The sequence below is a fragment of the Bombus flavifrons genome, chromosome 11 (assembly GCF_040668555.2).
Source record: "Bombus flavifrons isolate JBK064 chromosome 11, iyBomFlav1_principal, whole genome shotgun sequence".
Lineage (NCBI taxonomy): Eukaryota > Metazoa > Arthropoda > Insecta > Hymenoptera > Apidae > Bombus > Bombus flavifrons.
The window spans coordinates 11,323,739-11,559,518 of NC_138452.1; the positions used below are offsets into that span (position 1 = coordinate 11,323,739).

General features: G+C 37.6%; 14 protein-coding genes, 1 long non-coding RNA gene and 1 other non-coding gene across 25 annotated transcripts; 8 read left to right on the top strand and 8 right to left on the bottom strand.

The window, feature by feature from the left end:
• Positions 1–3,035: 3,035 nt before the first annotated feature.
• vg (transcription factor vestigial) lies at positions 3,036–81,291 on the bottom strand. 2 transcript variants are annotated; one of them, XM_069123974.1, is made up of 6 exons: positions 79,535–81,291; positions 24,606–24,816; positions 24,153–24,305; positions 16,270–16,393; positions 14,472–14,686; positions 3,036–4,277 (listed from the first exon to the last, which is right to left on the bottom strand). In XM_069123974.1, the coding sequence occupies exons 1-6, from the start codon at positions 79,736–79,738 to the stop codon at positions 4,231–4,233; spliced, it is 954 nt and encodes a 317-aa protein (XP_068980075.1). In that variant the 5' UTR covers positions 79,739–81,291; the 3' UTR covers positions 3,036–4,230. The 2 variants fall into 2 exon arrangements, with proteins under 2 accessions (XP_068980075.1, XP_068980073.1); XM_069123972.1 differs by having other exon boundaries at positions 24,153–24,311; positions 79,535–81,276.
• TRNAS-UGA (transfer RNA serine (anticodon UGA)) lies at positions 44,325–44,406 on the top strand. The gene has a single exon. It is a non-coding gene; the product is annotated as a tRNA-Ser (tRNA).
• A 4,186-nt stretch (positions 81,292–85,477) lies between the features above and the next one.
• Positions 85,478–144,358, bottom strand: barc (RRM1_TatSF1_like and RRM2_TatSF1_like domain-containing protein barc). 4 transcript variants are annotated; one of them, XM_069123967.1, is made up of 7 exons: positions 144,339–144,358; positions 142,746–143,104; positions 142,287–142,643; positions 96,348–96,517; positions 89,476–89,662; positions 87,042–87,178; positions 85,478–86,000 (listed from the first exon to the last, which is right to left on the bottom strand). In XM_069123967.1, exons 2-7 carry the CDS (start codon positions 143,040–143,042, stop codon positions 85,700–85,702), a joined length of 1,449 nt encoding a protein of 482 aa, XP_068980068.1. In that variant the 5' UTR covers positions 143,043–143,104; positions 144,339–144,358; the 3' UTR covers positions 85,478–85,699. The 4 variants fall into 4 exon arrangements, with proteins under 4 accessions (XP_068980068.1, XP_068980065.1, XP_068980067.1 ...); XM_069123964.1 differs by lacking the exon at positions 144,339–144,358 and adding an exon at positions 143,704–143,865; XM_069123966.1 differs by lacking the exon at positions 144,339–144,358 and adding an exon at positions 143,467–143,518.
• Positions 132,443–141,970, top strand: LOC138185201 (uncharacterized). Of its 2 annotated transcripts, none has more exons than XM_069123971.1 (5): positions 132,443–132,801; positions 138,766–139,041; positions 139,237–139,473; positions 139,717–139,915; positions 140,289–141,970. In XM_069123971.1, exons 1-5 carry the CDS (start codon positions 132,765–132,767, stop codon positions 140,515–140,517), a joined length of 978 nt encoding a protein of 325 aa, XP_068980072.1. In that variant the 5' UTR covers positions 132,443–132,764; the 3' UTR covers positions 140,518–141,970. The 2 variants fall into 2 exon arrangements, with proteins under 2 accessions (XP_068980072.1, XP_068980071.1); XM_069123970.1 differs by lacking the exon at positions 132,443–132,801 and adding an exon at positions 133,769–133,919.
• An 812-nt stretch (positions 144,359–145,170) lies between the features above and the next one.
• Positions 145,171–156,670, top strand: LOC138185196 (X-linked retinitis pigmentosa GTPase regulator). Its single transcript, XM_069123961.1, has 12 exons — positions 145,171–145,324; positions 149,915–150,040; positions 151,935–152,027; positions 152,221–152,283; positions 152,585–152,908; positions 153,322–153,474; positions 153,660–153,824; positions 154,017–154,138; positions 154,231–154,317; positions 154,649–155,747; positions 155,940–156,028; positions 156,098–156,670. Exons 1-12 carry the CDS (start codon positions 145,294–145,296, stop codon positions 156,119–156,121), a joined length of 2,376 nt encoding a protein of 791 aa, XP_068980062.1. The 5' UTR covers positions 145,171–145,293; the 3' UTR covers positions 156,122–156,670.
• A 136-nt stretch (positions 156,671–156,806) lies between these two features.
• Positions 156,807–161,194, bottom strand: Y-f (yellow-f). 2 transcript variants are annotated; one of them, XM_069123969.1, is made up of 6 exons: positions 161,009–161,194; positions 158,881–159,144; positions 158,600–158,799; positions 158,169–158,376; positions 157,602–157,937; positions 156,807–157,222 (listed from the first exon to the last, which is right to left on the bottom strand). In XM_069123969.1, the coding sequence occupies exons 2-6, from the start codon at positions 159,140–159,142 to the stop codon at positions 156,993–156,995; spliced, it is 1,236 nt and encodes a 411-aa protein (XP_068980070.1). In that variant the 5' UTR covers positions 159,143–159,144; positions 161,009–161,194; the 3' UTR covers positions 156,807–156,992. The 2 variants fall into 2 exon arrangements, with proteins under 2 accessions (XP_068980070.1, XP_068980069.1); XM_069123968.1 differs by having other exon boundaries at positions 158,881–159,174.
• Positions 161,195–162,492: 1,298 nt separating this feature from the next.
• LOC138185197 (organic cation transporter protein) lies at positions 162,493–182,390 on the bottom strand. 2 transcript variants are annotated; one of them, XM_069123962.1, is made up of 11 exons: positions 182,218–182,390; positions 181,733–182,055; positions 174,390–174,491; positions 166,806–167,128; positions 165,907–166,010; positions 165,650–165,804; positions 165,162–165,472; positions 164,703–165,015; positions 163,877–164,058; positions 163,387–163,523; positions 162,493–163,262 (listed from the first exon to the last, which is right to left on the bottom strand). In XM_069123962.1, the coding sequence occupies exons 3-11, from the start codon at positions 174,415–174,417 to the stop codon at positions 163,205–163,207; spliced, it is 1,611 nt and encodes a 536-aa protein (XP_068980063.1). In that variant the 5' UTR covers positions 174,418–174,491; positions 181,733–182,055; positions 182,218–182,390; the 3' UTR covers positions 162,493–163,204. The 2 variants fall into 2 exon arrangements, with proteins under 2 accessions (XP_068980063.1, XP_068980064.1); XM_069123963.1 differs by lacking the exon at positions 174,390–174,491 and having other exon boundaries at positions 181,733–182,389.
• A 1,794-nt stretch (positions 182,391–184,184) lies between these two features.
• LOC138184959 (uncharacterized) lies at positions 184,185–185,373 on the bottom strand. Its single transcript, XR_011174464.1, has 3 exons — positions 184,882–185,373; positions 184,584–184,770; positions 184,185–184,497 (listed from the first exon to the last, which is right to left on the bottom strand). It is a non-coding gene; the product is annotated as an uncharacterized LOC138184959 (long non-coding RNA).
• A 6,397-nt stretch (positions 185,374–191,770) lies between these two features.
• Positions 191,771–197,280, top strand: LOC138185156 (dentin sialophosphoprotein). Its single transcript, XM_069123863.1, has 4 exons — positions 191,771–191,777; positions 191,979–193,232; positions 193,333–193,565; positions 193,685–197,280. The coding sequence occupies exons 1-4, from the start codon at positions 191,771–191,773 to the stop codon at positions 197,135–197,137; spliced, it is 4,947 nt and encodes a 1,648-aa protein (XP_068979964.1). The 3' UTR covers positions 197,138–197,280.
• Positions 197,281–198,584: 1,304 nt separating this feature from the next.
• Positions 198,585–203,918, top strand: LOC138185314 (beta-galactosidase). Its single transcript, XM_069124186.1, has 10 exons — positions 198,585–199,045; positions 199,738–199,910; positions 200,099–200,249; positions 200,329–200,392; positions 200,473–200,567; positions 200,915–201,142; positions 201,794–201,965; positions 202,370–202,491; positions 202,627–203,034; positions 203,310–203,918. The coding sequence occupies exons 1-10, from the start codon at positions 198,974–198,976 to the stop codon at positions 203,763–203,765; spliced, it is 1,941 nt and encodes a 646-aa protein (XP_068980287.1). The 5' UTR covers positions 198,585–198,973; the 3' UTR covers positions 203,766–203,918.
• A 437-nt stretch (positions 203,919–204,355) lies between these two features.
• Positions 204,356–205,981, bottom strand: LOC138185157 (gastrula zinc finger protein XlCGF7.1). The gene is made up of 5 exons (XM_069123864.1): positions 205,975–205,981; positions 205,608–205,775; positions 205,208–205,377; positions 204,882–205,047; positions 204,356–204,597 (listed from the first exon to the last, which is right to left on the bottom strand). The coding sequence occupies exons 1-5, from the start codon at positions 205,979–205,981 to the stop codon at positions 204,356–204,358; spliced, it is 753 nt and encodes a 250-aa protein (XP_068979965.1).
• A 1,794-nt stretch (positions 205,982–207,775) lies between these two features.
• Pus7 (pseudouridine synthase 7) lies at positions 207,776–210,644 on the bottom strand. Its single transcript, XM_069124182.1, has 6 exons — positions 210,336–210,644; positions 209,758–210,258; positions 209,215–209,688; positions 208,330–209,113; positions 208,098–208,249; positions 207,776–207,991 (listed from the first exon to the last, which is right to left on the bottom strand). Exons 1-6 carry the CDS (start codon positions 210,499–210,501, stop codon positions 207,798–207,800), a joined length of 2,271 nt encoding a protein of 756 aa, XP_068980283.1. The 5' UTR covers positions 210,502–210,644; the 3' UTR covers positions 207,776–207,797.
• Positions 210,645–211,052: 408 nt separating this feature from the next.
• Positions 211,053–212,381, top strand: SdhD (succinate dehydrogenase, subunit D). The gene is made up of 4 exons (XM_069124183.1): positions 211,053–211,155; positions 211,481–211,617; positions 211,702–211,895; positions 212,023–212,381. Exons 1-4 carry the CDS (start codon positions 211,101–211,103, stop codon positions 212,240–212,242), a joined length of 606 nt encoding a protein of 201 aa, XP_068980284.1. The 5' UTR covers positions 211,053–211,100; the 3' UTR covers positions 212,243–212,381.
• A 104-nt stretch (positions 212,382–212,485) lies between these two features.
• Positions 212,486–214,428, bottom strand: Pcd (pterin-4a-carbinolamine dehydratase). The gene is made up of 3 exons (XM_069124185.1): positions 213,772–214,428; positions 212,973–213,092; positions 212,486–212,867 (listed from the first exon to the last, which is right to left on the bottom strand). Exons 1-3 carry the CDS (start codon positions 213,886–213,888, stop codon positions 212,685–212,687), a joined length of 420 nt encoding a protein of 139 aa, XP_068980286.1. The 5' UTR covers positions 213,889–214,428; the 3' UTR covers positions 212,486–212,684.
• A 2,353-nt stretch (positions 214,429–216,781) lies between these two features.
• On the top strand, positions 216,782–222,997 carry LOC138184772 (membrane metallo-endopeptidase-like 1). Of its 3 annotated transcripts, XM_069123060.1 has the most exons (18): positions 216,814–217,206; positions 217,310–217,455; positions 217,602–217,763; positions 218,213–218,296; positions 218,480–218,694; positions 218,808–219,704; positions 220,184–220,276; positions 220,354–220,492; positions 220,588–220,690; positions 220,772–220,862; positions 220,942–221,118; positions 221,221–221,333; positions 221,425–221,492; positions 221,615–221,666; positions 221,803–221,870; positions 221,945–222,087; positions 222,217–222,384; positions 222,604–222,997. In XM_069123060.1, exons 1-18 carry the CDS (start codon positions 217,187–217,189, stop codon positions 222,781–222,783), a joined length of 2,919 nt encoding a protein of 972 aa, XP_068979161.1. In that variant the 5' UTR covers positions 216,814–217,186; the 3' UTR covers positions 222,784–222,997. The 3 variants fall into 3 exon arrangements, 2 of the variants coding, with proteins under 2 accessions (XP_068979162.1, XP_068979161.1); XR_011174406.1 differs by lacking the exons at positions 222,217–222,384; positions 222,604–222,997 and having other exon boundaries at positions 216,782–217,206; positions 221,784–221,870; positions 221,945–221,998; XM_069123061.1 differs by lacking the exons at positions 221,803–221,870; positions 222,217–222,384; positions 222,604–222,997 and having other exon boundaries at positions 216,782–217,206; positions 221,945–222,083.
• Positions 222,998–223,942: 945 nt separating this feature from the next.
• Positions 223,943–230,376, top strand: LOC138184771 (uncharacterized). Its single transcript, XM_069123059.1, has 18 exons — positions 223,943–224,090; positions 224,223–224,377; positions 224,691–224,852; positions 225,029–225,112; positions 225,419–225,627; positions 225,721–226,926; positions 227,203–227,307; positions 227,394–227,535; positions 227,608–227,713; positions 227,783–227,873; positions 227,966–228,142; positions 228,361–228,458; positions 228,623–228,681; positions 228,800–228,851; positions 228,942–229,009; positions 229,073–229,209; positions 229,592–229,759; positions 230,105–230,376. Exons 1-18 carry the CDS (start codon positions 223,960–223,962, stop codon positions 230,282–230,284), a joined length of 3,330 nt encoding a protein of 1,109 aa, XP_068979160.1. The 5' UTR covers positions 223,943–223,959; the 3' UTR covers positions 230,285–230,376.
• The last annotated feature ends 5,404 nt before the right edge of the window (positions 230,377–235,780 follow it).

Consider the following 235,780-nt stretch of genomic DNA (forward strand, 5'->3'; position numbering starts at 1 on the left):
AACTATCGCTGTGCCCGTGGAATGCGCCTGTTCAGACATTGAAAACGTGTCCTCCTATGGGACACCGTCGTTTCGACGGACGACGACGCAAAGGAAATTACCATGATGCAGTGCACGCATGAGAAAGCGCGAAAAAAGTACGTGGCTATTGCGAGACACGTGTTCCAGAGATTCGAATTGCTTCTCTAACGTTATAAGGTCTAGATTCATCCCGTTCTTTCCGAAACTTTCTCTCTCTCTCTCTCTCTCTCTAACATGTTACACGAAGCTACCGCCATTAAAGAAACATTGTTCTTACGCTTACAGGCTTATCTCGTAAAAAACCAACCGAAAGCATCCAAGTACCAGTAGAAATTGCCGTTAGAAAGGAATCGAAGGTCCTCATAGAACTCGAAACCGTGGCCAGATATAACCCTGCAGCCTTAATATCTCTGGCTGGTGTCCACCATCCAACGAAAGGAGGAAAGAAACGGAGAGATGAAAAGGGGAAAGTAAAAAAAAAAAAGAAGGAAACGAACACAGCGACGTGAACGAAGGGACACAAAGGCTGAGGCGAACAACGCGACCTCGGTAATTAAAACAAGATGGAACACCTCGGTCAACGCAATAAATCTCACCATTTCCTATTCTCTACCCTTCTCTTTCTTTTCAACCCAACCCGACCCCTCCCCCGATATATCTTTCAGCTTTCCCCTTATCCGAAGATCGGAACTAGCCCCTTCGCGACGTCCGACGATTTATTTTATTATTTGGTAGATTTACTGGCGGCTACCGTTTATTGGAATCCACATCGATCGGAGATTATGAGGCGAGCGACGCGTCCAGATGCGCGCCGTCCTCGATCACGCGTTACGAAACGGATAATTATTGGCAACGAGATGAATTATCGAGAATTGAACGAGTTGGTGTAACAAAAAAAAAAAAAAAAAAAAGAAAAAAGGAAAAGAGAAAAAATATATCGAAAGCAAAGTACCGCGGATCTTTCCTTTTCGCGACAGCATAAGTGGATTTTGTTGTTTCGCGTTATCGGCGCATACCGAACGGCTGGATGTGTATCGCAATTATTCTTTCGCTGGATCGACGTATCGTGATCGAGGCGGTGGCGATCGCGTGCCACAGTGTCTTTCGTTGCTTCGATTTATTGAACCTGCAGAGATATTCGTGTGGGAAAGCTGGATAAAATTATACAGAATTGTTGTACGCGTAGAATTAAAGACGCTCGCGTTCCTCCGCTGAATTCGATTTTATTAATTCGTATGCATACGTAGATACATCTCGCGCTGATTCCATAAATCTTGTTGTAGTAGCATCTTTCGGAACTCCGTGTGCTCGTTCTTATTTCTGAAAATATCACGAAATCTCGTTAAAATTTCTCGCCACCTTGCTTTTTCGTGCACGAGCACGACTTCCATTTGCGGCACGGCCAATCAGGCTACACGTGTCTTACACGTGATAACAACGATCGTCCGAATCCCAGGAACATCGTTTCCCTTAGGTGACGAAGTTAATTGCTCATTTTCTCATCTCGTTAACTGTGCCTCGGTCTGCAACACGTCAGTGATGTAGGAAACGGAGCACGTGTAAAGGAAATCGTCCATCGATCTGACCACATGTTGAACCGAGCAGTTTATTATTTCGTATATTACTTCGATTTGTAATATTAATTAGGTCTGTCGTTCTTAGTGAATTTCGAGGAAATCGGTAGGACGAACTTCTTCGAAATTATTATATACCGCGTCAATTTAAAAAATGATTTCTAAACGCATCCATGCATCGCTTTATTATGCGATCGCGTTACAGGTATTCACTGTTTCATAGAATTACGTAAATGGTTGTTTATGATTCAGAGTTGTTTTTCGTTTCGATATTAATGTACGTTTACATACGTAATCGTAATCTCTTTAGGAAAATATTTCTAAATTGCTCAAAATATCTCAAAACGATTTTACCAAACGAAAATGGCTAAGAAGCGAACGAAAGCGAAAGTTTCACGCAGAATTCCAGAAGATTAAATTCCCCATTACTTCCTCTTATTACGTGCTCGATTAACTTTCCGGTGTGAGTGGAGCCACTAAATCCACCGGTGTGTAATTAACCAGCAGCGGCGTAACGAACCGCAAAAGCATAAAATTCTATTTTCTCAGCCAGATGTATTCCAGTTCCGTTCTACTCTTATCTCTAATCTCTGCTGTTAATTACATAATCGCGGATACGCGGCTCACACTAACAGGATATATCACGTGTTTCTCATGTTCTTGCACAGGAAATGATCGTAGAAAAATGAATTGCGAAAGAGATTCGAAGAATCTCGTTAGTATTTCGACACGACGATCAATGGAAATATAATAATCACGTCCGATTCTTTTATCCTTGTTACTCAAAGAAATTACTGTCTGATTTAATTATTCGATACGCAAGCTGTTTTGGAAAATTGTTAAGGCAAATGATCAAAGTTGTAATATCCATAATGGACATGTATGAGAGAAAAACTGTTCAAATTGTCGAGATGTTGTAATTTCCAAGAAATCGTAGAAATCGAATCTTAGAACATGTACTTACGTTTACACGCTTAAAAGCGAGAATTATATATCAATTTTAAATCGATAACGATCCGCAAAAATGATCTATCTTTATGAACTTTTACGACTAAAGTTGCTTGGTGTAACGCTGGAATTTGGTATACGTTCTGTTTCTGAACGCAAAGTATTTCGTATCTTCAGAAATAAATGCGGTGAATTTTTTAACCGAGGTGTTCACGAAGTTTCAAATGTACGTATAAGATAATTAATAACGAATTTTGACAGCCTGTTAACGTTACTGTCACTTTTAATAGAGACGTCAAACGTGTCCAATATCATGCATCGTAATTAATTACATGTTCGATCAGGCGTTAAAAGTTGCAACACCGTTTTATACGACAAAAAATATTTATGAAATAAGGCGTACGTATCCTAATCGAATGATCGATATCGTACGTGAAAAGAAATTTGAAAATAATCATCGGGTGAAAGTCAAAGCCAGAAAACGCAACGATGTAATATTAATGCATCATTTATTTAACACCTATGATGACGATAACATGAGATGCGCTTAAGGTAGAATAATCCGCTAGGCAAAATGTCGGTTGTGCGTGCGTGCATGTAATGTGTGTGCGCGCGCGCGTGTGTGTGTATGCGTGTTTCTTCGTGTTCACGATATGATTTATTAATTCTATGGGGAAGGATGTAAAGAATAATTGTGACAATTCGGGTAATAACTATTTTTAATTTGCTGACTTGGAGAGATTTCAGAATTTCTGCAGCGTCCGGTGTTATGATACAATAATAATAGTAATATATATATATATATATATTTATTATATATATATGGCAAGATCATTGGTCAATAAATATTTCACTTAAATCTGCAGTCAAATTCGCCAAATAATTAATCCTTTGATCTTCCTCTCCGATTTCTATCTTCCTTCAATAAGTTAACCATCGTGATAAATTCAACGTATCCTATCGATTCATATTATTCAACGGAAATGATACATTCTACAGATTGATAATATTATTCAAGGAACATAGATCTCTCCGTTTGAATTCTTTTCTATCAACGATCGTTTCCTATCGTTACGATCTATCGATCCTTCTTCTTCTTTCCCTTCTTCTTTCCTAATTATTTGGAAAATTTAGACACGCCTGTCGGTGGCCTAATTCTCTACACTTTATACGAACTAGAGGCTCTGTTGTTCCAGCGGTCGCGTCGGTCGGACATAGGTATATCATCAGTCACTATGAAGGTAATAGTGCGCGCAAAGTATTCCTCCTCTAATACTATCTGAATTGTACGCTAATAGTAGATCCTTAAAGTAAATTAGGTAACACTATGTACACTTTTTCGACGCGGGCTGAACGATTCTTCGCGTACGTTCGTCCGGCCGTATAACAAAAGTTCGTTCCTCTCATCCGCCAGCTCTCGTCTCGTCTGAAAATCAGCGGATGAATCATCTCCTAGCACGCTAATATCACGTTTGCGTCGTTTACAACTACGCTCGTCCCTCCTCGATGACGTTCCACGAGCGCACCCATGTTCGCCATTTTGTCGCTACGTTCGTCCGAGCGCTGACAGTTTTCGTTGTTCTTCCGATTGTTGGTCGCGGATTTCGAGCTCGTGTCTCTCTTTTTCGCGGATTCACCCACCGGATCTTGCGAATTAGTTCGACCCACGAGACTCCGTGGCTCGCTTCTAGAACCAGTAAAGGTCTTTGGAATCTTGCACTTGAGACTCGAGACCTGCAACACGAATGAACACACGAATTTTTAATTTTCGTAAAATTAACAACTATATATATATATATATTAAATTGAACGAAGGACAACAACGAAAAACGACAGAATATCTCATTCAAGAAGGACAGATTTATCGCTAATACCGCTTTATATGCTCTTCATATGTGAAACAAAATATTATAAAATATAATTAACGAATCGTTATCAACAACCTAAGTGTGTAATTTCGTATCTACGCGTTATTCGAACCTGATAATCAGCCCCCAACAGACCCCTCTAGCTCACACCGAGTAGTCTTCCGTTCACGAAGGTTTGTGTCTCGGAGCAATCATCAATTAGACTGGAACGATACCACTGACGATCCACGACAGAGCTTTCACGCACAAGACAAGTAATTGGTTATATTCGAAAAGATAGGAATGACTTTTTCGTTGGTGCGGGGTCGGCTCATCGTTCATCGAAATTTATAACGCGGCCAGCCGCGTAATAAAAGAAGAGTCAACGTTTTGACGGATGCGAGGGTGCAGAACTGGTGATGGCACCCGCTGAGCGACACGGACGGACAAACCGATGGACGAACCAAGGGAACGAACGGTCGAACAGAACGAACGGATGGGGGACCAACGGAATATGTCACGAGATCGAACAGTTAAGATCTCATGTTCCTTGCAACGGTTGCACGCATGCGTCTATAGCTATCTTCGATCTTGATATCTTCGAAGACTGACCCTGCAGATCATTCTGCTCTCTCGACTCCTCGTACCCCTCGACCAGCCGCAGCTTCGAGCGAATCATTGGTAATTGAGAAGAAGCTTGACTCGACCGAGGATGTTTGTGTATTAGCGTAAAAATTAAGCGTCTTAGACGAATAAAATTTCTAAGGTAAAAGCACGCTCGCAAAGAAAGTATTCTGCGGGAGAATTTCCGCTTAATTCCAATCGATCGAGACCCCGATTGATCACGATGACTACATATCTTAATCATTGTCAATGGACGCAACATCGTCCGATGTTACATGTCCGCTTGTATATTGAAAGTCTCTTGGATACGTTGTAGTTTCAGCGAGCAGGACGAAGATGGACGTTTTCAAATACTTCAATTCCCGGCACGTGGTGCACGGTACGGCCGATTAAGTTCGTATCTGTCGGCGCACACGTGTCAGCACGTGGATCTACCTGCTTCAAAGTCAGCTACGTGTGCGTCCCGCGCGTTACCATATTGGCGCATGCACGCTGAAAAAAACACGTAGCGGAAGCACAAAAGATTCGATCTCTGTCAGCGAGTCAGAGAACGCGAAGCGCTGTTCGATAGAAAGCTGCTCGGCCGGAAAATGACGATGGAACGCGTCGTGAGAAGAAACTGGTACACGCTATCGAGTGTTTCGACAATCGATGGACGTAAATTGATAAGCTACGTTTACATACTTTGCAAGTTTCGTGCTTCCAAGTCGTAGAGAACATCCACGGGGAAAGTTTAACAGATCGATCGTATAAATTATAATGTAGCTTCGCCTTATAGTTAGAAGTTGTTTTGACATACATATATATATGTAAAACTTTCGAAGAATTTTCATTGGAGCTAATAATTCAATTTATTTTATATTACAATTATTATTATACCTAACTTCTATCTGACTAGCTATATACATTTTGGACGCAACGATACACTTTGCGTATTTTTTTTTTTTTTTTTTACGATCTATCAACAGGAGAATAAAATCCATCATGCTCCAAAGTATCGACGAGTAAATATATCTAGCGATTAATTATTGAGATATCGTGGTGCACAAATCCCATGTATCTATATGATTCGAATGGAAAGTGGAGAAGTTTCTGTTTCATAATCGACGCGGGTTCTTCCTCGTAAATACGAGAGGGTGACTCGGGAAAGCCGGCCAGCACCGGGCAATATTGTCCACGCTATCTGACACACCATTTACCAGCAACACCCCCGTCCATTTTGTTCCAGCATATTGGCCTCGCATACTCGGCCGTGAAAACGTTATAGGCACGTACGCGGCTCGCATAAATCGTTCTGACACTTATGGTACATTATTTGCCGGCTGCAGCCCATCGTATTGAATTAGGATGCTCTCTCACGGAGATTATGATCGGAGCAGAGAAACGATACCAGAAGTCGAGAGCTGGTATAATATGGGAGTATTAGTAGGATAAAATTAACGATTATTACTATTATATTACTTTGCAAAATTCACGTGTATCTAATAGGCGGTTACCATAAGAAATGAATAAAGTATTATGATTTTTAATTGGAGAAAATATTCTTTTTCAAAACGAACTGTCCTTGTTAAACGACGGCTGCTGTGAAATATTTCTTTCTCGTAAAAGGAATACACGGTGTTTTCGTTGGAAACCTCAAACGCACACAAGTCGATGAATACGAAGTTACGGACGAACGCACCTGTTATGAATGTTCCAGCATTCAATATCGCGATATCAAAGAGCATAGCAAGACGGTACAAGGAGGAATTCCCTTCGGTCTTTTCGACAAAGAAACAAAGCACAAAGTCGAAGGAAATCCGGAATGAAACTCGCTGAATCCGAGAATTTTGTAACTCTGTCCTTTATGTTCACCGAAAATTTAATCACGCGCGTGTTACGCTTGAAAATAATTAAACGCTTAAAACTGGTGCAAGTATGCACAGGCCTGCAATAACTTTATACTCGGGAAGCAACGTATTTAATTAAATACATGTGTCTTTAAATATAAGAAATCTTTGTCGTTGTTTATGTATGTTTATTCTGCAAATACGTACCGAAAATTTAATGCAGCGATAACTATATCTTTTTATCACCGGAACCTATTTAAACTTAATTTCGTAAAAAAGTTATAAAACTGGTATCTTATAATTGTTATTGCTTCTTCGATAACGAATAATCCGTGTTCTCGTTGCTTTCGTTCACCCTTAACTTCGGGTGGCAAATTCAACGTCAAAAGACGAGAGTTAGGTATTTGGATTAAATTAAATCGAACACCCCCGCTTTAAAAAGCGAAAACCCGACCCTTGCGCGCAGGGACCCTTGCCACCGACGAGGGATACGTAAGCATCGAGATGACCCTTATCAATGAGGGTCAACCCCTCATAGTCTGAAATCCAATATAGTCGTGGTAAAGGAGAGTCCCTACTTTGATTCACCCCGTTTCGAAACTCGTATGCACCGACGAGCGAGTATTAATTGGAAATTAAGCTTCTAAATCTTCGTGCCTTTAACGTTTCCCATTACTCCGATCCTTTGTGAGAATTCTGGCCAATACACGCGAAGAGCGATTTCCAACCACTTTGGCAAATTGGAATGTTTGCGATCTCGTTAAAAGACGAGACTCGATTCCTATCGCGTGTATCTCACGCGATATAAAAGTTATCCATCGAAACCACATAGACTAATTACACCTGCCGTCAAGTACCTTGCAGTTTGATTGACTTTACGAATGGCGCTAGCCTAGGTATAAAATATTACGTTCGTCGCTCCAATACCATCGTCGCTGAAATACGTACTTTTAATATTCTTCTAACGCAAGATCGAATTATCTCGAATCGTGACGCTCTTAAAGTAAATGCGCCAACTGTTTCTTCGAAAGTAATCAAAGAAGAAAAAGGAAAGCTTGGGCGACGTCTGTCGCCTTCGTGACGCAACTGCCCTGTCGCGTCGAAAGGTTCGTAACTCGCAAAGGTTCGGCCAGGGGTTAAAGGACGAAGAGGACGCGCGTTCGCCGCGGAGGCAGCTCCGGTTCACCGGAGTGTCTCTTCGTCCGCGAACGAGCCGACTTCGAGAGATCGATATAAACCGGCAGCTTTCGATCACTCCCTCCATCCGGCCGGCTGACCAATCGAGGCTCGCTAGCCATCCCCGGCTACCCTGGTGTCCCTCTTTTCCATTCTCTTCCCTTTTGCTCCCGCCGGTGGAAGCGGTGCACAAGCGTGGATTACGTGACGTCACCGGTCGACGCCATTTTCGAGGCGCGTGCCAGAAAGGCCCGGCTGCAGCGACGCGCGGATCCAGAATATTCTCTCTCCGGAGAGAATGTCCCACGCGGACCAGAATTTATGGCGAAGATTCCCTGAATTAATTCTCCTGGAAATATTGAGAGCGCCCCGCTGGACCCTTTCTTTGTCTCGACTCGGTCGACCGCGCGAAACCGCTTGACCGACGCTCCGCGACCCCGAACTGCCTCGAAACTGCGCGCTCATTTAGGATACTGTTTCGTTTTCCAGCCACTTATGTCGTTCCTTTCTCTTTGCACCGATGAAAAGACGAGACTGTCGAGGGATGTGCAAGTGAAGCGCGTTCAACCTTCGGACGACGAATACTTGGATCACTTTGACCCGCCATCCAAGTTCCAATATACGCGTAGACATTGTGGCAGACGTTACTTTTCGTAGTAAATTTTGTGTTTATCGTCTTTAGGAAATATTTTTAACGCTATCGGAATCTATGTGATATGAGGCTCATAGTTAATTCCCACTACTATCCTTCAAGTTTCGTTCTGAAGTTGAGTGACCCTGCGCAATTACGTTTTAAGCGAAGATGTTTGAATTATTAAGAAAAGACTTTGTAAGAATCTTGTATGTTGTACGGTACCTATGTATTCAAGGTAGAATTATAACACAGAATGTATTCGATCATCGAAGTAAGAATCAAGAGGAAGAATAAGAAGAAGAAACATTTTCTTAATCAAAATAATATCACGTTCGAAAGGAAAAATATTACCTGTATAATCGTAACAAGACAATAAATTTCACGTAACTGGAGCATATTAATTACACATGCAGCGAAGTGTGTGCGAACGAAGGGTTGAGTGTATCACCACGACCTATAAAATATCGTGCATGAAATTCAATTCAGCATTCACAGGTGAAATCCGTGCTTTGATTTAAGTCCGTCTAATTGCGAGCAGAGCCCGCGTCGTCGCGTCGCGTCGTCGCGGCTGCGTGTTCGGAAGCAATAGATTTCGCGATACCAGTCCGTCGCTCTTCCGCCTCGGATAACGAATCTCGCTCGTAAATTCGTCTCTGCTCGCGACCGCCGGCGAATTAATGTTAACTCTGAAAAGATAAAAGTACGTGAACTGCATTAAATTAACATCGCCGGATCCAGTTCCAACGTCTCATGAATGTTGCTCTTCGGACCTCGGTTTCACGATTTCCGTCGCGCGTTCTTTTCCAACTTTTCAACTTCCTGTTCGAAGATACGTTTCCCTCTCATTCTTCTCCGAAACGCTCCCCTTTTGTCGTTGTTGATACGAGTATAAAAACGAAGCCAGTTATTTCATTTCCTATGGCGCAAAGGGTAAATGTAAAGTGAAATTCGTTTTAGTTTTCCGATAAACGTAACGGTTGGGTTTCCTAGTAATTGCGCCCAACAGTGTACCGCGGCGAAGAAATGAAACAGCGTGCAGGAAACTTCAATCTTTCCAACAGATTTCTCTTTCTTGAATCGCTGATCGATTCTGCGAATCCGCTTCCACCGTGGGAAAAGAAAACGCAATTATCCCATTGCCTTAAGACAATGCCAGTTCTGTACAACTTTAAATCACAACTTCCGCCAATCTTCTATCGGAACAATCTCTCGTACATCGATTCTCTTAAATCTTCTTTTCTTCGTCTTGACCAAAAAAAAAAAAGAAAAAGAAAGAAATAAAAAGCAGAAGAAGGAAAATAAATAAGAAAATAAGAAAACACCGAGTATAGTAACGAACAAGAAAGTATAATAGACGTAGAAAGAAAAGTGAACTTCCGTAGTTGCATGAATTATCGTCGTCGTCGTCGAAGGCTCGATCACGCGTTGAATTCGTCGATGCAACAGCCGGTGACGGCCAATTAGATTAATGATTTCGCAGAAGTAATAGACATACGCGGGGCCGGTAGGGATAAGAGGGAAGGGGGAGGCATAAAACCGCCGACAGAAACGTCACGCGGTGCGCCATGACCATCTACAGTTGTCCGGCGTCGTCGGACGTCACACGGTAATTGCGATTTATTTCTCTTAATCGCGCTTAAACGGCAGCCAATTTATGCCGACCGAGTTAATTTTACGCAATTATATAATTACCAGTCAACTCGCGGCACGGCCTAATCGGGGTGCCAAGCGGCGTTCTAATGGCGGTACTTGGGATTCGAAGACGCCGCGGGTTCGCTTTGCCGCGCCGTTCCCTCGTGTCGAAACCCACTCCCAAATTACCTCCCCCACCATCGCAATACGAAAGTCTATTGCCAAAGCTTGTGAAAAATTTGTCAGGCTTTCGTCGATACGAACGCGATTGTTGCGTTGCGTTATCGCGAAGAGAGAGTTTCAAAATGTGAAAGCGACGGGACTTTTCCTCGTTGTTGCACAGTTCTTTGTATTTGGGATTGGTAGATTGGAAATTAGATTTGTTTGGATGAAAAGGGGCATTTTTAAATTTGACGCAAGACGTATCAAACATTTGGTTTATTTAGAGAAAGAAGATGGACGACTTTATTTCATCAAAGTTCCTACGCCCCAAGCTTATTTCGTGTGCTCGTACGTAGTTAAAAAGGAAACGTCAAAAGTCAGAAGAAGCTACTTGTCGCTAATTCCTTTGATTTCCCCAAATCCTCGAAATTCTGATTTCTTTTTACGTACCTACTTCGACAAAATGGCCCGAAATCTGGCTGTTGGATCGCTGATGTCGTTTTTTAGGCCGACTCCTTCGATCGTGGAATCGATATTCGTTCGTGGCCAAGAAAGCGGACACAGCCAAGCAAGTCCTTCCTTATTTATTCATTAATTTCCAGAATCGATGTTTGACGACGAGGTCGCGGCTACTTGGAAGCAGCGAGCGTGCACAGGGCCCTTACGGTAGCACACGCCAGTTAGAATAGTGAGCGTTGCCGGCATTCCGGCGAGTAAATTCTTGAAAACTCGTTTGGTCGGTCCGATCCGCGAACCAACTCTCAATCTGCGCCCGTGCAGCGAGGCGTGCGCGTGCGAATGTAAGCGTTTCCTAAATTGGCCCTAAATCTCAGCACGTTCGTCCCTGGCAGTCTCTCAGACAAAGCAACGCCAAAATTTTTCGCAGGATTTCTCCGTGAAATGTCCCGTACGCGTCGACGAAACTTTTCGTGAATTTCAAGGGGACCAGGCGTTTGGAAATTAATTTTCTTTTGGAGAAGTCCGGGAAGAGGTTTAAAAACGTTCGGGAAATTGTGCGTCACGAAATGGCACGTGTTTTACAGATTGTCGAAAACATTTTGAACGTTTCAAGTTAAGTAGTTTCAGCTTCCTTTGGTATTAGAATTCTTTCGAAAGTAATACATTGGAGAAGATCGCTTTCTTTAATACGTGATCGTCAAGCTGAAATGTCCAAAATGGCTACCGAAAGAGGGTTGAAGCCATGGCGTATCGAATCCGTGACAGCGAGAGGGATGAGAATGCTAAAGCGAAGCTCTAGTATCGATTTTCATCGCTTGAATTCAACATACGTGGGACCTGACCATGGCACAGCGCTTTCTCTCCTTCGCTACAAACCCTTAAAACGCTTGCTTTGTATTTTGAAACAACCCCATAAGTATCGCGTAAGTACTTGGTATAATAATTGTTATAAACAAAGAGCAGAGAATCTTACGTTTATAAATTTTTGTTTTAAATTTATGTGGAATACGAGTTAAATAAAAAAAAACTACGAGAAGATTAACACCTGTTTCTTCCATTTTATATCGTACAATTTTCCATGTTAACGATCAACATATTTTCTCATACTGGGAATAAGTAATAATTAAAGAATATACAACTAACGCGAGATTTATTTCGAACGAACGACAGCTGATCGGTCGAAATAAGCGAAACATCTATAAATATATCTAACTCCAACGCTACAATTCCAGAAAAATAGTCTTAAAATATCGTTGGGATCATTTGACAGTCGCTGACAGTGGAACGTCAAAGTCGCTTGACAGCCACAGTGTGAACTATCAAAGCGAACGCGTGTCAGGGTAAAAAATGAAAAAGACGTAGAATGAACGATCTAATAAAATCGATAATCAACGAATTAAGGTGAAACGAACAAGCGGAAAAAGTGACACGAAACGACACTATCTTTGATCACGTAAATCGCTCTAAGCATAAATTACACTGACAATCGTATCACTCACTATCAACCCCATCGAATGCTATATTAACGTCACGTGTTATCAACTGCATCAAATATCCGAGACATTCGATAAAATAAGAAAAAACGAGGCAACTGAAGAACACGAAGAGGAATCGGATTTTCCATTACGGAAGACATCACCAACGCGACGACACCCTTTGCGACTAGCAAACGCATCCCTCGAGGGAACGTCACGGCGCACGATAAAAATAAAGCTCGGACGGAGACACGGAAATTCTCGAGCGTGGTAGAACGTTGTATCAAAAGTTACGGACGTGTTACATGAAATCGCGTGACTGGCTACCGAGGTAAAACGGAAGGCGTGCTGCTTGCAACGACGTGCAGACAGATGGGAGTGGTCTCAGCAATCACGATGGGCGTGGTGCTTCCACGGCGTGCTGCAGCTGCACTCCGCGTAGCGGCCTCTGTACCTTGCATTTGCCTTCCAACGTGCTGGCAAATCGCGTCACGTGAATATTCTTCCCTCCGCGATTCCTCTTTCCTTTCGGATTTTCCAGAATTTTGATAAATTACCTAACTCTTACATACTCGTGAGAACCGTAGTCGTAATTTAAGGCGAGCTTATCCGAGGTTCATCAAGCAGGGGTTGATAAAAATGTAAGAGTAGAAAGGATAGAGTTGTTATGACCGAAGAATCTACATTCTTCCCCCAGAAAAACGCTCGTTCTCTATTTTTCTAACGCTATCGTAGTTTAGCGTTACAACTCCGCCATACACGTTCGTTTCCCACGCCAGCGTCGAATTCCACCGATCTCGTGCTAACAAACTTTATAACACGCGTGCAATGCTCAATTCCGAACCGAGTTTCTTCACCCTTTGCGAGCAACCGATCGATCCACGGCTACACGATCCGATAGAATCGTGCACGGTGCCGAAAACACGGAAGAAAAAAGAGGAGAACGCCTGGTGACCAGTGGGTTGCAGCAGAGGGGAGGATGAGCGGGCTTTTTATCCGCGATTTACATGATAAATCTCGTCGGAGGAGGATCGACTCGACATCAAAGTTGGAAGGCCGAGAGTGCAGCATCGTTTGCGGCGGCCGGCAAGAGGGAACGGAGGCAGAATGGCGCGCAGGTAGCGCGCAAGAAAGGTCGGTCGGCCCCTCAGATGCTCGCAATTAATAAGAGCTTAATGGGGGCCGATATAGCGCTGCCACGCTCTCAGGGACTCGTGCTTTCTTCGTTGTTCTCTCCCACCGAAATCATCGATGCCGACGACAAAAAGTCACGGCACAGCCGTAAAACATTTCGCCCCGACTCTTTTCGACTATACTTCCAAGGTGCCCGGGACACGTCACCGCAAAAAGAGCCGCACCGTTTTGATTCCCGCAGTCCAACGTCCAGTTATATAAGAGAGGGAAAGCTTGTCCCCCATGAGCGGATTAGAAAACGCGGAGGAAGAGGAATCTGAGGCTAGTGGCTGGGCTACCGAGAGAAAATTGTCGAGTAATTTGCTGGTAAACAGACTGCTAGATACTTATGCTTTTATAGGAGATTTAAAAGTGTGCAAATATACAGAAGGTATAATACATATGAAATAGGCAAAGAATTCTCGTTGTTATTATACGTAATATTTGCTACGTTTAATTGGTGAAAAAGATCGTTTCGTTTCGAAAGAAACTTTCTGTCGTTGTGTCCCTAAGAATATGAATCAACGTGCTTAAACATCCACCGTCAGAAATATCAGGTGGTTCCATAAAATTCTGATTATATCATTATTCTTCGAGCATCTACTACTTTTTAGGAAACGCAGAAAATATAGGAAATTCAGGTTTCAATTTATCGTACAGTGGATATGTTCGCTAATATTGCGTACGATTTCTCAATATCTGGAGAATAGATTTTACTTTACACGTACTTAGTACGAAACCCGTTTAATGTGAATCGCCGGTGCAAAAATGCTTACATATTCGTAAAACGATTAAAGATAAAACACAGAAGCAAGAGGAACTAAAAAACCAGAAAACCATAGCCTCGAATGATTTAATTTCGCGGCGAAGTTTCGACGCAAGAAATCTACATATATGAGATTCGTGAGTCTACTCACCAGAGAGGGGTGCGTAATAGCCGTGAGGGTAAGAGGGTGCGGAGGAAGCGTCGACGAAGGACTGCGACGGCGTCGCCGACGGCCAGTCCTTGTAGGAGGCCGCGGAGTGCGCGTGATGCGCCGCATGGTGGCCGAGTCCTCGCGCACCACCCAACAGCAAACCACCGTAACTCGTCACGGTCGCCATGTTATGGTGGTGATACTCGTGCACAGCCCTGAAAAATAGATCGTAAAAATCATTCTCGGTATCTCTCTTCCTTGGAAACGTATTATAGAACTAAGGTAATTTCTAGATTATCTGATGCGAAATACCAGATGTACCAAGTAAGACGGACGAAACAACGAACACCATATGTAGAATGAACGCGTGAACGGATCGAAAGGATGGAAAAAGACCGACGAAAATGCGAGGGGTAAAAGAAGGAGGAACGAAAAAGAAGAGGGCGAAGAAAAGGTAACGCGAGAGGAAAGGAGAAAAAGAATCCTCGATATCGTGCCTCTTCTCAAGAACGGTGACAGACTGGTAATTTATACGGCGGCCGACGCGAGATCAGCGCTAAAGATCTCTCGAACAGGGGTACCTGCTCCCGACGGTTTTCTGTATTTTTCACGTCTCGTTTTCTCTTTGCCTCCGTTCTTTCTCCTTTCCTCTTATTTCTCATCCTCGCCACCGTGTCGCTTTTTCTACGCTCGTTTAATCTATCCTTCTCTTTCTGGCTCGCATCGCTCATTCGGGCTCTTTTCTCGATTTCTCGTGATTTTTCTCCCATTTCTTTCGTCATTTTTCAAAAGACACTTCCCTTCTCTCACGTGTTTCCCCGCTTCGCTCGTTCCATCGTCTCTCGTACCCGCTGCGACATTCATTTTCGAAGGTTTATCCCGGCAGGCTATCGCGTAATGAGCGTGTCGCGCCTACCGGAGGAGGATTTTTGGAATGCGTGAGGCATCGGTCGCATTATCGTCTGTTAATCGAACGAACGACGATTTCGTCGATTAATCACGGGGCTGGTTTCGCGCCGTGCGCGTGAATGCACCGCCGCGAGATACAGGCCGCGCGAATTTAAAATAGAGTACGTCGCGCTGGAATGACTGCATCGGATTCTCCGATGGGACTCGTCTCTAATTAGAGGTTGCGATGCTGGCGATTCGAACGAATGGAACGCGAAATAGAGAAGAAATGGGGATTCTAATTGGTTTGATATTGTTGTAAATGAGATGGGTGGAAAGGAGTAAGCAGAGGAATGTTAAATGATACGTAATATGGCGGTTTGTGTCTCGAGGTGGTAGATTAGATAGAACTATAGATCAAACGATGTAAATGGATATATAAAGTGAAAAGTTTGTGAAAATGTTATCATTTCATACGTAATTTCCTATTGTTCACGAGGATTATAATCTATTTCTTCGGTAAGTTTTTCGTATCTCTTTCACAAGTTTGTTCGGATCTTAACGCAAGATACTCGATCGTATCTTGCTTTGGATCCTCTCGCGTGTAAAATTTTATTCTTCTTATTTTTGTCGTAATCAGAATACATGAAAATCTGTCCATATCAAGATTGGAGAGTATACTGGATATAGTAATAATTTCCAGTTATTTATTTATCCACCCAATAAGAAATTCCGAAGAAAACATGAATTTTACGAATAAAATCGAACGAATTACTTTATCATTTATGATTTATGGGAATGTAATACGAATGTCAGTTTAAAAGGTTTAGAAACATGGTATTAGGACAGATTTTCCTCTAACGTAGAGATATATTTTAAGGACAACACAAGGAATGTTAGGAACGCTCACCTGTGGTGATACTGTGGATAATGCGGATGCCATGGATCCGTTGGACACTCGTAGACTTCGCCAGGATGCTGGCTCTTCCAGAAGGAAGGGGGGAAGTTCCTCATGAACATGGGAGAGATATTTTCTACAACAAAATACAATGCTTTTAATAATTCCTTATTTATCCGAGTAAATACAAATTGCCATACAATATCTACAATTAAAATGGTGCAATCTTTTCGTGTGTATATATATATATATTTCGTATGAAATTTAATATTTTTCAAACAATGTACAATTTTCCAGTTCTAAAACCAAACGTTCAATTTATTAACCAGAGAATTAATGAGTTAATTTGCTACATATTTTAGTTACTAATCTCTCGAATATCTGTTTTACGTGTCGCTTTTATTTATTTATAATTTGTTATATCAATATCTGCAAAAGCTAAACTGAGATTGGCTTGCCTTTACCAATTTTGAATTTCATAAATATGGAACTTCCTGGTTAATACCTTCGCAGTCTTTGTAGTCTGACTTTAAGTATCTAATTCTACTGACACAGTCGGCGTGTGCTCTTAATTTTATGCGTTTCAGAAACGAAGATAAACAAACCAGCGGACTATAATATTAAAGCAAACGTTATTGCACAAACTAAGACTATTTTTTGATAAAAACAATTCTGCATGTTCTAGGAAAGAGTTGCCATATATCGGTAGCAGCAAATAAATTAAGCAATAATCCGGTTAACGAGCTAACGTAACTGCAAGGAATGAAGTTACGTATATAACTAGAGAACGAAGGTATGCACGATTGTAAATATCATAGTACACCACAGTTCCCTGAAATTCTCCATGAAGAGTCTCCAACGATAAGTTATAAGGTCTACGATCGACTATCCCAACCTGGACGGATCACCGGGCCAATCGGCGCAATAATTTTTGTTCGAAAGCTAGACGTTCCGACTGGGCAAGAATGTTTATTAAAATATTTGTATCGTTTCCCACGGGCCAGCACGCGATTCTTACGAGGGCTCACGATAAACGGGTAGTCGGATCCCACGGGATCGAACCGCGCGACAGAAAGGTACCGCTCGGTTGTTTTACAAGCGACCACTCCAAAGCCAGAAGCTTGTCGTGTATCCTCCCGCGAGTCTCCGGGTCCTTGGTCCCGGGATTCCTTTTTCTCTCTCTCTCTTTCTCTCTCGAGGATCTTTCGGCCAATCCAAACACATATTCGAAGGTTGAACCAACGAGACCGAACCAGCCGACGATTTATATTTCTAATTCCTCCTCTTCTTCCTCGATCTCATCTTCCACATCCCATGGAAAATGTGTCAACTAATTTAGAAAAAATATTCAATTTACGAATCGTTGTTATTTCTGGTTGTTAGCGTCCTTTTATTGCCATTGCCATCTGTTTCTTCTTCGGGTGTTTTAATATTGCTTGTCGTAGATATATTACGGTGATGACTTGATATCTCCGTCTTTAGCGAATAATATATTTCGAAGGTTCCTTCTTAAAAAAAAGATTCTTTCCTTTAAGGTTTCTTTTCTCATCGTACGATTGTAGTTTCAGTACCTTACGCATTGTTATTTTACTTTTTATTTCGTTATATCTTTATCACAGCTTTAGTTATTCTGTTACAGCGTTATGACGATTATGCACGAGTTATTCACGTATCATATGTATTTGACTGATTGCGAGTTCGGTTTTGTTAATAGTAGATAGGTTGTTGTAAAATTTATCTTCATTTGCTCGGGCAACGCGTTAATTATAAAGTTTACTTTGTATGGGTCGACAAGAATACACACGGCTATGTAAAAAGTGGCTAGCGCTAAAGCTGTTTGATAAAACAGAGGCATGAATTATTCATTTATACGTGGCGCAACCTACCAGTATCGATTGATACATAGTGCTCGATGTACAGTAATTTATCTTTAATAGATGACACATACTTACACATGTACGTGCATGTGATAATTAACGAGTTGAACCTAACAAGTCAACGATATACTATCACGAAAGAAAAAGACGTTTACGGTAAATGAAGGATAAAACGCCTTTTAAACTCGACATTTGCGATATTAAACACGAATACTCTGTAGATTAAAATGTACCTTAAAATATCTTTAAAGGCTTATCATCTTCGTGACAAAATCGTACAAAGTAATCTGAAAATGATTATTTATAGAGCAAGTCAGTCATAAACCAAGAGTTGTACGTTGCACGTTTCAACCTTATTTCTACGAGACAGATTTCAGAGGCAAGTTTAAACAGGAAGTAAAACATTCTTCGTCTTTAACTTACAACCATCGTAAAGCAACGTAGGATCGTCGAATAAAAATTCCAGATATCGATCGATGCACGTTCCCAACTCAAGTACATCAAACTCGCATCCACGGTGTGAATTTGACATCGACGACCCTTTCTGGCTTCATCGGTACCACATTCGCGTAGAATCGATTCCCGCCCGTTTCCCAGTTCTCTGGCCGAACGTGCAGCCGGTCCGCGGCATCGGCACAGTAGAAAGCCGACCGTGGACGCTCGACACTCTGTTTCTTTAATTGCGTTAATAAATAAAGGACAGTCGGCCGAGGACAGCGGGCCGGGGGTTAGAGGGATGAGAGAGGGGCAGACAGACCCTGGCGGTGGTAGAGAAGAAAAAGGGTGGGGAGGCGGCGGCGAAGAAGTCAGAGAGAAGCACGGGGTTGGAGGAAGGACGAAGGACGTTGGAACGAAGGACGTGGTGGAGGCCGGTTTCCGTTCCGTTCCGCTATCTTGCATCTCCCCCGTAAGCAAATCGCAATATTTAACGCGATAGTTAGTCAATCTTTCTTGATACGTGTGTAGGAGGATGATGCCGTGCCGCTCGACCAATCCGCGATACCGGTTACAGCTCTCGAGACGAGAAAGCATATTTTACGCGTTTCACCGTCTACGAACCCCCCTTCCATTCTGGCATTCCACGCGTGGGAAACAATGCGGCTCCATGGCTTCTTTATGCTGAAAGTGTCGCGGGTCAGTTGTTACCGGGACGATCCGATACCCAATCGAGTTACAGTATCGTTCTGGACCCTTTGACGATTCGCAGATCGTTACGGGATTTTGCGAATCTTTCTCGAACGTGTTTCCATGTGTTTAAACAAATGGAAGAGTTCATCGATATTCGTATATCCGGTTTAGTTTCGTACGATGCGAAATGAGACGAGTGTTTTGCCAATTTTACAAACACAGCGTGATAATTTAGATGTTTCGACACGTACTACGGATTCGGATGAATATCGCGACGAAGTTGAGCACCTTGAAGCTTTCGCGAAGCATTCGTATTATTATTCTCTGTGTCAAATATATCGCTCGATTAAATATTCAAATTACACGGATACCGTATGTATACACGCATATTTCCAGTCATTATCTATTCCAGCTTGCCATTAACCATCGATCTTTCTAAGAGGTCCGTATCAACGCGTAACAATCTGTAGCCGATAAATTGCATTTCCTTCGCAGACGAAACAACAAGTGGTTCTTCGAACCAAGGAACTGGCTCTAACTCTCGAAGCTAAAACTCACAGAAACATCGCGAAAAGCAATTTCACGAACCAACGTCGGGCTCGTTAATTTTTTCGGGGTACATTCATTTTCCCGACGAGTTGGTCGGCAATGATTCACTTCCAGCTATTCACCGAGCAACTCGACATCGATCGTTCGTTCGCGGCCGCGATACCGCGATACAAATGTAGTCGGTAAATCTTCGGTGGCGTCGCGGCCTCGGTGTTTCATTTCCGAGAGCCGCGGAAAATAATCGGCTGACACGGGCCGGGGGATGAGTTTCTCGCGTTGGACGTGCTGTTCGGCGTCGACGCGTGGCGTTGGCACGGCGCCAGAAGGTGCCTCTATAAAGACGTCTCGCGTCGCGGTGCCGCGATTCGTCAAAACGTAACCCACGGCAGATTGATGTGGCGGTGCGACCGGATGCCTCGTTATTCTGATTGCACTCGCGGCCACGGCCAAAGAAACGTATACTCACGCCTTACACATCACAGACCGAGGATTCGGATTCGCCGAGCAAACTAATGGCGCGTTCCGGTCTATTTTCGATTTGTGTTAATGTCTGTTACCTCTGCGTCCAGGCTTTTGTTAGTCAATTCGGAATGAGCGACGACACCGTTAGTCGCTGTTGAAAGCTGTTCTTTTCGACGATTTTGCGTGGCAGAGTGCAGTACTTGGATTTAGAGTTTGTTGATCGAGAGAGTTTATTCTATGATCGTTTCTTTCTTTTTTTTTTTTTTTGACAGTGGTAGAGGATAGAGTGGAATGCAATATGTTTGAAGGAAGGTTCCTTTTATAGAGTCGTTTGAGTTATGAAGATTGTGAAGTTTGAATTTGTTTTCGTATTACTTTTTCGTAATGGTAACGGGGCATGCAGAATTTTAATAGACCTAATTCCAATAAATGCTCATAATCGACTAATTACCGTAATAAGTACGACGGTGTAAAATTGATCGAAAAACGAATAGAATTGTGCAGGTCGGGACGTTCTCAATTACGGTACGTTAAATTGCATAGCGTCATAGATTACACGGCAATTTTCATCCGTGTGATCCGCGGCTTGGAGCGAGCGTGGAACGTTGAAAAACCATGACCGTAGACCGAAGACGGTATCGCGACTAATCTCGCGGCAGCCCCTTTGAAGACGCCACGGCGCGGCGCGGCGTCATGTAAGGGCCATGTCAAGTAATTGCGTCTCTGTTGCGCCGCGGTGGCTGGTGAACGGGGCGTTAATTTGACGCCACCGACTGGAACGACGCGCTCAATTTCCCGAACTCAACGTTACCGCCGTTCCCGACGTCGTATTCTCATCAGACCGAGCGGCATACGCGACGCGATAAGCCGATCCCACCGCAGCGGACGTTCCGAATTAACCCTTTGAACGGAAATATGTGCGTTGATAAACGCGTGCGATTTTTCAGCTCGCGACGCGACAGCCACGCTCACTAAGAAAACTAGATCTCGAGACCTGTCTATTTTTCACTTTTTCCTACATGCTGTTCTCTCTCCTGTTTCTGTATTTACGTACGTGTAAAATCTAAAAATCCATCGTTAAATTAACGATAATTGAGCTGAACTGGACGTCGTATACGGAGAAACGATATCTGTTTCACGAAGAAATTTATGCTCTAATAGTAAATGTATTTACGTATCTATGTTGTGTCTGGATATGAAGCGGTAATGCTACTTGCATACGTATTACTGTCGGAACGTAAGTAGAATAAGGAAGTTGTTCGTCGTAACGGAGAATCGACGTTGACACAAATGACAATAGCTAATTTGCATTGACGTGCCATCGATAAGTTTCAATTCAATTGGAACAATGAAAATCAGGTTGCCGCAAACACGTAGAATCGTTCGAAGGCTCTGCCCGCAAGAAAGCAGGATAATCATGGTCGCGTCGCTTATGCGCCCGTATCGGCGAGCATTCGAGGGCAAAACGGTTTATCGGCTAGTCGTGTCGTTCGCTTCCTTCGATCCTGTCCCCTTAAGCGTATGCCAGCCGTATCCTGGTACCGACTGGTAGCCAAGCAAAACCCTCGTAGGTACGATTTCTTCGTCGTGCAAGAAACATTCCCTTGGGAATGTAACGCGTCATTAATTTTCAGCCAAAATTGCGACTTTCGAGCGCGACGCAAGAATCTAAAGTCGATCATTCTCCTATGCCCTCTCGAACGTAGAAATGGATTTCTTTGAAGGCTGCGGGCATCAAAAATATTTGATTCTGGAATTAAATATGCGTTTCGCGTGTTATAAAGGTACCATCTATTAGATAATCAATATTTTCTTTTATCGTGTCTGCGAGTCGAGAAATCTCCGCGTAATTTACAAACCATAACCTACGTAAAAGCGAAAGTAACGAAGGAACAAGTCGTAAAAGCGTGTTTCGACTTCGTACACGTGATATCTTTCCTAGGAAGAACTTGATATAATCCAAACTCGTAGCTATTCAATTTAATAAGACAGCGTAACGCAGCGATGGTTCCGGAAGTTCTCCGCAACTCACCGCAAACACGTGCCGCAACGCGTTCAAACAATCCCCAACCCTTCTTATCGGTTGCCTTTCTCCCTTGATCTTCCTGCGGAGGGGTGTCTTTGTTCTCTCTAGCACACGTTCATCGGTAAGAGACGTTCGCTCCTTGTACGTATGTTAGCCGGCATACCGCGGCTAAAACTGTCTTCTCCGGCGCTGTCTCTTCGTTCCCCGTTCCCCAACCCCTTCCTCTACCTTTTGCACTCCTTCTTCACCCCTGGTACGCTTTCACGGGTCTCCCTGAGTCAGCGTGCATCTCGTCGTAGGCCCGAGAAGCTCTTAATTTACCTTTCCTACGCCGTGAAAGCGTAGTCTCGATGGAACGAACGAGCATGCGGACAGAGCGAGGGGCGAAGGGATGAAGCAGAGAAGAGGGAGAGGCGCACGGCACATAACAATTAGGTCGTGTTGTCTTGAATTCTAAGCAGGCTAGTGAACTGATCGTGAGCACTGCCGCGAGATAAATGCGGCCTTAAACGATACCGATATAGACGGGCTGCTACGCCGATCGCTTGCCAAACCGACTTCGACCGCGACAACCCCCTATGCTGGCCTTTTTCGTTAGCCGGCTCTTTCTTTCGTCAGCTTTCGGCCCTTCAGCTGTGGATCATTCGTCGTCCAAACGCACCGACTATATTTTGCTCACCTACCACTCCTTTTCAGGACGATATGAATGTTTCTTTCTTTATGCTTCATTTTAACTTGTCGATATGTATGCTGTATTCTTTGTTCGTGCTGTACGCATTCTGACGGCTGTTTCTTCTGTTGCGCGGGTTTATTATGCCGAACTAGGTTTACGCATTTGCCTGATATAGTTGGCGCAGTTTTTGGTTATTCGTACGAGTATATCCTAAATTTGGAGGGGAATAAATTTTTGTTTTGTAATTTGGTTGAAGAGATCGGTAATGCGATAAAAGCGTGGCTTATCGTATGGTTCTGTTTCTTCATAATTATTCTTTGAGAATCGTTTATATCGGATCTCGTAATATCTTTATTCTCTGTCTTTGTAATATTCTCGTAATAAAAATTCTTTAGCTTTCAAACTACCATCGACTTTCCATTCGTTCCTTAGATTCAACGAACTTGCTTCTGCATCGCTTCCTTACTCTTTCATCCTGTTGTTTCTTTTTCGTCTGATATTTTTTTCTCGCCCTCGCTTCCTCTGTGCGTGGCGCAACTTACGCTCCTTCTTCTTCGTCTCCTTCCACAGACCGACAGCAAAGGTTTTAAGTCCCCGAGTACGACGACGGTACAATTGTTACGAGGCTTGTTAGCGTTGTCGCGGCCTAATGGCGCACTTTATTATCGTCCTCCGCTGGGACCGCGTTGCGTCCGCGCTCGATGCGTTTAAATCACCGCCCTTTGATGCATTAGTCCCGGTCCAGACTCGCGCCGTCCAATCTTCGACTCGCGTGTTTCGATGACGTCGAAGCGTCGAAACGAGATCGTAATTGGAACGAATCGCGCTCCAGCATTTATTCTCGCAGGTTTAAGGTAACTGTCGGCTTGTTTGAGCTCTGCCTACCAAAGTGTTTCCCTTGTATTTTTTTTTTTTTTTTTTTATCTATCATTCATCGTTAATCATACATTTTATATCTTATGACGTAATATTGGTGTACTTTATATTTCACAGCTTACAAATAATTTTACGATCAGTTGCCGTTTGACGGGTTAAAATCTGCGCAAAATCAAAAATGTCGACAGAGAAGTCACGAACGTAGAAATTATTATTCGTCCAAGTGTTAGTTTTTTATAACTTTCTTGTGGTAGTTTATATTTCTACACGTTCGAAAGTAAAATATTTAATTTTAACAACTTACCCTTCGGTTTGTCATGCGCCAATGCCCTTTGAAAATGTTCCTCCACCTCGGACGCAGCATCCCCTCGGTAATGAGTGAAGACCACGCAATTTGTGCTAACGTATTGCGCTATGCTCTCACCATCGTCTGAATCTTCCGCTGCAGTGCCCGTACCTACGGCTATAAGCCAGTTAGATAGGGCAAATTTGCCAGGAGTAAGCAATATTAATTATAATATGTAATAACACGAACCATTTGTTAATTTCATCCGCGAAAGTTTTTATAGTCAAACACCAAAACTTAATTCACGACGTTATCTTTCATCCAGAAATTGATAATAATATTTCATTATAAAAATGTTAATGTTCGTTAACCTATGTTTATATAAGTTATATATATAATAATTTTTGCATTCTGTGACGGTCAAGTTCGGAAAATGTGGGAAATTAAAACATGGTTATCGTAAAAGCTCACCGTCCGTGGATCTGTCGTCATCTAACGTTCTCGAGGGTTGCGAAGTGGTCGATGCAACGGGTGGCCGTGGTTGAGGAGTTGGCCTTGGCGATGCTGGACTGGGTGCCGAACCGACGGAACCTGCGCTGCTCGGTTGCCCTTGCGGAACACTTCCACCAGCTGCACAAATTTCAAGACCTGCCGCCCCGAGTGATCTTTGGTGAACGTTCAACTGTAAAGACGATAATATATCTATATACACGTGTTGCTGTATTCGAAAATATTATTATCTACGACGATTGATATATTAACACAATGTATCTTAATTTACACGAGTCTCTGTAAGATATTCAACTGAAAGATAAATGAACTCCGATTGAAGATTATTAACCGTCGTATGCTTACACACGCAGTGATTTAGATAGTCACGGTTTAAGTAGAATTCATGCCACTGCTTTCGCGTATCTTGATAAATTTCACAAAATCCCTTCATTAATATTTTCATACGCTTCTATCATCGCGTGCACATTGTACGAAACACTGTGATATTTCTATTTATCAGAGTTCGAATAGTCAATCATTTCCACGATGTCGAGTATTTGAATATTCATGCAACGTACTGGACTAAGTCATCGACTACTAACGAAGATTTACTTCTTTGCGTTAAGAAACTCTTACGGGTGTGTCATTTACAAGCGTAAAAGCTAAAACCTGGAGCTCGTTTCAACCGATTTTCAAGAAGTTTCAGGACAACGTACGAAACGATACGCAAGCAGTTGAAAGCATCGAAGAGAAGATATTACAATCAATACAACGTATGTAAGTATAAAAGCCCATCACACGAGTGTTCCAATATCAATTCCCCAAACATCCTACTCAACCATTCGATCAAGCAATCAACCTTACCGATCCACGTTTCAAACTATCACAAGACCCTCATAACAACGATATCGACATCTCTCGAGGTCTGACCAAAATATTATAGGGCCAAGTGGACCGCGAGCAACGAAATGCCCGTCGACGAAACGCTTCGACATGCAGCTGCAACGGCGCGGACAATTCCAGGGATTTTACCACCCTCGAACCACCCTTACCCCACCCTCCTCAATAATCTGTCCGCCAGTCACTTGGCGAATCCGTCGAGGAAACGCGTCGTCGTCTCGGCTGACGTTTAGTAGGTAAATCGTACGAGCGACGTCCTTAGAAGAGGGGTAGCATCCATTGAGCACATACCGACGCCAAGCGTCGGCGTCCATTGTACCCCCCACTCCTTGCTGGCAGACTGCAAATAGCGCGAGAGCTATGCTATGCGCACTGGCATCGTCACGGCCGGTCGCAATGAGACCAAATAGGACGTAATGCTCGCTATTCATTAGATCCTACGGATGCAAATGCCACGCTGGGTCATGGCATTCTGCTCGAATTTTTTCGACCGCGTCGAACTGTCCCGATACGAGAGCGCACGCGACACGACAAGCCAACTATTCGGCCACGATGGATCGAAAGATGGCAGCCGCTCGAGCGTCGCGTCGGGACGCCCAGGCGGCGCTCGATCGAGACATTCCTCAGGATCTAGATTGCGAGGATCGTGAAAGAATTATCAGTACTGACTTCTTTGCGAATCTTCTCTTTGAAGTTTAGAAAATTTTTAACGGATCGTCCGTTCGAGATGAGTAGGTTGGTTTGATTGGCGGCAGTGTTTATGGCGAGGGGTATCGTTATAGGATTTACGATTGTGTGTAAATTATACAACGAATCACTGTCACGATCCAACGCTACCGTGGAAGAAACGCAGCCTAATTCCTCGAAATCAAAGATATCCGTCCGCCAACTCTAACAAATTTTCCCCTCCGATTCAACTTCGTATCTCGTTCGACACGGCAGGTCGGCGAGGAATTCGCGGAAGAGTACGAACGAACGGCGAGCGTAGACAATTGATGTCAATTGCTCGACGCTGGTATCGTAGCTCGATCAATTCTCCAAGACGTATCCATAGAACGAGAGAAAAAGGATCACTCACTGTGTATATACAGTCCATAGATGAGACCGTTAGTCGCGTGGTTCATCGTCTCGAAAGCGGAACATGGCGCGCGTCTCGACGTCAATTAATTCCGCGCGCATAATCCGCCTGTGGATTATTCGAGGAACTCGGAGGACGCGAGCGTTTCGAACGGAAACCGGCCAAGCACGTAGGCTGCTACATAATTTTAACTAGCCTCTATGTTCGTTTAGCTGCTGGCTATCGAGAGCTCAGAATCCTGTCGTCTTTGTCGTCGTTGTATAGAGAGTCGAAGGTCGGCAGATTGACGAGCAGATCGAAAGTGAACGGCGGTGGGTACATAGGGTAACAGGGATCGCGCGAGACAATCCTGCGACATTACTCACGCGACTCGCCGCGATCGCGATGATGACTAGAGAAATACGAACGCGTCAATTAGCTTTAATCACGGCGTCTAGCATTTCCCGCCTGATATCGAGGCCAAATGTTTCCCTGGCGCTGCACTTTCCGGACGTCGCGTCCCTTAAATAGATTTGTCGATAGAAATGTTCGATTCGTTGATCGTTTCTTTGTTTGATAAATGGATGCTGTAAGAATGCGACGAACCAGTATCTTATACTTTTACGAATAAATTATTTTAAAAAAGGACAAGACATTTAAAGAGATACAGACAGAAAGAAAATGACTAACGACACAGAACCACGGTCGGTCGAAAAATAAAACTAAAAGCATTCTTTATATAATTTTCAATCGCTTCGCCTCTATTCTATAATTTCAATTTCGAGATACGCGCAATCCAAGCGAATAAATGAATTCTGGCTGCAGAGACGCGGGTATATTAGTAGCAAGATAAATCGACGAGACTCGCACGCGGTCCAGCCGATATTCATTATAGCTAGTGTCCTATCTGACGGCGCGGGCCGTGTGCCGCCGGTACCTACATCGATCCTCGAGATCGTGCCGAACACGATCGTAATGATCCAAGAAAGCACGCTTTAGCGAGCAAGAGATGCATGCCGTCTCGACGCGATGATAAAGGACGCGCGATCGCAGTCGCGCACACGTAGCCGGTAGCCATTATTATTATTGTTGCGCCAACTATCGCGAATAAATCTGCCAGGCAGATGGGTACGCATGAGTTATAAGCCGAATCGTGAAAGCACCGTGATTGGTGTCCACTAAATAACAGTCGAATTCCCTCACGATAAGGAACACGTTATTCTTGTTTTGATGCTTGTTTATGGCCTTAGAAAATAATTTTATGGCGTTGCAGCGAGATTAAGCAGCGGTATTAAATTGTTTGCGCAGGTTGTTCGAAGATAGGACCGATATGTGGCAAAGAGGATCATAGACAACGGTGTTGATAGCAATTGCGGCTTAAAGTCGTTCTCCTTGAAACTGTGACAGCTAAGTTGGAGTTTATCGCCGAGTTGAGCTTAGTCCGAGGCAATTCATCGTCGGATTAAATTTCGATCTTTAGCGTATGTGTGAGTTTTGTTGCGAGTGTTGCGTGATAATTAGATGGTAATTACGTTGCACGAATGAATCAAGTGATTTTTCCAACGAAGTACGATAAATTAATTGGAAGTCCAGTCTACCATTTCTTGCTTTAAGCATTAAGTTTCATATTGATTTATACAGTGAAAAGAACAAATATAATCATAGGCGATGTATGTACCGTGTGCGATATAAGCTGCTACAAGAAGAATTAGACGATTATTAGTAGACACCAAAATTCTTTTTTCGAATAACGTAAATCGGCAGGCCGTCCTGATCTCATCCCAGAGAATCGTCTTAAAACGAGCATCGTAGACTTATCAATCTTCTCTTACCTAGCAAAAATATACGCTAAACGCAAAGAAATTATAGTTGATGAAACGGCGGTTAGCGAGGTCTGACGCGTAGGAGCGTTTAACTCGCCGCCATAAACGACGGTTTGTACAATGAATTACAGCCTCAGACCCACTAATGAACGATCGCAATCGCCCGAGAAGATGTATGCACGGTCATGCTACGCGAACGCATACCCGATCCTCATCATTCGACGGCACGATACACGCAATTGCAGTTGCGTATGCGTCGTGGTAGCCATTACTGTTGCGAGAGACCCAGTGCGAATGAGACCGGCCGACAAATGGACACGCGCACAATGTTAAGTATAAGTTTAACCCTGGCAAATCGACCGGGAGACCTGCGTGGTCCAGTTCTAGGCTGTGCCAACTCTTTGCCAGGATCCTCGCTTATATTTGATTCTTCTAATCATGATTATTCGTTACAAACCTTGAACCTTCGCAGAAAGTTGTTTGTCGCATGTACAGCGTCCTGCGTAATAAAAAATAACGAACGTTTCTCGAGTTTCTAAAATATCTGGTAACTTTGAAAGTCATAATTTAACGCGAAGGGTCGAAGAAAAGAGAACGACAGTCTTCGCTACATTGTTGCACATCGAACAACTATAAACAACTTTAACGAAAATATTGATTCTCTTCGTGAATTTTTATTCCTTTTCTAAAATCCTCCTCCCTCCCCATAGAGAACTATAACACCCACCTTTGATTCGCGATACTCGTCGCGCTTCGAAACTAAAAAGCATCATTTGTCGGGCGAGAAACGAGACTTTGGAAACTTCATTCGCTGGACTCGTCCCTCGAAATAAACATGTGATATCCTCGCACCCAACAAAGTCCTAGCGGTGTTCGGGCCACGTTTCTCGTCCCTCCAATCAGTTTGTCGTCTCCAGGCGACTCCTCTCACTCTCGTCTCGCTGACAGACAACGTTTTCGCGTGTATATCGAGGGTAGGTGCGGGTCGCGTACTCCGCCTAACCAATTACGTTCATACATCAGCGGTGGGTAGCAACGCACGAAAATAAGCTGACGCTGATGTATGCTGTGACTGATGGCGGCTGCCGGGGCACGCGTGGGTCGAGAGCAAAGCCACACTCTCTATGGCGCGACGCGAAATTCGCGCCAACGCGACTACGCCTCCGAGATGTTATCATTATCTACTATAATAAACCGCGGTTCGACATTCCACGGACTGGTAGATCACCGGCGTGATTCTGAAACAGCGAAAACTTGCGGCGCAGTCGAGCGACGTCGAACGATGACCGCCGGTATTCGGGGAACGCGCAATTGATCATGAACTTGAGCGACGAGTCCGGAGGTACACGGTAGTCGCTTCCTCTTCGTCTTCTGCAACATTTCGTCGACTCACTGTTCGCGTGATTTACGTTTTCCAGAAATTTGAGAATCAGGTAGTTCTAGGAAATTGATCGTCACGGCGAGGATACGTTCGGCGAGCCAAGATACTGAATTTGAGATAGTTAATCTTCGAAGCAGGACCGAGCAATGGATTTTTTGAGGCAATAGGCGAGTGACGTGGGACGACAACCGAAGGTCGATCTTTGAGAAAATTGGTAAAACGTATCTGAAAATTGGAAAGGGTAATTTTTAATACGCATCCTGCGAGAAAGTTCGAATAAGAGTCTGCGCGTATCATTCCCTGTGAAACCTCTTTTCCCTAAAGACCACTCTTTACACCAATTCAATTAAAGCAGCTGATAATTCGTGAAACACAGAAGGGTGCACGGAGAACGACACCGAAAAAGCAACAAAAGTACGGCAGGGATTAAACCAGAGGCGCGGTTCGAATCTTCCATAGATTACCACGGCCAAGCATCTAGCATCGGTCAGACGACAATGTGGTAATTAATCGAAGCAAGCCTGTCCGCGACGGTCGACTCTTCCTCTTTTGCTTTTTCTCTTTCGCCCGAGGCAGCGCTGGCTTCCCTCGAAACGGTCCACGTCCTCGACATCCTCGCAGCCAACGAGCAGCTCTAGCCCCAGAGAGAGCTGCTCGCGGTCTTTCAAAGCATTCCAAAGCGCGAGCGCCTGTTCCTCCTCTCCTCCTTTCCTTCCCCTCTCTTTCATCCCCTCCTTTACTGCACCACCGGTGTCGAGTCACTTCACGAACCTAAGACCGCGTCTTTATTTGTTTCCTCTTTTGTCTTATAGATCTCTGAATCTCCGTATCGTCTCCTTCTCCTCCTTCTCCTTCTTCTTCTTCTTCTTCTTCCTCCGTTCACCATCGCAATTCCTTCTCTCCACTTTTCTGCAGTGTTCGGTTTCTCTGTCCGCTACAGAAAGACTTCCTCTGCATCCTGCAACCCCCATTAAAATGCTTAATACCCTCGATGATCCCGGACGTTGATTTGGATTTATGTTCCACCGCGAATCCAGAGAGAATACGACTGTGGTCACGGTTGTGTACAGAGCCCAGTGATCATTGCTCGTCGCTGTTCTTGCGTTTGTTTCTGCGTCGAAAGTATCTGCAGGCCTTTCTCTCTGGGGACTAGTTTTTGCCTGTTCTGTGGGGGATTAATCGTGTCGATAATTCGTTGTTCGCTTAGACAGAACGTTCCACGATCGTTGCTCTTTTTTCGATCGGGCTCGTTGTTGGTCGTTCGACTTGCACGGTCTAATGGGACGAACAGACGGTAAAGAAAAATGTGGCGTTTCCGAAAGGTGTATGGGGACGGCACCGATTTATGTGTGATTACATGTAGTTCGTTAAGCAACATCGGCATGTTTCGATAAAAAGATTTCTAGAGGTTTCACGAAAATCAAATTCTATTTGATCAGACATTCTCCGTTTTATCGTCGTAAATAAAGATCGAACGTTGTATTATCAACGTTCGTTCAATGAAAATTCATTTCTACCAGAGCGGCGCTCATATCCAAGTTCAACAAGATCGCGCTCTAACGTTTGAAGCGGATATCTCGCGATAGATTCCGTGACGATCCATTTGAAAATTTGTCGATTAATGGCGACGACACCGTGGCGGCTCCTGAAAACCGTGTAAAACCAGACAACCCTCATCGATCGCGGGCGAAACGAATGACCGGGTGTCCGTCAGGCCGATTCCCACATCAATTCAGACCGGAGAGAGGAACTGCGTCACTCTCTGTTCGACAAAGGCGAATAGCGAAGGTGAACGGTAGGAACAAGCGGCGATACGAAAAAGAATGGACCTCGACCGAAAAAGGGATGAAAAGGCGCGTCTCGGTCGCGAAAAACGAGCGAAACGACGATCAGCAACGAAAAGAGGATGAGGGAGGCGGGGTCGGTAACAAGCTACCACGGAGCATCTTGCAATTTGTTTGCCGGACACGGCCATTCGTCGACACGATTCTCCTATCTTCCACGGAGATGAGAGTCCACAGATCTCGACCGCGCCGCTGGATTACGACTATTGATAAGGCGCCGGTGAACGAGTTCCCTTTAGTTAAATTTAGTTCATTAGCAAACCAGCCAGGTGGACGATGGAGCGATCCCTCGTTCGCCCGACAAATTACAACGAGATCGGCCCTCATCCTCCCCCTTCCTTTCTCATCGATTCCAACTACTTTGGGAACACGGGAAAGTAAGCCGACCGCCATTCCAATACCAGGATGCTGCATGAAGCAGTTATTGGGATTCGCAAGTTCATACCGTGCTCCTTTAAAGAGAATTTTTTAGCAATCCAAGTAAAACGTGGACGAGCTGGTTTCAGATAAATTTTCCAAACTATGGAGAATCACAGCGAACAAAATTCCTACAAATGGAAATTATGGAGGAAATATTTCAGTAACGATAACATTCTACGAACCAACTATCTGCGTAACGTAAGAATTAGAAAGAACAGATTAACAATACGTTGTATTTCGTGAAACGTGACTTTGCTGCGAACGTTACTTCGTCACTGTCGTGCAAAACTATTAATTAATTAATTATCACTGACGCTCGTAACTCGCAACGTATAAAATTTCGTTGATAATGTTATTTCCATAGTGCAAGAGGATCGTGACCTCGATATCGGAATGTCGCGACACGACCGTAATCCGCGCGTTTTTCGTCGACATTAATATTGGCGAGAACGATAATGGCGGCGACAACTAACGCGTCGGTGGCGGGAACACGTGGCGGCCGCGATTCCACGCGTCACCCAACGATGGCTGGACTTCAACGCATTCCACCCCGAGAGCTCGACCTCTTATTTTCAGGCCGCGTAAATTGCGCGTGCGAGCCGACGCTATGAATTTCGCGGCAACATAATCGTAAAGGCGATAAATAGAGCGGCATTCCAGTCTCCGGGTGTCGAGGAACTCTCTGGCCTTAATAACCCGTCATTTTTATCATATTCTCACCTTAGATCCTTCTAAGAGTCTTCTAATTAATCGATGGACATCCACGATGGAAACGGAAGTGTACAGTCTGCTTCGCTTTGAAGTTTCGCGCCACGCGCCTCTTGCGATCCGGCTGTCTCAATTAAATGGAAAGGCTCGCGGGAATGTGTATCGAGCGATGATTCACGGCGATCCATCGCTTGGAAATACTCTGCGATCCTTATTAGATTCCCGTGATTTACGAACTCGTAGTTGGTGCAGTACGTTTCTGGATTCCCTTTAATGGACGGGATTTCTCCTGCCGTCTCCTCGAGTTCATTTTTTTCACCGGATTGTGGATCGCGTACTATGAGAATATGTACATACGCACGCGAGTGAACACGTATTTTACTCTCCCTCACCTTTCCAGAGATTAGGAATGGTTTGCGAATTTCCAATGGTTTCCAATTAACCTTCTTTTTCCCCAGTACACGTCAACTTCTCAGAATCTTACATTTTTTATCGCGCGATATACTCATCCACGTTTCCCAGCATTCGTAACAGGATTCGATTCTTCGAATTGCAGGCTGCAATCGACCATTCTCAATACTTTCATTGACTCGTCGAGCATCGACCACCTCTTCGATCCCGCCACCATCAGCCTCGCACCACGATCAAAGCTTAAAACACATTCGTGAGACACAGAGAAGCAACCGAGTAGCTCTCCTCGATAAGTCCTCTTCCATCCACAAAAAAAGAATCGCACGTCGTTATCCATTTAATGTTCCTCCCCCTGGGTAAGTATCGTGCCAGCCAGATATCCTTGAGTAATATTACGGTATCGCGATATAAATGAAAACGTATTCGTGGATGGTGGCAGTGGCGTGGCAACCGATGGATCTGTGAGTCTGGGAAATTTTCTCGTGGACGCTAAGCTATCCAGGCCACTGTGGACTGCAGAGTGGGAGGGGTGGAATAGGCGCGTTAAAAGCCATGGGACCCCCGAGAGATACCGGACAGACGAGGCCTTTAGTGTCCTGTTATCAGAGCCGATCCGATACGGTCACCAATAACTTCTGCTACCTACCGCAGCGACGTACTAAAGGTTATGCTCTGGCTGGCTGTCCGCTACCGACCGCCGGACCCTTTACCAACTTATTACTATGTACCGTCCGCCGGCTCGTTCGAAGTTCGCGCCGGCCAATAGTTGTCCAATAAAGAGCCGCTCTTTACATTCGCGGCGTAACACCGTGCCGCCGCCCGCCGGCCATAACCGAGATGCATAACTTAATGCACTTTATCGGAGACTTGTTCTTCTGTTTTTTAGGCGAGGGAGGAGGCTGAATGCGCGCAGCGATGAAGCTGTGTCCCGTAAGGATTGTGCTGAGAATTAAGCGGCTCCTGTGGAGTCTCGCTACGCTTCCGGTGAAATGAAACTTTAGCTTTTAATTTCTCAACAGTTGGAATTTCGTGCGTCTTGGAATTAAAAGAAGTATGAAATTTGCAGAAAATAAGACGATATGACGAAGGTAGATGGTAGGTTTTTGAATGGAACCAGGTTTATGTTATAGATTAGACGAGCCTGAACAATTAATTGTCGAAGATTGTTTTGTAAGGAGCTGATTTTACAATTTCGGTACGCAGTTTATTTTCCTCTTCTTATATGTATCGTATATACATGAATATGCAGCGTGGAATTTGCATGAATATTGAGCTCGGTCCATTAAATACTTTTAAGGCGCGCTTAAGGAACACTATCCCATATATTGGCATTACGAACGTTGAGGATAGAAATAATTTTCAGATCGAATGAATGTATCGTTTGTAGGTCTGGCTGTTGTTAACTTGATGCGGTGAAATTTCTATGGCTAATTGAAAGTACTTACGCCTGTTTTAAAAGTGGTTTCGATAAAATAAATCGTGTTATTAAAGTCGCTGCGCTGTTTTCATAAAAAGAACGCGTCTCATAATTAAAAGAATAACTTAAAATGATTTCGTACTTAAATTCATACCTATTTACGTCGATATTAAAGGAAGAAAAAGTTGAATAAGTATTCATGAAGATACCGTACTTGTTTTGTTCCAGCAAAATAATTTTGTTTCGCAATATTCCAGCAAAATCCTCGACTATATGCTTGTCTTGGCAATTTAGATCGTAGTACTCGAGGGACTGACAGCGGAACCATCGCATTTCCACGCTTCGAAAAGCATTCCGTTAACTTGACTAATTTCGGCACCTGAGCTCGGGCCATTGAAACTCTTAAACCGACGAAACTCCGCCCCGATCGAACACCTCGTAGAATTCCAAAACTGATCCCTGACTTTGAAGAAATAACGACGCCATTGAGAATGTAGAGACAAAATTCGAGGACTGGCTTTAAATTTCATATCGTTTGATAGCACTTTCGTATGACTACAAAAAATGTAATAATACGAAAATAAAGCGTGGAAGTTGGTAAAAGAACGCTTCGCTGGAAAATAAAGATACCTTCAAATACCTCTTGTGGCTACTGGTTGCGCACAGTTACTTCGTAATATTTCATCGAACAACTGCGGAAATTCATTAATTTTCTTCTACGCTTCTTAGAATTCTATAAAACTGCATAAGGTCAACGCAGTACGCGCAGTAACCATTCTAATAACTTCATTTTACAACACGGCTACAAGACGATTATAAGGTACATACAAAGACAGATTTCAACGAACCAGTATCTGAAACTTTGTGCGTTTGCTGGCTCACGCCGCGTTCCATCGTTCGTCTAATTGTTTCCTTATTCGTCGATGAAATGCACGCACGACGATTATACGGGTGACACGCGAAACCTTTCGTTTCCTTATGACTGGTGCGCGATATATGAATTCCTCACTGGCATTTCATCGCATCAAGTAGTGGCCGAGATACTCTAGGAATCCGACGAATGTCCTCCGCGAGTCAGCGCGCGTGCTTTTCTACGGGGATCGCTCGCCTCGACGTTTTACCGTGATTCCTTTATTTTTGCGGCTGCGCTGCACGAACAATTTCCGTTTGTCCGCAAAAGCGAGACCTCGCTGACGTTAAGCTAGGCGGAAGAGGAATATGCGCCGCCTTCGTCGCTTCCTTCAGGCATCTCTTTACACGTTTTCATCCTGATGAACACTAATACTTTCATAACGAAGAAACTTTTGGTATCGTATACGCATACGTATGTAATTATAACATTACGAATGAACAGAATCGTCCGTAAAATACGCAGCATATTGCCATTACAATTTGAATGAGAAAAGTTCCTAAATTCAGAACCCTAACGAAACGCAATTTCAATTACTTCGTTCATATTATTCTATCAGATTCTATAGAGATTCTATAGGTTCTATCAGATCCATCGCCATTCATTCTTTCGCTTTTATACACTCGCTAGGTAACCAAAGCGACGAACGAACGAAACGTATCGAATACAAACGTCCAATCCACAGTCTGGTCGTTATTCCGCGCCATAACGCAGTAATGTCCTCCAGATTGCACCCTTTGCGTTTCCTTCGCCATCGTTCACGAAGCATAACCAGTCACCTTGTATAGAACCGATCCGCGCGATGGCATGAAAATAAGGTCGAACGATTATCTCTGTCGTCGGCGGGATGCGCTTGTACCAGTTAGAGAAGCGGGTCGATCGATTGCCAACCAATCGTGTGACGCATCGAAAGAAAGATCGCGCGGCGCGATCCCCTTTCGAAAATAATTCTGCCGACTCTCATCGCGATACTCGAATACCTGTCGTTCGTTACGTGGTCCAAGCAGATTGCTCGCGAGAATGCGATCCTTTGCACGACGATTCGATTAATATTGAACACGCAGACCGCCTTCGGATTCTCGAGTCTTCCCCGCGTTACGTGCGCAACCTCTCTATCTCATACGATACATCTCGACGATTCCCTTCGTTTTCTTTCTTTTTCTAACTCTTTCCTTCCATTCTCTTTCTCTACTGTTTTTTTTTTCTGTCGCTGTACCGGTATTGCGCTAGCCGCGATGCAGCTACGTATCGAGGACGATCGGATTCGTCTCGAATGCAGCGAGGACTCTTATTACACCGACTTCTGGAAACGGCTACGTAGAGCTAAGAAACCGGCGAGTACAAGCCACGAGCGAGACCGGTCGCTTTTACTGTCACACGGAGATTCCGTAGAACGGAGTAGGTTTAACCGGTCAATGGGAATTAAGATACGTGGATGCCACGGTTCTGGAATCTTTCCGCGCGATTTTCATGAGATGATAATTGGTTTGAGCAAAGAAAAACGAGATTACCTACTATGTACATCGCGAACAGCGAAGAAAGTTCGATGTTAAACGAAGATTACGCTACTCGATAATCTACTTCGTTAAGAAACTGGTAACTCTTCTTGTAATATGATCGCAAATATTAAGATTCGCCTGTTTTATTTTCTCAAAACGATAAATAATAAATAAGATTTGTTACTTAAGATGTATAAAAAGAGAAGAATTAAAACGTTAATAGGACGACGATAAATTCAACGCGTCATATTCGAGAAGATGGGTTGGACAATTGTAAAAACGAAAGAGAAAGGATGATCGAATCGGGATGCTGGATCTCGAATATCGAGTTAGGTATCGATCGAAGGATCGATCGTTCGTACGTGGTCAGAGCGAGGAGGCAACGGCGATCGGAATGCGATCCTCAGAAAACAGAGGTGGCCGGTGAACGCAGTGGCACGGAGCGTAGCCCCCTTTAGCGCGTGTCGCAAAGAATGGCGTTCCTAGACTAAAAACGGAACAGCGGCAAGGAATGTAACGTTGCAGCACACCTTGCCCCGAGCTGTGACACGAGTTCGCGCGGACGCGTATAGAAACGCGCGTGCACACAACCGTGAACAAGCAACCTGGCCTGGTACGCGTGAGATATGGCGATTCCGTACCGATAATTGTCGCACATCCCGGCAATTCCGCGATCTGCCAACACCAAGCAACATCGTATCGCATCCGCGTGACGTGTTACTTCTCCCTGTTGCTCGTCCTTCTCAACGGACATGCCAGGACTTCCGTCTTACCACGCTGTCGACACGCCTGCGTGTCTTTTGTTTCGACTTTTTCCTCGAAAGCACGGTGAAAAGGTTGCGCGTTTCTCGTGGTTATGGACGAATTAACTTCGATAAGGAACGCGCGTTGCAGTAAAAGTAAGACGCGGATGGATGTCGAGTCGCGTTCGAGAAAGTCCCATTGTGTTTTAAAACTTTCGAACGATTTGCGACATTCGATGGAATTTTTAAAACGTAAATGATCAAAAATACGATGGTCACTGGTTATTTCGTTCTGCTGAAAATAAATCGTATCGTGTTTTGCTCGTATTCGGCAAGAATTAAAATCCGTCTATGTTAAACTGCTCGATTAGCTTCTAATTTCAAATGACTGTAGAAACTTCTAATTAGTAGACGATCCAGTTAGCAGGTTAAAAACTTAGTATTTAATCGACCATTCAACGCTACTGCAATTAAATGCACTTGGGGTACATTTCACGATTAAATACGATCACACTGTATCTTACAAATTGATCGTTCGCAGAGGTAAACCGCGTCCGACGTTAGAAGCAGAAATTTTCGCCGTAAATCTAGCTCAAAGCCAACTAGTTGAATGAAAAGGACAGCTGCTTGCGGTCCGATTCTGGTGCATTTCGCTGTAATCCAACGGGTCATCCAGCGTGATGAATTACCATCAAGGATAGCGCTGTTTCCCCGTTCCTTCCTAGTGTTTGATGTTAAACGTGATTAACGTGTTCTTCTGATTCTAACCTCCCGTTTGATCTTGACACGCAAATCTGCTCTCCTATCCACAGCTGCGCCGATGTTATCGTGGAACACGTGCTATTCGGTTATTACTGTATTCGAGATTATTCTTCAAAGTGCTTGAAATAAGTCTTTAACACCAATCGCCTTACATTTTAGCTCTAAAAAGTCTTAATCGCATTCGTGTTCCACCTTAATCTCGATATTAACGTTCCTATCCTTTTTCTTCGAATACCAAAGAAAATGGCTGATGTGTGATCAGTTTGTTGGTATAAGTGGCAAACACGAAATCGATTAACGCGAGAAGATAATTGCATTTAACGCATTAGCCAATAATATACGACGGAACAAAGAACTCCATGCAACGTTGACGTTTCACATTCTTCGATCGATAATTCATGAAAATATCAGCTGACGGTGATCGGATCGAGCGTACTAAATATCGCTTCCAATTGGCTAAACAATCGGAAGCAATTGCCGAGTCGACGCAAAGTGGACGATCACAATGAACGCATAAATTTCGTTCAACAAATTCGTTTGGAAAATGGCGGATCTATCGTGCAGGCCCCGAAGTCTTTGCTGGCGGACAAAACGTAACGAGAAGCAGCTGCTACAATAGTCACCTGCGGCGATTAATGGCGTCCGGTCGGCGACCGTAAATAACAATAAACCAGTTTACTGGAAGAACAGTCGCGTGGCTTCCGTGGTTCTGGGAACTATTCTAGCGTCCCTTGCGCTTCGTCAATGCTACCGCCACGACGAGCAATTAATTTCCACGGACGTGAATCGCGATCCGCTCGTTCAAAGATTTGCCTACGATGGAGTAGAACGGGGCACCGATCCTATAGCCGCGGAAGCTTCCTTATTTTGTTTTCAATACAACCAAAGATTTTCCAACCAAAAGAACCAAGCTGAAAGATGTTGCCGACCAATGAATCGCTACCTCTTGCTGCATTTGGTTCTGAACCGTTCTGCTTACATTTGGAAAATTAAAACTACGTTGGTTAATCAAAGTTACGTTCGTACGATGAAACGTCCTCTTTCAAATAAAACTTCAATCGAAGCGTTTGGAAAAAATCATTGCTTTTGCAAAATCAATTTTCAAATTATCAAAAATGACATGGTGATTGATAACACCGCTGCAAGGTACAATCTCAAACTTAATCCTTCCCTTAACCTATGCATTAGGAAACCGTTCAAATTCCCCGTTCAACGAATCAATTCGCATTTCAGTCCGTTTCCCAGAAGTCGTTGAAGAAGCTCGATCACCACTTACAAATCTTCGATCAAGATCTCGAAAAGTCGACCGTGTCGGTGCGGCGTATAGAGACGGCAGCAAGTCCGCGAAAAAAAGGTCGAAGTGAGAGGCGTCTCGTCGGCGTTCTCAGCTGGCCCTCGAGGAAAAGCTTATTCAATTCAATTCTAATGGCTCGGCGTAAGAGAGTCGCAAATAGTTGCATTCGCGATATCTCGGGGGGCCGCAACGTCGATCCGACAAGAGACGGTCCGCCGCCGCCGGCGCACGCTCTTCTGCTGTCTTTCCGCGAGACCTTTCTCGAATGATGAGAGTATTCTCACCACGTTTTCCGCGACACCGGGATATCACGGATCTTCAAAGAGCCGCCACGTCGTTCTAGCATCGTTAATATAAATTACACCCACACGCATACGCGTTACACTCGTGTGTCGAGGTCAAGTCTCCGCGTCTCTGAGGGACGTCCACGAACGCGCGCGCGCACGTTAGTGTACACATCCACCACGCAGCTATAATGCACGCGTCGACGTATTACCAGATTCTTAGGAATGCTTATAATTTTACGAGCCTCCTTAATATGCGCTTAGCTTCTGCCGCGGTAGCCTCTTCGGTCTGCGATGCCTCCTCCTGCCCTGCGGCCCTCGTCTTCGCCCTTCCCGACCTCCTACCACCTCCCCCTCGCTCCCCTCGCGTGCCTACCTACGACATTTTCTACTTAACCTTTGAACCAAGATCGTTCGCGCGTAGCAGGTGCATTCCACCTTGCGGCGCGACGATCACTCGAAAATCCGTTCCGCGGAGGCGCGGTCGCTGCCTCCTCTCCTACCGGGGAACGTCTATATTGGATACGGCTGAACGAAGAGGGATTCCAACGAGATTGAAGTTACCTTCTTCTTGCTGCATTTTTTCAACCGTTTTCCTTCCACAGTTTTTCTTTTTATTGTACACCACGTCTACACGTACTCATGTATAAGTGTTTTTTCCGTTCTACGGGCTATGCAAGTAGGTATAGTAGAGGTGAATAGATTATGTGGATGAGAAGGCACGGAAACTTCGCGGGGAATGCTTACCGCTACGCCGAGTAAAATTATCGAGACTGAACTTCCCATGGATCGTTCAACGACCAGATTTCTGATAAGTCAGTGTGGAAATTGGGATGTAAGGGAAAAGACAGGATGTAGAATTAAACTCGTTTTGTTCCTTTGCCAGCATGGAACGGGCTAGGTTTAGAAACTATGATAAAAATTATAATTAATCGTATCGAGTTGCGAAGTGAATAAAATAGGTTCTTCTCGTTCTTTTCTCTAACAAAAACGAACACCCGTTAATTTCTCGTGATTTCAGATTGTTCGGAAATTTGACTTCAAAAATAGATGACAAAATGAAGTAACAAAATAATCCTTTAATCGCAAACTGTCAGAGATCGATATATTATATGTTTGAAAGTCTCGGTTCACGTTTGGCAAGTTTGCGTGGAAAAGTATGTCAAGCACGTTCGACGCGGAACGCTTCGTGCAAAATGTACCTAATTCTAACTTTCCCGATTTCTCGGGCGCGCTGTGCATTTTTCAATGCTCAAGGTGCAAAACCAGTATGGTACGCGAAAGCCACTCGGCTCGTTTATGAGACAGGTGAAGGGCCACGGTTTTTATCCGAACGAAACTTCCCGTGTCGCCATTTAAGCGCGCACGTAATCGTCAGCGTGTGACTGACCAGTTGCAATTGCATTAATTCCCTCCCATAATTATGAATCTTGCTCGTGGTTTCCGATTGCCAGGTCTCGCGTATCCGTAAAGAAAGTTGGTCTCACAGTTACCTATACGTAATTAAAAGTTGCAACTGCTTGGAATGCTTATTGAATGAAAGAAAACACGATAGCGTTGATTCTGCCATTAGATAGGTATACGTGTGATTTTATTAACCTTGTTTTTGATTACTTGCGCTATAAAAATTGAGAATTAAAAATTACAGTGCTAACAAATTGACATTCCACGACCTTTTTACGAGTAACATTGTAAAATTCAAAGTTTAGAAAGCGAATACTAAAGGCGTAGGTTAAACAAAGAAAAAAAATATATAATTATGCAGAGATATTATGCAATTTAATTCCTTCTAGACCGAGTGACTAATGAATCGATGCTAATATTCTTGCATTCTTATCTACGCACCATGTGACGTGAATTGATAAAATGACTGGCACAGCGTGTTTACCATTTGTGTAAAGCGTTTCAGCAATTATGACGTATATCTAATGCTATTGACGTTTTACAAGTCTTATAGATATTAATAACAAATACCATTGTAGTTTCGTAAATAGAGAAAGGAAGGATAAAGCTAATGTTGCGTAACGCAACAGAGAGAAGTAACTATTATTTACCTTCTTAATAGTTTTCTAATTTTTCTTCGTTGTCCTTAGCAAGTTTTTTTTTCTAAATTACAGACACAAAATTAACTAAAAGTACAAAATCTCCCAATGTCGGACAATCCTCGACGCATTTTCCCAAAACTGTGAAATAACTTTTACTTATTAGATACAGCCATAATCATTCGCAAGAGTTAACGTTGCACGTTAGTTCGATGATCGAACTTTCCATTTCTAGACTGACCATTGATAGCGATCTGAAACTTCTCACGGCACAACGAATAAAGTCCGATCGAGTCAGAGTACAATTCGTCGGATTCGAAAGGACGCTACGTTTTCATTAGTCACGAAACGCGTGGGACAGAGACACCAGTCTCAGTCAGTGTCTCAAGGGTTGACTCAACAACTGTCGATTCGTCACTGTCAGTTAGTGCAGTGTCACGAGCTGCTCGAGATGAGACGACCGATTATGGGAATGAAAAATGATCCGCGAAAACCTTTGATATTTCGTCCGCTAGTCGCTAGGGAATACACGGCCTTGGTTTTCTGAATGCAGGTCCGAAACGAGTTTTCATTGCGTCTTTCCTTGCTTTCGATAGAGACGAGGAAAAGTTCCTCTTTTTTCACCTCGATCCTTTTGAACGAGGAAAAGTCACACGACAAATAAGATCGTGACTTTCTCAGTCGGCGAATTGCGGTATGGTCACGAGGAAATTTATTGCTTCTGTTGATGATATTAATGAGCTTAATGTTGTTATAAGTGAATGCGCAATGATATTGCAGAATCGGGGGCTGGAACGTAAGAAGAACTTCGTATACGTGTGCTATATAGCTTTGTTTGTGAAAGAGTGGGTAATTTTTTTGGAGTTATCGCGATGCAGAAATGTAAATAAGCGAAGAGATCGGGTTATATCGAACGAAGTCTTATAAATTAAAGACCTTTTTTTACGAATTAACGATGTTCCCAATTGTTCGACGTCCATAAAGATAAGATTAATAGTTTAAGTTAAAAATTTATGTTATTAATGCCCAAGAATAACGAGGTGAAAACGAAAGAGAATAAAAATGATATTTTATGTCACAAACGGAAGACCGATCTTCGATCCATGATCACAGAACGAGAAATTTTAAATTAGAAATCAAACTAAATACGAATTAAAATGCAAATTGAAAAAACTGAAACGATACACAGTAAATTTTACGAATATTCACTAAACAACTAGAAAAAATCTTCCATGTAGATGGACATTAAGCAATGTTATTTTATAAATTAGCAAATAAAGACATAAGCATTACTGAGATGTTACAACGAATACGACACGTTAAAAAGAGTAACGTCGCTATATCTGGCAATTAACGGTTAAATTAAACGTTCATTGATGTTCCTGCGTGTCCTTTCTTATCATCCTTGAAAATGGTTAATTGCGAGCGACACGAGTCGAGAATAACGGTCGTGAAAATCACAATTTCTCTTTTTCCTTTTCACTTTAAGACCAAGGCTACACACGAAGCTCGATATCATTCTGTTAACGATCGCAATTAAACAACCGTGAGATGACTCAATTATCGTTAATACGGTCGCAATGTGCCGCTTTCCTCAGAACCTTGCAGAAAAGAAAGAGAGAGAAGCGAGTTTAATTAATCTGCAGTTCATTCGTTAAAACCCGGAAATGCGACCCTGTTCCCTTGTAATTGTCTTAGTTCGATCGTTTCCTCGGCTAATTGAAATTCTTACCCAAGTAGCAGTGGCGTCGTGAAAGAAACTTACTGGACTCTATTAATTGAAGCTTAATTAACACGTTGGCAATCGTGTGATTTTGTGGTTCCTTCTTCGATTGGCGGCGAAAGCAAAGAATTAATTATTTTTCATGAAAATTGTAACGAAAAGCGTTATAACGTTTCAGATTTGTAGAATTACTGATTTTGCTAGGCTACGAAATATTTCGATAGTGTTATTTTATCACGATGATAAGAATTTCTTCTATCTCTTTGCTTTATACAATAATTTTTTCTTTAATACAATCTGTTTACGTTTGTTACGCAACGTAATGCGTAATTCCTAATATCTATTTTTATTATCTTATTATATCATTATATTATTATTATATCATTACGCTAATCTATCTTTTATCTGTAGTAAAATATTCAAACACTTTTTAGCGTTCTATTCACCATTCATACCGTATGTAACAAGCCACTGAACAGAGCTGCGGTGTCCGAGCGGTTAAGGAGATGGACTTGAAATCCATTGGGTACTACCCGCACAGGTTCGAATCCTGTCCGCAGCGAAAATTTTTTTTTTTTTTTTAAATCATTTGTACACAAGCATAGGATGCTAAAATATCATATACGTATTATTTTTCAATTATTATCAATACAATATTAAAAAAAAAAATCGATCTCAAACGACTACAGAGATATACTATGACCGTATTTACTCTCTCGAAGCTTACACGGTATAGAGTTTAACTCGCGTATTTCCAACGTTCATTTGTCACTTTTATAACATTTATTTTGCGTCAGCTACGATTGTAAATGAATCGGAGAAGAAAAGGTTTCCGAAGCGTGGCTTCCGCGAGTATAACGACTGCTCGGAAGTATGAAGTATGCAGATTTGAATAGAGATTAGGAAGTTGTAATTCGTCATCGCACCTACGCAATGAGCGTTACGTTCAACCGAGATTCGATGATAGCGATAATAATTTGCAAAGGGCACGCAGGACCCGATAAAACCTACGTCGACGTTGATGCATTGCGAAAGATAAGTTACTTCTACGAGCGACGACGTCTGCAACGTTTAAAGTTTGTAACAGAATTGTAAAATGAGTATTACGAATGTATCTTTAAAGAAGTGTTTCTAGTAAAAATTTCATTCTTATTCGACATACATTTAACTACGATAGATTTAATTCTAACTTGACCAGGAACATCGAACTTTCGTGCAGAACCTATTACGCTTACGAAATTTCTCTGTAAAGACACGCAAAATGATATAAATGTGAAAAAGGAAAATTATCGAAATATCGCGAACGAACGCGAGGAAAATTACGAACACCCTCGTTTTTCGGTGGTGGTTGCGTAGGTGGAGTCCACGGGCAAGCGATGACAACGCCGCCGAGAACAGAAGCCATTTCATAAAAATTCCTCGACGGTCCCCTCGCGTTTCTCTCGCGTCGCTCGTTTATAAAACTCGCGTAATTGAAGAAACAAAGGGGACTGCAATTATGCCTCTCGCAATTACGGCGGCGTAAAACGCGCTTGCGCGAACTGGAGAAGCATGGCCGAGCGCGGCTTTCTTCCACGCTCGACGCGACTTTTTGATGAAATTATTTCCTCCGGGAGAGTTGTTCTCCGCTGCCGGAAACGGCAGCAGACAGAAAGCCGCGACCAGACCGGAAGCGCGCTCCGCCTCGTGAATAAAAATCGCTCGCTTCGGGGTAAAATTAAGCAGTGCTTGTTCCAGATTGGTCGAAGCCAGCTGCTTCTTGTCAGGAAGTTTTACCTTTCGCTTTTTTTACACGTTTTACGTAAATAAAATTATTTCTCGAACGAACAAATTCTATTTGTCCGATATTTATGTATGTATATCGCAGTTTGCTTATTATTGTTTCACAATTATACTTGTCGTGAAGGATGTCAGAGCGAGTGTGTAAAAATATATAGGTTTTCCCATAAACCTAACTAATTAATCAACTTTGTTCTTCGCACGATTTCGCAAACGTTGCACAAATCCACTCTCTTGGCGCAAAGATAAATGTCTTACAATTAAATAATTATGAAACTATCTGTAGGAGGTATTTTTAAAGAAACCTGTTATAAGATCTTGATAATAAGAAATTGAAGGATTTGTTAATCAGAGACGACAGACTGTGCCATTTTGCGCAATACGAGTAATTTAATTACCATCGCGATGATTGCGAAACTCTTGAAATTACTTGTACAAATGGAAACGCGTTAATGTAAGTGTAAGAAGTGGCAATAATTTAACTTTAATAACGTAGATCCACATCAAAAGCCACCGTCCTATCTCAGACCTTTAAAGCGCGAGAAATCAGACCCGTCGACGAATTAGCATACGTTTTCTTCTGAGACGAGGTGACCGTAAAGCTGTCGGCTATCGCGGAAATCGCGGTGAACCATTGTACGGTCGAGGACAAATGTACCGTGTCGAGCATCGAGCAAGAAGAACAAGAAAGAAAGAAGAAAAAGAAAACGATGCAAGAAACAGAGAGAGTAGAGACGAAAAGGATGCGAAAGCGCAAATAAGACGTCGCCCGGTCGTTTAGTCGATCGTGGAAGCGAATCAGAAATCGCATGCAGAGCCACTGGAAAGGTTTACGGCCTTCGTTATCCTCTTTGCGCACTCATCAAGCAGGAGAACGCTAGCCCGGCATATTTGCGAAGAAATAAGTAAGCGGCGACCGTGCACGCCTGACGATCGCGATCGTCGATGTGGATTCCCCGTTTCCGATTCAACACCGTTCCGCCGGTGTGTGATGTACTGAAATGGAATTATCTCGATTCCCCTTCGATCCGATCTTCCGCCTGCCTTTGTTGCGCCCGTTGACGTCTTCTTTCGCTTCTTTCGCTTCTTTCGACCCATAGCAACTTGTACAACACTTGCACTGCCGCTCGCAAATATCAGGGCACTGGCTTCTTTTCGATGAAATATGTTTTATTTACTTTTCTTGTGTGTTTCTCAATGAAAATATGGTTAAACGTATCGTATGAAAAGAAACGAATGTCTTTGGTCCAGATGTTTACGCGAACACAGAGCATTGTTTTTCTTTAACCATTGAATTTATATTTTTAAAATTCCGTCCGTCATACTTATCTAAAGCTACTCTAATTGTGTAACTTGCCGTTTCCATTTACACGCTATTTAACCTTGATAAAGAGGTCTTATCACTGCTAACTCTATGCGAAGCGAGGCACGCGCTGCTTTCGCGTGTTACACGCTTCGTACATAATTCGAACCGCGTAAAATCTTATCGATGACTAACAATCGCTACATCTAGGCTGTGCACAAATATTCTTTTCAATCTGTAATTAACGTCTCCTTTATCGCAACATGTTTTAATTGTACATGTAGAAACTATACACGTGAATTAATTTGCTTTAATAAATGTATAATTAATAAAAAATTGTTTCCAAGAACGCGACAAGCATCGATCATTCTGCGTTAATTCACCATACTCTAATCCGCACATATTACAATGAAAACCGTGAAGAAACCCCACAAGAAGGACCTTTTCATCGCTCGAATATCGGAGAATTTGTCGCTCCGCTCGAAGCAGGTCGAGCGAGAAAACATCAAAGAATTCTTCTTCGACCCTGCTTCGACTCCGTCCCCCAAGTTCTTCTTCTTCCTCCTCGACGTAATAATCATTTATTATCCCGACGAGTAATAACCGGTAAGCAACGATATCATGAAGCTACGAAATTAAGGCTTTGTTTAAAAATTAGCTGCCCGTACAATTTGCGCGATCTTCTTTCATGAACTTTGCCCGCAAGCTCCATTGTTTACTTCCTTAATAACCTTTATTTATCGTACTCTAACTCTAGTGTATCTAATTTTACAGCTAAGATCTTTCTTCCAAATATTTCATTTTACATTTGATATCTTTTCTTCGAACGTTTAATTTCAGAACGAAAATTTGTTATTATAACGTATAACTTCTAAACACGTGATTATGTGTAACAATCTCCTGCCGCTTCTCTCTTTATACGAAGCTATACAAAATTTCTTTGATCTTTCTTCGTTCCACTTAGGACACGTAGCTTCAAGTCACAATTTCTTCTGTCAATTTTGCTATAGAAAGAGAACACGAACGAAGGGATTGCCGATATCGCAACTTGGACCAGCGAGATTCGACGTACGCTCAACGAGCGCTGGCGTCTTCGCCAACATCGATGAACGCGTTATCGTAGTTGGCGATAACGAAGCTTCCATGTCAATGCTCGGTTCGCCAGTTAAAGCTTATCCGCTCGAGTCGTCAATGAAATAGCTGCGCGTGGCCTCATCAGACACGCGAAATTGATGAAAGTATGCCGGATTCGTGCATTCCACGGAAGTCTCGAGTTCTGGCCAGCTTTGGCAAGCGACGCGAGGTGAACGCATCTGTTTGACCGTCTCGATAACGTGTCGCGTCGCGCTTTTATTAATGAGAGGACATTCTCGACGAGCTTTCGGAATCTTCCTTCGCCGACGGGATTCGCCAAACGAAATGGCGAAAACGCGAAGAATTCGCGGCTAGCTGCCGGTCCAATGAAAAACAGATGCTGGCACCGTCGCCCCGAAACCTCGCTTTTTCACGACACCCCTTTGATCATCCAGCTGCATCTCTAGAGGATCGCTCAACTTTTCAGACGTTCTGTTGCTTTGATTTCATCGACAGACATTTACGGAACAACGATCACGGTGATTCCTGTTATTCGTGAAAGGAAACAATAACTTTGTGCGTTGGAAAATTATTAGCGACATTTACGAAGATTTGTACAGCAGGCTAACTTATGATTTAGTGCATTTCTCTGCGTAGATATGAAAATTCCAGTTTCAGATATTTAAAATGGTTCAGCCAACTGCAAATTGTTCATCGTTCTTTACGATTACCTTCCAAGTTATTCCGACGGTTCTCGAATTTCTTGCTCAAGGAGTTCCACTGTTTCTGCAGTGATTTTTACAATTTCACGTTACAAGCATTTATAATCCGACCAAGTGTATCTTTGAATTATTTTGCTGGCGAATAACGCGCGCACGGTTCACGGAAGATTTGCGTCAAATTCGAGAGAACCACTTCACAGGTGATGTTCTCAATTGAAACGATGATCACGCACGATCCCTTAATCGTGATGCCAGAGTGCAAACGGTTCGAGAGAAGCGAACGTGTATGCCTCTGCCGCGGCACGCACAAAGGTGTCTTTATTAACCCCGGGAAACTAGAGAACCGTGCAAAATGTCTGGCTCGAGGGAGGCTCTGCTCTATATTAGCTCGTTTTATGCAGACGCCACGGCCTCTATCAAATTAAGTTCATACAGGCTTCTCGCCTTCCGCGATCTCGAATCTCGACTACGAAGTTTCCCTTCGATCGATCGGTTCGTTTGTGTCGTCGCTTAATCAACGCGAACATCTCGGCTTTAGAAGCAACAGCGCCTTCGTGGAATTCGAAGAACCCTGCCGCGAGCATCTTTGCTTCGAGAAATTTCAGGAACAGCCTGAATAAAATATATTTCCTACTTTTCAATCGCTTTTCACACGTTTTCCTACCATATTTTAATTCAAGTTTAACTATTACGATTAAAGATAAATAGATATCTGATGGAGAATCTTTCACCATTTACCAAACACCCCTTTTGTACTCGGCTTTCGTTTCAAACGGTTTCTTGAACTATCGTACGTCTCGCCATCGCTATTGATTTTGTCTACAGAGCGATTCCGATCGAGCGTTCATTCGCAAGAGCAGAAAATAAAAGAAAAGTCCTAAATACGTGTGACAACGGACAGCACAAAGATCTCTGAGAAATTTCACACGTGTATTATGCCTGGAATTGATACACACTGAGATTCCCTCCTGTACAACTCGCATACGTATGTGAATACTTGTAATATACGTATACGTTCAACAGTCACGCGAGTGATATTTTACTCGGACCAACTCGAACTGTGCATATATGTACGTAATTGGCAAAGCAGGGGGTGTTTTTATTTGCCGTTCATATTCCATGGTGAATTTAATTCTTTGCAATTCAAATGGTTCCCGCTACGAGAGCTCTAATAGGATGCGATGAATTTGCGTTTTATCATCGCGGGTATAGGAAAGAAAAAAAGAGAGAACGGGGCAAATTTCATGAAATTAAACGAACCTGGGAATAAGTACGAACATACAGTTGACGACTTTCAATTAGATTTTTGTCGTAGATTTGACGAGGAACATTAATATTAGGAAACCTTGTTACAAAGTTTTACTGTCATAGATAAATTTAATTGTTTCATTAAGATATAGAATACTTACGGATGTTCAATTTGTTAATTATTTTACGACGCGCGATACGATCTTCCTGTGAAAAGAGTTAGAATTATTAATCGTAACAACTTCGTTTACGAAGATCTCGATTCACATGGTTCGTAACGTGAGAAATCCAAGCCGCAGAAAACAATAAATATATTTGCGATAGTAATCCTACGTCTTACACCGATCATTACGTTTTAGAATCGGAACATTGTTCCACAAGAGAGAATATTTTAACCAATTTTAAGCGTCAGACTTCCTATTTCCATAAAAATATTATATCTTACTGTTGTCATCTTCGCCAAGCTGCAACCAAAAAGATTTCCAAAAAGAACTTTGTGGAAAATATATTAATTTGCATATCAAAGTAATTATCGATCGATACAATCAGATTAAACTACGTTAATAAACTCTGCTTTCGCCTGATTTGTAATTAACATACGTTGATCATGAAAACAATACATTGATATCGAGTACCTTTGAAATCATAGATGCGTTTGTATTGCAGAACGATCAAATTGATTAAAATTTCAACAGCAGTTGATATTTCCAGATATACCTATTATCCGCCTCTTAATGTTTCATGTTTCAACAATTAAAATATACGTACATCTCAATTAGTGGATTGCTGGAATTTATGAAAATCCTCGAAAAAGCTTTCCTATCGATCTAATATCTTCGGTAAAACGATCGTCACGGTTTTATCCGTGAAAAAAACTGTATAACTTGGATAGAAAAAATAGCAGCTAGACTTTGGTTATACGTAGGTGGTCTCCGGCGTTCGTTAAGCTACATTGGATAGATTCGAAGATAAACAGAAGCTACACCTCGAGTAACACGTACGGAATTAACATAGCTGAGCGCGGTTCGACGTTTAAAAGCCGATCGCATTTCCATACTGGTGCCATTCGGTCCCATTTCAGGCCACTACCTCTTGCTAACACGCTGGTCTATATTTGCCCTCGGACCTCTCGAAGACTCATTTATATCCTGTTATCCGTGGATCTTTACGTGGAGAGCTTTCTCCGTGTTTCGAAGGTCGATTCTCGTCCACAAGGACCTCTTCCGTTCTACGTTCATCCTTCTCTTTTGTCCTCTTTTTACCTGTTTCTTCGTTACACTCTTCCTTCTTCGTTATTCTTTCTTATTTTCTCTTTATGCTATTCCGTTCTTCTCTTCTTGAAAATTTCTTCGTAATCGATTATAAATAGAAACATCGATAATAAATCTTTTTTTTTTTATTATCGTTTTCTTTTTCGTTGTATCGTTCAATCGATGTATTAGAAATATATTTAAAATTAACGAAGAAATATTGAACACGTAGAACAAGAAGCGCAAAACGGAGGACAGATAAACGCTGCGCGGATGTGCCCAAAACGCATCGTGCTCGGCAAAGATTCAGTTCTATCTCTTATCTCGTTCACAGCCAGAAAGATCACTTTCCACTGTCGTCCCCGTCATATATAATTCTTTTCTACATGACAGCCGGTAGTTTGGATACAAGTCATTAACTCCGGCCGCGGGGAACGCAATATGTTAATGTCACCGATGACAACTAGTCGTTTAATCACTTAACGCCTCTTTTGAATGCCAGGAATCGCAGCCCGCGAACTCCGAGTGATTCATCGGCTGCAACGGCATCTCTTCTAATCTCGAATCCCGAAATTCCTTATAAATCGTCGTCTGGCTGGCCGTTTCGCGATTTACTTTCGCGCCGGTTAATGAGGAAGCACGCGGTGTCGCTCGTGCCGATTTACACCGTTGCGTAACAGCGGTGTCAACGTTTCGTCGACGAATCGTTTTTGTTGCGCCCCGTTCCTTTCGTTGCTTGCCTAATGAGGCCTTGATTCGATTTTACCCGCAGGGACATTCGAGAACTCGTTTCTTTTCTTTCTATTTCTTTTTGTAACGATGAGAATAATCATGGTAATAGGAGTTCCATTAATTAGAGTCGATAATGTTTGTTAACGCGTTACAACAGGAAAATCCTTTCCATTTTTAGTATTAATAATACGTATTTCTGTATAGATCTTTTTCTTGAAATATGAATTGTCAAAATGTTAAAGAAGCACGTACATAGTTTACTTGTTGTTTTATAAACGAAGATTAAAACATATTACCATATATTTTATATAGACGTTCTAAGCGATCGTTACACTGTCGTCGTATCGAACCTGATGAAACGAGACGCTTAATTGAAAAATACGAGCACATACGTTTTTCCAGTTACCGTAAATACCTACTTTATGGAATACATTCATAGCAAAAAAAAACAAAAAAAAAAAAACTCTGATTCTGAAGTTACCATCCGAATGGAAGATGGAATAAAGAACTAACAATGAGAAAGGAGATACCGGTATTCATGAAAGTTCGTGAGCCACAGGGTGGAAGTCGTGGAACTTTCTCCGGCGTTCGTAGATCCCCCGCAACGTCTGGAAAATCGACACGCTTCTATCAAGACGGAGACGGGTTCTTGCGGCTTCCGGTCTCGATCGAACCGATCGACGTGACTTTCGGGTCGTGTGCACGGGAAACCCGAGAAAAACCATTCGACTCTATAAAAGCTAGTCTCATTATGAGCTCGCGTTACCGACGTGGACCTCTTGTCGGCATAAAATACAGCTCGGCTATCGTAAAGCACTCGACGCGCGGTTACAACTGCTTACAAATGACTCTCTTAATGACCACTGCCCGCTGTATATATTTTACAGCGAGAGTTCACTCTCGTCGCTATAACTTATACTTTCTGCGCCGGTTACGGGGCCGCGCAAGAAAAATAAGGAGATCCGTTTCTCCGGGTAGCGAGGCGCGCGACCGTTAGACACGCAGCTCTTTGCCTTTCTTTCTAACGAATCTATTTCACTGTGACTTGCGAGAGAAAAAAGAGACGGTAGAGGGGAGTAGGTGGAAAGAGTAGCTGGATTTCTTGCCAGATTATGCTGATAAATGTTGGAAAAATGTCTTTGAAATGTGATTGTCGTTGATAAAATCGAATGGAACTTTAATTCAACGCGTTGACAACATAGCCGGGTGTGAGAAACCTTCGCATATTTTACGCGAATTCTTATTCTTTCATTAAGTAGATTTGGTGTTGCGAATTTTCGGTATCTTTCTTTCGTATCACGCTCGTTTGTCTGAACGAGTGTTCGCTGTTGCGCAGCCGGTTCTACTGGCATCGAACGCAAAGTCGTCAAAGATCAGCCTAACAAGAAACGCGTTAAATTAGACAGGTGACGATAGAACGAAGGAACAATCGAATTTAACCCGTATCTCGATGGTGAATCAGTCGAGCAACCGGACCAGTCACTTTCTCGCTCGTAAATATAGAGACGCTGAGCGCTCGTCGGCGTCGTACCCGCGAAGAATTCGCAGGCATTGTGCTTTAGCGCCGAGTCGAAAATCGCCGCGTGCTTTCGCGCGTTTTCTTTCGTTTTTCTCGACATTCCCGGCACGACGCGCTTTGCCCCGCTCGTGCGACTCGCGCTGGAAAAATAACAACGGCGCTTCGCTCTAAATCTGACGAACGGTGGCGCGCTAATTCGGTTCTACGCGAATTAAGTAACGATCTGCCGGGTAGGATAAAAATCGAATTTCAAATGGAAGCTGAGCCGATTTTCGTTCGTTCGATTTTCAAGATCCACTGAGCGGTATAGAGCACGCGTGAAAGTTTCGAACTTGATTTAACGCGCAACGAAGAATTCTTAACAATATCGTTGAAAAGAATAGTTTGGAAAAAAAAGACCGCACGCTATAGTTACAGACAAGAATCGATAAAAATACTTAATCTCTATCGTATTAAAAACCCAGGATAAAATTTAAAAGCACGAATTTATTCTGTCTGTAAATCACGCGTCCATTACAAAACCAATTTTCGATCTAGAAAACTGCGATATTCCAACCCTTAGGACAAACTCTATAAATCCATCGAGAGGATCTCACAACAACTTGGTAAAACGTTTTCGAAACGCGAAACAGGTTCGATCGTGTGAAAATGAACGAAGCGACTGCATTATCAGCTCGAGATTTATAACTGGCATCGGATGGAAGCAGCGACGAGGAAACAATGACGTCGTTCGAAACGTTTCGGACGAATTTTATGAACCCTCAAAAAGCGGTTGGTCCCTGCCTGGCCGAGAGCCAAACCGACCGACGGTTTATTATAGTTTTGTTATGACAGCGGGGCGTTTCGGTAAATTAATGTTGAAACAAATGTATCTCGCCCTGAGAGAGCCACAGCGTACCTCTAATTGAATTGGTAAACACCATAAGTTAACCAGTAAGTAGCGATGTCTGTATAAATCACTTTCGGAGGATGAGCTGTCACCGCGGGACAACAGACCGGCCATCGATGGGACCGAACGATTCCGAACAAGCCCGTTATTCTTAGCGAATTCGAGAGAAACTGCGTTTCCGAGCGACGATCCGTGACGCACGGGCAACGCTGCTTCGAGAAATTCTTTTTATCCAACGGATCGGTCCAGGTGAATTGACAGCTTGATTCATAGCCGTGGCAGCGGAGTGTGTTTGCGCAAGATGCGTGGAACAATGCCTCCTTCGAATTTATTTATTTTCAAAGAAAAGTATATTTAGGGAAAAGTGACGCGTGGTCGATTTATTAACCCCTTTCGGCCGTGGGATCCAATTTGTTGTTGTAATTCGTATTGTACGGCTGGAAATTCCGTGTGGTGTGGTGTCGTAATAAATTGGCTTCGTTTTAATCGTTTCCATCTGACGATAGGAATGAAAAAAGCGGTACGTTCGAAGAAACAGAATCCTAACAATCAGAAACCAACTCAATTCACCGTTTTCTCTTCGTTTCTCCCTTTATGGCTATTACCATATTCGCCAAGTCGATAATGCAGCGGGAGCAACGGGTTCCCTATCAATCCATCGTACGCGCGCATGCATCATCGACCGGCAAAAAGACGAAGGACGCGCATGGGACGCGCGCATGATTTTTTCGCGGGACCGGATGGAACGTGCTCGTGGTGCACACCGCTTATTGCGCGTCGCACACGAGGCGCGCGAGCCACGGACCAGCCCGATAGAAATATTTTTGCCGGGCTAAATGGGTTTCTTCGGAAAGTCCGGGAGAACACGAGGGCAGCAGCTGGCCGGCGATGCGACAAATCATACCTGCTGGACAGCCTACACGTCGCAACCAGCCACGGTTGCGAGCGTGTGCAATAGTGTGCATGCTGATGCACCCGCGACAGGCAGATATGCAATGGCGTAACCAGGGGAGGCTTTTAGACTTTGGTGCCACGTCGGGGCTAAATAACGACGGTTTATTCGCCGACAGTTTCCATGAGTTTGAAATCGAGGCACTAGCAGTTGGGGACAAAAACGAGTGGACAGATAGCGGAAATAGATATCAACGAAGTCTCCTCGAATACGGCTTCTTTACGCAAAGATCGAAATAGTAATTTTAATTATTTACACGGAGTATAATCTCTTCGCATAATCTTACCCCTCCAAATCGTCGTAGTCGTTCTAATTACGTAACTGTATATTCTTGTCTTTCGATTCTGGCGCATCGAACTGCTTTCTTTACACTGTTGGCGATTAAACGAAAAGAAGCGATGTTCCGAGTTTATTTTTCAGATGACGGTGATAAAACCGTATGCAGGACCGTTGTGCATGTGGAATGTACGATAAGAATTTTAACGCGGTATACAGATTATGCGACCCTGTGCGGAACCCGAGGGAGTATACTCGTTTATGGAGTCCGACGATAGGCAATATTTTGAGTTCTGTTTATGAGAGACTGACATTTAATTAACCCTAGCCTGAACAGCGGCTATTAATAAACCTCCGTACGCTCCTTTTATTTTAAAAAGTATAAATTAATTATAGAAATATCGATAGACAGTTATTCAGCTTTCAAATAAATTTACTCGCTTCCCGGTTACAATTACTAATTAATTTTCTTCGAAACGATAACGAGTATCGTGAATACAGAATAATCACGTTGCACGAATAATCGCACGACGCTCGTTTCTCAAACTAGTTTCTCGCTACAAATGAAAAATGTCTTTAATAAGAATTGCAGTCGTATAACCAGGTTAGTCGATAAACTGTAACTAAGACAAAGAATCAAATAAGTTGACAGTATTATTACTTGCGTCTTATTTCTAATTGGCGAAAGCTCGAGCGAACCAAGGGTGTACGCTCGTAATTTTGCAGTCAACGAGCGAAAGCGAAGCAAATTAAGGACCGACTTTCAAATGTTTTTCCACGATTGTCCGTTCGATCGATCGATCTATCGAGGCTATTCTGTATTCAGAGAACGAAGCAACTCGAATTATAAAATTCTTCGACAAATTCGCATAACTTACAATTACAGGTAAACGATTGCACGAGAGGACGAAGAATTTACCGACGTAAGTTTTACTCCTGATACATGGTCCGTACAACAGACGTAGATAAATAAATTATTTATGTATCTATGTCGTTGCTTAACGAAAAATCTTGCAAGTTTCTAAGAAAATCTCGTATTGCCGGCAATCCTAATTTGTCGGTTAACAACTGCGCGACATTCTCGTTCGTCCCATTATCAAACCGAATGCGACACGAAACGCACAGAAGTATCCGACGTTATCGAATCAGCCACGTGAGAATTCCACGGAAGCGGGAACCAGCGCGATGCCAGATGCGCGATCCGCGTCCGCCTAGCAAGACAGAAAGGAGGTAAGCCGTTCGGCTTGGTCCGGCGGAAAAAGAATCCTCCGCGTCGAAAGAGAATGGAAAAAAGGCTGGAACCTCGGCGGCCAAGTATTTTCGCGCGAAAAGCACACCGGCGAATTCCATGGACCCAGGCTGGTCGGCTACGTCCAAGAATAAATCATGGAAAAGGCAGGGAAAAGAAAGCGGTTCTTTCGCTCCCGCGGTTCTCTCTGGATCTGCTCTTGCCGGACCGCAATCTGGTAGCCTGAGATACCGGCCAACGGAAGGGTTAATAACTTTCCCGACTTTTCCGCGGGCCATTAATTAATCGGATGCCAGGCGAGCGGCTTTACGCTACCGCGTGGAGACGTTTTACAAGAGAAACAGATAAAGCTCGGATACGAAGGATGCAGAGACGGCAGGGACGCGAGCGAGGAAGAAACACAAGATGCGGTTAGAGGGAAGTTGCACAGGCTTTAAGGATGATAGAGAAAGAGGGATGTACATAGAGGGAGAGCCAGAGGAATTGCACAGGGACCATGGAGTTCCGCGGGGTTAAACAGTCGGTATTTCAGTAATGGAGGCTTATCGGTGTGCTACCGCACAAGTCCTCCGGGTACGTCGAAAGGACTGCTGCCTGGCTCTTACGAGCTTTGGACGGCGTTTATTAATTCGCCACTTACCACGCATACCCTGCACTCCGTTCTTTCGATATCGATGAGGAATTAGGCGCGTTTAGCCGACGTTGGACAGTCGGTCGCGTTCGCCGCGAGTTCTGCCGCTGCAAATGAGCGTGCAAACCGCACGCTGGAAAGCGGCCATGGAAACCGAGCTAGTCGTAAATAACGTACCGCGACCGTGAAGTGCATCTCTCGCTGCAATTAACTGCCCCCTCCTCCGCTTCTTCGCTGTTTCCCTGGGTCCCTTTGCTGCTCTTTTTGCCGCCGGATTGTTGCAACGACGTCCTCGTTATACCGCGCCGCCGCGCCGCGGTTTTTAGCTCGTTTCTAGAGGTATTAGGGGTGGCGGATCGCGCGACAACTTCCACGAGTATGCTCATCTCTCGGAATCCACCGATCGAAACGCGTTTTTGCCGCCGCGGAATCTTTTCGCGTGTGACGTGATCATCGCGAGTATCGATATCGATGGAAACCGGGTTTCACGAAAGAAATCCAACATCGCGGCTGCCTGTCGACTCGCAGTTGGACGCACGGGTGTACGAGACATAGCGCGAAGCGAGGAAAATAGCGTAAACGTGCAAGCGTCTACGCAAACGAAATAAAAACGAAATTCTGATGGACGAGATTTTTAGAGGACATTGTGTAACGAAAGAAATTTCGTAATTATCGCACAAGTTACATACATCTGTCACGCGTATGAATATTTTACGCTTTAATTTAAAACATTTAGTAAATCGATATACCGATGAAAGATGAGCTTTTTCATTTATTTGTTGCTGTTTAAATATATGTGTGTACGACTAATGAAGCTAAATCGATCGGTCATCCGTTTTCTTTTCTCAAGGGAAGACATCGTCTTTAATTAATTTCCTCGCTGATTTCTGATGGTGTTTTAATTGACGATTCAAGTAGAGACCGAATCGGCTTTATTAATTTTGAAACGGTCTACCAACTACCGCGCAATGACACGCGCTACGCAGAGGAATATTATTTGAACTGGTAGGCAAAGACTCGTCCAGTAGAACTGGTCCTGCACGACAGCTGACGTATCAAAGAGATTCCGACTGAACGATGGTCGCCCCTTTACATCCAGATCAGATTCACGATATCGCAGAAACAATTCCTAATTAATTGCTCTGCGTCCTGAGCCCGACACGATCGCTCATTCTTAAATGTGCCAGTGTTTCTCCACGAAGGTAATATAAAATAAATTATTTCGATACTATGCAGCTTCTTGTAACGTGGAATACATCACGTGCATTGGTTAAGAATTGAATCGTTAAACGATAACAGTAGCGATACAGAGTACGTACGCATCTACGTATGTATCGTTCGAGTTTCTAACAAGTATTCACCTAGAATGGAAACAAAATTGTTTCTCAATTAGATCAAATTCTTTTACACGCGAGACGACATAACAGAGATTTTTAGGCGACAGAATCGTTGACAGCGCGGACGTCGTTATTTCGGCAACGACTCTCTTACGGTACGTTGTCGGTGAATTTCGAGCGAACAGCGGCCGAAGCACGTGAAGAATTTGGCGAACGACCGATGAATCGTGTCCAGCCAAAAATTTGTCGCCCGGCCGTTTTCGAGAATTAATCAAGAATTGTCAGCGATTTGGCTTTTCACGCTTCGCTAGATTTGCACTCGTTTCAAAATAACTACCAACCTCGCTGACAATTGGTACGACACCGTTATCGGAACAAACGGTAGATAATCGCGCAGAAAACATTGCGAATTCATAATATACCGTTATTTCGGTAAAAATGCATAGACATTGTTAAACGTACGATCGAGTTTTGCCATTATCGAACATCCACAACGACAAAATAATCTCAGCTCGCAATTACAAAGCTGATCGGATACTCGAGACGATTACATCGCAATATCCTTATTTCAAAGAATCCCTATCGAGATTGCGGAATCGGTGTCAGACGTTACCTCTACGCTGTTCTCGATAACCGATGCATTTTTCATCGACATTTCCCGATCGAGGTCACCGCCAGCAATTGTTTGCGCGCGGCATTGAAACGATCCAGTATTGAAATCGTCCTAGATCGTGGCTCCGGTGCCAGTTCGAAGGCTTCCTCGGCTTCCTGATACCCGTTGACTCTACTTTTTTTCCCCTCTCCCGCCGCTCAATCCGACTCTCCTTTGTCCTCCGCTAGCAACAGGTTATTCGCTATCGATTCGATCTCGCCACACTTCCGGGAGCCTTCCCTTCGTCTATAATGGTCGAGAGATCTCGCGACTACTCGCATTGTTCGCTTTTCTCGCGTCAAAGGGATCGTGCCGATCCGCCAAACGATTCCACGAGACGTTCGAATGGCTATCGCTGTTCCATTATTTTCATTATACGATAGAAATGGATCGTGGATGGCGATGGATTGGATTTCTCGTAGGAATTAAACGTTCGCGCTATTTACGTGGGCGTGCCTTTTACAATTCTGTTTCTGTAATAGCTAAACCACGAAATTCAATCTGAATCGACAATTTTCGTATTTCTATCCGAACGCATCCGAAACCATCTTGCTTCTCTGTTCAACCAATTCAAAAATCGTCGTTTTAGCATCAACAACTTGGACAAAACGGTATCAAAACCGAAGAATAAACGGCGAGAAAAAGAGGAAAGCGGGCGAAAAAATTATGCTGAATCGATAGAGGGACAGAGGGGCGAACGGGCCGTTCGGAATTGCAAATCGTCGACCGGATGGACGAGCGTTTGTCGAAGGGTGAAATTCCACGGACAGTCATCCAGTCGACCGGCCAATGGAATAATATTTGGGTTACGTAAGCAACACTGCGGAAAGAAGAGTCGAAACGAAGGAAGAGAATGGAAAGGAAAGGAAAGGAAAGGAAGGGAAAGGAAAGAAGAAGAAAGGAAGTGAAGGAAGCGAGGTGAAAACGAGAGAGCAAAAGAAGAGGAAGAAGAAGGAAGTGGCGGCGTCGAAGCTCGGTCGCACAGGACTCTTTATACACTGTCTAACTGTCCTTCGTGACAAACCATGGACGCGTTCCTTTTGCAGCCAGTCATTGAATTGTAAATTCGTATGGACAGATGGACACGTCCGTCGACAAACTTGCAGTACTTACGACCGGCAAAAACCACCAAGACCCTGGAAATCTTGCGATCGTTTATATATCGTCGACAGATCCCGGGAGACTTCCGTTTCGATTGCTGGCTTCGTTCCTGATCGCCTTCGTTCCATTCCGTTCAGCTCGATTTCGATTTGCACGCGACCGACCAAGAATCGTTCGTCGATCTGATTTCTCGGTGTTGTCGGATAAATTACGCAATCTTTTTGTATAAATGAAAGTAACTTTTTAACTCGTATTGTTCTATATTGAGAAGTGCGTACGGAAAAGTAGAAAATTATCAGACGAAAATAGATCGGGGACAATAAAGTTGTATTATAACGATTAAAATAAAAAATCTATTTTTTGTATTATAATTATCGTATTAATGCACACCCTCTAATTAAATATTCCAGACTTCGCAACTTGGTACACGATGGATTACGTTCTATCTCGCAGATACTCGCTAGATTCTCTTATTGTTTACAAGAACGAACGTTTTACCAGCGCCTCTGTTAAAATCTGAAATTCTCGGTAGCTGTGCGAAGCCGTTAATCTTTCTCGATAGAAGCTCGTGATTTGGGCGGATTAGAGACAGCTCGCTCCTGGTAATTGTGTTTAAATATACCCGCGCGTTGGGATAAGGAAGAATTCAAATTCGGACGAGGACGCGCAGAGTTAATTGTGATTTGTGGCTTTAGATTGTTGCGAATAGACGCGCCGACATTTTCTTGGACATGGTGAATGAATAAAGATGTTTGTCGTGTCGTTTGCACACGCCACGTCGCGGACACTCATCGCGAGATCTCTGATACACCGCGCCGGCTCACCCTTTCGGTTAATCGACCATCGGTGTCCTTATTTTCAAAGAACGTTGTTGCGACATCGAGATCGAGATCGACACGTTTCGTAAAATTCTGATGGTTATCGGTCGTATTCGCGGGAATACACGACGCTCGAAATAGAGACAGAGGGTCACCTGTTCGAATGATTTTGGTACGAAGAATTCGCTACCCTGAATATTGCGAAATATGTAAATTAAGCGTTATATTTATGAAAATCAACCGGATTCTATTACATAATTACCAATAGCCATTCGGAAGCGAGCTAAATCGAACCTAATCCTAATCGTTTTTAATTTCGATGAAGTTTATCGGTTTGATTTCCGAATGACTCGATCGTTGTTTATTATATCGTATGTTAACGTTACATCCTTATTTTCGTGTATTTTTGTTATTCAAAATAAGGACACGTCGTTTGAAAATGAAAAGGAAGATCTATCGGCTGGCAAAAAAGTTCACAAAGTTACTGGTGCTGGCGGTTGCAAGCTTGCGCGCGACACACATATTTAACTCAAATTGACGTGTGCTGAAACAGTGAAAAGTGAGACGTTCGGTGAGAATAAATTACCGGAGTCAAAAACACTTTCCATTTAATTAACGTCATTTAATGAGAGATACGTATCCACGTGGACGATCATTCTGCGTGGAAAAAACGAACAGGTGACCGGACCATCCGTTGGATTCGATATCGTAAAGGGATAGTGTAATTAATCGACTGAATGTTTACCTAGTTGAAAGGTACGAGAATCGAAGGAACAATTTACCAGCTTCGTGCAAGTACGTAATTATACGTCTCGAGATATTACATCTACGATTATACGTTTAACAAACGAAATAAATGGACAGTTTCGCGCATTAAGGAGAAAATAAATTGAACGGCGAGCAATTAAACGTTTTAAAATATACCTCGATATTATCTACGTTGCATCTCCTGTAATTCGATCAAAAGATTGATATTTCTTTATGCTTCCAAATTTCGCGATATCGCGTCTCACGATACCCGCGTCTCGTTGCGGTGTTAATGAGATTCTAAAACGTTTCGTCTATAATACGCATAACGTATTCGCAAAAAGGTTTCCGTAAGCGCGCAAGTATTTCCGCGAGCCCCGCTATGTTTTACGAATAGTTCTACGAATATACCCGTATATTCGAGCTCGCCAAATTAAAATCATTTATATTGGCTGGAAAAAAACACCCGTATGAAAGCACATGGCAATGCATTCTACGATTTAAGGATTAACTCGGACGTTTGTAGTTTTCTAACTTTACATTATGGTAATTGAAACTGAGAATTAATTCTGTTGGTCGCGGACTTTCGCAATTAAGTGGCTTAAGAAATAATTCGAGGAAAGCTCGTTTAATGGCTGTATAAACTGTAGCGATTGTATTGGTTTTATACCCACGGGAAAGGTTCAACCTTACTCGACGTTCGATGTCGTCTTCGTACAAGCGTGCGAACTATGTTCGAGAATTTTCCTCTTCATCCCAATATACAACATCGAAACGACAAACTTTTACAGTTAAACGAAAGGAAATGGACGTGGCTGTAAGAATAAAACGTAAAAATCCACGATCTAAGCACAATTTTCGACCATCTTTTTCTTTAACTGCCGCAGAATCCTTTCGGATCGTGCAATCGTCGTTCGTTTAACGACGAAACCGATGGAATTCCGGCGTGGTCTCGTTAACGAGTGAACAACGGGCGCGAAAAAGCAAACAACGCGAGACTTTCACCGAAACGTCGCGAAATCGAGGTGAACCCGCCGTACCGGTTTCCGCGAAAAAATTCATACGTGACCCGGCCGTGATCAGCGGTTGCGTGGCCGAGCATCAGCCGTGGTCCGTGGATCGGGTGCCAGGCAAAGAGACCGGTGGACAATCCGTTGCTCATCGTGTAAAAACCGAACTGACGGCAGTGGTAAAACCTGATCCGATTCCCCAAAGGCCGGCGACGATCATTTCGAGCCAGCAACACACTCCTCCGGATCGAACGACAGCCACACGGTGTCAGGATCGAGATCCGATCGGGGCTTTCGCGAAACGTGGATTTTTCTTGGAGGAAGAACGATCGAGAAACGAGTAGATTGAGTGTTAGCGAAGGAATGACTTAAAAACGATGGAAGGTGGTCTCTACAGCGGCAGACCAAGTAAAAGTGGAATTTTTATCGCGAATGTAATAATAAAAATGTATAGACGATGATCGTATAAATCATAGACGATATTGAAGGTATTGGAAAAATATACAAATACCAGATATCGTTAGAATATAATAACACGATGCGAGTCTGTCGTTTTTCCATCTTTACGTCTGATCCTTCGTATGCGTTAAATTTGCCAATTCCATACACTCGTCCAAACTATATATCGACGAGATATACGTATAATCCGTGTAGTCAAGGTTCAAAGCCAAAGCGCATCGGGTCAACGCACAGCACTCGTCGCGTACACCAAAACGGGATGGAACTCTGAAATGGCACCTGTCCCCGAACAAGTAAAGTAACGGAGAGCCGTCGAACGCGGGTCACGGTCGAGCCTTCCATTTCAATTAATACTTCTCGTTGTTCGCAACGAGGTCGAACCACCTTGAAGCGGGAACAGTATCACGAAGAAATTCCAATAACGGCCAGGCCAATGGACCGAAGCTGTACGCCGAACCTTCGCCATTCGGGAAGCCTCGATCCCGCGAGAATCTTTTCCAATTACGTTTACTCTCTCCGCGAACCGCGTTAAACGTTGAAATACGCAGCGAGACCACGTCTTTGGTTGCAGGCAGCTCGACGTTTAACGTCGATTCCCTCTTGCCTTCGCGTATCCGAAATAAAAAATAATGGAAACCGCCCCGGAGGCTACCAATTACGCTCGGCACGCCCAACAAACACGAGCAAGATAACTATGCAAAAATCAATATGGCTGCTATATACCGTCGAATATCTTCCTTTTCGGCGTTACTACTTTCGCAAATGACACCACCTGTTCACGATACCGTGCCGTTTCATCGATAAAACGGGACGAGAGAAACGGTACGTTTAAACGTTCCTTGGTACATCGGAAGTTCCCACAGGCAGGCGGGACGCTAACGTCTTTACTTAACCCTTTGACCAGCGAGCAATTGGCAAGATTTTTCCGAGGCAGTGAAGCATAGGAAGAAGTAGCTGTTCTTGCAGCAGCAAGATACGTACACATGCGTGTAGAGACGAGGAAAGAGAAATTGGCTTTATGAAAAATTCGGTTCTTTAATCGAACGATCTCATTGGTACAAATTATACAACGAGGTCTCGATAAACAACTCGACGATATAACGAAAAATCGTAGGATATAAAGTTAGCAACCGAAGCGGGATAGAGCTTCAAAGTTTTAAAATGCGTGTAACTAAAAGAGCGATCTAAACACCTTTAATGGGTTAATATAAAAACGATATCTCGGGAGACACGTTATTACCGAAACACGACTGGCAACTGAAATCGTGAGAGCTGAATTCTGACTGTGGACCACCTATCGAGCGGCGGTCACGAGTCGCTCGAGCGTGGATTACGATTTCGACGTTCGCCTCGAATAGGTCGACGCCTGTAACGGAGCGTGGACGCGCGCCGCGTTTAAGCATATAGCACTTTAATCGCGATTTAACAAGAGTAGCGTTTCTGCGATTCCACGTGTGGAATTCGTTTGCAGTGGAAAGCTTGCTCGCGCCGCTCCCAGAGAACTCGACCGTGCCCCGGTATCGTGCAGCGTTAATTACGACTCCGTTAAAATTGTTTACTCGCCGGGCGCATAATTGACTTATTAATATAGAGATAATTGAAACGAACGGTCGCCAAGGGAAACGCTTGCGACATATTTAATGTTGCATCATGATCGTTGAGTGGGAACAGGTTGTTCGATTATTGTTGGGTAATAGAAATTTTATATAAATAGAACAGATGGACAAAAATTTGAAAAATCCACTAATTCGATTTAACAGAGTACCAAAGGTAATTGCAGTTACGTAGATTATCCTGCACGATATAGATACCTGATTCGATAATTACGTATCGATATCGCGTTTCCCTACTATCTTCTTAAAAAGAGAAAAGAAGAAAGAAAGAACATTTTCAAAGCCATCCTTCAGCGTATGTATTTAATATTTTCCAAATATTTTAGAAGATTTGCTGCGATATTCGGGCACGCGATCCAGCGAGAATGAAATAAAACAAGCTCGGAGACATAGAAAAGTACAGAAGGAGACAGCGACCGAAGGATGAAAGAAGAAAAAAGGGAAAGAGCAGAAGAAACCTGTCTGCAGCGATTCGAGTCGCGGTTTTCCAGCGCGCGTTCTCCGTCGATTACGCAAGGGAGCTCTCGCGGTGGTGCACCATATAGGAACCGAGAAACTAGTCCGTAGAAATTTATTCCGGCGAAGCGAGAACAACAAATTACAGGCTGTAATCGATCTTTGCTAATACGACGCGTCGGGAATGCCTCGGCGAGCCGCTCCATCGAACAGCAGACACCGATAAAACACCACTGGCGTATATTGATTTACGTGAAAATAAATCATTTCGTGTTCATCGTGCGTCGTCCTACTTTTCGCGGGAAACGCGCTTCGCGAGAGATCCAACCAGTCGGTTCCATCGAGGATTCTCCTTGTAATAATCGCTCGACTAATCGCGGATGGTAAACGGCTATTTTATACGTGGGATTTTCCTCTTAGCTAGACGACGATGGTTTTCAGATTTTTCCTTTTGTTTTTTTGTATTTTTCTTTAATGAACGCTATTGAAGCAAATTAATTGTCTTCGTTGTGAAATAATCGACGAATAAAACGTTCCCGGTTACATATTAAAATAAAACGAGCGTTTTAATGGAACGATAGTAAGTAGCATGTGTGATCAGTTAAGATTCTTATTATAGTTTATGTGCATTTTTTATATTCCGCCGTTTTTATTCAGTTTTATGCATCGATCCTATAAGTATTTTAGAGTTGATTGAAACTTCTATCTTCGTATCGAGGAATTTCAATCTAGAAATATCCTTTCTTCTTTTAAACAAATGTCTCGTTTAAAAGGCTTTGTTTTAAGGGACGCCCATTAAAATACAACAGTTCTTACTCGAAGATTGATAAAAGATCAAAGAAATATTATCTTTATCTCTTAATAATAGTTTGAAACAAGAAGGGTATTAGCGAGAGTCGATTAAAACGATATCGAACCAAAAAAAATGTATTTTTATGGAGAGAAATAAAATGCGAGTGGTAGGACGGTAGGAAGAGGCAGAAAAACGTCACGCTAATTGCTCGTTAATTTAAATAAGACAATGCTTCATCCCTCAATTATTTCGTCTTTCAATGGAATCGCGAGAGGAAGAAAAAGTCAGACGTGAATCACTCAGACCAAACTTAGAGAAAGACGAAAAACGAAGACGTGAGAGAACCTCGGCAGGCCTTCGTTCATATTTTCTCGGAACTAAACTACGTTCGACGACTACTGAACCATTTTCTCACGAAGTGGACGACTTCCTTTTACACCGTGCCGTTAATTCTAATTCGATTACGCGAACGGAATTCGCGAAAACCTATATAGTTTCGCGTAAAACTGTTTTCCAAGGATCACTTCCATAAGTCTGATCCCTTTTCCGAACGAACGATCGTTACGTGGTGCCGATCGATTCAACGATTCTTCGCCTTAGGAAACGAACCTTGACGAATTCTCCAGCCGATCGTTGAAGCGCGAAGCTTATACGAAAGAAATCAAACTGAAAGATATAGGAAAAAAACACAGTAAAGAAAAAAGCAACTCTTTTGCGCATATAGTTTACCAGACAGCAACGCGAACCTCGAAAACTTGCGTTGTTATAAATCCAATTAAATTATTACGAACAATTATAAATCGGCCCGATAGTTCTAACGTTAAAAATTCTCGACGAAAACGACTCTTAATACCTCGAAGCAATAAAATCTCGCGGCTAGTCAGGCAACAACGGAAACCTATTCCTACTCTCACGATCCGGCAATAATCGTCGCTCTTCTAGCGATCGAGCGGCAACCGGTGGCGTTGCGGTCTTCCCGTGGAAAGATTTTACGTAAGAAGGACACGGCGGCGGTGCGGCGCGCCAACTATGAAATTTCAGTGGAGCCATTACCGCGAATTCATTAAGGAACTTTTCTCCTCGCTCACCAGGCAATACCTGCATATTAAGCGTAATTACGCTCTCTGTCCGCTTTGTACGAGAGAGCCGCGCACATATATGCTCGAAACCGGGTGTAATATCGACGAGCGCGTGAGCGCATGCGCGCTATATATTTTTACGTGCAACCCTTTCCCTCCCTCTGGCCTCTATCACTGTCTCTGTTGCACGTATACAGAAACCAAGAGAGGAGGATTTTAAAGGCCCTCCTCCACGCGGAGACGCGGGTAGAAACGCTTCTCCGCGTTTAATTTATGTAGGAAGCTAGGAAAGCCTGGCGGAAAAAAAGGCTGAACATGTGACGCCGCAAAAACCCCGACCTCCGTTATAATTTATACGGCTAACGCCGAGTGTACACGCGTGCACAGCCACTTTCTAGCCCCCCGGTTTTCGCCGTTTCGTGGCCTCTCGCCACGGCCCTGCCATCGCAGTCCTCTCGTCACGTGGTGAACCAAGCCTCGCCACCGTTTCTTTCCGCTCTGCCTAGCGAAACACCAGCCTGATCCGCTCCGTTTTCCCCAGAACTCGCCAACAGCTCCTTCTCTTTTTTCTTTCAACTTCAGGCTTTTTTTTTTCTTTGACGTTCGCTGCAATGGCAGGAATGTCGCCAACACCACCGGGGCGAGAATGCTAAAAGTCACCTGATACGCGTCATTCAACGACATAGTATCTCGACGAAGATGAAATCGCCACTGTATCTGTCGTTGAGGTTGCACGCGAACGAGTCGAAGATTCGAAACGTCGTCTGGTGCACGTCGGATCGTCTGAAGCGACGTGGAAAGTACTGGTCGGGTAACGAGCGGAAACGCGAATGATCGAGATTCCTCAAGGTCGGTTTGGTTTCTGAAATTTGGAAGAAACGCGGCCGATAAGCGTGTAAGTTGGCTGGTATAATTCTGAAAATATTTCGTCGTTGAACTTTTCTTCTGTAAATCGTCCGTGACTCGAAACGCGAAGAATTCCGTACAGCTGTAATTCTTGAAAAATCCGTTTACGATATTTCATTTTAACGCCTCCGTTAAAAAGCAAGATTTCTTCATTAAAACGACGAGAGCGAGGAAGAAGGCGAAGTCGTTGGTCGAAGTTTTTCGTGTCGCGGAGCCGCGCGACCTCGGTCATACCACGTGATCGTCCCTCTGGCTTTTTTGATAAAAAAGATCAGGGACGAGGGAAAGGGGGAGAGGGGAACATACGAGAAACGACAAAAGAAACGGCGTTATAAATAAAACTGAAACTCAGCGGTACATTAAAGTACGTGTGTTCTCCGTACGTATCCATCCGTTCAACGCAGCGATTTATCCGGCAATCAAGAAACCAGAAGGTAGGAACAGAGGAGAATTGGCGAGTTCTCGATAATCCACGTACATATGTTTCCGTTGAAACTGACACACCTAACTGATGACGGAGGGAGAATATTAAAAAGCAGTGGAAACGTTCCGAACATACGCGGCTTGTAAATCAGCGTAACGAATCATTTTCTTTTTCCGTTAAATATTTTTCGTTGGAATATATTCCGATAATTACCACGGCGATAGAAATCTTTGCTTGCCTCTACGATCCTGCTTGTAATACGAATTTCAAAGTTACACACTCGCGCATCTATATTTTTTCATTTTGTTAATTAAAGCACACCATCGACGATCTCCTTTTTTCGCAAGCGATCAAAATCCCCATCATAGCGAATAAAGTTCGCCACGCGAAGACCGAACGCGGTTCTCCAAACAGATCAATCGACCCTTACGACGACATATTCAGTCTGGCTACCAATTCGTCGCTCTTCTTTTATACCTTCATCCGTCAACATCAAGATCTTACTGCCGAACGTAAAGAGAAAAAACGCAGCATCGATAGTCTACGATGCTCCGTATCGAAGCTGTTGGATCGCTTCGAACTGGCCGGTGGAAGCGGGATCAAATTGGCAAACGAGGTCGTCGCCTAGCACGAACAGAGGCGAAACGGGCCAGGCGTCTCTTTCCCACAGAGGTCGAGAGGAGACCGACCGTTCTCCAGACCAGGAGGAAGAAGCGAGAAGAGAACAACGGGAGCAACAAGACGACGCGCGGTAGAAAAGAGAAATAATAAAAAGGTCCGTGGCAAAAGGCTGCTTTAGCCTGGCCAGATCCCGCCCGGACGATAACGGGAGGACACATCGCCACCTCGGCGCGACGATCGTAAAACTTGGTCAGGTAAAGGCGCGGTTCGTTTGAGAACCCGCTGCTATAGAAGGACGGACGGGAGCTGCTTATAGTTTAGGTATTATAGTCCGGACCAGTGCTCCTCGAGGCTTCGAAGTCTATCGCGAGGGCTGCACGTACCGTACGCGTTCCCTTCGGGGTGGTCCTCGCGACGACATCGGTTCATTAATCGGCCAAATACCCGAGAAAAATGCGCTTTTACGGCCCCACTCTCTACGCTTGGCTCCCGATCAACCAGCCGCGGAGCACACGCTCTCTCTGACGCGAACAACCAGCGTAGCCGACTACGTTGGTAGCTCGCCCCGTGTTCTTTGCCCGGCGAACGATTCCCGCTTCCAACAGTTTGCGATTACGCTCGCACGATCCAGCGTTTAAAGTTTAAACGATCCCTGCTTTCGTGTGTGTACGTAGACAGGATAAGTGAAAATCACGCAGCATCACCGACGAGTATTTGCTTCTCTCGATCGAGGGACGCGATGCAGATCGGATTTTGATTTCTACTTTTATATTTCGTTCGTTATCCGATGTTATCACAGCCTGATGACCGTCCATTCGTTAATCGATAAAGTTGAACGCGTTAAAATCAACGGAGCAGAATAGGAATGTTATTTTTATCACCGAATTCTCGGAAATTTGAGTCATCAGAAACGAGCAGATCTCCCAGAGCGATACATTTTTACGGTTCTTCTGTTCGATAAATTCTAATCAGCTGGCTACCATCTTGCGACCAGCCTATACCAACAGTTCTGTCAGCAATTAACTGTCATCCGTTAATTATTAGAGGAACGATTGATCGTACGTTTGTGCATACCTAAAACAGTTTAGGCTTGTCCAATTATATCGAAAATAATATCGCCGTTTCGACGTTTTAGCGGAACGATTCCTCGTTAATTTCTCGTGTTACGGGGGGGAAATTTTTTTAAAAATAGATCTCGTTGGTTTCCTCTCTCGTCTTTGAGAGATTAATGAACGCGTGCCGGAGGCGGAAGTAATGGTACGATGGTTTTTCAGCAGCCGAAACTTATGACTCCTTATGTGTTCTTAGGATGACTGAGATTAATGTGCAATCTTCATGAGCGCCTACAACTACGTAAATGATACATTTCTTTATTTTTAGATGTTATTTTCTTCTGTTATTTGAGAGATTATGACGAAAGACGATAAACAGCGAGAGCTAATCCGGATCCGGATAAACGCGTCTAAAGAAATTTTTCGATTAAATTTTCTAAACATCTTTGAATTTCATGGAACATGCGATTGCTTCATTTTAACCGAAATGTATCGTTATACGAACAGATTTCATATGAAAGTTAGTTAGTGGTACGTTATATGTAAAATCTGATCAGCAGAGATCACGTTAATTACCTACGACACATTTCGTTTCACCTTTCAGCATCATCATCCTCTGCTCGTATATCTCAAACTTACTGCGAGCTCGTAAAAACCAGCAGACTGCTTATATGGTCGTTTTATTGTCAATTATATCGTTGCAATTACAGCTCTGATCGTCAGCGACGAACGAAGAAAACGCAAAAGCCGAAGCTCCGTGAATTTTCAAAGTAGACCGCGAGAAAACAGCACACGAGCTCGTGGAAAAGTCAGCAGAAGAGCGATACGCGTTCGCGATCGAAGAAACTGAGAGCTGGTAACGAGAGTGCTAATGAAGGATAGGGAAGTTCTTGCCTGGTTCCGAGCGAAGCAGTCTGCACCTGTCTCCTCCCTTTGTACACAAGGTCTCGCGTCGCGATCAGACCGGACCCGAAGCGAACCTCCTCTTCTCGATTTCTTGTTGACTAATTTCTTGCAGACCCTTCCACACGCTGGAATTTATACGCGAAACGCCCACGTGAAACGCCAATAAACACTCGAAACGTCCGAACCGTGTCCCTTTGGTCGACCGATCCAACGTAGAAGTGTTCCCGTTTATGACTTTATTGCGCCAACGGTCCGACCAAATTTTTATATGAACTCGTGTCCTCGTTAAGAACGTTAGTTGAGAATTAAATTATCGAGCCTGACAGCTTTTATTAGGCTTCGTTCAACCTTGCGAGCGTATGGCGGACGTGAAATTTATTCTACTTAAGGTGAAACTTTGTTGCCACGATACTTGCGTGCTGATACTTGACGGGGGGTAACGTTGATGGTTTTGCGTTAGGGAAATAGGTTTCTCGCCAGCGACTATTAAAACTAGAAAATTCGTATACGAGTCCTCTGTAAAAGCCAACACGATATACGCTTGTTCGTGAGCGTTGAATAGGAGCGTATGTAGCGAAAGAGATTCTTCGTGCCCCATTAATTTCTGGGGGTCGTGAACAGGAATTTGAACAGTTAAAAGGTCCCATATCTGGTATTCTTTCGTACTCTACTTGCCTGTAAAATTACGCGAAGACTCGCAACCTCCAGCAACTAAATATCGTTTCTTCCTTTCGAAATATAGCGAAATAATAATAGTAATAATTAAATGCGTTGAATGGATCGGTAGATTCTTTCAATAAAACGACAATCGAGCTATTAATACGCTCGAGCCATACGTTCGAAGCTGGAACACGTGGAAAGTAGCAGCAGGACGTTAAATCAAGCCCTCTTCGAGTCTCCTTTGTTCAGACACGCTTCACGCGCGCAGCGTGGACGCGAAGAATTAACGATCCGTCTGGGCGAATATTGCGGTCGGATCGGTTGTTTTACATGCGAATCCCGGTGTTTGGCGTCGCGAGCGAGCCACGGGTGTCCCGCTGCTATCGGCATTTAGCGTTCTCGTCGCTGGCGATCGCAAGATAACGAACAGCGAAGCGTTAAACGGCCAACCACCTGACCAAAGAGGCCCCCGTCGCGGTGGTATCACGCGATAAAAATGATTAAGATCGAATAACGCGGAGGTCCGGCAATACGACGATGATCTATCGACGGGCTTCTGTCCGTCGTGTTTCTTCCGCGAATCCGTTTAAAACCGCGGGCCGGCTGCACGTGGAAAATAACGCGACTGTAAATGAATTTTAATCGCGTGTCGCCACTGATTTTCGTGAAACTCCTCGGTGAAGTCACGCGGCGGATTAATAAGGTCGATTAACAGCGATGTCGCGATAATCTTATCGCGAATGGCCAATTAAAGGCAAATGAATGGCAACTCGGTGTTGAATTGTCGAGACGGATTTTTTGTTTTAACGGTAAACGAGATATATAGTATAATATTGTCTGAACAGAGACATGATATATTCGAATATGAAAATGATATAGCTTGTTCGTGATATCTTTAACGAGATATATAGCTTCGTACGTTATCTTATGTTCGAACAAAGAAGACAAATTACAACCCAGTTATTCCTTTAGCTTCCAGAGTTACTTTCGGCCGTATTTTATGCTATTGACGTTATTTAAGGAGATACGCGAATGCAGTAAAAAGGATATAAATGCTAGGTGTTTCTCTCTTTGTTCTTTTTTAGTTATTAGGTCTAGCACAAGACGTATTTACGGCTGTATGAGTCGAATAAAGTACAATGCATTTTTATTTAATTTGATGCGCAAAGTGCATAAATAACGAACAGGGATTAACGTAAAGCAGCAAGATTAATGGTGTTTATTTTTTCAACATTTTTTAATGATTTTGATAGGAATTTTATTACGAAGAGTTATATAGAAATGAGTCTTAAAAATAGTCGAACGAAAACGGCGATAATAAAAGGAAGGTTTGAAACGTTTACTGCTTACAAAGGTTACTATCTAAACGTCCAATTTTATTGAATTTTTATTACCAACTCTATGGTCGTGTTGCATGATTTTTCGTAGTTAGTAGTTACGTCAAGCTCGTAAAAATTGCCTGCCGCTTTAGTCGATTCCGAGATCTCGCAGCGTCGCACTAAATTTACGAACGACACGTAATCGCGCATCTCTCGATTGCTTATTAAAAGGAAAATTTCTTTCAGTTATAGACGCTAATGCGCGTAATCTGCAGTTCACTGCATATTTGACACGCGTACCATAATTTACGATGAAAAATTTTATACTGATCGGAAATATTATTAAAATTCTTTCTCCATCCGTGATACTTAAACGTGAAAAAAGAACAAAAAGGAATAACATTCTCGTTTTAAAGTGGCTCGTATACGTTGCACACTTCGAGCGTAAAGAGCTCGATTTCAACAAGATGCTCGTCGTGATCTGTCATTTAGAATATCGCGAATTTCTCCTTCGGCCAGGCGATAACGACAAAGTTGCTTAAACAAAGCGGAAAATCGGTAGAAGCTAGTCGGACGATGTTTGATCGGAGATTTGAGGGGTGAGCTTGGTCCCATGTGCGCAGGGGCAATAAAGCACGTACGTAGAGCTTCGTGGCGGCGTGAGAAAACGGCTTGGGCATTTTTAACGCGCTGGTGTAACCGTCGGGACGTATAGAGTCCGTACATATACACGAGGGAAGGTGGCCGCGGCAGGAAGGAAGAAGAAAAACGAGGAAGGAGCAGCGGGACAAGACGGAGAAACAGACAGAGAGCGAGAAAAAGAGTAAAAGATGGAGAAAGAGGGAGAAACGCGCGCGTATATTAGCCACAGCACGGCGAAAAACGCGAGGCTATTAATTCAGAGCCGGTGGACACCGGTCAGCGCCGGCAAAGGAACAAAATGAGCGCCCTTGGGTCAGGCCCTAAATAAAAGGAAAGAAGAAACGTTTAAATAAAAGTAAACTCGTGTCGCCGTGGCCCGTCCGCCGCGTGCTCAACTTCCCTCAAGCGAAAACGAGGGACTTTCGGGAAGAAAAGTTGCCTCAAAGATCGCACCAGCCCTGCACGGACCACGCTCCCTCGCGAGAAACCTGTCCGAGCATCGAGATCGACCTTGCGCCGCGTGCGATTCCGAGCTTTAACGCTCTTCCCCTCCGTTATCTCACGATCGTCGAGAACGCGGCCAAACCAACGCGAAGACGTGTTTTTTTCCAGCCTCTTGAACTAACGGTGCTCCTGCCAGCAACTTTGCTTCGATAAAAGAACGTTCGGCGCCTTCTTATCTATCGCTCCGTTCGATAAACGAGAGATCGATTTTTAACGATAGTTTACACCCGCAATTGGAACGACTACCACGCGTTACTAAAAACTTTTCCACGGCCATCGCCTCCACTAAATCCACCAACAAAAACATAAAAGAGAGTCACTGTACAGGTTACGAATATTCTTTTAAATTTACTTTGCAATTTATCGTTACGCGTTTATATTATTTCCTGGCTGTAAATGGATTGCTGGAAACGAGTTATCCGTTTCTCGAGAACTGAACGTTGATCGCGAAATTTACACAAAGCAGAATCTAACTATCGTTGCATCGATATTCTCGTTTCTCTCTCGTTCACTGTAACGTACCAGAATCTGGTCCAGACCAGACGCATCGTTGACGCGTAACAGTCGCGTTAAAAATGCTGGTCCACGGAGGGTGTTTTCTCACGCGGGCGCGCTCTTGCCGCACCGAAAGTGATTTGTGCTCTCGGTCGTCGGGACGCGATACGTTCTTCTTTCTGGAGAACATCCAACTACTGTCGGGTTGCGGCGCGGCGTTCAGAAATTTCTCTTCACTAGTCCTCACCGTATCAGCGATCTACGTCGTTTAGATGCAGTTAGATCTCCGGCCCTCTCATTAGCATATTCTCGGCTCGTATAATTTACCGCATGATAAACAGTTTAAGTAGGTAAGCAGCCATGATAGCTCATCGTCGTCTCGACATTCCTCTCAATGTCGGCAAAGTAATGCCGGTCATTACTTATTATTTATAGCCGCGACGCGATATCGGTTTCGAGCGGTGCCGAGCGCCGCTCGATAAGATAACATTGCGCGTTATCTCGCGCCATCGTATTTATCGTTTTACTCTCTTCCTGCTATGAAACATCCTGGCAAATCGTTGAATTTACGCGAAAGCGAACATCCATGTAATTAGGAAAAATTGGTGCCGATACTAAGCCGTTCGTTGATTCGATCACTCTGAACGCAGATCGCATTAAGGACAGAATTTTTCTTTATTCTCTAAGAGAAATTATTCTATATCGATTATTAATCAACGTCCATTATTTTCACTTATTTATTTACCAATTATCGATAAATACCTATTCGTATAAAATTACAAAGTACTTAGCAGCGACTGTTTATCGAGGAGCGCAATATCGATCACAGTTTTACCATGGAAATCGAGATATGGAAGGAAGTTTTCTACATTCTTAACTTCACCTTGGATAATACCGATTTACGGTTAGATATGAGAGATTCGTTAAAGGGATTTTTATTGTCACGGTCGGGCGGCGAGCAGATATCCGCGAACAAATTACGAACGTATCCAATGGAACGGCAATCGCGTCTCAGTGAGACGTTACGCGCGGCGTATTTGGGCAAACAATGAGTGGAATGATTCGGAAGATACATTGCCGGAGGATTCGAGGGAAATTCCTCGATCCAGGCATTGCTACGTTCTTTTTTTCTCCCGTGTCGAACCCGCTGGAGGGGCGAGTGTTACTCGATGAAAACTATTTCGGAGAATTCGCTGACGAAACAGTGCTCCTTCATCTTTCCCCTCCCCCTCCTCTCTAATCGATTAAAAATTCAACTTGGAAAATATTGGAAAAAAGAAACAGAGAGATTTGAATCTGAAAAGTTATTTAACGGATTTACATCTCGTTGTTTCTTGAGAAGCAATATTTCTCACTCGGAGTTTCTAGAACAGAAGCAATTTATTACCTTCCAGAAGAATCTACATCTTCGAATTGAAATTATGCCACTCGTTATTTTCAATTTAAAAAAAATATTACGGAATAATTAACAGTCGAATCTCGAGATTTTTCTGCATTTCTATGAAATGCGAGACGAGGAAGAAGAGGAAAAAGGTGATGAGGGAGTAAACGAGAATATGAGCAGAGTATGTGGGAAGCGAAGGAGAAGAAAAAGAAGCGACGAGGAAGAGTCGAGATAGATAGAACGAATAGAATAACGAGAAAAACAGTATTCGACGTGGCATGGTGTACGGATGAGTTCATGGGAGGGCAAGAAGCACGGCTGACCTCCGAGCAGACATATTAAAATGATGCAGCGAAAGATCCCTGGAACGAAACTCGCAGAAACTCTCGTTTCGTCCCTTGTCTGCAAAACTATTTCAGGACGCGCGGCTAAAAGCGGGAATTCGCCGACTTTGTGTAAAGTAAAACACCTCAGGAGCTGCTTGGATTGTTTACAAACATGTTATTGTATAATGGGATCGCTTTTGCCGAACCTCTAACCGACAAGAGAGCAAATCCGACAATCTTCCAACTCGAGACAATTCTAAATTCCATTTCGCTTCGAAATGCTCGCTTCGAAACTTTCGGACGATGAGAAATTTTGTAACCTAACTATCTATCGATCGCCACGGAATAATAATAATTAGAGGATAATTAAATTTGATTCGCATCGACTTCACACGTGCTTCTATACAAATCTTCAAATGAAATTATCGGTGACAAAAAAGCGTTAAACGTATTTTTCTGGTTAAATGGATGCAAGATTATTTACAATGAATTTAACGATACGAAGTATCTTAATTTTCAATGTATTTTAATTTTCCTATACAACGTTTGTAATGCTTTTTCACAAACAATAATAATAGCAGACGACGGATCACTCGACGGAGGCCAAGCACGTCACAACGGTATTTCTATTAAAACACAATGTAGCGGTGAATGCCAAGTATGCAGAAAATAATTCAAAGTTCACGGAGATTCATAATCATGGTTTAGAAACGTTTACCGAAAGCATATGTTACGAATATCTTTATATCAATTTCAAACACAAAATAATTCTAATTAGATCTTCGGCCTGCGACGAATAATTTATCGTCGTTTCAATGCTTTTCATTCGCTTCGAGTTTCAACCGTATATCTGCGATTTATTTCGCGTTATTATTACTCTAATTCTGCCCATCGTACACGTTGCTCTAGTGAACGTTTCGCGAGGTACGCGAATTAGATATAATTAGAATGCTCTTTCACATTTCGATATATACACCGAAACTGAAATAAATAAACGACGATATCACACTCGTAAAATTTGTCATAATGAAACGACCACGCAACTGTCCAACGATCGACACTACGCTCTCAATATTTTCAACGTCCACGACTCGCCGGACAAACTTTTTTCAAAGAAAGTTTCGCATCACCCCATGCGTTTACCTACCTGTCGATTCGAGACACTTGCGCCAACGGGACAAACTAGTTCCTCCAGTTTCGAAACGAACTCCGCTAATTCGAATGCAGTACCGGCACGGCGCGTGTACAGCGCTTAGGGCGGTTGAAATATCGTAACAAATGCTGGCGGGGTGTCATAATCCGTAACGGGGACCTGTCCAACAAGATTTCAACGCTCGCGATATCCACGATCACCCGCGATATTAACTGCAGAAGGAACTGTAGCGTTAACGTGGAAATTACGACGATCGACTAACACGAAATTCGATATCTTCCGTGTAAAATACACGATCGATCAGACAAAACGGTTTACACGTGATTTGTCTATACCGATATTTCGCGCTTTATGCTTTCTATATATTTTTTACGACCAACAATCGACCATCGGTGTATTCGAATAAATTTTTGCAACGTCCGTTAAAACTTTTGTTCAAAGCACGCGCGATCGTTAGGGGAAGAAGGAGATTTAGAGCTTTTGGCTGTCGTTTATACAGGTCGTCGCGAGCTTGTCATTACGTAATTTATATAAACATCGAATATTATTATCAACGATGACGTCATATTATTACGCGATCGTTTGCTATCTTAAGAATTTGATATAGAGTTTGATACGCCGATTGCAACATTTAGTTGGAATAAATAAATCTTCTCGTTAGCAAATCGGCCAGTCATTAATATCGTGTTACGATGCAACGTGTTGGTTGACGTTGCCAGCATTGAAAATCGAAAACTCGCGTCTTTCGACTACAAGAGCGCGATACACGGGTCGTCTAAAGACAACGACGACACCGTAGAGAGAACAAAATTCGACGAACCTCGGCCGCAAAAAGACTACATCGTCGATAAAATAAAAATCAGGCGGATGGAAGAGAAGACCCGTAAGAATATTACGCAATCCGTATCTCTGCAAGTTACGCTATTACGGTGGGAACGAATTGGAAATCGGACGTTGGACGACGAGTCAGTCGGTCGGCACTGGTGCTGTCGTGGTCCTTTTTAGAGGCGGGACGCGTTCAAACGCGCGACCAGCTTGTAATCTCGAGACGAGACAAGCCGCGCGATACACGTCCCGCATGACAGCACGTACTCTTATGAATAATGTGTTAGGAACGGGATACCGACGAGCCGTTGACGTCTAAATTTTCGACGACCCTGACGACGTGTAACGAGCCACGAAACGTCGCTCGTCAAACACAAACAGCAATCGTTTCTTCGTTTCTTTTCAAACGCGACCCACGGTCGTATTTTTCTTCTTGTTTCGCTTCTTGTTTCATCGTTTGGACAGTCGATACGTGGAATACGCCGATATTACTCGGAAAGAGGTTTCTTCGTTTCGCGTACGATGAAAAGGCTGCTTCGTTGCGCAAAAAAAAAAGTTATCCAAACGAGCGAGTACTCGTTTTCCAAACGCTTTAAATAAAATTTAGCAAAACGAAAGCGTAAACGAGCACTGTTCCGCCGTTTGTCGATTGCTCGCCGATCCGAAAGTCGAGTAACAACGCGGATCAACCGTTGCTCTTCTTATTCGTTAACTTACTCTTATCAACGACCGGACGAGAAGAAAAAGAAAGAGAAAGAAAGACGAATAAAATAAATTCACTCACCCTGTCGTACTGGTGCGTCGCTGTAGCCGCGGAAAACGATTGAAAAGACGCCGACCTTGTAGGGCTGTCGTGGGCCGCATGCGGATTCGCATGGGGATGGGTGTGCGGGGCCGTATGAGGGTGAGTCGGGTGCGGCGGCGGCGGCGGCGGTGGCCTCTGGTAGAGGTAAGGATAATATTGATACATCACCTCGGAACAGCTCATCACCCCGCCCGGGCCCGGCACCCCAGAGCCGGCCTGCCGACGTGCGTACCCGAACGTCGCACCACCCGTTCGTACACTATCTTTTGTTTCCACTTCGTCCACTCTCCTCCACTCCTGCTCTCTTCTTCGACTCGTTATACCCTGGTCGTCCGATTGCCAGACGATCGTTCGACTCGTTCGATCAATTATTACGGAAATGAGTAGCAACCGTTCGAAAGTGTCAGGCGGATCCACGCATCTTCACGTTACGCGTTTCGTCAACGAACGACGAGTTTTCTTTCCGAAATTTCTGCCTACGTTGTGCTTCGACGTGGACGATAGAGAAACCAAGAGTTCGTCTATCGTGGCAGCGGTTTCTGCATCGACTCTGGCATGCTCGCAGAAGAATCGAAAGTTAAACGACGAGATTGTTTTGATGAATGGAAAGGATGTATTGCTCGGTATAGAAGAAAAATACAGCCAAGTGGCGTTGACTTGTTTTTTACGAGAGAAGTGATCTTGATGGTTGTCAACACGGTATTTTCGACACACTAGCGGTCACATTGATCGTTTAGAAAACAACGATCCGACTATTTTTCACTGCGAGTCACGTTTAGCACTGAACGTATTTCGATGTTTTGTAATAACAATGGTGGTGGTGGTGGTGGTGGTGGTGGTGGTGATGTTGGTGGTGGTGATGTTGGTGGTGGTAGTAGATGTATGTGTGTGTGTGTGTGCGTGCGGGTGTGTGTAACGACACGGAGCGCGGCTGAATTGGAAGGTAAAAATGTTTGTTTCGTAGCGAGTCCTTCGAATCCACGTGTCGTTCCCTCGAACGAGAAATCAACGATACGCTTCGACTTTTGTTATTTCCGTATCGCTTCTTCCAGCGATCGAATATTCACGACGTAAACGTTTCCTTCGTCGTGCAAATCTTCTCGACGATCGAACCAATCTTTATCCAAATACCTTTGAAATTCTTCTCTTCTTTTCAACGGTAATCGCCCGATAACGATCCAAGGATTAAATCACGAAACCGCAACTACGAATTTCAACGAGATCCGTTCGAAAGTACTCGAAACACCTGTTCTCCGTTAAAACTATCTCAAAATTTATGTTCCATCCAATCGTAATCCCGCGGCGTAACGTCAAACTGTCGTTCGTCGGCACTCGAATCACCGTAAACGTTGAAACGCGCGCATCAAGTGGAAGGTAGCTTGGATGCGTGGACAGAGGAAAAGATTTCGATTATCTCGGCACGAAACACCTGGCTGCAAGGAGCTACCCTCGCGACGAAGAGAGACGTAACCGGACCGTATCGTAGCTGGTGATGTGTCTCTGATGGGCGAACACAGACTGAACCCCCCGGCGTCGTGTCACCCTCACCGTAGACCGGTCGGCCGTCTTTTTCCAACTGGTCGCGCCGCGGCGCTCCGTCTTTTTCGCTTGCCGCGTGTTCTCTCCTTCCTGGCGAGGGTCAGGACCTGGCCTCCCTCTTTCGTTCACCCCGACAGAGGGGCTAACGGCAAAGGAAACGCCTCCTGGTAGTTCCACGGCCGGCCAATCACCATGCGGGAACGCCACGTCCAATGAGGCAACGGTTGCCACTCCTACGCCTGGTCGTCTCTGTATTGATCCCACAATGAACCCGACTGCTGTCGCGGTATTAAGAAGTTCCTACTCGGGTTAAACCATCCCCCTCCTCCTCCACCGCCACCTCCAACGCCTCTTTCTCTTCCTTCGGCTCGTCGGAGACCTCGCTCTCCCTCTCCTCTTGGCTCTGCCTCGGCCAGAGCTACTACCTACATACCGTGTCTCTTTCCATCTCACCTTTACCTTCTTCTTTTCGTCTCGCTTCAGCCCTTGTCCGTGCCTGTCTTTCTCTGTCTGTCGTCGGTTGCCCGCCTGCTCCGTCTGCCCGTTTGTCTGCCTCTGTTGCGTCCGTAGGTAGCTCGGTTCGCCACCCTTTCGCCGCTTCCAACCCCAAACCCGCACGGGCTCAGCCAGGCCGTGCGCATAATGAGTCTTAATTAACAGTTTCGCGGTGTTTTGGGAAGCTTAATTTGCCGAGCCGAGCCTCCAAGAAGAGACGAACTACCGACCTCCTCCGCTTCAGAATTTTCTCGCGCCCACTTGCTCCGAGCAAATCCGCAAGCTGATGGAAAACCACGCTTCGACTTTTTCTGCCGACTAAGGAGATCGATGATCTGATCGAGACGAGTCGATAGATGCGACGGATTTTCGAAGGAAATTGGACGCAGGTGTGCAGGCTTTCGCGAATTTCAGCGGCGATGGGAGTCGAGGTTTCTGGAATAGAAAGAGGATTGGTTAGATTCGCGTTTGTCGATTATAGGAAAACGTGATTCGTTCGAGTCGTGGCGACGGTGATAAGTTGCGTCGTGAAGGGTCGACGAATGCTCGAAACGACTAACAATTTAATCGTAGTGAGATGTAACAACGACGACGCGCGCTAACAAGATCGTTAAGCTCTGAAAAAGCTGGACGAAAGAGAATTTCAACACAAATATATGTCTAACGAGTTCAAAACTGGTACAGCGAATCGCTCGAGTTCGAGTGTAATACCCAAAAAGGAAATATTTCAGAAATTTTCGTGCCAACTCCACTTAACTCCTCTCCACTTGTTAACGCGTTAACGCAACGTCGAGTTGCACTTCCTCGTCAACGCAATATCCACTCGAAAGTCTCGTACAGTACCAAGTGCACCATACGTCCCGTATATAACACACGATCCTGCAGTATCATAAATCCGATTAACGACAATGTTCCGTCGATCATCGCTCGAAGGCGACACGAGCAAACAGTGTCAGTGTATCGACACTTGACCGTGGTGAATCGCCTCGTATCCGCCGCCTAATCTGCCGTGTAACGCGGCAGGTCCGTGCAGAACACCCCATAGCCTGTTCCAAATCCAATAACCCACGACAAGTGTGACACGACGTGCGTCCTTTTTTTTCTATTTTCTCTCCTACCGTCTCTCTCTTTCTCTCTCTCTCTCTTCCTCTCTATATTCCTATGCCGGTTGGACGATCAAACGTTTCCTCGCGGGGTAGTCATCCTGCACGTGGCCACTCGAACAATGCATCAGCCGCACCCCGCTGCTAATAGACGGGCATTAAATTCGTCGGTGATATTGCCGCATGGGGGTTTTGCCTTCCCTTTCGAGTCGCTCTCAATAGGACGAGACGTCTGAAATATGCTTGCTCTTGTCGTCCAGAGGGATGCACGCACCCGGACCGACGAGATAGACAATGTTATGCGCGAGAGAAAGGTGTAGAAAGAACGGTGATCTTAGGCAAGCGTAGGGGTGTACCTATGTTTTTTAAGGTTGGATATTTGAGAGGGTAAAGAGAACGTGCAAGTTTGGGGTAATCGTCGGTGAGCGATGGACGTTGTAATAATCGGGGTGGTTATCGAACGAGGTATTGTTTAAAATTGGCTAGGATAAGTAGGATTTTGGTAGACTCCTTTGGTAGTCACGGTATATCGGAGCAGAGGAGAATGCGTTAAATGTACAAGGGTGAATATATATATTTGTATAATAAACGAATATGTTCGTATCGCGTCGAATATGCGTTATGTCTTTTGCGAGTGTATTTTTTGAAAATGTGCTTTACTTTTGGTTTAGTAGGATTATTATTCGGTTAAAGCGAGTACCATATTTACATTGGTGGCGAACGGTGAGACGCGTTGTTGGTTAAATTAATAACGAGACGAGTTAATTTAATTAACTATATCTACAGATATTTTAAAATGTAGAATGCAAAGTTAATCGCAAGCGTTGCTCGCTTGATGATATTATATGATTATAAGATTGCGCGATACCGCGATACTGATACTAATTGTTATGCTGATTCGCTAGACTCATTCGTTATACTTATTCGCCCGATTGACTGTCTTCTGGAGAACGTAGTCGTCTATTTATACTGGTCGAGGGGAGGTGTCGGAAGGTTTGGACTTGTCGCCGGTTCTAGGTTGCACGTAGCAGCGAAATCGCTTTGTCCAGAGTTTGTTTATTACATTATGTTGGTCGCACAGTATTAATCCTCTGTGGCATCTTCGTATCGAAACGTCCTAAGACGCATATACCGTTGTATCGATGATTCGAGGATATAAAATTGTTCGTTGCGCGTCTGCGAATAAATCGTGCAATAGCTTGAAATTTGTATTTAACAGCGAAGACGGCGAATGATCAGAGTCCGGTTAAAAACATGAAAAATTCCGTGAATCCGAGAAACTAAAGATCTGTTCCATTAGCGCTTCGATTATTTTAACCTGAACTGAAATAACGCAATTAAGTGGAGACGGACCGGAGATCGTGCTCTATGCTGTGAAGTATAATTTGCTAATGAAAAAGACACAAGTAGTTTTTGTTAACGAGCATCCAGTGTAACGATGCAACAACCAGGTTAAATTGTTACGGATTCAACGCACGAACGCGGCATAGCTGTGCCGTAGGGATTAAACTTGAAATGCACTTATGTAGCCATTGTGTTAAATATGGATCTTTGAAGTGGTTGTTGCATACCTATTGTGCAATCTTCTTCGATGAGGAAATCTGTAGCATTTCTGTCGCTCGAAGCGCAAATGTCGCCTTCTATTAGCTGACACTGATACAGCACTCGAGAAATAATTTCACAATAACCACGGTATTAATTCGCGAATAAATTATTTCTTTCAAGTAACAAAAAATTCCCTCGAGATAGAAAAAAAAACGCCACGTATCCAGGAACTGTAAGAACCGTAAGAGAAACATCGATAAACGATTTGTCCATTTTTCCATTTCGAAATCTTCTTTCTTCGATCATCCTTACGTAGTGTCGCAGCATTCCTTCTATTTTTCTAACCCAAACCCAATTTCCTTCAAATACTCGACGACGTGAAAATAATAAAATTAATCAATCAATACGTAACGTTAAAACATTGAAATTCCATTTCTTCAAAGATCAAGCAAATCGAATCAAATAAAATTATACAAACACGAAAGCAATCATCCGGTCGTGATAATCTATCGATGTAATTCTGGATGAAACAATAGATCATTCCTAGATTAAGTTTGTCGGAAGAGCCGAGACGAAGCGGTAGAAGCAGATCCGCGTGGTGTTCAGGGCGGACAAGAGCAAAAGCATGTAAACGAGAGTAAGAAGGAAGCAAGAAATAAGTGGAAGAGAGAGGGTAGATCTCCTGGAATCCCCTAATTTGCTATTTCGGCATTCCGACCGATCCGTGTGCTCAGCTGGTTCGTGGGACCTCGGCCGTGAGAGGCTGTTGCTGATCTATCAAAAAACGCGATTCCGTCGGCTCTTCTTCTGTCGCTGAACCGCGAAGCGGCGGCGGAACCCAGCTCCGTGTTCGTTGATGGGAACCAACCGGTTCGAATCTATCACGAAAACCTTTCAAAAGGATGGAATTCCTCGTTGATATCGCAACCGATCGCCATACGGATCGGATTAAACGCACTTGCGATCGATCCCTGTTTTGACGAACGAAACATCTGAATATCGTAAAATACGCGTAATATAGAAAAATACATAAAATACGCAAAGTACTTGTTATATTTGTAATTATACTCTGTAATTATAGATAGGTATTTATAAAAATATAAATTTACACCAACATCCACGGTCAAACGATTCGTCAAGAAAACCTGTACAGTTTAAATTCTGCGAGTCATGTGAACCTGTTGAAAAATCAGAAGGAAAATTAATAATTACAAAGGTGAGGATTTATTGAATCATAAAATACAGGGAAAATTACTCTTTATTTCATCTGATTTAAATAACCGGAACATGACTGCGGAGCTATATTATACAACAGTACTTGGATATTCAACAATGAGGTACGAGTTACCTTCTAATACTCTTTAATCATGATCGTCAACCTTACTCTCAATTGCTCTCGTTTCAAGAATTTATTCCTTAGTCTGCCGTTGGAATTGTCCTTATTTTATGCATTATTTTTAAGCTATTCCCCTAAATGCTCTAAATCCCCGGAACTCGCAGATATTTCAGTTTCACTGGTAGTTTCCAATGTCTTTGAACGTTCCGTAACATTCGTCTGTTGCGCAGTTCCCGTTTTTTCAGAATCCTTCATCGTCGTTTCAGACAATTCCGCTTTCTCTGCAACCACGGACCTTTCCTCTCCTTTCTGCTCCTTTCTATTCTCATTGTCCGCGGCTTCCTGTCGCTTCTCTGCCTCGCCATCCTCCAAATACTTATCCCATTTGGCGATTCGAGCTTCCACTTCCGCGTCGGTTTCCGTAACCCTAAAAAGAAGAAGATGGAAATCGATTTGACGAGCGCGCCGTCAACGTCTGCCGTACTCCGCGATGCTTTATCGTTCTGCGTGTTTTATTATTAGGCTATTGGGAAATTAGGATAAGGAAGATAAAAGCGGTTATCGGTTAGCTGAAATTTCGATGATTAGGAATGAGAAAGATACATTAGTAAAAAAAATAAAAATTGGCGATATGTCAGGTTAATGGGTTATCGCTGGATAAGCTTTGGAAGAAATAAAATTATCAACTGACTTGGACGATAAAACGAATAAATAATACTGAAAATATATCTTGTAGTGAAACTAGCTGCAATAAATGTACATAACATTAAACAAATTATATAAAAATCGAAAGAAACGCCTTGTACGAAAGTCGGCAATGTCGAATCCTATATATGATAACAAGATGTAAAAATAATATTGCAAATATTTATGACGCGTTAGAGAAATAATAACAATAGAAATGCATACATTTTGTAATTGCTGTAAAATTGGACATTCAAAAAAGAAATAAACATAATTTTATACAAGTTTTCCTGTGTAGCTTACAACGTTATCGATCAAGCCACAGTAAGATCACAATATTATCCGTAATTGATATCAAAGACAAATGTAATCGCTCGTTTCAGATGTAATTACGAAATCCTAGGTAAACTATAGAATAAAATCTAGAATATTTTACAATTTCGAATAAAGTACGGTATTCTATGATACTTATTCGTGTTTATAGAAACTGTACGACTAAAGACACGACGAGGATGATAATTCTGAGCAGAAAGTTACTGTGCTTTTAATCCTTCTTAATTGTAATATAATAATAGTTTTAAATAACTCCAAAATAAACTTTCATATTCTTTACAGAATTCGTGTCGATAAATCAGACTCGAGGAGTAAAGAAGAAACGGCTTCAGAAGGAGAACGTAAGCGGATTGGGAATCTCGATGGACGGTTAACTATCGACTAAGCCCGACTTAACTCTGGCAGGTCGGTAAAACCGACAGCAGAGAGGAGAAGCAACGGGTAAACTTACTTGTATTTCGTCTTGCCATCCCAGATTTCTGCCGATATTTTCCTCTGACTGAACCAACGACCGTTCAATAATTGAATACAAGCCTGTGCTTCTGCTGGTTCTCGAAACGTTACCTGAGCAACACCTTCTGGATGTCTCTGTAAAGAACAAAAAAGGTTGAGTTCAAACTTCTCAACTTTTCCTTCTACCAAAATTAAATAAATATCAAACTGAAATTAAATATCGAATGAAAAGTGTTCGAATACGTTCATAAGTCACTGTATGTAACAGAAGAAACCAATGATCGTTGTATCATTCTTTTATTTTCGAAATTTTATCTTTCGTACGGTTCGTTCTAACAGAATTTTGTCGCGTTTGTAGTCGTAGAATTTTGTTCGTTTACTTCAATTTTCTCGTCTCACTGTTGGAACTTAACACAAATCGACAAAATGTACGCTATAATTAAACAATGGCCTAGTTAGTTAAACCAAGATATACGCTCATCGTCTTTCCATTCGCATCACACACGCTTTTGTACCAAGATGAATCCCTGTCTTCCCCTTTTACGACTTGAGGTTGGCCTCGCGTCGCCCACAGTCCCTCACAATACTTTTCTCGTCTCGGACTTAAACCACAATTTATGAGCCTTCGGTTTGAACATTAATTTTACTGTCTGACCCCATGCGCGACATGAGATTCTTTGTTCTTTTCTTACGTTGTACCTCGTTAGATCAATCGGCACACTCTTCGTTTTATCCATTAGCCTTCGTTACAGATACACGATAAACATATGTACGTTCGGATTTGTAGCTGAAAAATTGTATGTGCATACGCTCGATAATTACTTTATATATTTTACAAAGTATAAATTTAGAATAAATCGTTCGAAATTCGCTAATAGAATTCGCTAAAAAGAAAAGAAAGAAGAAAGAAGAAAAAAACAAAAAAAGGATGGTCTAAAAAGCTTTTTCCAGAAACTCACGACCAATCGCGCGTTTTCCACATCGGGATGAAAGAATACGGAAAAAGAGCAAGAAAAAGGAAGCACGGAGCAAAGACGACCACCTTGACAAAAAAAAAAAGGGCTAACCGGAAATTACGCTGGAACGATATTGCCCGAATGGACGAGAAGTCGGTGAACGCCATAAAATGCATCGTCTGTTCATAAATTCGGTCTCAAGGATCGACTCGTTCTTTTTTCTCGTATCGTTCGTTTTTTCATCGAGCAACTTTTTACCGTGTTACGCGCGGTTCGAAAGCGGCCTGGAAAATACGGGGAGCGACGATCACGGGTAAATTGGCTGCCACGAAATTTCCTTTCACGCGCCGCTTTTGATCTCGAACACGCGTTTCTCGCACGCTCCGACGCGACGTTTGGTACGGTGTAACCGGTCCTATGGCAGACGATGGAATTCACTTTGACATTGAATGGATTCACGGTTGAGACGCGCCGACTGGGAGTGTCTCGTTGCGAATTTATGGGGTTAGGTCATCCCTTTTCGAAGGTTTATTTGCGTCGGCCACGGAGCAGCAACTTCTTTGTTATCCCCATCTTTCTGGTGCATCTTCTAAATACCTTGTCTTGACTCGTTGTTCGCTATCTGCGCATCGCCGAGATCAATTTTTTCCGCATGTCTGTAACTGCTACGTTCTCAATGTCGATGACTAGTCGATATTACTCGTTCGTTTAATTTAGAATCTCGTTATTTCGTAGAAGCTACGTACGTAATATTCTATACTTGATGAAATATTTATGAAATACAAATGTTGCGTGTATGTTACTCTTAATAACCGTGAGATTAGAGGGCCAGAATGGAAAGCTTATCGACGAGTCAGTGATGATCTACACGACACAGAATGCGGTACTAATTGACCTAGATTTCATATTGGACATTATATCTGTTGTATAATCTATGAATCTATAAAGCATCGTTATAACAAGACTATGCGTAAGATGCGGGCTAATAAAAATGTTCTGAGAATTTGCAATTGGTATTGTACAGAAATCTTGATACAACGTTCATTTTTCGTTCTTTGCTCTATTTATAATTTCTAAGTGACGATATAACAGTTAATATTTTATCCACTATGGTAAAATTTGGTCGAACAAATGATTAGATTTGGACAGGAAATTCTGTTCTAAAATGTTCCTAATTACTTCATTGTATCTACTTTAATTGTTAAGCGGTTAAGCTAATTATATGCCTGTTACACGTTACGTATTTTAAAGTAGATAATCAGCCTGTATTGTAGCTCGTTTAATAAGTACTTTGTTTAAAATAATTGCTCTAAATATGTAATACCTCGAAAGCTATTGTTACAGTAGGATTTATGATAAAAATTAATGATAATATGATAATAAGAAATTAAAACGAACGTGTATATTTTTGTTTTTTCGTTAATATTCTCTTTGACTCGGGTTTGTTAATGGAAAAGAAAATACCAGATTACTTACATCGTAAATGACAACTTTTCTGACGTCGCCGCATTTTAGGCATTCGGACCTAATATCCTGTTGATACTCCAGCAGTAACGAGACTTCTTGATCAAAGTCTTCCGGAGTAAACAAGTTTTTTATAATTACCACCCTTTCGTGCTTCAGCGGTTCTCCCAACACACGTTCAGGTCTCCAATCAAACAATCTAGGACAAAAAATTAATATCATTAACGAAGCATTTTACGACGATTTATACAACAATTGGAAGCTCTTGTCCATCTGCTGTACCGCAATTTTTGTCAAATTTTATGACCCAATTATGTTTTCTTTCAAACTATATCTGTTACTTTCATCGAAAAGGTATCCTTCTCGTGTAATTATACGTATTGCAACTATAGAATCGATTAAAAGATTTCATGGGACAACATGAAAAGCTGAATTTGCATTTAAAATAAAGATATGAAATTTGAAGCGAGAGACGCGTTTGCATAAGCTTTAACGAGATAATCACATTTATATACAGAGAATATTACACGGTGTGTTGTAAAAGTGGGTAGTACGTATGGCCTTTTGTAATTTGCAAGGCGTGAACTAGACACTGCAATGAAGCCACAGTAATTCCATGCTACGTATAGACATCGTTCGAGTCGTCTCATTTTATGCATAGTGCGCAAGAATCTTAGATGAACCAGCCGATGGAAGAACGTTTACTTAAATTACACACGTGACGTGACTGTATCATGATGTGTACGTACTTATAGCGTTGTTTGTGTTGTTCGCGCTGTCAACGTTTACTCTGAAAAATGTCAGAAACAATGGATCGTACAGATGAAAATGATCGCGTAATTTCTGATTTTTCCCGGGCTTTAGTATCGATATACCTATCGATACGTGTACCTTACACGTTCAAATTTAAATAGTATTCGAAGATCAGAAGCAGGTACAATATTTTTCTCAAATCCTACACAGTCCTTTAACGCGTCAATTTTTCTAATTACAAGTATCTTGAAGTTATTTCTATGTAGACACGGATGAACAAGTGAAAAACGGTGAACAAGAAGATTCCGCTATTTTTTGTTTGTTTGCTTTTTTGTTTATATCATCCGTATAGATCTCGCTTTATCCTCTCGTAACTCTACAAGGTTCGGTTAGCCAAACTAATGAGCCGTAACATTTTGCGGCCATCGTGTGTGGCAGACTCCCAACGAGTTCTAAGATTATGGCAAGTGTTAACACATTTGTTCGCCACTGCATTCCAACTGGAGCGTTTAACCTTTTTTAGTCGAAGAAAACACAATTCAGCTCTCGACATGTTGCCGTCGGCTATTTATAAATTCTAAATTCGCGTCCATCGGATATTCATAGGTTTTTATCGTATTTCAAACACTGTGCAACTTCGTTTATCCCAACTCCATTTATTCGAACGAAATTTTAATTAATTCCTGAGTAAATGAACTGTCGATTTAATCCACTTATCTGAACGTGAATTCCTACTGTATGAACGGAAAGTCATATATAGCCGAGAGAATCAGAGAACTATTATACGAACTGTTTTTGCCCTTTGGATAAACAACGATTTACTGTCGACCGTTTCAGCAATAACAAACGAATTAAAGTACTTACTCACAGTTACATCGAGATATGATTACAACAGTACAATACAATACAATAGCAAAGAATGAGCCTAAGTACTATAGCGCTATTACGATTTAACGATATAATTTGTATCGACTGACATTTTCAGGTTCGATCGAATTGAGATTTTCAAAAATATCTTACAACTGTTACTTACGATGTTCCTGCTTGTAAAAGTATCAGGTTTAAAAATATTACACGCGATTTTGCAACATCTTGCTTGGCATAAAAAGTGGCAGACAATTCTGTCAGCACCAAGAAAGCGTTTGTAACATTGTTGAAAGCGTCGATTTCACCCCAGAGAGCTTTGCAACGTTATCGAATAGTTGGAAAGCACTCTGGAAATTCTAGGAATGCCACGTACTTTACAATACTATTACAAATCTTGATCATATTTTCGGCGAATTCTCAACGCACCAACATTCCAACGCTGCTAAGAAATATAGACTTTTGGAAAACATTTTAAACGTTCCAACTATTCGTAATCTTAACTGCCAATTATCAAATTATATGGACAATAGAATCGATGACACGATGAGATACGATTTATAAACGTTTCAGCGTTATACCACGCTAAATTAATCGACAATTACGTACAACTGCGAAATACTGTACGCGCATATTATATATTAATACTATACGTACGCTATATTATCCGGTCAGGAAGTTATGACTTATGACACCCTTGGATACAATTACATACGGACTTAATCTCCACCCCCCGGGAATCAATTAAGCTAATCGGAGATTAGCTTAAATCAGATAATATTAATTAAGGTGGCGCGTTATGATTGTCGATTAGAGTTCTCGTTCGATCAAGGCATCATTAATATTTATGCCATGATTAAGCAAGTGTGAAATCGGTAGTCGATAGAGCAGATCTGCCGCTATACATCGCTACGCTCGATAAAATTCGCAAGCTGATTGAGAAGATAAATTAACCAAGTGTCACTGTGCAAGGTTTGTCGAGGTTATGCCATACGATCAGCTTATTAAACATGGCAATGCCGGGCCGCATAAAATTATACGTATTGATAAATGGACACGCGTTAAACGCTGCACACTATGCGCTTACTACGTATGCGTAATAAATCTTTACTTCTGGATGGACATTCTTCCAACAGATTTATGGTATTAGTCTAACGGCTCTCGCTATACGCGATAGTTATTTCCTCGCGTCTCTTTTGGTCGTTTTACTGAGTCAGGAAATTTTCTATAGTAAGAGCGAATATATAAGGGCGTGTACGCGCGATCGAAAACGTGGGAATCGTTATGGAATCGAACAAGGCGTTCGACATCCAGACTAAAAGAGAAAATCGTAGGAATAGGAAAACGAGATATTCAGTCGATTTGCGAACGCGAAAAGACCGTTAGAGCCGCGACTTCCGGCAAAGAACAGTCGAGGAGGGCCTGGTTCGTTCGCAAATAACTGGTTTTCACGAAGTTCAGGCCATCGAACTCTCTTGCTCTCGTCCTTAGGCAGATACCCGTGCGCACCGATGAAGACAGCAGACGCTCGACTAACCGATGATTACGGATACCGCGTGCAGATAAGGACCCTGTTCCAGGTGTACTCGAGGATTTCAAAGCCGATACGTCTTGCCTTGGTCACCAAACCGATCAACTCGAAGCTGTTCGACTTGAAACGGCAATAGGGAACTGTGAACGGTGAGATCAGCGATTAATTGACAGACGTGGATTCAGTTTACGATCTGCCTTCCATGCGATGGTAAAAATATCGAGAAAAAAGATATGGATAAAGAAAGCTTTTGCGATAGAGGAAATAATTTGAATATACGCTTCCTTGTAGTTGCAGAAAATAAAGGAACACGGAAAGGCAGAAAAGGAATATTCCGACCAAGCATAGACCTCGTTTTGTAACCAAAAAGTAAGTCCATGATTCACGGTATATCCGTAGAAACCAAGTCGAAGAGAATGCAAAAAAGAAAAAGACGAACAAGGAAAAGAACGTGTTTCGAGCAAAATTAGATCTTACTTGCCAAGCTCGGCGCAAGTATTGGGAGAATGACTAGCGTAAGGAATGCGGGTCTGATTAGTTATTTCGTATAGACTCAACACGATCGTAAGGATAAGCACGCGTATTGGTCGAAAGTGTCAGCTATACGAACGAAATAACACAGCAACGCGTAACGGCGAACGATACAAAGCAGCGCCTGCCTTGCCCCCACCGCTCTAATTCATTTTGTCATCTTTCCAGCAACGCACAAGTACCTCATTTTCATTAAAATTCCAAAGAACAGTTTCGATATTTAATTAACGATTTTTTTTTTACTCGTTCTTTTTGTCATCCTCCGTTTATCTTTTGCTCGCACTTTTTACGGCTCCACCGAAAATAAAATATTCCGCTTCGGAGAAACGCTTTTAAAAAATATTAACTTTCATCGTCGCAGAAGTTGAAATGCTTGCGTTAGAATATTCTTCTTGCACGGCTTCTGGAACATCGTGGAATTCAAAAGTAATAAAACAGAGAATGAGAAACCTTAACGAAGACGTAGACCCGAAGAAAATATCGTGCCGAGATAAACAGAGCGATCCTAACGTTTCTCTGCGTGTTCCGCAGATAGGTTCTTGGAGTATTTCTCGAAACAGGAAATGTAACGTAACGTGGACGTGCAACTCGATGGATTTACACTGAAATAAACTAATCGAATCGTTGCTCGGTAACAGTTGAAACCATTTTCTCTGCAAAGTGATGAATCATCTTGTTGAAAGTTCTCTCCTCCTTTATCTTCTGGGTTGTTTCAGTTTATTAAGTTTGTCATGAGATACCTATTTCAATTAAGAGAGGAAAACGGTATAAAAATTGATAAAAATCTTCCTCGATTAAAAAATTGTATTCCATATATTTATATAATCAATTAAAATAGCTTTATAACGTAATCGAAACATTATATGCAACACGCGAGCAAAACCCGTGGAAAATTTTTAAGAAGCTTCCTTTTCAAAAGAAAATTTCGCCAACGTATTCATCAAAGTGTTGCATGTATTAGGAAAGCACGGCGCACTCGAGAAGAAGCTCGTACCAATTGCGTTTGAATTCGATGTAATCTCACACCGTGAAATAGAAACGTGCGATCTTTATTAAAATTTAGGCTGAAAGCAAAATTTGCACGTTATGCCATTTCCCCCCTACCAACGACAAAAATCAAAACGCTCTTATATTTTCTAAACGCAAACTTCAAAACTGTTCCCCGTTCTACCGCGATAAATTCCAGAAATGAAACCTGTGTTGTGTGATGCGCATTATACTACGCTCCTCTTTCGACTTCCAACGATTCTTCTAACGACAAAGCTTTCGAGACGACAACATTCCAAGCTACCAAATCTGAACCAAATACGAATCGCTGTGTTCGTTTTCCAAGGGAATTGTACAGCGCCTCAAAAATTGCCACAAATTGCAAAAGGCGAGATCTTGCAAGAAACTCAGCAAGTATATTCATTTGCCTCTCGAACATCCGGAAGAAGCTCGTCGATCGCCGAGAAGAAAAAGACAAAGGAAAGGTATACGGTGCATCGTGACGCAGCATCGCATACGTCTGGTCCGCGAGATGAGAAGAGAGCCGCGCCTTTTTGCTCGCAGTTGAGAAAGGAAAGTAGACGCGTGTAAGAAAGTACAGCGGTGTGACGCGGCGCGAAGCGCGTTATACACGCGGCCCGTAACGTTCAGGCACGACGTGAGTAATCGACTCGTGCAGCTGCTTTTACCGGAATCCGCCAACGCCAAGCAGTCTGGCGGCATCTCGAGCAACTTGGACCCTCGTGGCATCCGGTTCGTGCCAAGACAACCGAGTTTCAACGATGGCCACTGGCGAACACATTCCATTTCGTAACGAAGAGAAAAATGAAACAGCGAAATGATTTGATTCGTTTTGGACAATTTGTTACACTTCTATTTCTGTAGCTGGGTCAGGCTAGATGGAACGAGATCGGAGGGCCGGAATTTTCAGAAGTACGAGGATAGAAAGAATTTGTCATTTTTCTCTTTTTAGAAATGTTGAAAGGAGGAGAGGTATCTATCCTTAAATACAAATTTCACAGTAAAAACGTTAGCTCTGTGAATTTTTCCTGACACTATATCATTTTTCTTATCGTTTTAACTTTTGTTAGATTAGCCCATAAGTGGCATTTAACGCCTAAGATATAAAACAAATATACAAGTTAAACGTCCGAAGTTAATTGACCTAAAAATAGCAGTTAAATAATTTCACAACTCGTCGATACAATTTCTATATCAATTCGATATTAAATTATTTTTTCGAATTTTCTACTGTAACGTATTCAAATTTTACGCATTTTAAAATACTAATCTATTTTATGTCTAAACGGAGAGATACGTAAAATGAAAAAATAGGTTAAACGATGTCCAATCGAAGTGTCAATACGCTGACACCTGGTAGTAAATCAATCCTCGAAGAGCGCAGAATAATATTTGCGTTAGCCAAAGTATACGGTAACTAGAGACTAGCGTAAATCGAGCGTGAAGATGACACGTATCTCGATACCACGGAGATTGAGCGGTAACATACGATACAGATTCTTAGACGGCTGCCAACACGAAAAGATGAATGAACCAACATGAATGGAAAGAAACGCTCGAAATGGTTTAAGAGGCGATTTTACGGAGTTGCTCGATGCGAGAATTCGCTCTGATCGCGGATTCTTCACGGTTTCTGACAGTGAAAAAAACCAAAGTGATGGTTCTATAATCACAGTGTCCTTGGAACCGTAAAATCACGTAACGTACTTTGTTTAAAGTTTTTACAGGGAGAATACAAAACACTGTAATAAAGTTAGATGCAGTAGAGAAATAGACTTATAAGATAAAAGCAATATCGAGGTAAGAGACACTGGTGAAAATGTGAATTTAAACTCTAAATTTATGCCGTACTCGATACTATTATCGGTATTGGAAATTCGTTCATAATATATTTATAATAAATTATTTTAAAATAAATAAATTTCTTTCCTTTTTCATTTGTCTGAATAAGATAGAAGCTACAACTGCAATATTGCTTCGCAATAAATTGAAAAATTTATTATACCTTTCTCAATATTTTAAGCTAAATGAATTTCTTCTCTACTTTCTTTGCACAGCGATTTGCTTATCGCTCGATAAAAAATGATAATAAAGTTACGAAAAGCAAAGTAATTCAGTTACGGCCTTACCTTCGTCCTAATTTATGATTAAAAATCCATCTTAAAAAAGAATGAAATATCTACGGTATGTGACTTACTTATCTTGCAACTTTTTCTGTCGCTCCTTATCCTTTTTTTTCCGTTTCGGTTTCAAGGCTGGATCGTACGCGTCTCCCTTCATTTGAAACTTTGCCCTCTGAACAGACAACGTTTTACCCCTGATTTGAGACTTATCCAAGATCTTTAACGCCAAATCCACCGATTCGACCTGAACAAAAAATAAAAAAAAAGATTGAAGAAAAAACGAAGGGTTAATTAAATACAAGAGACAATATCGCGAAGAGAGCGTGGTTGATAAAAACGACCAAGTTTCTTCTCGTCCTAGATCAAGCGAAAAGAAAATTGTCATACTTTTAGAAAGGTAATTTCTGTTTAATCGAAACTCTCTCTAATATAATGTTTCCTACTTTTAAAAATAATGGATTCGATATCATCTTGTAAATCTACATATTTCTATATTTTGTTGAATATTTGTATGAATTACTGGATTTCAAAATTTTATTTTTCACAAAATTTACGCGCGCAAGTACCGTTTAAACAAGGACACAGATATTACAGATAAGTGTTAATCGAGAAGGGAAAAACATCTGTTAGGCCACTTTGCTGTCAATTTGCGCTCTACGATATCAATTAATTCGTCCTCTTCACTCACAAATAAATTGACGTTGACTTCCAGACGAGTTCCATGATTTATGAAATCGGTGTACCGAGAGGAATAATATGCTTTTCGCAAGGCGTGTACCATCGATAATTAACGTGCAATGCAAAAAACCAGACGCTCGACTGTTTAACAGGTCACGCAAACAGAAAGTCTACAGATTCGGCGAGACTCGTTTAAACACATTGACAAAAAAAGCCATTAATTTAATCATTCACGACCTATATTTCATATTACTGAAACGCTTCCAGTTTTAAATCGTGATGAAAACCGAAATATATTTTTACTTTAAATTATTCTTTCCATTTAGATCGTACATAATACGATCATCGAAGGATAAATGGATATATTACTCAACTTGATACATATTTCATCCATTCGACAAACGTAGATATCGAATCACTGACAAATCGCATTGAAAATGTATCGAACGCTGAAATAGAAAAAATCGTAGCTATCGTAATCGCTCATATTGGCTAGTAATAAATTCAAATGGAATCAGTGCATATTACCACAGGCGGCAGTCGTCGCTTAAATCGTATAAAAATACCAGATAGGTACTAGAAATAGCGAACATCGTATCGCGGAACAGACAGATCCGGCGGGCCTGTCAGATTTATTTTGAAACGCGCGCCGATTCCAGTCTGTAGTAGCTTCGAGTTCTATACTTTTAACCGTGATTTCATAACCTTTTCGAACAACATTTGTAAAGAAACGAGCCTTCAGAATCAGATCTCGAACGTAGAGTTTTTCCTTAAATTTATCATCGTATTAACCTGGTGGATGTGGTTACAAAAAGGTGAACGCGGATAAATCAACCGCTTATTCGGTGCAATTTTTATTCGGTGAGATATCAAGCAGCTTGATGATCACCGTACATCCTCGCTATCTCGCATCAAGACTTTGATCGAGTCGTTTTCTGCCTGACAAAATATGGAACAAAGAAACGAATGCATAGAGGGTACACTTTAGGCAGAGGCTTATAAATTATCTACAATTTATAACTTGTCTTTTGTAGATACAAACAAATAAACAAACAGAATGAAGAAAAAGCGTAGTCTACGTAATTTTATTTTCGTAGAATGTAAATCAGTCAAATAGAAACCTGAATCAGAAAGATCGTAAACCGACTAGATCCTAACGCATCTCGTATTCTCGTGCGTGCTTGCGACGTGTACCGACAAACAACTGAACTTTCACAATTGACAAGCGACCGCTGTGCAGGTACAGTTTCTTGGAATCTCGTCGTGTACGATTTCCATGGTTTTTTGGTGAGCCTCTTCATCGCGGAACGAATTATACGAACGACGTGCCACGAATAAGAAACGGATAACGTCATTGGCTAATAAACGGGAACGTAACGTGTACAAGACTTGCTCGTTGATAAGGATCGGTCACAGGAAAGCCAAATTTATGCAGAGTCAGAGATAGCTACGATCCAATTAACGAGTTTAAAAAAAATCTTCCGTCATACGTCGTATCTATTTTAATTGATTTCCGGCACGATTATTTCACGATTCTTTTTCAATTATCTTCCAGTGCAACGTACCGTAATTTCTCGTTTTTCCTCGTTTTCCCGACCTTTCGAAAACTCAGCGATGTATATAACAGTCGCGCAGACACGCTATCCGAGTAATTTCATTGAATGACTAAATATGTAGATTTAGCGGCGCCAACTTGGACGATGACGCAACAGCGATAACGAAACGACTCTCTCTGGTAACAATGACCTAGAAAAGTACTCTGGCAAATTATTCGTTGGTGAATTGCGTAAAATTTCGAAGTGGCGCTTACAAATCCGTCTTTTTTAATCGATAGGTCCTACGTTTAATCTTGAATCAAAGAAAACAAGATCACGCAGTTGGTTCGTTAAATATGGAAAATTTATTTTTTCACGATCGCGTCTACGTCTTTCGTGGACTTTGAAGTATTCTTATTTTCTAACGACCTTCAATGTCCAGGAAATAAAGCAAGGAATTCACTTTCGAATCATGCTCACGTAATACCACTGAATAACAGACTGCTTATTCAATTCGATCATGCAACGTAGATAACTGGCTGAGAACAATCATACTGATACTATTGACGTATATTGCCAGACTGTAATGTGCACGGCGGAAAAATAACAATAAACTGACGTAGTCTGATATTGAAAGCCATTTGAGTAGGAGATTGCTTCTCGTAACCACACTAATAGCTGTGAAATGGCAGGATATGGAAAAAATTACGAAAGAATATAAGAGAAGATATTTACGGCTGAAAGCAGCAGCAGAAAAATTCAACCAACTCATTGCAACTTTTAAAAGAAATTAATTTTTGTGAATCATGTGATCGCGAAATCGTTTAATTTTATTATAGAATATCGATAAAACAGTATGTTATAATTTATTATAGAATAAGTAATTCTTATAAAAATCTCGTATAAGTCATAGAAGAATATTTAATGTATTAAATAAATTTAGTTCTTCTAGCAACAATGAAAAGTTAAGGATGCTCATATACTAAAGCGAGCGTTAAAACATTTGAATTATTTCTCTAGATAGGCAGAAAAGCTCGAAGCAAATTATCAACTAGCGGAAATTCTGCAAACGAAGAACAAAGCGAGGATTCCTAAGCGAACAAATTCCAAGCATATCGAACGAACCTAACAACGTTTCTGATCCCTGTGAATTCATATCCGAACACGAAGCACGCCAAAAACCGTCCGCAAATACTACAAGTTCATTCAAAATCCAACAGGAAAAGTCTCGAAGCAATTTGTATCTGCTGCAACCTGTCGGTTCAGGCCAGCGCGAACAAGACGTAGAGGATCGAAACGACTGATTTATCGGCGCGTACGAAATCCAGAAGCTTCTCTATCCTTTGGCTGACATGAACGACAAAGATGGAATCAAAAGATGATGGAAGAGCAAAACGTTATAGCCTGACCCACCCACCGTTTTATCGCCGTTCTTCCGCCCACGCGATGACGTATAGCCGCAAGGAATATAATATCAACGACCGCGTAGACAGGCAAAAATCAGAAGCCCTTCTCGCTGAATGAACCCACGCGTCCTTGGTAAGATACTCCTGCTGCTGTTCATTGTCTGCTTCCCAGGAGTTCGTGTTTCTGATTTCCACCTACGGTGTGTGTTTCGCGAATGTATTTGAAAATATTTTATTTTATTATAAAAATTTCGTACGAATGATTTCTGAGCGATCTACGTTTGAAAACAGACTGTTTAATTGGCTGTTAGTAACGTGATAAATGGTGAAATATATCGTGCATATTGACAGTACAATGGTCGTAGTTTTCCACGAGGGTATAACTTCTACTACTTCTAGTCAGAAGGAAAGAAGGAATTTTACGAAGTGCCTCTTTCTTCGCTCTTTTTGAAACGTCGAATAATAATTATGTAAATCGAGAGTTTCATAAAAAATGAAATTGATCGGCTTGACTCTCGAAATATTTCCTAACCTTTACGAACATTCTAGCATTAATTTCAAAGACTAATCTCGTTTTATTACAGTGCTAACGAAATTTTAAAAAGTTTCGCATAATATTACAATAAATTTGTACAAATTTTCTACAACTATTTGCGCCACCGACCGAGAAGAGTTTCATTTTTGCCTCGCTTAAACGGACACAATACGCGTATCGTCGTGCTCCCACAGACATGGCCATAGTTTTATCGCCCTTCTTCACCTCCCGACGCTTGTTCGGCCGTTCAAGCGGCACCTACGGTACTATTTTTAGGGTTCCAATGGGTTGACATGACCAAAAGGGGAACGCACGCGAAAGTGACCCTGAAGCAACGTCAAAGTAACAGGGAGTTCATGGGCATAGGTGTGACTTAGGAGTGAGTTAAAGCACCGACCATTTGAGACTTAAGGTTAGTATCTAGCGAAGACTACGAACACGAATCATTTGATCCGTATATTATGGAATATATTAATTCGGTAAATAGAGTGGCGAACGTATACACTATCGCTCGAAAGTACGTGAAATATGGACAGATTCTTAGAACGATTTTATCCTGTGTTAGAATGGGGTAGAACGTTATAACAGGATCGACTCTAAGAAATTTCAGTTCTTATTTAATAATTGTTCTATTATTTCGTAATAATTGTTCTATGATTTTAAGCTACGAAAAAAGAGGAATTTTAACACGGATCAAGCGTAGGTTATTTTAGATTCAAATGACGACGCGTTCGAATTTACGCCTGGGCAAGATTGGTGTGTACGTATAGCCGCGCTGTTTGCAAAATGCTAGCGCCCGCCATCGAATCAATATCTCGCAAACACCATCTCTTTGAACAATACTTTCATCAGAAATTCTATACGCGTTATCGCTACGTCATCGTTCAACTATGCCGGATGATACAACGCGATTTCGTTTCTCACCGAAAAAGAAGACGGACAACCGTAATTTACGCGAGAGCATTTATGGCGCTTCTGTTACGGATTTATGATCGTTGAAATCGCTGATTATTTGCCGAAGAATTACGCTCGTCGGGAAGCGAAATTTTGCCGTGATATTTTTACGAAATAAATATTTGCTCTAGTTGTATTCTTCGAAGAACGAGGAACTTTTCGACTGAGACGTTCATTTTTCTCTATAAACCTTCCAACTTCTTTGCTTTTTGTTTCTGATTAATGAATTCATGTCAGATGATAAATACTTCTGCGAGAGATTTGTTATCTCGTAAGAAAACGTAAGAAAACTGAGTATTAAGAAATATAGATACGAGATGAATCATATAATACTGACAAAACGTATCTTTTTTTGGTTCTTGGTTGCGATTTCATATCGTTATATTATCCACTGTTTCTTCCACTGATTATCTCGAACTGTTTAAAAATAACGTGATGACGAATCAGAGATTTAATTTCAATATTAATTACTATACTGTCACGGTTGACGAAATGAAATTAAAATTAGAACAAAAATCAAGTCCACTAAATCTTACGAATAATTCCCACATTATAAAGAAAGAGTTTAAAGAACTCACGTAAGCAGCTAAATAAATAGCAGTTGCGTTAATTTAACATCCTAACGTCATTAGCTAATGACGAACAGGAATGGAACATCGTAAACGAGACACTTCATATCCATTTGTCGTATAAGATAAAGTTAACACATGACAAATATTACAATGTACGTAAGATCATCGACAATAATTGCACTATTCATCGATGTTATTGATCACAGGAAAAGGAAACTACTTAACAACGACATCTTTTTAAGAGTTTTGCTAACAAGTATTAAACAAATATTTCGTTACTTTCTACGATTTTGCAGTTTATTGGCAGTCTTTCGAGCCAACAGTTTTCTTCGAGTCGTCGTGACGACACTAGTCAAACAGCAAAGCTTTTGTAATTACGCAAATGACGACAACACGACAATTCACAGGGGCAGAATAGTTGACCTGAGATCGTCATATCCAGAAAGGGAGCATCGGAAGTGTCACGTGCGAATTTTAACAAACCAAGCAACACGGATTTTATTCGTGCTTGAATCAAGTTACAAATTAGCATCGGAATTGTGTCATTACCAATAACAGCACTGCAAAGTAAAACGTAAAAACGTTTACTAATGATATCACATATTAGCAAAATAACTTTATTAATAACAGAAAAAGCAGTGTAATGACTTTATCGAATACGCACTTAACTTGATGAGCTCAACTGCTACCGTTGAATCGTGAATTAGCCACAGCAGAACAAATTAAATAGCGTCTTTCTAATTTTAAATAATAATGCTATTAAAATTTCGATACATTTTCCGTTTCATATAAATTTAATAAAATGTTGCGTGAATTTTAAAAAATAAAATATTTCAAAATTTTAAAAGAATCGAAGACTTCAAACGTTTCAATGTTCCTTTGAAGTAGCTATCTGAAACATTTCAATGTGAATGTCAGATTCAATAAATACGAGCTTCACAAGCTACAGGAACTTGTCTCCCTTTTTGTTATCTACTCGTGTTGTCGAAATGGCACGGAAATGAGGAAAATGTAAGTTATTGAAATCGTATAATAGAATATCAATTAACAAGAGCGAAGTAACGAATAATTTAATAAAATAAATGAAATTCAATCTCATACGAAGTCCACAAATTATTGAATTAATTAAGTTAATTTATCATTTATAACGTGAGAGAAAGCAATATCAAATATTATCAATTACAATACTTTTAACATTAGTATTTTCCAAACAAATTGTTATATCTCTCTTCAAAATTGTCGAAAAAAAGTTTTTTTAATTTAGTTATATGTACATGGATACACACACGTACTTCTCAAGCTAAACGAATAATGATAATTTTTGTAATGGAGAGATCTTCGATTACGTTATTACATAATGTAATTGTTAAACTATTGTTACTAATACATGTGCGTAGAATATCTATAAAAGCAAACGCATCAAAAAACCGATACAAAATCTGCGATAAAACAAACTTCATATTGCTTGTGCAGTAAGTTTGTAAAACATTTTTGCAGATTGATGAAACAGACTGCTGATCGTTATTATACAAGCGCAGACATTTATAGATTAACGATCGGTCAGTAGATGCCAGACTATCGGCCTCCGATACTATTTTTATTTCTCATCATAAACATCGAAAACCTATACAGCACTAGACCCAAGAGTTGGTCCGTTTTTGTATACATTTTAGCGAAACTGAGCTATCGTCGCTGAAAGCAGCGATATTTCCGCGAAAGCTACACCGGTTGTCGACGTTGCTAATGATAAAAATAAATAATAAACGCTCGATCGAAGCGAAAAGAACGTGTCACGGCAAAAAAACAACGAACGAGAAGCTTCTAGATACACCACTTTTCTATTACTACAACTAACTTTCGAGGAAAAAGTAATAGAAAGTATGCTACATGTAATTAGTATGTTCCTCATACATATGTTAGGTATTCGAAAAGAGATACTTTCCAATTAATAAAATGCAGAATAATGAATATAAAGTCTCGTACAAGTCACGAGACTCGTCAATTTCGTTCTTTCGTTATTTTGATTCAAACTATCCTAATCTTCTGATAAGTCAACAAGCAGGTAACCCGAAAGAATGCAAAGCCCTCGCGTTTCACTTTCGTGGAAGATTCTAAGCGAGAGGTCCTCGCTTTCCAACGACTTGAAGAATTAAAAGGCGTTAGGAGTGCAAAGCTAATTTTGCGCACGTGACGCAGCTAGATGTAAGCAAGCAGGCATGCAATCTTTACTCGCCGCTTGATGCTCGGATCTTAGACCTAGATCTCATATAATCAGACCACCCAGCGCACTTCCCGCGGTTATACTGCACTTACATTACACCAATTGCTGGCTCGCATTGAATTACATGCATTCGCCTGGCAAGTATGCAACACTATGCATCACGGTGTATAGTCGGTACAAGAAACATAATAAGATCATAAAATCAATCTAAATAAACTCGGTAAGAGGTAAAGTTACGTTTCGAATTATTAAGTATGTTCGAAAATATCGAGGATACGTTTAAAGCGAATAATTTGTGACTCTTTATAGGACGTAAAAATCTTTATAGGAACGCAGTTCAGGAAGTATATGACAAGAACTCGGAGTTTTCTACTTTCGTCTCTTCCGAGAGTACGATAAAAGTCCGGCTACGATTGAGCAAAGACGGACAGGAACTTAATATCGTACAATTTTACTGAGACGCGGTAAGCAGTACAGTTTTAATGAAAAAATTTTCCAATGTATAAGAATTTATGATCTTACGATATCAGTTCCATTAACTGTACCACGGTGTGCATAGTGCTCGGTGTGAAGCTCGAGATCCTTGTGTTGCTCGTGTCGTTCGGGGCCAATAATACAGTCACGATTATGACAAAGAAGTAATGAGCGAAAATTGAGAAGCCGTGAAGAGCATGTAACTCAAGGGGTTGCACGTTACCCTGTTCACAAAGATAATAATCACATCTTAATAGCACTTCCAAGATCGGCGTTGCGATGACAAACCTAGCGCACGAAATTAGGAGAAGTACCTACATAAGTTGCAACGAGCGTGTGAACCAAGTTCTTGGTATGCTAAACAGGTGTAAGAAGTTTCGAGATAACATAGTTCGCCAACTTTTAATACCGTCGAGTTTGATAAACTTTTATTCCCTGTATGTTGGTTCTATCTGAACGTATATCTTCAAATTGGAATCGTAAAATTTATAAGTAAGAGGAACAGGTATATTTTAAGTATCGTTTAATTTTTCCGGTTGGGAAAGAACGAGAAAAGAAAAATTAAAAGTGCTATTTAATGTTTTTGACTGTGAATATTTATGCAACTAGAACTAGTTATGCAAGATATATGTTGATAATACGCTAAATTATTCAGTATATATGTGCATTTACGAAATATCAATAATTTTATTACGTATTTTTATATTCTGCTGAAAGCAATTAGAGTATCGTTTTCTGTGTTACTTCAATTTTTATAACCACTTCTTATTCCAATATCATAATGGAATCTCTATTAGTCCTTTTATGATTACGTTAACGTTCCATTCCATTCTGCATTCGTAAAACCACACTTCAAAATTTAAAGAGCAAGCCATAAAACCGCAAAGAAGTCTCAACTTACATGAAAATCCATAAACGTCAATGCACAAAGAAGTAAATATGGCCACAACGTTGAAAACATAAAATACGATACACAGAACGTTTCTAAAGCCGGAGATCTACCGGCAGGTTGCATTTATAAGGAATCGTTCTTATTGGCGAGCTAAATTGGCCGGGCCATTTGAAAAACCGATTCGATACAAATACATGGAACCTTTCTCATCGAAGCCAAATTCAAGTACCTGGAAGGCCCATTTGGCTCGGGCTAATACGAGATTGCATCGTGAATAATTTTTCGGAGACCTCACAAGGCCCACCGCGGGAGCCTTTCAGCCCACGCCACGCTACTATTTCTGCTCGTCAGTTGCCAGTTTATAAACTTGTTACGATTAGCAATAAAAATTTATTCGAATAACAAAACACGAATAAACAATAAATACACAATTAACACTAAATACTTAATGTTGTAAACGCCAAACGTCCTAATTTAAAAAAAGCAAATTTAATAAATATACGGATGATAAAAAACAGATAGCAAATTTTTTATCATTCATTTTATATGAATTTTACATGACTCATCCGTTGGGAAACTCCATAGCTACTTGTTGTTTCCATTGTACTGCAACTGAGCCATCTGCGGAGGACCTGATGATTGCGGCACGCCGTGCACATCCTAAATTTGCAGTGTGCAAATCAAATTCGTGTTATTTCTCTTCAGATCGTTCGATACCGCTTCCGAAGACGAATTCATTAACCTTTCATGTATACGATCGATTTCAATTAGTTTTTGAGATATTGCGCTTACAAATTTACTGATTTTTAGGAAAGAAATTCCGTTGGAATAGGAAGCACGGATGGTGGTCTTGTTCGCAACTGAAATGCTATGTGTTAAGCTGTTAAATATTGCCTTTTGAAACAAATACAAAGGGTCTATGTCGAGAGCTATGGCAATTTAGCGTTACGCAGTTTGGTTCGGTTAAGCTTGAATCGGCTTAAGGCGAATTTACACTGTTTCACTTTGAACGAATACAACGGGCGATTCATGGAAAAGCGGCGCTCTCATGATCCAGAGTGAACAGTGAATAGTTGAAACGGCACTGACAACCGCAGCAATGCTCGGTTTACTTGCATAAACGCCATTATTTTTTTAACTATTGAAAATATGGAAAAATATTTCACATGAAAATTCTTTAACTTCATAGGGCAAATCTAATAAAATATTTCGTCTCTTTTTTACGTTCTTATATCGATCAGCCACTGATTAAACGCGTCAAGGTGACCATAATAATGTTTTCGTGCGAAGAGGACGCAGCTGTTGCAGATGTTAAACTCTAGTGTTAAAAACCAATCAAAATTCTATATACGCCTGCTCCCATACACCGTATTTTTCATTAATTAGTTTAGTTTCTCTCTCCATATAATATTCTGTTCTGCTGTTATCTTCTGTAACAATTTTTTTAACACATCGCTTCCACATATGGAAAACGCACGGCATTTCACGAACATTAATCGATCGAAACTGTGCCTATACGATCGTATATTGTATTTCATTACAAAAAATTAGATCATTCGATCAGGAAGGGAAGAGAAATCATCATGGTATATTGCATTCATTCCGCTGAAAGACTCGGCAGACTACGCTTTCCTTGTATTTTATACTATAAACCATCGACACGAGAAGTTTAAACGTAAATGATTTCAGTCAACGACACTATCCTTTTGGCACAATTGAAACGCTCCTTCTGTCGGGCATTGACCCGCAGACAAAAATAGTAGAATAACGTTAAAATAAATTTTACTGAAATTAGCCTAACATTTCTATCGCTGGGCTATTATATTCTTACGATTATAAAAGGCTACATCACGTATCTATAAAGTTTCATCGAAATAAGCGTGTCACGTTAGCCTCAGTGGATCGCCGGCTTTAAGAAACATCACCCTATTCAGCAACGAATGGAACAAGTTCCTCGTGGAAACGCTACCGAAAACCGTACCCATAAATAACGTCTCTAAATCGAGCTGTAGCACTTCGGGGCGCTTCAGTGTATCGAAAAAACGACGGAAATCCATAGTTCGCAGCTGCGATCCTTTCTGTAAACAAAAGCAGAAAAGGAAGGAGAAGCGGTAAAGAAGAATACAAAATACGAAGTAACGGTAGAAGGAAAGTAGCGAGTCTCGATTCTTATATGGAGGAAAATAGCAAAATCGTGTAGGTTACGGGCTACTTCAAACAAAACCTGTGAAGCATTCTTCTCTTTTCCTCTTGTGTTCGCCATGTCGCGCGGTGGAGCAATGTAAATTCAGCTAGCTGAAGTTTCCCATCTTCCGTGACTATGTGTGCACAAGTATGCACAGTTTTAGCTTGTCTCCTGACCAAGTAAATTATTACCACATGGAGTTGACTGACCTTCGTGCACGCGATTATCAATGGAACTGTCCGTAAGGGTGAAATTTGATTTACACACTGGCTAGGGTATTATCGAGCGTGTTACTATCGTATCGTCCTGTGCGATGCGTCGTTAGTTCCCTTGCAAGCCGATACCAGTAATCTTTTCGCTTGGAATTTGGAATTTTCATCTTTTCCGTACCTTTTTCAAGTTGAAAAAATGACACAAGGGACACGGAGGCATTTAAAATAAACATTCTGTTCTTTTCAAAAGCATAACACACAGAAATATGATTTTACGCTACATAATATAAAACTTGATCGTATTATTCCGAGGTAACAAAAAAACTTTTATAAATTTGGAGTTCAGAAATAATTATATTAAACGCTAAATAAATTAAATGCGATATTACAAATTTATATTATGCAAATTTACTTCGATCAAATAGTATTTTGCACGTTTTAACGTTTCATCTACGCGTTAAATTTCCTTTGGATCAGCATCAAGTAAGGAAGCGCATGCTTTTAGCAATCTTTTAATAAGGTACAGCATAAAAACACTTCTTATTATAGGAGAATTAAGTAGTTCAAGGAAATATCGTTAGGATTTTTCCAGGAAGTAATTTTCATTAAGCCATTGCGTAAGCAACATTCGATACCGTTAATTTCAAGCGAATGGCAGTTATTATTAATAGGTAGCCTTGAACTATTTAAAGCAGATCGAATATCAATTGGTCAAGACACAATGACTTCGATGATCTAACCATGTTCCTTACCCTTCATTGTAATTAACACATGTTCCACACAACCATTGTTCTCATACAAATTTCAATCCTTAAATTATTAATGTTATCTCTGTTGAAACACATGTGTTAATTAATCTTATACTTCTCATAATTCTCTCTAACAAAAAAAGATAGATAAATAAAGGACAAAAGATAAGATTAAACACTAAAAAGATTAATCTTTAGCCTCCATCAAAATTTGTTGTGAAATCAATAAACTAAATTCCATAGAAAAGAAAATGTACGAAATGAAGAAAGAATCCAATGTCTGAGAACAGCGAATCATGTCAAAATATCAGACGCGTTGGATTTGATTATGTAATTACATACTACATACTAATTACCATTCCTCCTAACTACCATCAAGGTTAGCACATAATACGATTCTCAGATATCAGGATACAGCATTTGGCTCATGTTTAAAACACATTGCGTAATGGTCAGCACACTTGCGATATTTAAATGTTAACATTATTTATACGCGTTTATACATACAACCGATTCTCTGTTCACATTCACCGGCGGAAAGGAAGGCTCGTATCGAAAGTGGACGGAAGATTTCTTACAAGAAATTCCCCGTATTAATAATGACCAATTACGTCGAGGACTGTGAGCAATCACACTGCAATTATACTAAATCCAAATACGAGGAAATCGATGTTAAGTAGAAAAATCGATAATAACAGACTCTAGGTGAAACATTCGGTACTAGTAGAGTGTGGCTATTTATACGAATTCATATACCTACGAGCATAGTTAGGATAATAAAATTTAGGAATTATATTACTTATTAAATATCATAAGAAGCACTGTATTTTATAATTTTTATAATATTGATGTTATATGTTTTTACGTATTATATGCACTTTATGCATTTCTAGATAGCAATCCAAGATACAGAAAATGCAACTTATCGCGTTCATCTTCTGCATTTGTCAAATAAGAAGACTCAATAACAATTTTTATCGCCACTTTTGGATTTGCTCGGATTTGTAAACAAGATGTTATTAAGGTTAATACATCATGATTAAGACAAGGAAATTTAATTTCAAAGTTCTTCGACTTTCAATCTCGTAAGGTACGAAAGCTTCGATGAATCGATCACTCATAATTACAATTTAATAAGAACGAGCTGGATCCGCTCGGTTATTAATCATAAACCTCATTCGTGCGGTGATAGGGCGTGACACAAGCGCAATAAATAACTAATTGTAAAAATGGCAAACAGGAAAAATGTTAACAAGATTCCCCCTTGTGTTGATGTCGATACGTGTACCATTCTACGTGACTTTAATTAACGTGAATACGTCGTGAGTCTGTACGCCAGTCATGAAGCTCGATAATAATTAACGACAACGAATTTCATTAAATCACTGGTAAGCTTCCGGTGCAACGATAACGTAAAGTTTCAAAGTTTTAAAGAATGGATTTTTCGCATGAATTTCTCTCTCCATTTACCTTTTCGATGCACGACACAAAAAACGCATTAATTCTAAAGAAGCATTAACATTCCCATCGGGCGAACTATAGAGCCCAATCCCTCATCAGGAATATTTGTTATCGAATATCTTTTACCAAGTAACTAAATATGGTATCGTAAATCTAAAAAGAAACCAATTTATTTAAATATTATAGCATTTGTTTTTTAATTAGTAATTAATTAATAAAATAAATATTTCTGTATTAATAAAATAAATATTCTGTATAACGAGACTATAGCCATCGACTTTCAGATATAACGTTATATTTTAACCGAGTTTTTACGTACAAAAATCGTTCGTTTAAAATTTAAACTAACACGAAACGGATTGTATACAGATCGAAAAAATGCATAGTATGAAAAAGTGAGAAGTATGGAGGAATTATTAACCCTTTACATCACGAATATAAAGATTAACGTTAATGGAATTAAATGTCGTTACAAAGTAAAGTCCAAAGGATACTTTCAGATTGAACGCGGAATAGATAATTTATTTTAACATGAGAGAAAAAAATAAATTCTTAATAAATATTCCATTTAAATTTCAGACAGCTGTTTCTTTTCGATTCTACACAATCAAACAGCAGTTATACCATGTTTTTATTACATACTTCGACACGTTTTTTAATACATACGGTCAAGTATAAATTAAACGATGTCAGGCGAATTTTCAAGACACCACTGATCATAATCGATGAGAAGACGGTTCACAAGGTCCTGAAGACACGGTATAGTTTTAATTGAACGTGACATCTTTGTTGGCAGACACAGTTAGAGAATGTCCATCATCATTAAGAAGTTGGAGCTTATCCAAATCTGTCACCGATGCACATTAAATCTCTTGTTGATTACCTGCACCCAAGTGCAGCACGAACTGACACGCCATTTTCACAGGCCGTGTGATGTTTAAAATAGCGTTGCAGAAGCTGATAAAATAAAACGCCGCATATTTATCAATTGCGTGCGCTAACATTCGCGGGAAAAATAAATCGAATAAATGGTAAATTGCCCATACGAATAATATAAACGGAAAACGATTTATAGGCTTTTCACGAAAAATCCATTTGAAAAGCATTAAAGAGAGCATAAATATTTTGAACGTATAAAATGCAATCAAAATACGTCCAGGATGACCTGGTAAATGAATTACAAATGTCGAATCAAAGATAATAGAATATTATTATACAATATTGTAATATTGTAACTGTAATTGTCATGAAATTATGCAATCTATAATATCTCTATCGTGGTGTCATATTAATAGAGGTTATATTAATAACAAATCATTGAATTATAAATACATTTCATTTGTGGACTGCGGATTTTTATGTAATTCACATTTTCGCGAATATAATTCAATAATATGAAATTATGTCCGATCAAAATTATCGACGTTTTAAGAGTAACAACTAAAATAGAATCAAAATGAATTCAAAATGTTTACAGCATTGATCTGGATCGACATAATTGCGACGTGACATGCTAGTTAAAAATATATCGTACGTTCCAAACGGTTTATTCATGAACTATTTCCATTCTATATCGTAAACGAATGAAATCCAGGTTTTCTTAGAAACACACGTGTTCCCGTAGTTGTACATTAATTTATTACTAACGTATCTGAAGCGGCATAGAAACCACACACACGTTCTTTTCTGCGAGCGTTTTTTGCGCGAAATTTACCAATACCGAAACTCACAATCAAAACCACATTCTTCGCGTATTTAACTAATCGACGTCCTAGTAGGCAATATCCCTTGCAAATTAACTTACTATCGACTCCTTAAACGGAAACTGTAACCGTGTGAATAAAATATATTGCATCGATAAAGCAAAGTGGAATATGTTATTTTGTTACAGAAGATACAGTATAAAACATACTATAGAAAAGAAATTATAAAAGTTATTATACAGGGACTACAAGTTCCCTTCCCTGGAGAAAAACGAGTGTCTCTTTTTGTGTTCTTAAGTTAAAATAATTGTACGTTATTCTTTAATGGCTGTTTTTAAGATAAAAATAAGGGAATATTAAGATAAGGGGAATATTATGTATTATTTAAAAAGAATATTAAAGATAATAAAATTATCCATTTATGGCTTTAAATAAATCTTACTACTGAATTCTTATTACTACTGAAGTGATCGCATAATATTACGAGTACAACTAGACATCGTAGACAGTAAAAACACTTGACTGTGACACTTTATCATTGGAAATACGAAAGGAATGCGAATATCATTGAAAAGCGAAGATATGCATAAAAGTTAATATTGATTTAGATGGCAGTTACCTTCGATAATAAAAATGCGGTAAATTGATTTTACATCAAGATTGTGCATCAATCGTAACTGAATATCGACAATTAAATCAGTGACTTTCATGCGATTTTCCAGATTATGAAAAATTTTACATAATTGATTGCAGTTTATTATGCGTCGAGGATGAATAATTGTATGACATCGTGCTAATTATTCAAATCACTTTTGCACTCAGATTTCTCATTATTTCGTTCAACCAAACGACGCTCGCTGTATTCAGAAGTGCTTTAATGATTTTTCCTTTTCATGAAACTGTTTAATAAAACGAATAGATGGAAGAGAAATTTTTCAGTCCACTGAGATTACACCGAGTTGACATCTCGGTGACACATTGTGAAATTAATAGAAAAATATTTATATCCTATTATCATGTGTCATGAACGTCGCTAAAATTTTTCAACGGTTGACGTTATGTAATTTTCTTAAATTACATTTCAGTATCCCGTAGGTAGATACGATTCGGTAATTGGATAATGGCAGAGCGGAAAACGCGCTTCTGACGTCCTGCGCGCCTACGAACATATGTTTAAGGGAATCTTGCTCCTTTCGTAGACTCTTATTTGTGAGTCAGTTGCACGTAGGCATTAACCCTGTAATTATCGTTGCACCGATCATCGCGAAGAAATGATGGTGTTTAACTCTGCTCATTGGTATCTTCCCGCGCAAAAATACATTGAAAATTCGTATAATTCTCAACAAATGAGAAAAATATAAAATCTCCGGAGGTGTGAATTTTTGTCAATTATACAGTACAAGATTATGATAATAAAAATTATAAAATATTTGATTAACATTCACGATTATATTGAATTATATTGGATTTCGAAATAATTTTAAGTTTATCCATTTACACTTTTACTCTAGCTGTAATAATTTCAAAGATATTTACTCAAATATTTTTACAACCCCTGAATTACATTGGAGGATAATTTTCATCTCTACGCTGTGCAAGACTATCGATGAAAGTCAATATTCATTGAATATTTTTTTTTACACTCGTCATATACCAAAATATTCTCAAAATCGATAACTACAATCCAGCAATATTCTCTTGAAAGTTAATAAAATATGTCATCGATCTCTTATTGAAAACCTCTGTATCACCGGATTCCTATCGTTCTTTGGCATAAGGTTGCGCGAAATTAGGATCCAGGGTGCTGCTATTATTTTAATTGCATCGACATGAAACGGGTATCGACGAGTATCAAGCGTGTGGCCGTGCTTCAGAGACACCACTGCCGTTGGTGAAAGATAATTACAGCTTCGAGCTGGCAGTATGTATGGATAAAGGATACCGGGGCCTGGGTATGAACAGAGCACAAGGTACTAGTTAGATTAATTTATCTAAATGAGGAGATCGTGTTATCATCGAACTATTCGGCCACGCTGCGCTGGACGCCTACGCGATTTCAGCTTCGAGACGTGGCCTGCAGCTCATGATTCATCTGATGCCATTAGCCAGAAACGTTATTATAAAATGCAGCGGAGATCGTTCGTGGATTCATGGATGTTTACGCGAAAAGAAGATTTCACGACAGCGCGCAACTAATTTGAATTCATCGAACACACTGAATTCGTTTCACGCCGAAAAATTCGAATAATACACTCGTGGAAATATCACCTTCGATATTTGCTGGCTAAGAGCGTTCGTATTAATTAAATGCAAAAGGGATTCTTTATATAACGTTTCACATCTCAGAAATGTGAACGTGAAAATTTCTCTCCTACAACTCACGTAATATTCGGATAAAGTATCAGATAACATTCTTAAAGATCGACAAAATAAATTTGTTCCAGATATTTGAATGTTTATTCTGTAAATTATTATATTTATATCGATTAAGGTCTTTATTGGCACTCTTGTTTCTTGAGAATTGCAAATTGATCATCCGCTTATATAATGAAACTAAGGAATCGACAAAAGCGTTTGGTCAATCCCGCTTCCGAGAGACTCATTCATCGAAGTATTATCGTTTAATAAGAAATAAACGATTTCAAGATATCGGTACCAACCCATAATACCTCGAAGATAAGCAAAGTCTGTTCTCGCCGTGGTCTATTATGCTATTTATAATTCTGCAAAACTGCTTCGTAATAATCCACTTAAAAAAAAATAGCATAGAAAAATCGTAACGAATAATCATTAGGAAAATATTCGGTCGCGGTATTATTATCATTGGAAAACCGATAACCGCAATACGCAATCCCGTTAGCTATCGCGGAAAGAGACGTAATGGCGATCTAGATTCATTTAGATTACATTGTATGCAGCTCATATTAAATATGAAAACATAACCGCAGCAGCGATAAGATATCCATTAGCAATTATACATACGAATCGATTAGCTTATTAAAGCGAAACGGCTGATAAGTCAAGTGTTTGCACGAGAGTAGCTTGAGTGGAAGCAGCCTGATTCATTTTCCTCTCGAGTATCTATGTATCTGAAAACGCTATCATATCCCTTTGAGTACTTTTCTTGGTTGCAAGTTGAAAAATATCAGGCAATGTAACCGGGGCGATGGGAAAATCAAAAATGACGAAAAACAGTGGCATTCTTTACATTACGTTGATAAGACAGCTCCGTGATTCTTGTCCTTTCAAAGCAAAGAAACCAATTTTTATCTCAACTTCCTACTTGATTAACCTACGATATGATATTTATATCGTTAGATATGGCTGTCCTTCACTTTTCGAAAAACGTTCCCAACGTTAAAATAAAATTATCCAAATACTTTCTAGAGAACTTATGTCAATGAGAAAGCTTAATAATTCCTATCGTTCTTATTATTCTTTGGGACATGCGAGCACTTCCAATATACATATAACGGTCCTCTAACCGTGAAAGTTCCACGGATAAATATTTCGTGAGAACATCGGCCATTCATAGGATTACGTATCACTGAGACTATGCGTGACTCAAGCGAATGGAAACAATGAATTTAAAGTAGCCGATCGTTCCGTCATTCGAATTTGTATTTGACAAATTATGCTTATCCATGAATGGATGAGTCAATCACAATTTCACGAGGATGACTCACAATCGTAATACGATAATACCAATAGAGTTGTCAATCAAAAACAAAAGAAAAAAGAGATTCACAATGTACATGATCTCATGTTAATGTACTTTCGAAACTGACCTGGAAACTCATCGAGTAACCAATGAATTTTACCCTTCACATTTAAAATCCGTATATACCTATTCAGATCAATAAAATAATTTCAACAGAATATTTAGATTCAATTTCAGTAATATAATTTCGGTATAATTGTGTCGGGCCGATGAAATAGCCGAAGTTTTGCTTCCAATTTATGTCTTGCAATTATCTCTACGATTTAGTCGCACGCGTTTTAATGAACTGAATAAGTTTTTGTAGCTATCGTTTCACTTTGTCCTCGTTCTAATTACAAATTCTAATCTTTTATGCATGAATTTGTACATTCCATATTTTAATATAAATAGTATTCAAATTGTATTTCAAGCGTATTTAATCGACTATTAATTAAAATTTCGTTCGCATAAATGAAGTTCAGGTAGGTAAATGGAGTTCGACCCTATCTTATAAATATTAATATTAAACAGAAGCAAAAATTTCTGAATAAAAATGTAACAATTTCTTTCAGTTTCTATCCTTGTTATATAATCTTTTTTACGCTGGTCCACCCTCAAATTTTCCAATAATCGATATTCCGATAATCCATTCTAATAAACGAGGGCCTACAGATTTTAAAAAGTGGCATATTTTCCTGCATTTTATATTAGAAAAGTTCACTCGTTTTTAGCATTATGACGGACTACTTTGCAAGAAAAAATTGTTCAGTCTTTTCTTCGGATCCAATTTTGCGGTTTGCCGCGAACCACGAATATATCGCGCGTAACTAAATTTCAGCGCAGTCGTACGAAATTAATGCGACACGCTCGCAGCTCGCTACCGGCTCGCCAAAAATTTATATGTCCTCATAATTTTTTCAAAACGCAATAGAAGCCCCAGTCACCGAGACAACGTTGCATTCTTTAATTCGTGAAATTCCCTGTATTTCGTGTACGCTGAACTAACTCTCTAACTCGGAATATTACTTCGCTAAAAAAATGTCATAGGAACAAAATGGCCATAAACAAGATTATTTTTGAGTTATTGAATGAAGTTCTAGCTTATCTAATTTATCAAGATTAAAAATATCGTTCTTGGTTTAACATTTTTAAAATATTGAAGAAATTTCTATTTCTCTATAAATTTTATGAAGATAAATTTCATACAAATATAAATAATTTAACCATAAATTTGTACACAGATTAAAACCCACTATAGTACATCGCTTTAATTCATGTAATTTCAATTTAAGTCAATTTATGCAAAAACAATTTTACGACACGACCGTCAAGTCCAATTACCAACACTGTAACTCATAAAATTAAGTATTAATTAAACATTTACAGTCGGTCGTTAAAATACGTATTTTAATAAAACAACGATTAAATAAAATGTCTCATTAAATATTCCATTGAGTATTAAACCACTTACTTTAGAAAAGAACTTAAAATTACGACACAGCATCAGTTGAACTATCCGATTGCTTCCATCCTCACCTGACTATGTTAACGATTAAATTACATCAGTATTTGCAGATACTGATGAAAATTTGCAATGTTTCCAACGGAACGTCTTTAACCGGCGTGATACGATCGGATCGATATTTTTCCTTCTTCTTTTTCTTTTTTCTTTTTTTTTTTTTTTCGATCGAGAAATCAACATTGTTCCGATAATCTCATTCGACGTCAAGAAACCTGGCTGATTACACTTATTAGAACGAAGTCACTCGTTACGTGAACGAGAACTAACATCGTAGCAACAGGAACATCGTAATTTAAAGCGAAGATTAAATTACCAGACGATCGTGGACGAAAAGGCAGGTTACACGAGTTATAAGGTTTGCAGGGTCACACAACCGAACCATCGAATCGCCATAAATTCTTCCGTTCTTCCGGCATTGCATTGGTATAATAACATACAGTACAGTGTATATAGCGTAAAAAGAGCATTCCGCTATTCGAACGAGATTAAATTCTCTCGATTTATGCTTAAATAAAATAGAGTATTGCAATGGTGACGATATAAATTCCTGCTTGCAGTCGTCGAGCTTAGGAAAGATAAAGATGGTGGTAAAGTATGGGAGAATGACGCGAAGGTCTTGCATGAAATAAATTGAAATTACGTCTTGTGCGTTCGTTCGGTCAGGAAATATATTTTTAGCGATAATGCTCGCTACTTTTGAGCGCTATGTATAGCGTAGTACAGTGTGACAGGAACTTGAGTTCTAAAGCTGCATTAAAAACGTGTGTACATATTATCGTATTATTTATGTCATTCTATCCACTTTGAACATTTTAGTTTGCAACGCGAGTAATTTTCCGATGCGATTATAAAAAATTCCAAGAGTACAGAATGAAAGACGAATAAATGAAACGAGCATTTACATTTTACTGAAAATTGAAATTACATCTGCTTCCATGAATGTAATTTTCCTCTCAAATATCTTATGAAATATACAACGCATTCGTAAATAAATTGTTTGCTTAAAATTTGGGCATCTCTTACTGTTTCTAGAAATTAACTTTAGAATAAACCAGTTAAAGTTATTACGTTAGTGCAAATGTAATTTCTTTCCTACGCGTTTGACGAAATTGTTTTTAAAGAATTCAAATGGAATAATCTCAACATTTTAACAAGAAATGCATTATCATATCGTATACTAAAATATTTACATTTTAATATTATTGAATATATTTACACCTAAATGGCAATTTTAACACGGAATTAACACACAATTTAACACACAATTTTGAACACGGAATATTTGTGAATATTGATGTTTTCGATATAATGTAAAATTATAAAATCTACCACCTAACTGCAACAACATTCTAGTATATTTCATACGAGCAGTATTACGATAAAAACTTGATTCTAATTAATTAGTGTGTAAATGCTATAATAAATACAATGTTATTTAAATACTTTTTATAGCCGTATTCTTCGATATCTCCACAACGAACATCAAACTTCATAAAACGCTAAAATCCCGATACTCTAGGAACAAAGTTACAAAAAAGCCTGTCTAATGAAACTTTCTATCCTAAGACCACAGACCCAACATCCACGTATAATACGAGCTACGTTCATCCAATCATTTAGCATCACAATTAAACGCTCTACTCGCCCACGACCCACGCTTTGCGTCAGGAAAATGATTGTTTTCTCGCAAGAAATGAGTTTCTGCGCCTTCGTCACAGGTACAGACACCGTGGATTTCCATCACGTTCAACCGGAAATGACACTGCTAACTCGAAAGGACACCTTTCTTCGTCGGAACCAGTTAACCTCGCGTCCATCTTCCGCTTGACACCCGCGTGTCTAGTTAACATTTTTCCTCGGTTCTCGTTAATTCGCGAAGAAATTCCGCAGCGGTTGTTCGCTTTGCTCGAAGAACATACGATGCGGTAAATTATTGATACTCGAATTCCAGTTTCAGCTGCGCTACTATGTTAGCTGGCAACGAGAACGTTCCGCGACATGCGTTCATCGCGTTTCCTTTCGTGGAAAACGACCCAGAGATCGATCGTATAGGCGAAGAAGAACGTATCCGTTCAGGTATCCGGTCGGGATCGTCGCTAGATCGAGTTGCTGTCTTCCCCTTCGTCTACAGTCTACGACCTACGACTAAGACTACCGGTTCTCCTCCTCTCTTTCCCAGACGAAACCACGCTTCCTCTACGCTCGTTCACCGACGATTAACCCCAGCACGCTTTTCCTTCTCACGAATTGTTTTACAACGTGTGCAAGCGTGCACGATCAGCGGGTTGACTCTTAGATGCATAAAATGGTCGGATAATGGATCTCGCAGAAAATACAGCAATCACTTTTTTCACAAGGAAATACTTGTTATCAGCAGGCATTTTGTTCGGACAACGGAATATTCGAATAGTGGAAAAATAAGTAATATATATATATATGTCGGGTTATGGTTGGAATTTTGGGCGCGTAACAACTCTTCACGTGAATTAACCATTGTTTTACACAACCGAGGTTATATTTACACGTATACACGAGTCTACTACAAAGATTAACAAATAATAAGTCTAGCGAATAATAAGCTTAACAAATAATAAAGTTAGTGGATAATAAGTTGAACGAATAATAAGTCTAACAAATAATAAGTCTAATGAATAATAAGTTTAACGAATAGTAAGTTCAATGAATAGTATGATTTACGAACAATAAGTTTAATGAACGCTATTAACAATACTTTTGAGTTCAAACGAATCCACGGCCAACGGGATGACACTTTACTAAGCGTAGACTGATCTTAAGCACAGAAACACGACGTGTCACTCTCCAAAGCAGTCGCAAGAATGGCAGCCTCGTCGGGATTTTTCTCGCTGTACGATTGCATTTGTTTTTCTATGCCCGTTTGGAAGCATCGAGAAGGTTTCAAACGCCGTTGCTAGGCAGACTCGTTGGAAGCATCGAGAAAGTTCCAAACGCCGTTGTTAGGCGGTTTCTGCCTGGAGTTTGATTAGTAATACAATGTATGATCCACTGTATCACACGTGGCTAGGCCCGCTCCCGAGGCCGCATGCCGCCACAACCACATTTCTCGGAAAACCCCTACAACCACTGCAGACCTCCGTTAGGCAAAACGTACATCCCGTGACCGTGGCTACGTTCGGCGACCAATTGTCACCTCGAACCCAATCTTGATATCACAAATCTCGAACAATTACAGCTATGATAAAATCCAGGCTAGAGTACTAGAGGATGTTCCCAAAATTTCCAAGGAACGGCTTCGGCTTTCCTTTCATCTCCGACATATATATATGTACATATGTATAGAACGCATAAAAGTTTAATAGATTTGTTGACAAAATATCTTATAATATGCAGCGATAACTTGAGTAATAACGAGATTACGATCAAGTACGTAATTAAAGGGCAGCAACGGAAATTTGTTATGAAAATTTGACAGCCGAATTGCATACAGAATAATTTTCGACAGGATACAACAACGCATTGTATTGCAACGACTTCAAGCTGAAACTGAGTTACAAGTTGCCAAGCCACGAATTTGAAACGCTAATTCCTCTCCATGGTACATAGCAATCCAAAATGCAAGTATTCCATTAGTTATTAATTCTAGATAATTCTGAGAAACTGCATTGTCCCGTAGAATATGAAATAATCGTGAAATATCAACCAATTTTTAACCTAAAATATAGTGCAAAATCACCTGTAAAGTATAAGCCACCACTATTTTTTTAAGTTCTACGATTTCCATGCACGAATGTTATCGTGGTTTTGAGATACATTCGAAACGGAAATTTATATTGTGCAACAGCAATAATTATAAATATAAAAGATATATAATATGACGTTTCAAAACCGAGTATGCAACCGAGTTAATAAATCCAAACGAGTAGGAGAGAATAAATTGGAGAATATACATATTCGAGCCGAGTCTTCGTATATCTAATTTGTCCAACGATACGTTCAATCGTATTTCATCCACTTATCTGCCTTGCAATGTTCAAATAAAAAGTCGATGAAAACATTCTCGAATCTGTTAAATACACAAAACAGATAAACGAGACGAAATCAAACAACTCGCATCAACCAAGTTTAAATAATTGAAATAACCGGACGCACGCAGTTAGAAGTTGAAAAAAATTCAAGTCGAAGCAAAGCTCGTTTCCTCGAAAACTTTCGAGACTCGACGAAACTCAAAGATTTATCGCGTTCTTCGAAGCGTTCAACGTACGGGACGATCAGAGGAAACTTCGAGGGAACGTTATTAAAAAGCGGCGGAACTGGTTTGAAAAAGCGGCAAAAAAAACAGCAAAAGAATTTTCGTCCGCGAGATGCCTCGTTTATCTGCGATCACGCGGAACAACGTCGAAATCTCGCGGAGATGATAAAAAGTGAGTAAAACCGCGCGATTTCACCGCTCGTTCGCTCTTGTCTGCCCTGAATTCGTCGGCGACCTCGGTCAGATCGCCCCGCACTGATTAAACACAGCGTGCCGAGGAACCAGCGAAAACAGCCAACGATGCAATATCCACGGTGTAATGCAACATCTGAAATCTGAATAATCGAGGCGGCGCGCCGTCAAGAGAAAACTTGTATATTCTTCGCGTGTCTTATGAGTCATGCAGGAAAGCACCCGTGGATTTATTCACGATTAACTGTGCGAAAGAGCCTGAGAGCTGTACACCGAGCAACTGTATCGAGAGCACTTTGTAAAATTCCTTTCCGCAAAAATAACTGACGGCTACACGAAATTCCACTTTCTAAATAATTTGCTTGATGGGATTTCAATACGATATAACTAAAAGCGAAACACACGATAGGTCTAAAAATGTAAGTCTCGCTTTCCTGTAAAAAATAGGTTTGACTTATTGCGTGCTTCTCTTCTAATCTTCAGAGTGATTGCTGCTTCAAAGAATCGAAAGAACGTGATTTTCTTTCTAGCATCGTAATGAATTTTGTGGAGTGTGAAGCGTTGATTGGTCTTGTGGAGTTCAGTCTACTGATAAATATTTGAAAAATATTGCATATTTAGAAATGTTCAAAAATATACAAACATATACCATTCGGCTATTTCTTGGATTTGCAATTCGAATAGGGCATCTCATTCCTGTTACGTATCTTTTTCCGAAAAAATTACTTTTGAACACGAAGCATAAAGCTTCTGTGCCGTCTATTCGGTGAATAGAAAATTATGAATCTCAAAAGCTTTGAAGCGAAGTGCAGAACTTTATGAAGATAACATAAAATCAGAGATATGATAAAAAGGATGGCAGAAAGGTAAATGATATTTTGTTCGACTATGGAGAAAAGGAAAATTCAAATTCACGTATTTTGTTGCATTCAACGCAGAAAAAGTGGGTTCAGATCGTGTTACATTATCTACTTGGAAACCTCGTTCCATTTTACATTATTAACCTAAATATTACGCGACCCCGTTTTCTCTGAATTGAATAACTCAGTAACACATCAGCATAAAACACGTGTAGATACTTGGCAAAAGGAAAAAATTAAAACGAATAATTTCATAGCTAATGATTAAAACATAAATGATATCGTTAATCAGTCAATTGCTTTGCATGTTTTTATGATACAAAATAGCACAAATTTTCTTTATGCAATATGTACAATCGATAATGTAAATACGATTTTTAAATCAAGGTACTTTATAAATATTTACAAACCCGCGCTAGCTGTAAAAATACAGTTTCTCCCTTTTCCTTCTTTATTTTTTTCTTTTTTTTTACGTATATGTATATACAATGCGACAAGTTTTTAAAGCCCCATTCCCTTTTTTATTTGTAGTAAAAGTGTTTCATTCTAACTATAACTTGGCATAGAGCATAACTATAACTTGACAACAAAAATAAAAAGATATGAAAGGAAGATAAGAACAATTTAACGATATAAAATAGCACATAATGTATTTACATTTCTGAAATATTCAGTGAATGTTATAAAAGTTTCGAACTTTATATCGTCGTTCAAAAGGTTTATCGCGTCATCTTACAAACGAGATATAAACTATATCTAGTTTTGCACACTTGTTCCACGTAAATTGCTTTCAAGTTATAATTTCTATAATGAGAGCTATGAACTTTAAAGTTATAATAATGCAGTAAGCTATCATCTTCGCCTAAAAACTATAATAATACCGTAATTAACGAACTCCCTAATACTACGTACAAAAAGAAAATCAGTTGATTTTCCAAAACCAGTTGGTCAACTTCAGCTGGAAATTTTAGTAAATCAATACGCAATTAGTAAATAGCGAACTTTTTAATTGATTATATTCTTTCGTTATTTTAAATAATTAGGAAATTAAATATCGAATAAACTTTTTCCTTCTAAGAAAAGATTTAATCGAATTAAGTTTAGCTAAATATAACTATAGCGAATATAGTTTTCATTTTCCATTTCTTTCTTCCTCGTTCTAACGATCTTATAGAATCGCAGTTTTGTTTCAACATTGCAACATTGTTTCAATTACATCATCGAAATTTTCCATAGAATTTTTAGAAACTAAAAAAAGGAACGAAAAAAAGACAATACATACTTTTGCTCCATGTAACTCGTTTAACAAGTTTTTGGAAAAAACTGAAACAACCGTGATAACTAACTCAACATTACAATTCAGATTTTTGCATTTTTAATTTTATACTTTCTATCTATTATAAACTTTTAACAAGCATCAAACTAGAACAGAAATAATAACAATGAGTACATAAACTAGGGGAAAAACAAGAAAAAAGAACTAGACAATAGGCTTTTCGAAAATTACTTTCAACACCTGCATGCCAACAAATCTGTAATAAGTTTCGAACTATATTTGATCGTAATGAAAAAAGCTTCTGAAGATTTCACGCTTTTTGATTTTCGTTTTTTTTATAAACAAATTGAATTTCTTTAAAATAAATCTGCTTCTAAATCATTTGAAATAAATTCCATACAAAACTGCATAGAAAAAGACAAATTTCGTAATTTTTTAGTACATTTTTACTTTTCGACGATGCTTTAAATCAAAATGAATGGCGTCTCCCGATATCGAGGTGATGAAATTGCGTTAAGTCAATTACGACGGCGCCCTTTGTGCGTCATCGTGCCATTTACGAACGATTCAGTATGGCGAAATGGAGCGCGAAAGGTTTCTTTGAAAAAAAAAAACTGAGAATTTCACGATTTCAACTCCGATGGCACAGGGTTTAGTTTTACAAAACGGCTTGATCGAGCGAGGTGATCGAACACGCAATGATTTTTGATGATTAAACGCGTCCGAAACGCCCTTTGAAACTCGAACACTTGAACGTTCCTTGGCTATGTATAGAGATCGCTTTGACATACTTGTTAAAAGCAATCCTTTTTCTCTCTCCATCCATCGAGAATAACGAGACGAACTCTTTTAACTTTGCTTCGACAACCAGGCTTCCTATGTTCGATAAAAAATAAAAAAAAAGGAAAAAGAGGAAGAGAAGAAAAAATAAAAATCAACTAAGAGCTCGTTGAAAATCGTATCGTGGCTCCGAAGTCTCTTTCTTTTTCTCTCTCACTCGTCAAACACTTTTCCCAAATAAATTCAGTTAAAACAGCTTCAGGATTTTCTATAAGCGGGTTTGTGGAGTAGAAAACGTTACACGTATGTACGTATATGGAAACGTTCAGCAGACCAATTCGTTCTGTTCCAACCAAATCGATATTATACCATCGTAACAAAGATATTTATTACAAATGCTTGTCGTATCCGCTTTTGATGATCGGCAGCTTGCTGCATCGCAAATATACAAATGAATTTTACTCATGCTTAAATCATGATACAGCACACTTCTAACATATGAGTTTTCGCTAAAAGTATTTAATGTGGAAATCCTGTTGACAAGTGTTTTTATCATACTATTCGACTGCTTTTTCGTTTTTTCTCTTTTTTTTTTTTTAATTGAACGTGAGAACACAGCGCAACATATTATCAGAAATATAATCGAAGTCCGGACTACAAATATGTCATACAATCATCGTGAAAGTTCAAAATTTAAAATAAAAACGTTGTACGCAGAAGTACGATGATTTGTTACGCTTTAAGGTACAGAATGCAATGCAACGTTCGTTCTCTTCCAGCGGGAAATAGAATTTAATTTCCATACGAAGCGAACTTAAATAAAGCGCAACAAAATGAAGCTACGTATCAATGTACATGCTTATTTCTCCGAACAAACATAGACTAAACTTAAGGATATAAACCCACTTCGAAAATATCATGACTGCAAGGAATGGCTACGTGCCAATTGGACGTTTATTTGATAGCCGCATCTGTTCGATGTTCGAATTGATATCAAGGGAATCCGGAACGTCGTCGAAACCGTTACTCTTCCATGCTCGGGAAAACGCTTTCAGACAACCTGTTCCAGAAATTACGAGGACAATTCCTCCGTTAACGAAGTCATTGCGGAAATTTACTCTTTCCAAAGAGTAATCTATCACCGGATTTTATCTCGTAACGAGACTGGTCGTCCAACACTAGCGAACTATTCTCGACAAGATTCTGTATCGAATTTGTTTTCTAGTTATTATACATTGCGTTTGATCGTGATATGTATATATGTCATACGTTCTTTTTTTTTCTTTTTATCACTTTTGTTTTTCATCTGTACCGATACACGTATTACTTTTGCCCTGAAGAAACCATTTATGCCTAAATGCTGCTTAGACTTCTTTTCCACATAATCTTTATTTCACAAGATTTTTTAGAGAAAAGAAACGTTTTAATACATCGACGTTATTGCTGTTGTTAGTCCTGTAACAATTAAAGTTTTTCCACGCGAAACATACTCGAAGTACCAAAACCGAAAGACGCAGTTCCGATAATATTTCACAGACGTTGTTCTACTTTCTTCGCGACGTTCGAACATACGTAGCTTGTCAGCTTAGCTAGCAGTGAAAAATAGCGTAGTACTAAATAAAACCGACGTTACACCTACTGCATTCATAAATCACGTAGCCTGTACAATGTAACAAAAAACTGGTCAAACGAAATACAAATCAAGCCTTTCGTATTCATTTGCAGACAAACGCGCGAACAAGAAACACGCCCGCTGTAATATATTTAGATACATATGTGTAAACGATAACATTAGTATCAAATGAAATTATATTGAACAGAGTCATCCTATTTGCCTCTGAAGCGTCGATTTCTTCACGCTTCAAGAACTACGGAGTGGCAGATCGTGATGCGTCTAATTCGACGAACAATTGCAGTTCGGGAAAGCGAAACGTGCTCGTTATTCCGCGAGAACAGAAAGATAAACAAAGATAGAGACCAGTAAATCATTGGTATCGAAAGAAACATCGTGGATCTGTCACTGGCTATTGTAATTCCAGTAATTAAGAGAAAATTAAAGGCTGTTAAGTCGCAGAGCTGCAATAAGACGCGGAGAATGAGAAACGAATCGACAGACGCAGTGCACCGAGAGAACGAGCAAAACGTCGCATCGGAGCGAAAATGAAGCGAGATGAAACGAAGTAATTAAGATAAAATCGGTCAGGCGAGTCGGATACGTGCACCAAGGATAGGACGCGAGTATAATAAAGGTACGTCGGGTACGTGACAGTAAATACGAATTAACCCTGCGTCTCCTTCCTTCTCCTGGATGGTTTCCAGAGTTAGAAACGAAAAACGGCGCGAACAAGTATTTCAGCAGAATGCAAACGATGATTAACAACTGCGAGAGCCACCAACGTTTCAGGAATCTTTAAAATGTTCCACAAGCTGAATTTTTTACATAAATTACTACTGTTACCGAATTATTCATCACGTTCATTATTACAATTAACTATTATTATTACGTTCAAATAAATGAAATTCCACGGAATTTTAAATGTTGATCGTTAATTATATCAATCAAACAGTTCGTACGTAATTGATGGGCAAAGTAGTTGAATGAATAAAGTAAACGGAGCGTAATTTATAGTTGACAATTGTAGAATATTACGATAATATCGAGCGTACATCACATGCTTCATTACACATAAATGGAATAAAAGGTAGCTTAATTACAATTGCAGCGAAATGTTTGAAATTCTTAAGTACTTTAAATTTAAACGACCGGAATTTGATATTTAACTGCATGGAATTTTAATAAACCAAACGATCAAAACGATTCATATGCTGCTAATCGTAATTACGAAATATTAATAGAGTTTCCTAAATATCTTGTATCTAACCGATGATTTAATTTCAACAAACGCAACACCGATGTTCGCGCAAAAATATAAAATATCTCGATCGACTAAAATATTTCAAACGTATAATAAGTTCGATATAAATATTCTGAACAACAATGAAAGTTTTGTAAAAGAATAGAAATATGATATATGATGTTCTACGATAATTCTATAACAAGAAGAAAAAGCTACGAGGGACTAAACGCAATTAAAAACATCTTCATCTACATTTATCCTAAATTTATCCAAATTTTCTATTGTCATTTTCTTTTTCCAAATATATGTACAATGTTCTTTTAACTATCATTCAGAGAAGAATGGTTGTCAAGATCGGGTCATTATTCTATCTTCTTTACCATACAAACACTCGTCACAGAAAGGCCATATGTTTTCAATTCTTTCCGCACGTAGATATTCTTAACGCATTTTTGTTAATGCAAAAAGCCGACAACTTGCCGCAAAGTGGTGGTTAAATTCAAGGACGAGAAAATAACGATAAAGATAATGATATTTGCTCAGCTGTTGCCAACCGCGAGGCACGAAAAAGCTGTTTACCGGAAAGTCCACATTCTGCACATTTTCTTTCACGGAAATTGCGAATTCACAGCGTACTTCTCAACGAGGAACGATTACTATCGTGTACATTGACGAAATTAACACGCCGGTCTTTTAAGCACGTGTAATCGCCGAGAAAACATATAGAAACGCGCGAAAAATATTATAATCGTTGCTTTATGTTTGTTTAAAAATCATACACTCGTGTTCCATCAGTATCTAGAGATAAGATGCATACTAAATAACTGTACAAATAGGTGCTAAGTAAAAGCTGGCACGTAGCTAGTAAATTGATCGTCCTCTTTCGAGCATCATTCATTGTATTCTTAATTACCAGTTGCCATAAACTGCGACCTTGAATGTCTAGTCATCATCGTAAATGAATCAGTTACCATAAATGTTTTCTCGTTTGTCGGTAGTTTTGTTAGCAAAAAAAGAACAAAAAGATCAAATAGCATCACGATGAAGGAATTTTGTGGGCATGTATTAAAAATACGGGATTGGCAGACCTGTAAATTTAAGAGGATTAAAATCTGTAGGATTGAGGAATTCAGTCGAAGCTTAATTCACGTTAAACTGTTCCTTTTGTAATCTTTTTTAAAGATAGATCAAAAATTACGAACTTGCTCAAACATTTTGCGAACGCGATTTCTCTCACTGCAGTTGCGTAGATGAAACGGAAGGTAAAGAACAAAATGAATAACGAGTCCTCGTGAAAGCGGCAGTTAAGCGAGTCATGATTTACATCTTTTTATATTTGTCTTGTGTAATCGTTTCCTTTAAACAGCTAATTAAAAACGCGTGTTTCTCGTGACAACGGTTTCCATTCTTACTTGTTCCTTCTATTTCATTCATTCCTTGTGATACCAATATCAATATTGGTACTAAAAGTATTTTACATCACTCTGAATGAATTCGGTAATTAAGATAATACTTCTTCCACGTGTTTCAGAATATTTTTCACGATATTTATCGTAGCAAATTTTATTCGTTTATCTCATCAGCGTTAGAATCACATTGCGTTTATTTAAAAAAAAACAGTGAAAATAAATAGTTACTGCACAAAACGCGAACAAAGTTTACACTTTCTTCATTTATTTTTCACGTTCGCTGACGTATACTCGTAAAAATAAACACCGCTTTTATTTTCAACAGAACAACGATCAGTTAAAACCCTACCTTATTTTGCAATTCAGAAGATCAATAGCCGCCCCGTATTCAAAACTTAAACACGTATTCCAATTTTCTGGAAGCTAGTCTTCTCTTATTCCAACCTACGTAACAACCACTTTCGTAAAACTGATTAAACTCGCAAGTTTCTCGTGATACCGAGCTACTGGTCCCGTAGCCCTTATTCCCTTTATTCATTTTATACTTCCTTCATCCTCTGTCCCAATATTTTCGGATTCGGAAAGATCGAAAGACTTCGAGGAATAGTAAAATGTAAACGTTTCCTGGAAGATGCTTAACTCTTTAAGCATCAACGTTGCGTTAAGATAATAACTCGGTTGCAATATTTTTCAGTCGATTCATCGAATTTCGTTTTTGTGATTACGATGGAAAATCTCCAAGGACTCGTTTCATATCTGTTTCTGTCATCGATCATTGTGTTTCATGGAAAATATTTGGTTTATTATAAACGAGGAATAAATTTCGAGAACGATGGTGTTCGAAAAATATAAAAGCTGCTGTTTTATTCAGCCGAAAAGTTGGTTGAAAGCATGCCAAGAAGTTACTAAACTATCGCTAATGGAGAAGAGATTGAACCTACTATGAAAATGATATTAGCTTTTTTTATACGTATATACTTCAGAACTACATGTTTTACACGATGAATTAATTTTCGTGGAGAGATATTACATCAGCGATCTTACAAATACAATCAACTTGTATAATCGTCTGAAATTGATTTACTATTTACTCCTTAAATTGATTACTGTCAGACTGAATTCAGACAGAAAATTGGACATTTTCGGTGACTGATCTTACTACTGATCTGCATTTGATATCTCACTCGTTCTAATTTCTATCGATATAACAGAGATAAAATTTGATTGATACAAATATTTCAGTAAGGTTGCAATTTTATAAATAACTGGCATGCTTTAAACAAAAAAATTTTGGGAGATATTTGTAACGTATCATATTTGCTCTATTTTTCAATTTATAGAATTTTCGAATGTGGCTTCCAAACTACTCATATATTAAATTGCATTATTACCGAATAAATTTAAATGAAAGTATGAAATTCGAGAAAATCCAGTCGGTTCATAAACTCTCAATAACTACATAGAACCAGAATTGTACAAAAAAGTGTTCAATATTTCGGTTATAAAATGAAGTTCCAAAAGAAAATGATTATTCGAATGCATTGTAATTTAAGCACGAAACAAACTTTTGTTAGCTGGGATATAAGTATGTCACGTTTCAAATTGTATTCGCGAAGAGTCCTCGAATTTTTCACACGCTGCAGCATAAAAAAAGAAGAGAAAGGCAGGTACCACGCCTAACAGACACGCGGTAGAAATGATCGGAACTCGTTCCCTCATTTTTCAGACGGAACAATACGCTAATTATAGATATGAATCTTCAAGGAAAAGCAACGTCTGTTCGACAGAAAACGTGTGACAAATTTTCGATGATACGTTTTAGCGGCGAGGTCTACGAGAGCTCGAAAGAAACTGTTCTTCATCCCAATTAGAGAAGGGTTCAGAAACATGGATACTTTGTCGGCTGTTACCGTTCAGTTCGTTTACTCCATGAGAATATTAATGACTCGACGATGGTATTCATACATGCACGGTATGTAACGTAATTTCTCTTTCGTATATATTTTCGTAATCCGGTAAATAACTCGATAAATAAATGCAATCAATACGTCGATAGTAACAAATATATCAATGGGTTAAAAACAGATGAAAAATCTAAAGAACTAAAAAAGATGTGTATACGAATCCTTATTCCAAATACTGTGATGTAATTTTTATATATTTCGATTAAATTCATCCTTCCTAATAGCAGAATATTTCTTCTTTCCGAATTTTATCACACGGGCTCTGAATCAGCGTGGGTCCGTGTCGTCGAACCAAAACTCGTAGCTGAAAAATCGCCAGAAACGACGACGCGTTGGAATGCCCCTGTCCAGTGCAGATCGATCTCTTTTTAACCACGTCGCGCGTCGCTTCGAAAAAGGCAGTGCATCCCTTGACGAGTTCATTTGCATAAAAAAATAAGCACAACCATGATGTATCGTTTTGTTTTTCTGTTATTCCTTGTATGGTATATCGTATTATTAATATAATTCTATACAACGGTAGATTGCCGTGACAATATATTGCAGTGTTTGCGATTACTTACCGATAAAGAGAAATTTGAAGAATAACTTTTTCAAAGATAATCATTTTTTAACAGTCTGATAAAGAAATCGACTGAGATAAAAATGTCAGATCACAACACTTGTTGGTGGTATTTTAATGAAAATACTACAAGTATGCAACTTTATTTAAATATTAAGAAGAATAATTAACTTTATCGATGTACAATTTAAATAGTTAATTTAAATATTAATTTTTCAAAACTTGTTTCTAGAAAATTTTCCAGGAAACTACGGATTAGATGTAACAATTAAATTATAATTCAATTACATAAATTCAATTAACTATAATATTATAATGTAATTGTCTCATTATATAAACACAATACAAATAAATCGTCGTACATACTAATGACTTTATTATAAAAAAAGAAAAAGATCAGAAACAAAATATTCTGATGGAAGTAATTTTTCTTCCTCGTCTAAATCTTTTTACACGATCAGGAAAATGTCTAGCAAAGTCATAAATAATTCCCGATCCCTCGTATTCGTTTCTTTTCGACTAAAACTTTAAAGCACGATTCATTACGCGTATTCCCGAATGCGTTTACATATTAGATTTATTGCAAGGAACCAACATTAAAGTTTTTTAATCCTTCAAATCCCAATTTATCACCCAAAAAACACCGAAACATATTTACTTTATGAGGGAAAAAGTACTTGAAAAAATTATGATAGCAACAGCGAAAAATCATTCTTTGTCTAAACGAAACGTTATATATATTTATTTATTTATTAATATATATGTATATATTAAGTATTATACTTATAGATTTATAGATTTCTGATTTTAAGGGCAGTTTACTTAAAAAGATAAGCGGCACTGCTTTAATTAAACCACTGAATAGAAATAGACCAAAGAACTGAGATACTTATGAACGTTGCTGTAACTAGACCAAAATATCACACTCGCATTCAAGCCACAGATCTCATTCCCAAATCGTTCGAGGATAGATAAATCTCAATGGAATGGCAAAGGGAGGGAGGAGCGCGTGGTTCGATTTTTAAAGAGTCGAATACAGGAGAAATTCCTTAGGTGTCGAATATCATTGCTATGGGGATAGAGGAACCGATGCGTTTGACGAACGAAACGAAACGAACGTACAACTAGCCAGGAGAGGAACCTGAAAAATGCCAGGAGATCGAGAAAGTATGCGGCACACGGGGGAAGCGCGAGTTCGTATCGAAAGCTCGCCTCGTACCTTGACGTCGAGCGGAATGGAAGCGGCGGCTTCAGTCGCTCGCGAACTTCCACCGTGAAAGCTTCTCCCCGTGTGTTCGTCCGCTTCTGATCAGTGTCTCAGACATAGAGAAATCGAGAACGCGCCAACACAGAAAAAAAGATTAAAATTATCGTGATCGAGAATCGTTTAGGTCGTGAATTTTTATGAAAATTTCGTTCGAATTGACAAAGACATCAAGTGGATCTTGATGAGTGAATCAATGTGTAACTTGTGAACGAGGATGAGGACGACTCTGTTAGCACCGTTTTGCTTGTTCATCGACGAATTCGGCGAATAAATCAACGACAGAGCAGGTGGAAACCATGCGGAGGTGTTTGCTTCTGGTTCTTTGTGCCGCAGGTAATGAGTTTCGCCAATGAATCGACCGATTTTAATTCAACGCCTGTGATTTACGCGAGAAGTATCAAGTGAAAGGAGACTAAATGGATAAAAAGATTGACGAGCGAAGGAATATATTTTTTCCACGTTCGGTTTAGTTTCAATTGTATTTCTTTTCGGTAGAAATGTCTATCTCGATGTTGCTTATGAGTGAAAAGCGTGAACTTTTATCAAAAAACGTACGCACACACGCGGGCTTTTCTCTTAGAAATAAATTTGCGGAGTGCGTTTACGAGTTGTCGTCGTGAAAGCTTTCTGCGACTGGATCCTTTGAGGAAAGCTTTAGAGAACAAACCATGAGAGGAATAGAGTTAATTATCAAATTGCAAGGTAAAGCGAAATACGAAAGAAAAGTTCCTCTGTGTTTATAGAGCTAGTATAAACATAAAAGAGATCGCTGGATAAAACGAACGTTTAACACACCTATCGAAAAAATTCCATTAAAACGGCACATTCACCTTTAGCATTGAAATAAATAAAATACAATAAAACTTCGTTTAATGGAATAAGAATAAAAAAAATGAAGCAATGAAAACATATAACGCTCAATTATCGCTATAAATTAAATTAAAAACTCGTATAGTAGCGATATATTGAATCGAGAAAGAAAGAAGAAGCGTATCTTGAGAAAGATTTCGAAAATAGAGAATAACGAAAACATTGTAAATAACTCCATTCACTATTGTAGAAGCTGGCCATTTATTTATAACTTAGATCATTCACCTCAAGAATTTTGTTGACACGTACGAATAGAAACAACTCCACTGCACGGTGAGAAACGAGTGCCGGTTCGGTCCATCCTATTTTTCTTCCACCACGGAAGATTAAAAATTTATAACATGGGACGTGCCCTTACAGTACATTTCCTTCTTTTCTATTTTCTACTATTTTCCCCCTAGAACTCGTATAAAGAAAGGAGAAAAAAAATCTATAGAAACGTTGCCAACATCGGACATTGATACGAGCATAATGAAACGTTATAATAGAACGATTTACAAGCTTCAACTGATGCAATATGCAAGTCATTAAATGCAAAAGGATGTATCTACCAAATGCAAATATCGATTGGTTACGCACTTGTGAGTACGAAAAAATTCATTACTAATGGCGCCTTTAAGCGAATCTAGGCGACTCGATAACGCTACTCGAGATTTCTATCTTTCTTACCTACTATTATCCGAAGAACTCGAAATAACAAAGAAGAAGCGATGATACAATCAATGTCACGATGCACACCATTTAATACCAGAGGATAGACAAACATGCACGTTCGTGATTAGATTTCTTTTCTCGCTTTAAACTACATAATAATAACAATTAATAATTAACTTCTACGTATAAGATTAGGAAAATTAAATTTTGATTAAATGTCTTTTCAAAACAAAATCTTTAACTTTTCTAAATGATACCGTATCGACATATTATATTGATAAATATTAAAAATAAGTTTCAATATGCAATCTATATTTATCTTCTAAATCTTTAATGAAATTAGTAATATTCATATTTAAGATATAAGGTAAATAATAAGGTGAATAGTTCAAGCTAACATATTAAGTCCTTTATCGTTATGTAATGTAATGTAGGGCTAATAAAAATAAGGCCACATATACCATTGAATACCTAGATGCCCGAAGTGAATAGATCGGCCATCTATTTTTGTTAGAGAGTACGCGAATCTTTAGTCAGAAGACCACACACAACGGTATTAAATCACACCGCAAATGTGTCGCAAAACTAGAATAACCATAAGAAAGTGTTCACTGCCAAAACTGCAGAATAATGGATTACGTAAGTATCGGTTTTTCACCACCTTTTATTCGATCTAGTTACCTTGGATCAAATTAACTTTGAACAGATTAAATTCACGAACGCGGCTATTATTGGAGATATCAGTACAAGATCAATGAATTAATACCAGTGATAAAATAAGTATAAATTTTATCATTAATAACATCAATATTCGCTATGATCTTCTATAAACATATAACAAAACCATTTTTATTTTTGTGCTTAATGGAAAAAACCTAATGCAAAACAATTACTTACATAAGTGAGTTATATGCAGTGTTAGCAAGTTATAATGATTATACGTTTCATCTACTAGTAACGACTTCAAACATAACGAGTACAATCCTCAGTTATGTTTCATAAAAATAGTCTTTTTACTAAAGTATGCCATGAAAGAAAGATTATATACATGGTTGATACTAGATTATTAAATTATAATTACACCAGTTAATCTAAACGTCTGTTATTTTAAAGACTAGCAAAAGAGATACATACACGAGACACTTGTTGATCGGCCGTAGTGAAACAAATCGACCGCTGTAGCTAAAATATACAAGCAATATGAAACAATTACGCAGAGCACATGTAAAGTTAGCCTTGTGCTAGATGTAACTCGTGAATGAAAGTAAAAATTGTGGACACACGTGTTATCCATGAGTACAATGTACGCATCGATGAACATGATTCTTACGTAGATAAAGGTACAGCTTATAGACGTGCTGATTTAAAAGTTCAGACGCAATTATGGCTGAATAACAGTTATAGACGTTCGTATTAATTATCAACGTTCATGACATAACACGATGATATCAAAGTCCGGCGTATAGTATTTAATTACACCTTGTCAAATGGCGAATTTCTAGAAACATAGTCTCAGTATGTATCGTTCGTTTAAGTACAAGCACATTTTCAAAGTCAGTCACCGATTTGGGTTAAAGCAAGTTTGCATCGCATGGCTCTGCTGATATGCGAATATTGACAATAGATAAAACAGCTGACATATATACGTGCTATGTGGTTGTATAATTTCGATAATACTCGTTTAAGATAATGTTAGCCTAGTAAATTTTCCGAGTCATGTATAAGGATCAAGTATAACCATCTTTTCATTTCCCTCACGTTTTGATTTTAATTTTCGTCACGTTTTGCAACGACCAAGTACGTAATTAAAGTTAAATTTGATTTTCCAATTAACAGAGAATTGTTTTTGTCGTATGTATGGTCTCTCTCACGGATTTAGAGATTAAATATGAACAATTAGCCGAATAATTTACTCGCTATTCAAACTAATCGGATGATCTCATCCTTAAATAATTAATCAGGTATAAGAAACGAAAATATTGGAAACCTTAACAAAAGGAGCCACTTTCATAGTCCGTTACGTCATCACATACCTCGACAAGATTATGAGCCTTGGTAGCTGTTCCTCTCAAATATTTGTAATCGTTACATTAGACATGTCGAATTAGCAAGGATTTTACACGTGAAAGATTCATTCGCATTCATAAAACTTCCAAATTTCAATCAAGTTCCATTCGGACTGCTTTGACATCGCTCGAATTAAATCCTGAACAAATCTCTTTCTTCTTCAACATTTATGTATAAAAATGAGAGATATCCAATTGGTAGAGGAATGGAATCTTAAAAACTCGAAATTTGCTATCAATCAGAAACGTATGACTAAAAAGATGTAAACGTTCGTTTCGATTATATCGACCATTAATTTGTCATAATACAACTCGGATAAAATGAAAAGTTGTTCGCAATATCTGCTGAAAGGCGGATTTACATTCAATGCGTGTCCTGGGTATACAGAAATATCGGTGAAGCTACATCCGACGCAATTGCGAATGAATACGTGAAAAGATAAAGCTGCAACATTACCGCGGCTGTTTGTCGTTTATGGTTTCCAGCCGGAGAAACAAGCAAACAAAATGTGCTCAACAAACCAAACGTGTTCAGCGGATGGAAACTTTTCCCCGTATAATTCGTGTTCCTACAAACGTTCCCTAAAGTGATAATTTATAGTTGAACATGTTATTCCTACAGAATTAGAAGTTACAGAAATTGCGATACATCATCCAAGGTGATTACAAATATGATACGTGTAAGGGTAATATTACCTATTACTTGGAAAATAAATAACGTGACGTTGCAACTTCAAAAAAATCCCAAACGATTGGTAGATCGCAAATTTTTATGCAAACTAGTATCATTATTGGTACTCACGGAAACGAAACATCTATAAAACATCTACGTTACAGTCAGACGTGAAAGGAATAAGTCTCAAAAAAGAATAAAACTGTCCATAGAACAATTTTTTCAATAGTCGTAAACCGCGGAAGGATTCTACGAGAATAGCTAGTGCATGATTTAATTAGAGTGCTGCAGTTTGAATTCATGAAAATAACTCGATCAACCAGTAACCTATTTCGTCGTGTTAACGTACTCTCGGAGTTCTTCCATGATAATAAACCAAAGAGGAAGATGCACAGTGTAATTGGCACTTCGCATTTCTACCCTAATAATTCCCATGTATGGACGTAATAGCAATGCATCGCATAATTTTCTCGGATGATATCATTCACACTTCGCAGGCCGGACAACATCAAACGCATCCAACTAGGTTAGGAATACTTAGCAATACACGGAAGTTTAACTCATGTTTGATACTTGAGCACGGACGGCGTAAGAACCTTTAGAAGAAAACTTTCAAACTTGCATCTTTAAAGTACATATAATGGCTATTTCCTTCTATACAAAGTTATCGTTATAAACATCTTCAACGTAAAATGAATCTTTAAGCAAAAATTGAAACGAAAAATTACGCATATAAATAACAAGTCTTTTTTATTTTTCTCAAATTCGAGAAATTTTCGAATGATTGAAAAATACGATTCGATCGAAAATGTTAGAGAGAACGCAGTGAGATTACACATTCCCTACGGAATTCGGTCGTAATCGACTTACGTCTATCATCGGTGTAAATTATAGTGTCATATATATCTCTTAAGATAGATTGTCATACAGCTATTAACAAATACCAAAGACTATTAACCTTTTTAGCTGTAGCAGTCGTTATAGCACGTGTTTTCAATTTCACACGGTAATTAGCTATATCTAAACCACCGACAAATAAGCTTCTCCGCGTTTTTGCTATCAAACAGCAATACAAATAATCTTTTGCAATTATCGTACCGTACATATATCGACATCCTTCGACATACTTCGCCTTATAATTGAAAGAAAGAACAGAGACTTAAAAACAAACTTAAAATTAAAATTGGAAAAATGGATTTTTACAACAATTTCCTAATCGGTATCTGTATAAACGAGGACATTATTATACAGCAATCATTATCACCTTCTTTGTGTAACAAATCTCAATTTTACGACCGGTCATGTCCTTTTAGAACGTCACGATCACTAAATTATTTTCATCTATGTAATGTATATAACTCCATCTGTATATTTGTATCTATTCATCCGTAAAAAAGATACGGTTTACATAATCGTTAAATTACGCTCAAGGACAAGAGATAGGTATTAAGGATCCGCGATTAAACTGCGTCTGACGTTTTATTCGATTTTCTGCAATTGTTTCCATAAAAGGACAGAGCCACGAGAGACGAAAGAAATTATTGCACGGGGAAGAGAACGGTCGTAACACTGAACTACTTAGTCCCGCCGCATATTACAGCATGCAATCGTATGACGTAATGAATTTGCTATCGCACATTCCTACCTACGTTAAAACCATGGATATCAATTTTTACCGACAGATAAAACGTACATAAATGTAAGGCATTCGTTTAATACTCGTCACATGCAAAGAAGATGCACCGGGAGAGAAATTTATGTGTACAGTGTGTAGGCGAAACTGTTGAACTGTTGTGTCGTCCCCAAGGATTTCCTTGAACGAGAAATATTCTCGAGATAGAATATGCCATTGCCATTCTACGGAATATGCGAAATTCTCAACTACAGATGATACGAGAAAAGATAAAATTACGAGAATATTACTTAAATGTTTGAAAATGATTTCTTTTTTCTTCCGTGTTAAAGAGAATATGATAAATGAGATAAGATAATGAAGGCTAGCTAATTATTCTTTACGACTTCATTGTTTTACAGGCATATCAGCAGTAGTGGCACAGCCGTACAATAACAGTATCAATCCAGCAGCCACGAACAGGCTCAGAGTCGGCCGACAAAATGAAATCATAAGGCGGTACATGTGCCCTATAGGATTCTTCCGATTGAAAAGATATTGCTATTACTTAAGCGGAGGTACGGCACCTTGGAGAGAGGCCTATTTTCACTGCAAAGATAGAAACGCTACTCTAGCGATTCTCGATAGAAATGGTAAAGATCGAATGCTAAGGAAATACTTGTCGAGCGATCAATTCAGTAAGTAAAATTCGTCTTACGATACAATATTTAATAATAAAAATAAAAAAAGACATATTACCTAATAGATACTTTTCAAACCACTCGTATTATACAATCTTATATTTACAATCATAAAAAAAATACAAAATATATGATCTTAAATTTGGATGAAATTGGTTAAATATCTAAACTGGTTGAAATATTATGTCCCAGCGAAATTAGAGAGATGGATCGGTGGAATATACAATTGGCAGCAAATGGCTTGGGAATGGGGAGTGACCGGGGAGAAAGTGGTGTTCCAAAATTTTGGTTTACCTCAATCTAACCACTCTAAACAACAATATGCATGGCACTGCATCACGATCGATCCCACGTTAAGGTATAAATGGAGCCCACGAAGTTGCGTCGAACGAAAACACTACGTGTGCGAAGTACCAGCTGGACGTATAGGTAACATTCTACGTTCTTGACGCTCGTTTCTAGCTCAAATGCTACTTAAACCATCATTCTATCTGTATATAACGATATACATTTTTATTAAAATTAAAAGATGTAAAAGGATCATTGAACAATATTCGCAATGAACATTCGTCTCAAAACTAACAAAATTTATACATACAGGAATCATACGATTGTTGAACCTCTTAGCGATTAAGTGGATATCTATAATTAGATACTTTGTTTAAATTATAGTTAGAAGACGTAAAAAAACGATAGATCCCTACGCACCGCAAAACCAAAGATTGAAACCTCGAAAGAAGAGCAAGAAGTACTCGAAAGAACAGAAGAAATCAAACAGGCAGAATAAGAAACGAAGTGGATGGAGAAAGAAGCACGCGGAACAATATTCAGATTGGGCACATGGTGTGAATGTAGGTTCAAGGCCACCTAGGTAAGTTGTTTTACCTATAAAGTAATAGTAAGTTGTGAAATATACTGTTTGCCAATAGTATACTATTTTGTACATAGAAGACAAGTGGTTTCTCTTAAGGATCGTTACGTTGCCCGGAAAATTCATAGCAAAATTCGAAAAAAATTTGAACGCTATGTATTTTCATAGAATTAACATTTTATTAAATGTATATATCGGTATTTTTATGCATATATCAAACCTTTTGGTATTTAGTATCTGCTCCCACAGAAATCCACATTTGAAAAACTAATCTTCAATGTATCAATGATCAATGAGAGATCAATGATGAGACCAATGTATCGTAACCATATTGTAGTATAATAGTAATTTTAAACTAAAATTCTAATTGCAGCGTTAAAGGATTATATCCGAGGACAAGAATGCGACATCACTCGAACAGAACTCAACTGAATTACCCACAAGTGGCACAGATGTTGCCTCAAGGACGAGAATACAGTGCATTCGCACCTGATATGCCCAGTAACGGTCCACAAAGTCTAACAGCCATAAACAACATTTTGCCACAAATCCCGAGCAAGATGAACAACCTAGCGAGCGAAGAAGTTATTTTAAAGCCATAAACAAAGCGCTATTTATTTTAACTCTTTATTTGGTTACTTTAATCATCGATCATTATTCTTCTAAAAGATCATTTTGTATCTATGTTTCACACACTTTCTTCCATTCTGCATTTTGCTAGAAATTGAATTAATCGAGGCTTTCATTCAGCCAAATAAAGAGTTATAATTTTCGTTTCGTTTCGTTTCGAATTTGTGGATGATGAAGTTATTTAGGCGCTACTAAAGTCGAGCATAGACTGAGATATAATTTATTCGGCTCAAAACAGTCTCTTCTTATGTTCCTCTCTTTCTAAATAGACGTTAGATTCTTGAAGATGTACTTGTCTAGTTAATAACGTTACCTCGAATCGGTAGAGTAATAACTTCAATGTTCGTGTATCGCGTACAATGTGTGTTTAGATTTCATTTTGTATTTTTTTATTTAATTAATCTGCATGAAACGCGGATCGTCCATTAGCGAACTATATTTGCAATGTTAGTTTTTGCTTGTCGCTAAGTATTACGGCATTCGAAGGCATTTATACGAAGAAACAAATTATAAAATGCAAAACTACAATGAAATACAAGATAGAATTATCTAATTGGAAATGTACTTTTTAAAAATTTGTTTTATTTAAAATAATAACTCGTTGTAGAAAAATTATTTATTCACTTTTTTAAAATTTATTTTTCATTATTAAAAAATGATTCTTAAAGAAATAAGTTCTAAAATATTTCTTGGATGAATGCCTTCGGTTTATTGTAGCGCGAGAAAGCACTTTAAAACAATGGATTTATTTTTCGCGCTAACTAAATGTTTAAAACCATAGTGCAATCATAGCAGCAGATAATATATCACAAATAGTCAAACTGCTTAAATATCGATAATTGTATGTTGACTGTACCTAAATTTTCAAACATACGTATATCACTACCAATGGATAATGCACTGACTGCATATCAATGTTACTCAAAAAATATCAGAAAAAAATATATATGCATATAATATTTGATGTTTATCTAGAACGCATTATTTAGTATATGTTATCAGTATATATCGATATAAATTTCCCAAGACTTTTATTTTTTATGCTTTAATTTAATGATATTGTATATACATATAAGTACCGATAGAATAAAACCTTTTTACGGCCGGAACGTTTCAGGATTTATAAGTTGATAAAAAAGATTATACGTTTAATTATAAGCTAAGTGATTCGAGAAATATTGTGTGATGTACTTAAACATTTATATTTACGTACATTACATTCTTATTTACATATTAATCTGTATTCGTACAATGTTACTTCAAAATTAAAAAACCCATTCGCCATTAAGTTGTATAATACTTGAAACTCCACGATTAATTCGTGAAGAATTAAGTTTTGTTTACAAAATACCCAAATTATTGAAACATATCTTCTACATTTAACATGATGTACATTACGTCAATAAAGATTCTATGTCAAATCATCACTATGAAATTTAATTTTTGGCCATTTTTAGCCTAAAGTGTGATAGTAAACAAACTTTTTTTAGATAATTTGGATAATTAATTAAGAAAAGTTATACTTTCATAAAAAAAGTTCCGTAATATTCGACATACTACACATTTCGTAGTAGACACATATCTTACTAACTTTTTGTTAAAATAAATATTTTCATAATTGTGCAAAGTAATTATTTTCAAGAATTTAATCAGTAATATTATCATCATTAATCCAAGTCCAATGAAATTATTTATAAAACAGCTGACAACAAAACCAAATACCAAATAAATAATCACTTACCTTTATGTAGATACAGAGAGCATCGCCCTTTGGTTGACCGTTTGTATCCTTATATAATTTGACCTTGTCCTTTCCCTTTTCATCTCGTGCTATGAGACCACATTTGTTGAAAAGCTCTGTGAGTTCATCCATGGTAATGTCTAGTGGTAGGCCAGACACGTAAATAGCAGTATTATGGGCTTCATCTACTTCGAACCAGGTTGGCGGCTCTTGTGCTTTTCTTTTGGCTTCCATCTTCTTTTTCTCTTTATCGATCTTTGCTTGTGCTTGAGATTGTTGCACAGTATTTGTTTCTACTTTACTTGCATCTGTAAACCCATAACTCATTTGATATCTTGCCATGAAATCTTCATCCACCTAAAAAATAATTATTTGAAAATATTTTAATGATAATGCATTATGGGCTATATAAATAACAAAAAGTTTATTGAAATATCTTTTATGAAAAACACACCTCACCTTTGGGAACCAGGCATTTTTTTCCTTGTCCCAAAAGTACACACTGCCGTCATTAGGATCTGTATATGTATGAGTATCATTTTCAAAGCCAAATACTCCTTCTTGTGCTCTAACTTCATTATCATCAGAAGCTTTTGCCTTTGTTTCTTCTGTATCTTTTACCATCCATTCATTTTTATCTTGGTCAAATCTATATGTAACATTAGTTGTAGGGTCTTTATATATATAAGATTGCCCATCGAATTTATAATGTTTCATAGAATCTTCAGCCTTCTCGGTATCTTTACAATCAGCCATTTTATGTTAATAATATTTCATTCGATGAAAAATCCAATAAAATTCAGCATAAAATTTAAGACCTATAACAGAAAATTATGAAAACATATTAATTACGATAATGATGCTATCTTAATTGCATGTAAAATTTATTAGCTATTATCAGTTTGTTAATATAAATAGCATGAATAAATAATAGTAACCTGTTGATAAACAACATTCATTTATTTAATAGATTTAAATCACATACTAATGCTTTGTATTTGGTAATTGCTAAGGCAGTTAACATAACCTTTCAACTTATCGTACTTTGTATTTATCATAAAGTATCATTAACAAAAAATTATAAAAATAACAAAACAAATTTATACAAAATGTTACAGTTAAATTTACTAAAATAAAGATTGATAAAACAAAAACGACGTAATATAGATTAAATAATTACAAGCGTATACAGGTTACATAAATATTATCGAAATACAATCGAATTTAACGTTACGATACACAACTTGTATCTATAACATGTACGTACTAAGTAAAACGCATTTATATAAATTGATGAAATAATAACGATACTACAATTTCCCTCGATATATGAAAAAGTTACGTCAAAGTGTACAAATATTTTGATGTAAGTTAGATATCTATTATATACAGGAATCGATAACACTATCAAACATACCATTTGAAATTACATTAGTTCTCCACAATAATTCTAACGTAGGTAACGTCTACTCTTATCAAAAAATATAACTTTTTAAAAAAGAAACGAATTGTAAATTCGTGGACTTGACAGCAACACACTATTCAACATGCGCTGATACCTGTTCGCGATACTAATGCGCTCTACATGAAATTGTAGAATTTTCTATCATGTACATTTGTGCCGATAAAGCGTACTGTAATCAATTTTATTTACTTTAACACTTATTTCTTTTATTAAATATTTATTTTAACATTTAATATCTCATCTATACTTTTAACTTTGAGCGATTTAATGAAATAATTATTACACAGAATTATTAATAACAGATATTATTTAACAGAATAGGTTAATTACTAGATATTTACATTTTGTTTAAAAACTACCAAAATTATTTTTCTGAATATTCAAATATGGTATTTTTAATTTTTGGAGTAATAAACTTCTTATGGATTTATAATTTTGTAATAAACGTAACACATTACATAAATTTGTTGCATTTGTTTCAGAGAACATAAATTACTAACAAGTAAATATATATTTATTTTCCAAAAATTGTATGATACTTTTTATTAAAAATACCATATTTGAATGTAATACGCCAAATATAATACCTGTATAACTTGATAATGTAAAATTCAATTTCTCACTTTTAGTTCATTCTTTCGTGTATCTTTACCGGAAATAATAGTACCACTACTTTAATCCTATTCTTCATTTGAAACAGTGACGTAACCAGAAGTCTTTCTTGAGTGGAGGCGAAATGTGTAAAAGTATAGTATATTTCTGAACCTGCTTTTTCAAGATTTAAAATTTGCTTGTAATTTACTCTTTAATATCTCTATCTGATACTGTAGGCTAAATAATTTAATTCATGTTAATTATATAATCGATAAGTTTTTGAAAAAGTGACATAATATCTTTATATTTTATTCTCTCGCAGAAATGGACAGAGAAGCGATCGCTCCTATCATCCCTCTCTGCATCCGTCACTGACTCGAAACAAACATTTTCAATCCGGAAGTCCGCAAGAAAGCGTGTAACAATAAATGGAATTCAAATTCTCAACAACAATATATTGTACATTCATTCATTTGACGCTTTAAGCATCCCTCATCCAACGCCAATTACGTTACCAGAATAAAATTCGTCTCTTCATTCTTTCCAAAGCCGCCTACCTCGTTATTGCTATAAAGTTCAATATAACCAAGAAAAAAAAACATTGAAATAAAACATTCTTGACATAAAAAAATAAAGCGTTCATGAGCGAATGTCACGAGTGCATTGGTGCAACCGTGCATTGAATATTAAATGACATTCGTCGATGAAAGTGGTGACACGCGAAGGAACGCGAAGACAACGGCGACGCGTACAGCTATTAATTTCCACGAGAAAACACACCACTAGCGAACGATCGCTCCCATTCTTAACGTTGGAACACGTCCGGCGTGGTTGCCATTAGAAATTGATTTCCAGTTGCCAGGCAACGTTCAGTTTAAGTTGCCACCATGATAGCCATGCTTGACCGGCAGTTAGTCGGCTGCAAGTTTCGCCGCACAACGTTCAAGCATGGGCCTGACGGATCTAGAAACGATACCTGGTAAAACGTTCAACGAAATCACACACAGCACGCATGATTTGATGCACCTGCCACTCGATACCCACGCAATCGACATTCATCTTATTTAAGAGCACCTTTTTTTCTCAAACAGGTTGTCTGATGCCGTGCCGATTTGCCGGCAAATTAATGAAAATACATATGTACGATGAACTTGAAAGGAAATAGTGGATTTTATATTTCGAGCTGCTTTCAAACTATCTTCGAATCTTTGTTTCATAAAAAGGAATCGAATTTGATTTAAAATATTTGCAAAATAACATTCACTTCTTGTGAAATGCTTTTGTAAGATATTATTTACTAAAATAATGTTTTGAATTTCCTTATCAACTTCTATCAACTTTTAATGGTAGATAACATTTCATAAATCAAAACAGAACATTGTTAAACATTTGCTTTACTTTTAAGTATGCTAGTCTTCTATTAATCGAATAAGTTAAGTGTATTATTTTTAATTAATAAAACAATGTCTGAACGAAGAGAAATGGAAGCGTTTGTTTCGTAAAACGTAGCAGCGAAATATGTAGTTAGTGCACTTATATGTTCAATATATTAAAACATAAAACTACGTGGAACCGTTATACATAAATATAACACAATTCCTTGTCACTTTTGCGGAAATGAGGGCTGCCATCTGCGTACCGAGCAAATTATTCTTCGGCACGATTGAGCTATAAAATTGCACTTAATCGTGCGAAACTAACTGAACGAGTTGTTACATGGTGAAAAGAGGTTGAAGATATTTAAGTCTTTCAAGATATTTTCAATTGTACGGCCTGTAAAATAGTACGCACTTTGAATATTTGTTTGGCTTTGAAGTAATATTATTATTTTATTATTTCCATTGTGATATTAGAAAAATTTTTTATCACAATAGCTCGTTTCAATTTTTATATTTTTATATTATCTTTATTATATTTCTACTTGCTCGTTTTACATTCCGACCAGTTTGACATAATTATCTGTATGATTTATCTATTTCAATATTAATTTCGTTCTTTAATTGTGTCGATTCGTGTATAAAATGTTACTTATTTAAGAATATAAAACACTTGATAAATTATAAGAAACTTTTCATAAAAGTTAATCTACCAACTCATGATGTATAAGAAACGATTTCATTCGTGTCACGATGCATTGTATCGAGAAATCGAAATTGGCACGTATTGATTCGATCTTATATCTCCATGTGTACGAATACGTTCACTAACAATTTTATATTTCGTTTTCTAAAACTTCAAACTATCAATGAAAACAAAACCTTTAAAATTTAATCGAAACAAGGGTAAAATATTTCTCATTGTTAACAAATGATTTTTCTGACCTTCTTTTCTGAAATACCTACGATATTAAAAGATCTCCTACGTTGAAATTTAAGCCCAGAACACGATATAAAAGGTTCAAATAAAAAATTAAACTTCTCAAATAAGAATCGACCATTTTAGCTCCGACCGCAGTAGAATCTAAAAAAAGAATCCCTTTTTCCCCGTGCTAGTTCCAGCAAATAGAAAATCCTATGCATAGCTTCCTATGTCTTTAGTTTGTAACTGCCGATCTTCGCTCAACATTTCGCTATAGTATTTTAATTATAGCAAATTCACCACGCTTTGCAATAGAGAATTTACTACGCTTTACATAGAAGATTTATTGCTGTCATAGAGCGCCATCCTTTCTCGTTTCTGATAGGAAAATTCCAACGCGATGCAAACAAAGCGGCTCAATGATAAACAACATTGTTAACGCATCGCAATTATTCACATTGGGAATGCATAAGCAAAAGTAAAACCAGATTAACCGGTTGCGGCATGGTGAATTAAATATTGTAATTGATCCGATTCGTGGACGCGTATATTTTGATCCGTTTTCATTGCTGCTAAACCATGCATCCTCAGGTTAACGACCTGACACAATACCAGCGGCTAGAAAATGAGCGCATCGATGATATCGGCACAGCGAATTTACCATCTCGCATGTCGCGTTTCGAAATAGGGACGCGTTCTACATAGAATAATAATTTTAACCACATTGCATTTTATGGTACATTTTGTACGTTATGTTTCCAGTCATTCGTAGTTCCGTGAAAATATTGTGGGGTGCAACCATTAAGAAGGTGGAGGAGTTGAACGTGACCTGAAATGTTCAACGTCGTCTGAATTTTAGACGTGGTAATGAATGGAAGATTCGAAGACGCGTAGAAAGGAATGGAATATAGAAGTATTATTTTTTAGTTTCCAAATGGTAGATAAGACAGTTTGGCTAAGTAACAAACGATTCTTAGTCTATCGATAAATATTTGTTCGCTTGATATTTAAATTTACTCAAGAGATTAAACGTAATCCTTAAAAGGTCTATTCCAATCCAATCCCATTGAATGACAAAGAATAATATCGGTTACCACGATTCTTGACCAGTCTAGTATCACTTTCTACTTAAAAAAAGCTTCGTTTCGTGAGCATTCTTTTATATTTGTATCGTGAAATATAAACAGATGCATAACTCGATCTTTACACATAAAATAAAACTCCTTTCCTAGAAATATCGTCATTGTCGACCTTACACATTACTTAATACCTACGACAAGTTCTTCCCATTCTTTTGAAATCTCTTCGATACGTGTAAACTTTTGTTAGCTGGACTCTGAAATGTTGCTTGATATCATAATTGTCGATTAAAGTCAACGTAGCTAAAGAACAACACGTTTCTCGTATGAAAGATAGATGCTCGATGCATTATGCAAAAGACGACGTTTGAACTTTTGATAAGAAGAACATAAACGTAAACTCCGTGAAGGATTTATACCGAGTTGCTGCATCATTGACCTTTACAGGCAAGAAATGAAAATTATTATTCGCTCGTTCCTTGGCTGGCCAATCAACATTGGTGATACCGCCGTTTCATCTATCAAATAGATTTTGCTAAGCATTCATTTTCAACTAGTATTTTCGTACAAGTATAATTCAGTATAATTCAATATAATTCGATAACAACTGGAATTTTCTCACTGCCTTCGTTTATAGCGGCCACGATCAGTCGAGGGCAATCGGAAAAATTCATTCGCTTCGAGGCACGATTGTAATTCTTAGTGACCGTTGTACGACCATGAATGGAACGTAAAATTCTTGCTTCTAAAGCTGTCATTTCCATTCCTTTTACTCTACACCCATCTTGGCGCATTACGACAATGTAACTGCGTTTTATGCGCCGAAGCTTATTGTAGCAATTATCTTTGGAATTTATATTTTTATTGCATGTATTTAAACAACAAAAGAAGAATTTAACGGTTCCCATTTTGTTAAAAATTTACAGTTTAAAACAAATTATACTTATTTTATCTCGAACACAACATTTATAAAAGTAGTATCGTATCCAATTAACAAAATACTTCAGTCATTTCGATCATTTCAGTCATCAAAATTTGTCACGCTTCAAATACTTCAAAAACCGTACTAAACCGACTCTTCGCTAAACATACCCAAACTCTATTTCCTTGAAGATGAAAATAGAAAAATTTTATCCTACTTTTCCGACTTATTTTCACACGTACAATAATCTCCTGTCGATTATTTAATCCTACCGAGTCCAGAATTAGCCACGCTCAAGTACGTTTGATAAATGTTTAAATTCGATTTTCTCAAGAACTAAGTCTAAAGTGAAATTCATTCTATATCTTTTTCTTATTTTTCCACAAGGAATCGCGTCATGTCCGCTTTTACGTGTTATTCGGTCGAACCCTGTACACTGAAACTTCCACAATGTCATTCACTATTTTCATCACCATAATATCGATCTTCTTACTGTAATGACTGCTAATTCGTAAATAAACCCCAAGACAAACACGATACTCGTTAGCATTCTTAGTATTCAATTGGAAGTATTATATATGAAAGCACAATTTTCTTCCAAACGAGTAAATAACTTCGTTACCGTTCTTCGTTTCATGAGAAAACTCCGGTGTCTAAATCCCTTTGACCTCACGTGCGCGCAACGCTTGATCTTCCAGATTAAGACTGGCCGAACGTAGATCTTTCCTTAGATTTGAGTAAAAAACCTTTAGATACTTGTAAAGCAATAATGATTCCTTTATCAGATTAGAACAATCGATTATCTACAAACGTTAAGTCTTTGAATTTCAAATGAGTTTACGTACGTCATTTCTCTGAAGGAGTCGTCATATTTATAAGAAGCAATTTTAAGAATAAAATCATCATACGTTACACGCGTGTGTCTACAGTCTACCGTGTTAATGCAAATTTATCTGACTTTGTTCTTGGCCGTACGATTTTTCCACCGCGACCGTTTCGTGCCAGACGTAAAAAGGAAAGTGGCGATTCGTCCTCTGATATCGCGCTATCGCGCTAACCTCCTTAAATAAATCATTGGAGATTTAGCACGTCGGTGTTTTTTCGTTAACGAATATTCCAAACGGCAAGATGATAGATACGCTAAACGTAAACCTAGAGAAAAGTAAATAGGTAGCTATCTATCGCGAACAAGAAATTTGGAAAGAACGGTTCGCATATTATTTGATATAAACTTGCTTTTGATTTGAAAACCCTTTACATAATTTTTTAGAAACAGGAGCAGTATTTACAATTGGACGAAGTAGATTTGCGGACAACGTTGCATCGCATTTTTTCATACGCAGAGATCCGGTGCTGTCTATTACTTGCGGAGATGAACATTCTGCTGTTATATGTCGTAAGTTAAACATTTTTTCTTGCAAGATCTTTTTCAGTTATCAATGCTAATAGGGTAAAAATGTCAATATTAAATTATTTTTACAAACCTTTTTATAGATCATTATTATTTACTATTATTTTTTTACTTGTGATAATATATATTACCATATAAGTATTTCCACCGAATGAATCCATTAAAAGAGAGGACAAAAGTGAAAAATATTTGATCCTAACTTCATGAAACACCAAGTCGCAGAATTTTGTATATTGCAGCTAAATATTTATCAATTGCTTAAATCTTTATCGGTACTACGATATTAAACGTTAATTGATCCGCGCTATTTTCCATGGGAAAGTAATTACATACTTTGTTACAAGTAAACGACAGTGATACAACAAACGCAAAGAAACTTTGGAAATTGCTCAATAAGCAGAAATAGTGAATCATAAAAGAAGTTACACTTTAATCGATTTTATAAACTCGACCATTACTATACTTTGTTTTATATCCATGACAAACTATGTACTTTCTTCCTCTTCGATCTTCTTCTTGAGTTATACCCATATACTTGTTTGATCCATTTTCTTTCTCTATTTCATATCTCTATAAAAGTTTTCACAGAACGTATCAAACGTGAGCGAATGTCTTACGCGCTACTCTATCGATCTGGACACGACCGCTCTTGATTTTAATGGAAATCAATAGATGAGCTCGTGAATGACTGTACACGTTTCAATGACACTAATGTTGCACGTGGACATGCTTTATGTACTATCCTGCCACGTATTTTTAATGTAACATCTCTACTAAAATATTCTATCGATTGAAGGGCTTTCTCAAAAAACAGACCTCTATAAAATGTAGTATTTTCTAGTCAAATAGTTGAATCGTATATATAACTCTTGTTTTCTATACTGTAAGAATATTTCGCCATCCTTGAACTATTCGTATCGTCGTTTCGCAAAGAAAAAAAGTAATTAAAATAGCAGCGTATTTTTATTCTATGACGATATTTACTGGTTTATTTTAACATCTCGCATGCCAGTCCACTTTCATTACGCGTCTTACTTGCGTCACGATACTATCACGATTAATACACATCAAAGATACTATAAATTACTATTTGCTATTAACAACAACGTATAATACAATTATATGGATCGTTTTTTTTTTCTTCCATATTAAATTAATATTTTAATTTTTATTTCGGACTTGTACTTTCGTGACTTACCTTATTATACCTTCTCTTGCTCTCCAAACATTTTTTGCAAATTTTAAGATCACCTGTCTTATCGAGCTTCGATCGCAGACTGAATTTTTCAGAATAAATTAAAAATTTATTTCGAATAAAGAGTTTATATTACAAACTTCTCGCGAATATTTTACGAGGTAAAATATTGATCTAACAAGTTTGGTATAAAATTCCCAGGATCGAAACTATCATGATTTACAGCTTCTGTAACATGGTTCGTAAAGAAGGTAGTGTCGACCTACGCTTATACGGGGATAGCCACTGTCCAGTAAATCGATATAGCCACGCAATGCTCTGGCACGTAACATACCTATACGAACGAAGTCGACATACTGCTATTATCAACAGTTCCAGTTAATCGTGAAATTATCTAAGCACGTAAACTCTGCTGTTTCAAACATTATTCCCTGGGTTTTTCGATGAAATACTTTTTCGGCATAGCCCCTAATAATAAATCGTTCAATTTTCATTTTTTAAATTAGCGATTTGAAATTTGGTTGATTCGTTATTAAAAAAAAAACTGTGTCTATTTATTGTAGATAGAAAGATTAGGTCGATTATTTATCGTAGATGAGATAATTCGTAAACAGAAAAGACCAGAGATATTATTACTGTGAAGCAATACGTATGAAACCAAAAGTTCTATCTCATTGATTTTAGAAACCGGTAGACTCTTCGTCTTCGGAAGCAATGATTGGGGTCAACTTGGTCTCGGTCATAAAAATCATATCAGCAAGCCATCCTGTGTGAAAGGTCCGTACGTTCGTTGTTTTAAATATTTAAAATTCATTTATATATTTTTGTAAAAAACAGTAGCATTTCAAATTCCATAACTGATATTTCTATAGCTTCTGTAACTTTGCGACGATCTGATTCGAAAAATAAAAATGATATCGATCATTTCAATTTATCATAAGTTTTCATAATACAATCTATTAATTTTTAGCTCTGAAGCCGGAAAGGGTCACTCACGTTGCATGCGGACGAGCACACACGCTAATTTGCACAGGTAAGGCATTGTTTACATTTATGCCGGTATAGATACCAAAAACCTTCTAAATATACGTAGGCACATTGGTTACGGTGTGTAATCAAATTTATAACGTTGCGTGTTCGAAACTTCTCTACCGCTTCTCAGTCATTCAACTTTTAACTTATAAGTATCTTCTCTCTTTCTTTGTTCCTTGATAGCGTTTACCTTTCGTGTGAAGCGATCATTATCTAGTGACGATCTAATAATAATAGTAACCTATCAAACACCTGCAACTTGAAGTATTCAAAGGAAAGGAAAGCAACTCACGATGTTTCAGGATCGCAGAAGATTTTTGCGTGTGGCAGCGATCAAGAAGGACAACTTGGTCGAGGAATTTCCGCAATAGGCGATTCCGCAAATACTCCTGTATTGGTGTATGATTCAGGACTATCAGGATCAAAGATCGTCCAAATTGCTGCTGGTTCCCATCATTCTCTCGCACTTACCAGCGATGGTGGTGTTTTCGCATGGGGTAGCAACCTCGAGGGCCAATTGGGACTTCCAGATGTATCTGGCTTGGTGAACAAACCGACCAAAGTACATATTCCTGAACCTGTTAAACAAATTAGCGCCGGATATTATCATTCCACGTTTCTGACAGGTAACTCGTTAATTGAAAACATTGGAGAATTGTTAAAAAGAAAGAACGAACTTTGTTGATGTATATTTTTTCATATTGTTTTCATACTAAAATTGTAATTCTCATGAGATACAAAAATAATTCATTGACATTATGATATGAAAATGGTTAATTTGTTTTTCATAAATATATGAAAAGATATTTCAAGATATCGTCGAGCATTTTCCGATTTGTATTAAGATAAATTTAATTGCGCAAACTATGAATTATAGTATTTAGTGTTGCATGAGTAGAAAATATTAATTTCAATATTGATATCTGTATAGTAGCAATTATTAGTAATTTCTTATGTTATAAAATAACATTCTAAAACTGAATGTAGCTCGTGTCACCGCGTTAACAAATTTTCTTCGAATTTCAAATGGTATTTTCAGAAAGTGGTCTCGTTTACGTCTGTGGTGAGTCAGAAAGTGGGAAATTGGGGATCGATGCCAGCTTTTCTACACAGGTCGCGCCTAAACAGATGCAATTACCGAGTCCTGCTGTACATGTCGCGTGTGGTGGTCATCACACCGTCATTCTAGCTGGTATAATATATGTACATACATAAACTCCAATCTTCACAAATTAGATTACGCTAAATGATAACAGTAATTCGTAAAAATCACATTAAATTTTACTACCAATTTTATCCCAGATCTCGCATGCTTGCCCTAAAAATTTTGAATAGAAAGAGCATTCTCCTGATCTATCGTGTTTTATTGCTTTTCAGAAAATGGGAATTTATATTGCACCGGAAGTAATTCGAGCGGTCAGCTTGGTCTAGGAACTAATTTGTCGGAACTTCATATACCGAAACTTCTTCCACGTGGCATGCTTCGAAATGAAACAATTACTCGAATATCTTGCGGAGAAAGTCACACCGCTGTTGTTACTGGTAAGTTTTATTACAATTTCTACCGATTATTCTCGCTACCTCATTTTCTATACAATTTTTCGTAGAAAATTAATACAAATTTTTCAAAAATTACTATTTATTAAAATATCTATAATATATCGATAAATACGAGAGATACGTCAAACAAAGGTTATTATGCCTCGTTTCTATAACATTAGTTTTTCGTGGCAGAATCTGGAAAACTGTATACGTGTGGAGACGGAAGGCACGGAAAATTAGGATTGGAGGAGAACGAGAACAACGTCCATGAACTAACTTTTGTTCAAAGATACAAGGAACTCTTCGTTTCGAATGTAATTACATTTATCTACATGCTTAATTATTCCTCGTGTGTATAATCCATATAAGATTTAATAAAATATGGATAATTTTTAAATTTGCGAAGGTTGCGTGTGGTGGCTGCCACACGATCTTAGTTGGTCAAAGACGTGACACGAATAATCGCTCGCAAAAAGAAGACAACTCGCAAACGGTAATTACAATTCACTTCATAAACAATAATTTCCATTAATTTATACGATTCCTATAATTCTATGATTATTAATTTAAAAAATTTTCTCGTGATTACTACGACAATTTAAAGAAAAAAATTCTACAACCTGTCAAAGATAGAATTGTACCTGAACCCTACTGCAGTCCACTGATTTATATGCATATCTCAATCTTAGTTTTCTTTCAATAAGTAAAAGGAATGTTTTAAAAGAAAATTCTATTGACACATAAACTTGACACATATTTAATATAATAGAAAGGATTATCTCTTAGAAAAAATAAATCAACATATGAATTCTTTTACGTTCTAGGAACACATTCAAAAAAGAAATTCATTGCCACCGTTAAAGCTTCCTGTAAACAGGCTACAAAGTGAGACTCATGACGAAAATGTTAATGAAATAATCAAAGATAGGTTGAATCAAGGAAGTAATATTACGGAATCTGTAACAGATGCACAGGAAGCCGTGGAAACATCTATGGAAACAATCGAAGAAAACATAAAAAATAAGGTAGATGATGTCACGAATAACGTTATAGATTCCATGAATAATATCGAGAAATCAGATAGTCCTCAAAATAGTCCTGAAAAATCTACGAATGGCAAGTCAGAGGAAATATCATCGAATGCTATGTCTAACGAAGAAAACGCTGAAATGACATCGAAAGAAATGTCAGCTAATATAGGCGAATCCGAAGAATCGAAACTAGAAAACGAAAATTCAGTACTAAAGAAGGAGGAAGAAGAATCAACGATGAAGACAAGCGTTAAAAGCGAAAACGTTCAAAAAGAAAAGAGATCTGAATCAATGGATAAGGAGGAAAATAACGAAGGAAACAATAACGAAACGACCACAGAAGCTACGATAAATAATATGGGAAACAAAGAAGAAGTTACTATTGAAAATAGTAATACGGAAAATAAAGATGAAACAGATGGTAAACGAAAGAATAGTCAGGATGTTAAGACAGAAGCAATGGAAGAGTCGATGGAACCAAGTGATAGCGATGATACTAAACTAGAGACGAGTCCTGAGAAACAAACGTCTCCCTCGGATTCCACGCCACCGCCAAAACCACCGAGATTAAAATCTACAAATGAAAATTCTTCCACCGACAATGAGAAAACATCGTCGATGGAAAGAGAAAATGAAATAAAGACGGAAGATACTTCAGAAAAGAAACCAGAAGCAATTGAAGAAAATGAGTCGGAGAAAAAAAAGGGATCAGGGTCGATGAAATCCACGAGGAGTAGCGGGAGTATTAAGTCCACAAGGTCGAGAGTGAACATGGAAGAGACGATAGAAATCGACAAACAAACCGACAAAGCTAAAATTATTGAAGAGGAAAAAATGAATAACGATAATGTTCAGGACGATGCTGATGTGCAATCGCCGCCTCCAAGAACTGGTAAGCGGTATAAAGTAATCAGAAAATGATAAAAAGATTTATCTAAAAAATGAAAAAGCTACAATAAAATAGACATAAAATATTTACGTAGATTTCGAATAATGCCATTTATTTGTTACATTTTTAATGAATTTCTGATATTGTGTCAATATTAAATTTACATTACATTACTTCTTTTCCTTTGTGTTAAAGGTAAAATGTCGAAGATATTTAAAAGTAAAAAGCCACAAGCAACAGAGAACGGTACGAAGACAACTGGCATTGCGAATCAAAAATCCAAAGTATGTATAGCGCTATGTTTATACATATTTTTAATATAACATTTTCCAACAAATTTCTTTCATTTTCAGTCGAAAACGTGTATTATCCTATGATTAAGATGTCTTCAAGGATGTATTATATTTCATTGTATTTTTTACAATACGTGTATGACGAACGTGAAATTGGGACCAAGTGAAGTGATACTAAAAAATGATTTTATTTACGATCAAAGATAACATTTTTTTCCATTGTTCATAGAAGAAACTCTCGTATAATGGGGAAGTATAATTTTTAATCGTTTCTTTCACTTTTTACCAAACAATTCCATGTAATAAAGACGACGATATAAAGGATGAAAAATGTACTTACGATTAGAAACATAACATCGAAATCTATTATTCCTAGAAGCGTAGAAGAGTATCATTAGAAGTAAAGAAAATCTAATCAAAAATAATTATAGCGACGGAAAATGAATTTACGCAAAATAATTTTTTTTTTTCAAATATTTTGATATTATCTGAATATTTTAAAGTATTAATACTGTCTCATAAACCGAATTGTAACAAGTGTCATCTTTTTTTCGTGCTCATACATACTTCGTTAAATCAAGTAAATAATTTTGTAAAGTCGAATTGTGACCCGTCAAATGTATAATGGAAACCTTTTACCGTACTCGTAAAATAATACTTCAGTGACGAAACTACTTGTAGATATAACATGTATTCTAAAACAGAATGATTTTTGACATAAATGACTGAGAATTCGGTGTAGGGATAAAGTAAATTGACTGTAACACGGTTAGAATTAACAATAGTTACAACATATATTTCATGCGGTCTTCACATATCGCGTGTAATCATTCTGAATATTCTTTTGTATAACTTCTGTGAATAAATAAAGGTAGATTCAGAGAAATAAAATAAAATCACTTCTATTCTAAACGCTACTTAGATTGCGGTTTTTATGCAAATTCATGTTCTTTAATTAAAGAATATGAGGAAGACGTCTCTTAAGTTTGAGATCCTGTTTCTTGCACATCTGCGTTAAAGAATCGAGGTTGACCGCTGTGATGAAGAAATTACGCTTTTTCATGTCAAAAGTAGAGAACATAAATTGTGGTAAATTATCGGAGAGCACATAAAGCATGTTGTTGGGCCGATCGATCGACAAATCGTTAGGAAAGATCATCGTTGTGTTGTCTTGAACTGCAAGAACTGCAAAAGTGAAAGACAATGGTGATTTATAAATATGTCGATACACTGTTGCTTTGTACAAAACGCCAGTCAGATTTCTTAGAATTTCGTTAGGTAAGAATTAATCGATGCAACACAAAATCCTGTTTGGGATGAAATACCACTCCCTGCGACAGGTTTCCTTAAAAGAAACTCGATAAGCACAATAGAAGAATCTCTAATGATGGTTATTTATCAATCATTATAACGTTACTTGAATCTTTGATAATATAGGTTTTCAATTGTTTTACAATAATGAATGTAGCTATATATATTTCTCAGAATCACAAATAAATCCTCAAGTAAATAATTATTTAGAAAAAAATACAAGAAGGAAATTATTATTTCAATTATTACTTACTGAAGGTATTTGGGTTTAATTCGACACTGGTATCCCAACAAGCGATGCCATTCTTGCTTACTTGAGTGAAATAATCGATACCAGTGTTCGTATCAATCACAGAAGTAGGTCCTTGAGTAAATGGACCTTTCGAACCCTCGACGTGAAAATCACCATAATTACTAGCTTTCCTTAACGTGCTATCCTGCAAGGTTTCGGTAGATACGGAAAATTCAGTGATACCAGCCATCGCGTGGAAATATAAAGTTTTATAGTTGTCGCTTTGTGGTGCAGACAAAGACATTCCAAATATGCCATCCTGCCATTGGAAGTTGAATCCACTGATATTAAAGTTTCCTGGAAACAAGAACTACCTATACAATCTTCCGTGAAATTTTAATAACAACCATATTAGCGTAAAACAATATGTTATATTCATATATATGATATGTTCATGTGAGAAAATAAAATATTTTAAAAGATATGTTAACATACAGAAGATATATTTTGACAGAAATATACAATATGGTATTTTCATATTTGTATATTTTCTTTCGTTTTAATGTTTTGCTACGTAAAATATCTCACCGTGAAGAGGATCGAAGTGGAAGAAATTGTGCGAGATTCGCCAGGAATCGTTCTTGGCCCAACTATAAACAACCAAACCATATCCGCTTAAATCGGAAATGTAGAAGTGTGCATTGTCACAATTATCTGGATCTGCATCGACTACCGAATCGGCAAAGAAAGAATTTGAAGTTTGGTCTGTACTTTTTAGAGGATATATTCTCAATATCTGTAATTATTAAATAACTGTTACTATTAGAGAATAATTTCATTTCTTTGTTTGAGTAATATAAAAGATGCCGTGTGTGTGTGTGTGTGTGTGTGTGTGTGTGTGTTGAAGCGAAGATCATAATAAAAGCAATCTAATGCAAACAATAAATATGTAAATTACAATTTGCAATTAATGTTTGCTAAAACGTAAGATATTAATTAATATAAATTTATTAAACTACCTTATCTGTTATCAAATCGATTACGAAAATTCTCACTGGTCGTACTTGTGTGCTATTGCCTAAAATGTCATCAGTACCTGTGTCGACACCCCATAATCGATCGCAAGCGTCGACTTTGACACGGAAGATGCTTACAATGCCATCAGGCGTATTAATGTAATTCGTTTTCCAATTAGGATAGGGAGTTAATTTTGGACATTCTATATTTTTATAAAAAAAAAGAAAACGAAATATTAATTACTACGTTAAAGTTAAGAGTTAAAAATTTCCAACTTAGATACCTGATGGATCGTTCTTTGAGATGTAATTTAAATTGGACGCGACGCCGTTCTTCCATCGAGGTACGGTGACAAATATCTTGTCTTTCCAATTTTCTATACCAAGTGGCATATTATTTTCGGGTATATATCCACCATTGTATATTAGAGAATCTCGAAAAGCGTCATTTGGAAAATTATATTCGACGTTGCTCCACGAATGAATTGTTTTATATTCGACGCCATTAGTCAATGCAAGAGACGCAAACAACAAAACGCCCCACATATCTGCAAAACGAAAAATAGAAGACATAGATTCTGTAACGTAACGTAGAACATTTCTTTCCATTTTCGATTAATTATTATCCCTGTGAAATATATATGCACGCATATACACGTATGAATACACGAATGAACTATGCCTTTCACATTCTTATATTATATATATTACGAAAAATTAAATATTTTTAATAACGTCTCTCTTTACAAACAAATTTTGATACAAAATCCTGTTATGTTGTATACGTATATGTGCTAAATTGAAGTATGTCACTCTTGGTTTCTACAACCACGAAAGCTTAAAATATCTTACGAAAGATTTAATCAGTTGCCTGGAGGAGATAAAAATACATCTCGAAAGTAGAAACAGCATCACAAAATGTAAATTGAAATATAAGTCGAATCGAAAAGAGATCCTTCCACTTGTTATTAAATAGATACTAATTTTTATTTTTTCTCTTTCAAACGTTTTTACTTCAAATATTATCATATTGGTTACGTATTTATCCGATGTAATTTGTGAGCAATATTTTATACAAATTATAATTATGTATAATTATAACACTACAACTCGAGTTTTCAATGCAAGTTCTATACAATAATGACGATACAATAGGCAAGAAAATGCAGTTAAATAGCCTGCAATTATTCTATCACGTCTTTTCTATAGACTGCAGACGTAATAGATACCAGGCAAAGATCCTAAATTGTCTTTTCCACTACGTGCAAGTACTTCTAAGCACAAAACGTGAGCTAGAAAATTACATTAAAATTAGTTAAATTAAGGAATATATCAAGAAGAAGTACAGCCTAAAATATTTTTTAAATTATTTTTTGTTTTAAAATTATACGAACTATAGCCAGAAAAGCTTAAAAAAATGACATTATCTGTTAAATGGCGTAGCTGATTAAGTATGACAAAAGCGATCCTAAATTAAACTAAACTTGCGATACGTCGATCGAGAGAACTTCCTAGTAAAACCATTTCGACAATGTTTTATTCCCCTATTATTAAGATAGTTATTAACCAAAATATAATTTACATATTACGTTTAATGTCGTGTTTATTAACTCGTGACTTTTTTAGATTTTTTAGAATATCACAATTAAAAAAATTAAAAATCACTATCTTTTAGCTTTCTGCTTATGTAAGAATGATCCGTGCATTTATATCATTGATACAATGCACAAACCATTAATATTAATAGCAAAAGGTATAAATGCTACATAAAGTATATAAACAAACTCAATTGGCTGCTTGGGAATAAAATTTTTGTTGCTCGGATATCACTGCGATAATTTATTTATTACAGCACACTAGATATATGACACACATTATAAGGTCTATTGAAATACTTAACGAAATCTTCGATGTTGAGCAAATAAATCCTGTGATCAACGTTGACAACGAAGATTAGTGGAAGATAAAACATTCTAAATTCACTCGTTTGATAAACATAAAATTATTTAGAATTGCAAAATAAGTCACTCTTAGATGCACGAGAGGGTAAAAAATTGGGTATTTAAGTTTTTTAATTATGACACACCACTCGAAAATATCTGAGAAAATTGTGAATTAATAAATATGACAGGCAGCTTTTACTGCAAAAATATAAATGTTGTCACTTGGTATTTTATAATAATAATAAGAATAGGAGGCTGAAACTTTGTCGACGCGGTTTCCTTAACGAACTCTTTCGATTGACGTATCACGCAAATTTAATTTCGTTTAAAGGCACTTTCGTCACGTTTATTCGACTATGATTTCACTATCGAATTAAATTAAAGTAATCGAAATTAAATGTAAAGAAATATAATAATGGAAAATAAGTCCCCGTAATTATTCTAGTAAATTGAAATTACGTTTCCTTACTTCTGTTTCTATTTGTTTGAATCGAACGTCCAATGGCAAGGTTGAACTGGTATGATCGAAGAAAAACGTAGAACTGAGGCTGCCTAAACCTGAATGTTGTAATGAGGACGCGAATGGTCCGTTATTTGTATTCGAAGAACAACCCGACCTTCAGCTGAAGCGGATCAAGACGGAATGACGTTATGGTCCATTGTGCTATGATATTTTATATAGCTAGAAGTCTTCCTAAATGATTACGATCAAAATGTACATTAATGTTTCAGTAATCAGAAGATTAAAGTTTTTAAGGGAACTAGTTCATATTTTGTGTATTATTTATAAATAAAATTCAATTATTATAAATAAAAACTATTTTAACGGAAATAAAAATCATAATATAATGGCAATATTTTATAATTATAGAGCGTTATTATATAAAGTGGCGTTTGTATCGTCGGTGTTATTTCCGTTGATTATTGTTCGTTGCTTTTGTTATGCTTCCGTGAAAAATCGCAGCAGTCGAAGCAACAGCACAAAACTCTTTAAGCTTCAAACAGCTTCATCCGGTAAACGGAAATCCATTCAATAGCGCACATAGTGCGTAACATTTTTTGTATGTACCTACCGTAAATAAATGCGGATTTTGATAGAGGTACTCGTAGCCATGATGAAAACAATCTGAATTAAATAGCCTAAGATGATCATATTTAAATAACAATAACGATATATTAACACAATTATTAATAATTAAACACAATTGATTTAGAGCAAGAAAATAATTATTTTGTGACATAAAAAGTAACATCGATGTCAACATTTTCTATAAATATCTATACAACCAATGAGTCATAAAAGATATTTCTATGGGAGATTAAAGTAGATAAATCAAGTAACAAAATTGAATAGGTACTTTATTTGGTCCGGTTATTAAAACGAGTAGAACAGGTATTGCATGCTTGGATTTATCGTCAGTCTCAACCGCAAAACGAACAAAAACAAAAACATTCTTACCGTCAACAGAATACAGAAAAAAACGATGTTATCCTTAGGTTTGTAAACATATTTACAGACGTTGAAGATTCTGTACCAAGTTTTTGAAATACATGCATCAGTTATTTCAATTAATCACTAATGTCACTGCATTTTCATAATATCAATAATGTTAAATTACATACTACAATTTATAACATTCGCGTCATTTATCTCTAAATTTTCGCCAATATTCAAAAATTTAGATTACGAATCGAAAGAGGCGGGAAGAAATCTGATAAATATGAATTTTTGTACATTTTTACGCCTATAATTGTTTCTTTTTCTTTTTCTTTTTTTTTGGAAAAATATGAAAATGTAAGATAAATGTATCAAAATATTTTTAATACATCGTATCAATAAAAAATTGTCAGTTATGTAAACGCGTTGATTGTCTTATGATATAACGATGATAAACATAGAATAATACGACTTGCGTAGCTAATCGTTTGTAGGAAAGAAGAAAGAATGGCCAGTTCCAGGAATGTAATCGTCTGTATTTTATTCAATGCAAATAAAATTGTAAAATTATGAAATTACTTAAAATAACTAATACCAATATCTACCAAATGGTGCACATTCATATATCGAAAAAATTGTTTCATTTTCACTAACATTGAATTAATTAATGTTATTGTACCATTATGCAGATTTACATTTTATACATAGAAGAAGAACACTGCAAAGGACGGAGAGAAATAACATTTCACTTTTATAAAATATATGATCTATTTAGACATTTGCATACAAATGATATAAGGCACTCTACTCGCAGTTGTTACATTCGCCAGTAAGTAACGTTCTTCGATTCTATAAAATTTTCGATATCAAAAACATCTTTAAGACGTCTTAGAATAATTGTACTACTCTTTTATTAAGAAGTTTTGTTTCCACACGAACAAATGTATATACTGATTTAGTTTATTAGCTATTAATAATAAGTAAAAAATTTGTCGGAAAATGAAATCGATGTGCTTCAATACGTGTGAAGAGAAACACCGATATCGTTAAAATTGTGGATATAATAATACAATAAATAAAAAAGCGGAATGCTCTCAGTGTCATTTATATATACAGCTAATTTCTTTATAAAACGTCACGTTTCCGATTTTGTTACTTCTCCACGCAATTTTTTCCTAATTTTTTTTTAATAATCTCTAAGTAATAACAGTTAATCTCAGTCTTCGTTCAAAGTGCCGCTTCTGCTTCGATATCTTTTGGATTCTTCTTTATTTTATGGGGTTTCCTATAACAAATACCGAAAAGAGTATTTTAAAATGTAATAAAAAGCATAAAAGGAAAATGTACAAAAGTGCGCGATTTAGCTGTTGAGAATTAAGTATCCTAAAAGTATCAAAAATTACACTAACTTCCCAAAATTTTCGCCGTCTTCGAGCGTCTCTGGCAGTGTACATCCAACTGTTTCTGGCAATAAAAAGCAAAGCGCGGCACCGATGAGTGGAAGGATCCCGAAACAAGCTGGTGGAAGCCAAGTTTGAATGTGATCCTTTAAGAAATTAATAAAAACTCATTAATAGTGAATATACGAAAAACATAAGGTTTGAGTAAATAAAAAATTTGTTCTTTATCGATAGCCTGTAAAAATGAAATATACTCGGCCTCCGAAGATCTGATAGATCTGATAGATGAAGATAAAGAAACTGGTTCTAAAAGAGAACTTTTTTTCTACTAATCACATTATGAATGATTAAATATGAATACTTTGCTATTTACTATTTATACTATGAGTACCATATCACGTTATCTCATTTGAGCACATCTACCGCCGTCAGTATCCCTTTTCGCGAGCACAATAAACACGTTAACAGGCGAATCTCACATTCTTATCCTCGAACTTACCAAAGATACTATGAAGGGTGCTGAAATAGAGCCTATCCTGGCGCACATACTGCTGGTACCCACACCGATGTTCCTAATGACCGTAGGGAATAATTCACCGGAAAATAGATAAGCAGTGGTGAAAGAGACAGACATGCCAACGATGGCCGAACAGACTAGAATTAATCGAAGCCACGCGATATCTGCAACAAGTAAAACGTGCATCGATAAAATAGAAAAAATACAACTGCGTTATTCATTTGGTTCGTTAAAAATCAAAATAACAGAGGAAATATACGATAAGACCATTTTTATTGATTTTCCGATTTTGGAATTTTGTTTTACTGGTTAAAATAGGAATAAGTACTATGTTTCAGTATTTATATTTATGTAGCTGTGACATGAAACCAACTTATTAAAGGTTCAAAAATGCAAGTTTTTGGAGAATTAGTAAAGGACTTACGACGTTTTGTAAGATATTAAGGATATTTTTTTTTTGTATTAGGAATCCTTCGTTACCTATCGCTACTATTTTTCCTCCGCATGATAAAAGTTCACGTTCAAACAGTTAGATTCGGGTGGTAGGAATTCAGTTAATTGGGAATTACAGTACATTCATCTGCACCTATTTTACTGGAACTTCTTTCTATTGGAAATTTTACTTAGTGCCCCGTTAAATGAACTCCTGCCTCTTAAGTCCACTTAACGGAATGTGAACTTTTAGCACGTGAACGAAAAACGAAATCCCTATAAAGAATAAAAGTTCGACTTATCGTATCTTTGCTCTGTGATCTTTGTTTCATAATACTCATTTAGAAAAACGTTCAATTGAAACGAATATATGCACCATCTGAGACAATGATGAGCAAAAGAGCCGCAACGCCAGCGATCGAGTTACTACAAATTAAGGTGATCCTTCTACCAAGTTTGTTCATTGCCCACCAAGCAACGAAATTCCCAGGTATCTGTATAGCGCCAGAAACAGTGAAATTTATGAATATATTTCCACCGACTTGTCCTATATATTGAGACATTCCAAACAACCCCATCCCGCAAACGATCCAATTGAAGAAAATCGACAGCGATTTTATCCTCATGTTGGGCGTGCGAAACAGGTCCAAGAACGATGCTTTATAATCCAAATGTGATCGTTTGGAATTCTGTAAAAACATCGAATATTAATGGAAATAATGGATGATATAAATATAAGTTTCATGGGAATTTTGTGTGAACAAAAGCGACAACGAACGAGTAAGAATAAAATTTACGGTGCCATTACAATCAAACAGAAATTTAGAAATTTTACCTGCTGCAAACAGTGTTTTCTGACCATGTCTGGAATATCCTTGTTTTTAATTTGGTTAATATTGGCACCCTTCTGTAAAATCCTACAAGCTGCTCGTTGCTTTCCAAAGGCAAGCAACCATCTAGGAGATTCAGGTACGACCCACCAATAACTTAAGAGAATGATAGAGGGTAATGTGATGGCGATTTGAAGATGTTGCCAGTGACGAAATAAAAATGCAAGTCCGGCTAGTGACATGTGACCCAAACTAAATGGAATTTGATACAGTACTGTGATGGCTGCGCGCCATTGTGTTCCAACAATCTCCATACCTGTTAAATATTTATAATTACCACTAAATTGTCTATAAATTAAAAATCGTTACAGTATACAAATTTTAGTGCTATATTGGAATGAAATCTTCAATGAAGAAGTATCCAAATTGCAACGAAGAACTTAAATAACAATGTATGTGATTATATATTTATTAATATTAAATCATTACTTACAAATGACGTAACTGGTAACCATGGTACCTCCAGTAGCTAAAGCACTAAGCAATTTCATTAATAACAGTGCTGGAAACCATGGCACGACAGCACATCCGATACCGGAAACTAATTGAAGAACTACTGCTATCATCAGCGGCATTTTTCTACCGTACCTGAATTTGAATGAAAAATTTAGAGAGTAATAAATTTCGATCTTTCAAATTTGAAAACATACAAAGTTTGATTCGTGAAAAAAGAATCGATAATATATGTACCTATCTGCTATATTGCCAAATATGATATTGCCCAAAAGTACGCCAAACATCAAAATAGATTGCTGGATATTAGCGTAATGCGTTCGACTGCATACTAAATTCCACTGAAATAACGTAATCATAAAGAAATATTCGTTTAGAATAATTTTTACAAATGAACAGACATTCCAATTAAAGGATAATAAAAGAAACTATCGTAATTTTATAAAATGTACGGTTATACGTATTATATCAAGAAAATAAAAAATCATTATAATTCTTTCCATATCCATGCAACTATTCTTGTAACAAACAACCTAATAGAGATTATGACAAAATTAAATACGAATAACTTCGAAAATGAATCATTTCAAATTATATTATTGATAATACGTAGTACGTATTAACAAACGCTTTTCAAGAAAATTTATTCTTTTTCTATATTATCCTACACATAACTATAATTATTATTCTAAAGAATTATTTCGATTAAAAAGAATCCAGTACACATTAAGCAAAATCTCTCGCTTTCTTGTTTTACGTATTTATTTATGTTATGTTAAATATAATTTTAGGAATCATAACATACTGAACAACGCTAAACTACCAACATTAAAAACATACCAATCGAGTGTATCCACTTACCCAACACGACTTAACTTCGTCAAACGCATCTATATAAATCGTTTCTTTTCTTTTTGTCTCGTTAAAAATCCATCGTATATTTCGATTAATTATTCCATTTGAGATACATAAACGGCGCGTAACATTCGTGTTTATTTAAACAAAGTAATAAGCAAGAAAGAATCATTAAAAACCTAACTCCATCACTGTAATTTAAGGCAACGATTACCTCCGTTTCCCATTCGATTCTCTGAAGGAAAAAATGTTAATTAGGTGAACAAGCTTTCAACAATTACCTGCGATATTATTGTCTCAGTGAACGTGCTCCTGTCGTACTCCCATTCTGTGCACTCTGCCAACGTACCATTGACATTGACTACGCATTGGTTAGACGTTTCCGTGTGTGCTGGCGAGGTACAGTTGAAATTTTGATGTGGCGCCATGAAGACGATCGCGAGCTGATGCCAAGCGATCGGGAACTTGACCAGAGAAATTGCCAGACAAACGTATATTTGCCATCTGCCAAGATTTCCGATAGCTTCTTGCACGGCATCGACCTCATCACCATTGTCGACAATCTCTTCTTTACCATTCGAAACTTGCTTGCCATTCACTTCCGCTACACAATAAAATGGACATATTTTAGATACTAGGAATAGGAATATTTTTATACTTTTTATAATTTGCGTGAAATATATATTATTTACTTTTCAATTATATTATTATGCTTTATGCGAATATATGTCTATAAATTTGTATAATTAGTCTATAACATTTACAGAAATTTCATTGCATCGTGCCAAAATAAGAATCATGGTAACTAATAAATTAAGATCTCTTCAGTTACAGGTCATCAGTGATGTCATAATTTCATAAAACAGATTTAAACAAGATAATGTAAACAGCTTAGCAACGTTGACTTCAAGCAAAGATAAAAGATGTCTTATGTAAGAATTATTACTTGAAATTTCACATATAATTCAAGATATACGTAAAGAATGAACCAAAAATATCTACGTCGAGATGTTATTGGAATCGCTAATTTCAACATTACTGGAATTATCGAAACTACTTATGTAGAAATCACTGGTTAGTGATATTTACAGATTTATTTATTGTGATGTAAACAGGAAACGATGGTTATTTAACGCAATAATGCGATATAACTAAGAGAACTAAATTGATAATTCGCAATTCACAATTTACAGCTTATAACTTACAACTGACGACGATTCGACAACTCATGAGTAACGATTAACCCGCAACTATTCGCAACTCCCTCGCAACTCTCTCACAACTAACAGCTACCTTTCATACCACAGTTTTGATATCCCTAGCACGCACATGTGTTCCATAGATGCGGATTATCCACGGTCAAGTACACCTTATTTAATTACCCAATGGCGTAAAGGGCCACAGGTATATCCCCCATTGAGATTTCCCATTTTTTCCGGCCCGTTAGCACTTTTATTTTTATCTGTAATTTATCGGGATTTCCCCCAGGGGTTCTCCCCGATGCTACACTAATTTAAACAAATCCTCCATTAATTAATTGAAATGTAATATCTTACGTAATTTACGACAACCCTATTTTAATGCAGATCAATAAAGCACATCAATTTTATCTGTATGTTAATGTATTCGTGCGTTGCATTAGCAAATCGCTTCAACCAACGATGAACACAATTAAAGACAATGGGAATCGTACGACTAGACGCTTATCAAAGAGGCTAAACATAAATAGAGATTACTTAATGGAAAATACTTATCTCTGGCGAAGGCTAACTCAATCTAGTAATTAAAAGAGTCGAAGATTGCGATTAATTGTTGTTTTAATGATTTTGACCTGTTGTGTAGTCCTTAGAGCGGCCAGTTCATGTTGCTCAATTACTATTTAATCAGCTCCTGATATGATTCCCTTTGTCTATAAGCTACCAGAAATTTGTCATCTTCTTATAAGAAAAACACAATTGCAACACAATTTTCAACACACTAGAGTCACCCTTTCTTTTAAAATTCCCCTAATCTCTTCTATTCTTTCAATTTTAAATTTTATCTTATGATTTATATATACCAACAATTTTCTAAAAATTAGTTAACAGCGCGTAATACGAACATTTTATTGGTATCCTTAATTTACATCCTAAATGAAGGATCGTTTTAAAAAATCCACAGTCGACAGGCAAGAGATTCTTATTACTGTCTCCTGTATCATTGATTTATTGCTTCGTGTAGACAAAATCAACATCCAAAAAAGCGTAACGATACACGAAACAATTAAAAAGTGTATTAATAATAGTTTATCTTTCTCAGTCCTCCCCACCCGGTCATGAGAAGGGACTCGGTTGATGATTGTTTAAAAAAAGAAGCATTACATACGCAGATAATAATAATTACATACTCGCACGTGCAACCAAAAAGCAATCGTCGTTGTTTGCTTTCTAGAAAATCCCAAACTTTTATAATTTAGCGATATACATGATCTTGAACATGACAAATATCGCTTGCACAGCTTCTACTAAATGTTTCTTCGCCAACGTAAATTATTCGTTTCCTTACAATTTCTAATATATATATATACATATCATCTATTTTCTTGCAGCGATATTGTAAGTTGGTATTATGAAACGTGTAAACGATTGCATTTAAGTTAATAACAAGACGCTTAATCGCATAGGTTGTTAAAGGCAAGCACATAGTAAACGATTTTAATCAAATCCTCCATGTGATTTACGATCAAGATGGCTTGATGAATTACATAAACACGATGTTTAACATATTCGTAGGCGCCTCTCGATTGTCTTCAAAGACACAATATTAATCGAACTGCGCACATCTTAATAAAAAAAGAACGTGTAAAGATTAGCTACAAAACCACGACGTACGTACTGTTACTTACATTAATATTCGGACACAACACTAGCTCTATATCGTTAAAAAATATAAAAAAGAGGTCCACGTTGAATTTAAGAAACGACGAGGATAATCACTTTCTTTTTAAAATCTACTCTACGATTAAATGTCATTGTTAGAAAGAAATTGTTCGTGCATCTTCACGCTACGATAAATTTTGTCACATTTTTATAGAATAAACGACACAGTGTTTAATTCATCCCCTCGACAAATACAAAGCAACAAATACAGGGAATGTATAGTATCCGCGTACTAACGCGTGTAACGGTACATTTTTATCGTCTTTGATAAATTCATCTTACTGAATAGATTCATACTAGGATTTCCTGCAGATCGATATAAAAACGTACGGTAGTAACCGCCAATGAGATAAACGTCGCGTCAAGGGAAAAAAGCGACAGCACGTGTAATTAAACTGTTTACTGTAGATCGATCGTTCGTATTCGTCACTTCTTGACGACAAACACCGTCGCGTTGTCGATGCGACGTCGACTACGTCTACTTACTTACGCGATGATTTTGCGCAACAAGTGGGTGTGCGCCGGAGAGAGAAATCCGATTGGTCGGTACACACTTATCGTGACTCTGACACGCTCGTTTACACATATTTTGCATGTCAAAGCGGTTTCGCGTGAAAATGAGATACGATCACGTTTAGGCATTGTCCACGTTAGTTAACAAAATTAAAATGACCCCGCGACCGAGTACAACGGTGTATATGATAATTACCGGTTCATACAGGAATATATAATCCGACGTGACGGTGAAATCATAAAGTCGAGATATGTCAGACCTCGAAACGCTCGATGCTTGTATCTATCAGTGTCTAGTGTTATTAGACATAATGAACGTTGTAAAGTCGCGATTACACGTGTGTGCGATTGCGCAAATCGAAGTTTGAATGACAAGGAAGAAAGCAAATATTTTAGTTTACAGTTCCAGATATCGATAAATTCTAGCGATACTTTGTAGAAAGTAGTATTCTCGTGTAGTATTTACATTTATGGAAGAACGATAGATTTCGTAAATTAAAAAACATAGTTAATATAACGTAAGTTTCAGTTACAATAAAAATGACGTATGAGGTATCTTCTAAGTTAATAATCAGTATCCTCCGATAACATAATCATTTATATGTAATTAAGGCTGCTTTCTGCATTATCTATGTTTTAATTACATTGTGGTAACGAACGTTGATTTTTCTTCAAATTTATCATTTATTATCTTAGTGTATACATATATAAAAACTTCGAATCTGTACGGATTTTATATTTTTTAATTAGTTCTGCCCTTTTACGTCCGAAGCTCAACTTTATTTTAAATTTGTCCGTACCTGCGGCATCACGTTCCGAATTCATTATGAAATTATAAATTAGATTTATACATTTATTATCTAGTTTGTAAGAATAAAGGAATCGAAGTACGAAGCAAGAGATAAGAAATAACAGAGGAATTATTATATTTAGACTTATCATTTTATAATACGCTCGTATTTAAGAAAACGTACGCTTTTTTAATACGAGTTTGTATTATTTACACGTTTACTTCTTTACTTGTTATATAAACGCATCCTCTTTCAATTTATTTAAATCAATTGCACATCTTAATTCGTTTCACTTCAACTCGTATTATCAATTCACGTTACTTCGGTTTCACACGAACTTGATATTTCGTAAAACAAAGAATATTTCCCGTCTGATATCACTACGCCTAACAACATGAACTTGCAATTAATATTTATTCATCTGCTCTGCGCAATGAACCGGTTGAACTTTCCTTCCACGAACTTTGACCGGATAAAATTGAGCAAAGTTCCCCGACCAATGATTCATACAATTCGATGATTAAAGTGTACCATCTAAGACTCTACTTTTTGATACATATTGTAGTAGAATAGATATTATAAATGCGAACATAATTTCAATTATTAGGAAAGTGAAATATTTTTTAATCGATCGTTTACAGTCACATCGACCATTACGATAGAAAGTAAATATTTTAGTTTCAATACCATGTCTTCTTTCATCATCGAGGGAATAATTAGTATTACAAATAAAACAAATTAAAAGTACTGCACACCTGTATGATCTCTCAAGACCAGATATCGATGTCGTTACAAGTTTAATTGCGATAGCAATACGGTTTCAGTCATCGTATTATTGCATAATACTGCCGACACTTGTTCAGTTTGGCAACGTGACAAGAAGAAATACGATCCATTCTAAATGTTAAGTTAAAACAAAAAAAAACAAAACGATATCAAAAACTTTGTAGCTATTCCTATGATAAGCTCATTCACAAGACATTTTATTTCATTATTATGCGTTCAATGTGCGAGATTTATATAAACGAACTATGTGAAGAAAGAAGAAGATATAATCGAGCAGATTCATGTATTTCACACTTTTGATTCATTTTCTATATTTTTTCTGATACGCGTTACAAATTTTTCGTGCAATTGCACGTAAGATTGCGTAAAATAAAAGAAAAATGCATGATGAAGAAATAAAGTTTATCGTAGAATTGCGATCGATAAATTCGAGGATTTAGCTAACTGCACCACGATAGTTCCAGACGTTCTTACATTATCTTATCCGCGTTCTTACCAGCTTCATATAATCGTACATATTTATGCACATACGGTCGAATAGCACGAAGGTAGTAGGCATTTGACAACCATAAAACATGCTTCGTAAATAATACGTAATTAATAGATACATACAAATAAATTTCTTGACGTATTGATTGATTTGTGAAGAAGACTGATAATATTGACAACAGGTGTTAAATAACATGAGTGTGGAAAACTATGTTACAACTTTGTGACTTCGCTATGTGCACGTATGAATGTCGTTACTATAGACAAAAATATATGATATAATATAGATGTATAAATATTAAGCATGACGAAAATACTGTGTTAAAGAAATATTGTACTGTATGACATGTTTCGTAGCCTTTCCTTGGGACATTTGTTACAGGAAACCTGTACAATTTTCTCGTTGATACTTTACTGCTAACGTTCCAACGTTTTTTTAAAGAAAGACTAAAGAAAAATTATTAATCAAAATCGAGTCGCTCGTGACTTCTATGAATCAGTCGTTTTGCTGAGCGGAAAAAAACACTAGAGATTTTTAAAAGAAGGAAAGAAATCAATAATTGGAAAGATAAATTAAAAAGATAATTAAAAAGATAGCCCAACTACCGGCTTTTTAAACTCCTTTTTATATCTTTTATCGACTGCGAAAATACGAAGAGAAGAAGATTTTCAAATTAATTCTGACATGGACTGTAACTACAACATGTGCATCGTAACGACAGGTGCATACAAAAATTACAATCAATCCATCAAGTAACAAAAAAGAAAAAAAACGTAATTCTGAGAAAATTGCTTTTAATCATCCTTCTATGCAAAATTTTCTCAAATAGTCATAACTTTGTTAATTTTTCAACTCACATACACACACCTTTACGTATACTTTTGAAAGGATATAATCAATGCAAAAGTTAGTAAATGACATAAAATGCTTCGAATTACATAGAAATAATGGTACCTTTTTTCCAAATATCTACAATGAGTTTACACTAGACTACGGTAGAACGCACTTTTAGCATAGAAAAGATATAAAAATTCTATATCTCAAAGACAAATAAATTACACGCATCGAATCAGAAATCTAATCTTTTTCAAGAACCCTGACATAGAAAATAAGTACACACGTGTCCAATGAGTTTACGGTACATAATACTTTCTCAGAAATATTCTCTGCAAAAAGATATTTATTTCTGGATACGAAATTATCATTTTTCTCCGCTGAACGATTCGATACGCGATATGAACGTATCTAATAACAGCTGGACAGCATGAACATTTTTTAATCCGCGTTTCCTGACGGTCGCCGTAAAATAATATTTTCCAGTAGGATACTGCTCGGTCGAAATGACTTCTCGGTAAAACGGGAGCAAGATTCCTCGATAATGTGTTCACGCCGTTTTAACCTTTATTACGTTTAAGTATAGCAAGTGACGAGAAAACCAGTTTCGAACAGAAAAACCGATCAACAAGTCCATGTGAACCGTAAAATGTACGGTAACCTCGAGACAGTGGAAATCAGCCTTCGTTTCCAGAGCACACAACATTATCTACCTTCTTGGGCGACTGGAAAGGTCGGAGCTCGGAGCATATTGCTAACGTCTTTCTAGATCAAAGACTTCCTTCAAGTTTTATCATCGATTCGTTTCGACATACAGCGAACAAATTCTTATGCGAGAAGTGCAGCACGCTCGGTTCGATAATGAAGTCATTGTCTCTCGCTACCGATAAATTTCGTACCCGAGGACGTGCAGTCCCTGGGACTGACCTGATAGAATTGCAAAAGCAACCTACTTTGAAACAATAAATTATTTAGAAGAGAGAGATTCGAGAGGAAGAAGTAGGACAATTAATTGATGTTATAAAATAAGCTTTAGTCGAGTTCGATCGAAAGAAAAACGTCAGAAAATTGTGTTTTTACTACGAATGAACGATAGAAATGAAACTTCTGGCATAAATCAAAAATTGTTTATTCGCGAAAGAATTAATAAACGACGTCAGATCAATTTCTGCTATTAAATATTTGTTAAATATCAGATTTTAACACCTGCAAGGTCGAATACATCAAATGTACGTTTTACGAAGAAATTATCCCTATCAAGATCTAAAGAGCTTATTGTTAATTAGATAATTACGTTGATTAATTAGGATTTCGCAGATTTGTACTACAGGTATTTAAAATAGATATCACGTTGTAGCGTGCGATTTGTTTGTTCTACAGTTATCTATGTTTACTCGAGATATGATATTCGTATAATCCAAAAAAGGTTGTAAGTATTTAATTCTTCCACCACTAATGAATAATTTTCCATACGATATAATACTCTATGATATGAGATTGAATTAATATTAAATATAGAACAAATTGACATACCATAACTGTTGGTTTGCGTATTCTTCATATCACTGCCTGGTTTTGCAGCTATTTTCTTTCTTTGCAATTCGTTCACGTTTTATTTTCGTTAATGTGTGCTATCTGTAACATACGAACGATGGATATTTGAAAATGTGCGTCCAAGTATATGCAATGATTGTTCTTTAATGTCGCAACAAAATTTCTACATTCGTTTCAAAATTTGCAATAATTTTCGAAATCTTTGTCTTTATCTTAAAGAAATCGATTAAATTGTAGCATAAAGTTCATAAAGATCATTCGAATCATCGTCTGTTAGCATAAATGGCAATCGATATATATCGATCAATTTTGCACAAACAGAATGATTATCATCTCCAAATTACTCTGAATCTAGAAGAAATTGAATAACAGATCGATGTTATCTCGCAATAATATGTACATATACTCTCGAAGCGTTTCATCACTCGCAACATTGAAGAAAATAAAGAGAATATTAATCCTGGTGCAAATCCCCTTTAAACAATTTCCATTTGATAAATCCGTCTTATTCCAAAAGGTCGAAGAACGTATAACGAAGATACGAATTTGTATAAAAACCCGCAGTCTACTGTTCATTCGATGACCAATTTTGGAACTCGATATCGCATCTGCATTGAATTGTAGTAACAAGGAATATCAACCTCGGTAAACTAGGACTATCTAATCTAAGCCTAAACGTTACACAATGCACGCGTCCCGGCCTCGTTAAAACGCCCATGGATCGCGAGCGCGTAATCGAACGTTATCCGATTACCAAAGATGCAGAAACGTTAATTGTACGCGCGTCCACGTAACGCGAATATCGCGTTCGCAATTTCATCGGTGGCGCCAAGAATCGCGGTCGAGACAATGCGAGTCGCCAGTCAGAAGGACAGAATGTTATTGACCTGCGGTGAAGTCGTGACAGGGGGAAAGGAAAAGCAAAAGGAAAAACGATCAAAGCGGCCGAGCAAAGAAAATCGCGAATACCTGCGGCTCGCACTATCCTACCAGAACACACATTCGCTTATTACCATCCTTGATTCCTGTTATACACTGTACACAGGATACTAATTACGATTAAAACCACTTGCAATCTTTCGCTCGCGTCGGCACGCAAATCCACCCTACAATTTACCACCTTTCTTCTTTATTTATTTATCTCGCTCTTTGTAAAATTTTTCTCCAACTCGCAGAAGGAATTGTCAAAGATTAATGAACTGGTAAGATGGAATTCGTATTTATGGTTATGCTCAGATTCGCGCAACTATCGGCATATTTTCGTACGAGCCACGGATTTACCAAGGTGAATACTATTAAGTTACGAGAAAATAATTTGCAATTGCCTTTTGTAAAATTTATTTAATAAAATGCCTCTTTTGTATGTAAGTAGGCTTATGGATATAAACGTACGCTTTTCTATCAGTGCTAGATCCAGAAGTGGAAAACTTTATCCCAATCTCTCAATAAACTCTTCGATCGACTATGATCAACATCGTTAATAGAAATGACCCGATTTATTTGATTAGTATTTGCGTCACTAAAATATTTACAACTTAGGAATTTGCCTTGAACCACTGTTTGTTAGACAAATCTCATTAGTGAACCCTCCGCTGTATTAAACACACATTGATTTATCCATTGTAAAAAGCGCGGAATTTCTGAGATTCATCGAATTACAAAATATTTCGATATGCTAATGCATAAGGAATGCGTCAATAATGATGCAATGGTAAATAACATAGTACAAAGTATACGAACGAGATTAAACACTGTTTTCCTAACGATTCTCATTCTTCTTCCGAACTATGAGAAAACATATTCCATTATTATTATATTACGTAACTATAATTAATTAATATATTTCGCATTAATCTCGTACGTTCCCATAATTTAATTTCTAATTGTTTCATCCGAAATTACAAATATTTCAGGTTGTATATTATTCGTTATCGTAAATACAGCTGATCTTCTTAGATAAGACAGAAAACAATACAATAGGATTATGTCATGTCATGTTTATCTTAATTAATCACGCGTAAAAAACGGCACCATAAATAATTTTCTGTATATACGATATCGTGACAGACGATTAATTCCCTATCGTATCTCTAATTATATTAGTTATCGTTAAACTGTAGACAGAACATAAAAATTTTAATCAGCTTTTTAGGTGAAGCAGTCTGTCTACTTAAGATAGTACAATCATCTCTTACGATTAAGTGGATTGGAAAAAACACAAACAACTTGTCAGGTCTTTAACGTAATAATATAGTTTGAACAATAATTACTCATGAGTATATCACTTTCTATATGTACTATCATATATACTATATATATGTAACAATCGTCAACTCGTCTTCTTTTATTCGTTGCTCTTGTCAAGTACAATGTTGGTTTATAAAATTACAATCTCTTTGTCTATCGATCAGGCATAACTTTTTTATTTCTTCCACGTTAGTGATTCTGAGTAACACTAAGGGGCTTGGTATTACTGCGACACACTTCTCTAGTATTTGTACAAGGAAAATTCACATGGATTTCCCAACTATTACAATATGTACAGCCATATCAATATGCGCATATATCAAGCAACAGTTTGAATTATTTTATCTTACCGTGAGCTAACGTGCAACGAGTTTAATTAAGAAAACTGAACGATTATAGTTATAATTAGAAACATACTTCTTACAAAATTCTATTTCATATACAATAAAAACAATTCTTCCACAAAAACATAAACGTCTATTCAAATAATCATCGATCAATTATTGATTTATTATTTATCATTGTGCAACGGATCGTTATCGATTTAACGATTAGACCGGAAAGATTTTAACGAAAATTCAATGTTAACAAAATATTTCGATTACTACCAATGATAAGAAATTTCTTCCCTTCTTCTGTGTTTCAAAATCTTACGATTGAGACCGGGAAGCAGAAAACGATAACACGTATCAGAACCTCGTATCGCGTAAATGGGGAAGTGCTAATAGTCCCTGAAAAGAGTAGCATGCAACTTAATAAATCTATCGTCTAAAGAACGTCTTCTTGTTAGATAAAACAAATACTTGAAAACAATAACAAAGATTTTACTCGATAAATGCCAAATACTCGATGTGCCGACAGCACCGGATATGACTTACGCGTAAATATATACTCGTGTGAATATTTATCGAGGAAAAGGAAACGTTAAAATCAAAATTGTCGACCTTTAGATGGCTGCTTTGTTTACGTAAAATTATTGCTAGTCCTTTTATATGTATAATTATTTCTACTATATAGGACGGTACTTTATTTCGACGATATATTATTTTAAACATTTTGTTCTGTCAAAGTAAAATCGATTCGAATTTGTGCGTCGCCGATAACAAAACTACTTAAACTTATCTAAAATTCAGGAAATTACTTCCAAACATTATTTAGAACCAGATAATAGTCGCGAGCTATACAACATAAGTTGCGCCGTGCAAATATGCACTGATCCGTAAAATGTTAACTAGTTTCGTGGGAGAGAAATAAAAGCTTCTAGTTTCAAGTTTCTAGTTGTCGATGAATAATACACACGCTTCTCTTGCAATACTTAACACAGCTATTAGAACACCAAGTGACATTTTAATTTCTATCGAAGGTATAATATCTATTAGGAAATCTCACTTGATGTTCAATAGAAACGTCATTTGTTGCTGCTATTAACACATTACATTCGAAATATTTGTAAATCAAGCATTTGGGTGCTATTTAAAGAATTTTAATTCTCTGTCACGCTCGAATCAACATATTTTACAATAAAAATGTCAAATGAACGACTCATTCGAATAAGATGATTTCTTTCTTGAAATATTACGTATTGCTTCGGTGTAATGACAAATATTCTAGTAAGATAAACGTATAACTTAATTACTTTCTTACTTTTTCAACGCAAAACTTTCAGTGTAACCAGTCTATACATATTCGTCACTATTTTCGTCCAAACTGTTACACAAAGCACCTTATACTCGTCTTGTACCACATGTGCAACGCAATGAATATCAAGTCGAGAATGAGAGACATTGATAGAAGCAAAAGTACCGACGATGCCACGACGTGTTAAATGCGTGCCTCAATTGATTGCACTGCGAACAGACAAACTTTCGTCGATGCACCATCCATTACCATTGCGATATATAAAGCAGTCTTCTCAATAAACTTAATATACCTCCAAAAGAAATTGTAATAATAATCATTCGTATAATCCTTATAGAACGGTCACTGTTTGTATTCCATTTCCACGAACAAGAATAGAATCAAACAGGAAAACATTTATAAAAATCAATGGCAATCCGTACAACGTATCTGTCTAACGTAACAATCGATTAATTTAAGAAACTCTAAAAAGTCTTAGATCATCGACAACAAAATTCAATCGTTAACAAATTAATCAGTGCGTTAAAAACCTATTTAAAATACCACGTACCATAGTTCAGCTATACTAAATAAAACTATTTATCGTATTTATCGTTCGACTTTTCCATTTTATCATCTCCTCCATCTCTCGTTGTAAAACTAAGCTAAGAACAAGAACAAAAATCGTGAAGGCGTTCGAAAAGATTATTTTCAAGAAAAAGTCGATAAATTAGAGATTTTTTTAAAGAGAAGGAAAAGAAAATCGGGGACGATCTCGGTCGATCTCGACTTTCGTGAAAGTCCACGCGGCATTGAACTTCGTCCACGATTACATTTGGCTACAGTCTCTGCAGTCCGATCAACTGCGCATATTTTTTGGCCCGTTGTTCTGTTAAGGCACCAGAATGCCTCCGGCCTGTATTAAAAAAATGACCTAAACAGCCTGCTCCTGAATTGCCCGGAGCTGTAACTGTTGAACACTGCAGGCGAAATTTTCTTACGAAACTCGCACGCATCTTAATGCATCTATGCGATCAAATCAATGCAATATCCGCGTTTTCACAAAATTTCTTAATGAACGCGTAATACTTGACGGGTAAAAATCTGATTAAAATTGATTGTATTTATATATAACGTTTTACAATGTACCTATCATCGATACACGCGATAACGTGTATCAGATGTAATTTCAACTTTGTATCGAGACTGAAAATTCTTCACTTCCAGCGTTTCCCGCGTTTAACGATAATTTATCTCGAAGCAGGTATCGTGAGAAAAGCGTGATACAGGTTGCGTCGAGTGGAAAATTGGCAGACTGTCTTTCATTCGAGTGTAATGTGTAAAAAAATCAAGGTTTCCGGACGCGTAGGAAAACGCGTAGGCGTCAAGACGCCTTTCCAACCGACTCGTGTGTGGAATGATTCATGTTGATAGTTTTCCGACAATTTTCGCAAAAGACCGTTGTAAGGATAGTTAAAAGCTAAACAATGGCTGAAAGTATTATTAATGCAATGTGAACGTGTTGGTGAACCGACCACAAGTAACAAGCAGAACAAACGTTAAAATATAATTATTGATAATACAATATTACAATAATTTCTACGTGCGTTAAATTAAAACGATAAAAGGATAGACATTCGATTTTTTTATATGTTATAATAACTTAACATATAGGTAATTTTACATTACGCTTATTAGCAAAGTTCAAACGATAACAAAGACAAATGAATAGTAACGTTAACTTTCATTATTCTCGAGTTTAAAAACAATATGAATACCTTTGTGCGTCACGTGCAAATAATTTTACGTTATACGTTACGCTATTAGCGAAGTACAAATAACAAGAGAATTAGATATTCGAATGTTTTAATAAATATTCCGCTAAGTTTCATTTTTATTGATTGAAAAAGTAGAAGTACAAGTGTGTTGGAAACTTTTAATGCCGAATTAATTCTAACTTCGAGTTTAAAAGAATTTCCTTTTTTCTACTGCCTGTAGATAGTTCTAGACTACGCTTATCCAAGTTCAAGCAACAAAAAGATATTAGAATTTTTTAACGAGATAATTTTAACTACCGTCTAACTAAAAGAAATACGAATTTTTCTATTTATCGCTTACTTAGACAATTTTACGTTACACTTATCCATAAAATTTCAGTATCTACATATATATATATATGCCTATATCAGATAGAAGTTAAATATTATAAAAATACACATTGATTTTTGTCTTTCTTGATTGATTTACAGGAATTCGGTGGATCGTTGAAGTTCCGGTAAGATGATTCAAAATTTCCCCATTCGGACTCGAGCTTACATCCAGCGTGGATTCATTCCATCACATAAAAATAAATTTCGATACAGGAAATAGAAGGCGAGTATAATTTGGATTAACAGAGAGTTTCTCGAGAAACTCTCGCGGTATCGGCATTATCAAAGCATATTTTTAGCAAGTATCGATATCTGCGTGTGATTTGATCTTTCCGTGTTACTTATGTACTCATACACGAGTCTGCTTTTTCCGGAAAAAAACCACCTGCAGAAATTTCTAAAATAAATTTCTATCTTACATAAAAAGTTATAAAATGTAAGTGCCGTTATTTTCTTTCTTCGGGAATATCGTAATATCAGTTTTGATATTAAGAACAGAATGGAGTTTCAGTTTTTTGCTACGCATATTTAATGAATTTCTAGCAAGTTAAATACAAGTCCTATTAAGTTACAATGTACTAGACCTAGCAATGATACTTATAATGCACTAATGTTGCATTAGAATTACGCGGTTTTGATAGAATGGCTTCAATATTAGAAACGTGCTTAAGATATTGCTTAAGTCTCGTAATCTCACACATACACGTGCGATGATGGATTTTAAAAGATAGAAAACATGGTTAACCAATCCCGTTATCTTTTTAATCGACGTTATTTGACAAAGCATTAAAGGAATTACCATGGAATAATCTCAAACCACCCACTGCTATAAATTTTATAACTTTTAATTTTTCTTCCGGTTTCATTTGCGTCGATGAAAAAGAAGATTCTTTTATCCAAGAAATTTTTAACGATAATTAACTCGAAGTTCATTTCTTAAACCACTTGAATGAATCCTATAAGCTTCTTAACGTAAATTCCTCGCAATTTCTGTCATGTTTGCTCGTCAAGTTATTACACGTGCTCCGTTAAATTAACCAAAAGGCAAATATTTTTAAATACTTTTTCAAAACGATAAAGATACGATGTCAAAGATAATAGATGAACGTTCAGAATGTTTATGAAGTTTCGTGTTTTCTTTTAGTTGACTAAACTATCTACTGATCTAAACTTTAGTTTAACTTTATTAAGAAATGAAAAGGACAAAGCAAAAGCTCGATAAAACTACAAAGACAAAATAAGAATCCGGTGAATCCTTAATCGATTTTAAAAATAGGTTGAGCAAGTATTTACAAACGTTTCTCTCACCTCTTTCCCACGCCGCACAGAACAGATGTTTCTCGAGATACTCTCTCGATCGCGCGATTTTGAGTTTCGCTCCGCTTTGCTGTCAGCCCTCGCGCATCAAGCACATCGGTATGTATCTCAAGACGAGCACACAAGACTGATTCTCCTCCACAAACCTTTATCGATTACCGATTTTCAGTAACCCAAGATATCTCTAATAGACTTCAGACCTGACCAACGCGTCAAATTCTCAGAACCAATCAAATTTTTAATTACGCAAACTCGACGGAAATCTCACGAAAATCACGTAAAACGTCAATGATAGAAATTAATTTCTCAAAGTCCTGGAAAAAGAAGCGCGGATACGTATAATATCGAATGTTATTTTCAATGTCGATGAATCGAATGAACGGAATACAATTAGACGAAACAAAAGAAGAACAAAGGAGGAGAGTAAGAAAAATAGAACTACGAAGATCGAAGCAAGGTGAAAGCGTGGTAATTACAGTTGATCGTAAAAATAAAATTCTAATAAAATGATTTTCACAACATGTATCGTCTAAGATTTACGTAGCACTGCGTTGGCCATGCGTCGTGCGCGAGTGACGGCGATCAACTAAAATGCGAGGGCACCGTTTGCCTGCGCGTCTTGCTCGTGCGAAACTGAATCGTTTGGCCGCGCGTCTCCGCTTCGATGCTTAACTTTACACGCGCCGCCTCATTGTTGGCGATCGCCTGGCGTTTTCCGGGCGGTCCTGGCGAACATAAGCAACGAGACGAAACGAAACGAGACAAGACGTTCAGGTAGCGGCGATCATTCTGCGCTGAACTGTTACGTATTTTTCATCCCACAACTGCACTGACAGAAATGTATTGCATATATACTATATGTACATATACTATGGCTCAAGAATATCCTGCCGGAACTTGTTTATTTTTGATATAGAATATAATTCAATTATGAAACTATTACGGATAAAAATCTGTGTAGTCTATCGATCCCTTAATTTATCATTGCTTTGTTACACGCTTCGATAGTATTCTCGTTCAATGTTATTCCAAATCGAGTACAGTACATAGCAAAGCGTAAATATTTAACGGTAAGGTGAATGTATAGAAGAGGCATCAGATCGATCCGAAGAAACGACTATGGATTTACGCGCGAACTGGCTTTGAAATGTCCGATCCCTCTGGTCGATTGCCTCGCTTGCTAAAAATCTATTTTTGCGACGGGGAATCGCTGCAATTTGCCGCTAACGAGCTCGTGAAATTGCGAATCGCCTTGCAGTCGCACGGAGAACGAACGGTTGCTCGTGGATATCTCTTGTTAGAAAATTTATAGATATTAGATGCGCTTTAATAGTTTTGGCGAATGATTATTTTCAAATGAATATTCAAAGCAAGCGTAACTAAAAAATAATGGAAATTGATATGGAATAAAATTGCCCTTTTCAATTTAAGTATCGTTTTTCTTTCTTAAAACACCGTACGAGATTCTCTGACGATCAGGTAGCTCGATTTTTAGCAACTATTCCAATCTTTCTAATGTTTGACGCTGACATTTGTTCTCGATTGACGGGATAATTAAAAAGTAGACAAGCGTAAGTAAGGAACGACGCTTATGTACGATGATATAGGAATGATTTTTTCTTTTTGAGGTCAGATAAGAGTACCGAGGCGATACTTTTGATAAAATTCTTTTTAACGAAACTTGGAAATCGTCCGATACGGAATGTTGTATTTACTATCGATGCTAATCGAGTATTAGCATACAGATTATCGTTATTTAAATCTTCGAGGTAAATGTAAATATGATATAATATAAAACTGCGCAGAATAATTTTCGTTTCTACCTGATAATCAATTAAAATATGTAAATTTCCTTCCGAAGAGAAATCATACGTGTCTCTTTGATATATTCAATCAGCTCCTTTTCAACATTTCGAAACTCTCTGTCATAAAAAAACGACATTATAGGTTTCATTTTTTTACTACAATAAATTGTCCAACTAGTGAAATCTGTTATTAGACTTGCTCGTTGTCAACGAGCTTCGATAACATATTTTCCTTCCCTAATATTTATCACTGTTAATTTATAAGTTTCTTCTGCGGGTACTAGTAGCACTTTCACTGTTTTCAACTTTCTTCGTTCTCGCATGATTGGCTTGAATAATTGACGTTACATTTTATACTGGCAATATTATCGAATTACAAATACTAATTACCTATATGACTATTGTCATATATATATATATGTAATATATTTAATTCATATAAGATATTCATGTTGCAAAAGAAATTACAATACAATATTATAGGCAAAAAAATCATTTGGATAATATATTCAAGTAATCATATGTTTTATATTTTACAGGCGTAATTAGACGTTAAAAAAATACTTTCACTGTTATTATCATTTTTACGATCCGAGTATGAATTATCACGTGGCTGCAACTATTAACGCACACACTACGATCATAAAACGCGGATATTTGCAACGTGCAAATATTAAACACGTCCAGGTTTTTATATATTCAGAAAACAGAGGAACGTCATTAAATATTCGTGCATATTTATCTTTCATCGTATATATTCTTAAATAAACCACTGTCTACAAACATCGTATTTAATTAACGTAGTCACGAAGATGAGTCACTTATGATATACAAATCAATGTAAAACACCAAAATTATGAAAATTCACCAGGTGTTAATTTAGAATGTAAGAAATACATTTTGCAGAATCTTGTATTCCGGGTCAACGTTTTTCTTGCAATCGATAAGTATCTGAAAAAATGAAAGAGAAAAATATTTGAACTTATCTTACAGGAAACGCGATAGCGTATACCAATTTTTTCTTATACTCCAATTACCACAAATCTCAATTTTCTTAAAAATCTAACGTTTAAACGTTCGTTCAGAGCGTATACATTACTGCGATGCAAATGTGACTCTATTAACACCGATTAAGTTGACATACAGCTTGCATCATAATATCCTGGTGCGCGGCTATGCAAGTGGCTTGATTGTGGCGAGTTTGTTGACGACCACCGCGTTAATCTAAGAAACAAGTCGATTAGCGATTCCGTATAAACGTACATACATAGTTGGCGAATCGAATAATGGACGTGGAGGATAATAAGATGTGGAAGATAACAACGATACACTCACTTGTTTGTATCGTTTTGCATTTCAGTAGTATTTATTGCGAATGTTCTCTTTCCAATTTCCTTGTTAAGTTTGTACGATAGACAGATAGACATGAAAGTTGAAGCTAAAAAAAATAAAGGTATTCGAGATTTCAGTTCGCCAAAAACACATTTTTTGAAATTATTAAACAAATAAAATTGAATATCCGCCTTTAAAATGATGTATTTCGCAATTGCTTCGTTCCGAGAACGGAGAATACTCGTAGTAAATTAATCGTAACAAAAGTTTAATGACCCGCGAAGTTGAAAAATCCACCTAAGTAGGATGCGAGTTAATGTAATAACGCTCGAATAACCACTGTTTAAATGTCGTCGTAATCTCCGTCAAATTGTTTAGTGCAAATTGACGTATTACGTTCTCCTTTCCGAAACACTGGACTGGCCAGAAAAATGAGAGAAAAATCGCGACACTCCCGTTGTCTTCTTAGAACGAACTGTACATTGAACTTTAGATTCTACGCACAATCGTTTCTTGTGTAATGTTTCGATGTACGATGACGTATGTAAATTTTCTTTTATTTCTCGCTGTAACTTCTTCCTTATATCATTGATAACCTTTATGTGTTCTTATAGATAGATGTTATTTGATTAATACATGTATAGTGAGCAATCACAGTATATGTTGCGTCTCAATAATGACGATTTCTCCTCAGGGAAACGGATTAAAGACCGATCTCTACGCAATGTTCGTTTACTTGTGGAAATTCATCGTAGCATAAAAAAAAATAAACACAACATACACACACATACGCCACATAAATGGCGAGCATTTATTTATTTATTTTTTTATTTGCTTAACAGATAACACCCTTTGAGAAAGTTGATACGCTGGCAAACGAGTAAATATAATACACGCAGGAAATGAACATAAAGTCAAAAAAGATCGCGTAACAAAGATTTTGTACGGCAACGTTGATTTCGCATGGAGACACATGGAATATCGGATAATAGCTGAGATTGCTGAACGAAGCATTAAAATTGAACTAGATTCGAGATGTCGGGACAATCAACATGATCGTTTAATATTTTAGAAATAAACGATAAGTCGGATATGAGCCTGCGTTGTTTAGAGATAGCAAGTTGCAGCAAACTTAGAGTCGTATTGTAATCGTAAACAATTTTCAGGATTGGCTTGTAAATTTTGTAGAAGATGAAACGCAGATACTGAGATCGGATCTTAATTAACGTTGTCGGATTTGCGTGATAGTAGGAGAGAAGACAGAGGAGAGAGGAAGATCGAAGATAATCCATGGAATCTTGGACGTGATAAAGTGGTAGGACTTGAAAGATACGGGAGAATAGACCATCGTCGTCCGATCGATCGTTAATGACCGAATTGCTTATTATACCGAAGGCATCGCCAACTTCGATACGTAGTTCGAATAAATGAAACGTATTTTTACAGTAGATATCATAAACAGGAACATCAGGACGCTTGTGTACCGATTGAAAGAACGAGGCAAGACGATGAGCTATGTCAGAGGTGCTCGAAGGTACGAGATTTCTTAAAGGTACAATTATTTTCACGACTCCAGAAAGATTTAAAATTACGAGGTATTAACTTTTCTATCGAGTTAATATAAAAAGTCCTGCACTTTGCCGACAAAGCTTTGCTATCTGTACGAAGTTTAAAAAAGACAAGGTAATCGCTGTAGGCGTTGCATCGCTTAACAGAACGATGAGTCAGCTTTTTACTCTTTATCACAGCGATGAGTTCTTTAGAGAATCGCCTGGGGTAGGTGGATTGCAGCGATGATTGCAGTGGTATGAAGGTGTCAACCACGTATTTGAGATGATGTCAAGGTCATACAGAGTAGCATCCCAGTGGATAAAACAGAAATAACTGTTAATAAGGTGATAACGTTCGCAAATGATTTCCTCTTTGTTCGAATGATTGGCAGGAAAAGCAGATAAATTGTTCTCGATAAGTTAATGGACTGCAGTTCTTTTTGGCAAAATTCGCGTAGATTTGTCCCGAGCTTCGCAAATTTTCACCCGATGATGGCTAGAACGTTATCAGTCCGCCCGGAAGAAGTTAAAGTGTCTACGCGTACGCTGATAAGGTGGACATACAGTACAAACCAGTACAGTCCATCGGTTTCCAGCGAAAGAACGAGCACTGTGTGCGACATACAAGTGAAACGCGAGGCAATCGCGCTGCTACGAGAGACAATCGGATTGACGATATGCGTAGGACAACCCTTACATATTTTTTCCACCATATCGAGCTTTAGAAGTATCCCAAATTTGAGAAAATATCGAGCAATACTTTCGATGAAATTCAAATATAATAATAACGGGTGTAATCACGGCAGAGACGCTATAAACGCGTCGTTATATGTTTTATTCGTACAGTCTTACGCCGCGTAACCTTGTCATGTACCAAAATCCATCCCTCGATCAAGACGATCGCTGGCTGTACAAATATAATTAGTCGGACCCGCAATAATTCTAAGGAACTATCATTAAATTTAACATTTTCACTTTTAAGGCCCTTAATTGCTGCTTAAACATCCTACAGGTCGAGAAATTCATTAAGATTATTGCTCAATCCGGCAAAAGGAGGGATAAGTGGATTTTTCCCGCGTGCATTTCATTTTCCCGCAGTGCATTTTCACACGCAAGAGGCAGTTGATGGGACGACTAGCACCCATCGCTAGTTCCGTATGAATACTTCCGTCACAGAACGTAACTTACGTGCTATCATCCCTTCGAACAGAATACTTAACTTGAACAGAATATTAACAGAATACATTTTCTGGTCGACGCTCCAAACTAAGCACACAGAATAAAATTACCCTCTATAAGACCGTAATAAAACCTGTCTGGACCTACGGAATCCAACTATGGGGAACAGCAAGTAATTCCAACATTGAAATACTTCAACGCTTCCAATCGAAAACGCTAAAATCCATTATAAATGTACCCCGGTATGTCACCAACGAACTAATACATCGCGACCTCAAGATACCAACAGTCAAAGAGGAAATAGCAAATATAGCGTCAGATATAGCAAAAGAGTCAACAGACATCGAAATCCCCTAATTACTGGACTACATGATACGTCGGACCAGATCCGCAGGCTGAAGAGACGCTACCCGCTAGACCTAAACGCTAGATTCAATTAGTTATCTAAATTAAGTAATATTTACTTATTTATAATACTTACTTATAAATTATACTTATCTATAATAAGTATTAACTTATTATAAATATTTAGCCATGTCACTGCACCACGCCAGAAAAAATTACTGAAAATTCTCAATGCGAGAATTGATTGTAAATCTTAATAAATAAAAAAAAAAAAGAATACATTTTAACTTGTTAGTCACTCTTCACCTTATATTCTTCGAGGAAATGTCGTTGGAATAATGAGCATATTTAAATTGCTAAATCAGTGTTATAATTATTCAACCACCCCTATTATCTTAATCGAAATAGGGTATCGGCTGATTCGTGGCATCGATCATCGTATCGTAACGAGAATTTACGACTCTCGTTGGCGCGTTATACTGTGAACGCGTCCATTCGCGAAGCATATGGTTTTTTGTTAAATATATACTAAATATGTTTTATTTTATTCCCACTACTATTTTATTTATTTTTATTCGTTTATTTGATTCCCATTAATTATATACCCACTTTGAAATGTTCCACACAACCTGATAATCAATATTAACCGTCTATTCATCCAAAGGTATCCTTAACAGCGGCTTGAACAACTGGTAATAGAAATGAACTTTGTAACTTTATAACGTTTATATTGATTCATATTAACCTCTAATCAAAAAGGTTTGAGGTCCTCCGCTTAATAGCCTCGTTAACCCAATTTACACAAAAGAAGGGTATAGAGACGCGAAGATTAAAGGAACCATGAAGAAAGAATTTATAAGAACACTGTACTCGTATTATGCTAGTAAAAGAATGGTGTTCCGGAAATGAATTCAAGTGGTTTAATTCCTTCAGCAATTGCGTAAAAGCTGTTTGTGGCACATCATCACAGAAGACTGAAAATATGTGCTTTTATCTTGTCTAATTCTTAGAAACGATCGTATAAAAGGAAAAAGTGGATCTATAGTCTTTTTACAATTTTATCTTATTTTAATATTACTCTATTTTTTGATCCCATTAATGAACTACCGAACTGTAATATAATACGGTATACTTACGTATCACAAATAGATAACTTATATCATTGTGTTAGAGAAAGAGAGAGAGTTGATATATGCTACAAATAATTTTTAAGAACACAATTGAAACTATAAAACCTAAGAAAATTACTATTTCGTCTATGAGATATTATAACGGATACTACATTTTTAAGTATTTCATATACTTCTGCATCTGATGTACAATTAACTCTTCTATAAATGCACAAGCATCCACAGTCCAATTATCGCCTTTTACTAGAAAATTAAAAAATGTAAAAGTTAGTTTTAGTCGAAGTTTCGTATGCAATTTAACTAACGTTAAAATAATTTCCTGGAATGCGCAAGACGATATAATTAAGCGGAAGATTTATGCACCAAAATAGACGAGTGCCCTGAATGAAATAGTTCTTTTATTCTACTCTTAACATCGTACGATATCTCTCCTAGTACGATGACCCGACAGAATGTTCGTTGACTTTCGGTACGAAGAAAGGATCTGTCCATGAAGATTTTATTACCAGTCGTAGTATCTTTTCCGTATTTTTTAAGCATCTTTCCGTATAATACCGTAATAACATGATTTTTTCCTGCTTAACGGGGAATTCCGTTGCAATTTCATAGTTATCGATATCTGACTTGCTACAAATGTAAAATCAAAAACAACGACCAACAGAAGAGTATTAATTTAAAGCCCCGCTAATGATGACGTATTAATAAACGTCGTGCATCCATTGCTTATCCTCGTCACGTCGCCTTCGATGAGAAACGAGAGAAATCACTCATGGAAGATACCATTTCCCTTTGAATGAAAGATACCGCTTTGAGAAACTTTTAAGGTAGATATTTTTTAACTGAAAAATTCAAATAAACAATTTCTAATTACTTTCTGTTCTACAAATTTATATTTGATACAAAAGTTCTCGACTGTTATAATTTCCTAGACGCTACTAATTACTGAAATTTACGTCTTGGCGTTTATTAAAGGGAGAGAGCGACAGAGAAATCTAAGAGAAAAAATGGCAAACGCTAATCTCTTTAAAGCAGTCATGTAACAGGGGTCTTACCTCGAAACACAGGAAGCTACTGATACGCCTTATCGATATCAGCTACGCTGGAAAACCAACAATGAGAAGCCTCTGGGGTAATTTCCATTATTACTAACTTTGAAAACTAGTACAGAAAAAACGGTGAATGACCTATTATCCTGCTGGATATCGGGTTCGTGACACTGCAAAATATTCTCCATTCCTTCCAAGAATTTTGCCCACAAAATCTGCCCTCTCTCTCGAAGTAATGCAATTGTTACAAAAATTCTGTTTATTGCGTTAATTCGTATAATCTGATTGCTCGTAAATCCAGTTTTGGTTGAGAAAACGACTCTTGCCATTGGTGCGGACTTCGTAAAAGATTCTCGAACTCGCACGAAAGTAAACGCGCCTCGCGCTATACCAAGGTATGAACTGTACACGAATCGAGAACGAAAGTGTTGAGACAGAGAGATATGGGGCACGACTCTACTAGCCTACTTTTACCAGCCTCAATTTCACTAACCTACATCTGCAGCCCACGACCAACTTGAGAGTTTCGTTTCGTTTCGTTTTCACTTTCGCTGACCGCAACAGTCGTCCTGACCCGACCCAACCGAGATTTCTATTAACCTAGCACACGCTTGCCGAACAGATCTCTCTCTGTCGCACCGAGGAAACTAGAGTGTCCTGGGTCAGGATCACGTTCACTTTCGCCGCTCTCTACTACGGCCACTTTCGATTTCCGTCACTTTCGACTCTGCTCTCACAGCTCGTTTGTTAACATTTTGTCGACGGGCTTAAACATAATTAATTTTAGTTTTTAAAAAATAGCATCATTTTTCTCGAAAGAGTCAACAGATCTTGTATAGGAAATAACGTTGATTCACGTTGGTCGATGTTCAATTTATTTGGAGTCTCGTATCTTGTATTCGTTTCTTGTATTTTGACGCTGAAATTAACTTTGGGAAACAATGCACAGCATAATAGCAATTATACTCTTAAATCTCATAAGTATTGTAATTTAAATAAAAATAAGAGGAGAATTATGTAACCGTGCAACGTTCTCCTCCTTCGACGCCTGTATTATTGCAACCTGTCAATATCTCCGAATAAATGCATCGACCTATAGATAGTCTTCTCGCGCGTGTACCTAATAAACAGCCATTGATAAGAAACGAACGTAGTCCTTTTAGTTGTAAATCGTATATCTTCAAATTATTACAAAATTGAATATCTGCGAATTAAATTTAATCAAATTCTACAGTTAATAATTTTTCATGGTATCTTTCATCATAGACGATAGCATTTTTTCATCGAGTTTGATTGAAAATAATAAAATTATATATTATATTTATAACACAGAGATTCGAGTGTGACTGCCACATCATCACGATAAATCTTATTTAATTTACCATTCCAGGAATCGGCGTGGAAGTTACGTATGAAGGATTTCGGATACCTTCTTTTTTAACGCGTAACGATTGTTTATGGTACGGCAAAGTATTACATGAGAAATGAGATGAATCATCGTAATAATAGCCATAAATTTTTCGCGATAAGAAAAATTTATCTGGCGGCGACTGTATAAAAGGACCTCGAAAAATGTAGCCTATCAGTAAAGAAAGAGTGTCAACGTGTCGTCGAGAATTGTATCTAATAAAAGTTTCAAAAAATGAAAGGTAACGCTGAGAAATTAAATATTATTCGAATGGGTGAAAAAAGTATCCTAAATTAATTAGAAATTTATTTTTATATCTATCAGTCTTCTAAATAATTTTTCCATTCGATAAACAGAGTTAACAAAAATTAGCTTCTTTTGTATAAAAAAATAATATCGTCCAAAGTATCAATAAAAAATAATGTTTTCTTACAATCGACAGTTATCATCAATATCCTCCTCGTCTCTTCGGTCGTTTATGTCTATGGCGCTCCTTTCGACAAATCAGAATGGCTTTCCGCGATCAGAAAGCTCAAAAGAGAACGAAACCTCGAGGAAGAAAATCCACTCACATGGCTGCACAACTCGAATACAGAAAAAAGTGCGTCGAACTCTGACTATCTGCAATGGCTGCTTCGAAACTCGAAACATCGTGACGTGAAACAAAGCAATAAAAAGCATGAAAAACATTCCATTCCCTTAAACCTACTACATACAAAAAACAAGTCTGATTCATCGGACAGATCCGATTCCGAGCAAAGCGAACTGATCTTATTTAGGAAGAAGGACACCCGACAGAAAAATTCAAACGAGGAAGAATCTGTGGAGAAAAAGTCTGGCGAACTGAGTATTCGTAAAAGGAACTCTGACGAAGAATATTCTCGCGAACAAGACTCTCATAAGCGGAAATCTGATGGAAATCGTCGTCGTAAAAAGGATCGTCTTGAAAAAAGTTCTCCCGAATCGTGGAGTTTAACGGATAAAAGCGATTCCTCCGACTCGAGTTCTGCCAGTTCCTCTGATAAATCTAATAAGAAACACCAGAAACGCAGTGAATCTAATTCCATAGATAGAAAAAAGAAAGACGATTGGCAGGGAAATGACGGTGATAAAAGTTCAAGTTCCAGTTCTTCGTCAGAGTCTAGCAGCGATTCATCTTCTAGCGAAGAAGATTTCAAGGAATATTTAAAAAAATCGTTGAATAAAAAGAAAAACTACAAAGAAATAAAATATATACTTAAACATTATAAAACGAACGTTCAATACAGGAAACTGTACGAATGGAACAGACGTAGGTATTTGGAATGGAAGAGAAAGATAGACTTGAAGAAGAAAATAATAAAAGCAAAGAAAAATTTACATACAGATAAATTAATGAGCATTTGTAATATATTAGAAGATAGCGATCAACGTGAAGATAAAATAAGGAAATGTGTAAGAGATTATTTGTCTACGAAAGACGAATTTATCTTTGTAACAGATCTATCGTTGATTCGTCTCTTGTCGTCTGACGAGAATAAAGTTAATAAGTCTGTAGAGATAGAAAACGAAAGTGGTTTTGAAATAAAAGTTTTAATCGAAGATAATTCACGATCTGGTGATGACTCGAAACAAGCTAAAACTGTGATCAAAACGATTGATAAAGTAATCAATGGCGGTGAACTTTGGAAAGAAACAGAAACTATCAACGTAACGGGTAACGTTTATATTTATATACATAATTAATGTATTATTATTATTAATGTATTATTGTTATACGCTCAGTATGAAATTAATCATTTTAATTTCCTAAACAGATGATGAACAAGCAGCTGTTAACGGAGACAATGGTTCCGATAAGGAAGAAAAATTACCCGGTAAAGACAAGACAAACACAGCTGAAGCAACTTGTAACGGACAAGCAACAAACTCTACTTTTCGACAACATAAAGTTATTTCAGCGGGTGGACAGGAAGTAGTGGTAGAATCTGGTTCAAACTCAGGATCAGTTGTAGTTGAAGGAGGAATCAGAATTTCGGGCAACACCGAGGTAATAAGACAAGCAAGCGATAGCTCAGTGATATAGACCTTTAGTGATAGCAATAAGCAGGTACATTCACAATACACGATAATAAATACACGACTAAGTAACGATGATTTTCTTCACAGACAGGAAACGCAAACGCTGGAAATTCCAAGGATGCTGCGAACGAATCAGGGGACTCAAACGCTCATGAATCTGCAACATCAAAATCCCAAAAGACAACTTCTCAATCAGCTTCACAAAGCGAAGCTTCTAGAGAATCAGAAAATCAACGTACAACTGAACCTTCCAGTTCTAAATCAAAAACAGTTATTAATGACGCTCCATCCGGCAATGATCGTGCTACGATTAGACCAAATAACTCTTTAGGTGAAAGTTCACCAGCTAGCGGTAGTGCCAGCGGATCAGAGGATTCGAATATTAACGAATCATCAACTGCACCATCATCTCGACAAACAACTTCAGGGGCTCGACAAACAGCGTCACGAGGTCAACAGGCAACTTCTCAATTAGCTTCGCAAACTGCAGCGTCCAGGATCTCAGAAAATGAGCAGACAACCGAAGCCTCTAGCTCCAAATCTGAAACAGTTGTCAGTGATAATTCATCCAGCAATGATAATAATACGGATAAACCAAACGACGCTTCGAATAAGAGCTCAGCACCCGGCAGTGACACGAGTGAATCGAGAAAATCGACTTCACAAACTGGACCGCCGTCTGGAGCATCAAACAACGCTTCAAACGAAGAATCTACCACTGATGCTGGCGAATCGAGTGTTAGTCGATCAGCGACATCGGGAGAAGTAACATCGGTATCTCGAACAAAAGATTCCGAAGTAACACGAAAACAACAGGCTATTGAATCGTCGACTGTCAAACCAGTTAACAATGGCAGCGTTACAGCCGAAACAGGCAACGGTGTAGATAACGGAGAAACATCCACCGATACCAACAAACAGACAGATGCTAGTGCTAGCGAGTCTAGTACATTGAGGAACGAAGAAATACGAACGTCTACGACTTCGCGTACCAAGTCAGAAACTACTACTACCAATGGCAGCGTCAACGTTTCGAGTAACGTAGATGACAGTGGTAAACCTACTGACAGTGCAGATGCACAAACAGATTCAAATACCAGTGAATCTTCAACATCGAAGGCTAAGGAAACGACATCGCCTGCTCCTCAAACAGAAAATTCTGGACAGACAAATGAAGCATCGACTTTGAAGCTGAAAGCTACTCCTAGCGATGATAGTGCTGGTGTATCGAATAACGTAGATATTACAACTGATACAAACGATGTTTCACATGATAGTGAAAGATCCACTGGCAGTAAGGGCGATCATGCTGCAGCGTCGAATGACGAGCAAACAACATCATCTTGGCAACCTGAAACTTCTAATGTTACAGATAGACAGCAGGAGATTGAAACACCAAATCAGGAGTCGGAAACAACTCGTGTAATTACCAATGGTGATGAAACGAGTACAAACAGTCCCAATGAGCAAACGAAACCAAGTGCTTCGACGTCAGATACAGAAGCAGCTTCCGTTTCTCAAGCTGGAGGAAGTTCTAGTGCGACACAAACAGTACAGGTGACTGAAGCATGGAACTCCGATTCAGAAACGACGAGTAATGCGGAAAATACAAATAATGCAAAGGGTACTTCGGACAATAGCGGAAAATCGACTAGCAGTTCTAATCGACAAACAGATTCAAACGATGACGGATCCATCGCAACAGAAAGCGAAGAAACAACAGCGGCTAGTTCTCAAGCCAATGGTTCAACTGTAACAGGAGAAAAGCGAGGCAATGAAACATCAAGTACACAAGCGGAAACCAATCTTAGTAACGACAGTGCCAACGCTATTACCGTCACTGGCAAAAATCCCAATGTTATCACTGTGACTGATGACAGTGCCAATAAAAGTTCGGACAGCGATAATTTAATCGCAAGTACTAGTCGGCAAACAGATTCAAATGCTGAAACAACAAATTCGAACGATAGTAAGTCTACTACGAGAAGCGTGCAGAGAATATCTCCCTCTCAAACTGACCAATCTATCGTAAGTGGAACAGAACGATCGACTGAAACAGCGGATACTCGGACAGCTTCTATTGACGAATCTTCTAGCACATTAAATGGTTCGAACATTACGATTATTGTTATTAATGGCACAGAGAATGATGGAACATCTATCAGCGTTGATAGCGAAACAAATTCTAATAGCAGTGAATCAGTAACCGCAAGAGGAGAGAGCGAAACTTCTACCGATTCAGATGGACGACTTGCAACTGAAGAATCATCTTTAAAGCCAGGAACTACCCAAACTGATGATAAGATCAATACATCGAGCAACATAGGCGAAGCAATTGAAACGGAGACAACTCTAAGTAACGAAGAAACGTCTACCGATGAAAGTAACGGGCAAACAGACTCAACTGTTACCGAATCCACGACTGTAGAAAACGCACGAACATCGGCATCTTCCTCTCAAACTGAAACGTCCAGTGGTCAATCCGAAACAGAACAGTCGGTTGAAGCGTCCGGTGCTCGAACTGAAACAGTTGCTACCGACGAACCTGCCGGTGCATCGAGCGGTTTGAACACTACGATTGTTGTTAACGATGGTACAGATAGCGAAACATCAACCGGTGCTAATAGTGGAACATCAAGGAGCACCAGTAGCGAAACGACAGAGTCCAGCGTTGGTGAATCAACAGGTTCTACTGCTAATGAATCGACAACAGCAGGAGGAGAAATAGATACATCTTCTCCAAGAAGCGAAGCTTCTACTGGGGCAGGTACAGAAGTTGCAACTGAAGAATCACCTTCGGTATCAGAAATAACAGTAGCTGATGATAACGTCAATGCATCGAGCAGTAATCGTGTGGTAACGGGTGAAACAGACGCTGCTGTGAGTAACGAAGAAACGTCTACCAACGAAAATGATGTGCAGACACATTCAAGTACTACTGAATCCACAACTTTAAAAAGCGCACGGACAACATTGTCTCCCTCCCAAACTGAAGAGTCTAGCGTATCTGAAACAGGACAATCGACCGAAACGCGGAGCGTTCAGTCCAAAAGAGTTCCTACTGATAATAGTATCAATGATATGTATAATAATAGTAGTACTAGCAGTGGTATTTTGGAAATTAACGAAAAATCAACGACCAGTATCGACGAAATAGATTCAAGTCCTAGCGAAGTTACAACTTCGGAAAATACTCAAACAGAACCATCCATCGTCCAAGCTACCGATATCGTTACAAAAGTAGCATCAACAACTGAATTGCAAACTCTGCAACTAGAAATCATTCTTACTGATGTCAATGGCACTGTATCGGATTCTTACATAGTTGTACTTGATAAAAACAGTAATAACACAGATAGTATCTTGGATATTATTAATAGATTACCTAACAGTAGCAGCAAACAAACAAATTCAAAAGTTGATAAGTCTGCTACTTTAGGAGATGCGGAAATATATAACACACTCGCTTCGGAAGCAGTGCCATCGGTTCAACCAAATACCGATGTAAAACCGGAATCTCCTATAGTAGGAATAAATTAAAAATGATTAGTAGAGGTGAAGAAATATGTACGTCGATACCGAAAATTGTATAATTATTCGTTAAAAGTTACTTGGTTTCTCTCGTCGAATAATTTACTAATTAACAATATCGGTGAATCGATAAGGAAGTAGTTACAGGTTACAGACTTCAGATAATTTCTAATTTGAAGATTCATTTGCAAAGATTTCATTTGTTTTATTATGAAACTTGTTCCTTGTGTAACAGAGTCAACTTGTGGATTATGCGAAACATCTATTGGTAGGTACTAATAATTTATATAAATACATAAAGAGATCTAAGAGATAAAAATTTAACTGGCAACTTGTGACTTGTAAAATTTCTCTAATAATATTGCCAGAATTCTGTGCAAAAGATCCCTCATAGAATGACATAAACATTCTTTAAACGTTGATTTCTAATTTTAATAATACAGAAAAAATTAAAATTAAATTAATTTAATATCATTAAAAGAGTTATCATTTAAAAGAAAAGAGTATACCGTTAACTATATTACGATATAATTACCAATTGGAACAATTATTAAAATTTATTAGGAGTATTTACAATAAAAACTTGCGCTGAGCAATCATTAAGAAAACCTTACGTCATGTATTTCTGTTCAAATCTTTCAGATATTCGTTGAAAAATGATGACGGTGTAACATATATAAGTAATAAAGATCATAGTTGTAAAGAAAAAAGGCGTAAAATGTTTGTCATTTCATCACATGATATATGAGATAAACGGTGACGCTCCGCTGTTGAACGACTTGATTTATGGAATTTACGATAATAAATACCCAAAATGGTTCGTTTGAAAAATATTCAGAACGGAAATACTTCATTAGAATATTTTACATTATATCAAGATAAACGATAAACGATAAAACGATACCAATATATCAAGATAAACGATACTTTTGTACCTGCTTATTTTTTCCACGACAAAGTAGCGGTGTAAAGCTTCGAACAGCCTGTATCGATTCCTTTAGTTTTATTAAAAAGCCGAATTACAAACATTCGATAATTCTGTTAATTAGCGACTATTCGCCAATGCGTATACTCGGAAGTGTCGTCGAATTTTTATAATCTTCTTATTGCAATGCTCGATTACGTATACGAAACAATTCGATTTAAATAACATTTTTTACAAAAGGAAGAAATACCGACCGCTACATAGCACTCTTTAGGATAACGACGACTACTATTTCTATGTATATACGTATACATATTATATATACGCTCGCATGTACGATACGAATAATTTTTATACAAATAAATAATATTCTAATTAAGGATCTTTACAGATTTAAATGCTAAGTAACAGAAGTAAAAATTAAATAATACAAAACAACGAAATTTTCCCAATCGAACAGCCGTTCTAAAACACTGTCTCGTTCCCATTGTCGGCCACGTAACGGATCGTTCGCGTGTCCGGTGGCAGCCGATCCGGGCCGCAGTCATCCTGAAGCCACCGTATCGGTCAGTACAGTGTCCGTGACACGTCTTATATCGGCCAGTGATATCTCGACCTGTCCTCGATCGGGTCAGAGTGCGCATTACGCAGCAAAGGCAGCCAATCCCGTCGACAAACTGGAACGTAACGACGAACCTCTGCGTTCGCTCGGTTCCAGTTCGATAATAAACAGCTATTTGCTTTCCGTTATTAACGAGACGAGGATGCGTCCCATAAATATAAATGCGGTTATTCACATTATTTCATTGATAAAATCGACTCGACCATATATAATAGTTGGACGAATGTAACTGCTTCCAGACACAGTGTTTTAGGTTTTACATAGATACACAGTCAAAGTTCTAACGTATTCGGATAAGATGTTGACCGTTTTACTGACCTTGGCAGTGACTAGTGCTGTGGGAGAAGTGGTGAACATCCACGTAAACAATGTAAGTATCGTGAGAAATATTTGTTTCCAAGAATAGTTTAAGGTTTAGATGTAAGGCAAAGTATAATTTGAATTTGAATAGCTGTATTTGTTTTACGAATGTTTCTCTTTTTTTTCTTTTAACTGTGTCTTAAGAAGTTAGAATTTAAAATCATGTTTTTTGACTATTTCTGTATAGGTATTTTATAGTAGGAGATCGCGACCAATTTTTTGTTTCTTTTTTAATTTTTTTTTCTTTACAAGCAAATTACTATTCGAGTATTGCAATTTTTATAAGAAAATGACGCTCAAACCGCTAATAATCGAAATCGAGTATTTCTCGACGCCTGATATATATGCACCTTTTAATAGTAATCTAATAGCAGGTGTTTTATTACATTTAAGGTATCATATTGAAATATAGTCGCTTAGTCTTTCGAGATTTTTATCAAATGCTTCTGAAATATTAGCGAATCGATCTATCGCGTGAACTCGACTAATGAAATATTCTGTTTTTCATCGATCGTTCAACGCGTTAGTTCAATCGGACAATTTGTTTGGATTTGGAAAGGCAGTTTACGTGGATGTAGCAATGCGGCACACTCTCTAATTGAATACGCGTGTTTACACCGTTTAAGTTGGCCAACGAAATAATAGAGAGATATGCAGCGATTTTGAGAAGAAATTCTCAGATTCGTAACTTCGCAATTCCAGGATACGCAGTCGAAATTCAGCTTCGAAGTCGATTACGAGAACAACCAATTTCTGCTGGATGGAAAACCCTTCCGATACGTATCCGGCAGTTTTCATTACTTCCGAACGCCCAGGCAATATTGGAGAGATCGTTTAAGAAAAATGAGAGCAGCCGGGTTAAACGCTGTTTCAACGTGAGTTATTTTTTTCTCATTATTCGTACACCGCTAATCCAATCAAATTAATTTATTCCTATGTCAAAGTTTACGATTAAAACGTTCTCATCGTTCGAAAATTGCAATATTAGATGCTTTTGCTTCTCATTCGTATCTTACCGCTTTAATTTCGAAGGCGAACGTTCTTCTCGCGATTTCATCCGCAGATACGTGGAATGGAATCTTCATCAACCGACTGAAAATGAATGGCATTGGACAGGTGACGCGGATGTAGTAGAGTTCATAAACATCGCTCAGGAAGAAGGTTTGTTCGTGCTTTTGAGGCCAGGCCCTTACATCTGCGCGGAAAGAGATTTTGTAAGTATTTCTCGAAAATGTTGTATTTTTTCATTTTCTATTTCATCGTTCATGAAAATAAATAATGTGTTATATTTAGGGTGGACTTCCATACTGGTTACTAGGACGAGTGCCGGACATAAATTTGCGTACAAACGATCCACGTGGGAATTTTTAACGATTTTTAACTGCAGGTTATTTCTAAAATTTTTCCCGTAATCGAAGTTTTCCTTTCACTTTGCAGGATACATGAAATACGTAGAAATATATTTAAACGAAGTATTGGACAAAGTTCAGCCCTACCTAAGAGGAAATGGAGGACCTATAATAATGGTTCAGGTACGAAAAAGATACTTTCCAGTTGCCAGTATTTCATGACAAATAACTATTATTTTAATCGCAATGATATTTCATTCGGAAAAGAACACGTTTTGGTCCGCTCTCGAAATATCATCGTTTCTTACTTTTAGTTTTTCTAAGAAAGAAAATATACTTTTCTCTAACGTTTTTAAGAAAGATTGGTGACACAATTGCTAGAAAATACTTGTCCGATAATTCTGCGTGAAGCGAAGAGAAGTAGTAAGACTACGAAATAAATTCGCAAAAATATATTAACAATCGTCGAACTGCGAATTTCTTAAAAATGAAATCATAGTGGCGATCATGGGATTTCGATGATGTTTTAGGTGGAAAATGAGTATGGAAGTTACGCGTGTGACAGGGAATACTTGATTCGGCTTAGAGACATAATGAAACAGAAGATTGGTACGAAGGCACTTCTGTATTCGACCGATGGATCAAACGCGAATATGCTACGTTGCGGATTTGTACCAGAGGTTTATGCCACCGTCGATTTTGGATCCAACACGAACGTGACGAAAAACTTTGAAATAATGCGCATGTATCAGCCACGAGCAAGTATCTACGAATAATTAAAATCGTAATAATTTACACAATAAGACATATCGATCGTTGATCATCGTACAGTTACGATTATTAAACGTGAATTTTTAATTAGATGCTTCGTATCGAAGTGACAATATCGGTGATATAACACCAAGTACTTTGATTGAATTTCATGCATATACGTATAAAATAAATTTATCTCCAATTTTATACAATATTTGTGAACAGGTTTCGTGAGACATTTATTGCTCTCGTTATTTAAATATGACTTTATATGGAAATATATGTATATAACGAATGTGTATAACGCAACAGTTGTTAGACACGTGTGCGGTGTATATCGACATATGCACATTCTCCTTCAAGGCTACATCGCGTTATAAGTGTTATATCACGTAAGGTTAAAACCTACGAGTAAGATCAGAGACATTCGTAATATGCCAGTTGTCAGTGTTCAAAACGTAGAATACGCGTTTAGATTTAAATATTTGAAATACGCTTTTAATCAGTAAAATCAGTAGAACTTAATTCGAACGACATGCTAATAAGAAACAATTGCTCTACTTTTTCTATTTATCTTTTTAAACGACTTGTCGGTCAAATTGAATAACTCTTAATAATTTTTTCTTGTTAAATGGCTATGTTTCGTTTCTCTTTAGGGTCCCTTGGTAAATTCTGAATTTTATCCCGGATGGTTGACACACTGGCGGGAACCGTTTCAAAGAGTACAAACTGCAACAGTTACGAAAACCTTAGATGAAATGCTATCTTTGGGTGCTTCCGTTAACATATACATGTTCTACGGTGGAACAAATTTTGGTTATACCGCCGGTTGGTACAATTTTTCTAATTTTCTAATTTCTACGAAAAATTGAGAACAATTTTTTTCAATTTTTCCTTAAAAAAAAACGGCTAGAACACGCGTCAAATCGTTGAAAAATATCGAAAAAGAAATAAAAAAGAAAATTCTCGGTACATGTGTCACATCTGCAAGTTCCTTTTCCGAGAAGAAAATTTACATAATATTCCTAGATAGCTTTCTCAACGGGCGGGAAAACTATCGGTTTATTAATTGAAAAATTTAATTGTATCGTGTTCGATACACGGTACATGACATATGCTTGTATAATAAATCTTAACATTCAGAAACTCTTCGTCTCGTCGATATGATAAGACTACAGCTTCGACAACTGTATAATGTACATAGATACTAACTCAAACGCACGATGCCACAGGTGCTAACGGTGGCCACAACGCATACAACCCGCAATTGACCTCTTACGATTACGATGCTCCGTTAACCGAAGCTGGTGATCCAACGCCGAAATACTTCGGGATCAGAAATGTCATATCCAAGGTATTATTCACGATTCTCCAAGAAACTGGACAACGTTCTTGTCTTTTTCCCCCAATTTATAATAATAATAAATATAAAAATCGTGGTATACGTTACTCTTACATCTCGTTAAATAGCATCGATTTTTTCCTGCAGTATTTACCATTGCCAAACATGTGCCTTCCATCGCCATCTCCAAAAGGAGATTACGGTACGGTTCTTCTTTTGCCAATTTTAAAATTATTCGAACCTCGTGCCCGACAATTATTTGGAACGATCATGGTCGAAGCAACGAACCCATTGACGTTCGAAGAACTGGGACTGCCTCATTGGCTGGTACTATACGAGACCGATCTAGTTCGTTGCTGTCCCGATCCTGCGATTTTACACGCCAAGGTTCGGGACAGAGCGTTGGTCTACGTAGACGATTATCTCGTTGGATTTCTAAGCCGCACCGATAATATCTACGATATAAATATAAAGGAGCTTTACGGACGAAGACTGAAGCTACTGGTCGAGAACCAAGGACGATTGAACTATGGAAGTGGACTTCGCGATTATAAGGTCAGCTAGTCAATTTCATTGTTCCTTGACACAATTGCATCGAAGTGGATTAACGCGTGGTAGTCTGATTTTTCTTAGACACTGAGAAACAAATTTTAAAGCTAGCTCAACCAAACTTCCGCCGATCGAATTCTTTTCTCTGAACCGCCAACATTTGAACAGCGCATTATTCGAATGAGAAATCGCGAAGAAAATAGGATGATCTTACGTAGCTATAAAAATAACGATAAATTCGCGTATCATCTTATTCGTTGAATGTTCCTTCTGTCTACTAGGGTGTTTCAGAGGTAACTCTAAACGGTATTTCCCTTGGCCCTTGGAAAATGACTGGATTCCGTCTGGATAGCGTCCCGTCTACTCCTCTCGACGACATCGAATCCACCCTATCCATAAGCAAAACTCTTATCCATGGCCCAGTTATACTTCGAGGAAACTTTTCAATCTCTGGCCAACCGATGGACACTTATCTAAACACTGATGGTTGGGGCAAGGGAGTTGCTTTCGTCAACGGACGCAATTTAGGTCGATATTGGCCGCTGGCTGGTCCTCAAATCACTCTCTACGTTCCTGCATCATATTTGAGAACAGGTGAAAACGAGTTATTGCTGGTTGAATTGGAATATATACCGATGTCCAAGGAGATGAAGCTGCAAAATGAACCAATTCTTGACTACAAAGTTCGATATTCCAATAGCCAGGATAACTCGAACGATATACGTGTTGTAGTCTAATCGTTGCTCGGAAAAATTTTACGAAGCTTTTAGTCTTCTTCGTTCTTAGAAGGCCGGTTATCGTGAACCGTGTCCAGGATGATTGCTGCGTAATGATGTTCCTTAGGAAATTGTACGAAGAAAATAAATTTTATACTGATACGCAATTGGAAATTTCTCGATTAGTATATTTCTCTAATTCGTTATTACAGTTCGACTGTGGATATTCATGCACGCTTTTTATGAAGATAATTAAAAAGGCGAAACGTAGAAAATTGTTTAACATACGAAATATTATAACGAGAATTATACTTTGGATATTTTATAGAATTTTGTATATCAGGTGCACTTTGCGCATCTTTTGCAGCTTGAAATTTCCCATGAACGCGTACAAATTCGTAGTCTAATTATAATTATCGTAAAGCCAGCTTATTAAAAGATAAACGTTACGTTGAAGGAGAATCGAAATTAATAACGATAATAATAATCGGTGACGATCTAATTTCGGGCATACGTAGATGTGCTCGTTTGATTTGTTACACAGATAAGATTTGCTTACAGCCTATATTTATACTATGTGTTCGACGTATCATACACTTCGATTAATTTAATTACTTGGGATAATGAAAAGGTATCCAAGAAGTCCAAGAATAAATCGCGGAAAGTTGTAAATGGTTCCTGTTTACTTCTTCAAAAGTAAACGCATTAATCGATATTTCGTTTTCTGCGTTTGAAGAATTAGCGGTGGTATTTCGAATTGGCAGATCGAGATCGTGAGACTGCTCGTGCGATCGTAAATTATTTATCATGGCAAATTGTTTCTTGCATATGTTACAACGATATGGCCTGTTTCCTGAAAAGAAATCAACGATTCAGCTCTTATTTTATTCTATGAAATAGTTGACAGATAGTTTAGCATAACAAACCTAATCTTTCGATAAAAGCTCGAAGCATCGATTAAGATGTAAGGATACCAAAAGACGAACAATTACAATATATATACTTTCATACGAACGTTTTAAAGCATGTGAATTTATTTTTATAAATGAGAAATTATTATTTTCGAAAAGAAAAAATTACTCCTATCGATATCTACGATATCGTTCACAGACTAATTCACTAATTAATATTAATTACCAGTGTGCACTTGCATGTGATGATGTAGAGCTCCAGGTTTACAAAATCCTCGATTGCAAACCGAACATCTCATCGGCCAGTTACCACTGTGAGAATACCCATGAGCTCTTAAATCACCAGGGGTTGGAAAAGAACGTCCGCATTCGTTGCATTTATGCGGTTTTTCCTGCATATCGGTATTATACATTAGACATTACGATATCGTTTACAACAAGTAGCAGCAAATTAAACAAAAATACGCTTGCTTGCTTATTTTACTCGCCACACTTTATGCATAGTTGAAAGGATTAAACGAAGATTAATAAATATCAAAGACTAATAGAAACCTTATAATGTGTCATTCGATGATAATACAAATTTGACGAAGCAGTGAAACGCTTTCCGCACATTGGACATTCGTGTGGCCGTTCTCCAGTGTGTATTCTGACATGTGTATTCAAGGAGCTGCTTGTACTGAACATTTTTCCACAGACGGCACAACCATGTGGCTTTTCACCTATTAATTAATTTTGTCATTTGTCATTTGTAATTTCTTTGTAATTTGTCATTTCTTTGAAATTCAATTTTATTCCAATAAAAATTGTCTATTTTTTAAATATCTTAATTCTAAATCTATGATCTATGTTACCTATGATAAAATTGTAAGCTTTATCCAAGCGAAATTAAAATTCCGATTACTATATTCGAGTTTCTGTAATATAATTAACAAAGTAAATTAACACTGACCTGTATGGGTACGTAAATGCCTTTTGAGCAAGGAAGGTCTGTCAAAATTTTTGCCACACGTTTGACAAGGTAAACATCTTTGAAATTTCGAAGAATTTAACAAATTCGTTTTTCTTTCGGGATTGCGACAACTCAAATCTAACGGCGCATCTTGCGCTACGCTGCACACTGTTTCATTCAACGATAAAATAACAAAACATTAATCGAACAAAATGAAAAGCAAAACTTATTTTAATTTGCGCGATACGCTTTAAGAGATTTATTAAAAGTCGAAGATGACGTGTTAAAAGTTACCTCGCGTGGTAGAGAAATTTAAAGTTGTTTCTAATCTAAAAATGTTACTTATTTAATTGTATTCCACTCTTACCAGACATTACAAACTTTCTTTAAAATCTTTCTTAAGGGCGACGATATCTGAAAAAAATTCACGTATAACACCAACAATAAAATTTCCCGCACCTCGTCGAAGAATCCAAACATGAAGAAGGGTAAATTCGAATTAGGTGCTCGCTGCTCCAAACATATGCAAGCGATTACAGGTGAGAAAGAGGGTTGCAGCGACGAAGGCGCATGTCGGGAGGGCGGTGTTTCTTCAGAAGGGCGGAGTTTGATACACCTTTTTATTATATACACAGCATCACGATGATATAAAATACTTCAAAATGTGTTCTAGTAAACTTGATATATAATTATATAATAAATTATAATTTAATTTTGGTACTTTTACAAAAAATGAAGAATTTAAGAAATTGGTGGCCTTTTGTGAGTATAACTTTTTATTATTCAATTGTTTGCTATCAATAAACGATTTGGTAATTGATTTCATGATATCGAAAAATCGCAAGAATTTTGATATTAAGAATTAAATATTCTACATGTACTTCCATATTCTGCGTTATTTGAGAAGAGAAAATGAAAGCTATTTCTTAAACTTGCTACGTAGGAGAAATGCTACAATATAGTTAATAGTTAAATAACATATTGTCACTCCATATTGTGCTTCCTATTATTCTATAGTGCCAACCAGTACCAATGATGTTCGAATGACACCGCATTCTCACATAAAGTAAAAGTCATGCAACAAACCACATTTCCTACAATGAGCATGTTTAAAAAATATTCCAAGAAATATTTCCTAACGTTTGAAGCATTTGCTCAATCATAATTGTACGTCTGGCTTAAAATTCTTCCTTTTTGGCATTAAATATTTAAAAAAAAACAATGTATTCCAATCAAACATTTACATTATTGTATCTATAATTACAAGATTAATCAATTGATATTCAATGCCTTACAATTTATTAATTAAACTATAGTAACATATTGCAATCCGATAAGACTTTTATTTACTTTCACATTGTGTTTTATTAATTGCAATGTAACAACTTTAAATTTCTAATAACTTCGATAATTCCGTCCGTGTGTTAATATTTATTATGAAAAGATGCTGTATAATGAGATTAAACTAAAATAACGCTTAATTATCCCAATAGAACGATACGTTTTTGAACAGTAACGCTTCGTCACGATATCGGCGATTTTTCACGGTATTCGGCCAGAGCGGAGGTGAGATAATTTGTCGTATGGCATCGGGACGCCGGACGTCCTGCAGCGTCATTCCCTCGTTTGTCACCTGAGAGGATATTAACGCTATAGAAGTCTCCTCGGAATCATTACAAATCGCTTCTTCATCGACCACACGTGACAATACCCCGATTTATATATACTATGTACATCGCAACATTATCGTGAGAGATCGATTTCGAAGATGCTTCCTCCCTATTTTAAGCTTTAAAGTAGATACCACGCTTTTCGGTTTATAAAATTGAGATACATTTTTAAAGAAATACACAGATGTTGAATATTTCAAAGTTTATTGTTTTTCATTATGTGTATATATGTAAAAATAAAAACAATATTTCATTTTTGAGTTGAATATTATAAACGATGTCGTTGTTGAAAAATGTAAAAATAATCGAAGCAAAGTGCACTCTTACTTAAGATAAAAATAAAATGTATTTCTTTGTTACTAAACATTTTTATCTGTTTATATGGAAGTAAGATGGAAGTAAAATAAACTTATACGTCAAAATAACTTATATGTCATTAAATATTTAAAATTACAGGAGGAATAGTGGTTTTCATATTTTATTTAATCGTACAAGGAAGTTATCACAGCTTTATATTGCTTCAGATACTTGTATTTTCGCTCTCTGCAAGATCTTTCAAAGTGCTTGAATTCTCTACCTCTACGTTACATGCAGCAGAATGAGCAGCTTGTGCTTGCGGTGAAGTATCAGATTTTAAAATTTCGCGCAACGCCATAGTTGCATATGTAGAAGATTTTAAAGACATTTCTATTATTAAAGCTTTGTATTGCCCCTCTGAAAAATTGGAAAATTTCACGCATATTTATTAGCTTTTAATAAAAAATAAAAATATCTTAATGTACGCTGGAAAACTGAAAAATATATCGGTGAAAGATTATACTTGGATCATTTTTTGGAGCTGATGACCTCCTCATTTCATCCATATCGCACATAATAAGATCGCTATGTTTCTCCGAATAATGCGTAATGTTCCAAGATAAATTTGAAGGAATTTGCAATATCCTTCTATAAGCACCTCCCAAATTATATTTTCTAAAATTAAATAGATATAAAACATAAAAAATATTATAACACAAAAATAATAGGTCGAAAATTCATTTTTGGTAACTTACTTATTCTTCTGTCTAAGGTCAGTAGTTAACCCATCTTTTGCTAAAAACTCATCAAACCATGGTTTAGCATAAGGTGGGTATGTAACTTTCCAGCCAACTTGAGGCATTAATACATCTGCCAAAGTATAATTTGGTAAATCTTCTTCTTCAAGAATTTTTACCATAGGAAGATTATATGAATCATCGCTTTCATCTTTTTCATTAGTAGTTCCACTTTGCTGTGTATTCTCATCTATTTTAAGACAACATTTTGCAGCACCTGTTACTTCTTCCATCAAAGTATTTGATAATTCTTCAGATGCTTCAGAAGATTTCTCGATCTTTACGTCTACATCCATTTCGCTTTCAAGTTTACTTATTTTTTTAGTAGGTTCTTCATTACCTTCAGTTGCAAGTTCGCTTCCATTATCATAAACAAATTCTCCTTCATTATCATTATGTTTTACATTTTTTTCATATACTAAGTCCCCTACTACAGGATTTCTCCCAAATTCTTTTATCCTTCTTGATACCATATGATTCCATACAAAACTTTGGTAGGCGTGAATATACATTAAGCGAGCATTCCTGGGTATTGAATCCAAAGCACCTTGAGGATTATGAATACCAGATATACTAAGACCCTTTAAAAGTGTAGCCTCTATTTTATCGTATCTTCTAATTCTGTTATATGCAGCACTTGCATCTTTAGTTTTTTCATATATTTTTCTAGCTTCTACCAAGTCTTCGTCCTGTTCTCCTTCTCTAGGCTTCAAAATTAAATTGATCGCTTCGTTCCATTTACCTATTTTTTGTACAATACAAAATATATACTCTTATATTAGACAAAGTTTACACAAGATTAGAAAAGTTAAATTGTTGTGTAAATTAAATTAAGATAATTACCTTGAAGTAAAGCTTTGCCTATTTCATAAGTTGGAATAGTAGCTACAGTACCAAATCTTTGCAGACCATAATAGTTTATAAATCCATGATCTCTCAAAGAATTCATGGTTTTTTCAATTTGCTCATCTGTTCCACTGACGTTTCTCAAAGCAATTCTAAAGGAATTACCATTCAACATGCCTAGTTTCAAAGATTCTGTTTCAAATTTAAAGTTTCCTACATATGCTCCACGTACATTTTTTGCTGCTCTTAATATATCTGTGGGTAAAACTTTCCTGACACTAACCCATTGAGTAGTCCATGCTCTACGATCCTTTGTTCCAGCATAACTGAAATTATTTGGCCTTAAATATAAATTCATGGCTAATTGATTCAGAGCATCCATTGTATCCATGTTCACTTTGTGTAACAAAAAGTAACAATATTCTCCTCGCTTTTTCCAATCTACCCGTTTATCTCTCCGGAAGTTATGACCTGAGGACAAAATGTATCATATATAAATCAATAATAATACATTTTGAATTAAAAATGGATATAACATACTAGCACTGCTATTATTTTTATTTGGTAAAATCATCATGATCTTTTTATTTTCCTTATCTATAGTTTGGCTAATAATATTCTTCATTGTCTTAGCAATTCTATGAATTGCTCTACGCTGATCCTTATCCATGTTTGTTACATCAATTTCTATAGTAGATTCTTCTGATTCTTTTAATTTCTGTAGCTGATTCCAAAGTGTATCCGATACCATCTTTTTTAAGTCTTGTAAATTTTCATCTTCTTCTCCATCTGATGGAATGTCTTGATTTGTTAATTTAGCGATTTGTCCATCAAGAGCAATTTCATTAACGTGAAAATCTGTATATCTTTCTTTAATAACACCAAAAAATCCTTCATTTCCTATAAACTCTGTAATTCCAACATCGCATTCCTTTAGCCTGTTTCCAACTTCCAATTTCTTTCTTTTTCCATTTGATTGGAAATTCGACCAATTATTAAAATTACGTTTAGAAGGTTTATTACCAAAATTATTTCGGAATCCTTTAAAAAAATTTCAAACATGAAAGGATTGGTTTCGCAAAAATGATATTTAAAATATGTTTCCTCTGAAAGCTTACCACTGTTATACGAACCTCTATTTTTTCTGTAATCACCGCTCCATTTATTATCTTTTCTAAAATTTTTTTTATATGTTTCAGACGTACATTCTTGTGCAGATTCTTGTTTAATATTATGATTCAAGTTGTTTCTAGAATCGGTATTTTTAATTACTGTTTCAGACATTGCATTTAATAATTTGTTTGTCAAATTTTCTCAAATTTTATTTTCTCACTTAAGAATTCAACATAACTATAATATCAGAAACGAATTGTTATTTGCAAGTACAAGACTATAACCTGGTAAATAACATGCACTTCGAAGCAGTGTTTCTCAACCAGGAATAATTTTCAGATAATTTCAAGTATCTTGTAATTTTCTGATTAATTAAATATTATAAAAGATATTATTACAAAAAAGAGTATATATATTAATATATATTTATAATAAATATAAACTAATGAAATTATTTGTATTCAACTGAACTTAATATATAAATAAAAGTATAAGAGAACGAAATTATTTTTGTAAAACATTTTATTATAATAAAAACATTTCACTTTACAAATTATTTATTGTCAACTTACATTATACATAATCAAAATATTCAGATCAAATTAAATGATCGTTGCAATCATTCGATAAGTCGAACGAAATAGTCGAGGTGAAAATAGTTGATACAGAAAACTCATCTCTATAATTATGCACACATACTTTTATAGGAGATTAGAATCGTAATATCTAAAAAGTTCAGATTTAAAAATCTTGTATTTTACAATAACAAAATGATTTTAAAGAAAGTAGTATTTCCCACCATCATTCATAAGGTTAAACAACTAGGTAAGTGGGGTTTAAAACATGAAAAGATATATAAATTGTTTTGATTTATATAATTTTTACTATTTTGAATGACATTGGCATAACCTTATCGAACAAATTTTTCTATATCTTTAATCATTGTGATATTATTTGATACAATGTATTATTATAAACTAAAATACAAAATCTGTATACATAATATAAGATAATTAGATCATTACTTGTGATTTATGAATATATAAAATTAATATAATTTTTAGTATATTCTAAATATTCGATTAAATATTCAATTTTTATACAGACAATCCAAACTAGAATACAAATCATATCATTTTTATTTTTACAGAATTACTTTCAAAATCTAATCTTTTTGCAAATTCTTGCAAACTGCCTCAATTTGGTAGAACATCTAGTAGTCTTGCCAACGTTAGACAATGTTTAAATTCTGGTATAACTAGCAATAGAATCAATTGCTTAACAAAGGTATTGGTGTTATAACATTTATTTCAAGTATTTATATTATAAGTTCTTTTCTGTGATGTATATTTTATTGTAAATATGTTTCAGTTCCCAACACCTACCACTTTAGGTACACAAATAAGCCGCAACGCAAGTACACTCACAGGTGATCATGTACGTCTGTGGGTCATGGAAAGAATTGTTTCAACAGCACTACCAATTTTGATACCTGTTGCTTTAATAGCAGAAAATCCAATTCTTGATGCTATAATGTCTGTATTAGTTGTAATGCACTCACATTGGTAATTATTCATCTTAAAAAATTATTGATATCACATATGATTTTTTGCATATTGTAAAATATTTTTATTTCTTTATTTTTATATAGATTTAATGTGTTTTTATTATATTGTAACACATATTATATAGGGGTTTGGAAGCTGTTATTACAGACTATGCACGTCCTATTGTTGTTGGACCTGTACTGCCAAAAATTCTGCACTTTACGTTGCTTATGATCTCAGCAGTTACACTGTGTGGTCTGTTTGTACTCATAAATGATGGTCCTGGGGTTTCAAGAGCTGTGAAAGATATTTGGGCAATTGGCAAAAAACCCTCACCAACCATACCTGCCTCTGATGAAGAATAATTCCTTTGTTATATATTTTGATTAGAATAATTCCCTAATTACTACATATTTTGATTAGATCATGAATATGTTAATTTAGATGTTTTGAAATTCTCTTTATCATAAATTATTCAGAAATAAATTATTTGTCTTTAAATAATTTATTGCATTATTTAAATAGTAGTTATAAAAGTCCATTTTCATTGTTCTAGATAACATATAGATTGTGATAGCATAACAAATACAAATTCATTCCACAAGTAATTTGAATGAAATAAAATGTATTTATTTATAGAAGTCATAGAATAAAACAAATATGAAACAAATATACCTACAGTATTTATATGTATGTAATATAATTTTTGTAACATCAAAAAATTCTAAAACATTATTAACATTATTATCATAGAAACATATCTTTCATCCATTATAATTATTTAAAAATTATCCTATAAATTAATATTTAGTTTTCTCCCACTTTAGCAGCCTTGTCTATGAAAGATGCGAGTTTTACATCCCTCTGTGATAAACCATTTACATCATGAGAAGACAAAGTAATGTTTACTTTGTTGTAAACATTGAACCATTCAGGGTGATGATCCATTTTTTCTGCTTGCAATGCAACTTTTGTCATAAAACCAAATGCCTGTCAACATGAATATGTAAAAAATATATAACTTATCTATAACATTAAAAATATAGTATAAAGTGATATATATCATAAAAGATTAATTTTTAAAGTGAAACACACTTGATTAAAGTTTTTGAATAAAAATTCCTTATAAATAGCATCTCTATTTTGTTGTACAGACCAACCATTAGATAACAATGGTTTTAAATCCTTTTCTCGTTCTTCTTGAGTAAGTTTTCCCTAAAAATAAGATATATTTAAAAAAAATGTATTAAATTTAATTTAAATTACTATTTAATATATTTGTCAAGTAATAAGTTTATTCAAATTTTAATCGCAAAACTACATAAACATAATCTTTTAATAAAATTCATTGCTATTTAAAACAATTTTAATTAAGCAAAAAGTTTTCCTTGACGATATTAGTAACAGGAATGTCAGATCAATGCTTCAATCGCTCCTTATTTCGCAATAGTATATAATCCGGAAAAATAAATTTTCTGCATAAATATAAAATTTACTTTTTAACTGATTAATAATAATTTTTTTCGTAACTGCTGCCTTTTTAATTATGAAAAATTACAATTTGTATGCAATAGATCTCAACCACTTGTTACGCCCAAAAATGACGATGTCTCATGTGTAAGTATACAAATAATATATGCTTTTACATATTATTTATTTGTTTAAAGCCATAAAAATTTGCAAACAGAATTAAACATCAATTTCAATAATATGAAACAGAAGATCGAAATTTATCATAAAGATTTCAAATTAATGTTCGCGGATTATTTATAAAATTTTCAATTGATACACGCACATATTCCTGTAGGTTAAATATTTTACTTTTCATAAAATATTAACAACAATAATACGTTCTGCAATATATAATTTTATAAATTTATTATAATAATCTTACCATTTTGTTCTTTTTTAAAGCAGGAGCAGATATACTTCTTCGATCGAAAATATGGAATATCTTTCCCCGTAGTATTCCCCCACCATTCATAAGTCGCATGCGCGTTAAAGTCGACATAATTTTATACTTTCTTTTTCCTTGATTATGTCGAAAGACTTTATGTATCACAAGTAAATATTTCAATATTACATGATGAGTTGTTCTTAAAGACCTTTATTATATTATTACGTGTTCCAGTTCAATATCATACATATATTGTCTTAAAGTATTAATAAAATTTCCGTGCATTTATTTCCTTATGTAATACAAGATTTACGATTCAAAATTTATTTTACTCTCGGATTACAAAAAATTAAGCGCAATACAATATGTAAAGATTCTTGGAAATGAATCATAAGAATGATTTGAAATTTTAATTTGTTTTAATATATCGTAAACATAACCTTATCGGTAAATTATTATCTTAAAAAAAAATATCAAGTACTCTTAACATTACTATTTTAGTTTTCTTATTAAATAGTTCTACTATTATTTATTAAGTAGATCATATTTATGTAAGTATCGCCGTTTCTCTCAAATCACTATCGAAAATTACATAAATTAATCACTTACACATATCACGATCATATAAACAGGTCTCGACACTCGCTAGGGGAAACTGTACGAAAATTGAGTCGTGTTTAATTGTGTAAATCAACATGGAAGGATAACAAAATCCGCGTTCTTGCGAGACAGACAGAGATGAATATAGTGTCTCTGTCTCTATTTGAGACATTCGTACCATGTCACGCATGCGTAGAACGAGAACCTTTTTGTCTTCCATGTTGACTTTTCACAACTAGTCACAGCTCAATTTTCGGATCGTTTTCCCTAGGATTTGGTATATGAGTGTTGAGACCGGTTTGTATGATCGTAATATTTACTAGCAGAGAGGAACAGAAAGTATTCACGTTCATAACATTAAGTTGACCTTCGAGAAGAAACGCTGCACCAAGCGGCCAAGTGCTGCATTGATTCAGTTCTATCGTAGACAAGAACCTAGTTCTACGTTAGCATAGACAAAAACCTAGTTCTACACTAGCATAGACAAGAACTTATTTAGTCCCACGTTCCACAGTAGCATCGATTTATTATTTAATTCTACGGTTGTATGGAAAAGTTCATGCCTTTCTGACCAAGATATTCAAATATAAGAATAACAAACTCGCACAATAATTGAAATAAGCTGATCCAAGAAAAGGCAATTGATTGTTTATTATATTTTTGTAGAGAAGAAAAGGACTCCTCTATTTTAAACGATAATGGATCAATGGAATGATGTAATAATTTTAACATATATTCCATACATAATAGCTTTTTATATTTAACATTAATTTACTTTTAACATTAAATTTACCTTCCTCGCGATAATGTTTTTGTTATAATAAAATCTAAATTTCATTTTGATTGTAATTTCACTAGTTGATGTACAGCGAATAATATTGCTGACGTAATTACGATGTTTAACTGTTTTATGATTTGATTATTGGATTTATGAATTGCGTCATTTTATTATAAAGATATTAAATTGTGAGATTTGTGTCCATTTCTTAGTAATTCTTTTTTAACTGCTCCGTGTAGGCCGTCTCTCGTACAAAGACTTTCATCCATACATGTGGTTAGCTTCGACGATACTGATTGCGATTATAAACCTTTTACTCGCTCTTCTCGTTGCGTTGCTTCACTTTTACATTCACATTCATGAAACAGGGAACGTTATGTTAAACGCGTTAATCTATTAATTCTCAAACGTTATCGGCAAATAATAACCAACGTGATGCATCTGAATGAATTATTAATTCGTACATAACGAAGTGAATATAATTAATTTAAAAGACTACCGATTACTTTTACAAATTACGTACTTGAGAAGAACTATTGCTTAAATCACGCGTCTCACTGCTATTTCAACGAAGGAAATTGATCATATTTCATGTTTCTCAACTTCTACAAATCATTAGTTAATTCTTGTTCATTGTTTTACCTGACACAGTTAATTTCCAGATTAAGTGTAATTAACTTGTGATTAGATAATTGATGTTTAGATAATTGAATGAAAAATCACAAAATTATGTCGTTATTTCAATAGGAAAATGGTACATAAGTGTATTTTTTATAAATAACGAACACGATATATAAAATCTATTTGTTTACAGAATTTTCTTATCAATTTTCAAACCAAAAACTAGTGGTTTGTTGCCCTTACGCTTGTGTATAGCGTTGGAAAAAGTACATTAGGTTTTATTCACAGTTTGTTCCAATTAAAGATATCGATACTCAGACCATCTGTTTTTTAAACCCTCGATTATTACATAGATATATCGTTCAAAAGAACGAAATTATACGGAAGATAAGAGAAGATAATACGGGGAGAATCTCCATTTTCGTAGACGTTCTTTGCCTTTCTAAGATAAAGAACACGAGTCAGACTGTCAGTTGAAGTTCGATCAATTATCACTCGAAACGTGTACTGTTCGATCAATGAATTTCATTTCACTTATTCGTGTCAGCGTCGATGCGATCCGTGATCGAGTAACTGGCTACCGTTCAGATTTACTCTCTCCTGTCACGGATATCCAGTCGCTAACTATTCCACCATCGTCTATGCGGCAACGTTGTTAACATCGTATATTTGTGCAATATATTTTCAGATTGGTCCGCATCCTAGAACCAGCTTGCGCACGTTATCCTGTCCACGGATGAAAAATAAGGTTGCGCAGCCCATTCGCTCAGATGCTGCCGCATCTAACGATGCGATGCTACCGTTTCTTTCACCCGCATCGTGCATCCTGATGTTGAGTCACAAGATATTCAGACTGAACTGTACTAGGACTGACGATAAAAACTGCACTGTAAATTAGATTTAAGATGTTATTTAATTAATGGAATTAATTAATTAATAGATAGAAAGTAGTATGTACATATGTATTTGATAAGTCTTTTAATTCTATTATAATTTTAATCTAAATTTAGCAAAAGAATTTGAATTTTTCCATGTATATTGTATTCGTATATCTCGAACATTGTATGACTAATAACTCTTCGATAGAATACCAAATAAGATAAGGAATAAAATGATAGAATGAATGGTGCAATGCATATTATTTTGCTGAATAAACGTTAACGTGCAATAAATATTACTTTACACCGCTAAAGTAACGCGAATGGTGATGATGTTACACAGTATTGATACAAAATGTATACTATCAGCGCTTATCATCAACATACTCAGGGTCTTTCCGTTTTCTGTAAATATAAAATCGCCAACTGCGGTAGATTCTACACTTTATAAATCGGAAGTTTGGATATCGGAGGATACGTCCGTAACGCCTGTTCCTTTTACTTTCTTTTTCATTATATCATTAACGATAGTATAATGAAATTCACATGGATTATGTAAGTAATAATTATAGAAAACATTTTTATCGCTCGAATGAACTGTAGAATTATCTATGACGTACGTCATAATTTTTCAATACGATTTTAATAAATCTTACAGCGTATTTTTGGCTGCCATCGCGGCCAATGTCAATAGCATCTTGAATAAATCCTTTGGTTTACGGTGGTTACTAGGTGTAAGTACAGAAGAATCAAAACTAAAGGAAGAACGACCGCTTTGCCTCACCCAACAATGCAAGTACCTTGGTGAGCAGGAAATATTTCTTAGATTCCTTATCATATTGTACAGATTTTCCTACGAAATGATATACAAATTTTATATTGTTGAAATCTTTTAAATACCGGATCCATATAAGAGAATAAATAGCTTCAATTTGTCTGCTACTTAATAGCGAAGTCATTACGAGAGAGTATGAACCAAAGCGTGAATCCATGCGAAGATTTCTACGAGTATTCGTGTGGCAATTGGCCAAAACATAATCCACTTCCTGTTGACGAAAACCGATGGAATTTCTTAGTTAAGGCTGAAAGAAAGGTTGATGACCGTCTTAAAGGTTTGCTCATTCTTTTCGTTTAAGATTATAATTATAATTAATACCGTCTCTACAAAGATCGTTCACTTGTGTAAAGAAGTTAATTACCTTATGGTTGCTACCGTGTGTGCATATAGATTGCGGATGTTTATACATTTATCGAACGTTTAATAATGAATAATTTTACAGATCGTATGTAATATGAAAAGATATATAAAATATCCAAAGTAGAATATTTACGATAATATTCATTAGTCGAAACAGATCTCTATCAAAATTTCATCTGTTTAGTTAGATTGCCAAAAATTTAAACATCTTCATGATCTACCTGTTTATATATATATATTTAATATTCTATTCGTTGCTTCTATTCAAATATTCCATTGAAAACGTAAAAGGACGAAATGTCATAAAATACGAAAGTAGCGAAACAATGTCGATATGTCTCTAATTTAACATTTTCTGTTTAGAAATTATGGAGGAAGAAGCGAAACCTGATGATCTGCGTGCAACAAAATTCGCTAAAATGACGTTTAAAGCTTGCTTGGACACAGGTATTTCTTAATGAAATATAATTCATAATTTGGTAAAAATTGTTTGATTAATAACATCTATCCTAATTTATATTACACATATTTTAGATGTTAATCTTAAAATTATATCACATTCTTTATATCTTAATAAAACAGTACGAGCGAAATATCATCGTCAAGTTAAATTGTACAATTAATTTACAGACGAGATAGAAAGAATTGGTCTCCAGCCACTTGTATCTACAATGTGGAGGACAGGTGGCTGGCCATTAATAATGGAGAAAGATGAATGGGATCAAGAAATATACAAATGGCAAATTGTGGACGATTACTATGCTCGTTTGACAGGATTAAATAGTTTCCATGATGTACAGGTTCCCATGAGGTACTTGATCTACAATAAAAGATCAAGGCTGTTTGTAAGTATCTACTCACTCGGTAATCATACTTAGTCCAGACATTATTGAGATCAATCAAGATTCTTCATCTATAAAGTAACGATTGCAAAGAACAACGCTGCTTGATGTTTCAGGTCGATACTCCTCGATTATCGGCAAAAGTGGACAGACTTTTAGATTTCGATGAAATCTACGTGGCTAGCAGCGAAGAAGACGACCACGAAGAAGGAAGTCAAGAACGAGGTAGCGAGGAATGGCCATGCTCTGAAGAAGACGATGAATTTAAGATCCTAGAAAAGAAAATCGTTAAGAAAAATATTAATAATTGTACGATTCACAGAGAAAGAATAAGCGAAAAGATCAAGACAATGAAGAAACATGTCATCGAGATACAGTTAAAAGAAGGAACGAAAGGGGCCGTAATGCAAGCAAAAGTTGATAACAAGAGACGATACTTGGAAAGAATTGTTAAGTCGTGGGAACATGAGTTAATATATAAATCTGATAGTGTTGAAAAATCTACAGAAACGAATAGTGGAAAGAATCACGAAAGAATGGAGGATACGAATAACGACTTGTACTTTGACGACGATGATAATGAAAGTGAAGGCATCAGCGCGGATCGAGCAGAATACAATAGCGGCGGTAAAATCGATGAAAACGATGAAGAGAATGATAATAGCAATAATGCTGCAAGTGGTAGCGGTAGTGGTGATTATGAATGGGACGACGAAGACGGTAATGGGAGCGGTGACTATGAACGGGATGACGAAGATAGTAGTGGAAATGGCAGCGGCGATTACAAGGATGATGATAACGAAAATAGAGATGACGACGATAGCGATAATAGCGATAACTATGACGAAACTAATAAAAAAGATATGGAAGTGGAAAATAAGAGAAAAATGTACGCAGAGTATATACTAAATGTTAGCATTGCGCTTTCTGAAGCAAGAGGCGTTTCAATACCAAGGGAAAGGCTCCTGGAAGACATTGGCGACTTGCTTAAATTTCAAATAAGACTTCTAACGGTAATGCGATGATTTCATCTTAATCCATTGAATGAACGATACAGAAAATGATTATTTCTTTATTCTTAAGATTGTCTACATTTCTACAGAGTATTAGATACAGAAAAAATATACTTTTAACCTTCGATAGAGTAAATTTGAAGGTGCAAAATTGCATAAAGTATATATGAAATATCCAAATACATTTTATAATATTTAATAGGTAAAGCAATTTTCTACCAAGGTTCTATCTTTTTAATTCTTTTTAATAATATTGAAAATGTGGATTTGCATAAATATCCACAATTCATTAATATTTGTATTATGTACTTTAACATTGATAATGTTAAATTTATAATATTATATCTTGCGGTTAGAAAGCTAAAATTTGTTCAAGACTGGAGTATGCTCCGAACGTCCAGATTCTTAGCTTTCTACTATATTTAATTACGTTATATATATATTATAATTAAAACATTAATGTACGTTAATGTGTACAGTACATACACAAATATAAGAAAGCGCTGACCGCTGAACTTAAAGCACTCCAAAACAGATATGACGCTTTGAAGGCTCGGACGGAAAACGGGAAAGTAAGGGAGATTATTCTATTTAAAAAGAGATTAAACTTAATTAAAATTGATTGAAGTTGTACCATTAATCTTTCTAGATTAACTGGATAACGAAAATAAAAGATGTGTTTGCTACTGGAGGTATGGAAATTCCTGACGATTATGTGTTAACTTCAGCCGATGGTTATATCAAAGCGTTGACAAAATTATTAGATAGAACTCCAAGTAGAATAATTGGTATGCCTGAATTTATCCTATTCATAATACAGCCAATTTTATTACAACGATGAAGTAATAAATAATTAATGAAATTTAATATAAATTTTATACAGTGAATTATATACATTGGAATTTTCTTAGTAAAGTGATACACGCAACTACGAAAAAAATGAGAGAATTATACTATAATTGGGATGGTAAAGTACCCATAAGGAGGTAACAGCGCATTATATCGATTGAAATATTCCTTTTACGTTGAAGTATTTTAGAAAACAAAGAAATAAATTCTTTTTACAGAACAAACTACTGTGTCGAGGAAATGAACGCGGTAGATATTTTGGGATACGAATATGTGAAACGATATTTACCAGAAGAAGTTCTACAAGCGGTAAAAGATAAGATATTAATACAATGTAGTGTAATATCGTTATAAAAATTTTATAAAATTCTCTGTGCGATTACCAAAGGCTTCAGATACTGTAAACGACATCCAAAGAGAAGTTGAATATCGAGTCAACAATTCAACTTGGGTGGACATTGAAGTCGGAGATATTATTTTGGATAAATTAATATACGCGAAGAAACAGATCGAGTATCCGAAATCATATCGAGATATTACTGTCATGAAAGAACACTTCAGAGGCGTAAGGGTCTAATATACCTTTTATTTTTAATTTTAGTGCACACCTATCTTCGATTTTCATATCTTTACTTCATATTCGACTAATTTTATAATCACACTTTAGGTTAGCGCTAGCAAGTCGCATTTCGAAAACATGTTAAGCATTATGAGATATAAGAAATGGAGAAATCTAAAAACTTTATTCTCAGAGAAGGATGCTTTCGAAGCATTTGAAGAGTAAGTATTTTCGTAACAAAGACAATACATTATTTTATATACCTATATTCACATTGAATTTGAGCTAATCAAAAGATTAACTTTTTTACAGACGTACAAGCGGCAACTTTAATCCTTTGTTAGTAAACACCATGTTCTCACCATGGCAAAATAGCGTTCGTAAGTTTTAAAACAAAATAAAAAACGAAACCTGGCTAAGAATCGAGATCGTTAACGATGAAAAAGAAATAGAAAGATATTTTTCTAACAATATTCGTAGTAAGGAATTTTTATTGTTGCAGAAATAACAGCAGCAAATTTTCAACAGCTACTCTTTAATTTTAGACAACCATGGTAAGAACCTATATGTTAGCACATTTAATATGGTATATTTGCCTATTTTATTAAAGATCGATAAAATTATTATAATAATTAATTTAATTTGCTCACAACGTATAATTCTTTGCAAAGTATTATTTCTCTAATGTAGGTACACAAGCTATGGTATTATCGGATTAGTCATGAGTCATCAAATAAATCATGGTTTTAGTATTATAGGTAGATTATTGTAAAATATTGTTGATTATAAACTTGGTTAACGAAAGCACTGATATATTACAAATAACTTGCAGATCGTATGTTTGACAAAGATGATGATATCACGGTCTGGTCACGTAAAATGAAAGACGAGTACCGCAAAAGAGCGCAATGCTTCAAAGATCAATTTACGAGATATGGTGTTTTGGAGAAGAAAGTAGGAGATTCTACACCACAGGTATAAAGTTCTTTCCGTATTATATTTTATATTTTCTACTACGACGATATGTATAAATGTAAAGTATATAATATACTGCACTAAACTACTATAGAACTATACTTGTATATCTCTATCTTATAATTATAGAATTATGGTCTGCAAACATTAGATGAAAATATTGCAGACACAATGGTCTTAAACTCTGCATTTAAAGCTTATAAACGAAGACTACGAGAATGTGGAAAATCAGACGTTATGCTACCAGGATTAGAGCACATGAGTAACGAGCAACTATTCTTCTTGTCCTTTGCTAATGTGAGATAATTTTTTTATTTTTTTAACTATGCGATATCAGTGTTTTTAAATTATCAAAAGCAATAACATAATCATAATGTAAATCGGTTAGCCAAATCGTTATTCCGAAAACTTATCTTTTACTGATTACTATCACTATTATTTTATTATTATTATATTTAACAATGCACGAATGAAATATATTCTTGAAAATAAATTTATACGTTCTAAAATTTACAGTTGTGGTGTGAAGTGATAAAACCGGACATGTTAAAAGAGGAAATAAGAGACGATCTACACCGTCCCGGTTTGTTAAGAGTAATTGCTTCGATGTCTAATTCTAAAGATTTCGCTGAAGCTTACAATTGCCCATTAAATAGCCCTATGAACCCAACGGAGAAATGTAGTATATGGGAATAAAGAGATTATGTATCATTGATTGAATGGAAAATTAATGAAAGATAAATAATTAATCATCGAAGCATTTAAAATTTTAAATACTTCTACGCGTTCATGACAATTATAAATAAGTATAATTTGTACTAATAAAATATTCATATCGTATATTTTTATTCGAAAATCAACTTTTCGCATCAAAAAATGTGAAAACAATAAAATTATGAAATTCATATGTCATTTTATTTTATCCTATTCTCACTGCATTCTTAGCGTGCTTAAAATTTATGGTATTAATAAAAATTCATAAATAACGATCAAATAGTAGAGAAATTGTTTTAAATGAAAGAACTATTATCATATTAAAAGATAAAATACATAAATTACATGAACTATGCCTCATTTTGTTCAGTTTGGATAACGTTTCCTACAAAATGTATTTTGTTAAGGGAATTAAGGCAATTACGCTAAGGCATCTCAAGAATTTGATAATAATCATAAGTTAATGCAGCATCTTCCGTAATTTTTATAAATGGTTATCAATAAGTTTCCATTATCATAGCATAAGTAATACATATTGTTATTTGAGAATCTATAAATGGGAATGCTTATGTATAGCAGAATGAGCAGAAAGCTCATTGACAAATAAAACATTCTATAATCGAGACATTTCAAGATTTATAAATATTTTCTTCCTTTTTCATAAGTACCTTCTTCCTTATCGTACAAAGGTGAAAATTTAATTTACATTCATCTTTACATTCATCTTTTTGCTACAAAAACCAATCAATTTTCTATTCAAACGATAACACATGTATGTATATCTCAAGAATAACAAGTTAAGCGTGTAAGATCAACATAAATAAGTAATAATTTCTTTTGTTATAGATTTCATATATTTTAAGTGAAGAGATTTCTACATACACCTACTTGTATGGAATGCATTTAATTGAAATTATCAAAGCGTCAAGGACTCTAGTTAAAATACATAATCATCCATACTGAAAGGAAATGAATGGAACATCAGGATGAATGAAGTTCCTGGATGTTGTATTAAGATATTTTATCTGCAAAATCGCAAGGGCAGAGGATGCAGATTTACATAATTGTTGCAATATTTATCAGAAAATATTTTATCACAATACAATTTTTTATCAGGTTAGAATAGAAATAGCTTCTTGGTTGTATTTCCTCTCCTCTATGAGTATAAAATTCACGACAGCCGTTTTTCTCGCCTATTGTAAAAAGAGGAAGGCCGGATGTCACATCGAAAGCCTAACTTTCAAGTTTGGCTTCGATCACATCGTTAAAATGTTACGTCTACTGATACTGTAAGTAAGAATTTACATTGAAAATTCTTTGATTAAGTAACTTTGACTATAATCATTGACTATAATCATATAATAATTAGTTCAATTTAATGGTATAGTAATTTATTATATTAATTTTGCAAATGCTTCCAGAGTGTCCCTGTGCGTCGTTATAAACGCCGGTCTAAAACTCGATGATCTACTGAAATATCCTCGCAGTTTACAACGTTTGTTTGAATCTAAGGCTGCTGTTGAAACGAAGAAAGATGAACGTGAAGTATGTAAGACCGAAGAATGCAAGCTGATTGGTAAGTAATAGATATATGAGAAATAAAATTTGAAAATGAAACGTAGCCTTTATAAAATTTCTATTAAAAAATATTTTTATCATATAAAGCAGGAACAAAAAAGATTTTTAGTTCTCTGCAATCTTGATTTGAATGCCTCTTTAATAAATACAATAATCGATCATTTTTTCAATCGTCAATTGTAAAATAAAATTTCGTAATTTTATGCTTATTATCTTCTAATTTCTATTTTATGTGAAGCGAATAATAATTTATATATCGCTTGTAAGTTTGAAAACGATTAATTGCCAAATTTTTTGCCTTCGCGACACAGCACAATTGATCAAGGGCAGTATGGACGTGTCCGTAGACCCATGTGACGATTTTTATGAGTACGCTTGTGGCAACTGGTCGAAAATCAATCCTCTTCCTGAAAATAAGACCTCCTGGAGCTTATGGGATATGGTAGCCGAGAAAGTCAAGCAACAATCTGAAAGTTAGTGTGTCCATGTTATACATGCGCTTAAATATTGATTTATTTTACCGATAGTAGCTTTCGCTTTATGCCTAGAGTATTAGCATTACACTAAATTATCACATTATAGTAGCTTCACAGCGAAATACAAATTTATAAAAACGACACTGTACTTTAACGTTTTATCGTCTTCTCAGATATAATTTCGATTAAACCAAAATCTGACGATCTTTACGCGGTGAGACTTTCTAAGAAGTGGTATCACAGCTGTATGGATACAGGTACGTTTTCAGCGTCTCATTATGTATTTAAAGAGAAATATAGTAGTAATGATCGATATAATCTATTTATAAATCATTATATCGTATTAAATCAATAAATTTTATTATAAAATTTAATTATAAATTGATATATTTAGCTTTCTCTAAGCTAAACTAACCAACTTCTTTCTTCAAGTTCGTTGGGTGGAAAAATAAAATATAATAGAGAAATGAAACAATAATCGGTATAATTATATATAAAGATTATATAAACAGACATAAATCGGATGTAAATTAATAATAATAACAATAATAAATGTTTTACAGATGCCATAGAAAAAAGAGGAGTGGAACCACTATTGTCAACCCTATGGAGACACGGAGGATGGCCACTTATCATGGAAGAGGGAGAGTGGGATGAAGATATATACAACTGGCAAATAGTCGATGACCAATTTGCTCGTATATTAGGATTTAACGCATTTCACGATTTATATTACGTCCCACTATCGCCTGAAAGCAACAATACGATAATTGTACGATTATAATTCATAAAAATCTATTTTACTACGATCGAGGACAAACATTTATATATTCGCTATGATAAATATTATTTTTCGATGTTTCAGATTATGTTACCTCATTTACCGGAGGGTGCATATACGCTTCTTACAGACGAGAAAATATTGAATTTAGACAGCAGCGATGAAAATAACGAAAGTGGAGAAGGTAGCCAAGAAAAAGGAAGCAGGGAAAGAGCAGAACAAAAGCAGCATGAAGAGAATGACAAAGAAGATGAAGAAGAGAATGAATCAGAGGACGACTGGAATACTGTAGAAGAAGATGAAGAAGAAGAGACGAGGAAGAAGAAAATGATTGCTAGAAAACACCAGAGAAAATTAGGTCACGCTAAGAAGGGGCATAATAAGAAAAAAGTTATGCATAATATTATTGGTAAAAAGAAAAGGACGAAAAGAACTAAAAGGAATATTATAAGCGGGAAACTTCATAGACTATTGCGTAAACTAAAGGCTAATAAATATAATATCAACAATAAGGTAAACAATAATGGACATTTGTCACGCAATAAGTCGATCACAAAGAAACATAGTATGAAGGATAAAACGATAAGGAAAAATTTACGAAACCACTTAAGTCGCAATAAACATAATAACAAGAAGAAGAAGGTGAAAGAGAACAACGAAGAAGGGGAAGTATCACGCAAGAGGAAAATACACAGAAGGAAGATTACCAAGCAATTAGGGCATAGCAGAAGGATGCATAATAAGAACAAAGCATTGGGAAAACATACCTACGAAGAGAAGATGAAGAAGAAATTGCAGAGGACTGGAACGAAAGCAAGGGTTCATGCCGGTGAAAATCATAAGCACCAGAAAATTACAGGCGCCACAGCACATCACGTTGCAAACAAGATGAACGTTTTGAAACATAGGCAAATATCCGACTATACTGAAGATACGTATGACGAAAGTAATAACAACGACGAATATAACGAATATAGCGACGAAGCTAACGAAGACGATAACGAGGAAGAGAACTACGATGACGACGATGATAATGATGAGAATGACGAAGATGGCGACGAAGATGACGACGAAGATAACGACGAGGATGACGAAGATGACGATAATGATGACTATGATAATAATTACGAGTATGATGAAGAAGAAATTGAAGAGCAAAGACAAAAATATCGAGATCATATATTAAATGTATCTTTAATACTTTCTAAGGAAAGAGGAATTGAAATATCGGAGGAACAAATGATGAAAGATGTCGAAGATCTCGTAAAATTTATCGTTAATTTGACAGAAGTAAGTAATCTATTGTTTTTACGTATTCTACATTAGTTCGTAACTAGCCTGCAGATTTTATGCAAACATGAGAAATTCTAAGATACAAAAATCCATAGGATACGTATAATGTGCAAAAATACATGTATCTTGTAAAAATACATGTATCTATGTAATATTTAATAAATAAAGCAAATTATTTACATAGATTTTAATCTTTTAACTATGTTCGGGAAGATATGAATTTGCGTGAATATAATATAAATATTTGTTAATAACGATATTTATTTATTTCAGATCGTACATGCCGCTGAGGATGACGATAATAACATCGAGAATATAACGCTTAAAGAATTGCAAGAATACTACAAAGATTTAGGTCCTATTTCACGTACTAACAGAGTAAAAAATTTTATTTATTTTATATTCCACTTATATAAGATTCGCGAATATTGAAATGAAAATTTATATAATTTACGAATATCTAGATAAATTGGGTAAGAAAAATACAAAAAATATTTTCCGAGGCTGGATTGGAGCTTGATAACGACGTAGAAGTTTATGTACCGTATCCCAAATATATGGAAGAACTTCATACCTTGCTCGCAAAAACTCCAGAAAGAGTACTTGGTAAATCGATCGATATTAAAGATATTTCCATACTAATCGAATTAAAATATTAAATTCTTTCGTTTGTTGCAGTTAACTATATTCATTGGCTCTTCATTAGTAAGATAATGGTAGCTGGACCATCAGAACTAACAGAATTGTATGAACAATGGTCCGCAGACTGGTTATATTCCACAAGGTTTGTATAATAACACGATCCGTTGAAAATTGTTAAAATTACACGTTACTTTAATTTTTATTTCCATAGAGAGGAGATGTGCATGCAAATTGCGCCACTGGGTAAACTAGCAGGATACGAATACGTTAAACGATATCTGCCAGAAAACGTAGCAAAAATGGTAATAATTTTAATTACACACTTTCTTACCTTACGAAGATAAAAAATATTTTCAACGTTTGATATTCATTAACATTCTTTGAATATCCAAAGGCCAAAGACATGATCGATGACATACAAAAGGAAATCGAATATCGGATCGAAGCGTCGGAATGGATGGACGCTGATACTAAACATTTTGTTTTGGACAAATTAGTGCACATGAAGAACTGGGTTGGCTATCCAAATTGGCTGCAAAACTCTACACTAGTAAAACGCTACTTCCGAGGGGTAATTTTATTTTCAATAATAATCAATGATGGTAACTCAAGCATGTAATAGGGATTTATAGTCTTGAAATTAATTATTACGTTAATCGTAACTTTAAATTAAATCTATTAGAAATTTAATATTCGTTAAGGTAACCTGTGTATATATATATATGTATATGTATATATATATTATAGTTTACCTTTCATGGTAATAAATCGCGTTTCATATTTTTAAAGTTTACAGTTGGTACTTCATTCTACGAGAACTTCCTCAACTATGTGAGATACTCTAGATGGAAAAACTTACGACGAATGGTAGATAACGATAGCGATAGGTAAGGTTTCATTTTAAAATAACTAACTTTAAAAAGTAACTTAAATGTCGTATTTATGTTAATCGATGTCATACATATTTATGCATGATATACAAGGCATATATCCACATGTATACATCTACGTGTATATTTATGTATATATATATACCTGTATAACTTTGTAGTTACGAGATGGATCCCCTGGAATTGAATGCTTTCTTCATACCAAACGATAATTCTATATGTACGTATTTCAAAACATATTTTACAAATATAGAATTATAGAATTATGATACGATTAATTATATTTTTCTTGATCCAATACGAAGAATGGTATAACAGACTATATTCTTTCAATACAGCAATCACGGCAGCAGATTTGCAAAATCCATTGTTTGCTCAAAATCGACCTTGGTAAATAACGAATTTTTTAATAAATATAATAAATAAATATAAATTCAATAAATATAATTATCATCATCGAATGTAAAATTGATTCTTCAGGTATGTGAATTTCGGTATTATTGGTCTCGTCATGGGTCATGAAGTAAATCACGGATTCGACGATCAAGGTGAATTATTATGAAAATATTACAACTTGACAAATAATGACTTAATGTATCAATTGAAATTAGGTCATCTTTATGACGAAGAAGGAAATCAAGTGGAATGGCTAACTGCAATGGCAGACGCTTATGATAAGAGAGCAATATGTTTCGTGAACCAATACGATGGTTATAGTATCATCAAAGGAGAAAATTACACGATCGAGGTTCTTGACGTTAATTCTAACTTCACAGATATATCGTAACTTATTTTTATATAGGAATTTAAAGAATTTCTGATTTTATATAAACATTTTTTAACTTTGTCTCTACTTTTATACGAAAATAGTATAATCGACAGAAATTATATGAAATTAGTATATTTTATTTTAACTCGATATTGCTTTAAACAGAAAAGAAAGTAAACGATTAACTTTTTAAATTTGTAAACACCTAATCTATTACGTTAAATGATTTAAGCTAATTAAATAAATTCACCCTAATTTAAAGTCCATCTATACCCCGTAATTTAAGATAGAACGAATTATTATCCGAGCTAAAAAATACAACTTAGTCTATGGCAAATGTTAATTATTCTAAATATTTCAGAATTATGGTAACAGAACCGCAGGTGAAAATATTGCGGATTCGATGGGCCTGCACGCTGTATTCGGTGCTTATAAACGCAGGGAACGAGAATGTATAAAGGCGGACCCTGCTCTACCAGGACTAGAACAATTTAGCAACGACCAACTTTTCTTCTTGTCATTTGCAAACGTAAGTTTTTGTGACACTTCTTCGATTAAGACATCAATTCTTCAAATTTAAAATTAATTTAATAAATTTAAATATACGCAGCCTTCTACATAAATTCAGTAAGGATTGCCTTTTTACGTTTAAAATTCCTAGTAAAAATGAATAAATAACTGCTTTGGAATGTGATATATTCTTACATTCTACACGACATATTATTTTTTAGGAAAAATAAGATTATTTCTCCTCCTCTTTTGATAATATTTTTTAATTTATTTTCAAAATTATTAGATATGAATGTGATATTTAAACAGAGATAGTAAAATTTGTCCTAGTGTGTAACTTAAACATTAAAAATTTTACTTACAGTTATGGTGCGAAACAGCAGACAAAGAAGCATTAATATCTCAGAGCAAATATGACGTGCATAGTACGGCACGTTTAAGAGTTATTGGCCCGGTGTCAAATTCAGAAGATTTCGCCAAAGCTTTCAACTGTCCAGTAGGTAGTCCTATGAATCCTGAGAACAAATGCAACATATGGGAATAATTAGAAATTTTCGAAACTTTGATAGATTTTCACTTACAGTTTCTATAATGTAATTTTTTTTTACTGAAATATAGCTTACGATTTGCAACTTACTTTCATACTATGAGTTTAATTCATAATTACCTACTTCTGAATAATCCTTGTAATTATCTTACTTAAATTCTTTTCAATCGATATTATGAATTATGCGATCTAAATATATTAAAATAAAAAATATGAAAAAGCTAATAATTTATATATTTCGAAAATTCATACGGTAAATTCTAATTATATTAAATTCAGATTAACATTAGTTTATAAATATACTTTATAACATACTCGTAACAAACATCTACTATGTTTTGACATCAATGGAATACACGATACACCCTAGACTATAATTTTTTTTTTTACCATTCACCATATTAGTAAATCAGTCCTCTCTCAATGACGGACTTTTCAGTCCATCTATTGAATTTAATCTTAGCGTTCTTTTTTTTTGTACCATCGCCTTTCTATAAAACTCAATTACTTTTTATCGTATATCGCCTTGAACTCCATATTACACGAAAGAACAAAGATGTTACATTAAGGCATCAAGGTAGCCTTCGACGTTGCGCGCTTTACGAGAAGCGAAATGCAATGACTGCGAACGATCACGCAGACAAAATTAACTATAATATCTGATTTATACACGTTAGCGACGGTTAACGTAATTTGAAGTATAAGAATCTCCGTTCAAGCTGTTGCTCAATGCAAGATTGTAGAGATTAACCTTTGCATTGGAAACATTACTTCGTTTAGTATGATATATATATGAAAGGAATATTGAGTGATTTTTTATGTATAACGATCATCAATGGAAAAAACAAAGAAAAATTCATAAAGAGATTTTTGTCCTTTCGTCGTCTTTTTCGCGAATAAATTTTTTCAAATTACTTTTACAGACTTCTAGAGTGTTTAACTTCTCGTCCATATCTTTTGAGTAAATTTTATAAAGGCCATAATAAACAATAACGAAACTGTTGATATTTTATCCCATAAACGAAAGAGGCAAAGTTGAACGTTTCAGCTAAGATTTAAAATTTCTTGTCAATCCTTCGTTGAAACGAATTCAAGCTGTTTTTTCTCAATTATCTTTAATACCTAACCAGTATGCAATGTGCGGTATTTGTTCAAACATTTTATTACTGAATAAGAATCGGCAATTAAAGCGTTAGCAACTTTGCAACAAAAAAAGAAAAGCGATAATAATTATTTTGAAATACTAACAAACACGCGAAAAATGTTGCTCGTTCGATAAAGATAAAAGACTATCGAAAAAGGAACCGAAATTGTTATCGCGAAGAGCGCAAGGGCCGTTGGTGCATAACGGTGCGTTAACCGGCAATAAGTCATCCGCGTTATATCAAAAGTGTAAGCGCCTAACCGCATTGCATCGTTAACAGCGCAAGTGTTGCAATTCGGTGAGACAGTTGTAGATCGATGTAGGGACAGTAAATTAGATCAGGCAAAAGAACATTACCTAACTGTAGCACGAGCGCTCATCTTCAGACACAGGCCTCCAATACTTTCACAGATCAAATAGAAGTGGTGAAACTCCTCGATTATACCGGTGCATCGAATGGGTATATATCGCATTTGCTTCAGCCAGAGAAAGCACGCTCTGATTCATCGGAATAAATGGCCACAGTTTAGAGCGGATGCATCCCATTATAACGTGCACATCCACTGATAAATTATCACTTTCGCTCGATCGATCGTGATATCCTGATAACGTGTTTTGAATTGCTAAATTTGCAAACGTGCGGTCGGGCCTTTTAACAGTCGTGGTCATGTCGAGATGAATTCTTTTTCTACTTGTTGCATAAGTAACCGACGAGGTTGCATAAATAACGTGAACAGGGGTTGAATTATTTGAGAACGACACGAATCGTCCGTGTTACGAGCTACAAGTACATCGAAATATGCATGTATAAGGTGTCCCAATCTTTTGACTAAAACGGCAGAATAGCAATAGCGAGAAAAGATCGGTAATAATTTTATTCGCGCCTGCGTATCTTACAAGAAATATTGTTAATATGCGTTAACGTCCCTTAAGTAATGTTACACGTTACATTGAAATATATGCAATGCCCCAATCTTTTCCAGCGAAACTTTATCGGTACTCTATATGATGTAGGAATAAATAAAATAGCTAGTGAATGTTATTGTACAAACGGAAGTTATTGGAAGCTTCATTAGGATGTTAAAATAAAAATTCAATGGGAATGGTGAAAGATTAGGCTACTACGATACAAGAAGATTGACAACCAAATTACTAGTTGTTCATACTTCGTTTCATAACGTTTATCCTTCCTGTCAATAGAAGACTGACAGCGGTACAAAATTGAATTTATTACTCTACGAAGCTCATTTTGTTATTTCATTTGTGTGATCTGTATCATCAATTCTTAGTATTCACCGTATGTGTATCGAGATTTGTACGATATACTTTCTATATCTGACTCCTTTTCCGTCTCTATTGTCCCTGCTGGCTAGACTGAATTCTATCTGTTTTCACTCTGTCTTTTATTCCTTAACTCTCTATCGTATGCATTTATTAACCATACTTTAACCACGCTTAATTTCCTTCGAAGGAATTTAAACCCATCTACTTTTCTATTCTTTCACGTTTTAACCATTTCTTCCCCTCTTTTAAATTTTCTGCTTTTTCTCCTATTTCGCAATTCGACTACAACTTAGCGATTATCGATCTTTTATTGAATCGCCATAAGCAAAGTACGCCTTTCAAGGACGAAAGAGAAGTACCGCGTTCTACATGGCAACATGAAAAACATTTGTGTTCCTGTTAAACTACTTTCATACCTGTCTCTTCTCATCTTCACACATCGCAGACTCTCCTCTTCTCTTATTTCTATCGTTTTACTATTCTACTCTTTACATCATTTCCCATCCTTTGTTCTCTGTTTCTTTTCGTTTCTTCGGTCTTCCGCGTTCCTGCTTTTATCTTTCACCTCTTCTCCGAATTTCTCTATTTCTCATTCACAAATATCTGAAACAATAAAAATTATCCAATTATCACGTTTGTTTTAATTTCTCAACGGCAAGTTGTTTTCAACGATTAATCGTTGCAGTATAATCGTTGTACTCTATCCACGTACAAAGTAGATACGAAGATTGAAAATTATGAGTGAAAATTTTAGATCCGTCAGAAGATGAAAACGCGATGAAATAAATACTTCTCGCGAGGAGATTCATCGCGGCGAGTTTAAAAGTAGGAAAATCATAAACCGTTCAAAAGATAGGCACGATTACAGAAATCGCGTGTGCGGAGAAAATCGTAGACTAGGACGTGATTTAATAAACACGAAGGATAAAACGTTTGAGGTTCGCGTAAGAAGGTCGCGAAAGAACAATCGGATCTCATAAAAGCGCAAAAGTTGCACGCGTACGCAAGTCGGAGCAATCGCTTTACGTAACAGTTATCTCCGAAACTAATTTGCTATGTTTCCCCGTTGACGCGCCGCTGTCCAGAGATAATCATCGGAAAAACTATCAAGCAAGTTCCTCGAGTTAATTTAGCCGTTCGTGACTTCATTTATCCTTGCTCGTTTATCCTTTTTTTTCTTCGATCACGATAAGCATTAATCTTCTTCTTTCTCTTTCTTTACCACGTGCAACGTGTCCATAATATTAAGTCTGCATCCTGGAATTTTTATATTTTAATTCTTCGCTCGTTTTAACAAACAGAGAACATACGTACCGTTCTAAGAAGATGTTTAACGTAAAATTAGAAGGAGAAACGATGCATGCCAATACGGATATTTTTTACCTCCTTAATAAAAATAGAACAAGTTATCTTTTGACGTTAGTAAGATACAATCTATGACATTGTACACGGAAGACGAATATGTCCGTCGAATTGGCTCGGTAACAATTAACTCGATGGCGATTGAATACCGAGCTGTTCCTCAAAGTGTTTGCGATATTCTCCTATCCTCTTCAAAAATTGATCCACTTCGCTGCGAAGATAGACGCCTCCATAGTCCACTTAGCTTGCCTATCGAACTAGAAGGAAATTTCGAGCGATACATCAATGCCAGCGTAGCGTCCGCTTTATCAAGCATAGAACAGTTCGCCTCTGATCATTTATTAAATCTGAGCAGTCCGTGGCACCGCGTTGCGCGATGCGATTTATGCACGAAGAAGATTCCTCGAGTCTCGCAACGTGCCGCCGCCGCGAAACCGTGGCCGATGTATAATAAAACGGACACGGCGCGATACAATCGAAACTGTTCTAGACCGATTAAGACGAATTTCAGGATTCGCGAACACCATAAATCTCCGATCGTAAAAATCCTAGGTACCCGCCGCGCTATCTCACTCGTATACGATGAGGTGCTGATACAATAAACCTGTGACGCAATCTTGCATAATGTATCCCTATCTTAACCAACATCCCACGTTACCACCACCTGTATTCAGCACGAGTTCACTGATTGCACAAACTTTCTGCATCCAGGATACGAGCGTGTGTACACGTTGGACAGTTGAATCCGTGTGTCTGCGTGCCCTACTAACGTACCAACGCGACATTTTTCGGGATAATCGAAGCAGTCGCGTTTAATTACCTGCCGGTATTAATGCGTCCTGATCGAATTGACCGAACCGCAACAGCGAATCGTTAAACTGTTTCTGATGATTAACACAACGTTCGTTGGTATTTAAAGATCGATATATTTGATAAACGTATTTAATTAGTCTGTATGAGATACAAACTTCTATCTTTGATTTCTCCAAATTTCGTTTCTGTTAAATGTAAGATAAAATTTACACCGAGGAAATGATAAATTTGCAAGTATACTGTTTGAATGGGCTCACGTTTATGCAACGATGAAAAGCGATTTGTATAATTTGATCGCTATCGATTTATTATCTTCGTCCCTTCCATCCGTGTGTCCATAACAACATGCTAAAGGATATAGTTAAGATGCATGAATTCCAGTCGATCAGGATTCACGTATGTGCATCTTAAGCAGCGATGTTCTTAAACCCTTCGTGTTTCAATGACGTGCGCTTCGTAAAAACGTATGAGAAAGTCTCGCTGGCAGAAAGCATGTTGTTGCCTTAACTGCATGAGACATAATAGGTTTAATTGCCATCTCTCCTTTTCAAGTCCTCCCTACATGAATTACGCGATCTAACTTTTTATAGAATCTTTCGGTATCGTCTCGTGCACATAGATGGTACACGTTTCTTTTTTTTTTCGTCCAACGTGAAAAACCTAACCCGAATCTATTCCTTCGTGAAAAATGTCAGATAGTAAAGGTCTCGACAAACCTGTTCATCGCGAAGAAAAAGCTTGTAGAACATCGATGTAACCGTGTATTAACTTTACGTTGTGACTGACACATCAAAGTTAGGACCAAAATTAATTTTATCGAAAAAGAATGTAATTTAGCATCTAACAATGATCTCAAGTGAAATTTGAAGAACGAATCTCTAAACGACGAG

Coding starts and splice junctions, on each gene's coding strand:
- vg (XM_069123972.1), bottom strand. CDS start 79,738: ATGAGCTGTTCCGAGGTGATGTATCAATATTATCCTTACCTCTACCAG. Junction 24,817..79,534: donor CGACGCACCAGTACGACAGG/GTGAGTGAATTT, acceptor TCGTCTTTACAG/TTGAACGTTCACCAAAGATC. Junction 24,312..24,605: donor TGACGACAGATCCACGGACG/GTGAGCTTTTAC, acceptor ACTGGCTTATAG/CCGTAGGTACGGGCACTGCA.
- LOC138185201 (XM_069123970.1), top strand. CDS start 133,856: ATGCAAGTCATTAAATGCAAAAGGATGTATCTACCAAATGCAAATATC. Junction 139,042..139,236: donor CTTGTCGAGCGATCAATTCA/GTAAGTAAAATT, acceptor ATTATGTCCCAG/CGAAATTAGAGAGATGGATC. Junction 139,916..140,288: donor GTAGGTTCAAGGCCACCTAG/GTAAGTTGTTTT, acceptor TTCTAATTGCAG/CGTTAAAGGATTATATCCGA.
- barc (XM_069123967.1), bottom strand. CDS start 143,042: ATGGCTGATTGTAAAGATACCGAGAAGGCTGAAGATTCTATGAAACAT. Junction 89,663..96,347: donor CAGAAAAAGTTGCAAGATAA/GTAAGTCACATA, acceptor TTTTTGTCCTAG/ATTGTTTGATTGGAGACCTG. Junction 86,001..87,041: donor GATGGCAAGACGAAATACAA/GTAAGTTTACCC, acceptor TCTTCTTTTTAG/GGTTACGGAAACCGACGCGG.
- LOC138185196 (XM_069123961.1), top strand. CDS start 145,294: ATGGGCCTGACGGATCTAGAAACGATACCTG. Junction 153,475..153,659: donor TCACACCGTCATTCTAGCTG/GTATAATATATG, acceptor ATTGCTTTTCAG/AAAATGGGAATTTATATTGC. Junction 154,318..154,648: donor AAGAAGACAACTCGCAAACG/GTAATTACAATT, acceptor TTTACGTTCTAG/GAACACATTCAAAAAAGAAA.
- Y-f (XM_069123968.1), bottom strand. CDS start 159,169: ATGTCTTCTATTTTTCGTTTTGCAGATATGTGGGGCGTTTTGTTGTTT. Junction 158,377..158,599: donor TCGATTTGATAACAGATAAG/GTAGTTTAATAA, acceptor TAATAATTACAG/ATATTGAGAATATATCCTCT. Junction 157,938..158,168: donor CCACTTCGATCCTCTTCACG/GTGAGATATTTT, acceptor TCTTGTTTCCAG/GAAACTTTAATATCAGTGGA.
- LOC138185197 (XM_069123962.1), bottom strand. CDS start 174,417: ATGAAGAATACGCAAACCAACAGTTATG. Junction 165,805..165,906: donor TTTGGCAATATAGCAGATAG/GTACATATATTA, acceptor ATTCAAATTCAG/GTACGGTAGAAAAATGCCGC. Junction 164,059..164,702: donor GCTCATCATTGTCTCAGATG/GTGCATATATTC, acceptor TACTTGTTGCAG/ATATCGCGTGGCTTCGATTA.
- LOC138185156 (XM_069123863.1), top strand. Junction 193,233..193,332: donor AGAAACTATCAACGTAACGG/GTAACGTTTATA, acceptor TTTCCTAAACAG/ATGATGAACAAGCAGCTGTT. Junction 193,566..193,684: donor GAATTTCGGGCAACACCGAG/GTAATAAGACAA, acceptor TTTTCTTCACAG/ACAGGAAACGCAAACGCTGG.
- LOC138185314 (XM_069124186.1), top strand. CDS start 198,974: ATGTTGACCGTTTTACTGACCTTGGCAGTGACTAGTGCTGTGGGAGAA. Junction 199,911..200,098: donor GGGTTAAACGCTGTTTCAAC/GTGAGTTATTTT, acceptor TTTCATCCGCAG/ATACGTGGAATGGAATCTTC. Junction 201,966..202,369: donor AAATTTTGGTTATACCGCCG/GTTGGTACAATT, acceptor ACGATGCCACAG/GTGCTAACGGTGGCCACAAC.
- LOC138185157 (XM_069123864.1), bottom strand. Junction 205,378..205,607: donor GCATTTACGTACCCATACAG/GTCAGTGTTAAT, acceptor ATTAATTAATAG/GTGAAAAGCCACATGGTTGT. Junction 205,048..205,207: donor ATCGAATGACACATTATAAG/GTTTCTATTAGT, acceptor ACCGATATGCAG/GAAAAACCGCATAAATGCAA.
- Pus7 (XM_069124182.1), bottom strand. CDS start 210,501: ATGTCTGAAACAGTAATTAAAAATACCGATTCTAGAAACAACTTGAAT. Junction 208,250..208,329: donor GACCTTAGACAGAAGAATAA/GTAAGTTACCAA, acceptor ATTTAATTTTAG/AAAATATAATTTGGGAGGTG. Junction 207,992..208,097: donor AGCTCCAAAAAATGATCCAA/GTATAATCTTTC, acceptor CCAATTTTTCAG/AGGGGCAATACAAAGCTTTA.
- SdhD (XM_069124183.1), top strand. CDS start 211,101: ATGATTTTAAAGAAAGTAGTATTTCCCACCATCATTCATAAGGTTAAA. Junction 211,156..211,480: donor TCATAAGGTTAAACAACTAG/GTAAGTGGGGTT, acceptor TTATTTTTACAG/AATTACTTTCAAAATCTAAT. Junction 211,618..211,701: donor GAATCAATTGCTTAACAAAG/GTATTGGTGTTA, acceptor AATATGTTTCAG/TTCCCAACACCTACCACTTT.
- Pcd (XM_069124185.1), bottom strand. CDS start 213,888: ATGTCGACTTTAACGCGCATGCGACTTATGAATGGTGGGGGAATACTA. Junction 213,093..213,771: donor CTTTAAAAAAGAACAAAATG/GTAAGATTATTA, acceptor TCTTATTTTTAG/GGAAAACTTACTCAAGAAGA. Junction 212,868..212,972: donor TATTCAAAAACTTTAATCAA/GTGTGTTTCACT, acceptor TCATGTTGACAG/GCATTTGGTTTTATGACAAA.
- LOC138184772 (XM_069123060.1), top strand. CDS start 217,187: ATGAAATTCACATGGATTAT. Junction 221,334..221,424: donor GCTTTCGAAGCATTTGAAGA/GTAAGTATTTTC, acceptor ACTTTTTTACAG/ACGTACAAGCGGCAACTTTA. Junction 222,385..222,603: donor TCTTCTTGTCCTTTGCTAAT/GTGAGATAATTT, acceptor TAAAATTTACAG/TTGTGGTGTGAAGTGATAAA.
- LOC138184771 (XM_069123059.1), top strand. CDS start 223,960: ATGAGTATAAAATTCACGACAGCCGTTTTTCTCGCCTATTGTAAAAAG. Junction 227,714..227,782: donor GACTGGTTATATTCCACAAG/GTTTGTATAATA, acceptor TTATTTCCATAG/AGAGGAGATGTGCATGCAAA. Junction 228,852..228,941: donor TTTGCTCAAAATCGACCTTG/GTAAATAACGAA, acceptor TTGATTCTTCAG/GTATGTGAATTTCGGTATTA.